The sequence below is a fragment of the Ixodes scapularis genome, unplaced genomic scaffold (genome assembly GCF_016920785.2).
Source record: "Ixodes scapularis isolate PalLabHiFi unplaced genomic scaffold, ASM1692078v2 PGA_scaffold3__209_contigs__length_174095766, whole genome shotgun sequence".
Taxonomy (NCBI): Eukaryota; Metazoa; Arthropoda; class Arachnida; order Ixodida; family Ixodidae; genus Ixodes; species Ixodes scapularis.
The window spans coordinates 72,609,026-72,887,103 of NW_024609868.1; the positions used below are offsets into that span (position 1 = coordinate 72,609,026).

Here is a 278,078-nt window from a genome sequence, read left to right on the forward strand (position 1 = left end):
ATATACTGTTGCCCAACATTGCACGAGCGTTTTACAACAACCTCCCGCATATCAATCGAACCAGCTCCCGTGTTCGAACTTAACAACATTTTCTTCTCGATGTTGCATTCCGCATGACGAGCAAATGGAAAAGAGAGTAGGGCTTTCGGAAGGTCGGTCTTGAGAACCACAAATCCATCTTCGTGAAGGCTGAATTCGTTGTCCAGATGGAAGGTGGGAGAAGAGGAGAGGGAACGAAGGTTAGTTCTTTTGCATCTGAACAATCTTTGGGGTACAAGGGTGAGTTTGATGTCTTGTAACCTGATCTTTTGGTGTAATTGTAGGTTTCTTTGTAGAAGTTCAGTGATGACTGCAGTCGGCCTGAGATTTCTGGGTGTATGAGGATTCGTGGAAGCAAAGAAAGTAGCTGAGTTTAAGACGTCCCTTTTTCTGTCTTTTCCTTCGACTAAATGTTTTGATTTCAGCACCGCAGTCTCGGGCACTGAAAAGAGAATCAATGCTCACTAGTTCACCTGCACCCTACTGTTACCGAGCGAGGATCTCACAAAAATAAACCCTAAGTAACAAAAAACGTAATAAGATCCTGCTTTTCGTAAAGATATTGTTTTAATACTTTTTTAAATTTCCCCTTTTAAAAATCAAATAAAAATGACCCCACTGGACAAAGAAAGGAACGTTCCTTCTTCCGTTCCCGTAGAAATGAAACGAGTTCCCGTTCCAGTTCCACCAATGCAAAATGGAACGGCGGCGTTCCTTCGTTCCTCCTAACAAGAACGCGTTCCAGGTACGCCGTTCCTCGGAACGCCGCTCCGTAAAACACTGTTATAAATGCATGTCAACGCTCAACTCCCTCGGACACAGAGAGGGGATGGTGACCCTGAAAACAAACGAGTCCGTTGTCCAGTCTATAGACAAATGAGAACCCCCGCGTCTTCAAGGGGGTCGAACAGTGTTCCGTGTAGACAGGGCAGCCTGTTGAAGACTTTGGCCTGACATCCTGAGGTCGTCGCTGATGTTCGTTGATCAGCTTCCCAAAAGTATTGATCAGCTGTTCCAGGTTTTCGGAACGCAGACCGTTTGAAAACCCCACGCGGCGTTCGGGGTGTGGCTTCATTCTTGTTCGAGCGCCTTTTCTCCTTGCGAGGCCAAGGCAACGTTTTACTGGTGGACCACCTGATGCCACAAATCCTGGGCAGAGGTGAGGCTGGAGACCCGCCAAAAACACCACAAGCAACGGCTAAGCAAAGCCATGCCTGCACTCCGGCACACCGAGTGTTTCAATAAAATGACCAGTACAAGTAGGGAAGGCTATCAAAAGGGACTCGCGTCGGGTTCTGGCAGAAATGTCTTCTTTAAGTATAATAAAAAAATGTCACTTCGTCATCACCGTTTTACATCTTGACAGAGATCCAAGGTTTGCGCAAGCAATCCGCATTGGCGTGCAGGAATCTTTTTTTGTGTTTGAACGTAAATGTATATAGTTGCAATCTTAGGCTTCACAGAAGACTTTGTACATTTTTGAGCGACATATGTTTGAACCACGGGAGGTGTCGGTGATCTATAATAAAAACAAAAGGCGACACTGACAGATAACAATAGAGTTTCTCAACAGCCCACACCAGGCAAGCGCACTTCTTTTCAAAGGATCTATACGCTTGTACTCGAGCAGTTTCCTGTTCACATTCAGGATCGGCTCCTCTTTCCCGTCCGTGCCTGGCCTTTTTCCCCGGCGTCGCACGGCACGAGCAACGGTTTCAAAGGGTCTGCGCTTATCAAAACCGGCTTCGTCACCAGAGCGGTCTTAATTCTATCTGAAGACTTTTTATTAGTATCCTCCCAGTTAACGCGACTAGGCGTTTTTTTTTTTCTGAGCGTCCGTAGGCGGACATGTCATCTCAGCAACCTCCATGATGAAGTGATGGTAGTATCCAAATAATCTAAAGAACGTTCGAGCCTTTGCTTTCGTTTCAAGACGAGGGAACTATTTGATCGCAAGTACTCCGTGATCACAGTAGTATAAATCCAAGCACACAAATTTGCATTTCGCTTCTGGTGGCATCAAAGTCAAGTCCCGTGGGACTTCTGGAAGACTGCCTAATATCGTCAGATTCGTTTGACAAGAAACCCACTACGTAACCTCTTTGTACGTTAAATTAAGTTTGATTGCTACATCCGCGCTTCCTTCCTACGACCAGGCATCTTGATGCCATAGTTCGTGTCCAACAACTTTCGTGGCTCCGTTCCGGGACGTTCCCACTGCACTTCTAAATTGTTTCCTCTTGATGTTCGCAACAGCAGTACTTTCCGCCCTTCCCGGGAGCAGCGCCGGTTACCGTTTTTGTCATAGAGTAGTTTTGCTTTCGTTTGTGTTTCCAGCGCGTTGGCTTCCACAAGAAGCTGCGTGTCGTATATGCGTTGTAAAGAGCTACACCCGCACTTTACCGCGGTCGGGTCATTTTTCTGATCTTCCCAGTTCTCACGAAGAAGGGTAAGCGGGGTGCGCAATGCACGCACGTGGGCAAGCTCAGCTGGGCTAAAGCCTGTTGACTCGTGCGCCACCGATCGCAGAGTAATGAGCATGGCAAACAACGCCGCGTCCCGATCCTTTTGTTTCTCATAACAGAGAGCTCGAAAAATGCGCTTCATTACGCAGTGGGCCTTCTCTGCGCTGTTGCTTTGCGGATGGTGGACGGTACTGTGGTAGATTTTGATGTCACACCTTCGAAAATAAGTGGTAGTTAAAGCGCTTGTGAAGACGCTGCCAAGATCAGACTGCATTTTGACGGGGAATACAAGCCGCAAGAAGATAGACAGAGGTGGAACCCCAACTTCTGCAGATGTATGTTCACGCAAGGGCACCGTTTTGGGAAAATTTAGGGGCTGGACATTTCAGAGTCAGCAGGTACTTTTAAAATCCCTTTTTGGTAACGAGCAGGGGTCCGACTACGTCAATTACAACACCGCGGAAAGGCTCAGTAATGATTGGAACCGTTGTTATGGGTGCCTCGCGTTTTTCGTTTGATCGACCTGCCCGCTCGAAGACGTCACAACTCCGACCGAACGGTTTGGCGTCCTTAAAACAAACTGCCCAATAATTCCCGCTCAAGATACTCGCCTTTGTCCTCAAAACAAGCACTCTAAAGTTTTCAAGCACACAAAAGAAAGAGCCCCTTACACTTCTTATTACAAAAACACAGGAAGAAGAAGGAAGAAGAAAATGGCAATTTGCCATAGAAACCCTAGTCCACAAAGAAACACGAAAACGAAATTTGTAGATATAACCTAGAGTTGTCAGTCAGCGCTGTGTAAGTGGCTCTTTCATTTGTGTGCATGAAAACTTTAGAGTGCTTCTTTTGAGGATGCGTTGTTTCCCTGTCAGTCCTGAACAACCTACTCGCCCGAACCTCCATTTTAACAGCTACAACTCATTTATCGGACGGGTGTCCAGTTAAAGTATAGTCGACTCACCAGTCTCACAGTGACTAGCTTTCTGGGACATTGATTTCGTTACGACCATTACATGGTTCACATCACGAGTTATTCCTGACTTCAATATTTTTTTTGCTGTTCGATTGGACGAGAGGTGCGGGCACCCTGGTAGAACGTTTTCCGAAAATGTTTTCCGAAAAAAAGAAAGAGCATTTGTTTCTACCTCAGCGAACGAGCCTTTTATGACTACCTTAGCGACAAGAAGACTGATCGTGTTTCTTTCTTGGGCCTGCCTCTCAAACACGTTGCCGGCTGTAAAATCAGTCCCGTTCACAAAGGATGAGTGCACGACGTCGTACGTCGCGCCCATGTCACCTAAAACCCTTGCATTATTTCCTGTTCACCAGAATATCGTGAAAGTAGTGGCTTAACCGGTCCTCGTCCTTCTCATGAATGAACTGGGCTGGGGACACCTTTGGAACATGACATCCGGCCGCCACGTGTCCTGGTTTTTGGCATGCGATTGGCGTCCGGGCCTCAAACCAAAGTGTCAAGCTGGAACCGATCCGAACCAGAAATCGGAACCGATCCGTTATTTTTAGCCGAACCGGAACTGAACCAAACCGAAATCTTCGCCGCCATCTTGGAACTGAACCGGAACTGAACTGAAAAAATATAACGGTAACCGTTCAAAACGGTTCATGGTACGTTTGTTATTTTTCTTAGTGTCACAAAATGAATTTTTGATAATAAATAATTGCCAACTGTATTATTGATGAAATCGTCATATATAGAATTGCAATGTACCAGAAAGTGTGGGTCGCTTTTCGTAGTGGCACCAGAGGAGTGCAACTTCCTATACCGCCCACGGAACGCGAATTGGAAAACTCTGGGAGTCCGCAGCGGCCATTTGAATCCCCTGCTATCTGTAGGGGGGGCTCTACTAAAATCAACATGGCGGCACAGCGAAACCAAACCCGAAACTGCACGCCAGCGCCATTGTGTTTGGATGGATCGGCGGTAGCTTGCGCCACCAAAATGTAAACAAAAATAGAAAAAAGGTATATATATATATATATATATATATATATAAACGAATATGTGCAGATGAATGAACCGTACTTTATCCAATGAATCAAAGAATCAAAGTTTTCAGGAACCCGCCGAAAGCCAAAAATTGGCGGAGCCAGGATCCTGGCTCCGCCAATTTTCGGCTTTCGGCGGGTTCCTGAAAACTTTGATTCTTTGATTTATTGGATAAAGTACGGTTCATTCATCTGCACATATTCGTTCATATCCTCCTCGGAGACCACGTACGATGGTGTGAAGTGCCCGTGTTGTATATATATATATATATATATATTGTAGCTTTTTTTTTACCTGGTTTGCGCGTTGTTTTGCTAGGCTCCTGCTGCTTTGCGGATGGTTTTGGCATTTAAATCTTTTAGTGATGTTCTTCGCTGTGACTGTGTGACTGGATGACTGGAGCAATGAGAAGAGAAACTGAGGGATAGGAGGATACGATAGCGCACGTGGTTTTCAGAACGCCGAGCTTTGGTCAGAATGATTAGTGGGTACACCTTTCGCATTCGAAGGCGTTCGACATGTGCAGCGTAGACAAAAGCAGTCCTTGTCTCCAGTGCACTCATTGAACGCGTTAGAAAGCCGAACGCCGGCGTCTGGCGTTTGGCTTTCTCATTCGAACGCGATCGTCAAGTCCAGTGGAGTCAAAGACAGTTAGCTTTAGGTCCATTGCAATGGTTTAACCATTGCAATCGGAGCTCAGCGTATTGACGTCCCCGCGTGGTCTCGTTTCATCCTCTTCCTCAGTACTTCGGCGCATAGCCTTCGCCGTTAACCCTGATACGCTGAAACGAAGCATACCAACCGTACACGCATCGTAAACGTGCATAATGTACGGCTTCCGATGGTAATATCTGAATACCAACGAAAGAGCCATCCACCAATAGAAACTTGAAAACTCCCTGCAAATAAGGCATAATCCGTTATGCTAACATAAAGAATTATTGGTATAAATTATATTTAATAAAGTTTATTTTACACTCTTGCACACAATAAGCCGTCACATTTTCTGCCCTATAATAAATAACGCGGGGAAGACATGTGGCAAATATTGTTGTGAACGTTCGATGTTTTGTTTGATAATTGGAAGAAAAAAAAGACGTTTACACTGTAAATCTTGAATCGAACTTCTATAGGTGTATCTTCAAAGTTCTGTGACAGAGCTCGTTCGTCGACAGTTGTTATTTGATAAAAAAAAAAAAAAAAAAAAAAAACATTTTTAACTCCTAATTATATTAACGTTAGATGCCGTAATGAAGTCTTCACAGTCAAGAACCTATGGTAGGAAAGTTTTATATCCTTTCAATGTGACGCTGTATGAAGGAGACTTGACGTTATTGTGCCTCATTGCTTATTTTTCAAGACAACGTAAGAGACCTGAAAATTTCATCTCAGATTGTTTGTTACAATCTGTTCCACGCTTCTGCATAAAAAAGATATGGGATAATTATAGAAACTGCGCAGTCGGTGGCAGGTTTTAAGAACGAAGTGGAAGCTCCTCCTATATCTTTCCACTTTAGCAGAGAGAAAGCTGGAGGGGGTGTCGCCTCCTCTCCAACGTTCGCTCTGCTAAAGTGGAAAGAGGTGAAAGGAGCTTCTACTTCCTTCTTGATTTGTCACCGACTATAGATATAAAAAAGATGGCTGCGATCATTATCTTCAATGTTCTATAATGTATAAAATGCACTCTTTTGGAAGCGATCGTTTTAATTCGTTCAAAAGATACTTAAGATACTTTTCAACACTGAAAAATAACCCATATTTGTATCGATTTTACCGCTAAACTTCTTACCGCCCTCTACCCGTTACATATATTTGCAAGACAAAAAAAAAACTATACTTCTGTACTGCCAAGAAACGAGGTAAAATGTGCAATGCCAACATCAAAATTCGTCTGTTTTATAAGTATAACAGCTAAGTATGATTTGAGTAGATGGGTAACTTGTTGACAGAAATGGCTCGTACTTCTGCATGTTGTGAATAAAAGTAATTCAAACTCAGCTGGTCTTACTTTGTGAGCTAATGCGCATGTAGTAAATAAACTTATTTTTTTCAAAAGTCCAGAGCCCACTGCGCGCGTGGTCGGAGCGGGCTCGACTCCACGCAGCGGCGCTTTTATCGTCGGCGCCCGCTGGCTTCGAGGTTTTTGAGAGCGAAGAAGAACTTCGGGCACTCGCGTCGCGCTCGCCAAAGTGGCGTAAAATAGCGAGAGCGAAGTTCCCCCTCGCTGCAAAAAAAATCTCGCAGCCAGCGAGCGCCGACGGTAAGAGCGCCGCTGCACGGGGGCCTTTCCACTCCGGCCGCGCGGCGCGATGGGCTCTAAACTTATGAAAAAGACTGTACGTTTTCCTTTTTACTCGTGGGTGTTCAGGCGGAATCGAAAAAAGGCTAAGTTTCTGCATAGATGTAATGTTTCTTCAATTATGGCGCTTATGCACACATATTTTCGCAGAACAGTAAAAAGTTTAAATCCCAGACAAAAAGGCAACTAGACAAGAAATTGTTCACGCGTGTAAATATCTTTTTATTTTTTATTTTTGTTACATATGATAATCTTCAACCAAGTATATTATTTTCCTTTTCTCCGAGATGTCTTCACCACTGCAGGGAGCGATCTCTGACGTCTTGCCACGTAGGGCTGTTCTTGGTGTAAAACTGCTGGTACCACCTTCGGAAGTCGGCTATGGTTCGGTCTTCTTTCTGCAGGGGTGGATTCTTCCAGATGGTCTTGTTGTTCCACACGAGCATGTCTCTCTGGAACTAAATATTAAAAAAAAAAAAAAAGAAAAACGTCTAGAACGCTTTTGTTTTGTTTTTCAAAAAGCAATTTCATATATTTGCCGATTTTAAGTTGGCATTGATCTATATTCGCGGAAAGCCGCGACGGGGTACTCGGTTTCGGTGACAAAATGATTGTTTTCATTTATTTTGTGGGGAAGTATTATAAATACAAAAAACTATTCATTCTTTAAAGCTGGCCCGCTTGTTGCAGAACAGGCCGTATTTACGGCTGATCTGATGTAGATACTGAAAACGTAAGAAACGGGCTGAATTCTGAGTCCTGACATCCTTATTATCACACCGCAACTAACCTATAGGATTCTGGCGTCATATCCCATAAGAACAGCAAAGAGAATATCGGAACCCAAGTAGGTTGAATAAAATGCGCCCCGCCCTGCGTTTTTCCTTTTGTTAATAATAGTTGAAGTTTATCCAAGGTAGACATGATGTTTTATGTTTGACACACACACACACACACACACACACACACACACACACACACACACACACACACACACACACACACACACACACACACACACGCGCGCGCACACACGCACACACGCACACACGCGCACGCGCACGCACGCACGCACGCACGCACGCACGCACGCACGCAGTGCACGCGCGCATCGAAACAGTGACCATGGATGAAGAAAGAATAAAACAATTAAAACAAGGACAACACAACCACATCTTTCAACTATAGCAACAGACTCGTCTGTTGCTAGTTGAAAGATGTGGTTCGTCTGTTGCTAGTTGAAAAATGTGGTTGTGTTGTCCCTGTTTTAATTGTTTTATTTTTTCTTCATCCGTGACTTGAACCAACACGCTCTTCTCCCAAGCGAAACAGTGACTCTTGTGTGATAGAAGCTGCCTACCCATTCAACCAGTAATTAAGCCATCGTCCTGACGCTAAGTCGCCTCCTGTTCCACGTAATCACAGACATCGATAAATGCAGCCCTTTATGGAAAAACAGTCGGTATCTCGGGAGAGATAGCACTTCATCCGCGCTCTCGCTTGACGTGTTTTTAATTTTCTCCGTAAGAGATACGTCGTTCCTCCACCGGCTCACCTGCACTCTATCTGTTCTTTAAACTTTAAGCTTAGAGCGATAAACAGCACGTAAAACGAAAATCTGTATAGCGTCACAATTCAGAAGCATGGTATTGAAAAAGAGGAGTCGCCTGTAAAAGAAAAACATGCATCGCAGCCTAAACCGACAGAAGAAAAAGCGCTGACGTTAGGTTATTCTCAACGTAACCTTCCACTGATGCAGCGCTGAGTGTGCGTTGTATTACTAATATGGCGACAAGTAAGCGTTGCCTCAGCGAGGTCAGCGTTATTTTCAGCGCTGACTAATAGCTCTTGGCTGGCTCTGCGCTGTTCATGTGAACAGGTGTTTATTCAAACCCAGGAATCTTAAAAACAAACTTACCGAAAGTTGATAAGCTCTGCTGCTCAGCAGACGAAAAAGGAATGAAGTGCTCTGATCGCAGTGCATCCTATGAATAAGCCGTATTTGAAGCGGCCCTTCCGGAGTGATTGAAGTGACTGTGATCTGCTTTCCAAATTTGCAATCGGTGCGGACAACCAGCAGCGCTGGTCCCTGGAGTTTGAGGTACGAGCGGTTGTAGAGAAAACTTGGGGTCTTCCCAAACACTTTCATGTCCGCGTCCATGTCCACGATGCATTTGTGACCCTCCGTGTGCCAATTGGCCTTCCAGATGTGCGTCAGGAAACGCCCCCAAGTGGTAACCCCGCCATTCTGCGAGAACTCTTCTGCAGTTACAAAGAAGTTTGGTCCATGGAAATACTTAAAGTGCACCATGTCCGATCCGTTTTCAGCGAGGTCTCGAATGTGACCTGTGACGATCTCTTCGTAGCGCTTGAACAGTTTCCAGCCGCCGCTGCTGATCTCAGGCACATCTTCAATTTTCCACGACGGCTTTTCGCCTTCAGCGTGGTACCACACACACAGAAGTCCCATCACTTCGTCCGTTTCCCATTTCTTGATGTGAGCGAATTCTGGAACTGCAATGAAAAAATGCAGCACCGATACACGGGCGTAAAGCTTCAATCCTTACTAATAACAAAATCATTCATGTTGTATGTATCCTTCAGAAAAAAAGGCATTATTTTTTTTTGTGAATGCCTAATTTAATTTTGTGCCTGTGAATTTGAGTGGAATATTCGTTTTATGTAACGTAATCGAGATTACGTTCATCCTCACGAATCAGATTTATCTTAACACCGAAGAGGAACAATATTTTATAAGAAAATATTAAATAAAGTGGATTTAATATATATTTAGTTTTTTGTTTCGTAATTTACTGGAGCATTTAAAATATAATAATGATTTGATTTTCTTTTGGTTCCCGACTCGCAGGACCTGTTTTATTTAGCAGTTTTATTCCGGTTTAAGCAGTGTATGCTCAATGATGACTCGCAATAAGTATTTAATTTCAGTAAGACAACCATTTAACTTTTCTTTTCCAAGTAACTAAGATAAAAAGAAAACGATGCATTGTTTGTTTTTAATTTGTGCCTCTATACTTCGTCTCGCCCTACGATGGACCAAAGAAAAAAGCTACGAAGCTTCATATCCAATTACGTGCCACTTAGGAATTGCACGGTAATCCGCTTCGATGCACGCATCGGTGCCCGCATCTCGGATCAATAAATGGGATGGGCGGACAGTGGTTCCAATCGAAAAGCACTCAGTGATTGATCAATTTTATGTTGCAAAGGAAGCCACGACATACAGGCTCTTTGCAGTGTCAAAGCTGTGCAAATGATGCAGCACTTTCACATTCGGAGCATCATTCGTTCACCCCTAATCAGTATTAAACATGTCCTACTTCAGCGTGGAACGTGATTGGACCTGGCGGCCCGTGGCTTCAGCCTTTATTACGTAGTAGGATGAGACCAACGTTACTAGAACCACTCAGTTGGGAAACTGCCATAGAGACTGCTCTGAAAAAGTGGTCCCAATCTGTCCGCCAGAACCGAGCTAACGGCGAACACAACGCCGCCATTTCTCCCGCAGCGGCCACTCGAGGAACTGCACGTTACTTCCATTTTGGCTTTAATCGACATTTTGGCGCCGAAACAGATACAGAGGAAGAGGTTACAGGGGTGCCACACCCGCCTCCCCAGCGGGCGAGCCGCAACTTACTACCGAAGTTAAAATGCACCTAGGTCGGGACGCCCTACCTGAAAGTACCGGTGAGGCAAGGTTGTATAAAAATAATATTAATTGTGCCGCAAAACTCTGCAAACTAAAAATTTTAAAACATCACGCGCCTATCAATTTGTACTAAACTCCAATAAATTTCATACAAAAAGAGCCTTTTCCCTTTGTTTTTACGCAAAAATATGCTATGTAAAAGTTCAAGGTGACCACAGTACAGACGAATGATAAAGAGTGGCGCTGTTGTCGTATTTAGCTCGGTCTCGGTGAACGCCAGCGGCCCAAGTTTCGACGGCGAGTTTCCCAACTGAGTGTTCTAGTAACTTTGGATGAGACGAAGTATGGTTTCCATTGCACTTCCGTTTTCACCTGGTTTTCTCAGATGGTTTAGTGATATAAATAATGCATAATATTCACTTTATGCATGCTGTGCTTTTCTGGGATTTCAGAAGCTTTAAAAACCCTTACCTTAAATGACGTGATCTGCGTGTAAAACCCCATTTGGTGCAAATGGTTAGAGCAGTGTTGATCACATAGTTATCAAATGTGGATTGTAAGCTTACCTTTGGCGTCGTATGGCACGTGTACGCATGCCCCGTCACCATTGAATCTCCAACCGTGGAAAGGGCATTCGATGCAGTCGCCGACCACTCGTCCCAAGACTCCCAGATGTGCTCCGAGATGGGGACAGTGAGCGTCCGTAACGTGTGCCACGCCGTCCTTGGTGCGAAACGCAACCAATTCTAAACCTGCACAAAGAATTTCCTTATGATGCTATCACAGTGTGTCAGGGCCTTTTTGGCTGCTCCAGGAAACTGAAGTATCAGATCTGTAGATCGCGAGAGCATCGTGATCGCGAGAGCATCATGAGCCTTTTCGATTTTCTGAACTTCGCTCAGCTCAATTGAAGCTGATTAAATTTTTCCTTTACTTATTTCGATTTTATCTTGAATAGTTTATTGAAAATGACTGCTGAAATATCTTGATGGCATGGTTGCACTACACAGATGAGGTACTGCCGTGAGGAAAAGTGTGAACAACACGTGAGCGCCAACCAAATTAAAGCCCCTTGATAAAAGCGTTTTTTTACAAGTACCGCCAACCATTGTTGTGGAAGCGCGCGAGACACGTGCCATGAGCGGGTGCTCCGCCGCCATTCGCTTCCAAGGCTCGCTCATTTCAGTGCTGCACCGCCATTTGCTTCCAAGGACCGCTCGAGACATGGGCGTCGTGCACTCGCGCATTTGACGCTACTTGCAAGACAAGCGCAAACACATCGAGGGGCTTTAAACCAAATTAGGGTGCCTACATGTCTGTCTGTCTCAGGGTGAAGACATCCATTGCTGCGCTGAATGTGCCAGCGCGTTACGCTCTCGCTCACTCGGTGCGTGACTTGGGCGGTAAAATGGCGTCTATGCATTAGCCAAAGCTACGCGCTCGAGCTGAATGACACCAGATTGCGCGCACTTCAAAATGCATAAAAAAACGATTGGGCGGAAAAATGGCTGAGATGTCACCACTCAAGCAAAAGCGCGCGTGTGTATGAAGGCACTCTAAACCAAATTGCATCGCCGCGCTCCCTGACGGCGCGGCACCTGGTGCCGAGACCCGCGCAATGCGCACGCGCGTCCTTTCTTATCTGCTGGCCCACTCGTTCGCTCGCTTCAACACGATGCGCTTCTGAGCGATTAAATGGGCGCTAGGTGCCGCCCCGGGAACCAAGATTCCGAGAGCCTCGCTCACCGCTGTGGACGAGCTCGCGTGCTCCGCGGCACGCGCCGTTCGCGCATATCTTTCCCACGACTCGGCGACGCGTTAAAAACTGTCGCTTATGTTGATGCAGCCGCAATGAATTGTAGAACTTGTATTTGCGTACTCGAGGCAGCCTTGGGCTTCCTTCCGAGTGATCATGCACGAGCGGTGAAGTGGTGAATGACGAGCAAAAAGAAAACGCCAAATAAGAAAGAAATATTTATTCAACCCCCCTCCTAAGAAAAAACAAGAAACAAATCGGAAGGAAGAAGAAGCGCTGGTTCAGTTTGGGTGGCTAATACTTTGTCATGTTTCCGTTAGCCTGAATCAGTTTGCCACACGGCGTGGCATAAAATCATAAAGTGAGGCCACCAACTCTGGCTGTGCAGGAAGCGCCTCCTATTCCTCTTTGACAACGTCCCAGAGCGTCTCTGACGTAGCGCTTCCAAGGCTTTGTGCCGCAAGGTGGCATTCCATTCACGCCCACAGGTTCTCGATGAGGTTCAGGTCCGGCCCGACCGGTGGCCACTGCAGCGTGCGGACTGCACGGTCCTCCAGTAGGGCGCTGACAGAACGCGCTGTGTGAACTGGGCTTCTGTCATGCTGCAGCAGACAGCAGCCGTCTTGACTTCTTGACCCTTTACAGCGCATGCATAATAAATTGAGCAGCAGCTGTTTGCATTGTAGCCGGGGCAAATTTAGGATGGGAAGCTTAAAAATAACGAATAGAGGGAAGGGACAGTTTTTAACGCGTCGCCGAGTCGCAGGAAAGATATGCGCGAACGGCGCGTGTCGCGGAGCACGCGAGCTCGTCCACAGCGGTGAGCGAGGCTCTCAGAATCTTGGTTCCCGGGGTTGGCACCTAGCGCCCATTTAATCGCTCAGGAGCGCATCGCGTTGAAGCCAGCGTACGAGTGGGCAAGCAGATAAGAAAGGACGCGCGTGCGAATTGCGCGGATCTCGGCACCAGGCGCCGCGCCGTCAGGGAGCGCGGCGATGCAATTCGGTCGGCGCTCCCGTGTTGTCTTGACTTTTGCTCACGACAGTACTTGAAATACTGTGTTTAATGTGCTTTCTTTATATCGTAGTGTGGAACGCTTTTTGGTTTTCTTATAATAAAAAGTATATTACGAATTTCTTACTGCATACACTAAGTTCTTTCATCCGTTAAACATTCTAATTCTTCAACTTAGATATAAATTTTATTTCTTAAAACTCCTAAGAAAAACGAAGAGGGAAGCTAAATTTCGTTTTAAGCATTAGGCAAACGCTCACTTAATAATTCACTGCCCACTCTTACTGTCACGACAAGGGCAGTAGTAGCAGAAAATGTATTGTGCGTTGCTGTGCTTGTATCGTATTTATTTATTTATATCTACCGGTCACCTTCTCTTGGAGGCTGAGGTAGGAGGGGCAAGTACGTATTACTGCACAAGAGGTTATGTAAAAGTAGGAAGAAATGTAGTAAATGCACACCAGTAATAGAGAAATGTAACAACAAAATAAGGAAAAAAAAGTATTGCTTAGGGTTGAACAGCCCGAAAATAAATGGAAACAAAAACCAATAAAAATAACATCTAATGCACAGATGATGCGCCCATAAACTTGGTACGTATTGTTTTCCTCGATGGCGCAAACTTCGTTGCGCGTGAAGCGTGAAACACATGTGAGAAAGCACCGCGTCGTGTCGAGTCGCCAAGCGGCGTAACCAGGGATGGGCAAAATACATGCAAATATGTATCGAAATACAAATACAAACTACTTCGTCAAAAATGTATTTAATTACAAATCTAATTACATTTCCAAAAAAGCATTTAAGTACAAGATACAGATACAAACAAATGTATTTGGTCTCCTCCAAATACTTTTCCAAATACATTCCTCCAAATTTGCGTCAGCGATTTCAGGGCACCTGCAACGGGTTTCTCTGTATATCATTTTAATTTTGCATCGCACACTCGGGAGTTAGTGTGCGAGGCTCCAGTAACGTAATAGAAATATAATCACAAAAAAATGTAATCAGCTTGGACGTAATAGGTGAAAAAAGTACAGAGCTTCAAGCAGCTTTTTTTGTCGATTACATTTTGGTATAGACCAACAAAGAACCGAGACGAACAAGACGCGCAGCACTAGCTAGAGACTTTTTTATTGTTGCAACTCACACCAGTTACGAAAATCTGGACGACCCGCGTATTTAGAATGTTCCAGGCAAAAATATGGATGGAAATCAGGCTGGAAAGCTTCACAAGTTGTCACAGGCACTTATTTAGCCGGTCTGCCTGTGAATGTCGATTTCGTCACTATTCTTGCCCTGGACTAGCACCGTAATCACAAAGTCACTAAACGCTTGTGCTTGATTGAGAGACACTGCATTCGGTGCAGAACGTTTTCTTCCTGCTCTGGACAGTGACAATAAATTTGAGGGATGTATTTTCGCCAACAAAATTGTATCTAATTACAATTGTATTTGAAACACCCACGTTTTAGTATTTAAATACACACGTCAAATACATTACCCAATTAGTAATTAAATACAAATGCAAAATACACACAGTATTTGAAATACGTATTTCAAATACTTGTATTTGAAATACTGCCCTTCCCTGGGCGTAACCATAGGAACCGCCAATGCTGTGCCGTCCCGTGAAAGCGTGAGCCACGTTAGCGGCGCGATGCGACGCGATTTTCGCTCAGGGTGTTTCAAGTTTAAGCCGTCTGAGAGAAAGCACTGCAAAAAAAACTAGCGCTCGAACGGGACTGGAAGCAATATGTTCCTCTCTCTTGCGCTCTCGTCTTCCAGCGCTGACTCCTCTAGTTTGCGTCGCCCAGTTCGTTTTTTCCGGAGACGTGCTTGTTCCCTTCGCCCCCCGGACACCCTCTCACCGTACCTGCGAGTGCACTCACTGCATTCCAAACTCGTTCTTCCCTCTTGCGCTGCTGGCAGACCGGCAACGGATTGTCCGGTCCTTTTTTTTTTTTTTATTTTTTTTTTTTTTTTTTGTACTGGCAGTCTTTGGTGCGAAGACCTTCCGCTACAGAAATTCGCGTTAATGAAAACTGCTGAGAGATAACGCATCTTTTGTTAAGAACAAAATGGAGCTTCCGTTGCAGCGTTCACATTGAAGCAGCTATCTGTTAAAGTGCCGGCAAGTACGACTTCACCGCATATTTTGTCCAGACAAGTGAAGATAAGTTCTATTCTTGGTCTCGCGATTCCAACAAAATTGCTAAGTGCTATTATAAGGTAGAAGAAGTTATCTGGCTACAACCCAGAGACAGTAACGCTCAAAGATTATCTTATACAAATGCACCTACCAAGGACATCCAAGCGCTTCACCGCTTCAATTCCGAGAGCCTCTGATTCGAGAACTGGGATCCAGCCGTTCGGGAATACAGGAGGTAGGTCTGGTCTCGGAAACCTTATTCGAGGTGTCTCCAACTGGGCGAAAAAAGAAAAGAAAAAATGTAGGTATCTTTTTTAATATTCGAGAAAAGGGATGAGCATAAAATAAATATTCATGCCAGAACCAAAAAAAAAACAAAAAACAGATGCAGGTTACTATATTTACGGACAGAATTAAAACGTCAGGGATGGCCTTCGTTTGTCCCGTCTCCAGCGTGAGCTGCTTCTTTCGGTAACGCTTCAGCGTCTCTCAAGCACCATGGGTGCGCCCGCAGCCAAAGCGGGGAGACAACAAGCTCGTGCCGGAGGCTGTGCATCTGAAAGAGACGCCGTGACCCTCTTATCCATTCAGGTACCATAACATTCCCACGTAATACCATCTCTTATATCGCTTCCGCTACTATGGTAGCAGCATTTGCGTTGGTCGCCGTACAACCCCGTAAATAGTTAGGATTTCGCCTCGCCAAGAAGCATTCCTATTACAGTGGTTCTAATAGAGCTTAACCACACACGTGGGCATATCTGGGGTACCCTCAAATTTGGTTCCCCAGCAATAAAAAGGGTCAGACCTTACCTTAACAAACAATGGTTCCGAATTGAGGGGATGGCGAAATTTTACTTTCTGAGCGAGTAAAATGGAAAAGTGTGTGTTACCTACCATGTGCTGCACGTAAAAACAAAAAAAAAGGAAGCGATAACGTATGCCCTTCACATCAATCAAATACTTCACCAGGGAATAGACCTTAAGGCTGGTTCACGCACTGGCGTAAGCTACCTTTTACGGTTGCTTAGGAAAGGCAGTGCATTAGCAGCGATGGTGGTCGTAAGCAGCTCAATGCCCGTTACTTCGGAGTCGGCCGAAGTCGGCCGCAAGTGTGTGAACCGGCCTTAACTCAACAAAAATCTATGAAATGTTTTGCGTAGTCGCGACTGCCGTACGCTTGCAGCCCTTGGGGTTTTACACTCTAAACTTGAAAGAAGGGCTGTCACCATCTATCGCCGTGGAAACACCTAGAAACAGCAGAGACAGCCGTCTCTGCTACCATGGCGAAATCGGTATCGCGGTGCGCCGATGGCAGCACTTTCCTCGGCGCTGCACGGAATCTAGACAGCGTGCTAAGGGAAATCAGAGGCCTAGGTGATAAATGATTGATTTAAAAAAATGTATTAATAAATAAATACCTTTTTAATAAATAAACATATCGGTTGTCCTGAATGTTTATAAATTTGTGACACTTTTAGTTACGTTACCGCGCTGTTCCCAGCGCAGAATATGTATTTCTAAATTAATAGGAACTTATAGCACTTTACTGCGGGAAATTTGTCTTCGCGTGTGAACCGCGGAAGCATTCGCTCCCCAGTAATATATATAAATATATATATATATATATATATATATATATATATATATATATATATATATATATATATTGTGTGTGCGATAAGGACGTGAAAACATAAGTTGCATCACCGAGCCTATAACCACCCATATATTTAAACGCGATATCGTGAAGGAGCCCGCGTCGCAGAAAAGGCGCCGTCGGTGTCGGTGGCGCTGTGACGGGAAACTCCTGATTGCTCGATAGGTTCATGACATCACAGCCACATGACTTTGGGCAGGAATTTCAAACATCCCACAACGCTTACGCGAAACGTGACGTCACGCGAAGAATTAAAGTGATTAAAAGCATGATATGTAATGCAAATTAAAGGTCTCCACAGGTCTCAAATGATTTAACTCTATAAAGTGAGTTTGAAATGAACTTGAAGTGAAAAATGTTAGGCGGTATTCCATCTCACGACTCTTTGGTTGCGAGCCAGACACGCTATACTGTCTGCGTCTACTTTCACGCACAACAATCGGAAAGCCGCTCACCGCAACTTACGGAGGCAGCTCAGCGAGTGACGATGCCGAAACATATGTTTAGACCATAAAACGCAGTCTCAGTTGTTACATTAATTAATGCAAGCGCGATGTTTTGCATTGCTTAATGTCACAACTCAGACTCCATTTTTTGGTCTAAACATACGTTTCGGATCGACATTCGCTGAGCTGCCTCCGTAAGTTGCGGTGATTGGCTCTCCGAGTATTGTGCGTGAAAGTAGGCGCACAGACTTTTTCTAGAGTGTAGGCCATGTCCGCCTCACTTCCCCCTCACTGGCTGGAAGAGCATGAGGGGCAAATGGGAAGGCGATGCGAAGGGGTCCAGATAACGCTACCGCGTTCCACTTGTAAAGGCTAAGCTTAAGCGTCCTCCAAGTTTTGTATAGGCTCTCATATGTACATTGGACAGGGGATCATATAATATCTCCCTTGAATAATGCACAGTGAAAAATACCCTTTACCTTTAGGATTGTATCTTCTATTTAAAATCATGCCCGATTTGGCCACCAGTGCAGCAATTAGAGTACGCACTGTCGTTTCTTCATGCGTCAAATTGACAAAAGAATAAAGAAACAGGGCACTCTCGCGACGTTTTCATCAGCTGAATTGTAGCGTATACGTGAAATAATCTAAAACCTCAAGTATGCCTACGCGTACACTACTTCGCAATGTACACGAGTCATTGGTCTTGATGTGTTCAATTTAGAGCGTTAAGACATCCAGCGTCATCGCTCCCCATATTCCTGCACTCTCATCGGCCAAAAAAATATCCATCTTGTTTGGAACTCGGACCGCACCACCATTCAAACCTGGCACCGATTCTTCGGAATTTCCAAACTCGCAGGTGTTTACAAAGACCCCGGAACATTAGGAATTGCTGATTGTGGGCATGACAGATAGACGTCACTGATAGCTTAGGCCTCGCATGGCGTAACTTCATATGTTCATGTTTGTCTTGCTTTCTGATTCGTTGTTCGGCCTTCTTATTGTCTGATGCCGCAATTTCTTTGGCTGCGGTGCGATAATAAGATGCCTTTTACCCGCCGTACCATGCGTTTCTTTAGGATGGTTCACACACTGGCATGAGTCCGACCGAGCGCGACGGCAACGTCTTAGGGCGTCAATCTTATTTCACGGTTTGCTACGGCAACGGGACGATTAAGCGGCTCGAAACCCCGTCGCCGTAGCAACCCGTAAAAGGATTAATATCGATAGCCGTTGCAGGCCACACTCGGTCCGGATCATGCAAGTGTGTGAACCGCCCTTCAAGCCGGCAGTGCCCGCAAACACAACGCTGCGAAAAACACTCTTGTCGACCAGCGGCGCGACCAAATGGCAGCCTACCAATAAAAAATAAGCCTCAACCCCCTCCCCCTTAAAGGAAAGAGAAACAAAATGTATATATATATATATATATATATCTTATTTCTGTTTTTTTTTTTTGCTGCAAAAATTGATTATGCATGGCCAAATATAGTGTTAGCGGGACGAACCGCATGTCAATGTTTCAGAACTATTCGTTGTCTCATTCAAAGATTAAGTAACATTCTGAAACATTCAGCATGAAAATTGCGGCTCGAGGAGTTTTCTAACACAGGGGGCTGAATAGTGCCACTTGCCGAAAACGGGCGAGAACGGCCTCGTTTTCCCATGAAACATTTCATGAGATAACTTATACCTTACCTGCGAAATAACGGTTATAATTTAAAATATTGCCATCTGGTTCGGACCAATATGCGCCTTGCAAGTGGGCTCCTTTTCGTCTTCTGCGCATGAGAAAGGAAGTAGCGGTGACATCAGAACGCCGAGCCCTGATTAACTGATCGTGACCCCCTATCTGAGCGTCGTCTGCTCCTTTGCAACGTCGTCTGCTCGCAACGTCGTCTGTGTCTGTCTTACCTTTCCTGCGACTTTCAGAAGTCGAGCGAGCTCGACTTCGCCTTTCACAGAGGGCAGACGAAATAACTCGAGCGGTACGTTGTTTTTGTCTAACAACTAGCAGACGCGCATCAAGGAGGTAAGTCAAAGGACTCACTGGCGAGGTGTCCCAAGCGCCGAGGTTTGTTCGCTAAGAACCGAGAGTGAGCGTGTTAGTGTCCGCAAGTTCCCTCCAAAATACTTTTTCCCTCCTTTCGTGTGCGGCGAGACTGCTCACTCTTTACAGGCGTCTTCGGGTTGGCGCAGTTAACGTCGTCTGCTTTACCTTTCCTGCGTCTGTCGGAGATTCACCGCTTTTAGATGCGGAGCATCTCTTGCTCGGGTCTATGTCCCGCGGCGTCGTAGTCCGCACTCACACTACGCATGCGCAACTCTCTTCCTTCCCTCTCTCCAACAGCTGCGCGTTACTCTCTCCGCTCTCTCTCTCTACCAGCTGCGTGCACTTCGCGTGCGTTCGCTTCTGCTCACACCGCGCGCGCATGCGCAACTCTCCTCCTCTGGTCTCCTCTCCTTCAAGTGTGAATATAAGCAGCGGTAGCCCGCTGCGCGCGTTCAGTTCACCCGCTGTTGACTCCAGTTCACTCCGTTCTTCCGATTAAGTGTGATGGAAGCAACAGTCCCGTCAGTTAGTGTGTTGGCGCAAGCAAGCGTAAGCACCACCCCACAAACTAACAGCAACGCTACGTCCACTGAAGACAAAGCTGCGCAGCGAAGGGCACGCGACGCTGAGCGCAAACGCTTGAAGCGAGCGGCAGACCCTGAACTACGGCAACGAGAAGCGGCGTCCATTCGTCAACGTCGAGCGGCGGATGCTGAACTACGACAACGTGAAGCAGCGGCAATTCGAGAACGTCGAGCAGCAGAACCTGAGGTTCGGGGCCGTGAAGCTCAACGTAAACGTACGAAGCGAGCGGCGGAACCCGACCTTCGAGAACGGGAAGCCGCGTTGGTTCGTGAACGTCGAGCAGCAGAACCTGAGGTTCGGGACCGTGAAGTTCAGCAACGTTACTAACACCGTTATTAACACCGTTAATAACGATCCGCGATGCTCCACATCACCCCATGGTTCCCCTCGGGAAGATGGTGCAATTTGTTCACCGGCGAGAGTCATCGTTGCCTCGGAAAACAAGGAGATGACAAGAGGAAGAGATTGACCTATTAATCTAAAATTGAGGTCAGCGATCAAAGCATAAGACGGGAAGGGTTCACAAGGGTCGCGCGGGCATATTCCCGCCGGTCGTGGGCAGACGGTCGCCGAGTCGGAGTGCCTGCTAGGCCTATCTGCCGAGTTCGCTTGGTCGTTTTCGGTGGAATCGTGGCCGTTGGAGCTTTTCCTCGGTGTTTGTGGATCCAGCGTTCGTGTTCGTCGTGCTCTGTTTCAAGTACTTTTTGTTTTTTTCTTGCTGCTTGAAGTCGGGACGCGTGAGGAGCGCACGTAGAAAAATAAAGGTCCGTTGGTCGTCGCGACCGCGACGCTGTCGGCCATGCTGATTTGATCGTAAAAAGTGCGTAAGACAGCTTCGGAGTTGTCGTAGGATTTCGTCGTAGCCTGCGCAAAACTTACAAAAATTTCGTTTCGTAAATACGAATTTGTTCTCAAGTTTTGTCTTACGCATATGCTTGGCGTAAGATCGTTTTGTGAACCTTGCCTCTGCACTTTCGAAAGTCGCAAGAAAGGTAAGACAGATGCAGACGACGTTGCAAAGGAGCAGACGACGCTCAGTTTAGGGGGTCGCGATCAGCCAATCAGGGCTCGGCGTTCTGACGTCACCGCTACCCCCTGCGCAAGAAGCAGACGAACTTGCCCTCCGCATAGCGCTACATTTGAATGGTAACTGAAGGTTGGGCAGCGCCCAGATTTTTATTTCGATGAAAAAAAAAAAAAACGCTCTTTCCCTTTTTTTATTTTCAACGGGTACGAATTTTAGTTAAATGTTTTCATTTTTACCAAACGTCGTTGTTTCCTTTATATGCAAGGTTACCAGAAGCTCAGTTTTCAACGTGTTGCGCATTACGCTCGCGACCGCTTGTACTATACTTCGATCGTTTCAGCTTCAATCCGAGCGCAGCCGATGTTATGAGCCGAAGGGCCAATCACACATTGAAACAGGCACAAGATCATGGCGTGCTCTCTGCAGTTGATAAGACCAGCCGATATTCGCCACGTGTATCTGTGCGTGCTCCTCCGCCGGTTAGTCCTATCAGCCACAGAGAGCACGCCATGACAATGCGCTTTTTGCGCTGTTTGATTGGCCCTTCGGCTCATAACATCGGCCGCGCTCGGACCGAAGCTGAAACGAGGTATACACACTTTTTCGTGTCATTGTCGAATTGTCGCATCGCGCCCCCTGCACAATCCTTTTCACTCTAAGTACGACCGCAGCCGATGCTACGGCCCGGTGTAGCCAATCAGGGAGCTCCAAAAGGGTATCATCTTGGCCAATCATCGCCTTTGTGCCTTTACTGTCAACGATTAAGTCAATCTCGCACAATGAGTGCAGCCCGATTCTGCGCCACTTTCTGCCGGCGATTAGATGGCGATATCAGACCCACAACGGGCGCCGTGACGACGCACTTTTGCCGACACTTGATTGACTCCATCAGATCACATGGCAAGGAGTTCTTGCGACGTCACAAAGTTCCACGGAAAAATTAATGTCAATAATTTTTTTTTGATAACGCTGCCGTGATATACTCAGTCTAGAAACGGGCTGAAACGGGAAACTTACTTTCTTTCTGGTCGCGGCAATATTTCGCTGATGCCAGTAGAGGACGCACGACAGGCAAAACAACACTGATCCAATGGTGTAACCAAGGATGCTCCAATTGTTGACAGATAAGAGCAACGTAAAATACTCCGTTACAGGCAACATCTCGAGGGCAGCCCTGGACGCTCGCGGTAGCCTGTATCGGGCTTTCTTGCCGGCCAGCACAAGTACGACTGAAAAGACCGCAGGGAGGTGTGACGCTCTATCTATTGTTTCTCATCATGATGAAATAGAATAATTACACTGAGCCATTTCCCACTTTCCTTGTTTGTAACCGAGTGGCCTCGGCATCCAGAGCGGCTGGGGCACAAATTGCCTTTTCTTCATGCAATAAAAGTAAAGAACACACCGCTTTGTTGCAGAAGAATGCAAACCAGTCTTATTAAGTGCGTACCTTTAAAGACCAAAACTACCAAGAAATGACCAAAAAACCAAGAGTATCAGTTTTTTTAAAAGCGCCAGCTGTAACAAAGCCATACCAAATCATCATCATCTCTTCAGGTAATATTTAATTCTATATTTTTAAAGCACTATTCGAGTCTTATGCTTTTTAGGAAAAAAGAAACAAGATACCGATCGTCTTTCCCGTCTCATTATCTGTAGCCTGACGTCAGAAAAAAATACTTCATTCCATTTTAGACCGCATTGCTTTTTGTCAGCAGGTCGTTGCCTTCCCTTTCTTACACCATATTATGGGAGATTGTATTTTTATACTCCTAAACTGTGCAATTAAACGAATTATAGCTATTGTTGGACTTATTTCGCTGGCTCCTAATAAAAGGAATAACAACCGCAGAGGCCAAAGCATGACAAGGCAGATTGCAATCAATATCAAGGCGAGGGGTAGCACTAGTGTGGATAAAGGTTCGTTCACACTCTTGCAACCGAGTACGACCGAGAGAGACGAGACTTGTTAAAACCTCTTAAAATTTTTTAGGACGAGAAACACACTGGCACGCTGGCGCCATCTATGCGGTAACCCTGGAACTGCATTTTGTGAAGATTTTGTGATATTTCTGAAGTCAAATGTTCGTAATACCTACAAGAAAGGCTCGTTTATAACGTTGACCCAAGTTTTTCGAGCCAAGAAAGAAAGGATAATGCGCGAGAGAAATAGAAAATATGCCGGACCGCCAAGCTTACACTGCTAGCCAATAGATGGCGCCAGTGTGCCCTCTCGTTGTAAGAGGTTTCAAGGAACACAGTTTTAAGAGGTCGCAAGAGTCTGCTTGCCTGCTTAACAAGCAGGCAAGTGTGCTCGTATTATTAACGATCTTGCGTCCGGTGTCAACCAACCCCATGGCCTCCCTAGATCACCTCGGGGTACCATCGGACGTCCACACACCTGTCTGAGAACCTGCAGGCTCTAGCAACATCGGCAAGCCCGTCAGGTCTGCTAACCATAACAAGGGATACGACCGCTTCCCTAGGACTTGAGTGGCTAAAAAAAAAGATATACTATTTACGGCAATAATCCACCAGCCACCGCGGACGTGAGAAATTGCAAAAACCCATACTGATTACTACACTAATTACGTTGTGTTTAGTAATTGTTTCTTTTGGCCAAAGACGCATTATTCCTCCTCCACTACCAATTTTTTAACTTAAATCATAGACTCCCATAATGAGTGTTTCTTTCTGTGAATAATTTCAAATCTTTCCAGAACTTGGTTAGTAGAAAAAGTAAAAGAAAGAACACTTTTCGGGTAAAACTGTCAGCCACAACAATCATTAGAAATTGCAAAAAAAAAAAAAAAAATTGTAACTTATTTAATTACCTAATATTTACTCATTGTCTCTTTTAATACGTGAAAATAAACGCATGGTTCCCATTCGAAACATAGTGAGCCTCATCAAAAACACCTAAATCAGTCAATGTTTGGACGACTTGAAAGGCGTGGGAAGCGCTGGGGTGCGCTGAAAGTAGCAGTTGTGTAGCAGGCAAAAGGCCGGCGATGCGAAAACGGAGGGGATTTTCTTGTCGTTCGCTCTTTCACGGTCAAATACACGCGCACACTCAAACGCACGTGCACATACACACAGGCACGTACGCACCCAAACGTATTAACACGACGGGCACATACACACCCACACGTATTTACAACACAGGCATGCTTATCTGACCACAATCGTGAAAACACAGATAACCAAACCAGAACAATTTTAGTCTTGATAACATAGCCCGCATCGTGAGTTAATCTCCCGGCTCCGGCGAAAAGATTGCGCACCACCCTTTCATAAACGTGACCACTTCGTCTGTGATTGCTCACACACAAAAATGGATTCCACCGAACCCATTTCTCGATTTTACATTTGTGTAGTAAGAAAAAAATCCTGTTGTTGTTTGTATATTAATTTGCGATAGAATTCGACATGAGACTCACGACGCAACTCACAGTGAATACCACGACGCCAATTTTGAGTAAACACTTTATTTTATGAATGGTTTACGACGCAATCATAGACGTCGGCGCGCCACTTTGAAATTGAGTGATTGCTTCGTAGGTAGGTCGTGAAAGCGTAATGCCGGTCCGCGTATGTACGACGCCGATATAATTGTTTGCGCCGCAGCCAATCGGGTGCGAGCACAAGGTGCGAATGCGTTATCTGCTGGGTGCTGCATGTGAAGGAGTGCGTCCTGCCGCTTCGCATACTCGCGACGCGGATTTACCTCCTTCTTCTGTTACGATACCAGATACGCTATCGCGAAATCCGGGTGAAGTAGCTAAAAATGCTATCGCATTAAAATGTGGTTACTTTATCTTGATGTTTTTTTGTTTTTTTTTATTTTATAGCTTCGTACACATTGTATCTCGTTAGGGCATTCTGAGGACGTCCACCTCGCCGCAGATCTGCTCATCCCAAGACAAACTACGTCACGATTGCGCCGGATGTGACGTGCTCTCTGCTTGCTCCTCTCCGAGCGCTTGTCAGAGTGAGCCGTTTATAACGATAAATACAGCCATCAGGCCCTAAATACAAACGCGCGATTGTCATTAATGGATATTGTGGATCATATTCAGCCTATTTCGGAACACAACGGGTATATTTCAAATTTCCTTGAAGTGTCCCCTTAAGAGAAGGTCCCGCATTACCTGCGCCTTGTGCACGCTACTGCCCTCGTGATCGCCCCAGGGCGCTCCTCCCTGTACTTGCCCTGCTGATGTACGGGGCACGTTCGATGACAGCGCAAGGTGCCGCGGTGCGAAATTTGCCGGGGCTTCGGAGACACACACACACACACACAAAAAAAAAAAAAGAGTGTATCAAAACATGCACCACGGTCACAGATAATAGGGCTACCGACGAGCTGACCGAGCACTTGATGGACGAGGAAGAGGCCGAGGTCGCGGCAGGAGGCACTGCTCCGGTCAGCGTTATTGCCAACCCGTTGCCGCTCGTCTTGAGTGCTGCGGGCTCTTGCCAACCCGCAGCCTCTTTCGCTGCGTCATTCCAAGCCGAGCCGGGGCAAGCGGCGACGGACAAGAAGTAACCGAGTTCCGACGGTGCTTAAAGACCGACGACCAGTTCGTGCTTTCCACTTTTCCTCGCACTTCCTCCTCTCCCCCTTCTACCCTGTCCACCGTTGCCTATTTCCTCCTCCCCGATGGTGAGGATGATCTTCTGCCTTGCAGAATCTCGAGTCTGGTCGTCGGTTGGGGGGAGGACACTCCCCCCAACCGTAAACGACAGACGACCTGAGACGAGAAGGGCAGCGACGTCGTGCCGATGGAAGGAACACCGCCGTACAAGCTCAACCTGTGGGGGGAACGTCCAGAAGGCGTCAATGATGCAAGCGCGGGTGAGGAAAATCAAGGGCTGACCGACCAACACTTCAACTGGTAGGCCCCCAGCCAGCGGAGGCACCGGTTGGACCCAAAGCACCGTATTCCAGAATTTCGCCGCCAAAGGGACTGTCAGTGTTTCTGTGAGTCCGTTGGCCGTGAGTTTTTGAGTTTCTTATGGTGTTTCTGTTGACCGCGTTTTTTTACAGCGAAGCTCTATAGAACTCGTTGGTCGGACATTTTCGTGTAGGTGTTCTCACGAAAAAAAAAGAAAACTTCAGCGGTTGAAGAGAAAAGTGCATACTCGTCGGTGACGTCATCAGTGATGATGACGATGACGTCATCAGGGATGATGACGATGACGATGCGAATGCCGGTGACATCATCAGTGACGATGACGTCACCGGGGTCACGTGACCTCGGCGGAGGTCACGTGACCTTGGGGAGGGGTCACTTGACCTCAGAGGAGTCACGTGGCCTGAGGGGAGTCACATGACTCCGGGGGGTCACGTGACCTCGGGGGGGGGGGGGGGGACGTGATCTCGGGGGGTCACGTGCCCCCCCCCCCCGAGGTCACGTGACCCCGGGGTCGCGCGGTGCATTATGGGACGTTTCCCATAATGCACCGCGCGGTTACGCCGACGCCGACGCCGCTCAAGCCGGAAACGGGCGCCTAAGAGCTGCGCTCTAAACCTCGTTACAACCGCAAAGACTTTTTTGTTGCACCATTGAGCGCCATTGATGGCTGGATTGTAGACCCTTTTAGGCAACATTTCATGGGCGCCGCCACATTGACGTCACGTGACCCTGCCGCCATAGCGGACCTTCAGTTTCTCGCCGTGTGTGCTGCGCCGGCCTCCACCGGAGCTTTGTTTTCATGATCTTTTACGTTGAGCTTTGAAATCGTGTGTTTTCTTGAGGTATTTTCTGTATTTCGGGCTTTCATTTAATCATTTGATATCTATCTTTGAACATAGCTCTTGTATTTTATTATTTATAGAACGGAATCGGAGAGCGAATGGATCGACGATGCAAGATTATGACCTTTGCTTCAGAGACCATGTACTTTCACCACATTCTTTCGTTTTTGTCGCTAATAAAGGGCAGTCAACACCATGCAAATTTCAACTGATGCAGTAAGGCTATCGCAGTCGTGCTTCTCGCTCAGTGTTGGAGGTAACGCGTTACTAGTAACGACGTTACTGGTAACGCGTTACATTCTTCGCTAACGCAGTAACGTACTCGTTAGTATTCTGAATGACTAACGAGTAAAGTATTTCCGTTAATTTTTTACGGTATCGGCTGTCAAATTTCGTTACTCGTTACTCGTTACTTTTGACCAAAACTGGTGAAATCCTGCACGAGCTTATCTCAAAATCCTGCACCAGCCTTTCGCTGCACGGAACCAGCATCCGTCACAGTAAAGTTAAAAAAAAACCCAAAAACTCATTTCTTGAAGGCGAAAAAAACCTTCGGCTACCAGCTAATTTCATTCATCCTCCTTTTTTTTTTTCATAGTGTCACCACCCACAAGGCTTGAACGAACGACTGTGTTACAGCCTCCTCCCCTCCCTCCTCTCCCCCCCCCCTGCATTGTGCAGCAGAAGTGGACAGCGGGGGGGGGGGGGGGGGGGAGCCGTGGAGAGACATCCGTTTACAACAGTGGACAACTAGTGCCGAAGCGATTTGCTCATTTCTCTAGTTTCAAGAAAAAAAAAAAAGAAACATCCTTTGTGGAATATTTTTACCCTCGCTCTCCCCCTCGCTGCCTGAAAGTTCCTGACCCACTTTTGTACACAAAAGAATCTTTCGCTTGATTAGTCTTTAATTCCCTAAGGTCATGATAAAAAAATTTAAAAAAAGTTTTAAAGCTGGAAAGAAAACTTACAAACACGAAACCTTTTTTTTTTTTTCACAGAAAAACTAAGAGCTACTGCTGGTAAGAGGCAGCAAGTGATTATAGCCAGTGTGCTGGCACCCGGTGTCATGTTCCAGATAGTTAAGTAAATCAGTCTCTGGTAATAGTATGATCCGGACTGTTACTAAAACCGGCGTACAGATGAGGGGTGTTGGTTGGCTGGTTGTGTTCCAGCAGTCTTTGTTCGCATGCTGTAGTTTATGAAAGCCGATTGACTAACATCTCCGACTCATTCTGCGCGTGAGATGGGCATGAATAACGAAAGTCTGTTGCCATGGCCAGCAGGTCTGAATGAAATGTATTAACTAAAGGAGACAGAATCAGGTAATTTACAGTTTCAATGCCTAATCTGCATGCCGAAAATTAAGCTGCTTCGCGCATCAAAACACTATGAAACCACTCTGTAAATTTTTATCTTTATCCAAGCTTGTTGAGGAGCTTTATCATACATCTCTGCCAAACATATGTACTCGAACAGAAAAGTAACGTAAAAGTAACGTTCGTTATTTTTGAAAAGTAACGGTAACGGTATATCGTTACGTTTGTAAAAGAGTAACGTAACTCGATAACGCGTTACTTTTTACCAAACTAACGAGTAACGCTGTTTCGTTACTTTTTTTCGGTAACAGACACAACACTGTAATCTCGCTACATGTGCGCGCTTTAGGCATCGTTTCCGTAAGTAAAAGCCGAACCGCATGTAAGCGCTTTAGCGACGATGCCGATGACGTCATCACGATGACCCCGGTGACGTCACATAACCCCCGTGATGTCACGTGACCCCGGTGAGGTCACGTGGCCCCAGTGATGTCACAGGACCCCGGTGACGTCACGTGACCCCCATGAGGTCATGTGACTCCCGTAGGTTACGTGACCCCCGTGAGGCCACGAGGGTCACGTGTCATCAGGATCACGCCGACGGCGACGACGATGGCGACGCCGACGCCGTCAGAGCGAGGACTAGCAGACAGGATGACGAGGTGAAGAGGAGGAAGGAGGGGTATACCCTCCCCTAGTACCCTTCTCTCCTCCTGCTCAAGAGCCGAGCTCTAATTCGGCGTTACAGGGGGTTGTAAACGGCTTTCATTTTTTTCTTCACTGTGATGTGAAAGGCCGGCCATACCGGATCCATGACTTTCGCGACGAACTTCAGCGACTGGACGTGCTCAAAGAGCTGGGGTCGGCGGGGCCGCACCAAATGAACCATGTGTGGATGCTCCGACTGCACTCCAAGCAAAGCGAAGATTAGTGGAAGCTAAACAACTGACCGTGAAAGGTGGACGCTGCCTTGTGTTGGACCCCGCTAACGTTGCAGTCCAGCTCAGGCTACCTTGGGTGCCTTACGATGCACCGAACTGCCAGGTCAAGAAAGAAATGGAGCGATGTGGCAAGGTGTCTGACATAACCAGGGACCGTTTCAAAGAGAAAGCTTCGAAGCTGTCGAGTCAAACACACGGGCTGTGCGCCTGACCCCGAAGGAAGGCAGCACAGTCCACGGCCGCCCTCATGAAGTACGCGTGGAGGGGCAAAGGGTTCTTGTCGTCGTACCAGGATGGGCCCCACTGTGTCTTAGATGCAGACGGAAGAGGCACATCTGCCGCGATTGCCGTGTCCCAAGATGTGCGGATTGCAATCGGTACGGTCACTACGCGAGCGACTGTGTGAAGTCGTGCGCTTCAATGGCCCAGGACCGCAAGTCGGAGGAAAATTCCGACTACGTTATGGATGACGCTGAATCCGAGGAAGCCGCGGGAGGGTCAACACCCACCGCTCTGTCACGAACAGAACCAAGTGAGGCGTCGAGGTATAATGGCGACGACAACCCTGGAGCAGTGTTCCAGCCACGAGAGCCCGAGACGACAGTGCAAGCGCAAATCCCGGTCGGTGAAGGAAAGCAGAAGCGTGATGACAAGCAAGCGCGGAGTGAAGAGGGGCAAGCGAAAAAGACAGAGGAGCATCCTGGCCATAACAACACCTGTTATGTAGCGGCTGGCAAGCTGGCGCCCATCGGCTCGTGACCATCGGCTGCGCTCGCACCGAGCGCTTGAGAGCCGCGGGGCACGAGCAGACAACGCCAGGCTAGGAACGTTGCGCCAGGCTCAATCAGAGGCTCCATCAGAATAAATCGATTAGACAACCATCGAAGGTCTACATCTCGTATTTAACATTGGCGACGAGGGCGGAAGAGAACTCCAGCAGCGGTTCAAGGATGGTCGGCCTGGGCGGAGCGATTGGAATTCTTCTTCCAGGCAAACGACATAACGGACCACGGGAAGAAGAGAGCTCTGCTGCTGACCCTTTGTGGCGCTGAAACCTACGAGACTGTGCAAGCGCTGACGGCCCCGAGGAAGCCCGGCGAAGATGCCTTTGAAAGCATCATGTCCATGCTCCAACAACATTACGATCCACGACCTTCGGAACTATTCAGCCGAAGCCAATTTCAACGCGGCGACCAACAGCCGGGTGGGTCCATCGCTACCTATGTGGCGGAATTGAAGAAATTAGCCGCCAACTGCAATTTCGGCGTGCTGACACCTCTCTCGGTGGCCACAACTAGCGCCGGAGCATCGACCGCTTCAACTAGCGCTGAAGGACGAGCGGCTGCCGCCCCTTTGACATTGAATCCAACCATGCTGCCGCTGGATGTAATGCTGAGAAACCGTTTGGTGTGCGGTGTGCAAGATGAGCGTCTGCAGCTACGGCTTTTTGCAGAGCAAACTCTCACGTTCAAGCAAGCATACGACATGGCAACAAGACTGCAAAGTGCGGTAAAACAGCAGCAGGAGCTTAAAACTCCCAAGACGGAACTGCATAGGGTCACACAACAACAGGCTACGAAACAGACCTCGGATCGAGATCAAACGCAACCGGTTCTACGATGTTACCGCTGCCATGGACGGCACAGGCAAGACAGTTACCCATTCAGCAGGGTAGCGTGCCATTTCTGTAAAAAAAATAGGACACATCGAAAAAGCTTGTCGAAACAAGATGAGGACTGACACACGTCACTCAACCCATCAGATGGACCGCGGCGCAGAAGAGGACGCCCTAGAATCACAATATGGAGCTTCTGTTAAAAGCTACGGGATGGACATGCAAGAGCTGAACGCACAACGTGCAACCAGTTTCGTCCCCAAGTACCTGGTGACCCTCAAGGTCGAGGGAAAGTTACTAGAATTCGAGGTAGACTCAGGAACAGCATTTACGGTAATCAGTGAGGCCACATACCGGAAGGTGTGGCCGACCAGACCTCCGTACCTGCGGAAAGAGAACGTCACCCTGCGCACATGGACCGACAAAGGCTTGAGTGTCCTTGGTTCAGCTGAAGTGCGCGTGAGACATAAGTCCAAGGACTACGTTCTACCGCTGGTTGTAACAAGTGGAACCGGGTGCAACTTGATGGGCAGAAATTGGTTCCCAGCGCTAAAGATCCAGGTCAGCGGGATACACCATCTTTCGCCAGACAAAGAAGTCCAGAAGGTTCTCAGTGCACACAAAGCGGTGTTTAAGTCCGACATCACAGGATATAAAGGCCCACCTGTCCAGTTGGAAATGAAGGAGTCAGTAACGCCAAGATTCCTGAAGGCACGCCAGGTACCTTTCGCCCTGCGTGCTGTCATGGAATGCGAACTGATGACACTGCAAAAGCAGGGCATCCTGGAACAGGTCCAACATTCAACATGGGCCACGCCCGTGGTGGTGGTTAGAAAGACGGATGGTTCGGTAAGGCTCTGCGGAGTAAACCGCAGCACGGTGAACAAGACAGCGAAACCGGTGGCTTATCCGCTGCCGACACCCACTGAAGCCTTATCTAACCTCCGGGGTGGCACAGTCTTCTCGACGCTGGACCTTGCGCAGGCTTATCAACAGCTACGCGTGACAGACGACACGGCCTAGGTACTTACAATCAACATCATCAAGGGCCTGTATCGAGTGAAGAGACTTCCCTTCGGAGTGGCGGCAGCTCCTGCAATCTTCAGAAAGTCATGGACACAACATTAGCAGGCGCATCTCAGGAGTCAGTGCGTACCTAGACGACATCATCATCAGCGGGGAGACTACGGAAGAACATAACTATCGACTGGATCAAGTACTGACAAGACTAGAAGGTGCAGGACTAAGACTAAAGGAAACCAAGTGCCGCTTCGGGGTGAGTGAAGTAAAATTTCTTGACCACCTTATCAATGCGGACGGCATACATCCCACGCAGGACAAGATTCAGGCCGTAGTACAGGCGCCCGAGCCAAGGAACAAGACAGAGCTGCAGTCCTTTCTGGGACTGCTAGCTTTTTATGACAGATTTCTACAGAATCGAGCAACAATTGCGAAAGAGCTCTATCACCTACTGGAACGGAAGACAGAGTGGAGGTGGGAGCAAAACCACCGCGAGGCTTTCCAGAAGTTGAAGGATCTGGTGGTGGAGTATACAGTATTGGCACACTATGACGAAAGAAAACCACTACTGTTGTCCTGCGACGCTTCGCCTTACGGTGTGGCCGCCGTACTAGCACAGTTGGACTCCGACGGCCGAGAGGCTTCGACTGCGTTTGCGTCCAGGACCCTGGCAACCGCTGAGCGCAACTACTCACAACTGGACCGAGAGGGCCTAGCCATTTTGTATGGAGTCAACCATTTTCATCAGTATGACGCAGGGCAAAGTATGGTATGAGAATCTACACAGATCATCAACCTCTTCTTGGCATCCTAGGAGCTGACAAGTCCGTTCCACAAGTGTTGTCACCGCGGATGACCAGGTGGTGCGTAAAATTGGCCGCTTATAAGTATGAGCTGAGGTACAGGCCAGGAAACCGCCATCAGAACGCGGACGCTCTAAGCCGACTTCCCATGTCCACCACGGAGGAGGAGCCAGAAGTACCTAGAGACATACTGATGTTTGAGGCTTCGACCCGCCCACCCCTCTCCGCAGACCAAGTAGCCAGGGAGACAGCACGTGACGCCGTCCTGTTAACGGTATACCAGGCAGTACAAGAAGGCACTATTCATCGGTATCAGTCCCCAGATTACTCGCCGTACAGAAGTAAAGCGGCGGAGTTGTCGACACACAAAGGATGCATAAGCTGGGGGACACGGGTCGTGATTCCTAACAACTTGAGAAGAGAGACGATGGCTCTAATTCACTCGGGACATCGCGGAATTGCGGCGATGAAAGCTTGCGCTCGCAGCTACGTTTGGTGGCCCGGGATCGACGCCGATATTGAAGCATGGGTCGCTGCATGTAGCACCTGCCAGATACACCGGAAGTCACCAGCGAAGGAACCGATCCATGTGTGAAATAGGCCAACCGAGCCGTGCGACACTGTTCACCTGGACTTTGCAGGTCCCGTCGAGGGTCATGTTTTTCTGGTTGTGGTGGACGCGTTCACGAAGCGGCTGGAAGTGCGCGTGGTCCGCAACATGACGTCGGCCGCCATTATTAAAGAGTTACGGACCATTTTTGCAACGTTTGGACTACCAAGGAAGATTGTGTCGGACAATGGCGCGGCGCCAGTTTCCGAGGAGATAAAACCTTTTTACCGAAACAACGGGATCATCGCTGTAGCTAGTGCGCCTTACCATCCCGCCACTAATGGCCAGGCGGAACGCATGGTACAGGAGCTGCAACTTGCACTCGGGAAGAAGGGAAAGGAAGAGCTGAATTGTGCGTTGGCCAGGTTTTTATTCAAACAACACACTACCATTCACGTTGCAATGGGGAAAACGCCAGCATGGTTGCTTTATGGTAGGGAACTTCCATCAGCATCTTGAACGATTAAAAACTGTACTTTCTGAAGAGCCAGTCCGCACGGAAAGCGTCACTAACGCACGGGAACTGAGCGTGGGACAGTCGGTCTGGACTAAGAAGTTTCCACACGGCAAAGGCTGGGTTCCTGGCGTAATCGAACGTCAGATGGGCCTCCGTTCATGGATGGTGAACACAGATGAAGGTTCGGTACGCCGGCACACCAACCACATACGTCAGCGATGTACAGCAGCCAGTACCCAACAAGAAGCGAAGACTCCGTCCCCTGTGTGGGACCTCAAGATTGACCAGAGTCCAACTCCACCACGGGCACCATCTCCCGGCGAAGATACTCCAGCTCGAGTAGACACATCACCCCAGCGAGACAGTAGCAGGCCGGCGGCGTTTCCTCGCGAACCAGCGTCAGCTCCTTTGACGGCAGACGCTGGTACCCGGAGGGGCACTCGAGCGCGACGACAACCGCAACGCTACGGGAGCAACGACTAGTTGGAGGGGGTGTTATGTAGCGGCTGGCAAGCTGGCGCCCATCGGCTCGTGACCATCGGCTGCGCTCGCACCGAGCGCTTGAGAGCCGCGTGGCACGAGCAGACAACGCCAGGCTAGGAACGTTGCGCCAGGCACAATCGGAGGCTTCATCAGAATAAATCGATTAGACAACCATCGAAGGTCTACATCTCGTATTTAACAACACCAATGCCAAGATGAGCGAGATCAAGGACGCCGACATGGACACTTGCCTGACACTGAAGCGAGTAGCGGCAACCCCAAGTTCAACTGGAGGAACTGGTACCAAAGGGTGGCCAGGAAAGCCACATAAGAAAAGTCGTACAGTGAAGTCTGGTTCACCACCAGTCGATGAGCATAAGGATGATATCCTGTAAGTTGCTACGGTCATTTCGGTGTTTTAAGTCTCCGGGCGCAGCACGTGACTGTGTCAGGATCACCTTTTTTTCTACTCTGCTTTAATGCTCAACGAACCGAGCGGTTTACGTTTCAGCAAGCCTGTACGACTTACGACCTTAAACGTACGAAGTTTCGACGCCTAAAAAAACAAAACAAAAAAAAAAAAAACAATATTAGCTCCAAAGATTAATTGCTGAACAGTAAATTTATCTTCTGGCGCTTCAGGAGACAAAAATGGCCTCTGACGATGACATAGAAGGAGCGCTGGGACCTTTTCTTAGCCGTTACGAAGTGTGCGTTAGTGCTTAACGCAAGCGGGGTGTCGGCAGGCTGTCTTTTTTTCTTTTTTGTTCTTGGCAAAGTCGGTGCTACTGATGGACTTGAGCGTTGTTGTTGACGAGCTGGGCCGTTTCATTTTGTGCGATTTTTCCTTTCCATGACTGGCAGTTCATGTGCATTTATGCACCCAGCATAATAAACAAAACGGTTTCCTTCATTAGGTTTCTCAGTTTCTGCATGCAGTGTGACAGACTAGTTGTTCTCATGTGAGACTTTAATTGTGTTGACAGCCAGGAAGACCGCAGTACAAACCTGTCACACGGGTATCGTAGCCCCAAACTATTAAACGAAACGGTGCGAGAACAGGACTTAGAAGGCGTAGCGCGCTTGAGTACTACTGGCAACACGCTTCGTTATACTCATTTTCAAAATTCATCCAACGAGCGTTTAGACCGACCATACATATCCGCGAAGTTATCACCAATTTGTCCGGCTACGCAGCGAAACCGCTCTTTTTCACAGACCACTGTCTAGTTATCGTGACACTGGGGAAGGACAACAAGCCTAAAAACAACTTTAGTTGGAACTCATGGAAAATGCATGACCGACTGCTTGAAGACGAAGCTTTTGTTAGGAGCGTAAACGCAACGCTTCAGAAAATCGCCTCTAAAAAAAAGAAACATGCTATCTTAAAAAACGGGAATATTTTAAGGAAGAGGTAAAGCAAACGACAATAGAAATTATTCCTACTTTACGTTCGTGTCGAGCATAAAGGAGAAAGAATTACAAAAGTACTGGCATGAGCTATTCGAAAATGAAAATAAGAACCCGGGTATAATTGTGGCAGAGATAAAAAAATTAAGAAGCCAGTTAGACAACTTTCCCCAAGAGCATTATCGTGGTGCGACCGTGCGGGCGAGACCTGCAAGGTTTCTGCTACGCGAGCACCCGGCGTGCCCTAGCCGACGAATGAAAATACGCGTTAGATAAGGAAATAACAACGATTAGTCACAATGACACTACAAGCGGATATAAAAGTTTATCGAGACTGCATTTCTTGAATAATATAAAATGTTATTCGGAGCTCGCCAGCAGGAAATTAACACAGGCAAGATTGACAGCTTATTGCAAAAAATCACCACAGTTTTCAAAATAGCAAAACTAGTGGTTGGAGGAACCCGTTACGCTTGGGGAAAAAAACGGGCGATAGACGGTTTACCGGCTCATAAGACGCCCAGACCTGACGGGATGAGTTCAGAATTTTACAAAGAGTTTCAAAATGTAATGGCCCCTTTTTTCTTGAAGTAATTTACGAAGCGTACGATCTTAAAGCCTTACCACCTTCTTTTCTGAAAACGTACACAGTGCTCATACCAAAAGTTTCTGATGTGAATAGGGCAAGTCGTGTAAGCGAGTGCTGGCCGATCACTTCATGTGGCGTCGACTATAACATTTTTGCGCGAGTTGTAACTCAGAGACTCCAGCACGTCATCTGTAATTTAGTAGGGGAACACTAAACGTCCGAGATACCGGGAAGATGCATCGAAACAAACATACACGTCGCGCGAACCATTTTAGATACAGTCCACGACGAAGGGAGCCAAGTGGCGATGTTGCAGATAGACTTACAGAAGGCTTTTGACCACGTTCAACAGGAGGTGTGATGGAAAATACCAGAACGTTCTTATGTCCGGATTTCGTACAGAGGGTGTGCTACAAATTTAGTTATATATTACTCTTTGACGCCTAAAATACCTGTGTCCTCTTCCGTTAGACGGGGGTGCCCGATGTCACCACTCTTGTTCGCGATGTACCCGGAAACTTATTGTTTGAGTGTCATTCAAAGTGAAAACCTACAAGGTTTTAAAATGAATTCTGTCGAGACGAACAGGTTTTAAAACTCACCGAGGCCTTTTGCGAAGCCACTGGCGCGGTTTTGAACCGTGATAAGTGTGCTGGCGTGTGGCACGGTATCTGGGCCACCACGCCTACAGTGTACGAGGGCATACGATGGGAATGCACCCCGTGCAAGTACCTTGGAGCCCCATTACAATATAAGGCAAAAAGAAAGCCATACTGGGAAACTGTTACTGAAGAGTTAAAGAGACGCACAGCCTCATTTCGTAAACACGACTTTCCCTTTCCTTTATTATTCCTTTGTTATTCTTTTTTTTAAATACACAATCGTTGCTTGGACCCATAGCCGTGGAGGCTAGTCGCGGGTCCAACATTAGAAATAACCTTTACAATGCGGCAGGTAAACAAAACAAATGTACGCACAAATGAAAGTATTCACAAAACAACATACACACTAATTGAAAAAAATATATAGGGCATGATATTGAACTTATTCATTGGCTCGCAATTTAATTAAATACTTCTTTAAGGATGGCAATATATTGGGTTTACATTTGATGCCGGTAGGGATATCATTCCATAGCAGGGCACCGTTGAATTCAATAAGCCTTTCTCCATAAACATTTCGACAAGATGGCAAATTAAACAGGCTTGCCCATTTTTACATGAGCAGCCGTCTAATATCTTTTCGTCCGCAAAGATTTGGTATCTTCTTCAAGTGATGTGCTGCCCACGAATATGAATCCAGAAGGTGCACCGCGTGTTTGCATTTTTTATCTGGTTGTCGGGAAGCGAGCCGATGTGTCGTCACAACACTTTTTGACGTGTGGCCAAAGAAGGAGCCAGGACTGTCGCACCTTTTTATTCCTCAAACTGTCTCTCGATTTCTTTTCCTACGCGACCAACGACACCCTCTTTTGCGTGTTATGTTACAGACAAGCTTAGTTCAGAGACGCACTACCGTCCTTTCTGCTGGCGTCAGTCTCGGCACCTCCGGCTATACGCATTGTGTTTATAAAGGAAGCTACAGATGCCTTTTATTTTATGGATTCGAGGTTTTCGCGAGAATATCTGTCAACAGTAACGCGCGAAAAACTGACGCGCGACCTCTTTGATGTGCCCTTCTCTGTTCCGATGTATAGACTCTCTTATGCTACATGTCCGGGACAAGACGTCCTTGCACGCATAAGGAAAATGTGCGTCCCTCCTTTGTTAAACGCTTTCCCTTCCGCCTTCATACCGAAACGTTGCCTGTGAATGTATGGCTTGAAAAGCGAGGTATCTACGTCCCATAAAGTGTAAACTGTTTACACTGCAAAGAGCCTGAGACTGTTGAGCACGATTTCTTGTACTGCTAGGACGCAGTAAAAGAATCGATTTGCAACGGACTTTAGAAAAAAAAATTTACACGTTAACCCTTTTCCGATACGTCTCCTCCGCAATCAATAAGCATGAAAACGTGCCTTACGATATGTTTATGGTTTTGGGATTGTACAGCCTATGGAAGTCCCGTATGGCGGTACGTCATGCAGAAGAGAACCCTAAATCGGCGCGCCTTTTTTCATTGAACCGGTCGTGCATGTGAAGACTCTCCCTGAAAGTGTTGATACCTCGCCCGAATGGGTTAACCTGTTAAAAAAGCGAGCAGTTATGAAGGAATTATAACGCTACCAACGGCTCAACACAACAGTGCTTTATACGCAATGCGTTAAATGTGCATTATCAAAAAAAAAAAAGTTTTGCCGTAGCTTAGTTGGTAGCATGCTCGCTGAGTAATTCGAACTTTCTAAGTTCGAATCCTGCTAGCAGAAAGAATATTTTTTTTTATAAGACATTACCGCGCAGCGATTTAAATATCACTTGACGCTGGTCACATGACCCACAGGGAACAATTTAAAACACGCGACAATGCATTTGTCGACTCGCCACAAATTCCACGGCGACGCAGGACGCAACATCTCTATGCCGTCATCGTGACAGTGCATTTTCCCCGCAGCACCCTCTGGCATATGACTCAACACTCCTGAGCTCTAACGTCTTTACAGTTTCCTGTAGCGGCCTCCGGCGAATGACTCGGCAATTACGAACTCTGACGTCATAATCACATGACGTTCCCGGAAGCGCAATCTGACTCAGCAATCCCGAACTCTGACGCCATCATCACGTCCCGATAGCGCCCTCTGACTCCGCGATCCCAAGCTCTGACGTCATCAACATGTGACGTCTCAACCTTTGGCGAATGCCTCGACTAATGATTGAGAGGTCCAGAAATTTGGGGCCGAGGTAATGGGACCCGGCCGTGGGAATGGGGCCATGGGCGTGGGAAGGGGAGCGTGGGAGCGTGCACACTTAACTTTTTTACACCCTTTAAGGGTGCTACAGCACCCTTTAGGGGTGCTGCAGGGGGTTTGCACCCTTCACTTAGCAGTCCAGCACCCTTTTTCTTGCAGGGTTAGCACCCCTCACGACGAGCGCGAGGGTGTATGAGCGCGAGCACCCTTCCGATTCATTGTGAGGGGTGCTAAAAGTTGGAAGGGTGTTGGAAGCGTGCTCAGTTATTCGGTCAAGGGTATTTAACAGCATAATTTAGAAAAAGAAGGAAGCGATAGATATCTGTATGTCGTCTTCAGTTTATATAACTGGGCTCAGCGTACATTAGATGAATTAATGAACCACAGTATATTTTTTTTATTCATTTTATTTTTATTTATGACTAATCAACCAAAATCTGTTACTCCGAAAATACGATTGTCATCTGTTTCAAATTACGACCAGCAAAAATAAAGCTCAATCAATCAACCAATATTTACTGCAGAGTTAAGGAAGAACCACTGGACTTCACGCTGGCATAGTTCAATAATAACAATAAAAATAAAATCATTTATTGTTTTTTGCAGTGCCCAGGGACATCCAATAGACCGATCCCACAGCTAGTTTGAGTACGCCACCGCTGCCGACATGCATCGTGGGAGCTGTAGTCTTTCTGCACATGCGACAACCCTGCTAGAGGTCTGCGCGAGCAGAGCACGAGGCGGCATGAGCTATCTCGTGAATTGGCGCCTGCCTCCTACGAACTACAGCTATGGCGGAGTCACGCATGCGTGGAACGCTTGTTGAGATCGGTCTATTGGTCCTCTTGCTAGCGTAGTTCAACAGAACGTATAAACAGATATGCTTGCGCGCGCACACACACACATACACGCGCGCACGCGCGTACGCAAGCATGTACTCGCACAAACGCACGCAGACGCAGACGCACGCACAAAGAACCACGCGGACGTATCCACACGCGCACACGAACACGGGCGCATGCACGCACACACGCACGCACGGAAATGAATACGACAAACGAAACGTGCTTGAGCTATAGTTTCGGTTTCGTGTTGAAAAAGAAAAGCTAAAGTTTAGATAAACCCGAAGATAGACTAAATTTTTGTTAACTTTCTACAACATTATAGTGACACTATTAATAGTAATATAATAATTATTTGCTTAGTTTCGTTTTCAAAAAAAAAAAAGAAGAGCCTTTTGAAGACTGCGCAAGGACCATCGCTATTGCACTCAGCTGCCGTTGGCAGTGACCGTTTTGGGCAGGCTTCGAGGGTCGCTTCCTTTTTACGTTTTCGCAGATATTTTAGATATCTTCCTTACGAATAACGTGTTCAAGCATAGCAAGCGATGACTGAGACCTGGGAGACGCTGCGTTACCAACGCAAGTTGCGGACAGTCCATCAACACTGCTGCAAACGCCGGTGAGCACTTCTGTTTCTGCGAACTGCGTCGCTGTTTCAAACTGTCGTGTACCATGGGCTTGCTAAGCTATGCTCGATTCTAACGATGCTTCTGGCCGGTGTTATTTCGCTATTTGAAAAGAGCGTACGTTGTTCAAAACCTATGGCTTGCTCCGCAGGGTGAGAGATTCGTGTGCGGCGGAGCCGAGAGGCTGTTCTGGGCGCCGATCTGGGCGCCGTTCTACGACGTTCGTCCGACGACGCTTTTGCGGAGCGTTCATGTGCAGTCTGAGGGCAGTTCAAGCAATCACAGGTCATGCTAGTTCTGCCGTGTGGTCTCAACAGCCGCTCGCCACCGATTCGTTTCGTAAAGCGGGAGCGAGAAAAAACGTTACAAGAGCGAGCAGCATGATTTCTTGCCTATGCTTATGCCTGTGCCGCAGAGACGCGCGGTATCTTCGCGTATGCCGAAGCGGCACGCTTTCGAAGTTTACGATTGTGCGATGTAAATAAAGTGAGTTTGGACGTCGCGTTTTTACGGGGCAGCGAAAGCCGCTACAGAAAGCAAAAAGCAAAAGTATGAAAAAATGCGAAAAGATCCTGAATATTCGATGGTGTTGAAAGACTACCAACGTACCGACTCGCCCAGTTCTTCTTTCTGTAAAAAAATGATAGCCAATAGTAATAAATGAAATAAATACCAACTTTTAATTGGTTATAAATCATGTGTAATTCATGCAGTACAGCCTTCCCTGCTCTGTTGCTTTCATGATATCAGGTAATGTGTAAATGTATAGGATAGTTCACAGGAACAATTTATGTCCGACCCATTATATTGTATGTTTTCTCTAAATGCTTGAAGTTATATAAAAAATGCTCATCGTAAACTAAGCCGCACCACTGAATGTACAATAGCTTGTGACTTTTATGTATGTTCCCAGCAAAAGAAAAAGATGCATTCAAAAAGGGCCAATTATTGCGTTTCCTCTCTGTTAAAGCTTTTTTCGGGTGCGCTCAAAACTTGGGTGTCTACGTCTAAAAGAGTGGAATTGACATTTCCCGCAGGGCTGGCAGGCCTGACCCAGTTTGGCTGGCAGCTTGCAACCTATGGGAACCTGGGGAACTGAACCACAAGAGTGAGAGTGACGCCCACCCTGCACTTCCTCTAAGATGGCACCATAAGGAAGAGGGAGCTGCCCCCAAAGTGAATGCAATGGCAGGTGGGTCGTTACAGTGAACCCCCATACAGATGATACCAAACAGAAAATCATTAAAAATGAATTATTATTAGAAACAAAGAACGGGAGTCGCACAGACAAGGAGGAGGAGATGAACACAGTGCTGTGTCATGTCCATATGCTCTGTTCCCATATTCTTCACAATTTATTTTAATAATTGTCTACCAACTGGTCCAATCATCAGCACTAGCCAACAAGAGTATGCTGCTATATTTTACTCTGCATTAACACTGTGCTTACAGTTAAATCCTACAGTAATGAACAAACAAAAAATGGGAGCAAGCCAGGCACGTAACCAAAATCTTGATTCGGCGGCACCCATGACAAAATGCTGTATGAGGGGGATGGGGGAGGAGAGGCCCCAGCAAAATGGAAGACTGGGGAGGGGGGGGGGGGGGAAGCAGAGAGGGGATGGGCTTTCGTTATCTTTTGAGTAGGACAGGCGCTGGCAGTGCCTCTGTGCTACTGGGAAAGCTGGAGTTCATATCCTTCAAATTAATTGGATCCAAAAAGCTATAATATGTATTAGCGGCTGAGAAACTGCCCTGGAGGAATGCTGGCAGAGGATAACAAAATTGAATGCACACACGACAGAACAATAGTACAGAAAAACAAGACGGAAAGAATAATCCACTACCGATGGAGTTGCCATGCAGTTGCTTTCATTTTGTGCGTTGTGACGTCGTTGGGCTCCCTGAAGCAATTAGCTAGGCATGTCAGTTTGTACTGGGCAAAAGACGATGAAGGAGCATTTTTTTTGTTGCTATTTATGACCTTCCATTTCAGCTTCTTCACATAAAAGGAATCCTTAGAATCCCTGTATTGGTGGTTTGGGCAACCTAGGCAATAAGGAGAGAATTATGTTACTAGTGCATTATGTTTTAATTGAACAAGGCAGAACCAGCTTGTGCTGCAGTGGCGTCACATAATGCCGAATGCACGTGACTTGCGACGCATTGGCGATGCCTCATGAAGCAACTATGATGGGTCAGACCCGCTATGTCTTTTTTAAGGCAAAATGAATATTATAATCAGGGAGCTGCACCAGTTATCTATTAAGGTATTTTTATTTAATATTGCAGATAAACAAGGAACATCTGAAGTTATAATTATAAAGTATGGAATCATTAAGCAACGAAAACATCAAATCATCAACACACCCGCCATGAAGCGGTGGAACAGGGGGCGCACCACAGTAGCTCTCAGCAGTAAAGGCGCACTTGAGCAGTTGTCACAGCTGTGCAGTGGCTGCGATTACACCTGTGTGATCGCAGGAAACTTTGCTTAGAACCCTGCTCCTTAATTTTGTGCAACAGGTGGTTATGGGACTAATGCAACAAATGCTCGCCAATCTGTGCCTTCGACTCGCCGGGCGCTGTAAGTAGGCATGCTCGGAACATTTGCGTGGTCTTGGTCGTCTTCTGCTGCCCCTGATACCGGCTGGAGTCAAGAGTCTTCGCCAGTGCGCTTTAGACGCTTACAAGAAGTATGCTTGTACAGCACTACATCCAGCTCCACACTCCTTTTAGTACCCGAAGCTCCAACTTCGATGGACCTTGCAAATCATGTAGGCAAGCGCCGTGGAAGGCGAGCCCTCCACGGCGCCAAGGGCATGAAAACTGTAGAGAATTTCTACTAATCTTATACTGGAACGGTGCTACTATTTTTCAGACATCTTGGCAGTAGCGGCTACGATGATCGTGGTTTACAATGTCAAGGAAACCATGGCACTGACACATCTGTTTGTTGGAGAGGAGGTAAGCTCTCAACTATCCTTTGTAGCATAGGTTGCAACATGTAACCTAGCGCTTTTATGAACTCCCTTGCGCACAATCTTTCTAAGCAAATGTTAGGGCAACATTGGGGCACATATGCAATTTTGAATGTATCCATCTTATTAAAGTTTTCCGTTTCCTTTTTTTTTAATGGCAGCCAAGTATGCAGTACATTACAAACTAGCACCTTTCTTGCACAACAGATAGAGCCATGTTCCATGCTTGTACCTAGTTTAGCCTTCATCTAGATCATAGTTTAGCAAAGTTATGCAGTAGGAGGTGATGTTTAGAAGTCGCGTGGTCTCAGGGGAGCCATTACGATGCCGATGGCACTGCTTCACATGTTTGACTACAATTTCGACAAACAAGCTTTCTAATCACTGCATGGCACACTCTTCTAGAAAGGTACAAAAGATCCAGTGGCTGTCTTTCCTGACACACTGATGGTTGGAAATATCATGGCCAAAAGTAGTTTCCACAAGATTTCTAACCATCTAAAGCAAAATATTTTGGCCGAAATGTACATGGGAGGTGAAGTAATTGCAGATCAGGAGATCTCACAAGGAGAATGTGGGCTCCTGTTGACTGATTCTGGCTTTTTTGCAATGAGCAAGCCAAAGCGACGTTTACGTCTCTATGTGGAACCAGACTTTTAGCTAGCATTGCCGAAATTTTACTAATCGCAGAGATAATGCAGGTGTCCCTGTTGCACTGATGATCTTGCATATTTTTCAGTGCTGGGAAAGCATGATTTACTGCCACTTGTCTAAGTTGCATTCTGTACAAGTGTAATCAGGTCTGCAGGGGGTGGGGGTATTACATATTTAACATAGATCAAGTGACTATAGCAAATAACAGTGGACTAGCTCGCTGGTAGATAGTAATATATTAACTGTGATGATTTAGAGGACACTATCACGCATGGTTCCTGCCTTACATTGCATTGATTTTGTTTGCTAACACAGGAGCAAGACATCCCGGCAATGCCGTGCGTCGTGTACTCTGGCAATGACGCCGAGAAGGCTGACTTTTTGTACCTCGCTGTCAATAAGCAGCGGTTTTTGTCCGTGAAGAATGCAGAGGACGACATCACTGCCATCATGGTGGCTTACTGGCTTTTTAATATAAGTACTCAAAAAAGGCGGCAAACACCAGGCAGGAGCACTAGGTGAGATGCTGCAAACCTTAGAACATAACTCATATGACGGTATCTTGTATGGATGGCAGTACTTTTTGGAAAATATGGGCATGATTGAACAAAGCTTGCGACATCTGTATTCTCCTTTTCTCTTTTTCGAAAATATGCCCATCCAGTTGAGATACTGCTGCATGAGTGGTGTTTTGGGGTCTGTAGCATCCCACTGTGTGCTTCCGGTGCCTTGTTTTGTGAAGTCAAATTTCAGTACCAGCACCCATTTAACTTTTAACTTTCTAACTCTAACTTTCTAACTAAAATAAATGTACCATACTTTCCAGACTATAGTGCACAAACTATACATGTCTAAAGGTTGATATTTTACACCGTACAGTCTATCTACAGGTACACCTAGCAGAGCGCGTTGGATAGAGTACAGTTCACACTGAAAGAATAAAAACACACAGAAAATACACGAGGGACAGACACACACGGTTCTTTCAACGAGCAACTACATTTAAATGATGCCCATTACACTATGATGAACCACATAGGATATGAAGAAAATTAAGTGAAGACGAAAATACTAGAAGGTACTAGAAAAAGATAAAGAAAAAGGTAAAGATGGCGGAAATTTAACTTCCTGAAAAGGAAGAAGAAGAAGAGAAACGGGAGATGTTTTCTATGACAATTCCGGCGCTAGGAAATCCATCTCTGCTGTCGATAACGATAGTGAGGGCTCAGAAACATTGTCTGTGGCAGTTTTGATCTTAAAGGCTTCGATGATCTCTCGCCCATACTTGTCGTTGTGTGAGCCTAGCACAGTACTGTTTGCATAGCTAGGAGAGCAATCTTGGCAGGTGCGGGCGTGGACAACAATCGGATGGTAGGAGTCGGATGACGCCTTGTTGGTTTCAAGAAAGTGTTCTCTAAGGCGAACGTTCAGGCATCGTCCCGTCTGGCCAATGTATTGACTGCCACAACTGAGCGGAATAGAATAAATTGGCTTCTCTCGGCATTTGACGTATTTGTTGACGTGTTTGATGGTGCATTAGGCTAATGGAAAATCTGCTCCCTGGTCTCATGACTGACTCACTTCTTTGGTTCTGGGTATGGGTCTCATCCTTCGTTCATCTTTCTTCAAACCTCAGCTACCAGAATGCTGGAATCTGCATGGAACACCATCGTTACATCGATGAATGCATCATGCCGCAAAGCTAGCAAAGCAGTGTTTGACCCTCCGGTCATCCCTTGTGACCAACAACTTTCCCCTGGTACCTTGGAAGTGCTTTCATATGGTCCCAAGTTTTCTCCAAATCTTCCCACCTCAAGAGTTGACCAATTAACTTCGGTACATAAGTTGCCTCGCATATTCCAGAACAGGGGAGGTCAGAGTTTCTGAACGCGGCAGTTCGCTCTATCCGCTACCACCCCCCTCCGAAAGCAGGCAAGTTCCCGATTTGGAAAGCACTTGAAGAGCTGCGACAGGGGAAACTCAAATTGCTCGAATCAGACAAGACCGGTGTTTTCGTGGTCATGGATCAAGGAACCTATGGAGAGGTCACGAATGCACTGGAAAAGAACTTTGATAAACTAAAGAAGAGGCCATCAGGATCTCTGCGCACAGAGGCAAAAAGACTGTGCACTTTGATGAATCTGCCCGCTCTCAAGAAAACGCTCAGTTCACCTGCAAAACAGTATTTTTGCATATTTTTCACAGCCAAGACACATAAGGAAGGAGTACCGCTCAGAAGCATTGTATCTGAAAGAGGTTGCTGGCAGAAACCCTTGGCCTTATTCCTACAAAAACATCTCTCCACGGTGACGCTCCTCCAGCCCTTTAGGATTTCAAACTCCACAGATCTTATCTCGCACCTTACCTCCCTACACTCCACCACCCAGCCACTCTCCATGTTTTCTTTAGACATAGAAGAGCTTTACTACAGCCTAGACCCCCAGATTCTCTTGAATTCCGTGTCTGATGCGATCCATGAACATGGTCTCTGTAAGTTTCAAAATACCTCAGGGATCACAGCTAAGGATTTCACAGATCTCATTGCCTTATACCTTCAGTCAACTCTCGTTGAATACAACGGCAACATATTAAGACAAAAGAAGGGTGTTTGCATAGGCTCCTGCCTAGCCCCAATACTCGGTGAAGTGTTTGTCATGTACGTAGACCGATCAATTAAGTCCCGACTGGATGTTTTCGCCCCCGAATGCCGAGTGTTTCGATACGTAGACGACTATCTTGTTATTCATCCGACCTCAATCTCCTCACGGGCCATTTGTGAAGCATTCGATTCCTGCTCGTCGGGTCTTAGGTTTACGAGTGAAGAACCAACAGAAGAGGGACTCCAGTATCTGGATTTAAGGCTTCATCTTCATCGCCAAGGCATATGCTGGAGTTTCCAGCAACGTTCCAAAAAACCGGTCCTCCCTTTCTGCAGCAGCCACTCTAAATTGGTAAAGCTTGGAATTATTCGAACCCTGTTTGCCTCTTCCCGTTCAAAATCCTGTCCCCATCTCTCATCAACAAGCGTCCAACGCCAGCATGACCGGCTTCTCCGAGCCGGGTATCCAGCAGACCTCCTCCGTACTACCCTTCAGCGTCTCATTACAGGGCCCAACCACCGATCATCTAACAACAATGGACGCAGCCACACACGCCCGGCCTGTGTTCCATATGTGCATAATACTTCCCACCGCCTGAGGAGTCTCGCTGCCCGCTTCGATACGAAGGTAGTATTCACATGTCGGATGAAGCTAAAACAAATGTGCCAAAGGGTAAATAACGACAGTCGTCCACCAGAATGCACCATCAAACACGTCAACAAATACGTCAAATGCCGAGAGAAGCCAATTTATTTTATTCCGCTCAGTTGTGGCAGTCAATACATTGGCCAGACGGGACGATGCCTAAACGTTCGCCTTAGAGAACACTTTCTTGAAACCAACAAGGCGTCATCCGACTCCTACCATCCGATTGTTGTCCACGCCCGCACCTGCCAAGATTGCTCTCCTAGCTATGCAAACAGTACTGTGCTAGGCTCACACAACGACAAGTATGGGCGAGAGATCATCGAAGCCTTTAAGATCAAAACTGCCACAGACAATGTTTCTGAGCCCTCACTATCGTTATCGACAGCAGAGATGGATTTCCTAGCGCCGGAATTGTCATAGAAAACATCTCCCGTTTCTCTTCTTCTTCCTTTTCAGGAAGTTAAATTTCCGCCATCTTTACCTTTTTCTTTATCTTTTTCTAGTACCTTCTAGTATTTTCGTCTTCACTTAATTTTCTTCATATCCTAGGTGGTTCATCATAGTGTAATGGGCATCATTTAAATGTAGTTGCTTGTTGAAAGAACTGTGTGTGTCTGTCCCTCGTGTGTTTTCTGTGTTTTTATTCTTTCAGTGTGAACTGTACAGCTATCTACAGGTGTGGACTCTACAATTTTTGTTTCAAGATTGTTCATTATTACAAAACTGGTTAGGCCAGAGGCTGTGTTTTGGATATTTTACGCTGGGATAAAGTAATCAAGACAACCTCTTACCGTCAGTCTGTTTCCCAGGCTTTCGATACCTCGCATCTGACATGTTTGCTTGGGAGCCTGCAAGCAACCAACTCAGGTCAAGCTTAATCTTGAGGAGCTCTGCGATTGGCTGACGAGCGGATCAAAGAAAGCCCCCTGATATTCATCCGCAGATATCCCTTTTGTGGAGTTCTCCAGCCTGAAGTTTTCCCCGAGGACTATACACCGAGTGCGGACTATCTAAGAAAATACTTTTTCTTTTTAGCCGAAATTTACCCTTGCGCATTATACAACGGATTGTGTACTATAGTCTGGAAAATATGGTAGCTTGTTTTAATGTTTTAAGCCCTAAACTAAAAGAAGTGTAGCTTGATTTTTATGCAACTTTAGGGTCCTGAATAAAAGTCACATGTGCAATGGAACAAAAAGTATACACTCGAAACGGAAGGCATCTAGATTGTTCTTCTGTTCTAGTCATTTTATCAAGAACCATTCTCATGTACTGAGGTAATCTGTATTGATTTTTGTTTTTTTTTTCTTATTTTTACTAGCATCTTAAGCCTATGCTGTGATATTTAAAGAAAATATATTTGGTTATTTGTATGGAGGACATAGCTGGTTATTTTGTTGTGCTCACATAATAGTTCAATAAATGATTATTCATTTAATTTGGCTTTTATTGACTCAAACCCCCCAATTGTTTCTCGATTTTTACTAGCATCTAGGCCTATATATGCTGTGATATTTGATAGAATGCCTCAAGTATTGTATTTTGATATGTGTGTGGAGGACATACCTCATTATATTTTTGTGGTCGCATAATAGCTCAATAAATAATTATTAATATAGTTTTCCTTTCAGTTTTTTGTTTCTCATTTTGTAACAACTTTTATTTACTTGCAGCTTAATCACATGCTGTTTGTATGCAGCTGATGCCACTCGCCATGCCTTGGGCGAATGTGTAAAGGTACTACGGCATACCAAGTATGACAACTCTTAACCACCTCGTATGCAAGGCAAATGACCGACGAGCCAGAGCAGGATGCAAGGAACAAGTATCCGGATTGAACAAGCTAAGCTCCTTGTTGTTTGTTTGTACCATGCACTTTCTCACATTGCATAGTTTGCATGAGCAAGTGCTGATCATGCATGTGATGCATATCACACTTCTGTGTTGGCAGTTTGACAATTGGACACTTTTAATGACACATTGAGATTGGTGGCAGACTCCTTCTTTAATATGATGTTTGATAATATCTCCCACTGATCTTTTCTAGTATACGAGTATTAAGACCATCGAGCAATTAATAAATTCAGAAGCTTTAGCCATGGAACAAATTCTGTGATATTTTTTTATTTTCCTTCCAAATTTTGTGGGAACTAAAACTTAAATCACGCAAGATTTTTCTGTAACTTCCGTTTGCACATAAGTTAAGCTTCACATTGAAATATTACCTTTTCTGCCATGCACATCTTGCCTTCATTATCGGACAGTGCATCTATGCACAGCTGCTTCAGTAGCATGTGTGCCGATGCATTGCACACATATCAAATAATGAATCCAGTTTCTGTAACGAGGTCCTATGCTGGCACTGTACTTTTGCATCTCCTTATTTCATCACTTATCTGGTCTGCATACTTGGTGGTTTTCTGGTTGTCATGCCTGGTATAGTGAACCCTATTTGACAGATGCTGAGATACAGGGTGATTCATTCTATTTGGAACAGATTCTTGTAAAATAAAACTTCTGTTTTATGCAAATTATCTTTTTACAGTTGAGTTATAGTTGTCCTGGTAGACACTTTATAGAGGCAAGATGACAGCTAAAAGTGGACTTATTGCATAAAATCCATGGATTAGCTTTTTAGTTACTGGTTTGATGACACCAGCACATATTGTGAAAATGGGGCAGTCACCTTAGACCAGCTTATTTTTCGTGAAATGAGCACTAACCTTAGAAAAACGATTGAGAAAGATTCTTGCACACAAAATGGGTTGTGAGATACAGTACTTTCTGGACCGCTACATTACCGCTGCCTTTGGTGAAATTATATTTTCTCTTTTTTTTTTGGCCTGTGTGCTCGTTTCAGGATTTATAAAAAATTGACTGGTTTAAGGAGGTGATTGTCTTCAAGTTCGCAACAGCTGTCGAACCAGTAATTGAAAAAGTTAATAAACTAATTTTAGATAATAGTCCACTTTTAGTGCCAGCCTGCCTGTACAAAGTGTCGGCTTGGCTAAGTGCTCATCTGTAACGAGATCATCTGTGTAAATAAGATAAGTTTGGTTTTACAAAAGTCTATTTCGATTAGAATGAATCATCCTCGAGCGCCCATTAAAATCAGCATCAGCACCCTTGGATTGGGGTGCATTGCACCTAGCACCCCATACACTTCACACCCCTATAGGGTGCTTTGGTACAGGGGTGCTCGTTTGCACCCTCAAAGGGTGCTCGTCCTGGGACAAGTGATTTACACCCCTAAGGGGTGTAAAAAAGTTTAGTGTGTGGCGTCATGGTCACGTGGGAGGATGCTACAGAATGGAAGCGAGACGCGTGCTGAGTACGTGCGCTGAATTTGTTTACGTAAATGTACGTGACCATAATTTGTTTATTTCCGGTTCCATCGTGTAGCCTATCACACAACTAAAAGGGTGTCTTCCTTGGGGCGTTAACAGGGTCCTCTCTCCTGTCGCAGGGACCCTCCACCATATATTTTAGAGCGCAACTCTTAGGCACCCATTTCCGGGTTGAGCGGCGTCGGCGTAACCGCTCCCTTTGCATCATGGGACGTTTCCCTGCTAAAGATAGCGTGGAAATTTTCCCGCTAAATTCAGCGGGGAAATTGATGTCACGTTACCTCAACACTAAGTTAGTTTCCCCCGCTAAATTTAGCGGGGAAAATGACGTCACGACTTCATGTCACGTCACCCATGAACAAATTCGGCGGCAGTAGAAGAGGAGGAGAAGAGAAGGGGAAAAGAAGGAGGAGGAAAGAGAAGGAGGGGAGGAGAAGGAGGGGCATACCCTCCCCACCTCCCATCCGCACTTCCCTCCTCCTCGTCAAGAGCTGCACTCTAGTTTCGCACTACTGAGTTTAGTAAACATCTCTCATTTTTTTGTACTGCACCAATGCATAAATATTTTGGGCAGTGCTGAGAGTAGACTTCTACCCTGCATGGTTCGACATAAAATTTCTAAATGCAGGCGATCATGAACCAAGCCAGCGTGTCGCGAGATTCTAACCCTCGTTGGTTTCCATACTATCTGGAAATCTCGAACGGACCACAGCTTGGTTGGCAGGGCCGCGTGGCGCCACTTTCTTGAGAGGTTTTGCTGCGTATGTTCAATATTAAAAGAAACATGCTTCGAAGAACATGAGCACTGGAAGCTGCTGGAATCTCGTCTAAAGGGAATTTGCTTCCAGTAGATGACCCCTGAGGGAAAACAGCCCGAGGGCCTGCACCGCTGAAGGAAGCGTGCAAGGATTGCCATGGTCTAAAAAAGGAACATGATAGTGAAAAGTCTTGACTTCTTTTCAGCTTGTACAAGACCCCAATTTTTTAAGAAAACCACCAAGTCAGAAAAAGAAAGCCAGGTTGGCAGCGGGTTTGGTTTACACGCGGATGGCCGGTGTTCGATGCCTACGTATGCACGTCGTTCTATATCCTTTTATGTTAACGCGGAATGTTCTCAAATATTTCAGAATGATGCAGTTTGTTCAAGCTTAGAAAGTGCAATTTCCGAACGTTCTCGGTAGAATTCTTTAGACACCCAGAAAGGGTTCAATAGAAGCCACGCCGCGAGGACTTACTCTTTCGCCGGCGCTCAATCCTCCCGTTACGCCGTCATCGACGCCTGTGACACTGTTACTCGCCATTCAATATTATTTTGTTTTGGCGCAAGTTAGCCACATTAAACGTTTGGTTTCTCCAGTTATTCGCCGCCTCATCATTTGTTATTCGTGACCGTATTCGCCCCTTTTTTGTTTGGCAACAAACTCAGTGGCGCCATCTACAGGGTAGCCCCCGTACATTTCCGGGTCACATATATTTCCTAATTTTTTACTAATTATTATTTTCGTTATAAGATAGAAGTAAGTCTGACAGTGCTATAAGTGGCCATTTCTAAAAGATAGCGCGTATATTTTATTTCGCAAATACAGCGAAACCCGCCGTCTAGTTCAGAACCGAAAGTGGTTGGGGGGGCTATTTGCACACTGGCGCCACCAAGTTTCAACTCCTACGAGAAAGAGCGAATATAAGCTGCTCCTTGTTTTCCTCTAAAATTTTGCAATAGCGCAGTGAGTAAACTTAGCTTCCATAATGATTCCTTCAACATCCACAAGTCTGTTTAAAAATTTACGTACCCGATATGCTCAGCTTTGTAGTGCGCAATTTGGTCGCACCTTTGATACAAGGTGTTTAATTTTAATATCAACAGATTTATAAAAAAAATCTTTGAAGGATAAAATTATACGGTTTGTGCTGGTGAGTTATACGACTAGGGGAACACAATTTAGAAAACTAAACCTCGCGGTAAGTCGAATAATTGACTAAAATTTGTTCATTAACTTTTAGAGCGCAGCTCTTAGGGGCCCGTTTCCGGCTTGAGCGGCGTCGGCGTCGCCGTCGCCGTCGCCGTCGCCGTCGCCGTCGCCGTCGGCGTCGGCGTAACCGCGCGGTGCATCATGGGAAATATCCCATAATGCACCGCGCGAGCCCCCCTCCGGGGTCACGTGACTTCGTGAGGAGGCACGTGACCCCCCCGAGGTCACGTGACCCCCCCGAAGTCACGTGACTCCCCTGAGGTCACGTGACCCCCTCCTCGAGGTCACGTGACTCCCCTGAGGTCACGTGACCCCCCGAGGTCACGTGACCCCCGGCGATGTCGCGTGACCCCCCGATGGCGTCATCGACACTGATGACGTCACCGGCATCCACATCGTCATCGTCATCATCACTGATGTCATCATCAGTGATGACGATGACGATGCGGATGCCGGTGACGTCCTCATCAGTGATGACGATGACGATGCGGATGCCGGTGACGTCATCATCAGTGATGACGATGCGGATGCCGGTGACGTCATCAGTGATGATGACGATGACGATGTGGATGCCGGTGACGTCATCAGTGATGATGACATCAATGATGATGACGTCATCAGTGACGATGACGATGTGGATGCCGGTAACGTCATCAGTGATGATGACGATGACGATGTGGATGCCGGTGACGTCATCAGTGATGATGACGATGCGGATGCCGGTGACGTCATCAGTGATGATGACGATGACGATGTGGATGCCGGTGACGTCATCAGTGATGATGGCGATGACGATGTGGATGCCGGTGACGTCATCAGTGATGATGACGATGACGATGTGGATGCCGGTGATGTTACCGACATCCGCATCGTCATCGTCATCATCACTGATGACGTCATCAGTGACGTCACTGATGTCGTCACCGGCATCCGCATCGTCATCGTCATCGTCACTGATGACGTCGTCAGCGACGTCACTGATGACATCACCGACATTCGCATCGTCATCGTCATCATCACTGGTGAAGTCATCAGTGACGTCACTAATGACGTCATCAGTGACGTCAGTGATGACATCACCGGCATTGGGGGTCACGTGACCCCCCGTGGTTAGTCTAACCCCCCCCCCAGCGCCCTTCCCTCCTCCTCAAGAGCTGCGCTCCAATTCGGCGTTACAGGGAGTTGTAAGCGGCTTTCACTTTTTTTAACTAATAAAAATAAGCCTAAGGTAACAATTATAAACTTATGAGCGCCATCTAAAACGGCTAAATCAGTTTTATAAAAATTTCAAGCACGTGTGAAACACGGGGATGCGCTAAAGTTTCCCCTCGTGTGACAGGCGCAACGCTGGCGGTCTGAAAAAACGGTTGATAATCTTTTTGTGCGCGTTTTCGGAGCACCAGGGTCGTGCACAAATCAACACTACTTTAAAAGTTTTCTGTGTGTGATCTTTTTGTGGGAAATTTGGCGGTGACTCTTCACAGTTTCCATGTAAGTGACCGCGAGTCCTCTTCTACGCCAGCAATATCTCCTTGTTGGAATGAATCGGCGGCTGGCTCTTATCCGCGGAATAAAGAAGCATTATTTATTATCTTTTCAATGTTTCTATATTTGCATCAACAATCGTTGGAAATACCGTGTGCGACATCTAATAATCGAAGTTTGCTGGAAGAAGTCTTTCCGGAGCATTTCTTCACAGTCCATATGATCCTTTACCTCCAACCTCTCCACTAAGGAGCTTGTTCGACATTGAACCTCCTCTCAACGGAGTCCGCTGAAGTAATCCTGAATGATGTCTTTTCGATTCATGTTCAAGTGTCGGGAGGTATGATGGAATGTTTGGGGGGCTGTCAGAGTAAACGATTAAAAAAAAACCGCATCGAGAAACGAATCCGCGAAAGGACTGAAGAAACCTTGTCGCTGACATGACGGAAACAAGTTCTAGATATACTGCCCATGTTACAGCGCAAGCGAAAATTTAGGCCTTTTCTGGAGTGGCAGAGAGCACGTAGAGTGGCCTGCAGAAGTCGATGCCCATGGTATCAAATGGAAGTCTTTCTGTTATGCGTTATCGTGGTAGGGAAGTCATTTGTGCTTTCTCCGGTATGAGTCGTCGGCGTCGACACGGAACACAAGTTTCCATAGCTTTCTTCATTGTCTGACGACCCCTTAAATCCAAAATCTATGTCGCAGTTTATCTCGGTTTATCCTGGACTCCTCTACGAAGGAGTCTGATGGGCGCAGCTATAATAAGTAACTCTGTTAACCAATGGTTCCTCAGTAGTATAGTTCGGTGTTTTACATCATCCGGAACGTCCAGGTGCTGTAAGTGACCTTGAACGCGTAGAATTCTATGATGATTGCGAACTGGGGTCAGGCTCGCAATAATGTAAAAATGAAAGGTATATTGTCTCCTAATTTTAGTGCTGCAACCTTTGCCTGAAATTCCAGTATCTGTGCCTTTCACGTCCAGTAGACTTCTGCTTGAAGATATTTCTGTTGCAATTACATGACAGGCAGCACATCTTTCTTTTTTTTTCATTTTCACACAGACGGAGATGAAAGAAATCGTTGCATCTAATCCTTCGCACCCCTGCGCTACTGCGGAGGCTGCTGTATTTCGTAGGTTGAATAGTGTGTAGTGATTCGGCGTAACCAAAGGACAAGCGATAGTTTTGGCCTTACCTCTTCCATTGGTTGACATGTTGGGGAAGGTAATCTGCAGGGCAAGTTGTCGCCACTTTGTGAGAGCCAATGAGGCCACATATCAAGACTCGTTGGATTGTTCTTGCTCGGACAATGGCACCACATGTATTCATTTGTATGGCGCCTGATCTCAACCTGTGTCGGATAAAGGGCTGCATTCGTCCCATGTCACCGGCTCTCCAGTAAAATGTAGTCTCGGAGTTAGTCAAAACACGCGCATGCAGGTGCTGAAGGTAAGAGACCTTGCACGCAGAGTAGAGTAAGTGTGCTCCTAGTAAGCACTGCAGACAAGGATTTTCAATCTGGGGTGCGACCCTGGCTTAAAAGTAGCAACGCTACCCTTTGCGATCACGACCAGTGTTGAGAAGATAGGTCCAACTTTACCACCAGGAGGTACAATCAGCACGGAATGAAACCCGAACGCCGGAACGCGTGGCCATCGATACAGGCTGCTCCACCTGGAGGGCCCCTGAGAACTAATGAAAATGCACCTGGGTGCGAGGGTGCGGGTCCTACTAAGATATCCTCAACCCTCGCGCTTGGCGTCTGGGACTTTCGCGTTTCGCCGGTGGCGCGCTGTAACCTCCGTCACTCCGGGTGCTCTTCTGTCGCCGCACTGTCGCCCGGTTGACACCGGGCGGCCGCTTAACCTGGCTCTAGCTGTTTGCGGTAGGCCCTGCTCAGACAGGGTAATGAATTTATTCCACTCCGGAATCGATACGCCTGGCATATCGGTGGTTACCGAAGAGAACCTCAGCGAGCAATTTTTCGATTTTTTTAAGAATCGACTGATAACCTCGCACGAAAAAATGCGCATTGCTCCTAAAACCGAGGCATCCGCGTCGGTCTGTTGCAGCATTTTTTTTTTTCATAAAGAATATGGGTGTGCGAATAAACGAAATTTATTTCGCGTTTATGATGTTTCACTATTTCTCAGAAACCGCGCGTGGCACGTTGTTTCCGGTGACACGTCATCGAGCACTACGGGTCTTCTGTGCACGAAATGTTTTAACTTAATTTCGCCCTTGCGATACACAAAGTGATAATGAATGACAGCGCTGAAGAGATATCGCTGGGAATCCGATACACAAAGCGAGTGACAGTGCTTTTTGTATCGAATGTGACGGCGCTTACAGCGCGCCACCGGCGAAGCGCGGAACTCCCAGACGCGCCGCGCGATGGTCGAGCTCATCTTAGTAGGCCCCGCGCTCTCGAACCCCGGGGCATTTCCATTAGTTCTCAGGGGCCCTCCAGGTGGAGCAGCCTGTATCAGCGGCCACGCGTTCCGGCGTTCGGGTTTTATTTCGTGCTGATTGTACATTACTGTCCCATAGTGCACGGAGGCTGGCATCGCGAATACTTGCAGTTGAATCCAAGAGTCTGCTTCAATTTCAGCTAGAAATACGTAGCGTGAGATTTGGAATGATCAGTGAGACACTAGGGTTTGAACACCAAAACTTGCATAGGACGAGCTATTCAAATGAGAGGGCTCCATCCCAAGAGTGTTGCGCGCCCAAAGAGACTGAAACAAGAATTGGTTTGTAAAGTAAGTAGTAAATGGCGTTAAGTAACTAAACCGCTCGAAGAGTCCTGGGAGGGCTTTACGAACGGTTCACTTTGTGGCTGGTTGGATGGTCATGCTTTGTGTGCTAAGAACGATATCGATTTGCTGCAGTTCACAATAACTCTCAATTTCTTCATTACAGCGGCCTCTTCAGTGGCATTTTTATGAGCGATTTCGTATCGTACAAATTGTCCTCGCTAGGGCGACGAATGACACGGCGTTTCAAGTCCCCCCCTCTGCTTCCACAACATATTTTGACGAAACCCCGGATTTATGAAACGGCCTCATGAGTCAGATAAACTCTGGAGTTTCGGCACTAAAAGGTTATCGCAGCAGAGAGGAACCCCAGACGTTGTCTGGTTCGTAAGACTAGAACATTGCATGTTTCGGCGTTCACGGACTCGTTTGTACGTGTAAAACCGCTCGTGGTCGTCTTTACCCTATATTTATAGCCATGCGAATTCATTGGCATAGGTAAAATACTATGTAAAACTAGTTTAAGAGTATGTTAACGAACGTCCTTACCCATTACTCGTTCTCGTCAGCGCGGCGGCTTCGTGGTGCTCATTAAGAACATTAGGTTAGCAGTTGTGCTGCCATTTCTAAATTGTCCCTTTATTGTGTTGCATCAGATCTTGAAAAACAACTCCCGTCACTGTTTTTTTGTTTTTTTTTTTAAATTTGGGATTACGACTGTTTTCAACTAAAGCAGTGTCCTTGAATGAAAAGTTTTTTTTTTCCCTCGACATTGTGTGTAGGTTTATAAATATCAAGGTTCAAAGTTTGGTTTCGGGCGTCTACGGCAAAATCGAATCTTCTAGGGGGATGGCAACACGATCATCAGCCGTACCGCCGCGACGGGACTTGACCGTGGTGCTACGGTATGCGGTACAGTCATTCAACCGCAACTCCACCACGACGTGACGTCACTAGGGTGCTGCGCCAGTGTTCTTTCACTAAAAGCTAACCCGCTTTCCGTCCGCTAAAGAGCAGTTTGTCGCACCTTTAAAACCGGTTTTAGTAGTTTGGAAGGGTGCAGTCACACGCGCTCCGGATATTGCGATTCTCCTCGAACGTCCCGTCCCTGCCGAACGCAATCCGGAGGCTTGTGCAAACATATAGTCCCGGACATTTTCAAGTTCTCGGGACTTGAAGGGTTCTACCGAACCCTCCAAGCCCTTTGCTCCTTTTCATTTAAAGTGCGACAGCAGCCGGAGCACGATTCATCGGAACCAATCATACACAGCCAAAAAGGGCGCATCTTGACAGCGTTCGTGGTCTTAGTTGATGTGCACTCACTGGCGAAACCAATCACGCGTAGAGATAAGCGCAGGATCGCGCCGAATTCTCCTTGCATGATAGGTCAGGTCGGCGAAAGGGAACAACAAAGGCGATGGGCGCAGTGACGATAAACATTTGGAGCTGCTCGAGTGGCTTCATCAGATAGTAGCGTCGTCTGCATCGAACTTGAAGTGAAACGGATTATAGGGAATGCACAAGGTTACGCAGGGCTGTTAGATCGGTTGTATGCGATGCATTACACCCAACACAGAAACTGAGCAAGGCACCGTGCACACAACCTACAAACGATCTACGGCCTTCTCTTACGATACACAAAGAGAATGCAGCCTCTGCAGGCAACTACGGGCAACAGGCGACACTGGTGTAGGTTTGTTTACAAAGGCGTCTCTATGTGGCAGACGAACCTTCTGGCAGGGGAAGCGACAGTGCCACGTGAGATGAAAATGGCGGATTTCTTTTTATTTTGAACAAGCGTGCACCCGGCTATGGCTCTTGCATTTTGAGTGTTGCGTCACAGTACCGTCCTTCGACGGTCGCCAGGCTAGCGCTCTCGTGAGTTAAGTATTGGGTCCTGTGTTTCACTTGTGTAACACTTCGCAATAAAAACTTCGTAAAATTATAACGCCATCAGATTTTGGGATTTTGTATTATAGTTGGAGGCTGCGAGAAGGGAGAAAAACGCACCGTGCATGCGCTTTGGGCACAGTGCCCTGTAATTCGCTGAAAGAAGAACCGTGAGCGCGTAGTTGATACGATGTGTTCAGACAGTTATACAATCAGACAAAACCTTAACTCCAGAGCACAAGCGCTTACGCTTGATTAGGGGGCACCATATATCAGCCCAGTCGAGAGGAAGCTTCTTCAGAACTTTTACCAGACTAGTGTCTTCTCCTTCACATCCCGCCACGTGAGACTCTTGCTGCTGTAGAACTGCGCGTACCACTCCCGGAAAGTTTTAATAGCACTGTCCTCTTTCACCAGGCCAGGATTCTTGAGAAACGTCTTGTGATCCCATATGAGAGTATCCTGATCGACCTGCAGCGAAAAAATCGAATGTTCAGATTTGGCCCCTTCCTTGCCCTCGTGTTATTTCACTGGAAGTGTACGGCAGTTTCCTTCTGCGGGACTTACGTGCCTGTGCGGGTAGCAACTGAGAAAGTGGAGAAGACGATTGCATGCGAAAACGACAGAACACCGAGCTCTGATTGAGATTATTAGTGCGAAGACGTGAAGCTAGCTGTCGTTGTCTTTAGTCACTCTTTAAGCGCGTCGAACAGTCCGAAAAAAAAATAATCGGCACGCTTTACGTCTACCTACTAAAGATTTCACTAAGTGCTTTGCGTTCTGGCGTCTATGCGAGCACTCACCTTTTTCCTCTTTCTCAGTATATACCCGTAAAGTCACTGACAGATAAGGAAAAGCAGTGCCTGTTGAGTTACGAGGATCTTCTGATCGCTTTGCGGTCAATAAAATTGCGACACTAGGCGCTAAGAACGCCGAAGAACGAATCACAAAGCAAGAAGCGTGCAAGTAATTACTAATTAGCCACTCCCTGTGGTTCTTAAGCCGCCAGCGACTGTACTCTTATTCCTGTTCTGAGCAAGCACGTGGTGTTGAGGCTAAGCCTACAGGCATTCCAGAAAACTGATACCGCAAAGAGCACGAACATATCTGCCAATATAAGAATAGCTGAAGCATCCGTGGGACTTCGAGCACTAGAGCGAAAAACTGCTATGAAACACAGGGCGTAACTCATTGTTTCCATGCTTCCTGATTTTGTGATTTGTTTTTTTTTTGTTCTTAGCGCGTAACGCCGCAATTTTTATTGACCGCAGAATGCTGAAAAGACGTCAGGGGCTCGCCACAACCTGTAATTCTTAGATTTTCGGTGACTATAGCCTGATAAAATTATCTTTGTAAGCATGATCTTCATCGACTGGCTTAGCAGAAACACACTTGCCAATGAGTGGTATTGTGAAATATTGCCGGGGGGCCACCAATATACTTAGTTTAATTTCGAAAGAACAAAAAGGGGTAACTCTATGGCTAATGCGACGAGACAATTAAAGTGTCTTTAACCGCCACAAATTAATAATTCTATCGCTGGATATGGAGCGACTCGAAAGCGTTCCATGCTAGGTTTCTCTTTAAAAATAAACGATATGTTGCGTTTTCACGAGAATTAGGATATCATAAAAAACAACTGATCCGGAACAAATTTTAATATACCAGCTGAATTGCTCGCTATCTGCCCTATCGCAAAAAGGGCGTTAAACACTTGATCAACTGTGTAGAACGACTTCATGTCATTTTCATCAAACAGAGGCACTATTCCTAGCGATAAAAGATTTGTTTGTTCTTACAATGGTTGAAGTAGCGCTTTCCATCAACCTCCGGATTGGCCAAAACAAGCTACGATCATCGTAAGTCTGGATGATGGTGCTGATGTCCAAGGGGCCACGTGGCGTGAGGGAGATGACGTAAAAGAGATTGCCAAATGAACTCGTGGTCTGCGCTACAGTCAAGGCCGGTCCTAGCTGCCACAAGTCAGTATGAGTTGAGAGAGCCCTCCAGCCAAAGAGTTGCACTCGATTGTCCATACTAACAAGAACCTTGAAATCGTGCTCAGACGATTTGACGTCAAACTCGAAAGTCATGGCACGACGTAACCAGGAGGTGCTTGCAACGCGCTCGTATTCTTTAGGTCCTGCAAAGGCTGACGCCTTGTGGACGTGGCTGAAGTGGTTGACGTCTGCTCCGTTTTCAGCGATGTCCTGCATAATGCCATGGATTTGTTTCTCGTACAACGCGGTTCGCCTCCACCGCCCACTGGTGATCTCATCGGGTTCATTCACGTCCCATGTAGGCTTTTCGCCGTCCGCATGGTACCATGCCAGAAGTAAACCGTAGACTTCCTTGGAGATCCAGGTCTTAGCTTTCACGAATGCAGGAGCTGTTTGTAAAGAAGGAATGAGATAGGAGATCAAAAATGTAAGAAAGGATATCAAACAAGTCAGGAAGTGACTGAATGGGAATAATTACTTGAATGGATGTATTCTTGATGCGGTTCTGAAAGTAGGGCTATGTACAAGGTGAAGGAAATTAATTCGAACAATAAAAAAGAGGTCCGAAGGGGAGGTGACTAGAGGATGAATACCGTTTTCACTACACGTTTGTCGGGATCCGACATACATCAAATGAGAGGATAGACGTCAATATTAAAGGGCTAATAAGCTCTAAATGATTCACGGTAATAAATCTCGAGACTCAGGAACACAGAAGGGGACGAACACAGAAGGGGACGAACACAGAAGGGGACGTCCCCTTTTGTGTTCCTGAGCCTGAGTCTCGGGTTTTATTACCATGAATCATCACCAGCTCGCTTGTTTTTTAAGTATTATTGCAGTTAAGCTATAAATATTGAAATAACTTTTTAATAGATGGTGCTATGGATTATGATGCAATAGCAAATGCAAATTTATAGGCACTCATTATCAGAGGCTGAATTAATTCAAACAAATTGCAAAAAAAAAGCTAATATATATATATATATATATATATATATATATTAAATCGTCCATTGTTGCTGTTTTCACTAAGGGTTCTTTTCTTCTTCTATACCCACGCCTTCGGCCCCCTGCCACCCATGGCCGTTATATATATATGTATTGTTACATAGATGAAGAAAAAGTGCGCTCCAGACAAATGGCCAGGGCGCGCGACAGCTGGAGCTGAGCCCGGCAGTTCCAAATAAAAGCCGATCGCCAGAGACTGTCTACTCCTTCAACGACAACACCGTAACATGCGCTCGGACTACTGGAAAATTTGCGTTGACGAAAAATATCGACCGTTCGTATGGTCTCGAGATCAAGAGGAAGCATTCGCAACCCTGAAGGCCGCATTGACCTCCAAGCCAGTCTTGTCACATTTTCACCCTGCTTTTTCTTCATTTACGTAACAATATCTCTCTCTCTCTGTCTCTCTCTCTCTCTCTCGATATATATATATATATATATATATATATATATATATCAGTGTGTCGAACCGAAAAAAATACGGGTTCGGTTACGGTTCAGGTTCAGGTAAATTTATTTTGTTCCGGTTCAGTTCCGGTTGGATTAATTCGATCCGCGAACCGGTTCGCGAACCGGTTCGGGGCGCTGAACCGGTTCGCGAACCGGTTACGAAATTATAAATGACAAATTGCAACATCAAAATAAACTACAAATAAAACATCTCAAATCAGCACATACGAAACGGGATACATCGAAGTGTAAGGCTCAAGGATTTCTACCAGGAATGGTTTCTTTATGTGCACTCAAAGGTTACCTCACCGACGTTTACGCATTCGGACTTCATCTAATTGGGTCCGACGCAGTAGCTGTAAAATCCGCGACCTCCTTACAAACCCACTTACAAGTAGAACTCGCTAACTATCCCGCCACCTCGGCCTGTGAGCAATTGAAGGAACAGTGGGGAGAAAATACAGCTTTCTTTATTTGAACTAGCCTTCGGTAACTCAAATTAGACCATTAAAGAAGTTTTCATTAAACAAGATACGGAATATGAAAAACACTTCACCGAACGCAACGCCAGAAGGACGTAATAGGATAAATATTAAAATAGAAGAGTTCGCTGTCTAACAAATATGTTAGCTTCTAAGTGCCTATACGAAACCGGATGCATTATTATCAAACTCCACAGCCTTTTTTTTTTCTCATTCCGATGGAAGCAAGCTTCAAGAACTCGCGCGTTCTAGAATCGTGTTATGAAATGCGCACACAGCAGCATTTAGGATTTACGAGATTGTAGGAAAATAAAATCCCGTGACGTGATTTTTTTTTTTTTTTTTGCACAGCTTTCCAATTTTTTTTTTTCCGTGCAAGCCGCGACCAGCACAATACTGGTTCCTATGTCAAGATTCATGGATGCAGCGTTTGTCAAGATTCATGGATGCAGCGTTTATATTCCTAAGACTGAGTGGAGAAGAAAAATATGTAAGCGAGGTGTGTGTCAGTTGACGGCACTTAAAAAACAAATGTCATTGATAGCACATTCATTGTCAACAGCGCGTGGCCGAACCGTTTTGACATGAGCCGGTAACCGTTATTTTTTTTCCGGTTCAGTTCCGGTTCGGGTTCATCGCGATAACAATATAACGGTTCGGGTTCGGGTTCAGTTCCGGAAAAAATACCTGTTCGGTTCCGGTTTTTGGTTCGGTTCGGTTCCGGTTCGACACCCTGATATATATATATATATATATATATATATATATATATATATATATAATCATTTTGCCTGTTTTTTTCTTCGCCCGATTCCAACACTGGAGGCAGAAAAAGTTCCTGAACCCCAGCCTCCAATGAAGCTCAAAAGAGTGACGCGGTCGTTTCAGCAACGTCGTCACTGTATTGGCAGAGCGTCCTTAAAATATTTTAATATTTAGAAATAGAATCTCACCCCTTTGGAAAAATTGTGCAATAAAGTCGCGGGCATTATCCAATTTGCTAAATCGACAGCCCTGCATGCTGTGCGCATTTAGGGTATTAACATGCCATATGACTGCACATAAGCACCATTGCACATTACATGACAGACGCGAACAAAGTTGTAAATCGGGCTGTAGCATATCAGTGAATTAAGTTATACAGCATGTATAAATGACACTTTGCTGCACCCTTTGAAGCAAGAACGTGGAAGGAACGCCACGAAGCGCTGAATCTGCAGAAGCCGCGTACAGGACCATGTCTGAAGTATGAAAATCACACCTTTGCTTGCGTAAGGCACGTGCGTGCAAATCCCATCATCTCCTCTGAATCTCCATCCGTGAAAAGGACACTCGATGCAGTCTCCCACAACGCGACCCATGACGCCCAGGTTGGCCCCCAGGTGGGGACAGTAGGCGTCCATCACGTGGGCGACGCCATCCTGAGTCCGGAACACAACCAGCTCTTCACCTGCAGCAGATAGTCAACCGAAAAAGTTCTTTAATATTTTCTTCAATGAGCCTGGACGTGATGCGGTTTGCAGTTTTAAAGGCGCGATGCAGCGATATTCAATTGGAATATTTTTCACTTTACAAGAGCTTACTGGCATTAGTGGGACTCAAGGATACTCGCACGCAACGCCACTGGCCAAGAAACCCCTTTATGGCGGTGTGATTTCAAGGACAAAAGCGATCATTTTCATTCAACCTTTCCTTTGCAGAATTTGATGACGTAACGCGGGGATCGCAGTACACTCCGATGACGATATTTGAATGCGGTTCATAGATTGAACCCGAGCATTGCGTAAGCACTCGATTTGGGCTCGTGATAATTATTAGCTCGAGAAGCATTCGGGTAGTGGCCCGTGTCCAATCGCTGCAACGACGATAATACCCAAGCCATAACAATGTCTGGAACTCGGCGCGTGTCCTGTGCTTTGCCAACCCCAGTGCGTGGCTATGATTAACATTGGCGGCATATAATCGCCTGCAGATCACGTGGCCGCTTGTTCTGACTGCGAGTTGAGGGAATGAACGCTGCTCGTTTTTCTTTAATTTTTTTTGAGACTTCTATTGCGTGGGGTAAAAAACGAACGCGTGTTTTATAGGTCATTACCGTCAGGAATCCGTTCTAAGCTGTATTTGCGCAAAGTACAAAAATTGTTGCATCGCCCCTTGAAGGCATCTTAGTAATAATATCACACTTTGTTGAACCCCTTGTGAGCACGGTTTATATGGTAGCTTTTCAACCTTGCCATTTTTACAAACTGTAAGAACCCGGTGAGTCATAAAAAAAAAAAAAGAAAACATACATTGACCACTACAAATTTTTAGTTTGACAGGCACATGAAAACACCCGAAACACACTGGCGCTCGGAATACAACTCGCATAACCCCTTTTGGTTAAATGGTGCGTGCTACCAACACGCGATCCAGCCTTTTACTGATTTTGCATTCGATTCATATTTGGGACCACAATTTTAATGAAAACTGGCAGTTAAGTAAAAGAAGAATGAAGGACTGGTTCAACTCATATCGAACGCCATAATACATATGCCATTTCACTGAACACGAAAGTTCCAGTACTCGTAATCTTGGCGTATGCGTCGCTTGCATGCCGATGTGGCCAGATTGTATTCGACGAACTGATTCTCGCAGACTCGGTTTAGATTTCGTAAGCATTTGAAAAGATATTGCGGACTAAATTCACTATTGTGTGTTTCCACGGCAGGTGATTGTCAGGGTTATATTTTGTAATGTAAACAAAATGTGTGAAAGGCTTGGAAGGACCATTCACGTATATATGATATGGCCGTAGTTAATTTTATTCTGGAGGTAGAATATTTCGAAGATGCCCGGAGATTGACATGGTTTCCCTATCGTAATTTGCACGGCCATAAAATTCACATCAAAACATTTGTATATTGACTTGCGTGCAACAGGTCAATGTACGAACACTACTCCATCTTTTATTTCTTTTTTTTTTCATCTCTTTAATCATTTGCAGTGGCGTGTACTAACTTGCGATGGTAAAACATTGAGTTAAATTTGACCTTCAAAATACTAAAACAATAACAATCCGTCACTCAGATCGGGCTAGATTTTCTTCATTAGAGGGGTTTACCGCACGACGTCGACTCCAAAGAAATATTTCCTATTCTTCGTTTTATCTTGTACCGTCCCGCAGCGGAAAGCCAGCGGTTGTCACGAGGCGCCGGCAGGGCATTCTTACGCATCGCATTGTAGTGCATCAAAGACTTTGAGTACAAGGCGAGTAGCCTTTGTCCTGAACGTTATGTTCGTGTTCCGTACCAGTGATACATAAATAATGTTGCAACGAATGTCTCAAGCATGATATTTAATATATGTATATACATATATCTAGCATATTTGGAGAAACTGGACTTCTGGTTAGAAATGTTGTCGTTGCCGTCAGATTCGTTTATTCGACATTCATGGCACCGTGGCCGATGTGACGTACGTACTGCAAAGGAAGATTTCTTCAAAATGAAAGTTTTCCATTAAAAGGGTTTTATGTAGAAACTTAACCCTAGCTAGATATTTATTAAAACAAATATTTTGAACTTTAAAATGATTTTGCTGTCAGATTTGAAATGTCACCTAGCAAATCTGAATGCGCCAACTACGCTCACATTTTCGTTCGCCGTAGTGGCTGCGGAACGGCAGACCGGTATTCGCCGGTGCCTCCTGTGTTTCCTTTGCGAGCTCGCTACCAGATTGTTTTTTTTTTTTCTGAAGAGGGGGGGGGGGGGGAATTCGCATTGGACTGGTCTTGCGGCGATTCGCCGCAAGAGAAGAGCGGCAAATTGTGCTAAACGTGTACTAAAACTTCGTTCTGAGCTTCCGAGCGAGTCGTACAGAACGAAATTCGAAGAACGTCTGAGCTGTGGTGAATGCGGAAGAAACGTGCCAGAGGCAGCATGTCTGGTGTGACACCAGACATGCTGCCACTGGCATTTATTCGTCAGTGCCGTGTGCCTTTATTGGCGCTGCCAAAAATGACAAAAATAGCTTCGTTCCGCCGCGCGTGCTTCGTCAGCCACTTCTCGGCAGCTCTCTGTAGTGTAGTGTTAGCTGAGTTAGTAGTCGACATAGGCCCTTTTTAATTCGACACAAGTGCTAGGGCCTTCATGTTCATGCAGGCGAGACATTTCGCAAGGGCGTTAGGCTGGAGTCGACGTTTCATTGTCCAGGCCTACCTGGTCTGTTGCGTTACGGAAAAGTCTATAATTTTCCGTGTCACACAATAAGCGAAGCGAAGCGTTTCTGTGGACCTTGCTTCCGCTCGACGTGCAAGGGCTCTGTGATAGCATACCGTGCAATCTCACCGATCCCGGTTACGAAAAAGAGACTGCACAGCTGCGCGTCATCCTCAATACGTCAAGAGGTTTCAGCCACAACCATCAAAGATACTTGAACTTGTGCAGTAAATCGAGCAAAGTACGTAAAGTCGAAATTTCCTTGAACACAGCATAACAAAAGAAAAGGTTTTATCCAGACCGCGTCCGCATCATACTTGCAACCAGCGCCATTTTAACTCGCTAGCTGATACACACCCGAGGAACCAGGTGACGTCACTTCTAGGCTAGCGCTTGATTGGCTGTGAAGGCCCCCAGCCTTCCACTGCGGTTCAATACAAGATGAAATGAAGTAGAGAAACGACATAAGATGGGCAGCGATGCTGCTGTACCATGGAGTGTAAAGTCGTGATGGCAAAAGTTTAGCTTTATACTTGTGGTTCATTGCGCTGGACTGAGGTTACAGCACTCGAAACAATCTTTGGAGAAACGGGCTCGTTTGCGTCTCGTTGCTTAAGAACCGAGAGGTGAGAAAGATAAAAACAAAAGCTAACTTTGTGCTTAATAGCTCACTGACCCACAACTTTCGTGGATTTCACTTCGTTGATTTTGAGCTCGGACGACAGGAGAACCGGAATCCAGCCGTTCGGGAAAACTGGAGGCATGTCGCCATGAATGTACCTTGACCGCGGCGGCCTCTTCTGAAATAGCAAAAGCATTAAAAAAAAGGGTGCTATGGCATTTTTCCTTTTTCTTTTTTTTAATAAAGACACGAAATAATTTTACTTAGGGTGTCGGTACTCAAATCTCAAATTTTTCTGTGGACGCGGATATATTTGTGCTTAGCGCAGAGCGCGCCATCTTGGCGATCGTTATGATTTGAAAATGCGCGACTTCGTGAGATTTAGACACGGCGTCTGAAAGCTCAGGCGGTATCGGTTTTGCACTGTCGCAGCCAATTTAAATACTTCTGGAGGACAAAACACCGTTTCCTGCGATGTCATATAAGGTTTTCAATAAGTGTCAACAATTACGTTAAGCGTCAAGAGGGCTCTAATGCTGTTATGTGCCCAAACATGTAACTTGAAGATTGGTTGTAGAGTACGCATACATAGTAAATTTAAAAAAAAACTATATACGTGTAACCGGCCCTTCTGCCAATGTCTCTATCTCACCCCTTTTTATAGGCGTTGTTGCAGCCTAACACCTTTTCGGCAAACAATGTTTGAAGTTTCCGGAAACACTGCTTACAGAAAAAGCCGTATTGCTGCAACAACGCCTATCAAGAGGGTTTGCCCGCCTTGCAATCGTGTATGGGAGTATTCACTGACGGCCATAGCTTTGTGCGCGACTGTTGAGCGCGTGCTGACGGCGAGTCTCCACAGCTATTTTGTAACGTACACTCCGCACCATCGAGATTGGCCGTCTTAGCAACCTGTTAAACTAAGCTCGTTTTTAGCGTGCGCTCGAAACATCGCCCTCAAATATGGCGTCCAGTGAATTGCTATAATAAGTATGAAACGGGGTACACACATCGGCGAGCGTGAAATGCCGGGCAGAAACAGCTTGCGGCCTGTGTCGTCTGCTAGTGACATTAACATTGCGATTTAGTAAGCTTCTGGGAGCAACCGAAAACTATTCCAGTTGTCCGTGAATGCGTGCAAGACGCGCACTGTATTTGCAATTAAGGTGCAAGACAATATTGCTAATCTTGCGGATAAAAAGCGGACGCACAAGCCACATTCGGCCGGTACAAAGCAGACCCATATGCGACATCTGTCCGATAGCTGGTCGACAGTCCGATCTATGGCCCTAATCTGGACACTTGGCGAGAAAGTCGGCGAGAAATTTGGCGGCCGCGATTGGCCGATGTCGCACTTGACCTTGGCGCCCGCCAGTCACAGCCGCTGTATTTCTCGCAGACTGTTTCGCCAAGTGTCCAGATTAGGGCCCCTGGGCGGTGCTCGCACGATATACCGCCGAGACTAGTCCGGTGGTGAAACGGCGGTACGCCAATACCCGCACGACGTTGGGGACGCGGTGCAAGGCCGCAAATTCTCTCGGTATCGGTGCCGAATTTCGGCCGACACTGGCACGACACTGGCCAAGTATCGCCGTGCTGCTTGGGTATTGATAACTTATTGGGGTGCTCGTGTATATTTTTTATACTGCTGTTCTGTTGAAATTCCCATGTTCCTAATAAATACACGGCGAAAATTGTTTGATTATGAGAATGACTAAAGCTGTTTCAGACGTCATTCTGTTCTGCAGCAGGCATCTCCAGATGTTTCCAGGACCGGAAGTTGCCGTCGCAAATACTTTAAAGACAACCTGTTCTCAGTAAGCCTTTGTCGTGGTAAGTGTGAGATCCAGGCTGCCTATATCTATTCATTTAAGATGTTTAAACCCGACGTTCGATTTTTGAACGAATGATTTATCGAAACAAATTCCAATGTCATGCATTTGATCATAACAACGTTCCTAACAAACGGCTTCTAAAAGGGTATTCACACGACACGCGCATCGCACGACGAAAACGTCAGGCTTTGCGATGTGCAAAAGCCTCGCGTTTTCATCTCGTGATGCGCGCGTGCCGGGGAGAAATCCCTGAAATTTCTCCCTCGTGTGAATACCCCTTTAGGAGCAGTGACGTCACACTTGCTGCGTCATTTTCAGAAAAGTGTTTCTGCCAGGCCCCATCTTCACAGTTCGTGCATATGGAGCGTGCTTTGCTCGTTTCCCAAAGCCACGAACACGCGGGTGCTGAACTGCGGAGATCGCACGCTGTGCTGTGGATTTGTAAACATTGGAAAGGTGTACACTCGACGATGACGGGTAAAAAAGCAAAGCCTCCTAGAAATAAAACTCCAGTGGTCACGTGTGTAGACGTCGTCACCCGTCGGTCTACGTTGTAGTTGCAGCTCAGCGGATAGGGTCGGCCTGTCTCGGTGCTTATCGGCGTGTTTCGGTGTGTGCCCAGAGCGTGTGCTCCAGCAATGCATCTGGGCCAAATGGGAGAAAGAACGAGCGAACGACAAAAAGAACTGACCCACTGGCAGCGTCCTTCCAACGACCGAGAAAATAGCTCCAAAGAAATCCCTTTGGATTGTCCATTGTAGGAATGGAAAAACGAAAGGAAACACTTTAGTGTCCTGAACACACACTACAATCTTTCTTTCCGTCACCCTTGATAAGCAGTTTCCAAGTTAGTTCAAACGCTTTGAACGCGGGAATTGCGCATTGTTACAAGCTGTGTGTTCGGCACCATAGTTCTTGTTTAACGTCTGAGCGGTCGGTTGGTCTGTGTCCATGTAAAGTATTTCGTTGCCGTGCCCATGTACTTCTCCTTTGCGGAGTACGATGCCTATATGCATGCGACGTTCAGTGTTTGTGACAGCTTCAATTGTGATTGTATTGCTACCAGCGATCTCAGATTACACGTATGAAGGTTTCTGTTTCATCGTGAATACATTGTGTCTGCCCCAAGCTTGTGGAAACGGTCGTTCGCCCTGTCCTTGCCGGCTTCTACAAGTACAATCGCCGTGACGCATAAACAGCTAAAGCTAAAGTTGTTTGCCTTCCGATTTGCACTGTACATAGTTGTTTCACGCTCGAACTTGTTTGCGACGTAGGCCCTGTGTGATGTGATAATAAACATGAATAATTTAAAACAAATTTCTGACGCACGTTATTTCTTCCTTTTTTCATTTCTTCTCAAATGTCAATCTACGTGTGAACTAAAATTGTTCGTGGTGCTTTAGGTTGTAATAAGGCTTGTCGCGAGAAAAGTGTCGCACTTGTGTATGACCCTAAATGCAGTGCCGAGTTGTCGTTCGATCGTGTTTCCGGTGTGGAAGCGCCTAATATACTGGCATCGCGTACTCAGGTGTTTCCTAGCGAATTATGCTTGAATTATATTTCGAAGTTTGATTATCGTTTTACAGAGCGCTTTCAAGTTTGCACTTGTATGTGGCAAGGCTTTGGGTGATGTAGTAATAAACACAGAGATAATTTATGCGCCGCAACTGATTTCGAACCAGGTGGACTTTTTGACGATGAGTAACAAACTCCAAACTCCAACTGGTCACGGACCTCACACTAAACCTGCTGGCCGACCAGGATATATCTGACTTCGAAGTTTGTGAACAATAACACACGAATGAGTTCGTGGTGAAGCATGGTTGGGTGCTGTAGAAAAAACAAGCATTCTGCCAACCAGGAATTCTTGTTAAGTCAATTTCTCTTCATGCAAAAAGTCAGCAGGTCCAGATAAAATACCAACTGATATTTTAAAGCGATACGCAAAGTGGCTCTCTTATCATCGTAAATTGCTTCTGACAGGGCACTGCAGACAGTATGGTTGTAAGAGTTGTTATATGCACGTGTTTTCCCCTTTTCGAAAAAGAAAACTGGTTGAAAATAGGAAACTACCGTCCTATATGTTTAACAATCATATGCTTTAAAGTTATAGAGCGAATTATTTTGAAATATATATTTATTTATATATATTTCAATATATATATTTTATAGAGAGCGGGATTTCATACCCAGATCAGAACGGTTTTAGAAGTGGTCTGTCAACCGTAACACAACTGCAGTAATGTTTGGAGGTGGGCTAGTCGGTGGTGCATAGTAAACATATAATTCGTTTGCGCTGTTTTAATTATATAGTCTCTACGCAACAGAACTTTTAGAAACGTCTTACGATTTTCCTACACTGTAAACAACGAACAGCCTATTTATGTTATCTGCATCGATTTTTCGAAGGCGTTTGACCGCAAACCACACAAACATATTTGTATGTAAAATAAAATATATAGGCATATGCCGTAACATCGTGATGTGGAAAGAGGCTTATCTGACAAATCGAAGTCAAAGTTGAAATTAATGGAAGCATATCTTCTCTACCCGTATCACCCCTGCAGGTTTCCTTCAGGGTTTGGTTTGGGGGCCATCGATGGTTTTAAAAAAAACACCAGTGTCATTGCTTCACATATCCAGAGACCAACAAAATTAAAGCTATTTGCGGGTGACCGCCTCTTTCACTCTCCAATAGACAACAGAATTTTATCAACACTAATTTATAATTTTTAAGGCATTAGAGCTAGAAGTGGTAAATGCTGACTCATTCCTGTAAATCGTTTTACCTTATTATATATAAACAAAATTGTCTTTCCTTTTCAGTGTAATATCGGGAATGTTCACATAAGTAATTCGGAGTTTCAAACACCTCGGTGTTATAATTGCACAAAATTTAGAATGGCAGACTTATATTTATAAAGCTTGCTCCTATGCCTAGCAGAGACTATGATTCTTAAGACGAAAGTTAAAAACTGCGAATAGGGACCCCAAGCTGACAGTTTCGGAAACAATGATACGCCCCATTTTCGAGTACGCCAGTGTGGGCTGGAGCCTACAAAAACAAAATGTGAGAAATATATAATAGTAAGTGTTTATAGTTTGTACTGCTAAGTATAAATGAAGAGTATCTCTGAATAAATGCTCAGTCAGTATGGTCTTCAGTTGCTAGAGACTAGAAAAGTTTACCGCTCTAAACTATTTTACTCTATTTATAATAGGCAATTAATAATTGACCCCGAAATATTAATAAATAGAGGGTGGATCTTTAGGCAAATGCCTATTTTCTTCCTTTGGTTCCTATCGTGTCTTTTATATACATGAGCACGAATCATGAGTTAAGAAGCGTTTTAAGAGTGGTTTTATAGTGCCTATAAATGACTATTTCGGCGTTTGAGCTTAAATTATAGTTTCCCGCCTATAAATGCCTATTTTTTACTTTTCTTTTTTTCTTCTCTACCCCAAAATGACTTGTTCTGTTTAGTTTCAATTTCAAGCGAATTATTTTTCATCTTGCTGGGATGAAAGGTAACAGACTGCCCCAATTCCTGTCCCGAGATCTACAACAAACATTGTTGTTCTGTTGTTGTTTTTTTTCACGCCTATAAGCTAAGGCGCAAACGGCGCCTTCCTTTTAGTAGATGGCCCTTCCCGCCCTTCTCCATGCATCGTCCTTAGGCCTATTTCTTGCCTTTGCTTTCTCCCCCTCTCGCCTCTCCCAGAAAAAGTGGGTTTGTTGCCTTAACATGTCTGGACAGTGTGGAGCCCCGAAGCTGCCTGGAGGCTGGAAGTCTGGATCTGGAGGCTGCTGTACTCCGTTTCACCCTAAATGGACCTTAGTGGATGCTGGGAGCGTCCCAGTCAGTCCAGCGCTGGAAGAGTGGCATGGGACCTAGAGTCTCCGCGTGTCGCTCCGTCCAGCTGGACTGGTACTGGATTGGCTGGAATGGCTCGTCCTATTCGCTGTGGTTCATTGTAAGATCGGGAAAGGGAGCGTAATGTTCACCGAAAAGATTTCTCTTTTTCGGGTGAGCGAGCGCGTATGTCTATGTACGTGTGTAGGTGCGTGTGTGTATGTGCGTGTGCGTGTGCGTGCGTGCCAGCCTGCTTGTCTGGTGATGGAAATAGGAAGCCGCGGTTTTCTCCTGTCGCGTGCGCGTCGGTCTCTAACGTTGTTGTGTCGGGTGGCCTGTGGTTTGCTGCTCTTCGCTTTCGCTGCATGAAGCTTCTCAACAATGCCAAAAAAAGGTTCTAAAAAGCGTGTTGATTCGGCAATGGACGCAACATTCCTTTTGTTACTCTACCAATAGAGATATGGTCTTCTGTCAACCGTGGGGAAAGCTGCTAAGACCAAACAAGGCACCCTCTCGTACCTTGTTTTGTAGAAAAAACAAAACGTGATCGTACGACGATTTAGCGATTGCAAAGGAACCCGGACGTTTCATTGAATGACGCTGTAGCGAATGACATCTTCGTTTCTCCCGATCGAAAGTGAGGGATAACCACGCCAGTTTAAAAGTATAGTTCGTCACGCCGAAAAACGACCTATTCGCTAAAATGGCATTCGCAAAAACGTTCATCCACTCAAATATTTTCTAATCGTTAAAACGTCATTCACTCATATAATATGGACCAAGAAAAACACACGCACCATTATTAAAGAGATGATGTAGATGTATTTATTTAATGAAACGTTCACTTGTTTATGGGTTGGCGCAGTGGCGTACCAACTTGTTTTTTAGGAGGGGGCAAACTAGGCCACCCCTCCCCCCCCCCCCCCCCCCCCCCCCCAGGGCCGGAGGGCGGTGCCCTTGGTATCCCTTGGGCGCCGCCGGACAGTGGCGGCTGTTTCAAGGGGGGGGGGGGGGTCTGGGAACTGGGAGGGAGGGGAGCAAGCGCCCCCCCTGCCCCCCGGTTGGTACGCCCATGGTTTGGTGAAGAAATTCCTGCGCAAGTTCCACAAGTCTCTCCAAAACTATGTCTCTCCCCCCCCCCGCGGCCGAGACAGGCACATACATTTGTAATACAGGAGTTTCCTGAATCCTTGCATGACCCTCCAAATACGCTTTAAGTAAATTTTTATTCGACGGATACCAGTCAACCACAATGCTTTTCGAAATCTATTAGCTAGCCCCGAGAACGAGCACAATCGTTGCTGTATATAGTTCCAGCGAGCTGATCGGTTGCTGTGTCCTCTCCGTGACGTCACAGTGAGAAAAGCGACCTTGTTCCCGTGAGATTACGGTCGCACGAATTGAAGTGTATGCACGTTATTCAAAGACCAAGCAGAAAGAATATTCTAAGTTATCATTAGCCTTTACCGGACCGTTCGCAAAGTGACTCAGGGAAAAATGGTCTCAGTGACGTCCCGGAGGGGGACCACAAAAAGGAGCAACACAAACTTCTTGATGCTAATTGAAGTTTTAATTAATAAATTAACCACACTCAGTAACAAGACAAAACGCATAGTGTCTTTCTATCGGATTACTGATCTCCAGTACGTGCTTGTTGCCTCCCGTCATGCCTTGGTTGGGTTGAAACTCACGCGTACTGTACCAAGTTTACTTGGTACAGTTGAAACTCACGCGGGGGACGAGGCCACTGAAATACCCCTTATTTTGCTCGACATAATCGGCAAACCAAAAAATGTGTGCAGTATCTCACGATCCCCCATAAACAGCACGCACCCAATTTGGGCACGAGTCGTAGTTACACCAAAAGCCCTGCACCTTGTTACCTAAGCGGCAGATAGACTCGCAAGAGTGAGCTTTGGCAACGGAGCGTATGGCAGCTGTCTGCTCTGCTTGATGCTAAACTAAAACCTGAACAAGCTTGCACCATGAGTAGGCTTTTTCACCATTGCAAAACATGTATATTTTAGTGTCGGTATATTTAGAAGTGCTAGGAATATATTGCTTCAAGCCATCCCCGCTCAGGACGGCGCACTACGCTTTTCAACATATCGTTATTTGCCTTTTTTTTTCTCACAGATTCCATGTGAGAAGAAGTGCAACCTGACACAACACAAAAAAACAGCAGTACACTGAACCAACGCAGAACGCAAAGTGCTGTCAACGTCTAGGCAGTAATTTTTTCGAGAAAACCTCACGGATGGAAAGGGATCATTCTGCGTAGATTTGTGTGAAACCTTTCGGCCGCTAATATTCCTTGAGGGAAAGTAGAAAACCCCGTTTTCAAAAATTTCTCTCAAAATATTCCAATCATACCGTAACGTCGGAGTCGATTCTGCGCAATAAGTACCTGCGGCCCATGTACAAGGAAACATTGAAGAAAATAAGAGATGAACTTGGGTACTTGTGCATTTGGATTTCCGTAGACGAAACGGCAGATGCGACTGGACGCCTTGTCGGGCACCTCGTAGTTGGGAAGCTTGTAGCAGACGAGAGAACAACGCCTTTTGTTGCGTGCTCCAAGACGATAGAGAAAACAAATGGGGAGACCGTGGCGTGTTTCTTCAACCCGTCCTTTAAGGTGCTATATTCTACTGGATTAGAAGACAGCAGGGTTTTGCTACTTTACACGGATGCGGCGGGTTATATGCACAAAGCTGCCCTCCTCCTGAAGGCTTTCTACCCGCGGATGTGCCAACGCGGTGAATGCCGTGGGCGAGGCGCCCACGGCATTCACCGCGTTGGCACAGAGCTTAGAAAACACTTCAGGCATGTAAAAAATCCTGCGGCTGCTCTGAAGGCTGTGTTCATCAAGTCACCTCCTCGGGTTTCTGCATTCAAGGAACAGTTATTAGAGGTACGTTTTCCACCAGAACCCACCGTGACGCGATGGGAGACGCGGCTTAAAGCTGTAGAAAATTTACAGTACTAATTTAGCTGGTGTGAAGATGGTCATTAACGCGTTTGCAGCAGACGATAGTGTATCAGTCAGAAAGGCTCAAGATGCCCTGCGCGAGGACACTCTCGAAAATGACCTGGCGTATAGGTGCTCCGATTTCACGTTTCTGGCGCACACAATCAAGAGCCTCGAAAGTGCTGACAAAACTCTGCCTCGGAATATCGGGCTCATTCCGAACGCTCAAGAACGAGTCGACGCCGTCCCCGAAAGCCCCGCTGCTGTACAAGTTTGTCCAAAGCTTCAGTCCGTCTTGACTAAAAAATATAGGGTTTTCTGTACTCAAAGAAGTCTCGAAGCTTCTCACCAAGGAACACTCTAGAGTGCCAGAAGGTATGGAAACATTATATATTCCTAAGTACAAGTACGTCTCACTCACATGAGTTTGCGTGGAACACTATTTTTTAGCGTACAAACTGGTTCTAAGCGACAAAAATCAGATGTTTGAACTTAAACATCTTGAAATGGTGCTTGTTTTCTACTGCTATCATAATTGTTCCCATTATTTCTAGTTGGACTATGTACAGCATGGGGCAGCTTAGTACCGGTGTGGGCTGGAGTAAACTTTTTTTTTTTAAATGTTGAGCAAATTAAATCGTAATTTCTATTCTACCACTTTATTCTATTTCTTTGAAAGGCTGAGGCCCTAAATGCTTTCACAAACACCCTGTGAATAAAAACCGATTGAGCCTATAAACGCCTATTACGAAGTTTTAGTGCCTTTTACAGGCGCCTAAAAGTGTTTTCTTTTAGTGACTGAGCATCCAGCCTCTATTAATAAAGAAGTGCATAAGCGATCTCGTAGAGAAATAACGATAAACGATGCTACCCTTTAACAGCCGGATATATATTTTAGAACGTTAAATTTTTTTGCAGAAAATACGGAAGAGTGGATTAAGCTTCCCGAGCGTGTTGTTAGCTCCTCTAATGTTGGTCAATTTAAATCGACATTGCACCATTTGTGTTCCCACGAAGAAAAAAGCAAAAAAAAAACAAAAAAACAGGTCATTAAAAATTTGCGTCTGTTCCACGAGTGATAATTGTTCAAATATATAGGATTTTTTTATGTGTCAATTGGGGCAGAAATTCAAAAATTGTATTTCGCCTTCCTTTTGTTGTGTTCGTGTTACTTTTAAAAGTGATAACGTTGTGATATGTGCTAAGTTATTTTTTTATCGCATGTTTGGTGCAATTGTGTAAAGATCCGTTCATACACTTGCGTTTTATTACGACCGACAAGGCCGGCTCTTAAGCCTCTTGTGACGTCTTGAGGCCGGCCGAACGGCAATGCAGCCGGTTGTAAGCCGTCACAAAGAGCTTGAAAACCGGTCTTTTCTCAGTCAGTCGTAGTTAAAAGCAAGGGTGTGGACGGGTTTTAACTGTCAATTAACCTCTACGGAGAATCTCTTGATTATCATAGTGGAGTTTGAGGAAACGCCTTTTAATATCCGGTAAGTAATGTGCTACCATGCTGGTGAAAAGCTTTCGCAATTTTTCTTCTAAGATTGGATGATAGTGATCCGTTATAGCGTTGTTTCAGGTCCCAGTCGAACGCACAAGCACAGTGAGCAACTTCATCAATGTCAGTACTCAAGAAGTACGAACTGAAACGCATCTGATTTTCGTTAACCCAGTCTTACTCGGTAATTTCTGCCTTCGGAGCCGCGGCGGTGGCGTCTGTCGGAGCTATTTTCGCAGTATACGAGCCGACTGCTCAATCGCCAAATTGTCTTCACTCTGAACACCGTCGGGGCTACTCCGGCAAGTGCAGCGAACCACAACGCTGGAGAACTCGAGTGAAAAAGAAAACACTTCCTGCGCCGATAGAAACACATAGGGCGAACGTTTCCTGAAGCATGCACTTCCGGCATGATCCTGAGATCGAAGTACTGATATATACTAGCGGTGATCATGCGGTTTTTTTTCTACCTTTTTTATTAGGTGATGCAATTAAAAGATGTTTTGTTCAAATGAAAGTTTTTGAATTTCATCTTTCCCAGGAGTACATCACTTTTCACTATAGTCGCTTCCGGCGGCGATGCACTTCCGCTACCGATGTTCTGCTTTCCGCATGCTGTCGTTGATGATTGAGGGTGCCTGTTGGCCCCACCAAAGCCGCACCGCATCGGTACGATCGTCGTCGAACTCAAACCGTTTACACTTCAAATTATTTCTTTAGCTTATAAAACAGCCCCATGTATGATGGCCCGAGGTCGGGGCTGTAAGGTGAATGAGGCAAATTATCTTAGAACTGCAGCTCCACTAGCGCGGAGTTTTGTTTTGTCAACAGCCGCCCTCAATCATCTATGACGGCTTGCGGGGAGTGTGTACTGGTAGCGGAAGTTCATCGGCGGTGGTAAAGCTATTGGAAAAGTTTAGGTGCTCCTCAGAAAGAGGAGATTTCAATTTCATTACTGAATGAAGATTTACAGCCCAGGAGATTAAGCTTATTGATCACCCCTCGCATCACGTGAATCCGCCCTATTGATCTCCCTCATATTCTCGTAAACGTTCTCTCAATAAGCGCTTGTGTTCCATCCGTACACATTGACGCGAACACATGCCGATGTATAATCTCACCTTCCCTTGTTCTTCGGGAGATCCTTTCTCATAAAATGTCCACAGTATCAGCGCCAAAGCAGCCGCCAGAAGAACGAGAATCAGAACTTGGGGATCCCATAGTGAGTCGTTCATGTCTGGAAATTGTGGAGTGGAAAGACAACGTCCATCGGCACTCCACTTTTTCTGTAAACGCACGGCCAATACCAGCGTAATGGCGGTAAAACGTTGACAACAAGTTGCCTTCCTAAATAGACTGCCGGAGAAATGCGAGATGTCCGGAAAATGGCCACCTTCGCCGCTTGGAACCTCGCGTATAACCTCGATCAGATTCAGGTCACGTTCGATTTTAAGCGGCGTCGCTCGGGTACCGCCAATACCACCTAGAAGACAAGGCCGGAGCGTGACGTCATCATTAGTGGATCCCCAGCCCTCTACAAGAAGCAAACGCGCTGCAGCTCGACGAGCGAAGCGGCTGATGCGCCCGCTTGGGCGACGCCGCGTTGCTAGCGTTTCGCTGTGATACGTTGCAAAACGTGCTGATGGCAATGCTGACGCAAAGTATCTATGTGGCGGTGCGTGGACAGACGGATGATAACGTTTCGGGGAAAAGACGAAGCGCAGGGCTTGTCTTTAAGGTGGTATCGGTACTCTTCCGTTGTCAGGCGCGTTGTTGTGACTCGGGGCTTGTCCATGTAGTCGATCTCCGCTGGAGCCATGCGTCGCCCAGGACATCGGGCAGAGTTGGTAGCGAGCCAGGGTGTCTCTTCTCAAACTGTTTATTTATATTCTATGTACAGTCTGCCGTTCGGCATGAGAACAACGTGAGAACACACCGAGAGCGCGTAAAACCGCTCTTTTTATAAGGTCCCCCTTCCCTACGTCTCTAGGCCAGGACGCCGTTCCCCAACTGGTCAGGCCCCGCCCACTAGCACGCACAAGCCCACAGCGTAGTAGCGGCCGGACATCACATCCCGGCGCCGAGTCACTCCCGCCCTCGAATGCCGCGCCGAGGAGGCGACAACAAAGGGTCCACTCTCAGCCGGGGAGACGACGCTGGCCGAGGTGGTGCCGAACTCTCCATTAGGCGGCTTTGTGGCACGAAAAGGGTTGGGCCGGAACAACCGCAAGTGGCGTCCGAAGATGATCCGTGCTGAACACACCCTCACGGAGGTCCCGCAGCTGGCGCACCGTCATCCGGAATCTTCGCACAATAATCCCCGGTTCCTGCGTCGGGTGACCCGGTTTCGGGCCAGTGTAATCCCCGCCAGAAGTAAGGGTCCGGCTCAGCTTCGCGCCTAGGTGTGGCGGCATCAACACGGTGGTCCTCCGTCGAAAGCCATCCCTTTCTCGCCGCTCGCTTCGTTTCCGGGCTCAATCTCAACTGACCGGAACCACATGGCGACGATTCTCAAGGGGGTTCCCCAGTGCCGGGTGGTTTAGATCGAGAGGGTCTGGTCCGGGGGCCATTCATAACAGCTCCTCCGCCGCCAGGTAGTGGACTCCAAGGGGTTGCAGTCACCGCTGCTCTCCGAAGAGTCCAGGAAGTTCCGCTTCCTCCGTAGATTTGGTTGGCGAACGAAGAACTGCCCCGGGAGGAGCAGACTTGGGTGAAGACCTGTCGAAGGCATAACAGGACCCGCAAAAAAGCCGAAGCCGTAACCCCAGCCAGTGCCCAACACTCCACCAGTGAAATTTACCAGGTAGCGAAGACAAACAATTAAGACCACTAATGTGAATACAATCAACCCCGTAACTGATACGTCAAAATATCTAGAAAATATACATCACGCAACCAAATGTAAAGGTTAGAGGAACATACCGCCTCTGAAAGCCGGCGATTAACTCATTCAATTTTGATTCCAAGGAAAGTCATAATACATAACACAAGTGACACTCCATAGACGCGATAACCCCCAGCTCCAGCATTCGCTTTATTTCCTGATCTAGGATTTCTCTCTGCCTAGGAGAGACGCGATAAGGTCTGGAACGGATCGGAGTATCGGTCGTTAATTCGATGTCATGCTCCACTAGGCTGGTTCTCCCTAGTTTATCCGCAAAACAGTCACGAAACTCATTAACCAGCGCGCGGAGTTCGGCTACCTGTGTTGGATCTAAGTCCGTCTCGCGTTCTACTCTCTCCAGCATTCGCTGGAGAGACTCACCTTCTGGCTCGTTATCGACCTCGGGAAAGTCTGCTTCGACTTCTTCGGGCATGTTTAGAGCTAGGTTGACTACTGCCTCCCGTTGTCGGTGTGGTTTCATTAAGTTGCTGTGAAATATCCTGGGTTCCCTACGCCGGCCAGGCATCTTCACCGCATAGTTCGTGTCAGGCAACTTTCCAACTACCTCACCTGGCCCCTCCCACTGAACTTCTAGTTTATTCTTCTTAGTGGGCCTGAGCAGCATGACCGCGTCCCCTACGGCGAACGTGCGACGTCTGGCTGTTCTGTCGTAATAGAGTTTGGCTTTCGTCTGCGCGGCTTTCATGTTAGCCTCTACTAACTCCCTAGTGCTGTGCATGCGATCAATGAACTCTAAAACGTAGGCCACAACCGTCACCTGCTCGCCCTCACCTTCCCATGCCTCACGTAACATTCGGAGGGGAGACCTCAGGGATCGCCCGTACACCAGCTCAGCGGTACTAAACCCAGTAGTTTCATGCGGGACCGTCCGCAGAGCAAACATCGTAGCAGGCAGACAGGCTTCCCAGTCTTTCTTATGCTCGTAACAGAGCGCGCGTAGAACGCGTTTGAGAACTGAGTGCCATTTTTCAACGCTGTTGCTCTGAGGGTGGTAAACCAAGCCGTGCACTACGCGAATTCCGCATTTTTCTAGAAAGGTCGTGGTCAGGGCGCTAGTAAAAACGCTCCCTTGGTCGCTTTGCACCTCTGCCGGAAATCCTATCCGAGCAAACACCGACAGAAGCGCGTCAACTACCCCGGCGGAACTAAGCTCTTTTAAGGGAATTGCTTCCGGAAACTTAGTCGCGGGGCAAAGCATGGTCAAGATGTACCGGTATCCCAAATCGGTCACCGGAAGAGGTCCCACAACGTCAATCACCAGACGTCGGAACGGTTCGGTGATTAGTGGTACCAGCTTCAGTGGCGCCTTTTGCTTGTCATTTGGCTTTCCAACGCGTTGACAGGCATCGCACGAGCGCACAAACTCTTCCACCTCCTTGAAACAACCCAGCCAGTAAAATTCCTGTAGCAATCGTGCCTTGGTTTTCTTTACGCCTAAGTGACACGACCAAGAGCTACCATGCGAAAGACAGAGAAGGTACCTGCGATACTTTGTCGGAACTACTAGCTGGTCATAACTGACCCCTTTGCGATCCCTGTACTGTCGGTAAACCACGCCAGAACGAGTCTGGAACGAAACGTTCCGCTTATCCACTCCCTCCCTTTGAGTGTGGTTTGTCATGTTACTCAGGTTGGGGTCACTCGCCTGTTCGGCCGCTAAAGTGTCTCTGTCCACCTCCACCAGGCTCTGAAAACTCGATGAGTGAGGCGACAGAAAATTACCCTCTTCCTCAGGAGTTGGTCTATCTACGTGTTCCTGATCCTCAGCCGGATCACTCCTACTGTCACTGCTCTCTCTGGGCGCAACTTCAATCACTTCAGGGATCTCGATGGAGTCAGAAGTAGTTGACCCATTGTGCTTGTCGTCCCGACTGCCCTCACTACCGTGTTCGGTGGACTGCTTAGCTGCGAGCTCGCGCGCCTTGGAACGTGTCAAAGCCTGGACAACTCCTTCCCCAAAGCTTAGGCCTTTTTCCCTCAGAAGGTGATCGGATCTGTTTGAAAAGAGGTATAGGGTACCTCTCGGGCAGGGACTTTGATACCGCGGCTTCTACTTCTATTTCCCCGAAAGGCACCTCCACTTTGACCTTGGCAATCGGCAGACATACGCTGTTCTCCTCAACGACCTGCCTAATCCAGGCGCACTCGCCTGTAAAGTCAGATGGACTTACGTAGGACGGATGAATCACGTCCATTGTAGCGGCTGAGTCACGGAGAACTTTGCAAGGTCTACCGTTCACCACCAAATCGTGCATGTAGGGCTCCAACAGACGCATGTTCTCATCGTCTTCACTCACGAAAGAAAACACTACTCGTGGTTTACGGCACCCGGCAGCGAAGTGCCCTGGCTCGTGACACCTAAAGCATACTGAAGGTTTTCGGGACTCGAACGCCTTCCCGTGCCCTTTCTCCTCGGGTTTCTTTCCTCCGTTTTCGCCCTCCTTCGCCGCCCCATCTGCGCTACCGTTGTGGCCACCCTTCTCTTTCCCTTGCCGTAACCTGTCCTTAAACCCCGCGCCTGTCCCTTTCGAGGGGTCTCTGTGCTGGCGACCGCGCCATTCGGGAAGCACGCCACGACGAGAGCTGAACTCTTCAGCGAGTTCCGCCGCTCGCTGTACCGTCTTCACGTCAGGCCGGTCCTGCACCCAGTAGCGGGTTTCTTCGGGCAATGGTACTAAAAAACTGTTCCAGACAGACGCACTCTACCACCTTGTCATGGTCCCCAAAAACCTCGGAACCCTTTAGCCATTCCTCTAAGTTCGACTTCAGGCTGTACGCGAACTCAGGATAAGACTCGCTGGTCTTTTTTTTTACTTCGCGGAATCGCTTGCGAAAAGCGTCGGCGGACAAGCTGTACTTTCTGAGGAGGCCCGATTTTACTTTTGTGTAGTCCTCCGAGTCTTCCCTACTCAGCCTGGCTACCACGTCCGCCGCCTCACACGGCAACAACGTCAAGAGGCGCTGAGGCCACGACTCCCGAGAGAAACTTGCCTTCTCGCAAGCCCTCTCAAAATTGACGAGGAATAGGCCTATATCCTCGCCAACCTTGTAGGGCTGCAAAAGATTCTTCATTTTCCAGCCCTGCTGCCCCACTGAACTTGGTTTCCCAGTTGCCCGCGCAAGCTCGAGGTCGATCTTGGCCTTCTCGATTACTCTCTCCTCGGACTCTTTCTGTGCCTTTTCTCTTTCCACGCGTTTCCTTTCTTCCTCTTGCTCTCTTTTCTCGCGTTTCCTTTCTTCCTCTTGCTCTCTTTTCTCGCGTTTCCTTTCTTCCTCTTGCTCTCTTTTCTCGCGTTCCTGAATAAACTCCCAACACTCCTGCAGTTCGTCTCCGTCAGCACCCGACTGATGAATAGCATCCATAATTAGAGGCTTTCTTTTCAGGCCCGCAATGTCGATCCCCAACTCTAGGCAAATTTCCTCTAGATCTGGTTTGCGTAGTGCCTTGAGATCCATGATACCTGACGTGTAAGTCACTTTTCCTATCACACACCTGGAAGTAGCCCTTTTCTTTCTTCCAGGTAGACGTTCAGAACCAGATTAAATATTACTCCTTGATATCCAAATCCTGGTAAATCTCAAAGGAAAAGTTTCGAACACTCACCGGTGCCGCAGCCCGAACTCCGCAGGTTCCGTGCCGTCGCTCCCATCAGGTCTCTTCCGCGGCTTGGAGTCGAATCGTACCAGGTCTTCTCAGTGGCTTGGAGTCGAATCGTACCGCTGCCATCCAGTTGTTGTGACTCGGGGCTTGTCCATGTAGTCGATCTCCGCTGGAGCCATGCGTCGCCCAGGACATCGGGCAGAGTTGGTAGCGAGCCAGGGTGTCTCTTCTCAAACTGTTTATTTACATTCTATGTACAGTCTGCCGTTCGGCATGAGAACAACGTGAGAACACACCGAGAGCGCGTAAAACCGCTCTTTTTATAAGGTCCCCCTTCCCTACGTCTCTAGGCCAGGACGCCGTTCCCCAACTGGTCAGGCCCCGCCCACTAGCACGCACAAGCCCACAGCGTAGTAGCGGCCGGACATCACATCCCGGCGCCGAGTCACTCCCGCCCTCGAATGCCGCGCCGAGGAGGCGACAACAAAGGGTCCACTCTCAGCCGGGGAGACGACGCTGGCCGAGGTGGTGCCGAACTCTCCATTAGGCGGCTTTGTGGCACGAAAAGGGTTGGGCCGGGACAACCGCAAGTGGCGTCCGAAGATGATCCGTGCTGAACACACCCTCACGGAGGTCCCGCAGCTGGCGCACCGTCATCCGGAATCTTCGCACAATAATCCCCGGTTCCTGCGTCGGGTGACCCTGTTTCGGGCCAGTGTAATCCCCGCCAGAAGTAAGGGTCCGGCTCAGCTTCGCGCCTAGGTGTGGCCGCATCAACACGGTGGTCCTCCGTCGAAAGCCATCCCTTTGTCGCCGCTCGCTTCGTTTCCGGGCTCAATCTCAACTGACCGGAACCACATGGCGACGATTCTCAAGGGGGTTCCCCAGTGCCGGGTGGTTTAGATCGAGAGGGTCTGGTCCGGGGGCCATTCATAACAGCAAATACGATATAGCTTCGCCAATACTGGAAACTCCTCCGAAAACACATTGGAGCGGCGGCGAACGTGACAGTGGCGCCTCTAGCGGACTCGGAGTCTACGGAAGCAGTCGTCGCAATGGAAAAGTATAGGCTCCGTGACGTCCTCGAGCTTTGCGAGCCCCGTATCGTCACCCTAACAGCAGAAACAATTTATTACGGTCAGTTCGCTTGCAAAGCGGAATCCACTGATCGCAACTGCAACGACAATCGAATAACAACGCTCGCATAAACAAAGATCGATCAGTTTATTTAGCGGTCTCGAACGCCTCTCAGGGGGTCACACGCGTTTGAAACGCGTCTGGGAAGCGGAAAAAAGGCGTTTAGCTACTCGAACTACGTCGTAATCGTTAAAACATGCAAAAACGACATGTTAATATTACCAGAGCAAGCGCACGAGCTGCTGGAGCATAAAAACAAAACAAAAAAGAAAGGATAAAAATGAACGTGCAAACACTTATCCGAACTTTGCAGAAAAAATGGTGTCGCCATTCCCGACGAAAATAAGAAGAAACGGGAAAGAGAAGCGAACAACGGCGAATAAAACAAAGAAGCTAGCAAAAAACTATTTCAACGACGACGATCGTTGCGGCGCTTATAGAAAAAAAGACAGAAAAATGGAAAGCAGCAAATGAATAGCTGGTGGTCGCCACCGGTGTTGAGTTCACGACAAACAAAGCGGAAGCAACAGACGAAACTAATGAAAAAAGAAGAAAGCGTCCCTTTTTTTCAGCTGCTTGCTGTGCATTTCTTTATTTGCTTTCGCGGCGTAGGTACGAACTAAAAACAAAATAGGGGAAATAAATAACGTAGTGCAGCTCACACTGCCCGGTAAAAAAGAGTGGCAGAAATGTTTTGGTCGCAGGCAGCAATCTTCTATATGTGCTAGCAGTGAGTAACCTTTTTTTGCTTTCGAATTTCTTTTTCCAGTGACTTTGGCGGGTTGTTCGTTCGCTCGCTTGACGAAGCAGTTTAAAAGTGCATTCAAGTACTTGTTGACGTAGGTGTCCGTAGGTTGAGGTAGGAATTAAGCAGAAGAAAGATTTTCCACCACATCGCACAAACTTGTTCTTGCAATGGTAGGCACCACATCGCACAAACTTGTTCTTGAATGCGGCCGGTTGATCAACAAACGATGACCCGTAGCAGACGTGCCGGCCGGAGTACATAAATAAGATTCGAATAAAAATGGGTAACGAGCTTACACTTCTTAATATATTTAATAAATATCAAAAAGCACGTATGACGATTTTGGATTAGAAACTCAATCGGAGGCGAAAATAGGAGGTTATAGCAGACGACAGTGGAAGAAAACAACAACAGCAAAGTTGGAGACGGCCCTCAAAATGCCCGGGCCTAGCGCAGACGAACCGGGAGTAGTAAGCGCCGAAGCGAAGGAAAGGGAGTAAAAACTAAGCCAAACAAAGCAAGGATACGCGATTGTTTGCACGTCAAGCAAAAAAAGAAAAAGCAAACAAAAAATATACACAGCAGGAGGAAGAAATAACGCGGCAGAGTGGCGTCGCCTCAAAAATATAAAAGAAAGAAGACTCAAAAATGGAAAGAGTGGAGACGGTTCAACGGGTGTCGGCCTTTATCGTAGAAGTAAAGAAGCAGCGAAGCAGATGTTGGTCGTCCCCGCGCTAACATTCGGAATTTGTGCAGTGTAAATAACGTGACTGAAATCATATTTTTTCACGGGCTACGACGCTATCCCCTTCTTTCTTTGCAAGCGCGAGAAGTCTGCTTTTTTCGTAACTCCGCTTTTGTTAATCTATAATCGCGTCAGATTTGAATATGCACAACGCTTTCTTTCGGAGCATACCGACATCGCCGTAACGTACGTGGTTCGGAATTGACTTCTGCTTCTTCATCCGGAGACGATCTTAACGGGATTAGCCAGCTCGTCTGTTCGACGAAACGGTTATCAGCAAGACACTCATGAGAAATGGGAATTGCAACGACAAAACGAATTGACTGATAAGAACGATAAAGTTGAAACGAAGCTGTTCTGAAATGTTTGTACATTTCCCTTTTTCACGAAACAGCGCGAAGGCATACATTCGTGTTTTGCTTGGCTTACATAAGTTGTGACAGCATGTTTTCTTCGCGAGAACTCCGAAATTGCACCCAGAAAGCTGTAACATCTTTCCCACGTGAAGAGAAAGTCTTTCACTCATGAGTTGGCACCCATTTTTTAACTTTCAAAGCCGCGAATGTCCGTGACAATTTTTTTTCGTTGGTCACCTCGCACGGAGATAGGCAAAACCAATGCATTTCGGAGAATTTGTCTGCCAGCGGAGACTCCGAGCTCGCCAGGGGCGCTGCAGTCACTTTTCGCCCGTTTTCCGCGGGAGTTGCCAGTATTGGCTTCCACGGTATTTGATAACAGCGTATAGACCTTTTCATCCTCCTCCGCATGGGCGCTGCCATCTTGGAATCACGTGACGCGGCAGCCATTAGGTTGCTTGAACTGACTGTTCCGCTCTCCCCTCCGCGCCTTGGCGGATGCGTTGTATTCGGGTTTTTCGTCGCGTTTCACCGTGCGTTCTTGCCTTACTTCGGAAACTGTAGTCCGATACGTCTACTCGACAATTAAGACATTATGAGAGTTCAAAGGTCCTTATGACAACTGAGGTTTGTTTACTAATAGTAGCAGAACATTTTCAGTAAGAAGCGCGTATATTCATATCACGCATTTTGTATCGGAAGGAGGGCAAGGAGACTATCTGTATTTCCTGAAAGTATCGTTCTTTGTACTCATAATATATTGAAAACAGTTTCTTTTGATTATGCGAGGAAACTCGCGGAGGAGATAGACAACGAACGTTTAACTTGTATTTTATCTGAGGCTAGAAGTAATGGTACGTCAACATCAGGCGATTTGTTTGTTCATAATATCACACCTACATGTGTATGTCGTTCTCATTCCTTTTTTGCGATTTGAATATTCGGTTGGTCGGTTTACTTATAAATTTTAAGAAATTGCATACCGTGCTCGCTCCCAGTTTGACAGTCATTTAAGTGATTTATTGATTATATTTAGATAACCAGTGCCCTCCACATAATTTGTTTTAACACAAGGGTTGGGACTTCCCGCTTAAGAAACTTGGAATAGCGTGCACAAAGAAATAACGTCGTTTCTTTTTGCAAATCCAAAACGCGGTTTGGGTTCGGCGCATGCAAAATAATGACGTCGCTTTTTTTTTTTTTTTTTTTTTTTGCGCACGCTGTTTTAATTTTTGCCGGTATCTGGAATCCGCAATATTTGACGCAAAATAAAAAAAAAGACAAAAGAAAGACGTCTTTATAGCAATAGTCCAGGTTTGTCGATGGCGAATAGAGGTTAACTTTTGGTGGCTGCCGACGCCGAAATTTACAAAGCGAATATGTTCAAACAAATAAATGTTTGTTCACACAGGACCATGAAGTGGTGCCAAGCGCTTGAATTTAGCCGAACTTTCCGAGGTATTTCTCCTCCTGCGCCCTTTAATTTTAATAGGCCAATTTTACGGGAGACAAATGCCAGATTTAATTTGACGGGCCTGTCACTTATATCTTGGGTAAGCAAATATTCATAAAAATAATTTATTTCCTAGGGCCAATATCGCGAAATGCTGCTAATGAGTTCTTTAGCAGGGTTGATAATTTAACAAATTTCCTACTCGGCCTGTCAAAACATGCTCGAGTACTGAATTAAAAAAGCCTGAGACGATACTACATGTTTATATCAATTATCTGCGTCCTTACACGATACGTTTTTAGTCTGCGAAGTTCACTAAAGGTTGGGTGCCCACGAAAATTAAAGGGTGAGCAGTAAATTCGCGAGTTCCTCTGTTCTGGTCAATTCAGCAGAATGTTAATCAAGCTGTCGATATGCTTCTTTACATTCACGTGTTAGTCTCTTCAATAGTTTGCTTTCCTGGAAACTGGTGTCATCGGGTACGGCCGTAGACGATGGTAATCTCTCCTGTACATCAATCAGGCGTTTCGCAACCGATCATAATCAGATCATCAAAGAAGTTGTTAAAACAAAAAACGCAATTTAGGCTAAAATACATCTTGTAGTCCTCGAAGTGGTTCAGTACCACTGTTTCATTGGTTTTGTGCTACAATAAAAATAATCGTATCACAAAATTAAGCAAAAACAACGTAAAACAGCAACATAGCCGCGTTCACGTTGAGACCGAAACCAATAAAATTGAAGCAACCTAATGGCGTCGAGCGCATCAGCGCCTTCTATCCGCCGGTGAGGCAACTACTAAAATGAAAAGATTGCGGAAGCGTAAAAATTCACGCCATTTTTCTGTTTGTTTGGTTTAATGTCTAGCGGCGGCGAAACGTGAAAAATAATTATCGCGCCTCCACATATAACTTTTCTTTTTTTTCTTCCGACGGCGAACTGGCCTCGGAGTTAAAGCCGGTTCGCCCGCAATGTCCGACAACCTTTTCATTTCTGTTCATAAGTAACGGCAGTGACGACACCGTGTTTGATTGGCAAGAGCCTCAAATGACGAAACTTACTCGTGAAGGTGAGGGCGGAGACGGGCAAACCGAACCCGCCGCCCCCATCGGAGGTGACAACAAATTGACGGTTTTGCTTCCTTACTCTTCAATCTCAAAACGGGACGAGTACATTGATTGTACCTTTTGGTGTGGAAACCGATGGACTCTGTCTCATTTTAGTGATTGATGCAATTTATTTACCGGGAACAAGGCTCGGTTGAGTTATTAGTGAGTGAAATTAATGAGCAATGCTTTACGAGCAATCGTCTCCGGCAATATACGCTTAAAAATTAATTTTTCTATCGCGTCGTCGAGAGCACAGTGGCGAGGCCGACGCGGCTGCGGCGGCAACGCTTCGGTCCTGCGGGTCGTGCTGGTTTTTGCCATTTACCATTATACAAACAAAGTTGTATTGGTGTTGTGCGTTTTAATCCCAGGGAAACATCCACCGTTGCGCTCGTCTCGGGAGTGCACGTACTACGCCGTGTTGACGTGGGGACACACCGAGATCGCCGTGGACTGTGTACTTTGGTTCACACTTGTGCTAACTTCTGCAAAATGAGTTGCCGGCAATCCAGCGTTGCGTATAATTCTTCTTTGTGGTTAGTGCTTTGTTTCATAAGTGATTTAGCCGTACGCAGAGAGCACATCGAAATCACGTTGTCGTTGTACTTGAGCTGTGTTGCTGTACTCCTAATAATAACGTCCAGTTTGATCAAAAAAATTCGTAAGAAAGACATACTATATGAACGGTTCGTTAAGACACGCAACCCAGATGCTGTTAAGGAATTTAAGTCTTATCGGGACAGCTTAACTAAGGAGCGAAGGAATGCCAAAAATGTTATTATTTTTCCCTTTTCTCGTAAGCAAATGGTCGTACTAACGTAATATGGAAGCATCTTGGTTCGATGGTTAAGGGGTCTCCTGTGTCAAACATTACTGAAACATTGCAGTACAAGGGTGTAAGTTTAACCGGCCAGGATTTGGCAAATGTGTTTAATGAATATTTGGTAAATATATCTAGTATTGCCGATACTAATGACTCGTGTAAATGTATTTGTCAAAGAAACTGTAGATCCATAGTTTTAGTGCCAGTTGATAGTTCAAAAATCACTAATGTGATTATGCACTTAAAAATAGCAGTAGCTGCGACGCTGATGGAATGCAAATTCGCGCCATTAAGTATGTTGCCGACCTAATTGCTCCCGTGTTAACTTACATTTTTAATCTTTCTTTTGAGTCTTGTGTCTTTCCCAGAAGAACGCAAGTAGCAAAGGTGCCTGTACTCTATAAAAAAGGAAGATAAAAATGACTTAGGCAACTATAGACCTATTCCTATATTGCCTGTATTTTCGAAGGTTTTGAAAAAGCTATTATATCATCGTTTAGTAGACTTCTCGAATAAATGTGACCTCATAACTTCTTCGCAATTTGGTTTCAGAAAATAAACTGATCAACAGAGACAACTCCACTTAATCAAAAAGAATTTATTTTAGAAAATTTCGAAAGTAAAAAATTAGTTTTAGGAGTGTTCCTAGATCTTACAAAAGCCTTTGACTGTTTTAATCACGAAGTATTATTCAAAAAGCTTGAAATTTACGGCATTCGTGGACATGCCCTACAGCTTTTAAGATCATACCTACGACATCGTCAGCAATATGTTAACATAAACGGTCATTTTTCCACTGTAAGAGGTATTACGTCAGGCGTTCCACAAGGAAGCATATTGGGTCTATTTCTTTTGAATTTATACATTCATGATATAATCAACGTAAATACTAAGGCGAAATTTCTAATATATGCTGATGACACTACCATTTTTTTTTCTGTCGAAACCTGTGACGAATTAGTTTATATTGCGAACTTTACTCTATTAAATATAAAAGGCTGGGGGGACAGCAACTTACTGAAAATATAATATTAATAAGACGAAAGCCGTCATTTTTCGACCAGAAAGTAAGTCTCTGATTATTTCGAAGGTTCTCCGCTTTGACTCGTCTCCCATCGAAATCGTTAGTTGTTTCAAAACACTTGGAGTGTTGTTCAGTGAGACAATGAGCTGGGGTAATCATATACACTATATTGTTCCAAAGCTTGCTTGAGTAGTTGGAATCGTAAATTGCTATCGATCTGTTTTACAAACGAACGTCCCATTTAACGTACTGTCTTCCAGTTTGGGGCACGTCCACAATGACTAATATAGAAAAACTGTTTTTGCTGCACAAAAAAATATTGAGAGGAATATGTAATGTGCCATATGACTTTCATTCTGCCGATTTATTTAATATTTGTAAGATAATTAACATTTCTATATCATATCAATACAGACTCGCTACAAGTTTTAAAAGTGAAAACAAAAGGGGATCATGTTTTCTGGAAAGACTTGCGTCGTTAAGGGAAATTTCCCCACATCATTCCACCCGCAACGCAGAGAAATGGAGGATGGTCACGCAACGAACAAACTATGGCTATCAAATGTTAAATTTCACACTCCCACATTTAATAAATAGTCTTTGCACTGATAATATTGACTTTGATAGTTTAACTTTCAAGAATCTGCTCTTATGCTTTTGTACGTGATTTTTGTTCTTATTTTATGTTTTGTACTTAGATGAACCTTGGTTTGTAGAAATGTCAACCGTAGCTGTGCAACGGTATCACTGTATACTTTGCCTTTTTTGCATTTTTTCCCGCATGCTTGCTGCTGACCAGTGTAAGGGGCCCGAAAATCAGTCAAGCTGCCTACTGTCGCTTTTTCCCCTTTGGGCCCCCTATCATTTTATAGAAATAAAGTTATTATTAGTAGTAATAATACACATCTTTGCTTGGAAAATGTGCATCCGAGAGCGCAGATGGCCCGTGCACAGCTGCATGCGTAAAGGATCAGTTCGACACAACGTACGAGATCTCTCCGAATTGATTTATAACGTTCTACGGCTGGTGCTTTCACCGCACGTCGTATCTTTCGGTTCCATATTGCAAATTAGCTGCTGTGAAATAGTGAAAGAGGTCATTTGAAGCTGAATTAGTTGCAGTCAAATTTTGATAAACATATGCAATCACAGAGCACGCATGCTTGATATACACTAATTTTAGGACCTTCAAAGTGTCTTACATCTATCTAGTACTTTTTTTTACTTCATGTTCTAAATGCTTACAGCACGCCAGCGACATTAAAATATATGTATGGTAAGAAACGTTTTGGACGCCACAGTACTGTCAGACAGTGAATGCAGCATGAAACCTTCCCTGAACATGACGCTCTCTGCTCGGGCTTTCAGCATAAGGATTGACCATTTTTTTATGGGAGAGTTCTAAATAATTATACGGAATCCGTATAATTATTGAGATACTTAGATATTTAGATATTTAGATAATTATTTATAAATACGGGTAATTAATTTATACGGAATCCGTCCCGAAACGTAGACCGCTGAGGTGCAAAGCATAGTGCACTTGGTTCGTTATATTCCCCGAAGACTACTACTCCCACCATTCTGAAACGCCAGCCCCCAGACATTGGCAGCGCTCCGAGCTTGTCGAGCTGGCACATTCCGCTACTTGACGAGTTTACCAAGAGAGCATGCTTTTGGACAGACTGCTGTGGTGTGGCATTGGTGGCAGCACCAGCCGTAGAGCTGCTGTCTGTTACGCCCTAAATAAATGAGGGCATACCAATGCTGGGTGTTGTTTTAGCACAAAGTAGTTAAATTTTTGCTTTGCTTACAATGACGAAAATAATCCCTGGAGGAGGGGAACAAAACGGACAAAGGACAAACACAAACACAGCTAGGTGACTCGTGCGCTACCGAAAAAATCTGCCTGGTCCGGGTAATAAACCCGGGACCTCTCCATTTTCAGTGGAGCGCTCTAGCAACTGAGCTAACCAGGGGTTAGACGTCAGTAGAGCAAACGGGTTTTATCAGCTGCCGCCAGTCTAACATCAACAAGGGCGGAGCTTGAAATTTACGATTATGATTAATAATGCAATTAAATGCAACGGTGTTTGTCCTTTGTCCCATTTGTTCCCCTTCTCCAGAGATTATTTTCGTCATTCTTGTCCTGCTCGATTGAACCCTTGCACTTAATTGCATTATTAATTATAACAGTTGCTTACAAGTATCTTGCTTCTCCAATGTTCAGGTGGAGGTTTCGTGGTTTCACTCCCATGACAGAGTGGAGTACCTAAAGTCTTCGTGCACTTTGAGGTGAATAGCCTGAAGAGGTCGCTGGCCTAATAGTTTTTGAAGCTCCATATGGCTCAAGGATGATGACCAGCAATTTGAGCTCGATCATCTGGTTGAAGACTGCAACCTTTAAAATCTTGTTCTCACGCTGTCCAGGCAATCAGTCAGGTTAAAGTGCAAGAAACAGGAATTATCGACTTACCCAGAGTAAAGCAATTAATGAGAAAAGGGTCAAAGTACAGGCTAGCTGGTGGAAGTCAACCATTTCGTCGTTTACCCTGTGTTTTGAGACCTGTCTGTTTTTCTGTTACTTCTGCTCTTCAAAAAAAAAAAAACCCAGTCCCAGGGTAAACGACCAAATGGTAAAGCAATTAATCTTTTTTTTTTTCTATTACGTTTCTGGTAGCAGATATGGTCATCTTTACAATCTGTAGAGGATGTCGGGGAAGAAGAGGCAAACAGCACACGGCACGATAAACAAAGAAGAAACAAAATGGCACGAAATAGGTTGGGGAATCGAAGAAAGGAAAGGAGGTGAAGAAGCTCACGGAGGAAGAGGACTAAAAAAGGCTCGCGCCACTCGAGATTGGCGCGGCTTCGAAGACAGTGAGCGAGACTGATGCCGAAGGCCCGAAATTTAGCATGAACATTTATCGCCAAATTTAGGCGCCGTGTGACGTCAACCTCGTGACGTCACACGTGAGGTTACTCGTGACCCTCGATGTCACACGTGACGTCACGTGGGACGTCATAATGGGAAACAACCTATAATGCAACGCGCGGTTACGCCGACGGCGACGGCGACGCCGCTCAAGCCGTGAACGGGCGTCTAAAGGCCTGACCACACTGGCGGTGACGGCGCCGCCGTCCGGCGTCCCAACGCGAGGGGGGCAACATTTGCCTTTGTTTTGCTTGATTTTGCCGGCGTTTTAAAGCTATGTGACAGAACTGGATCTCGTGTTTCCTCGACTGCTCGAGATCGCGCTCGCACCTCCGCTGCCTCTGCGGGATTTCCCGCGCTTTCGTCGTCTGCTTTTCGATAGTTTCTTCCGTTTCGGCTCCCATCTTTCGCTTAGAGCAGCCTCGAAACTGCGCTCGCTTCCTACATGGCGGGTGTCGATGATGACCTGGTAATCAGCATCAATGTGATCTTCCTAGCCTGCTCTTTAATTTTGCTACGTCGCCGCGCTCTGAAGGCAAGCAGGCGCAGGTTCTGGGTCCGGCCTAATTGTCGCTTCCGAAACACCGAGGGACAGGCCATTGCTTTGCTGCCCCGTCTGCGCGCCAGAGACGAAGGCTACTTTCGAGAGTGAGTGATTGAATTTGTTGCGGCAAGTGTTCACCATGTAGGCTTAATAACTGATGTTTGTTACCCCTCTTGAAGCTTTGATAGAGTGCCGCCGAGCACATTCGACACGTTACTCGGACTTGGGGAGCCCAAGATCGAGCGCAAAGTGACGCCGTTTTGGGAACCCATCTCGCCGCACGTTCGGCTGGCCATCACGCTAGGGTGAGAGCAACAATTAGTTTCTAGTTAATTTTGACTCACAAATGAATTGATTCGATCAAACTTAAGTGAGAATATCGAAATATTGAAAATAACGCTAAAGCAATGTAGATTTTGGATGAACAAATGAATGAGCACCAGTGAAAAAAAAAGCGGCAGTGGGCTGGGAGCAGTTATGTGATTATTAGCAGAATCCAATGACCCGTAGAAAATGGCGACAGAATAACCATGAAACATCCTTTACTATAGCTACCAAAAGATGCATTTATTGCTACCTAGAGGGAAATTTACCCACATGCGCGGTAGTGCCAGATCCCTTCTAGCATATCCTTGTCACTGGTCTCGTTTTTCTCCACTTAACTTTCTAAAAGTATTCGGAGTACATAACGGAACTTGAAAACAGCACACATATATGTCAAAAAGCTCTCAAAGCAAGAAACTTCAACCCCATTTGAAATATCGTCTTGATATATACAGTAATAATCAAGCTAGATATCAAGTTTCACAAACCTTTAATTTCCTCTTATTCCTTAGCTTACAGTCCTTGGTAATTTTGTACCAGATTTAACTGATATCTTCCACCAAATTTCCATAAAGTCTGCACAATCCGCTCGTTAGTGGTGCAGAATGTTTTTGACCAACAATGAGATTTCTTGAGATACCCTCGAGTGGGCTTGACATGTGCAATTAATCGGATTCCATGTCTTCGGGTCCAATTTTTTTTTCTTTGAATTTAAATGTGTTTTAATTGGATTTGATTTTGTCATACATTGGTGTTTCTCGGGGGCTTTTTTCGGCACTCGCAAGATTGCAGCCTTTATCAGGGCTTATGTCTAAGAAAACGGGACACAGCAGTTTCATTCCCCACCCTCTAGGGAACACATGCATAGCCTGAATAATTATAAAACCATCTCATTACCAATAAGAGAAGAAAATAAGAGGAGTGCCATTCCCCCCCCTCCCACACACACACACACAAACACAATGCAGCCTCATGAATAGTTCAGTGTGGGTGGTGTCCTATAAATCACCAAAAATAAACTCCCATGAAGCTTTTTTTTTACTTCTATTTGACCAGCAGCTTTCAGTCAGGGTTTTTCAATTCTCCCCATAAAAAAAAAAAAATACAGCTTGGATTCATTATGGGAACGCCGCACTATCGGCCATCGTAGTGGTTTTCACAAGCCACAATAGCTTTGTCGGGTTTCCGTCGATGTTTTGTAGAATAACATTTCTTTGAAGTATATATTTTGAGTGGATAAGTCATTCATCCGGTGAAAGCGCAGGTCTATTTAGAACTTCTTTGGTGTGTTTCCTTATGGTATCCAGTTATTGAGCAGCAACCAACCAGTCGTCCGAGTCGGTCATCACTGTAGCGTAAATATGAAGTCGTTCACACGATTGCATTTCTTCCGCTGGTCCTGTCAATGACCGGTTCAATGCATCAGCATGTTGCATAGAGGCTGCCTCTCGATGAACAACCGTGAAGGTGAATTCTTGTAGCCGCATTTACCAGCGTGCTACTCGGGGAAGGATATCACGTTTGCTCATTGTTCCTCGTAGAGCGCTGCAGTCTGTAACAACGGTGAAGTCTGTTCCCAGAAGGTACGTCCACAGGCGTTCCAACGTCCATATTACAGCAGGTGCTCCCAGCTCATAGGAATGATATCGCAGCTCTACATTTGACGTTTGTAGTTGTGAAAGCATGCCCCCCAGTTCTCTTTTGCTGGCATCAGCCTGTACTTTGGTCGAGTTTCGTGGTGGGAGAGTGCAAACACAGGACGCTCTTGTAAGTACTGTTTAAGGATACCAAACGCGATGCCGTGGTCACTAGTTCACTCCCAAGGTGCGTCCTTCTTGAGGAGTTTTGCCAAGGGCTGGGCGGGAGTTGGTCAATCCTTGAAATACCGTCTGAAATAAATGGCCAGTCCAACAAACTGTCGAACATTATGCAGTGTTCACGGTGTTTAGATATCAATTAAAGCCTTGAGTTTGTAATCGCTGGGGCTGAGTCCGGTCGCTCCGATCTCGAAGCCCAATAAAGATTGGGTTTGGGGTGGTTGGTTCTTCATTATTTTTGTTTTGAACTGCTATGGTCTACAAACTTGGTGTGAGTGTTGGCCTTCTTTGTCGAAATTTGCGAACCTTAGCAGCGCAGAACAAAAATAATCGAAGCCCAGATATATGACTTTGTCAGTCATGAAGGTGCATTTGCTAGCACGAAGCGTAATGCTCGCAGCTCACAGAGCCTGTAAGACGTGCTCGAGATGAGCAATACCTTCATCAAAGTCTCCTGAAGGAAAAAGCATGTCGTCCATGTATGCAAGGGCGACGTCATATCTTAACGGTCCAAGGACAACATTAATCATACTTTGAAAGACTGCTGGTGCGTTGGTGAGACCGAACGGAATTTGGTAAAACTCGTAATTCCGTCTGATGTCAAGAAAGCAGTCTTAGCTAGGGACTCCTTAGCCACGGAAATTTGATGGCACAGGTTCGGGATGAAACGATCCCATAAACAAAGACATTTGTAATTTCAAGTGGGCCGCTGTCCAGGTGATGGCGCCACACTTGGCGATGGATTTCCAGAGAGGCGGTAGGAATTGACAGCGAGTCGTGCCTGGCGTTACGAACACTATTTAATATCAACGGAACTAAAAAGTAAAGAAAAGGCGCACAGGGCGCACACATAATCGAAAGACAAAAAAGAGAAAGAAATAAAGGAATAGAACATACCTTGCGAGCGTTCCGCTCTCCGTAACCGCGACACGAAAAAAAGCACGAAAGATTTGAAAGCATAACAAAAAGAACACGAGCCAAGTCAAAGACGCCATACAGTTCGGAGGAGGAGAAGAGTCCAATCAGGTCCCAAGATGTCGGTGGTGGCCCGGCCCCTTGCGCCGCCAGTTGGGGCCGAGAAGTCGTGGTGGCCTGCGCACAGTGCCCGAACAGCGCTCACTCACAAGCACACGCACATCGTTGAAGACTTGCTCTGGCCCCATCAACCACCCCGATGAAGCCTTGCTCGGGGTTCGACCGACCCCACCGCCGAAGCCTTGCTCGGCGTTCCACCAGATATACCGCCGAAGGCTAGCTCCGCTTTCCAGCAACAACTTTGCAGCAGCCTAGCTCTGTGTTCCACAAACAAACACACGCGCGCGGCTTCTCCTTTTTTTTTTTCCTTTTCCTATTCTCCTTTCCTTCTTCGAGTTCTTGTCCTTGACGCTCGCGCACCCCACTCAAAACGGAAACCAACAAAGGAAAGAAAGACAAAAACAGTTGAAGTCTGTGACACTTGATAATAGCCAGAAGCTAAATCGAGCGTTGTAAAACAGTACTTTCCCTGAAGTCGGTCCAGCTGATCTTCTATAAGCAATAGGGGATACTTGTCCTTCTTAGTAGTCGCATTGAGTTCTCTATAGCCAACACAAAGACGCTCCTCCACGGTTTTCTTTTTTCACTACGAGTAATGGGCTCACAAGATCTGATGAGGAGTCGACACCACGCCCGCTCCCTTCAGTTACTCAACGGCCCGGTTTACTCGAGAACGTTGGTCATAGGCCAGTCGGTACGGACTGAAACGATACTGACTTCGCTCCAGGAATAGTCTCACTTCTAATTTCCGCTGCACTTGTCTTGCCAAGCTCGAAGACATTAGCTGCATTACAGTCTGGGTACGCGTTGATGACAGCTAGAAGCTGATCGAATTCTTCGGTCGTCACCTTAGGTCCTGTTGGTACCTCTTGTGCTTTGATTGGCTCCAAGATATCCGTCGTCCTGCGCTTGATGGCAGTTTCAGACATTTCTGAACACCAGAAGCACCTGGCTACTACATCGTTTTTTTTTTTTTTTTTTTTTTAAATATGAACGTTAGAACTGGATGCGTTCAAACTAGGCAAAACCATTTCGCCCCATTCTTTGACGCTGATTATTCAAGCAGGCAAACAGTGTTCCTTGCCTTCTTGCATCCAAAATTGTGCGTCAACAAAGACGTCTCCTTCCGCATACTCCTTGGTAGTCAGATGAACGAGCCCCACGTAGTTCGGTGGAATCACGACAGACTCGTTGGCGCATAACACCAGGAAGCGTGATGGAATGTCATGGAGTTGGATGTGTCGGAGCCGTCATCATCATCAGTACAACTGGCTTGTTTCTTGAAAATGTGAATAGTGTTTCTTCTCCGCACCATGGTAACATGCGGTTGTTCTGTAAACGGTTGTCCAACAAGAAGAGGAATCGCTCTCGCTTTACTTGGAACAACGTAGGTTGGAACGTAGGCTGTCGCCTGGGTCTACGGTGACGCTTGCTTCCGTGATTCTGCACGGTAAGTAAGACCTGACCAAAACCATAGTCTCCAATCTTACTTCCTCGGGACGGCTTGTTATATTTGATTCCCAAATCATCGGCATCTACCTTGCGCAGCGTAACGCACTGACTTCCAAGGTCAACATAAGCTCGGACATGCTTCCCGTACGTCCGAGTTTATGTCGGACGGGAAGCGCAGAGCGGAAAGCCACGATGTTTTGATTTGTACGCACTGGCACTATCCTACCTTTCCAAGAAACACTCAACCCCGGGGACAACAAACAGTTTTCACGCACTGTCGCTGGGTTTGAGGCTAGACTCTCACCGGCGTCCCTGCTAAACCTCATCGAGTGTACTGGGATTTCGATAGACGCAGCCTGCGTAGGCGCAGTTTCAAACACTGCTGGCGGCTAATTTCTCGTATTTTCGCGCTGTATTTTGTCTCTCATGCTGCGTGTATTTTCCTGAGTACATTGACAAAGCGTTGCACCAAATTAAAACAAAAATAAACAAAAACTGAACTATTTTTGTTTGTACGCGCGCGACAGGACGAATGCGACTGGAACAATAAGTTTTGAGGACGCCACCCGAGTAGCCGCGTGTTAAACGACAAAGCGCTTAACTTTCCAAAATAATTTACAACAGAAGATAGCCGAAAGGCAAGCAGTTTTCACGCTCACAAATAACGTGTTTACCGATGGACAGGACACGGACATACATTTAGCAAGTTTTAACATTCGACCTATATATTCTACGTACAACACGATGCAGTGTTATCTGAAAAGAATTTATTTGAGAAATATCTCAAATTACATAGCCGCAGTCGACCACAGTCACATCTTCACGGTCGGACAGAATCCAAGATAACTTTGTTTTGGGGCGCGCTTTGGGGAGTTCCTTTTCTGACCCCAACATCGAGGCAAAGGAACGGGCGCGACTTACTACAACCGGAACAACTATTTCTGGCTATGACTGAGAAAGACTCTACGCAGATTATCTCTGGGAGGGGCGAAAACAGTTGTCATTGTTTGCAAAATCGCGTCGAGGGTCGTTCGACGTCTTTCCCCTCCTTCGTTTCCCGTAAATGTCGAGCAGAAACGCTTGATTGGCAGCCAGGAAGTTACCAGCCCTAGCGATTTCTCATCGTGGAAGATAACACAGAAAGGCTACGCAGCATGCATAAAAAAAATTAAGTGGAACGTTTCAACAGGGGCCAGAAAATGTTGAATGCAAAACCGTAAAAACATAGGTAGAGAATCGCGCAGAGTGGGTTTTCACAGTCCAAGAGAGTGACCGAAAATGTCTAGCTAATAGAGGGCGCGCGAGTCGCACCAGCCGCATCAGCGTCAGCAACATGGCGGTGGCCTAGGGGCGTTTTTTGGAAAGGTGTATATGCAAGGGAATTTTTGACAGAGCTTTATTGTGCAATCCGAAACTTTGCCCGTGTTTCGTGGCGCGGGAGTACTATCCCGATCAATGTGAGTGTCAAAACAGCTCCGCGTGTGCCGCAGTACTATCATTGCCCCCTGTCGATAGCTCGTGAAGAATAGAGGTGCGTTGCGGGCGAGACATAACGTCTCCAGCGATCGTTGCACCACTCCATGCTTCCTGATAGTTTGCTCGCGAAGAACGGTCGGCGGAACCGTGAAACTGTTGACCAATGAACAATCGTATTTTACACTGGGAATGTACGATTGGAAATTTTTTTTATATCTATGTACATATACGGCAGAAAACGCACTTGAGGCGGTTGTTGGAGTTTTTAAAACATATTATTCGTAAAGTTCGTCGACGTTTCGGCCTGAGGTAGTCCTTTTTTAAGACAGTCTCGAAAAAGGTCCGTTTTAGGCCGAAGCGTCGACGAACTTTACGAATAATATGCTTTAAAAACTCTAACAACCGTCTCAAGTGCGTTTTTTGCCGCATATACTTTTCGTCATCCTGCGCTAACGTTTTCTCTCTCTCTCTCTCTCTCTATAAATATATATATATATATATATATATATATATATATATATATATATATATGTGTGTGTATGTATTGCAGGGATACTTTTTCTTATTGTGAAGCTTTCGTGTTGTTGCTATGATTCTGATAGCAATAACGGATACTCAGCCACGCTTTTGCGCATGCATCAAATTGTTATCGGAGGTATCGGAACAATTTACTAAAACTGCATAATATTTACTTGACGTGAGTTTTGCGAGAGCGAAGCCCCGAAAATCCGCACTCGCAAGAAGTTAGCGCGGTGCAAGCGTAGATGTTTCCCTCCTTGGAACCGTAAAAGCAACTTGACACAGCATGAACCAATCGCAAACTTTCTTGAAGCGAGTTCGGCATCGCTCCGAGTTATTATCACGCGATAACTAACGAATCACTTCGCTGTTCTAACGAATATTAAAAATGCTTGTCCCATCAAGCACGGATAAAATGGCCTTAGCAACTTAGCAATCAAGAACTTAGCCATGTGCGGGAGGCTTTGAAGAAACGTAACTACCCCGACCGATTTATCAATCGCGTTAAATACAAATGTCCCGTCGGCGCCCGGATCGAGCCGAACGAACACGTGACGTCGTGTGCATCCCGTACGTTAAGGGGATTTCGGAGGCATTGGGACGCGCCCTTAGGCCGTTAGGGGTACGAACTGTATACAAACCCTACAGAACAATTGCCAATGTTATCTCCAAGCCAAAAGACCCGACCCCGCCAGAGGCAGAAAGGGGCGTGATCTACCAGGTGCAGTGCAAGGAATGTGACGCTTCCTACATTGGAGAAACGGGACGAAAAAGAAAAACAAGACTAAAAGAACACGCACGGGATGTCGCCAATTCCACAAACGCCACCCGCTTCAAGTCCGAACTCGTCGACCACACATGGACGTCAGGACATCAATTTGACTTTGACAAGGCATCGACCTTGGCGAGGGATCAAAGGTGGGGACCGAGGAAGCTGCTGGAATCTTGGTTCAGCCAGAACGACAAACGCGGAAGTGATTCATCGCTGGTAAACAAGAACCGTGGCCCCCTGCCGGAGGTGTACGCAGACTTTATGCCTAAATAGCCGAACTTTTTTGTGCGACTCTCACTCGCTCTGTGCTCTACTGAAGATGCCTCCCGCATGGGAGGCGAAACGTTTAATTAAATTGTTATTTTTGTTATGTCAAGCCGTTTTCGTTATTACACTTATCATGTCTTCGCCCGGCTTCTGGAGTATTTTTGCAAAATGGCCTGCGCACGCAGGACGAATTGAGGTCATGGTCAGTTGATGCGAGCGACCCGGGAGCAAAGGGGGTCGTAACGAGCGCAGCAGTGAAGTTCTCTCGACCAAGGAGGTCATATAAGACTTGTGGTATGCCGGTCTCTCACACCCTCCCATGCGACTGAGTGAAGCCAGTTGGAAAGGGCGCTAGCAGTGCTCTGTTACCTTTGGGGCTGCGTATTAAAAGGAAAACAAACCATTTTTTTAAAGGACTCGGAGGGCGCTTAAGAAACATTGGGTTCATTTTTCTCTAATATCTTAATATAACTTTGGAGCTACTTCTGAAATATTACAGAAGCATCTATGCCGAGTGGAACAACAAAATGGTGTTTCGTTTTTTAACATTTTTTTTTTCTTTTTGTGCCTTCTTATTCATTTGCAGTATTACAAAAACATAACACTCATGAGGATGAACTGCATACAGCAAATTAACTAAATGCGTTGAAAGCGGCATTGCCCCCCGGAACGTTGCTAATAGAGGTGAAATCAGTGAAAAAAATGATAAATGTTTCCACAAAACAGTTATCAAACACTCGAATCAATCAATTCAAACTACTTTTCTTTTACAGCATCCAGTTCTCTAGTTGTATTCATCCTATTTAATGTTTTCGTAATGAATACGTACCATACCTCTCAAGATCCCGAAAATGCGTGAGTGTGGACCACTACCGAAACCGGCTCTTTGAAAAATTAGAGAAATATCAAGCTCGCGAAAATAAACTCGTTACACTTGTTTCGAAAATGCACGGCTGTCATAAGTGCTGGTCTCGAGTTTTAGATAAAACAAAAATACAAAAAAAAAGCGCTCAAAATCGCTACGAAGCTCATTGCGTTCAGCAGGTACGCTGGAAATGCAGAGCACAGTTGGAATGCTACCCGGTCAATGTCTTCTCGTTTGACCGTTGGTGTCAAAGCAGTCATTTTAGAAGTATACCGAACACAGAGCGTCAGTATTCTTAGTCAACCAACCATCACCTGCCGAACAGCGCTCTCTGACGCAGCACGCCGAGTGCTGTCTTTAGAAAACCTGCGACGCGCCAACATACTTAATGCTCTATTTTTCCGTTCAAATGCACATAATCATCGAGCTTTCTCTCGCGAGCTATAGCGAGCGAGCGAGACTCGTTGCAACATGCTTGCTGCACACTTCCAAGTGAAAAGTAATATTTGGCGTTTTCACGCGATTTACGCAGCCGAAGGTGACGCGGGAGCCCAGCATCGCTTCGGGAACGGCTGCAGGGGCTTCAACATGAAATGCCGCATTAAAAACCTCCTTGGTCGTACTACACAACAGACTGCGTCGATCCATTTTCTGCCCTGAGCGAGATGCCGACGGTCGGTGTTTTTAGCGTCAGTTGAGGAACGCCATGTCCCCTCCAGAAGTTCTAATATAACCTGCTTAGTCTCGACCCCCCCCCCCCCCCCCCCCTTGCATCTAAGCTTTATGAAGCATTCGACAGCGGGCACTGATAAGTACCACGGGCCGCGCGGTACGCTGCTCACACTCATATTGATTGTGAAAGTACAACTGGAATTTACGATATCTGAGAAGACTTGTCCTAGTTCTGTGTGATCCGAGAATGAGCAAACGCAACTGCAGTGTTTCCGTTGCTACCTCATAGTTATTCATCTCAAAAAGCATGTAAAGATAGCTCACAGTGACATGGACTTTAGTTACGGTTGTGGATAATTCATGTGGTGTTACAACTCTGCTCTATTGCCAAGAAAACATGTGCTCCGTTATTAGCAAAACATTAAGATCCGTCATTCTTGTTTATTGAACTAAATACTTTAATTTTCATGGGTCTCTAATAAGTACCTATTTTTCAGTGTATAGACAATGGCAAGCATGGCGCCCCGCCTGGTGCCCCATGAGTGCAAGCACGTGCTGCTTGCGCCTGTCTATAGCTTTGGCAAGCTTGAAATTGAATGGGCTTGACTGCACGAGCAGAGACATGGAGGCGGCCAGTGGCCTTGCTTGCAATCATCTATACGTCGCGTTATTTTCCTTCAAACTTTTCGTCAGTGTGTTTGTGCAAAGACGCGACTTGTAAGTATGAAGCCTTAAATGTGCGTATTTGCCGCGGGGGTTATATTTCTCGTTCGATTTGTTGACGAGAATGAATGTTCAAACTTGCTCATTCTTGTGCCAGTTATGTTAGTTATAGAGATTTATAAAAATTGCGTCTAATAAACAGGGAACTGAAGTCCCTATATTGTTTTGAGCCACAGGTCGTTGAGTAGATCGATTATTATTTCAGTGTCAGTATACCACCAGTAACAGAATGTTTTCCTGACTTCCAATGATGTACAGATAATGCCAAGATGCTGCGGAATGCCTGATCCTCAGACGCAGTGCAGCAGTGACCAGAAGAGTTTCAGGACTGGGGATTCCAATTGACGAGGGCCCCGAAACATTTTTGACACTGCTTCTGCTTTTGGGGATTTTTACGGGCACTCCAGAGTTTCTTGGTATTATGATTATTACAACCTTTTCTTGTATATCCATATTTTGTCTCTTGGTGTCTGGATATGTATGTTATGATTATAATAGAACAAAGAATTGTTTACCGGCGGCCAGGTCACGGATGCAGTCTGACCTGCGGTGATGGTGCATTCCACTGCACCATCACTATTTTTACCTTTCTCACCATTTACATGTTTATGGTATGTGGTATATGTTATATACACAATGTTTTGTTTCTTTTTACACATGAAGGGGTTGATGGATATATATCTCTAAACTTGGCAGAGAGAATAGTTGAGGAGTAGCTGCCTATTATAAAATTGCGAGTCAAGCTGCAGAAGCTAATTGAATAGTTGAAGGAAGACATTAATTCAAATTCGAATGAACCTAACTTCAGACTGCAATTCCATTTGCTAAATTCCAAACAAAAATTTCAGATTGCTTGTCCCCTTCAATTTTTTTATGTTTGGGAGACCTCCAACTGGGTCTATGGAAGTTGAATGTATTTATTGCCATATGGATATAGGCAGCGCTATACGGAACGGCGCTTTAAGAAACTGCGTTCGTGGAACGCATTTATTTTAGAAGGAATGAAGGATCGACGCCGGTTTATTTTGCACTTGTGGAACTGGAAATGGAACTTGTTATTTTTGATTGAAACGGAAATATGAACGGAATTCTTTTTTTTTCCGTTTTTGTCCAGTGGAGTAACTTTATTTCCTTTCTAAGAGGGAATCCTAAAAGTAGGGAAACAATATCTTTACATAAATCAGGATCTCGTTACCTTTTCCTTTACTTATCTCGGGAATTATTGTGTGTGGCCCTCGCTTGGAAACAGTCGGGTGCAGGGGAATTGTGGACATTTATTATTTTTTCAGTGCCCATGGCTGCGATAAAAAAGCAAAATTTTTAGTCAAAAAAAAAAAAAAGACAGAAAGAGGGACGTTTCAAACTCAGGAACTCTTCTGCTTCCATGAATCCTCATACCCGCAGAAATCTATGACCAACTACAGCCCTAACTGAAGATCCACAAACAGACATGCAGTTACAACAAAACAACAGGTTACCAGACACCGAACGCACGCTAGCTTGTATCCCGGATAATGGTCACTTAAAAGACACACAAAAATTATCCTTTATTCCTTCTCCCCTTCAGGAAGGAGGACTTGTAGTTTTCCAAACTGACCTTCCCAAAGCCCTACCCTCTTCTTCACTTGCATGTCTTATCGACAGCAAGATAGAGAAGCAATTGTTGTTGAGTTCGAACCCGCGACTTTCTCAGATTAAAACATGTGAGGTTGTTGTAAAACGAACGTGTAATGTGGGGAACAGCACATATGGCTCGTCTTAATTGCCCACCACAAACATGAATATGTTTAAAAGCTGCGATTTTTAAAGGTGAATATATCAACAAATGCAACTCTGCTTCCGCTTGTTTCCTTCTCCTGGTTTACTTTCATTACGGCATTCGAATTCGTATGTCGCCATTTTTTTTGCATATATAAAAACAAAAAAAAAAAAGCTTGGCTCGATCTAACTAAATATGGTAATTGGTCAAATACAAATGTAATGTATATGTAACTGTAACGGGAACGAGTATATTTTTCACGTATGGAACTTGGTAATGGGAACGCGTTCCAAAAATCTGAAGGAACGGGTAACGATCTTTCGTTCCTCTTCTTGAGGAACGCGCGCAACACTAGATATAGGCTTCTCGAATTTTGCCAGCTGTTTACAACGTCCCAGTGGAATGAGTGAAGTGCTCAATTAACCTCAGTGTAATGGGGCACCAACGAGGTTGGTAATACATTCTGACCAAAATGCAATGAGCAGCACTATTGGGGATCCTTCCATTGATATTTAAAACTGTAGGCGAACTTTTGTTCTTTTTTTTTCTTTTAGAACACCCAATCTTTCACAGTTAGATAATGCCATGTACGTCTTTCAAGCCGGCTATACGCTCTGTCACTAGTTGCGTGCAGTACAGGCGAAGGCAACGCCAGGCAAGGGGAGAAAGGGCAAGCACTATAAACGCCAGGGAAGAGGGGAGAAACCTCCTCTCCTCTGTAACGTTCCTCTTTTTGTCCCTTTCTCCCCTCGCCCTCCGTTTCTTTCCTCTCCCGTCCTTCCTTCCTAGTGCTCGCCCCTTCCGTCTTCGCGTGCCGTTGCCTTTGCCTGCACTGCACACAACTAGTGACGCAGAGTATAGTCCTTTCGAGTCAACTCAACTGGACGCTCAGGTTGAGAAGCTGTTTTCTTCTTATTCTGATTTTGGTACTGCTTATATCAGAGCTTAGTGCAAGAATTGTAGCAGACTCACCGTAGCCCTAATCACTCCCATTTAGGGGACCTGCTTTGACACACCCCATTTACAAAGTAAAAAAAAGAGAGGTTACTGCTTACACATCTGTCGGGAGATGGGCAAAACAATGTAGAATGAGGTGATAAGATAGAGAAATTGAAATCTAAAATAACAAATGAACTATGGAACGTTTTTTTTTGCATTCTGCCTCTTTGATATAACGAGAAAATATATAAAACTCACATAGAAGAAACGGTGGGGCTGTTTTCAAATAAAGTAATTCCGCTTAATGTACTTTGGAAAAGTCTTTATTGGTCTCTCAACGTATATATATCAGATACTCTGATGGTCTGTTTGGCCTACTGCTATATTTGGAGACACACAATGTCTTTACTTACACTAAACGACCCAATTCATCTCTACAGTATAGAAATCATATAACTTACGTATTTAGCACTATCACCCAAGATTTCAATTACAATTTCGTACCATAAGATAAAACACATTTCACAGAATTTATTACTGCACACAACGTCGTTCTTCGAAATTAATTAGATCTGTTTGGTGTTGCGTATTTTAGGTTCCACATCATAAAAGGAGATTATGAAGATGTCATTGCAGTTCATAGAAGGCTGTGGCTATTGACTGCTCCAAGGCTGCGCCAAATGTGGAACATCTGCTTAACAAAAATATGAAACGTCCCCGCCGAGGAGGGTATGGGTTACTAGAAAGACCACTACTAAAGTTACTGAGCTGTACCTGGCCCTCTGCATTCCGAAACCGGTAATTTCAAGCTCTCTACCTCTAAACCTCGAAAAAAAGATTTTTATTATTGCACAAAATAGTTGAAATATAGCTCAAATATTTTTATTGTTTCAATTTCCTCTCTGACTGGTCTCAGTGGGCTTGCAACCCTACACTGCACACAAGAAGAGTGGAAGGGGGCTTACCGTTGATTTAATTGCTGGCCTCCCTATTTTCCTGCTTCCACCACCTAGGTATTTGTCCCCCCCATCCCCAAGTTGAAATTGTGACCTTAAGGCATACCTCTACAAGAAAGCGATCAGAAGTTTTTCAATTAGTTCTTTATATTCTACTGTGAGCTCTAGTTGAAGGGTGGTCACAAAACAAAACCATGATTGGTAAGGTGCCACATTTTAAACTGAGTGTAAAAAGATATGGGTCCTATTTTTCGAAGCCGAAATTGCCAATATTTCAAAGCGTCTCACAGAATTCTTTTAAGGGGTCTATAAGCAGTTGTGTAACACTAAGGTCATCGAAGCTAGAACTTAATGGCCTTTTCACCTTGAAAGTGTTGAGTTTGTTTACAGTATAGTATAATTACATTACTGGTAACTCCAAACAAAATATTATCGCATTGTTTTTTTTTTATAATCAGACCAGGAATAATTTACATTCCAGCTGCAGCAAGTGCTCAATCTCATGAAAGGAACGAGTTTCATTTTTATTGGAGAAAGAAAAAAACCAAATGATCTTCTTGAACCGATAGCGAAGAATCACGCTTTGTCTCTGTGCATTCAACAGATGAAGGGACTCGAAGAAACTTGCACAGAGTGAAAAGTTGTAAGGTGTGATTTTCTTTCTGCTTAAAACAAGTCAAGTGCAGAAATGCCGGTTTAGCATTTTCGTACTCTATTCATTACTTTAGCAGGTCATAGTCGGTTGTCCAGGTCGAACAAAGTCAATGTTATTTAACAACATTACATTGTTTTGCATCGAATAAATATAATTGAAAGAGGGAGGTGAAGGTCATATGTTGAGCCCGACAATTTAAAATTTGATCAAGAACTATGCTGACTTCTTTTATAATTATTGAACAAAAAAGGGTTGCAAAGCAGAGACCTGCCATATTTACCCGATCGAAAAGTTACTAGTAAGCATCAGAATATCAGCGCATGCTTTGCTAAACATTTGTCTATTTAAAGCCTGTGAATGTTCCTGGAGAAAGCGAAGCCATTCGAGCAAACATGAACTTTGGTTAGGGTGTGCACTGAATCAATAAAACATAGTTGTGCATGCTAGAGCATTTTTTTGTTCTGTGTTTCAGTATTTTGCTTATTACATTCCTAATTCACGACGGTTATAGAGCGGCAGTTACAGCTTCAACAACCTGGGTGAAACATTTTACTTCTTATTTCGAATTGTTGACATTCAGATTGAGCTACAGTGTATATGATTTTGGAGTTAAAAGGAGCGACTTAAGTTGTGATTTATTTTTTCTCAGAGGTCAAGTCAATATTCCGTTGCGTTTTCCCTTTGTCCAGCAAGTAATGCTCAACCTTTTTATTGTGGACACAGTAAGCCAGAGCTTTCAGAAGTGTTTTCGTCTTGAGTATCGAAGTTTGTTTGGCGGTACCTAGACCTGTATCAGCCAACAACTTCGATCCACAAAATCATACAAGGAAATATATATGGTTTCTTAGCAGTGATAATTGTGGTTGTAAGAAGAGTAGTCTATTTGCTATTTTTAAACTTTAACTGCTGCAGAAAAGACAGTAAACCATATGTTTAGTCCCAACTGAAAATGTTTGAATAATGGTACCATATCTGTGGTAAACAGTCACGAAAACAATGCACTTTCTTCTCAACTGTTTTCTAGTTGTGTATCTATCATTCAGGTACTTGTAATTAAGAAGAAAGTTCTGTTTTTCTTCCAGAATCTACCTCCACGCCAACCAAATGCTTTATTGTGTAGGACTATCACGGTAGGACGAAACATTATTAACCCCCCTTTATTTGAAATTCTTATGGGCGGATTAGTGCTGGCGAAAGATATTCGCCACGTTAAGGTGCTTATGGATTTATTTTGCCCGGCTACTATGTAATGGACATCGCATTCTGCCAAGATGCAGAAGAGGCATCGCTCTTAATGAATAAAAAGTATTATTAAAGTCTATTGAGCTGCCCGTGAAGGTTCTTCACATGCTTAACGTTTAGGTCAGCTTTTTTGTGTCTTTGGAGGGGCCTCACGGTGGTCATCTTGAAAGTCCTGGTACTAATCTTTATTTTTTTTTTATTTACAAGAGTACTGACAACGGGCTATTTCCTAACAACTTTTCGTTGCTGTGAGCAAGGTTGCGTTTCGGCGATGTTTTGAATAGTAAATTCAATATTTAATTGTTGCGACGCAGTGAATTCAAAGAATAGGGTGCATTTCTATCGCAACCCCCCCCCCCCCCCCCCCCCCCCCGCTTGGCATTTCAGTGATTTCTATCAAACGACTCGAGGGAATTGGAGGGAAATTCCCTCCTTCCCGAATACTTACGATGCTTCAGTTGCAGATATGTGACAATTTTTTCTCTTTATAGCCTTTAATGTTTTTCGGAACTAGCATGTGATGTGTTAAGACTATCATAGTTTGTCTGGGATGCTAGCATATAATAAGATTAGCCTACTAAAGCCACGTATGCGAATTTGGGTTTCAGCTACTTGTAAATTATAAATATAAAACCTCAGCCTTACAAGGTGGCCATGAAATTTTACTAATATTTTAACCTCAGTGCGCAGGAGTTTTTACGTTTGTTACGAACATTTTTGTTGACGTTACACTTTTAGGGAGACTACACATTTGTTGCAGACCAAAAAAAAAAAAAACCTTTGTGTTGCAAGGAAATATTTCAAAGTAGCATGGAGAAGGGTAGACGCTTTTGAGTCTTTAAAATGTGTCATTTCAGAAAGCCAGAATGTTTAAATTTTACGCAGATAAATATTTTATTTGTGTACCAAGTTTTATTCCAATAATAGCCAATAAACGTCACTATACTTCTCATCAGCTCTATATTCTCAGTGGATTTCACCTATGGCAAGTGACAAGTTGGTGATTCTAGGGCACCCCTTGTTTCCCTTACATATATTGCCCTATACCTCTATACTTAATTTTGTCATAACCAGAAATTATAAATGTGGTCCTAAAGCGCATTCGAAACCAGCAATTTTTATATAGGTAGGGCACCAGAAGAGAAGCCCTTTTTTTCCAAACCTATTTTTGGCCGTATTTGAGATATTAAAAAGTTAAGGTTTGTTATCGGCTTCTTGAAGAGTGAAATCATGAAGCACAGTCATCATTAAGGGCACTTTGTGAAAGAGTTATTTTAAGCTACTTTTTCTAATAAGTGCATCTTTATGAGGCACCTTTGCAGAGATTTGACACGAGAGACAACATAAAAAAGGGGTTACCTATAACATGACTCTAATTCAGACGTGTGATACACAAAGAACTGACTTTTGGAAAAAAATATCTTGAAGGAACTCCTCAAAGGATCTTTATAAAGAGCAGTTTTTTTTTTCTTAGAACAACTTAAAAACCTTAAAAGGGTTCTTTCTGGTGAATCGATTCATTAGAAAGGAGCTGGTGAGAACTTCTCGAATGATCTTGATGAAAAAACGTTTCATAAAAAAGTGCTTAGAAGAAATCTTGAATGGTTGTCCATAAATAACTGTTTTATAAAAAATAGCTGAAAACAACTTTTTAAAGGTTTTCCATAAAGAATTTTCGCATAAGAACATGAGCGCAAAAGAACACCTTATAGGATTTTCTTGGAGTTCGTTTTAGGGGCGATTATAATAACTTTTTAGGGTGCAGAATATGGACAAGCAGAAGAAACCCTAAGAGTTATTTTACGAACAGAGTTTTGTTTTTAGCGTGTAGTCTTTGTGCCTGTTCTTCTCCACAAGGCACTGCTGTGGCGTGGAAACGGTCACCTTGATTTCGTAGTGAATAGGCACAGGGATTGAGAGTTTGCAAAGAGCTAACGCAGTCTAGATGCATTACAACTGTTTGTGAGCTGAAAAGAGGCAGTAGCCATTACCGAAGCAATGAAATTATATGCATATCCTATCCTTAACCCGATTCCTCCTCTAGCGCTGCCAGTGCATGTGACCTCAATTTCTGCTTGCTTAGACGTGCGCCCTTGATAGAGAGGAGAAAACGAGAAAGTTGTGATGGCGTCCTGTGCGCTTCGAAGAAGCCGTTGAGAGTCCGTCGAGTCCACGGCACAGGGAAAGGGAGGAAGAACGCGTGAGAAGACGTCGAATGGGAAAAAGCAATTCGACGAGGAGGGCGCCGGTAATTGGTCAATTTTCCGGGTGCATTTGGGTATTCAACTAGCTGAGTGCGCTGCACAGAAGAAACGTTCACTCTTGTCGAACTTCCATGGAGTGGACGATGTTTTTCTTGGTCATCTCTTACCTTCTGAAGTGGTGTCTTCCAGCTTTCGCCTTCGGAACGTTTCTGCTCTACGTTGCTTCTTTTATTTCCGGTAGGCGCCGAAGGTCTGCCGAGCTGCACCGAAAGGTACGTCGGCTCGTCTAAGTAATGTCGAATTCTTAAAAGTTACAAAATCTTGAATCAATTGTAGGTTTTATATGACGTGTGTTTCACGATATTTTTTCTTTTACCATACATTTCTCCTGGTGCTTAGGCTCGAAACGTCTAGACCGCTACAATATATTGTAATCACTCTATGACCTGATTGTTTATCATTGTGTGGAATCGCAACAACAGAGTAACCTTCCTTAAGTTGTGTATAATTTGTGTGCTTCTGTATCCGCAGAAAGGATATTATTTAATTGTAACAACTATCCTTACTTTCCAATATAGAAATTTGAAACGACGGCACAACGATGCGAAATGTGAGAAGAGGCTAATTCTGCTTTTGATATTGTCACGAATGACAATTGATGAGGCGATAATAAATGAAGAAACTAAACGTTAATGGGGCGAACTTGTACCCAAAAATAAAAAGAAACATAAGAAAGTAGAGCGTCGCGGGCGTCGAAGTCGGCCTGACAGCAGAGTCGAACGCTGGGGCGAAACTGACTCCGGCTTGCCACGCGGAGCCGCTTTTGTACACGCGTGGGCTTCTGGAGCATTCGGCGTAGAAGGTTCAGCGCGTAGAACATTCTAATCTCGAATCAGCCTCCAAGACGGTTCTCTAATTTACCAGAATACTAGTCAGCAGGAATGAACAAAAAGATGCGGCGCTCCCATGAATTGAACCCTGGCCCTTCGCGTGGGAGGCAAGCGCGATAACCGTTAGGCCACGGCCGCACTGCCTACTTGGCGCGCGGCAATATCAAGAAGTCATATTCTACGATGCAATCCTTGATTCCTTGTGTGCTACTTTATTTGTGTCAACAAACTTAATATCGGACTCGTGAAAGGCGGCTTTCATATTTTTATGTAGAGAGAAATTGGGTGCTTGTGATTTTTTGCGGTCGATTGCGTGATCGTTCAAAAGCAAAAACGTTCCGTGCAACTTCAGCATGACCGAGGACTGATTTATATGCATAGTATTGCGAAAAAATGAAGTTAACGTTGTCGATTATGGTTGCTTTGAATCAAGAAATATATGTTTAAGAAGCGAGGGTGGCAAAAATACTCGCCTTTACTTCGGACCTTTTGAGACGGGCAAACACCTTGCATCGAAGGACAATATTATCAATTGTTTAATTCACTATTTTTATTCACATTTTTTTAGCCCTATTTTAGGAAGGTACGTAACCATCGCGGATTCGAAGGAAATTGGTACTAAAAGTTGTATTATAGTTTTCTTAAACGATGTATTTTGTATGGTATTCCAACACACGTAGCAGCTCAAGCACATATTAAGCACTTTGTTTGTGCTACAATTCTTGTTATTGTGTTCAGTGTATTTTCTTTTTTATATTAGCTATTTTTCTAATCAAATATATTTCGTGTCGATAAAGTTAAGACTTGAAAGACTAAGGCTCTTCGTATATCACTAGTTTGCCATGGTGAGTAGCACGAACGAGACAACTCGCAAGCCTTAAAGTGTACCTATTCTAAATTATCGCAGCCATAAAAACGAGCAAAATAAAAAAATATTGTTAATGAATAGTTAATCGTATCGTTATTTTTGTGAACAAATAACTAAAGCCGCGATGAGCTTCGAACTTTTTTTTTAATTATATACACAACAACTGGTTTGTGTTATTATATAATCACAGGTGCGACAAGCAGTAACAAGCTAGAGTACAATTGTATTATGGAAGTGCAAGTTAATTACCTACAGAAATTTCAATTTCCCGCCAAAAATATTCTAAAGTATCGCCTATAATGGTGGAAATAATTTCAAACTGAATCAGAAGTAAGAAGATACGGAATATTCTCAAATTAAATTCTCTGTTAACAAAATATTTTAAGCAACCTTACCCGCGAAGGAATCTATCGATGACACGTAAAGACAACACAAAAGATTCAATAGTACGTGCGAATTCACGCAGCTCCAGCCGTCACGGAAAAGGTATCCCACACGTGACCTCCCTCCAGTTTTTCCCAATGGCTGGATCCCCGTGCTCGAATCTTCAGATCTCAGACTGGAAGAAGTCAAACAAATAGACCTTCTAGGTAAGCTCTGCCTCTCTTTTGCGTATACGTTTGTTTAGATCAAATGATTTTTTCAACAGCACTCACAAAAGTATATAAAAGAATGCTGTTCCGTGATGAACTTAGAACATCAGTTATTCAAGAGTCTTCGCCTAGCTTGACCAGGAGTGCAGGTCAGAAGCCTCTTGCCGCAATTGTAATTAAATGCGAGTAAATCGTTCCCTTTTGACGTATTATTTAAACCCTTCTCGTACATCACCCTCAGGCTAACGAAGTTTTTCCATAAATCATTTATGCCCTTTTATGAGGTTCATCGTAGTTACTTGCAACATACAAGAAATGAATTATATTAGTCGTTGAATATATATATTTGTTTAAGTGAACACTGAAATTAAAAAAGATGGGTATTTTGCTATGGGCGGCATAAGTTACTTTGAGGACCGCCAACTGGAAATGACTGGTTGGCAACCAAACCGGAACCCCTTTTTTTCATTTTGTCGATCGAAAAGAAAATGGGTTCTATATATAGAGCATTACATATATAGGTCTCGTAATCTATGAATTAGACTAGTGGTTAATTTATCCCAGGAGAAATAAAGATTTGGCACGCATCTAGGGTCGAGCCAAACCTTTAGTTCAAGTTTTGAGGGCCGAAAAAAATTATTTTGTGTAAATGCAGATACAACTAACTCCCAAAAAATAAACTTGAATCATTGATATTACTCGGGTCTCAACCTAAACCAATTTTAATCATTCTCAAAACAGTGTACACTGGACAGCGAAGGTTTAATAATTGATGTTTAAATTACTGGAAGTGATATTTTTTTTTCAGATACGACTTTTAAAATGTATGTTAATAAGAAAGGAATATTATCAAAAAAAGTAAAAGTGATAACATGAGGACTTTCATGTTATTCGAGTAAAGGTTTGTACAGGTTATCAAACAAAGTATCCACGCATGCAATTCCTGATATACGAACAATTAATGCATCTGCACTGAAAATACTAGTAAAATTTCGGATGTAATATGTATTTCTATCGTTGCTTTCCTTATCTGAATAAACGTTTTCCCTCACAACTCAAATTTACTTCGCACGCCTATACAAGGCCGCTCATCACCGAGCTCAGAAAGATGAGTGAACAGAGATTTAGAATACGCTCGGTAGGCTGCGTGAGCCTCAAAGTATCGGCGCTAAACTCATAAGTAAGTGCTACGGTTGATTTGGGTCGTAAGGCGAAAGGAAACGATGCCCACTGACGCGGAGAGAGAACAAGACGCCGAACGGACTCGTCGTCGCCGGCTAGCATTGGCAGAGAAGTCCCTGGCTCTTGAACAGAGCGGCCTTTCCGCGACACGCCATGGAAGTATACTCTTGCGTGCAAAAGCAGGCGGCGAAGGGCGGACGAACCTTGGCCCCGTCTTGACTCTCGTAGTACAAAAGAGTGAACGCTTACGTAATGGTGGTGTCTGGGAGCTGTTTGGTCTGCAGTTGCTGCGTTTATATCTTGTCTCGTGTTTTTCTTCTCGTTTGAGACGTCCTTTCTGGCAATCGAAGAGTAGCAGAGGTATACTGGCGTTTCACTCCTTGAACCGAACACGGCGCTACAATATGACGGAATCAACCAAGCGCTTGCTTAGCGTGAGGCCTTGTCACCCGAAGGAAAAATCCATCAATGTAACCCTGTTTGGCAGTCAATGTTTTCTAGTCGACCGCTGACTGTGCCTGACTGTACGTCAAGCATGTCTGATTGGCCAACAAGTTACTCTGACCGACAGTCAAACTCCCGTCAGACCCCGCTTGTCGGCTTTCTGATGGTTTCCTGGTGGCAGTCGGCCGCCGCGAAATGCCATCAGGATTAGGGGTGTCGCGAACCGGCCACGGTTCGAGTTCGACCAGGTTCGACTTTTTCGAACTTTTAGTGGAAAGTTCGTCGAACCTTGTATTGAGGTTCGACTCGTGTGCGCATGCGCGACAGGCTGGCCAGTTGGCTTCGGATTGGATGGAAATGGCTAAGAGATGAATTAAGTGCAGCGCTGATCCGCTATTTCAGTCAATACAGTACTAAAATTTAAGTTATTAACTTCTTCAGTGAATAGAATTAGTTTCTTTCAATTGCAGTTGTTCCTAAAATAAAATGACCCTTTGCATAAAAAAAAAAAAAATTCTCCAACCCTAGACATGCTTGTATCAAGGCCCAAGTAACATTGATATGTTGTAGATATGTTGCCAGAATGTTCCGAATGTTGTGGGAGTGCTGGGCGATTTTGCGCAACAGTCCCCATTATGTTTCTCACGCAACAGTGATTGGCACGACAAAGGCACAGCGTTAGGCTACTGTTTCGAATTCCATGCTGCCTAGGAAACCGTGTGCTAAAGGTAAAAAAAAGTTGAAGGTACAACGTTTGCTAGGCGGCATAATTTAAATGTTGCGCAACTGCAGCGCTCGACATGTTGCTTAAGCAACGTAGTATCAGTGTAGTACAGACGTGAAAATCGCAACGATGTGTAGTGAACTGTTTCCAATATGTTTCTGAAGCAACATTGATCGGCACAACATGGCACAGCGTTAGGCTACTGTTTCAAATTTCATGCTGCCTAGGAAACCGTGTACTAAAGGTAAAAAAAAGTTGAAGGTACAACGTTGCTAGGCGACATAATTTAAAGGTTGCGCAACTGCAGCGCGCGACATGTTGCTTAAGCAACGTAATATCAGCGTAGTACAGACGTGAAAATTGCAACGATGTGTAGTTAACTGTATCCAATCTGTTTCTGATGCAATATTGATTGAAACGATAAAACGCAGCGTTAGGCTACTGCTTCGAATTCCACGCTGCCTAGGAAACCGTGTGCTAAAAGTCGGAAAAAGGCTGAAGGCACAACGTTTTCTAGGCGGCATAATTTAAATGTTTCGTGACTGCAGCGCGCGACATGTTGCTTAAGCAACGTACGTAGTATCAGTGTAGTACAGACGTGAAAATCGCAACGTTGTGTAGTTAACTGTTTCCAATCTGTTTCTGATGCAACATTGATCGGCACGACAAAGGCACAGCGTTAGGCTACTGTTTTGAACTCCATGCTGCCTAGGAAACCGTGTGCTAAAAGTCGGAAAAAGGTTGAAGGTGCAACGTTTTCCAGGCGGCATAATTTAAATGTTGCGCGACTGCAGCGCGCGACATGTTGCTTAAGCAACGTAGTATCAGTGTAGTACAGACGTGAAAATCGCAACGTTGTGTAGTTAACTGTTTCCAATCTGTTTCTGATGCAACATTGATCGGCACGACAAAGGCACAGCGTTTGACTATTGTTTCGAATTCCATGCTGCCTAGGAAACCGTGTGCTAAAAGTCGGAAAAAGGTTGAAGGTACAACGTTTTCCAGGTGGCATAATTTAAATGTCGCGCAACTGCAGCGCGCGACATGTTGCTTAAGCAACGTAGTATCAGTGTAGTACAGACGTGAAAATCGCAACGATGTGTAGTTAACTGTTTCCAATATGTTTCTGATGCAACATTGATTGGCACGACAAAGGCACAGCGTTAGGCTATTGTTTCGAATTCCATGCTGCCTAGGAAACCGTGCGCTAAAAGTCGGAATAAGGTTGAAGGTACAACGTTTGCTAGGCGACACAATTTAAATGTTGCGGAACTGCAGCGCACGGCATGTTTCTTATGCAACGCGGTATTACTGCAGTACAGACGTGAAAATCGCAACGTTGTGTAGTGAACTGTTTCCAATCTGTTTCTAAAGCAACATTGATCAGCACGACAAAGGCACAGCGTTAGGCTACTGTTTCGAATTCTATGCTGCCTAGGAAACCGTGCGCTAAAAGTCGGAAAAGGTTGAAGGTACAACGTTTTCTAGGCGGCATAATTTAAATGTTGCGCGACTGCAGCGCGCGACATGTTGCTTAAGCAACGTAGTATCAGTGTAGTACAGACGTGAAAATCGCAACGATGTGTAGTGAACTGTCTCCAATTTGTTTCTGATGCAACTTTGATCGACACGACAAAGACACAGCTTAAATTCGCTCATTCACACCGGCGTTCGAAACGCGAATGCTTAGCAGATCCTCCCGTTTTCTCCATCGAATCGCGAGCAATTGCACTGAATCTTTAATGGGATACTGAACCAAAGAATTTAGTGCCCATAATAAGTGGCGCACGTTCTTTCCACCAGCCAGCAGCCGCCGGTGTGCGCGAGCACACGCAACAAAAATGACGCCACAGACCTCCATTCGTGGTTGAGATGACAGTGAAATGCATGGGCTTCGGACTAAAGGAGAATAAAGACAGGCTTTTCATCTCTACAAGTGAAAGCTACGTGCTTGTTAGACCAATTCATCGCTGACTTTATACACCAGGCACCACTGTGTAGATGAAAAACTTGTCTTTATTCTCCTTTGGTCCGAAGCCCATACATTTCACTGTCATCTCAACCACGAATGGAGGTCTGTGACGTCATTTTGGTTGCCTGTGCTCGCGGACACCGGCGGCTGCTGGCTCGTGGAAAGAACGTGCGCCACTTATTATGGACACCAAATTCCTTGGTTCAGTATCCCTTTAAAGGGATACTGAATCGAAATTTAAAATATACACGAAACACCTAGAGATAAGTCAAATGGAATCAGATAAACCAGTAATTGATTATCGCATAGTCATATTTCAAGCGGATGGCTGTATTTTTCGTTCTAAATGCCTGGATTTCGGCGAGCGCTTCAAAACCAGCCGTCGAAGAGCGCGATGCACCTCGGGAGATCCGGCGCGGTCTTGACGTCATCATGCCTCGGAGGGCCAAGCATACCGTAGTTATGAGTCTTGCCACTTGGTGGCGTCAGCGTGTTAGAATCTCGCATAGTCGAAGTACCCGAGGGCTATAGCATATTGCAGAGCCGGCGGAGCGGCTGGAGCGGCTTCGAGTGAATGGTCGCCGACCAACGCCGCTACATCACCAGGCCATGATGGCCGAGAAGCGATTCTGCCTAGAGTCGTATTTGTACGACCCGTCTGCCTTGTCTTCGTCGTCCGCAACAGGTAACAGAGCTTACTCACAAAACGATCTTACAGCAAAACCTCAGAAAAGTTCCGTATTCACGAAGCGAAATTATCGCAAGTTTTTCGCACGCTACGATGAGATTCTACGACCACGCAGCTACAAAGCTTTACGCACTTTTTTTGATCAAATTGACATCGCCGGCAACATCGCTCGCTTACGTCGTCGCGACGACCAACGTGCATTTCTATGTGCTCTCTCTGCGCTTCCCAACGAGAGGAAAGAAAAAAAAGTAATTGAAACTGAACGCCGCGGCGGAGACAAACGCTAGAACCACGGATACCTGAAAAAGCTACAACGACAAGAACCCACCGACCAAGCGACCACCGAAGACGCTACGCTAGTAGGCTTAGCAAAATTCTTCGACGATTCGTGGCAAGACCAGACGATCGGCTGGCTTGATGAATGGAATACGCCCACGCGACCTCTGTGGACCCTCCTCGTATGAATAGTTTGAACCCTGACCTATAATTTGGGGTAAGAAGGCCAGTCTTTCCCCTCGTCGTACCTAGCTTGTTTTCTGGTGCAGCGGTGACGAACGATCTCGTCGAGAAGGGACACTCTCCTCAATTCAATCTCCTTTTTGTGTGTGTGTGTGTAATAGAGCTCAAATAAAAGCCATATGGATTGCCTTCGCAACTTGAGTACGTACACGTTTTTTAGATGTCCATTTTATTTCGACAAGATACGCCAAAACATGTCGAGTGAGAGCAGTTTTTGGGAGCGACTCAATGCTGGTCCAATCTTTCTCTGCCGAGCGTCTCGTCAGCATCGAGTTGCGATTGTCTAGAGGCCCAACGGTTCATAAAATCGGTTGTAAAAGACCGTTTTCGAAGCGGTTACCAAGAACGCAATGCCAGTGCGGTTCTGCTCAGCGCGAACAGGTATTTACGTGGATCTTGCTAGCTGACACTCTTTTACTTCAAACGCATCTTCCTGGATGTTGGCTCTCTCCCGCATCCCCGAAAAGCGCCGCAGGGATTTGTTTACATGCGCGCCGCCTTGCACAGCCGTACGGGTCGTCTAGCTTTAGCAACGATGGTAATTGTGTTGACTTCTTAGCGATCGAGTTCGTTACCAGTTGCGGTCGACAAAGGCGGCTATCTCGTGATCAGGAAAGATGGGCATGCGGGCCCGTTTAAGCAGACATTTCGTAGCGTGAATATCACATCGCACGAACACAATCTCCAAACCACTGCAAAGAAGCGTTGCCGGAAAGACCACCCGATACTAAAACGAACGGTGGCCAACTCTACTGTTGCTTTCTTCACCGAAGCGCCTCGGTACTACGTCCAGGCCTAAGTAATGCCTATGAGTGACCGTATTTCCCGTTGTGGCGCTGCTCTTATGGGCATGTTGTCGTCACGACATTCCATCGAAGCTTCACAGACATCCACGAGGTGGTTTTTGGTTATTGTTTTATTCAGTTTAAAATTCGTTTTCTCGCGTTATCCTGCGAAATATTGGTATTGGTGAAGTCCTATTTTAACCCTCTTTATGTTCAAGCAAAGAGATGGGCTCTAGAATTTGGTTTCCGTACCCCTTAAGCAAACTCTTCCACAAACGCGACTCAACCGCCGGTGTGAATGGGCCTGCACGGCTTCGAGCTCCATGTTGCCTAGGAAACCGTGTACCAACGTTACTATAAAACCACTCTCTTAGGATGCGATGCACCAAGGTCGGGACGCTCTACCTGAAAGAAATCACCGCTGAGGCAAGGTTGTATAAAAACAATATTAATTGTGCTGCAAAACCTTGAAGCTAAAGATGTTAGAAAAGATCACGCGCACGTCATTTGGTACTAAACTCTAATAAAATTTACAAGAAAAAAATCATTTTTTTCTGTTTGTTCTTACGCATTAACATGCTTTATGCAAGCTGAAGGTGCACAGTAAGAAAAGAAGAAAAAAAAGAAGATTAAGAGTGGCGAAATTGTCGAATTTATCTCGGTCTCGGTGGACGCCAAGGGGCCCAGGTTTCAGCGGTGAGTTTCCCATCTGAGTGTTCTTGCAACGTTGCCGTGTAGTAAAATTCGGAAAATGGCTGAAGGTACAACGCTCTCTAGTCCATTCGCTACCAAAGCTGGCGCATCCTCGGTCGAGCCTGCAGAGACCTAATTGCCAAAGCCGGCGAGTCGCCGGGCTGTACATATTTGCGGTTTCAAATTTAACTAGTTGATGGCGCGCTATAACTACTTACACTTGCAGAGTTTGGATATACTACCACCGCACGGGTTATGGATCTTTTCTGCTAATTCGTGCACGTTTACCATTGCGACATGGGGGAGAACGCCACAGCCAAAAATACCCCGATCTCTATCAACCCACGGCCGCAGATGACAACAGGAGATTGGCCGTTGTATTCAATTTTCAATCAATGATTTCACTGTCCAACAAACTTTCACCATGTCGAATACGCTGTCGTCCATCTCCGACGCCATACTTTCCAGCGAGTTGCAATGTCGCAACCGGTTTGCAGTGCGCGCGGCACCCGGGTTTGAAAGCATTTGAGAGAAAAGGGCACTGCAGCATTGCCACAATGTACTGTTCGAGGCTAAGCTGAAGTGATGATGATGATAGCGTTTATTTCACTTGCAAACGTGAGTTCCGTCTGCCATAGTATGACGCAGCTTCTGTCTTCGCTTGAGACTATAAGATACGCTAGATGGACAATTTGGTCATTGCAGCACAAATGGAAATTTTATAATGGTCACACGGACTCAAGCTTGCACGACGTTGATTCATATCAAACCAGATATGACGTCCGTAAAAAATATATGTTGAGAACGTGTTTCTGGGTAAATTTTTAGTCGCCAGTTGGAAGAGCCATCATGTTTTGAAGGTTGTTCCACAAGGAGTTATCTTTCGGAGAAAATAATTTTGACGCCTCACAGCAGAGACGTAGTCAGCTTCCGTCTTTAATAACTGGTTGATAATGATTAACACAGCTAGCCGGCTCCGGTTCTGGTGTGCCAGCAAAGGTGGAAAGCGGGACGAGAGGGAGCGAAATTCGCAAAGCTCGGGGGCATCCGCACGCAGACAAAGCCAAGCACAACCGGCCGCGCGTTATCAGCGTTGCCAGATATCAGAATTCTCAACACGCGATGTAGATGTTGACGCAAATACTGCTAAATAAAAATTAAATGAAAGAGTAAGTAAATAGAATGGGTTTGATTGTAAGAAGAAACACTTTTTTTTTAATTTTTCCATGGAAAATAAAAATGCTTTTGAACGCTTTGAAATGTGCTGAATACGAAACAGCGTACCGCGCAGGATCACGTGATAGTTCGACCGACCCTTATTGAGCGAGAGCCGCTTCGACGCCTCGGCGCGCGCGTCTTGTTCTGGGTCGGCTAGAAGTTTTGGCTAGAAACCAAACGCTCCTGCGAAAACGCGCGCCTGCGCGCAGGAAATGACGTCAGTTTGACGCCGACGCGCCTGAATCCAGAGCAAAAAGCGCATCCGGTCTGCGCTTCAGCCGGTTTCGGCAACTTGCCGAGTTGCAAAGTTTGCCGGTTCGAAAACATTTAGACAAATCTGCGTCGTAATATTTGACGTGTGGTCTTCCTAGGCGTTAATGAAGAGGACTGCATTGTTTTCTTCAAAACCAAAAATGAAGCGGAGTTGCCCTTTCGGAAAATGCCTCTCGCGCCCTTCCTCTTCTCACCCTATCCCAAGAGTCACGTGACGTCAGGGGCTTCTTTTGTGTCGGCTTTTCTTGTAGGGATAATCCTCAAAAAGCGCAGAATGAGCGGCTAGCTGCGAGCGCGACAACGACCTTGAGACTTCCAGGCGTCTTCCCCTCATTGTCGCGGGCACGCTCAATCCGCGAGACTGAGGACGCCAGTGCGGTCCAACGCAGACCCGATACCGCTCGGTCGGTGGAGATCGAGGGGCCCCGGTGTGCTGGGGTCGTTGCAGCAGCCGCCCTCTGGCATCGCGCGGCTGCTGGAACTATTCCCGCGTCTGCACAAGGATCGGCTTGCGCAATAAAGGGTTCAGGTCGTCGATAATACATTTCTTTCCGAGACATCTAAATCAAGTTGCTTTCTCTAATCTCGTCATTACTGTCCGAAACATAGATCTCCCTCATAGGTTGTTCATCCCATTTTGAATTATTTTGCGAATTTATTCGTCCTTACCTCTGCTCGATGTTTGTTTTATAACTTGATAAAGACCTTTAAATATTGGCGCGGGCTTCCGCGATCAACGCTTTACCGAATTTATCAAATATTCGACAAGACTGGCGTCAGGAAGGTGGAAGAAGCAAGCCGCAATTTTGGCTTCTAACAAAGACGGTGCAGTCGTGAAATAAGTCTTTGCTTCACCTGTATCCACAACGCCTCATCGTTTGCACGATCATAATTTCTTAGTAACATAGGTGCATACCACATTTTACTCATAGTTACTATAGATGTGGCCCGACAGGCTTTCCCGTTATAAGCGAGTCGACTTTTGAATGACCGGTGGCTCTCCTGAGTGAGAATAAATATTATCATCTTCCCACAACAACCACACCTTTCTCTCTCCCCCCCTCCCCCCCTCCCCCCCTTTCTCGAATCGGGCAGATATCAGGCCACTTCAGGAAGCAGTCTGCACACAAGGTTTTCGGCTACTCGTTCTCAACACATTCGAACTTGGCAGTAAAAACATCGCATGAACGTCGCCCAATTATTTGCAACCTAAATAATGTGGCTCTACTGTTAGGACTGAATCAATTTCATCATCAATCATTATTTGTTATGATTTCATGGTGAAAGTATGTTCGTCGTGATGCCACAGAAGTGGTCGATTCAAACTTCAAAGGGAGAAAAAGGTCCTCGTATTTATTTTGCGGAAATAGTCGCTCCTGTGACGCTCCAGTGCGTAAGGTCAAAGCACCCGAGGCAGTGCGTAATACTTTACAAACTGTCGTTGACGATACAACATTTGTGGGAAATGCGTAAAACTGTTTACACCATATATTGTAGCACTCTAAACAAAGGCATACCTACCCGCAAAAAAAAAATGTCGCAATTGTAGCAAAAAACAAAACAAAACACATATTAGCTTGCAAAAATTGTTGCCTCCTTCCCTCCCTTCCCTTCCCCCCCCCCCCCCCCCCCCCTTCCCGCCGCTCTCTCTTCATCTTTTTCCCCGCGCCACCACAAAGAACAGCGGCCCAGCCAACGAATTTCTACCAAAGCCTCGCTTCTTGGAGATAGGACTCAATATATGGTAGTGAATCTGTCAGGGGGTTTGTAGAAATAATAGGCGACTGTTGAATCTAGCATTTTGCACAAATCATGCCCGGGATATTTCCATTTTCCTTCCACGTGATTAGAAGGCAAGACGGTGGGGGAATTTGTGCGTACTAACATGCTGCTTCTAAGAGAGAGTGCCAGATTTATAGTGCATGTCAATTTACATGTAGATAGTTTAATCACTGTACACAAACATTCTCGGCCTGGAGGATCACATGGAAGCATGGCGGAAAGCAGCTTGCTGGAAATAGAAGTCTCTATTGAATTGCACTGGTGTGAAAAATTATTACGTATTTTTGTCTTATTTCTGGGCGAAAATAAAAACCGCGTTTAGAAATCGAACATTGTGAGATTTGAGGAGCGCCGAAAGGACATAAAAAACCGGGACAACCACAACAATACGAGGCGCCTTTCGGCACTCAGCTTGTCCTGGTTTCTTGTTTTTCCGGAGCCTTTCAAAAGTGGATGAAAAATTATGAACTGGCTGACCTGACTTACCACATTAGAGCAGTTCATTTTCATTACGACGGGCTCTCTTCAAACGTCCTGCATAGTTCAGCTTGTACCGGTTCGTTTTTATTTTCGGTTCCTTTCAAAAAGTGAGCTCTAAGCCACTGGACAAGTCTACCACATTCATAATTTGCGAAAGCGAAGATGTGGAAATGCGACAAAAGGAAAGACAAGGGGGCCAAAATCTTTTACAAGAAACACACAATATTCTCTACAGTTTTGTCTAACAATTTGGTATGAAGGTATACTTGGATGCCTGCATGATTCGTTTAGGAAATAAAGCGAAACTTTGCACCGGATCATTCTACGTGTATGTCCACTACCATTCGATGATATCATGTTTTCGACTCCGTATCTCCGATCCTTTTGACACCGGAAATGTCTCCCAGCGGTGTTGTGCCCGTTACCGAAAATGGGTAGTGGACATTTCGCCGAACGTCATTTCATCGAAAGCCGTTTCATCGAATGAACGGACATTTTATCGAAAGCCGTTTCAACGAATCGCTAAGGGCCGTTTCATCGAATCGCTAAGGGCCGTTTCATCGAATTTCTCTGTTATGGCTCTGTACCGAGTTTTGGGGCATATCAGTGCTTTATAGATGTTTCACTTTGCATTTGTTTAGACCAAGGTAGTCACTTGTAAAATTGTTTTGAAGGTGGTGTCAAATTACCAAAAATAAAAACAATTTCCATAAAAAGAAATAAAAACAATTGGGTATGCGACTTACTGAAAGGCTTTACTCATGTACATACATGACTGAAAACACGACACTGCAAATAAAGGACAGACACTTGAAACAATTTTAAATGTCTGTGCTCTCTCTTTTTGTCTCATTTTTATTTGTTTCATGTGACATGGAAAGGGGTCATTGTTTCATAGAGCCTTTCTTCTCGAAGCAGGATATGTTCATGATGGAACGTATCTCGTCACTGGACCCAGTGATATAAAAACAGAAACAAAAGAAGAAAAACAAAATCAGAGAGAATTAGATGAAGTGTACAAAAATTAAAGTAAATTTTAAAATATTACACACTGTAATGTTGTTCGATGAAAAGGTGTTCGATGAAACGGCTTTTATGAAACGGCGTTCGAGGAAACGGCGTTCGATGAAACGGTGTTCGATGAAACGGCAGTCGATGAAATGTACGGACGTAGAGAACAATCAACGGAATAGCGTTACTCGTTAGCTTGGAAAAAAGCTAACGCGTTACAGAGCTCCGTTTCCGTTTTGTAAAAGTAACGAAATACCTGTGTCGTTACTTGTCATGACTAACGGACGTTACTTTTACGTTAGTTTGTCGTTACTTTGTGTTTCACTGTTAGTATATGACAGATGTTAGTATATGACTGTGGAGTCTCAACCACAAACGTGCCTATAAGATTGTCGAACACTTCTTGAGAAACGTGAGTTTGATGCATACGGTCGATCTTCCTCTGCTTCCTCAAGGGTGTGTTGGGAAAGTGGGTTGTAGCTTCGGTCTTTCGTTTCTCTGAAATTACCGCGAACCCTGTCAGCTTCTGCGAATACAGGGACTGGCGGAAAAGAAAACAATTAGGACTGGTGCGAAGCACCGCTGTTAATTTCTAGTTATCAGTCGTGTGGAACAACGAAAGATTAACTAAACTGCATCACGAATTAGTATAGGAAAAACTGTCTAAATAAACCGCAACCTTAAACATATCTCACATAGGCGTGTTTATATATAACTTCTATGATTAATTTATTTTTCTTCCGAATTATACAAGTAAGTAAACTAAGCCGTTTTCGAAGGCTTTTTTCGCTAGGTTACATTAATGAGCATCGTGAGATGTAGCTGAAAAACTGCGACTAACAAAACTATCTCGAAAGAAAGGTGCGTTCTTTTGGCTAAGAAGGCTTAACGACGACATTTTAACGAAAAAAGGTAAGTGACATTGAAGAATAACTCTTAATGGGCTTTTTCAAATTAGAGTTCGACGTCCTGGATGTGCTCAGCAGTTTGAGTTTCGGCATACAGAGCAGACATTTAAACAGCAAAGTGTCTGACTTCGTTTCGGTCATTTTAAACATAGCACTTAAGGCTCAACTCCATGGGACGAATACACAGCGAAAAATCGACGAATTTAGCCTGGCGGCTTTTGCTCTGCGCGTGGCATCAGCACAGTTGGTGCTACGTCAAGCGCCAAGCGAGCGTGCCGTCGGGCGGCGTTCGTCAGTTATTTGTCGCATAATTCGCTCCACGGAGTTTAGCCTTTAGCCCGGGCCATAATAACAAAGTTTCGGTGGTCGTTGCCATCTTGCACGAAAAGTGAGTGCGAGATGTCAGTAAAAAGGGCTTTTATAACAAGCGTTCCGAACCGGCCTTGTTGGTTAGAGGCAGAAATTGCATGACAAAGGCAAGTGTACAGTACACGGAGTGCTCACAAACAACGTACATACCTTATAGCCACACCGGTTTTAGTCACAGTCCGGTTTAGGCTACACAAGCAACGAAAATAGAACACCGATCGCTCAAGTCTTAAGATAACCCATAATAGTGACCAAAGAAGATTATTGGTGATTATAAACGAAGTAAAGCGCGGGCCATACTTTGGCTCTTATTACATGCGTACTCGTAGTATCTTTACGTGTATATATGATTGAAAAAGGTGGCGAGCGTTTATAAGCCCTTCAGCCAGACTTGTGCCCGTTACTTCAAAAAAGTAATTAATTACAGTTACATTTACTTGGCCTAAAAAGCAGTCTTGGGTCGTACCGCGTTACTAGTAACGCGTTACTTTAACTTCGTTACTTTTTTGGTAACTTGTAACTGTAACGAGTTACTTTTTAAAAATGTAACTTGTAACTGTACTTCTATTAGTTTTTCTGAGGTAACGATGAAAGTAACGACGTTCCTTTTGTCGTTACTTTCCAGTTTTTTATGTATAATATATCACTGAACGAGTACAATTTAGCCACTCTTTGCGCTTTCCAAATTGTTCTGACATTTCGAGTGTCAAGTTATCTTTTGCACAAATTAACTTCTGAATGCGTTCTTTCTCGCCAGTCACAACCCGAATTTAGCCATTTGTAGGCTTGGCGAAAAAAAAAAGTAGTTATCTTTAGCACGCGCTTGTACTTTGTGACTAAACACTTGCATCTTAGTATCCTAAAGAACTATCTCTTCTGCGGTTGTTCTTTTTTCTGCGCAAACGCTTTTTAATCGGGTGAATCAAACGTGAAACAATACGCGCAGAGGGCACTGCGCATGCTTCGTATTTTGATTTGCGCCATTACTCCGGTCACCGGTGTAGTGTTAACAGTCGAGGAAAATTTTACTGCTGTTTGCGCGGGGTTTATTTTTAGCTTGCCGGGTACGAACTGATATTTGTCCAGGGACTCTATGAACCCAGCGCAACCATCAACGAGCCATCAATGTGCTAGTGCTACCAAGGTTATGCATGTTAATAAGAACAAAGAACTAAAATGGCCGGCGTACAGAGTGTATTTTTCTGTGGTGGAGCTGGTTACTAACAACTAGACCGCAGAAAACGGCACTATATTGCCTCAACGCCTACCCGGCAATCAAAAACCTGTTCCGGCGAAACAACACAGCAATCCCATCCAGCGCGTTAGACGAGCGCCTGTTCAGCAAGGGCAGGGGCGTGTTCGTTATCAAACAAGGGAAACTTTCAGACACTAATTTTGAGAAGCACCTGCTGCTAAGTTACAACATAAAGTAAAAAGCACACTTTTGTTTTTAATTTTATGGAAATAAACTTGGTGAAAAGTGTGGTCTAGTTTTTCCTAATTGGTTTGTGTTATAGAAAAGTAACGTCGTTACTTATTAAAAGTAACTGTAACTGTAACGAGTTACTTTTTTGCTGCGGTAATTGTAACTGTAACTTCGCTACTTTTTTTTTCTGAAAGTAACTGTAACTGTAACGAATTACTTTTTAAAAGTAACTTACCCAAGACTGCTAAAAAGTAATGGATAACCGTTAAAAATTACTCCCCGTGAAAAGTAATTCATTAATTACTTCGTTACATTACTCGATTACTTTTGCGTTACTCTGAAGGAACACGAAAAATACAAACTATATACTGCGTGTTTGAAGGTGAAAATTTTGGGCCCCATCAAAATTAAAACGAAAATAAACATATTCATTACTTTCTACCCAATATCTTAGGTTGATAATTTTAGGAGAACGCATATATAAAGTTTTAAAAAGCTTGAACAGGTGCTCAAGATGCGACGAATGCACTTGGGCGGTGGAGGCACGCACACCATTCGAATTAATCCGAGTTTAGAATCGGCGAGCTTCCAGATGTGTTTTTTCTATGTTTGCTGCATGCTGCCTAAATATGGGCTGGTTTACCTACTAAAACGGACTGGCTGTGAGACCAAGATGCGGTACTTGGCTCTCGGTACATCTCAAAGACTCCTCCTTGATGAAGGTTGTTATCCGGCCGAATGACCCACTTGATCTTCTTTCTTGACCACCAAACTTATCAGAACCAAGCCGTCACACAAAATAATAATGCACAATCTCTCAGCTGAACTGACTTTTCCGCCTAGAAATTATTTAAGAGAGCCAAACTTTCAGTGAACAGCACACTTCCATGTCTTTCACGCCTTTACACTACAGGCGGATTCACAACTCCAGTGTCCCAATGAGTCACCGTTTATTCTAAAAAAACTCGGGCTATGTTTCCTTTCCCTAAAATGTCGGTCTAAGTTCCCGCAGGCTCGACCCGCTGTCGAGAACCCAAGCCGTTTTGTTGTGCTTCCCAAATAGCATATTGCCTGCTGTCGAAAGTTACTGTTTAAACTGACAGCTGGGTTGGCGCTAGATTTTTCTTTGTTCCAATGAACTGCCGCCATCACGTCTCGTGTTTTTGCCCTACGCATCCGCTAGTGCAAAGTCAAGTGAAAAAAGCCACATACCCAAGCAGCACGTTGTGAATGGGCCATCGCTGGCAAGTGTACTATGGCCAACCAGATTTTCGATGGCCCAAGCTTGGCCAAAGTGCTCGGCAATAGCAGTGTTTTCGTCCTCGTCTGGTGACTTGCCATTCACTTTATGCCAGTCGCTGGCCATTCACTTTAGGCCAGTGACTGGCCATTCACTTTAGGCCAGTGACTGGCCATTCAATTTAGGCCAGTGACTGGCCATTCACCTTTGTCCAGTGGCTGGCCATTCACTTTAGGCCAGAGAATGGCCATTCAGCTTTGGCCAGTCACTTTCGGCCAGCCACTGGCCATTCACGTTTGGCCAGCCACTAGCCATTGACTTCCGGCCAGTCACTGGCCGAAAGTGGCTGTAGTTATATACTTAATACATAATTTATCACAGACTGCCAGAATATTTGGGTGTTCCTCAGAAGACTGTCAAGAGTTTCGGGAGGTCAAGTTTGAGAACTCAACCCCAGAAACGTTTACATAGTAATGACACGCGAAGCTGCTGCAAGTCTGCTCAATATTTATTGGACCTTTTTGAGTACTAAGTCTTACGACGCTGGTTGCGACCACCATTCCAGTCGTCGTGGGTTCAGGGATGGTATGTTGTCCCACCATTAAGATCCCCCGGTAGTGCAGCAGTAAAAAATAAAAAATAAAAAAGAAGTAACTTTAGGTGAAGGGACAGCGCAACAATAGAGAGTTTTATACCCTTGTTACACGGGCAGACTTACCTGCAGTTACGCTAAGCCACAGTCAGCGCACAATACTTGCCGATAACATTCTGCGGCTATGCAGTCAAAGCTATGGGCGAACGTGCGCTTGAGCATCTTGAGCACCCATCAAAGCAGTGCACGCGCTCTCTTCACTTCTTTTGAAATAGCTGTCCGAGAGTATAGTGCGGTATCAATGGTGCTGCGTAACAGCAGTTAAGCTGAGTTAACCGCGGTTAAATGTGCCCGTGTAACAGGGGTATTAGTAGATCGTTCCGATACCTCCGATAGCCCCGATAACGATACTATGCATGCGCAAGGGAGGCGGTGGCGGAGTATCGGGTATCGTTATCGGAGTCATGGGAGCGATCTACTAAAACTCTCTACTCTTCAGTTACAATATTTTTCAGTTTACACAAGCTTACTGGCACTAATGGGAAAGAGAAGCCTTGAGTACACAGTAAAAGTTTTTACACACTTAAGGGTGTAAATCAGTTTGTCCCTGGGCTAACACCCTTATGGCGTTCAGGCAAGCACCCTTCATAAAGGGTGCTTGCTAACACCCTTGGTAAAGGGTGCTTGGCATGAAATGGGCACCTGCTGGGGTGGCCCAGTGGATGCTGGGCCACCCCAGCCAATCTGGCGCCGGGAGAGTATCATGCGATGTTTTGGTTATGTGGAGTACAAGGTCACATGACGCTCTCCCGACGCTGGATTGGCTGGTAGCGTCCGCCGCGCTCGGACGAAGGGTGAAATGAAGTATAGACCCCAGTGAACATTTCATTGGAATGTGTCCAATACACATAACAGAACTTGTAAATTGTACAAAAATCATATATGGTATTGCATATTCTTTTATTATTACATGATTTACAGCTTATCATGTTTACTGAACACATTTACACTTTTTCACTTAGAGGGATTGCCACATCACCACATACGAGGCATGTGATAAAGAAATAATGAGTCACACTAAACACAACTCACTTCATGAAGTAATACAAAAGAGCTCCTTGCAAGCCACATCATAACCCCGTGGGCAATTGGGAAGTGCTACGGCACCCCCCTTTCTCGAACTCTAAGTGAGCAAGCAGTGGCCCCAAGCATCGCACTGCACGGCTGAACCATTGTGAACATCATGGTCTGCCACAAACGAAGCATGTAAAGCTTTCCTGTTTGGAGATCAAGTGACGTGTTTTGTTTGTCTCAGGGGATTGCAGGCAACCCACGCTTCGCTTATCACTTGTCTCCTACGCGCATCTGGCTCAACTCACAAATCGCGCATTGTACCAAACGGTCCAAGAAGACGGAAAGGAAGGACTCCCCTCATTCTCGGACCCTCGTTCGTGCAACCGGAAACAGCCATTCTCCCCCTAGAAGTAAATTAGCACGTCGCTTAAAACTCGAACAAAAGTTGCTTTCCCCACCCCGTTCAGCCCTAAGCTGACAGTGTTGTGGAAGCTACGTGCTCCTTGGGCCAGCCCACGTGGGCCAGCCACACGCTCGTCACGCCACGGGTACTTCGAACGGCCCGGTTGTAACGCGCTGACGCTATTGACAGCACCACAACGCTGCCAGCGCCACCAAGGGCAAAGCTGATAACCACGCCTGCCTTGCTACTCCACGAACGCGGGGAATCTTTCCTTTCTGCTTTTGTTTGCGCCGGATATCCCCTGACGCATCGCGCTCTCCGTTCGCTTCTCTTCGAGCGCTTGCTGGAGTGCACCGTTTGGAACGCAAAATATAGCCAGCCGTTCAAAATACAAACGTGCGATTATCATTTACGGTTATTATCCCTCATACTTGATTCACTTCCAAACGAAACTTGAATATTTCGATTTTTGTTTCCGTACCGCTTTAAAGAACACAACTGTGATGATGATTTAATGAATGATGATGATGAAACAATTTTGACTGAAGGGAGTGACCACAAGGGTATACTGAAAGAATCACTAACAATGATGAAACCTAGAAATCTATTAGTGCCTTCCCTGTGTTTTGCCATTGAGTGGAAGAAGTTTCTTGGCCTATATTTTTGTTAAAAACAGGTGTGATGCGTCCGTCTGTTTCTTTTAAATCTTGATGTTGTGCATATTTTTTATTTCCTAGGTTGAAAGCTCAAGGCATTCCCTGTTGTTTGTTCAACCACATTTACCCAAATGTTAGTAGGTTGCTTTTTTATGTTTACTGTCCTTGGCTATGTCAGGGGTTGTGAACAGTAAAACGCTGTAAGGCCCAGGAAGGAATTCCCTTTGTAAAGTGGTGGCAAGCAGAAGAGGAATTGTAAAGACTGACTTCATGTCTTCTCCTGCGTTTTCTTTTTTGGGTCGCCTATTCATTTTTTGCCCATTAATACTCAGCTGTGTTTGATACTTCTCTGCGTTTGTGTCATCCTTCAGAGAGCCCGTCTTTAATAAATTATGTGTTTAGCCTGTTTAGCTAGCTTGCACCCTCCTTTTTGTTTTTGACCATTAATAAATGACTGTAGAATTCAACTGCAAGCACGGTGTTAATGGATACTAATAAATAGCAGCATACTTTTATTGACTAGTGGTGATGATTGGACTAGTTAGTAGCCATTTATTGAAAAGAAATCATGAAGAATATGGGAACAGAGGATCTGAACACAACACAGCGCTGTGTTGATCTCCTCCTTCTTGTCCGTGCCATTCACATTCCATATTTTTAATAACACATTTATTAATAATTTTCTGCTTGGTATCATCTGTATAGGGGTTCACTGGAACGATCCATCTGCTATTGCATTCACTTTAGGGCAGCTCCCCCTTCCTCATGGTGCCATCGCTCAGGAAGTGCAAGGCGGGTGTCACTCTCACTCTTGTGGTTCAGTTCCCCAGGTTCCCATAGGTTTCAAGCTGCTAGCCAAACTGAGTCAGGCCTTCCAGCCCTGCAGGAAATGTCAATTCCACTCTCTTAGACGTAGACCCACATTTTGCGTGTACGTGAAAGAAGTCCTAACAGAGAGGAAACAAAATGATTGGCCTTTTTTTAATGCATCCTTTTCTTTCGCTGAGAACATACATAAACGTTACACGCTATTGTACATTCAGTGGTGCGGCTTAATTTAGGAAGAGCACTTTTTTATATATAACTTTTATATAAAGAAAAAACTCAATATAATAGGTCGGACATAAATGGTTGCTATGAACTTCCCTATACATTTACACATTACCTGATATCATTAAAAGAGTAGAGTAGCGTAGGGCTGCACTGCACCAATTACGTCTTCGTAACCAATTAATAGTTGGCATTTATTTGTTTATTACTATTGGCTATTATTCTTTGACAGAAAGAGTAACCGGGCGAGTTGGTACGGTGGTAGTCTTTGAACTCCATCAAATATTCAGGTTTGACATTATTTAAAGGGGCCCTCCGGTTCGTTATGCGATGATCTATTTATGGCGGTAACTCAATCTACAGGCCCTAAGGATCCTAAAAATCATAAAATTACGGTCATGCGCGGTGGATTTCCCTAATAAAATTGCTATCAAAGTCCACGGCACGCCCCCCTTTCTGAGATGAGCCCGGAAAAAGGGAGGGGCATCTCTTTACGCGTCAGCCAATAGCAAGCGAAGGATTCCGGCGTCACTGCGCGTCACCAACGCGGCCGACCGCCGACCCGCGGAGGAATCTCTTGAACACGCGCGGACCGTCGTCAAGGAACCCGGACTTTGTGCTCGGCAGTCGTCGTTCGTCGCACCGCACCGTCGCGCTGCTACTGCAATACGCAGTCGCATTCCACAGATGACAAGGAAAAGTTTGACTCGTTGACGTGGAAGGATCGCAAAGCTGGCTTCGGAGTCGGGATCCACGGGAAGGAGGAACATGTGTCCCGCAAACGCACGCCTGCAGACGCCCCGGGAAGCAGACGAGCCGACGCGCCGACGCATCGCCCACTAGCAACAAGCTTGCGGGGAGAAAACATAGTTCGCTGGTATTGGAGCGATAATTGCGGACTATGTTTCCCGCACCACAATCAGTTTACGTTTTTCTCAAACTCTAATTTACAACCTTAAAAAGTGTTGCAATAATAACGTTCGCATTCACCGCGAGATGCAGCATTTCCATTGGTCAAGTTTTAGCGATGGGCAGGGAATGGGGGATCGTCTTCCAAGAGGAAATAGTCCCGATATATTTCTTCTGTCATCTGCTTAATAAACGGTTTTGTAATCTAAAACTTTGTATACATATTAACTTGCACCTACTATGCAATATAACAACATAAACAGACGATCGCAGAAAGCTCCGGAGGGCCCCTTTCATTTTTTCCGCCTTTTTTCATGTTTTTGTTTTTTCTAGCTGCTCTGATTTTTGTAAGGGCTTCCGCCACTACTAAAAAACGTGACATCTAAACTCCTTTTATTTTTTGCATCACACAATCGTAAACTTAAAAAGTGTGCCGGTTCGGTAAACGCGAAGAGACCTAATTTCCGAGGGTGAAACCTCTAAAAACAACGGACAAGTAAAAGAAACAAACACAGGGCGTTGTTTGTCCGTTGTTTTTAGCGCTTTTACCCTCGGAATAATGACGAAGCGACCGCGCGTCTCAACGCACAGGCATTAGCATATGCAAAAAATCATGCTGCATGCTCGCTCTCGTAACGTTTTTTCTCGCTCCCGCTTTATGAAACAAATCGGTGGCGAGCGGCTGTTAGGACAAGACGTCAGAACTAGCGTGACCTGTGATTAACACTTTGGGACGGCGACTGAATGCTTGAACTGCCGTCAGACGGCACTTGAACGCTCCGCACAAGCGTCGTCGGACGAGCGACGCACAACGGCGCAAAGAACATGCCCAAGGTTCCGCCGCGCGGAAATCTTTCTCACACTGCGGAGCGAGCCACAGGTTTTGAAGAAGATACGCTCTTTTCAAAGAACGAAATAACACAGGGCAGAAGCATAGTTAGAATTAAGCATAGCTTAGCAAGCACACGGTACACAACAAAGTTTGAAACAGCAGCCCACTTCGCAGAAACAAAAGAAAGTTGCTAACCGGCGTTTGCACGAGTCGTGCATGGGCGGTTCTGAACTTACGGGCGTTGCCAAGACGCAGCGTCTCCCAGCTCTCAGTCATCGATTGTTATTCTTGAACACGGTATTCGTAAGGAAGATATTTAAAATATCCACTAAAACGGCTAAAACGTAAAAAAAAGGATATTTACGAAGCTTCTGGAACTTCAACGACCATTCAAACGAGCCCAACGGAAGCTGATTGCGATAGCGATGGTCTTGCGCAGCCTTCAAGAATCTCTTTTCCTTTTTATTTATTGTTATTTTTTTAGAACTATACTAAGCAAAATAAATTATATTAGTAACAATAAGAGTTTCACTAAAATAATAATGTAAAACATGACAAAAAGTGAGTAAATCTTAGGTTTTATTTAAACTTTAGGTTGTCTCTTTTTTGTGTAAACCGAAACCGAAACTAACTCAAGCAACGTTTCCTTCGTCGTAATTGTTTGCGTGTGCGTGTGTGCATGCGCGGGCGTGTGTTTGTGCGCACGCGTGTAGATGCGTCCGCGTGCATGCGCGTGTGCGTTTCTGGTTGTGCGTGCGTGTGCGCCTGCGCGCGGGCGTGGGTTTGCGCGTGTGCATGCGTGTGTACGTGAGTGCGCGCGTGTATGTGTGCGACTGCGAGCGCGCAAGCGTCTGTTTGTTCGTTCTATTGCACTGCGCCCGCAAGAAGAACAATTGGATGTCCCTGGACACTGTTAAAACACTAACTTATTGATCATTATTATTAATATTATTATTATTATTATTGTTGTTATTGAAACATAGCCCTGAGACTTTAGACACAGGGCCCTTAACTTTTCTATAGCTGGCTGTAGCTGTATCTATAAATTTTTAAGGCCGACCATGCGAAGCTACAGGGGGTGATAGCCTCCCATTGAATTTCCCATAGACGACCATAGGCCATTTTTTATGGGATGTCTCGGATTGGTTTATTATGGGATTTGCCTCTTTATGTGTGTGAGTTTTTGTGCATGTCACCATATTCTCAAATGAATTTTTTACTCGGGTTGACATGGTCATGAGACAGGTTCTAGCAGCATGTCATGAATATTTGTCAAACATTTTCACAATATTTTGATTTCATGTTGCCAGATATAAACTCGAGACTAACTGATTTTCTTACTGTACACTTCCATCAATCAATATTTGTAAAAAATGCTAGTATAGAGCATTTCATCCTACTTTCCGATTTCTGAGCATGGAGTGATTTGTAAGAAAATTAAATATGAACTCATATATAAAATTTTGTTTTCAAACATAAAAATTGTATGCAAAAGAGGCACTTAATTATCAGCTATTTGCATGAATTACAACTAGGGATGCCGCGAACTTTTTTCGAATCGAAGTTTCGATGATCGAATCAAGCGGTTCGAAAGGTTCGAAAGATTTCGATTTTTCGAATTGTCTACATCGTAAAATTCGATGGAAGTCGAATTTTCGAACTTGTTAAGCTAAGAAGTTCGACGCTTTTCGAACCGTCAAACTTATTACGCTAAAAAATTCGATCTTTTTCGAACTTTCGAATTTATTGCGCTGCAAAGTTCGATGTTTCTCGAACTTCCGAACTTGACTGACCAAAAAATTCGATTAATTTCGAACTTTCGAACTTATTTATCAAGAGAATTCGAAAAGGTTCGAACTTTCGAATCCTGAAAAGTCAGAAGTTCGACGAACTTCGACCTTTTAGGGTAAACGATCGACGTTCGTCGAACTTCGAAAGATCAGCGGACGGTTTCATTTGAATTCAGGTAGTGAGGTACATTCGTAATTTTTTTTCTCTCGAACTTTTACACGCGGTGCTGCGTTCCTTACGAAAGACAATGCCGTTTGTTTCAATGTTCTGGCATGCTTAGTTTTAAAGAAATAAATTCCCGAAGGGGCGAGGAAGGACGACGGGTTTTTGACGATTATCGTTTGTGCCAGATTCGAAGCGCGCTGTAGCCGAAGCTATTTGTGGTAGAGATGTTATACTTTTTTAAGAATGATCTACGTATAGCCTAGGTAAGTACCGTTTTAAGATGTGATTTTTGTTATTCAACGTGAGTTTCGAAGAAATGTGCAAACATGTATCTACATGCAATTATGCCCTAAACTTGATATTTATTTTCGTCTAAGTTGTTTGAGGTATCGCATTTAAATTAACACCACAGACAGTACATATCATTGCCTTTGAACTTCCGAACCACTAAGCATGTGACGAGTAGTGCCTTCTGACGAGTTTCTAACAATGACCATCTATGCAATCTTTTATGCAGTGAAGAGCGACAGTAGCTATACATATGCATAAATAATTTCAGATTAAAATAAGCTCGACTACGCCCTCTTTCCCCGTATTGTTTTCTTTAACAGTCCGAAATATCTGGAAGGGAGGAAGGGAACTGAAGCTCCCCCCCCCCCCCCCCCCCCCCCTCTGCTACCCTCTTTCTCCCCATTTTTCCTCTTCCGACACCACTTGTATGGTAGAACGCTCCTCGACCTCGAGTTGTGTCGGCTTTTTGCGAGGCAATTCCTCCCAGAAAATAAACCTCCAGGACAATTACAAACTTAACTTACTATATGCCAGCGTCACTCGGGCGGCGTTCGATCGGATTACTACCAGCGTGCAAGGGGTGGTGAGGTAGTTTGCCAGGTCGCTTCAAAGTTTTTCTGAGCCTCAACCTCCTGCTCGCCCCTGGCCGTTTCGAACTGGATGAGTCTCGTAAAACAGTGTGTTCGTGTGATCACTACTATGTGATGCAGGTTAAAGACCCTCCCCTCCCCCTCCCCCCTCCCGGGCTGGCGGTCACAATTACTGATCTATGGTCACACGTCACTCTGCACTGGCAAATATTCCAGCCCATCCGGGACACTCGTCGTCTCATTTAATTGCCTGACCAACTTCGCAGAATCTAGATATCACACCCTAACTTTTCTAAACTTGATTTTCTGAAAACCTGTGAGTCGTGAAAACGTTATTTGAAACAAACTGTGTAGGAACTTGAAAACCGGACTTCGAACTTTGAAAACTTGGACTAGAAAGGAATTCAAAATCTTCGAAGTCTTTTTTTTTTCGAATTTAGCGGTAAAAGAGAATCGAAACCTTCGAACTTTTCGAACTTTATGCGGAAATAAATTCGAAATCTCCGAATTGTTCGAACTTCATGTCTATAAAAATTCGAAGCGTTCGAAGTTTTCGAATTTTATTTCTAAAGAATTTCGAAATCTTCGAATTTATCGAACCTGAAGAAAAAAGATATTCGAAATATTCGAAATCGAAATTTTAGAAACCGTGAAAGCTTCGAACTTTTCGAATTCGAAACTTTACTGTGATTGAAAGTTGCGAATTTTTTCGAATTCGAACCTCGGTCGGTACGAAAATATCGAAATTTTTCGAAATCGAACCTCAGTTCGCTTCGCAAATATCGAAACCTTTCGAAATCGAACCTGGGGTGGTTCGCGACATCCCTAATTACAACTGACATTATAAGAAACTAGACTGCTAACAACTGTTGCTTTTCAAGCAGAAATCTTACCTGTACATTATGTACAGAGCCATATATAAGCTTTCCACAACCATTTCACATTATTTATTTAGCACCCTCTTCTACACCCTTCTCACATTCTTCACTAAATGTAGGGTGTAACACGAAACAGCACCTTTTTCGGTAAAATTATGAGGTTGTATTCCTAGTTTTAGGTTGTTAAAAAGGTGTAGCCGAGGGTGTAAGTTGCTACAACACCCCTTTTACACCCTTAAAGGTGTAAAAACTTTTACTGTGTAGTACGGCCGAGCATCACTGGCGTCAATCACCACGATAGCGTCAATAGCGTCACGGCGTTGCCCACCACCCGCCAACAATCACGTTGTTAACAACAAAACCAGCGTTCTGCACATCTAGGTCGAGAATCGAGATGTTCATTTTCTTTTTCTTTTACGTGTGGTTCGATTTTGAACGTTTCCGTTGCGGTTTTAACCGAAGCTGTTAGCTTTCCTTGGCTCAGGAAATCAGTATCCTAGTACCTAATTAAAACATTACTGAGACTAGCTTAAGTTTAATCAATATATGAGAGACGTCTTGTTTAGGCTCTTCCAAAACACAAAGTCTGAAATATCCAATCTTTTCCGATTCAAGCACAAGCTGATCGGGGTGCATGGCTAGCGTGGCGGTTTACTAAGCTGAGTGCATTGATACACCTATAGGTTTTTAAGGTAGAAAAGAGGGCTTATGGTCGGTATACAGGTACACTGGCTGGGTAACGGTGGGTGCGTCTTCCAGGAAAGGGGAGCATCTGCGCCCGATGCACCCGACTACAACTTTTTTTTCTTCGAGTGCAGTTGGGAAGTAAATATGTGGAGCAGTAACCGAAAAATCGCGGATGTGGCATTCGCGCTAAGAGTGCCGCGCGGCGACAGAGCGGTATTGTTAACGCGAAGATGACGTCGGCGCTGCGTTCGTATTTTATTTTCATAGAACAACGACGGGCACAATATTTTCCCACTTCTAGTATAATGTTCCAAATGAACATATAACACGACAGTGCTAGTTAAGACAATAGCCTTTCAAGTCTAACGAAAAAAAAACTGAATAAAACGGTGATCGTTTGTTTGCGCTAACAGTGTTCGCGCGATGCAGGCACTAATATTCTGCCAACCACTCGCTCGTGATGCTTCTCTCCCTGCCCGTCGTTATGCCAAACTTTCGTCAACGCGATGAAAGTTTAGATTATGGGTGTCCCTGCGGCGAAACTGAAAATCAGCACTTTTGGCAGAACACTCGCCGGCCGTGTTTATGTTTCCGGCGGCCAAGGTGGAAATCAGCACTGCTGGCCAAACACTTGCCGGCCGTGTTTATGTCTCCGGCGGCTAAGCTGAAAATCAGCACTGCTGGCCAAACACTCGCAGGCCTTGTTTATATTTCCGGTGGCCAAGCTGAAAATCAGCACTACTGGCCAAACACTTGCCGGCCGTGTTTATGTTTCCGGCGGCCAAGCTGAAAATCAGCACTTGTGGCCAAACACTTGCCGGGCGTGTTTATGTCGCCGGCGGCCAAGCTCAAAATCACCACTGCTGGCCAAACACTTGCCGACCGTGTTTATGTCCACGGCGGCCAAGCTGAGAATCAGCACTTCTGGCCAAACACTCGCCGGCCGTGTTTATGTTTCCGGCGGCCAAGGTGGAAATCAGCACTGCTGGCCAAACACTTGCCGGCCGTGTTTATGTCTCCGGCGGCTAAGCTGAAAATCAGCACTGCTGGCCAAACACTCGCCGGCCTTGTTTATATTTCCGGTGGCCAAGCTGAAAATCAGCACTACTGGCCAAACACTTGCCGGCCGTGTTTATGTCTCCGGCGGCCAAGCTGAAAATCAGCACTTGTGGCCAAACACTTGCCGGGCGTGTTTATGTCGCCGGCGGCCAAGCTCAAAATCACCACTGCTGGCCAAACACTTGCCGACCGTGTTTATGTCCCCGGCGGCCAAGCTGAAAATCACCACTGCTGGCCGAACACTTGCCGGCCGTGTTTATGTCTCCGGCGTCCAAGCTGAAAATGAGCACTTCTGGCCAGGCGCTTGCCGGCAGTGTTTATGTCTCCGGCGGACAAGCTAAAAACAGCTAGTTTGTGGCCGCACCCTTGCCGGCCTTGTTTATGTCTCCGGTGGCCAAGCACTTAAAGTGGCCAAGCTGTCCAGACACTGGCCAACCGTCGGCCGTTCGAAATTCACTTTCTGGTGCTGCTTGGGTAGCTGGTTGGCCCAGTTAGTATTCAGCTTGCACAGCGCTGTCAAGGATGTGCAGGGTCGAGGTCTCAATAGCCTCTCTGTTCGCGGGGTGAGCGTGGTATAGGCGGAAAAACCCAAAAGCAAAGCACGGTTTCGTTTAAAAAAAAAATTTGTTTTGGGGGAACAAGGCGCGGAGGAGTGGGGAGGGAAGAAGGAGGGTAGAGGCGGGGGAAGGAGGGAAGGGAGCGGACGTATGCGCTACGGTCACCCTGTCCACGGCCCCACTCGACACGAACCTCACGCCGCGGTTTTATGGTCCATCCGTTTTCTGCTCTTTTGTAAGCTCCGAGCAGTCCGTTCGCTTTCCAAGAAGTCGAAGCCTGTTGCCTTTCTGTAGAGTGTCGAAACCTCCCAGCCTGGCTGACCGTACGAACGAGTCGAGAAACGGTCTTTGGCTGGGCTGTCGTGCTTTCCGTGAATTCCTTTCCCTCACCAGCACCTTACGAGAGTCTCGTTACCATGCCAAAAGCGCGAATGCTGTTGCATGGCCCTTCTTCCACTCTGTTTCTCCCCCTGACGGGACGGAAGAATTGTAACGAGTAATTTCAGTAATTCGTTACTGAAAAATTAGCGAGATTACATTACAAATTACGTTTTCAAAAAAGTGACGGATTAATCACTAAATTACAAGAAATGTAATTAATTACAAGTAATCCCGTTACTTATAAAGGATTACTTCCACGTCTGCCCTTTATCCTAAGTTTGTCTTTCATGTCCAAAAACTTTTTTTTTTCACGCCGGTAGCGGCAAAGTAAGGGCGAAGCAGACGAAAGCCATCACTATTACTGCTACGAAATTTGTCTTTTTATTTAGAGAAATGGTATAGTAGCCTTGACACGCAACCAGGAACTGCGAGAAGGATTACGCGGGCGCAGCGTCCAGCATAATTCGGTCTTTGAATGCCAGGAAGTTGGGGGCTAACCCCGATACAAAGAAGCTGCCGTCCGTGGTGGTTACGCAGTCTTTTGTCTAGTTTTAAGGCGCTATGGGAGAAAGGATGACCAGAGGATTTAGCGGGAGGCGACCTTCTGAACGGGAGTCGTCGTTACCCAGCGAGCGACCCCACCTTTGTACCACGGCGGCAGGGATTATGAAAGATGGTGACGTCTTTCTGGTGACGGACTCTTTTCAATCCTGCGATAAGTTTGCCACTTATTTTGGTTCAAAGCGTGGGAACGTCAATGCTTCCAGATTTAGCGTTTATCCTTTCTGTTTTTGACAGAAAGAGAATATATTTATTTTGAAGAGAAAGTCTTGACCAGCTGGAGTAACTAGAAACGATTCGGCAGAATCGTTCGAGCGGCGGCAGACTGTTGCCTTCTGAGCGGATGTCTCTTTCCAGCGAGACGGCTTCTCCTTCAAGGCATGGCGACGGTGGCCTTAGTAGTTTCGATACAAAGACTGCAACAATGACGTTCAAGAATTCGAGAAAGCGATAATCACGCGTCTTTTGGTCCCGGTTGTGGGGACGTTGAAAGTGTCTTCTGAGGGAGTTTGAAATGAAGTCGTTTATACATAACTTTGTTGGGGTTTCTTTGCCATTTTTTGTAGTGCGCAAAATAAAAATTAGTTTGCTTTCGAACCACCATGCTGCCATTTTTAATCAGAAGTAACGAGTAATGGCTAACGTAGTTTTATAGCAGATACTGTAAAATAATAAGGACATTGCTTTACTGTTAAGAAGATATTCGCATTTAAACAACAGTCCCCACCGCCTGGGAAGAACGTAAGTGGGCGAACGAGACGCCTCTGGGTTTTGCGTCACGCCTGCATTTCAAGGGTCAGGCTTGCCGCTCATTCAAACTGGAAGCGGATCCGCGTTCGCAAGGCGGTTGCGAACGCGGTTCTAAAAAGATCCAGTAAATTGCACGCGCACTCGATGACATCATGCGCGCGTGCAATTGTACTGCATCTTTATACAACCGCGTTCGCAACCGCTTTGCGAACGCGGATCCGCTTCCAGTGTGAATGAGCGGTTACTGGTTCCCGACACCAGCACGATTGACGGCTTAGCCCAGGTATTTGAACGTTTATTGATACGGAGAAGAAGGGGAAGAGCGCGACGGCTTGCGGCCGTAGTGCGTTCTGGCTAGCGTTCTAGCTTGCAGTCAGATAAAAAGCCCACCGCTGAAAACCACCCTGCGCACGGAGTCTAAAACACGATATTCATCAAATGGGAGTGTACGTAGACGCATAATTATCCGATAAAAAGTTCCGCTTGATTCCTAAACGAATAATGCCGGCGTCCAAGTATACCTTCATATCAAATTGTTAGAACTGGAGGGAAGATTGTGTGTTTCTTGAAAAAAAGATTTCGGCCCCTCCCATCCGGTCCGCTCCTCAAATAACGCGGACGAATCTTTCCTTTTGTCGCAATTCCATTTGGCTGCTTCCGCAAATTATGAATGTTGTAGATTGGTCCAGTGGCTTAGTGCTCACTTTTTGAATGGAACCCAAAATAAAAACGGACCAATACAAGCTGAATTATGCAAGACACTTCAAGAGAGCCTATCATAGTGAAAATGAACTCCTATAATGTGGTAAGTAGGGTCAGCCAGTTCATAATTTTTTATCCACTTTTGAAAGGCTCCTGAAAAACAGGAGTCATGCGGTTTAGAGAAGCTCGTTTTAGCGAACACCGTTTTACCGACCCCAGTTCATCAAATGCCCCTATAGAGAAAACAAGTTTAGAGAAAATGGCGATGAGCCTCCTTTTAGCGAATTCGGTCGCCGCGATCGGCGTGCGCGGATAACTCTGGTGAGTTAACATTTTTGTAATGAGCCGCCGCGGACTACCGGCCGCGAAGCGGCGGGAGCGCAGCGGGGGGCTTGGGTTAACACGAGCACCAGTGATACACGCGCGAAGTAGAAAACCCTTTTTTCATTAGCGTCCCCTTTTCGATCAACGGCACTTCTCTAAACTGAGGCTCTGCTTTCTCTAAACTATGCTTCGATAAACCGTGCCCGTTCTCTAAAACGTGCTTCGACGAAATGGCATTCTATCAACCGTAGTAAACCCCTGAAAAACAAGAACCAGGTCAAGTTCAGTCCGGGGTTTTTTATGTCCTTTCGGCGCTCCTCTAAACGCACAGTGTTCGGTTTTTAAACGCTGTTTCTATTTTGGCACGGAAATAAGGCAAAAATACGCAATATTTATTCGCACCGGGGCAATGGAATATAGTCTTCTATTTCCAGCAATCTGCTTTCCGCCATGCTTCCATCATGACACGGGATCTGTCGGCGGCTTTGTGATTGATTTGGGAGAACCGGGGGGTCCTCGCGATGTCGCGGTGCATGCGTGTTGACAGGAGACCGTTCGGTAACTTTGAGCTGACGCCGTCTGAGCTTATCGTTGGCTGGAATGTACGGGGGCCTGAAGAAAGGAAGAGGGAAGGGGGAAGGGCTTTTGGGAAAATGAAGAAGAAAAGCGGAGGCATGCGGTTTAGAGAAGCTCGCTTTAGCGAACGCCGTTTTACCAACCCCAGTTTATCGAATTCCTTTATAGAGAACCCAGTTTAAAGAAAATGGCAATGAGCTTCCTTATAGCGAATTCGGCCGCCACGAAGCGGCGTGTGCGGGTAAATCATTTGAGTTAACATTTTTGTAATGCCCCGCCGTATAGACTTCCGCCGCTTTGCGGCGGAAGCGCTGCAGGGGGCTTGGGTTAGCACGCGCACCAGTGATACACGCGAGAAGTAGGAAAGCCTTTTTTAAATATTGTTCCCTTTTTGATAAACGGCGTTTCTCTAAACTGAGTCTCTTCTTTCTCTAAACCGTGTTTCGATAAAACGAGCCCGTTCACTAAAACGTGCTTCGATGAATTGGCATTCGATCAACTGTAGTAAACCCAAGAAAAGAGGGGGACAAAGGGCAGCGAGTGACGTATAAGTTTGTCCTGTGAAATGAAGTTTTTAGCTGAGGAAGTGGCTGAGTGCCTAACTAGGGTGCCTACATGTTTCCGCCGCTCCGCTGTTTAGGGTGGCGACAACGTTTGTGATACCTGTGGCCGACAAACCGGTGTTGCCTACCTCGTCACCATGGCAACCTGCGCTGTTTTCGTCGACCATTTTGTTACACTCGCCGGTCCTGTGCTCGGACTACGCCGCTAATTGTCGTCAGCGCTAGGGAGTGCCCACCGCTCTAGTTCCAACAGCGAGGCCCTGGTGTCCGATGCCGGTCTGATGCGTTTTATTTTGTCGCGGAAATTCGCGTTTCGTTAAAAGCAACGCACGTTTCCTGCTCGCAACTTCTAAATATGAAACGCCCGAATAAAGAGAGCGACAGCCACCACGACCGCCGTCCTGCTGAGTCTCCGACTCCTCTCGTGAAGGGAAACGGAAGTGGTCTCGCAGTGTTGCCGGTGTTTTGAGACTACAGGCATTCAACGTCGTTTACGTTTAGCGAAATAAGAAGTGGAAAAATTGCCCGTGGGAGAGCATCTCTGAAAGGGTAACAAGAAGCTAGCGCCACTCTAAAGCGGAGCAAAAACTTTGCAGGCACCGCAGGGCTAACCCGTCTCAGCTGAAGGCTTCATAAACAGTACAAAGCAAGCCAATTTTTTTTTTTCGTTTAAGGCTTCGTCTGTTTTGTTCAGTGTTTTGTCTTTTGTTCGTTACCCCCCCCCCCCCCCCCCCCCCACCCCAGTCTCTAGTTTGCAACTATGCTCAATTTATTTCTCACGTACGTAAATCGGGGAATCAGGGAGCGACTGAATGATTCCGCGCCGGGCTGCTGGCCGTACCATTATGTAGAAGACTACCTAATCATGCATATAGAGCAGACAGACCCTGAGACTATCCTGCAGGCCTTCTCGTCGGGTCCCGCAGACCTCGTCTTTAAAAAGGAGGACACCTCCGACGGAACTCTCCAATTCTTAGACCGGTACTTAGACCTGCGTTTGGCGATCCATCCCGGGGAATCTGCTGGGAGTTTAGGCAAGGGACGGAAGAAGCCAGTTCTGCATTTCGCTAGCGCTCACTCCAAGACCGTTAATTAAACCAGGGCTTGTAAGGTCCCTTATGACGTCAGCGCGTTCTAGATTTTGCCCCCCTTATGCGGAGAATATTGTCCGGCTGCAGACGTGGAGTTTGAGGAAGGCTGGCTTTCCCGACGACTTGCTGTACAACTCGCTCAAGAGGATAAGTTTCGCCCCTCCTACTTCAACACCGGCACCCAGGCAAGGGAAGGGAAAAGTGGCCGTCATTGCTTAAATACACAACACAGCGCATCGGCTAAAAGCGCTCGCGTCTAGATTCGAAGTAGGGGTGGCATTCCGCTGCAAATTCAAACTCAGTTAACAAAATGGTTAATTGCACTCCCCTAAGTAAGACCTGCCCTAAGATGCGCGGGCATTATAGTTCGTCCCCTGTAAACAAGAGAGGGTCTACTCTATCCCGTTCCCCTGCGGTGGAGAAAGCATAGGCCGGACTGGCAGGTGTATCAACGACCGCCTGCGGGAGCAGACAGGCGCGGAGAGGCATTATGGGACACGCTGTCGGAAACAACGGACGGATGGAGATTCTTTGCTCTCTTATGTCGTGATGTAGCCGAAGAAAAGATGGAGGCGAGGAAAGGCAGCGCGTTGCCTTCTGGGTTGGGAAACTCACTCTTGAAACCTGGGAAGCTAGAGTCCACCGAGACCGAAAGGTAACGCAAACCATTGTCTGAAATGGGGAAGAGAACTTTCTCCTAGTCCGTGCCCTTTCCCTCTCAAAATTTCTCTTTTCCCTCGCTTCAATTGGATCGGGCGCGACACGTAACCGTTGCGTTCTTATGACCCCGCGCGATTCGCTGGTCTACTAGACACCATCGCCATCACTGGGCGAGGCGTAGCGGTGGCTCCTTTGCTTACGGTCCGGCCGTTTTCTTTCTTTTTTTTTCCTTTCTTTTTTACCAGGACCTCGACGACAACACGATGCCGTTATGCAGTGCTAAGGATTGCACAAAAAGCATTGCGAAAGAAGACCGTTTTTGCCGTCCCGACGGGAAAAGATAATCTTCAGCGACGAAGATATTGCGTTTTAGTAAATAGTTTTGGCTCTCTCGCTACGCTACGCGCTAGAGCGACGACGCTACTGCGAATGCGCGCTGCTAGCGGAAACACTGCGGAGCTGCGGAGGCTAGCAGAGGCGCGCTATCGGACCAAAATAGCGAGGTGCGTAGCGCGGCGTGCTAGCGTGGGTCTCGTGAGACGAGTCTTGGCGGGATAAGGGCTGGGAAAGCCAGCGAGGGACGCAATTGAAGATGACCGCCACGCCGCGCCAGTCCGGTCTGTGTGCTTCGCTATCGTGGTTCTGAGGGGTGGGTTACATCTTGCTGCTGCGAGAACTAGCCGCGACAAATCCGTTCCACGACTGCAACAGGTAGCGATTTATGGCTAACGTCAAGGAGTCTAAATAGTAGGAGGGGGTGCCTTGCAGTAGTTGTGAAGCCTAGTCATCAAAAGTTTAAACGATTTTGTGGCCAACGTGACCGTCGATCTCAGTGGCGTAGGGGTGGGGGGGGGGAGTTTGGGGGGTCAGAACCCCACCCCCCCCGATATTCCGGGGGGAGGGGGGGGCACTCGAGAGCCGGAGACCGCTTCCAGCCCGTATCAGTCGGTTCTCCCGCCTCCTTTTTCACCATTTTGACATACTGAAAAAAGCGAGGATCTTTCGAATTGTTTTCTTATTTCACATGTGGGATTTCGCGTATTGTATCGTCGACGTGTGGCGAATGAATCTTCTTTTTCTGGCGTGTTTTTCTGTCACAAAAACCGGCCAGGTCCCGCCGGGCCACGCGTATTGTAAAGGGCGCCGCGTCGGCTGCCTGCGGGGCCATATGGTCGCGACTCGCCGCGGCTGGTGTGACACTCCCTGGTTGGCACTAGTTAGCACCTCGCCGGTCCCGACTGGGACCCTAACTTGACTTGTTTATGGCCTCTGCGACTCCCATTCGGGGGACGCTTTTGCTCGATGCTTGGGCGCTACCACATCTTAGAATCCGGAAATGAGTTTGCCAGATGCCCCAGTTGAGCGTTTTTGGTGTTGACTTTGTTTGGAGCTGGGGGCAACGAGTGTCTTCGCCGCAGTGACGATCATTTTTTGTGTGTGTGTCTGTGAGTGTTACGCGATTGTAGGGGAGCTGGTGTGTTTTGTTTACTTTATTAGCAAAGAGCGCCGTTCGGTCGAAACTGGGAAACGGCGCGGCAGTCGACTTGGGAGGTTCGAGAGCGCAACCCGCTCTTCCTATCGGCTCCGGGCGTAACCTCGGGCACCGCGGTAGAGGGGAAGACCCGTCTGGACACGGAACGTCACCTGCTCCTGTGATGCTACTCTGCATGCGGTCTTCCTCTGCCGGAATACCCCAGTGCGTCGACCGTCCGTGACGCGACAGCGTCTGAAGCTAACAACCACCGCCTCTGGCGCACCGCGGCCACGTCGAGACAGAATCCATCGCAAGCAACCGACCTCAGGTGCTCCCACGCCTCTGCGAGCCTCGTCGTGCCGGACTGCGCCAAAGTGCGGGTTAAGCGCGAGACACATGGACGGCAGAATCGTCCGATCCGACGTCCGATCCGACAGTCCGAACGCCGCTCCGAATCGCCGCACGCGACAGTTTGAGACACACGCTTCCGACCTTGCGTACGACACGACGATCCGTTCGGCTCCGCCCAGGAGATCCAAGCACTCCAGCGGAGGTCCGCGTTCACAGATCTCTGGTCCCAGATTGACGGTTTAGCTCACACGAGCGAAGTTAGAAGCTCGTTCTCGTTAGTTAGCGCGTGCATTCTTTGCCGGGGCCATCTTTCTCAAATGGGTGAGCGAGATCCTCGCGTCCGGCTTCCCGCGCCCGTCCCGTGTTCTTATTCGTCCCGCCATACCCAGTACGTCATCATGACGTTCGCGCTAGCTGTGCTGTCATTGGCTAGACGCATCCGACAATCCGTCCGCCGTGCGAAACTATCTGGCACGTTGGACGCACGTCGGATCGCCGATCCGACGTCTGATGCGACCAAATGTTTCGGATCAGGCAGTCGTATTGCCGGAACGGACGTCGGATCGGATGGTTTCTTCGCGCATGTGTCTCGCGCTTTACCCACCGGATTGCGGCACAGCCTTCGTCCGTGAAATTCCAGAAAAAGATTGCGAAGTAAAGCAAAGTGTCAGGAAACCGCGGACGACGCGGCAACTCCAAGACCATGGGGAGGAAAAGTAAAAGCCGGGGCCTGCGGCCTGCATACACTATCATGGAGATCTCCTCTCTTCCCCTGTGTAAGGACGGCGGGAAAGCCCTACTGAAAAAAACCATTTGGCGCCCATATGAAAATAAACGGGTCCATACCAGTAACCGTTTAACCATACTGGTCACCAGTTTGTCAAAGGGGTCGCCCGTATGGCTCAAAGGGGTCCCCCGTATGAGCCATAACGGTCACCTATTTGGCAAACGGGTCGCTCGTCTGGGCAAATGGGCGACTCGTTTGGGCAAAGTTGTCGCACGTTTGCTCAAACCGGCGACCATGTTGCAAACTGCACCGGTTTAATCAAACGGCTCTCCGGAGCCCGTTTGATATTGAACGTACAGATCGGCGGCGTGGGCACGCCTAGCGTTTCAGCCGTGGCAGCCAATGTTTTCCGGAAGGCTGGGAGCGCCGGTTCATCGATTTCAGATCGTCCGCGTAATGCAAGTAATTATATTTATATTTCAATTGTGCTGATTTTCGATTATACTGCAACTAAAACTAACACCTTTTTTTTTTTTTTTACGTAAACGCGCGACGTTGGTGAGCCGATATTTTTGACAGACTTTTAATACTTTGTCCATCTTTGTTGCCTCAATTTACTTATTCAGCTCGAATCTCTCTCGCAGAAGACGCGACCGCGTGAAAGAATGTACGTCTAGACTCCGTTTCACTTTAATTCAAGACGCAGCGAAGGTAGCACGCGTACACGCGGCTGCAAGAACATCGAGCATTGCGAGAGCACGCCCGCCGTTGCAGCACTCAAACTACGAGCTTGCGCTGAGTTCTTTCTTCGCTCGGGCGCAAGCCGAGCTTCTGGCTGCCCCGCCGCCATTTCCAAAGTTCGAGCGCGCGCGCGCGCGCGCGCGTTTGTTCTTCGGGACTACAAAAACGCATCTCCCTGGAATGCCTGGGGAGAGGGAGAGGGGCTGTCCCGGTGGTCCCAGCGCCTTGACCTCGCCCCCTCCCTCCTCTCTTGTCACCCCTGTCACGTGACCCACAGCAGCGCGCGAGCTACACGCTGATAAGCATCGAGACCCGGAAGGGCGCGCCTTGCAGCCGCTTTTTTCTTTGTCTGCTGGTTGTCAGTTGCTGCTCGAAGTTCGCTCGGCCTACCTGCTTCAATCTGTCGCCTAACCCTGCGGTCTTATTGGGATGTCTCTCGACAACGTATTGGATGTGCACCAAAGCTATCAGTGTTCGAAAAGACCCACGTGTATGTCGGCAACGAGCGATTCTTCAAAGAAGTCGCAAATTCTCGCGGTTTGGTTGGGTTCGGCAAATGACAGCTTGTGCGCCTCATCGTGTTGAAACTTCCAAGGAGCCGTTCCCTCTCGTTTGTGTTTGTGTGGTTGTCCTGCTTTGACCGTGTCGACAAATATCACGGATTACCTCTTTCAAGTCCGCTATTGTTATGGTAAGTGCACTGCAACCTACGTGTTGGCAACGATTGACCGTTATTCTACGCGTACTCTTCTAAATTATCTAAAGAATTATGCAGCGCCTATTCGCGCGGCAGCCAAGAGAATAATTTCCCCGAAAGTGTACCTGTATAGTGTTCACAGATCGCTTGCACGTTTGTACTTGTCTACAGAAGAGGTAATAAACTTCGAGGAGAATTGAAAACAACCTTTTGTGTCGGTGTTCCTGTCCACTTGCAAGCACCTACGCGAGTGCATTTGTTCTACGTGTTTTCTCCATGTTATAAATACGTTTATGAGTTTCGGGACGTCTTAAATATGTTTAAGATAACCAACCTCCCGTGCCCTTCGAAATGGCATAATTTGCCATTTCGAAGGGCACGTTCAAACGTGTGGTCACGTGCCATGTCGAACGGGTACTCGTACCATACGGCACCCGTATCAAACGGGCACCTGTATCAAACGGGTACCGTTTCGAACGGGTACCGTTTCCAAACGGGTACCCGTATCCCATAATCACGTTTGATCCAAACGGATCGACAGGTTTGATTCAAACGGGCGACCAGTTTGCCACCCGTTTGAATTTCAAATGGTTTTTTTCAGTAGGGAGGTCCCCTTCGAGAGGTAATAGCTTTTAGAACCCGCCAGCCTTGGTGCTTTCCAATTAGGGGCTCCCCGGATGTCTCATCTAGCTTAGACGACTTTTCGGAAGGCGGCATCGGTCTTTGTGCTCTGTGTCACGAACCCCGCTAACCGCAGAGCATGGCATAGCGCAGAGCAAGTCGCCGTCCCCCGAGCGGGGGTGAGAAGACTCAGAAGAGCCCTTGCGGGCAAGGTCACTTGGTCGGGAGATGGGGGAATGCCCAGGAGCGGTAATTAAACCCACAAGCTCTGTCTGTCCGGTGCAACGCCTGAGCGGCTAAGGCGCTGTCTGGACCAGCAGAGGTTGTAAACTCCTTGTTCATTTTTTCGCAAATTTTTTCCCCCTTGTCCTAAATAGAAAAATCAAAAAGTCGCCCTCTCCACCCTTCATTTTATATTTCAAAACTCGCAAGCCCTGGCGTCACTTTACAGTCAAGACCGGAAGAGTGGTTCCCGCTTGCAGCGTCGTCAAATAAATCTACGTCTTTTCAAGCAATCGCATTTGAATGCATTTACAGGGTGTCCCAGCTATCTCAAAGTAAGCTGAAAAAAAAAAAAACGGAATTCTCTATAGACCTTTGCAAAAAGAGCTCTCTGGCCGCCGACATTTTGCGAATCGAGCGACCCCTATCAGCCAGAAATTTCTGGCAGCCACCTGAGCTGTGGAAACCCGGTCAGCGTGACTCCCCACCTGCATTTTGCATTCGGAGTTCGCCGGCTTTCCTTGGAAGTTTTTGCTTTATTCGCCTGCTTAGGATGCTTGCCCTTTGTGTGTTGTCTTCCACTGTGAGAACCAGGGAATACCAGGGCTCGTAGCCTGCTCGGCCTTCGCAGGAAACGAACAAAGAGAGCGAACGTCAAGCAGCCCGCAACGCAAGCAGTTCGACGTTCTTGGATTATTTCCGTTGAGATAATCTCCAAAAAGCCTTCCCGGCTGTGTTCCGGGTTTCCGCATAAAATAGCTGATAGAGTCGGGTCCGGGGTGTGGGGACGACACGTTCGTTCATTTGCTTTGAAGCTGTGAAAAGAAGGAGCTCTCTTCTACATGTTCCCTAAAGCACGCCGGATTCCGTCAGATCGTCGTGAAGTGACTGTCGTTGACACTGTATATTGGATATGCTGTGGTATTTGAGACCTTTCTCAAATCCTGTTCGGATAACGCGGCGCCGTGGAGTACGTACAATATATGTTGTTCGATTGATGAGACTCGTTGAATTTCATGTTGTGGACGGGGAATATCCATGCAGTTCGGATATCCTGGGTGGTCGAATATTTTGACCTTCATAGATTGACACGGCTGAGTGTACGGTGCCGTAAAACGATGAACATAAAATGAAACAAACATTCCAGTTGCATTTGTTCTGTCGCGCAAGGAATCACCAAAACAGCTTTCATTTCTTTGTGTTTGTTCCCAAAAATAGATCACTGCTTTCTTAAAGACCTCTATAAATTATGTTCGCCACAGAACAAAAAATAAAAAAAGGAAACGCGGTAATTCAGCCGCCACCAGCGTCCGGAATTGTGCCTACGCAGGCTGCCACAGCGCGCGAAACACAAGTACGACCAAACCGTCCGATCCGACGTCCGACCGCGCAATACGACGGTCGGAGGCGAGGGTTTTCAACGCTCTGCGATGCTACGGAACCCCCTCGCCCCCCAAGGTCATTCCGGCAGTCCGCACGTCGGATCGGACGGTTTGGTCGTACGTGTGTTTCGCGCTTTACTGACGAGAAACTCCACAGCTCAGCGCAGTCGGGCAACACTGACGTGCACTCTCAAAACCAGGGACGCGCGCTGTAAATGGCTTCGTTCGAGACTGCCGCTGGAAAGGTCTATAGGCCATTCCATTTAGCGCTCTCTGGGCGGCACCATTTTGTTCGACCGCAGCGCCCTCTCCACACATCCGGGAAGTTCAGCGGGTTCGGCGGGGTAAAACGAGAGAGAGGGCACGCGCCAGACTCCGCTAGCAGACGACAAACCGGGAGGTTGCCGTTCTCCATCTTTGGGCTGTATCGGCGGGCTCTACCGATCAACGAACTCTCGCTCGTAGCTGCCGTTATGAAGTGGTTCGCGTTCTTAGAATAGTTGTGGCGACTCCAAAATCAGCCTATAGCTCTCTGTTGTTCTATTTTGCTAAATGATCAACTAGCATATCTTTTTTTCCGTTACTTAAATAGCAGTTGAGTCAGCCGGCAGTACTACCCTCAACTACCGCGTGTATTGCGGCAGGAGAGCACGTTTTTATTTATTATTTAAGACTTCCACTCATGGTCGCTAAAGGCCTACACCAGTACGAACTTTTGTATAGTAAAAGAGCTACAGCAACCGGATTTTCTTTTCGCCAAAGAGACCGGCCAATCTGACACAGTTTTCCCTATTTTTGTTTTTTATTTGCACGCAGGTAATAGTGCAATTGGACCCTGTGAGTCTTTTTATCTAGCATAGTATTACACGATAACTGGCATACCAAAATCTGCGCATCTGCGCTTGAAATTTCCAAAATGACGCGATTTTAAACAGAGTTTGCACGCCAGCCGGACGCTAGCTACAGCCCACTCGGCGGAGCGGACGGCTTGCGGAGGAGAGGGGGAGTGCATTTTTTTTTCTCTTTTACCCTCTCTGCTATGACCCTAATGGAACGGTCTATAGTCGGTTACAGGTTAAGAAGGCAGCGGCAAATGCCCCTCAAAGGGAATGCCATATCCCTCCGCCACCTCCGCATCCAATAGCGTCCCACCGTTTCCGTGACGTCGCGGCCAACGCGCGAGGAGGGTCTTGCCTTTCTGTACATATTTGCTTTATCTTTCGACTTTGACTTAGCATTGTGGAAGCCACGAGAGGGAGATTAGAGTTTTCCCCCACCGACGGAAGCAAATACGACTTTCGGGGATTAGCTTCCCCCCCGATGGATACAAAGGCTGCTTTCAGGGGCTCGGTTCCCTCCCCGATGAATACAAAGGTCGCTTTCTTAAAAAGTGGGATCCGAGACAAGTTGGAATCCATTGAAGCGGAACAAGGAGCGTTTCCAGCGAACTCTTCTTTCGACTGCGGAGAAATTTGAAACGGGCGCATCACGCTTGTGGGAGGAGCTTCTCCTACCTTCTTGACTTGAAACCGACTATAGGCGAATGAAACTAACTGTTTGCTTTTAGCAGTCGTCTTGACAAAGACAGTGGAAAGGGGGGGGGGGGGGTTCGACCCCCCCCCCCCCCCGAAATAAAATCCTGGCTACGCCACTAGGTGCGCGTGACCTGCAGACTTGTACCGTACGGATTACAAGTAATCAAATTACTTGTAATCACGAAAATAAACCCTGGAGAAGGGGAACAAGAGGGACAAAGGACAAACCCAAATCTTCAAACACAGCTAGGTGACTGGTGCGCGACCGAAAAAATCCGCCTGGTCCGGGTATCGAACCCGGGACCTCTCCATTACAGGTGGAGAGGTCCCGGGTTCGATACCCGGACCAGGCGGACTTTTGAACACAACATATAACTTGTCGTGACAAGTTATATGTTGTGTTTCAAAAAGCACGGTGAAAGCTTCGAGTCATCGCACCGGTGCAAAAGCATGTTACGACCACGTGATTTCTCAATCCGCTTTTGAGTTGAGGATTAAAGCTAAGGAGGAATGAAAAGTAATTTCATGACTCCTTTAAGCGTATTACAATATGAATATAAATGCAAAGCGGGGGGGGGGGGGGGGGGTGCATTACGTTAGTGGGATGCTCTGCTAATCTTTGAGGATGTCACTTTCAGCTGAGTCATTGGGTGGTTATTTTTTGTCTCAGCGGCATGGTAGCCTGATAGTGCTCATAACGGCGCGGACGGTGATATCGCACCACTTACCGAATTAGAGAACTACAAGCAGCCGTAAAGCACGTGAATAATAGGCAGTTTCATGATACTCCTAAAACATATGGTTTCGAGAACAATTCTTTTTAAAATAAATGCCACCAAAACGGCGGTCGTCGCACAGAGCTTCGCCTAAAGGCTAGCCCACATGGCGCGTTTTTCTCCGCGTCTGCGTCGCGTCTGCGCCTGCGTTTTGACGTCACTTCCGGCGCCGGGTAGAAACGCAGCGCTTTTAGGCGCATTCCGGCGTATCTGGAGGAGCCAGATATTTTGGGTCTAGGCGTCGCGTCTCCCGCTGCGTCCAGAAGGCAATAACCAATGAACGGCCGTGTTCACTAGTTGCAAGGAGCGTTTGAGTTTCCGCCACTGTAGGACTGTAGTTTTCGGCACAGACCTTGCGACAATGGGGATAATAATAATGATAATAATAATAATAATAATAATAATAATAATAATAATAATAATTTTATTCGCACAGATTGCGATACCCACTTGGCAGAGTGCAAGGCTAGGCAGAAAGGTTGATGAGACCCTTGATGAGACGCTGCTAGCCCACTGCCAAGTAGGGAAAGGGATACGGGAGAGGAAAATAAATACAAACTCAAAACAGAAAGATACACGTGTAAAAACGGGTAACAAACCTGCGCCATTCCAAAACAAAGCAGAGCAAAGCGCGCGCGGGCGCGCGCATACACACTCACACACACATACGCGCGCGCACGCGCGGAGTTTACAAAATTTGCACGCCCGCGGCCTTAAAGGCCGCTGTACAAACGGGACGTTTTGCAGGGAAAAACCTTCTCTCCCGAAGCTGGGGCACGGGGAGGGAAAGGGCAAGCGTTGGATGGAAAGAGCGTCTAGAGAATGGGATTAGTCTCGGGGCGAGCCATCCTGTCGAGAGGGAGTGGGGACGGAACAAAGCTGGCCGTGGGGGTTCCGGCTACCAGGTGGAAGAAAGATAAGCTTGTCAAACGGCGACCTCGGATGCGAGGACGGGCACGTCAGAGAATTTGAAAATGGCTGCTTGATTAGCTGGACGACCCAGTGCGGACTACTGGCTCTAGAAGGTGATTCGGATGAAGAAAACTCGTTTTGCTCCAAAACTCTAAAAGCATTCTGGAACGTGAACTCTTGCCACAAATAAAAATAACACATCCATGAAAAACTTCGAAGGCACCTAAGCTTTCGCCTATGATGTGAGAATGCGTGAGCATTACAGGCAGAATTATGTTGGCGCAACTTACAATAAAGAAAGAAAGAAAAAGTTATGTTGGCGCAACGGATGGCGCGCTAGTTTCACGATCAAGAGGGCCTAGCTTCAAAACCGGGCAGGGGATAATTTTTTTATCCTGTTTTTTTTTTTTTATTTCGTTTATTTTTGTTTTGTTCGGTCACGTGACAAGAAAAATCACATAAACAGACATTGTTCTGGCACGTCACCCAGAGATTTTTTATTACTTCTCCTTTTCTTCTGCCTTTTTTTTTCCCCCTTTTTTTTCGGTTTACGCTCCCTTTCGCAAAACTCTTTGCACCTATTTCGGGCTACTTTGGCGTTAGCCAAATTATTTTATTTATGGCAGGGAATTCTGCCGTACGTATCTTATGTTACTATAACCAACCCTGGCTTGCAATTCGCATAGAAAATTTCGTCCGGCAACCAGTTTGGGAATGACGAGGCAAAATTTGAGTTATCATTTTTTTTTTTTTGAGGTATAAGCATAATTTCGGCCTCGTTATCCGTCGGTCTCTATGATTGGCTCTTCAAGTAACTTTTGGGAAGGTAGACGACGGGCATTTTTAGAGAGCACGTGTGTCAACGAGAGTGAACATTGCTGAAGCGCCTCCAGTGTGATTTTGGCCGTAAATAACTGGAGGCCCCGGGCAAGCCACCCTATGTAGCAAAGAATCTACCTTTCTGGTTTCATAGAGAGCTATGAAAGCCAGAAGGGACGAATTCCAGCCGAGTCAAACTACCGGCTTGCAAACGCAATCGTGTTGATAATAGCGCAAAGGAGTTTGTATGACTCTCTCTCGCGGGTGTGCAGAGGGTAAAGGCACGGAAGTTATATACGTTTTTGCCTATTCACCTCCCGAACGGTTGGGTATTGGCTGCAGAGATCTATTTCGCTTTGTTTTATTACCGGGATTATATCTTGATTTCTGTGTTCCTAATTTCACAGAGAGAACGAAATCGCTTTTCTCGTGTGGTGTCACGGCGGGGAGACAGAAATCAGTGTACCGAAATTCGACGCTTGTGCTCGTTCTATAGCGCTTCTAAAAACCGTGCGATCACGGCTGTGCAGCGTTAAGATTGTATAAACTGCCATTACTTGTACTCGTATTGCATCGTGAGGGAACGACTATGACTGGGTAAACAGGAATAGGGAGAATGGGTGCGTGTGATTTGTTGAAGTTCGAATCAACAAATCGAGCTTCAACTAATGCGATAGCATTGCATTCATCCAACCAGGTATATGAGTTTTCAGATGGAGTATTCGCGTCTCCAGCTCGACGCTCGCCCTTCCGCGGCAGAAACGGGAAGCGCTCTAGTGAGGGTCCCCCGATTCTCCTGCTCAGCGGGCATGGTGGAACTGCTCGCGATCATGGCTTTCGAATTGTCATTTCTGAATGCAAACAATACTCTTCACTGTCCCAACGTAGTGCTGAAGCCGGTGTGGGATTGTACCTTACTGGAGAGTTTTAGTATTGCGCGTAGAAGCAAACGCAAGCGGTGTGTGGTTGCGTTAGAGTTGCGTGCCCCACGTTGTTTGTGCGCCTCATCACCATGCGCCATCCAAGACCGCAGTTTTGGACTCCGCGCACGCGCAGTGAGGAACACGCAAAGCTAACGTAAACACACAGCGCTTGCGTTCGCTCGTATACGCAGCACGAAAACTTACTACTGTTTGACCGGCTTACAACGCCAACGAAAGACGTGGTGGTGCAGTGAACAGAGGTGCAAGCAGGTAGGCGTTCGTTCGAACTGGAAAGGCTGAGATTGCCAAGACGACGGAGCGTAAAAATGAAAGTAGCTAAACGTTATGAAAAAATTTGTAATTAAAAAAACTTCATTTATTTTTTGGGGGGCATTTTGTCTAGATGAATATTGGCGCCGATTTTGGACTTTTGCCCATTGTCAAAAGTCGCGACTTTGATAGCAAAATATACTTTACCCCCAATTAATGTAATTTTACATGGATTTTCTACATTAGCTAGAATGTTTTCATTGATTTCAGACTATCTTTATTTTATTACTTAATAATTAAAAATGCTACAATTCGCACCAGTGACAATTATTAGCACACTTTTGATTGTCACATGTGTTCGCGCGTTTGAAATTAGATCATAAGCAACAATTACATTAAAGCTTGAAAAATTACGTATTAAAATATCTTAAGTTTAATAATATTATTAATACAAATCACGGCAATATATGCCAAGATCACAAAAAAACGCCATTTAACCACAATAGTCTTTGCAGAAAGGTATATTTCTTTTAGCATATGAAAAAAAACTCTGACATCGTTATCAAGATAGACAAACAGTCAAACACTGGATGGAATATAAAGTCATAGGCGTAACGCGTTGCTATAAAAACGCACACGCACATTTCAGCTATCTGACATTGATTCGAACTTTTGGTGGTTGCAGTGAGGACAGCGTTTGTTACTTTATACGCGTTTTGTGGACATATTGTAAAAATTGGAATTATTTTCTTATTCTTGTGCTGAGAATAATGTTAACCTAATTAATCATCTAGATGCCCAAAAAACCAATTAAATGGCCCGCCGTTCATAATTTCCCATGACAATTATCTGAGCGAGAAAAGGCAGCGAGAACGCGCAAATATATGCACTGATGCTTCCAACAACTACAAATATCAGCCTGTATCGAACATGTATGTCACAAAATAAAGTTTTCGCGAACAACGTCTCTAACCAAGTAATTACGATGTGAGACACATCTGGAGTTATGAAAGAATCCGAAATTAAGACCTATATCGAGAAATTAAATCCAAAATAGTGGTTAGTTTCCGTTTAGCTCCAGAATTAAAATGCGCATCCTTGCGTAAATATTGCACTAAACATCGTTCTTGTTTTTCAGGGTAAAAAGGTGACCTGCGCTCATAACAGCCTAGCTTCCTCGTATTGCCAGAAATAATTTGTGTCGGTCAGTGAAGCCAACACACTGGACAGGCTCAACAGCGGCACGCATCTCCGACCCTCACTATAACCGCCATAGTAGAAAATGAGTGGCGCCAGAACGGTATATACCTTCCAAGTGTGTGGTTCGTATTCTGCCAGTGGTACCTCAGCTAGATTAAATATCAGAATCCACGTTGAAAAAAAAAAAAAAAAAGTTTACGGTGACTCGATTTGCACCCGCGCCGAATCACGTTTCACGTAAGCTTAATCTTGGGTTCGATGCCCGACGAGGGGTCTTCAATCATAAAAATATTTTGATTACGATTATTTGCAGTACTAAAAATTTGAAAGTCAAGCAGTGAAGACAATGGTGTTCTTATAAATATTATAAACATTTTATTTTACACTGTTTGAATACGCTGCCGTCGTTATGTCCTTCAAAAATTGGCTAGCTCGTGGTGGACAGGGAGGTCTTGCGGGACCATATGATAGGACCTACACTAAGCCTGCCGCGCTTCGAAAAATGCTAGTCCAATGCATGAAAGCTTGTTCAAGGCGGACGGAGCGTTGCGCATCCGGCAAAGCGCATTCGGTCGCTGCCCGCGGTGTTTTTTTAATTTTTTTTTTCTCATTTTTCGAGCAGGGAAGTAATTTTTAGTCAAGCAGCAGGCTCCCTTTTCGGCGGGTTAAGCCGGATTAACGGAGGCGTCTCCTAATCCATTCTCCGTGTTGGCTCCTCGGGGGAGGGCGTTTAACAGGTGACTTTAGCGGAGGGCGGCGAAGGAAGGAAAGAAGGGCAGGAGAGGAGGAAACGTGAAAAAGTGGAAAGCGCTCGCAGCAGGGCGAACATGGGTGGTTACGTCCTTCCCCCCGCGGTGTTCGGGACCGGAGAACTCCAAAAAAAACGCGGCGGTGGCGCCCTCTACTAGCATCCACAGAAAGAGTAACATCTTTGGCGGGCATGTTTTAAGAAAGCTAGTTCTTTGCATAAAAACAAACGGAAATAAACTCTCTTTGTAGGAACCTTTATTGGAGATTGGTACAAAATGGCAGGCACGGGATGGCTTTTAAAACATTTGTTTACAAGCTTTCGCGGCATAATTATTATTGTTTTTATACAACCTCGACTCACCGGAGATTTGATGTAGCGCGTCCAGAGTAGGGTGCGTGCTGACTTCTGTGTGCATTCACGGTACGTGTGGAGGGGAGACGAGGGTCGGCAACCTTCATATCCCTGTTACCTAGTCTGTGTCGGCTACGATATTGCCGATGAAAGCCAAAATGGAAGAGTAGCAGTAGACGCTATCGAATGCGATACTCTGAGCCAGTTCAAAGAGTTGTGCTGTTTCTAAGTGGTTGCGGTGTTAGAAATGGCAGCGTTGGGATCGCCGACATTTAGGTTTCAACGTACAGATCGGTGAAACTTATACTGAGTTCTATTAACGTTGGCTGTACTGCTGTTCCGCTGTAAGGTGCTCGCAATTGTTACCAAAAGGCTGCCCGACCGTTTCCTAATGTTGCGAGACAAGCGAGGAACACCCGCCAAACTATGCCACGCAGCTGTGGCATGACAGACTCTAGCAACAAAAGCAAGACATTGTTGCCCCGATAATGGGGAAGCACTGCCGCGAGGAGCGCTGCCTGGTCATGCAGTGCAAATGTTGAGAAGATGCATGGCGGCAACAGTCGGCAAAAAATGACGTTCAGCTACTGTCCAGTTGTGGCACGCAACGTCTGTCGAATAGGTTTGAGCAACAGTCAACCAACAATGGTGTCCAGTGTTTTCGCAACAATTCCTTGACAATCTATTCCAACCTAGCGCGAAACTGTTGTGTCGTACGGTTGGAACACTTTTGGAAAGCAATGTTTGGCGACTGCATTCTGGCAGTGTAAACGCAAACTGTTTTTGAACGCGCGCCACGGGAACAGTTTAGCAACATCAGGACAGCACACATTTTGCTGGGGAAAAGCAATGCTTCGGTTACTGTTGCGAGCATGAAACAATCAACGGTTGACCAACACAGTTGCCGCAGTGCTTTAGCAGCGGACACTTCTGCAGTGTTATGACTGTTGCTACAACATTGTTGCGCGATTGCAGTAAAACTGTTTTTTGTTGCGAAACTTTTTTGCGCCGACTGTCTCCACAACATAAATTGTTACCTGGGGGCCTGGCCACACTGTCCACAAAGTCGAAGCGGTCGAATCTGGTGAAACGTTCGAAGGTCGTCGAATCGGTTCGACCCAGTCGAACCCCCAAAGTTCGACCAAAAATTCTGGTTCGACAAAAGTTCGCGACACCCCTAATCAGGATGTCTTGGTGGTGATTCTGACTGTACATCGATTGTCTCTGACTGTACGTCAGAAAGCTTTGACGTGCAGACAGACGTACGGCCAAAGGACGTAAAGTTCGTTCGGATACCACTATTTCGTCAAATCTATGAATACGAAAAGTAATCTATGCACGAGAAAACGATTTCGGGACGTGAGCCCATAAAACCGCTGACGTTAGAGATATGACACGCAACCGACCGACAACCTTGATCAGAGGCCCGCCGAAGCACCGAACACGAAACTTCGCATTTCGCTTCGCTCATAGAGGCTTCGCCGAGCTTTCATGAACGATCGCTCTCGACTCGTTTTGTTTGCCCGCTTGCTCCAACCTGTCGATCCTGCCCGGGCTCTACAATCTCTTACGTTTTAGTAGAATTTCTACTCGACAAGACCCAGCCTGTTGTGAGTTCCGACGATGTAAGGGACTTTAGCGGTGTAGTTGAAGACGACAAGGTGTACCAGGTCTACAGGACCGGTGACGCGCGAACAAAAGGATCGTTCTACGACGCGAAAGTACTCTACATGGCAGGTGAGTAGAACTGAAGTACGGCGAGTGATGTACGAGTGCTTTGCATAACATGCTGACAGCTTAACTGCATTTGCAGCCGAAGCATCTCTTATAAAACGAATTGTTAAATCGAGTTTCTGTAGCGGTGGGGTAGCATAGGGGTTAAGGTAAAAGAAGAAAAGCATAGGGGTTAAGGTGTCCGGTTTGTACGCATGTGGTCGCGGGTTCGATGCGCGGTGGTCTTGCTTTCTTTTTTCTTTTTTTTTTCTCGAACCTTTTGTTTTATTGAGGAATTTGGTGATATTTATGAGTGCGTATAGCTTTACTCTTATATAAATGCTGCCCTTCTTGATGAAATTCCCTTGGCGGTGGCAGTCAGACGTCATCTGATGGACCATCAGATGACGTCTGATGCTCCATCACGTTCCACCAAGGCTGCTGACTGGCAGTCAGTGTCCCAAATTACGTACCTTGATGGAATTTTCAATAGGGCAGAGCGCTCGTCGTCTTTATTCTTACACTTTCGTAGGCTGTTGATCGTCTACGAGGTTCTTAAAGGACTTCAGTTTGTTGACAGGGATTTAGAAGCGAAAGCCGTGAATTTGCTTCTCCATTTACTAAGTATGAAAATACAGTCCCAAGCAAATATTCTGTCGCATTACACGCTGACATGTACACCTTACCCCCCCCCCCCACACACACACACTTACACATACACACAAACAAAAGTAACTAAATACCGTTATTCGTTATCCATCAAAAAGTAATTGAATACGTAACTCGCTACCCGATTTTCAAAAGGTTCGCGTTACTTTACCTCAAAAGTAGCGAGTTATATATCTGGTTACTTTGGCGACCAAATACAGCAGTACTCTTGTTTCACGGCTTATTGTTTTCTTTTCAGTAGTCGTCGCACTTAAGCGGTAGCTACCTCACGAAGTTTTCATCAGTCAATACATCTCCTGTGACGTTGAAGAGCCGTTCTACTGACGCGCTCGAAGGAACAGCAGTGTTGTGCTTAAGAAAGAGATTGGGAATCTGAGATATCTCTCTCTTTTTTGTTCTCTCTGTTTCTAAAGTTCGAAGTTGACAAGGGGTTTTGTGCCTTCCCGTGTTGTCAACCGCCGGGTTTACACTCGGTCTGCTCCACGATTCTATAAGGCTCAACCAACGAGCGTTATTGTGCTCGCTAGGTAAGGGACATTCCCAGCTGTAGAGTTTGACTGACTCGTTCCGCAATAAACGTTGCAATCCTGTCCGTCTGTTTAGTTTTTTTTTTCTTTTTTAGTTTTACCCGTCTGCGTTTGTCGAAATAGACGCCTGGATTAGTGTCGTGATGTGGGCGAGTTGGTTTATGGTAAACGGCAATAAACAGCGCCTCGGGCCACTTCTTTTTGATTTATATATCAATGATATAGTACGTATTGATGATACAGTTAGTTACATCATATATGCAGATGACACCTCTCTCTTTTTCAGGAACGACGCTGACCAAATTATTCAAAAGGCAAATCGATATCTTGAAAAGCTAAATGCTTGGACGATATTAAATTCCTTAGAAATAAATGTAAATAAAACTAAAGCCACTCTATTCAGGTCACGTAATACAATATGTATTTTCATGACTACCCCTTCACTTGGTGGAAATGAAATAGATATAGTAGAAAATGTAAAAGTACTAGGAATAATATTTAACGAATACCTGTGTTGGGACGAAACTGTGCAACAGATAAGTAATAAGCTATCGAAAGTTGTTGGGGTTATATATAAATACCGAAATATGATTCCCACATTTGTTATGCTACTCATATACAAGTCTCTTTTTTACACATACTACAACTATTGCTTTCTAGTATGGGGTAATACGACTGCTACAAATCTTAAAATAATACATACTCTTAAAAAAAAAAAAGCAATTCGAGGTTTATGTCATGCAGCATACGATAGTCATACCGAGTCATTGTTTCATAAATTTAATATAGTGCAAATTCCAAATCACTATAGTTATAAACTTGCACTTTCTTACAAAAGGTCTTTTAGACAGAGCGAAAATATGTATCTATCAATTTCCCAACTTGCACTTAGACAAGCAAATTATCCAACTCGTAATGCTGAGAAATGGATAGTGCCACAATCAAGAACAAACTATGGGGATCAGATGTTAAAATGTACCCTCCCCCGTCTTCTTAATCGTTTTTATGAACTTGATACAGATATCTTCAGTATGTCCGACAAACCAATATGTTCACTTTTTGTCTAATGGTTACTCCCATGTAAGAAAAAAAAAAAACGTTCAGTATAACACGATTGTATGGGTTTTGCGCGTGTTATTTTTTTTTTACATACTTCTTCGTTTCTTTTTCTCCCCCTTTCGTTTAGATTCTCTGTTTCGCAATATAGATGATGTTGTCTTTTCCATGCTATAATGAATATGTCAAATGCTAGTGTCTTTACGTTTATGTTTGTTCTTCCCTGGGCTGCTATGGGGGGCAGAGGCTAGTCAAGCAGCGTGTCAGTTGCTTTTTTCTCTGCCTCCTCTCTCTGTTTCAGGGATCAATAAAGAATTTGAATTTGCCTAAAAAATAGACAAGGACGAACGGAAGATGCGAACGACACAAGCGCTAGACCTACAACTGAAGATTTATTGAAAAAACACCAACGAAGTAAAACCGTACAATCGCTTCAGCACGTGTCAAGATAAGCAATTTTTTTTTTTTTTAAAGAGAAACCGATGTTTGGCTGACGTATGCACCTTGCCCCTTTTTTGTTATTGCAAAGGTTTCCAATAATTCCCTGGCGGTTTTGTCTCTGCCCCTCCCATTGATGGTGATGGTGTTGAATTTGGGCTGGAATTTACAGGCAGCACAATGCAGAGGCAAGTGGTTCCCAGCGGTCGACCTGAGTGACCAGTCATGTTCCCATGCCCAGTCATTAATACAGCAGCCAGTTTGGCCGATGTACACTCTTCCGCAGCTTAGTGGGATCTTGTATACAGCACCAACCACACAAACAGCATACTTGTTCCTGTGCATAACGGCACATGGGCTCTTGCCCCCAGGCAGTTCCGCAATTCTAGCTGCCGAAACCACAGGGGGCTACCTTTTTTTTCAAATTGTGTGAGATTTTATGCATGTAAGTGGAGTACCTGGGGCCTCGTTGTCTGTCTTTATTTTTTTTCTGACTTAACCCTCCCTAAATCATTTTTAACAACATCTGCGCCACTGCCAGAATAGCTGACGCAGGGAAGCCAGCATCTGTCAGCCGCTGTACTTGCATCCTAAAACTTATTCACATTGAATGGTAGCAGGATTCTTTCAAGGTGGTCTGGAGGCAAGAGGACGCAATGCTCTTTTTTACGAGCTCAGATTTGGCGGAATCATAAGGGAGAAGTCCCTTTTTAGAGCGTGGTTGGTCAAGCCAACACACGTGACTTTTTTTTTAAAATCTAGTCTAAGGTCTAAAAATTGAAGATGTGCCCCATCCTGTAGTTCATGGGAAAACCTTAGCCCCCCAGAATGCTGAGTGAAAACATCCAACACTGCTTTCACAGCCCTTTCCTCAGAGGCACCTTCAGACCCTCTTGTAACCACTAGCTAATCGTCAACGTAGCTAAACACTTCGTGAACACACTCCTCGTCTAAGTTATCATTGATTGCCTGATCACATTTACCCAAGAGAATGTCACAAAGTACCGCAGCTACACAAGAGCCCAATGCAAATTCCTTTTTTCCACAAATAGTAACCATCGTCACACGTGATTAATGTCGACTGCAAATGAAACTTCAGTAGTTCTATAAAACTATCGACTCCTACACCACTCTCATTTTCAAGCTGAGCGACACCGTTTTCGTCAATACATTCACGCACCGCCACAAAGAGCCCCTCGTGATGCACGGTGTTGAAAAGGTCCTCCACATCTAAAGAGAATGGCGCTACATCTGCGTGTTCGCTTGCACTAAGATATTCCACAACCGCCTGCGAATTTCTGACTAGAAATGGGTTCCGGAGCTCTCGAGCAGGAGAAACTGGCTAACCTGCTTCTGCCACGCCCAGGGTGTAAGATAGACAGGTGGGGAAACGGCCCATAGAAGCCTACCGCAGCGCCGTGACCGGATTGTGTACTCGTCTGCTTGCAGGTACCCCCGATTAGCGACAGATGGCGCTGCGGCGAGAGGAAAAAAAATGGATACGGATTTGCATGGAACTTTATGGGAGAGTGCGTAAAATAAACCGAGAGCACGACAGTCCTCCGTTGAAAATCCACGAGAAATCATCTCCGTCAGTTTAGCCGGTCGCCACCGGTCGCCCACCCGGAGTGAGAGTTCGCGGTGCTCCACATAGATGGCGCCACAGAAAAAGAGAAACCCGAGGGGGACAATCCGGTCGCTCATTTGGCTCTCGTTTCCCCACCTGTCTATCTTACACCCTGGCCACGCCTCCCTTTCCGTTACAGTAGCCCGGAAGGGTAAGGCCATCGTATGTGTTTTTCAAAAAACTTTTAGGTGGTCTTCCTTACTCTTCTTTATGTATTTTCCTAATTTGGTCAACTCAAGAGTATCGCACAACTTCAGTGCTGCGCTCTTGAATTTTTTTAGGTCGAATGACGACGGCTTGAAGTTCCTACAAACCGCTGTTCTAGATTTACTCATTAGCATGTCCTGAGATAGAACGACAAATCCCCCTCTTTTTCTGCTTCGAGTAAACGAAGGACGCTTTCCTGAAAACACGGCACATTTTTTTCTCAGCGTGCCCGCCACAGGCGATGTTGACCTTTTTGGAGTGCCCTTCGTGACAATCAACCCCCCCCCCCCCCAAAACACACCTTCCTCTTTCCTCCGTATCAGTCTTTTCCGACACCCTCCGTACCAAGGCCAGCAGTTCATGTGGCCTTAAGTGCGGTTCCAGGCTGTACTTGGGTCCTTTTTCCAGAGTTCTCGTCACATCCTCCGGAAGCTGAACGTCTCCATGTACTGTCAAACTACCTCCACTATGCACCGTTGTCCGCGCTCTTTTCGGTAACGCGGTTCGAACTTATTGCCGCAAAAATTATGTCACCTGATCCAGCAGCTAAAGATCCTCTCTGCGTCTCCGAAATCTCGACGATAATGCCGTACCACACAAGCAAAACACTTTCAAGTAGTCGTGCAGAAGCCGAACTTGTCTCCAGTTTTCCAGCGCTTGTGTCGTTCGCATCTTCCCTTCGTCCTTGTCTATTCTTTTGCGCGCCGTTTATTTCCGTTTAAGAGACGCATGTTCAGGTTCTAATTAAAACGACGCTGTTTCAACGTTGTTGTACACGTTACTCCTCAAGACTAACGAATTACCGTCACTCGTTACTTGGCCTTAAAAGTAACTAAGTACGTTACTCGTACCCTTTCTAAAAAAAGTAACTAAATGCGCTACTCTTTACAGCAAAATGTAACATGGTAAAAGTAACTCGTCACTAGTAACGCGTACGTACATGTACATGTCTGGTTACGCGTAATCACTTCGTTTATTTGTGGCTTCATTCGGCCATAGTAGGCTCTAATCTTTCAGCATCTCTTTGAGGTGTCGTCTCAGTTACGAATCCTTTGACAGCTAAGGCCCGTTTACACGTCTGCGACTTCTTAGGATCGAGTGCCTTGAAGCCTCTTGAACCCTCTTGCGTTGAGACAACACACTGTCACCGCATATCGGGTAGCCGTGGAATCTTTGGCTGTCTCGTATATTTTCTATTTCTTCCGCGCACCATCCTTCTTTTCTTGGACCGAAAAACTTTTGACAATGTTATAAACGACCATTTCTCATTAGTAGTACGTACATTTGGCCTCGTAAATAGAGCAAAATTCTGTACTCTAGTGAAATGCAGTTCCAGGGTCACTGCATATTGTCACGGGTGGTGACCAAAAAAACAGGAAATAAAAAGGAAGAAATAAACGTTTAATGTGGCGAACTTGTGCCAAAAATAAAAGGGTACAAAAGATAATAACAGAGCGTCGCGGGCGTCGAAGTCGGCGTAGCAGCGGAGTCGAACGCTGGGGCGAAACTGAATGTGGCTCGCCACGCGGAGCCCCTATGTACATGCGTGGGCTTCTGGAATAATCGGCGTGGAAAGTTCGACGCGTAGAACATTCTGACCTCGAATCAGCTAGACGGTTCTCGATGTCACCAGAGCTTAACATTACAGTGTTAACAAAAATGCATAGTCGCGGCCAGGAATCGAACCCTGGCCCTTCGCGTGGGAGGCAAGCGCGATAACCGTTCGGCTACGGCCGCGCTGCCTACTTGGTGCGCGGCAATATACTTCGCCAGAGTGCCGGTCTGTTCTCTCGTTGTAAACTACTTTTTAGAGGTTTTAAGGAACCCCCTCCCAAGGAGTCCCAGATTGTGTGAACGGGCCTTTAGTTTCCCTGCGCGTCCGGTTATGTGACGGTTGTCTCCTTCATCCTGATGCTGTATTTACGCAGGCTTATGAGCACTTTCTGAACTGTCGTATCATCGCTGGCGCTCCCCAGTAATCTCAGCGCTATTTAAGTATAGCTGGTGCTTGAAATATCATGCATTATCTTATTCACCGGGGAGGGGGGGGGGGGGGGGGGGGCGGAGGTAAAAATCTAGTGTTTTAAGATTTGCCGCATGGCAGCGTTGTACATAAATGGTTCAAGTGCATGTTTAGAGAGCGCAGTTCTTGCGCTCGTTCCTTCAGCCCAGCTGCAAGTAAGCTTTTGATAGGCTATGAGTCGAAAATACGTTGTCGCAAAAATATTCATGGCAAAAGAAAATAATGGTCTACTACTGCGCAGGCTTCTATGCAACGCGTGTCCATGAAGCATTCCATGTAGTTAGTAACTCTTTTGTGGTCTCGAAGAAACTACTTAGTTTGTTTTAGAGAAAGGTAAAGAGTGTTCTTATTCTTTACGCTTTAGCATAACCGGTTTTTCGCCTGCTGTACGAGTGGTAGCTTTAACAATCCCCCGCACATCTTTATTTTCACTGATTAGAACGTTAATGTGCAATTATCAGGTAGTTATTTTGCACAGTAGTTTTGTTGCTTGCAATCTCTGTTGTCCTTCCGAGCTGGCAGTTAATTGAAGAAAAATGTTCATTTTTTTCGTCGAATACGTTATTTTTAGTAAAGTTTCAGAGCCTACACACAAACAACTGCTACAGTAATTTGAGGTATTTCAAGTACATTTGCATAAAATACGCATTTAAATACTTGTAGCTGTATTTTGTGTTTATTTACATGGTAAAAACTTTATTTGTCAATAGCATTTAAATACCAAAAACTGAATATTCCAAATACTGCTCAAAAACCGTCTTGGCACTGTTCTTTGCATTTTGGTCACTCTTCGCGATGAAAGTAATATTCAAAGAGCATGCCATTTTCTGCTTGGACTGTGGACAATCAACATCAACATTTATTGTTTTTAAAGACCTCGTATTAAAAACATGTTTGAAATGGCTTCGCTGCTTTATCTTAGCCTTTGAATTAAACACACGCTGATTACACTGCTTTTTTTCTGATGTTTTAGCCGCGCCCATCTTATGACAAATGTTGTTTTAGATATGCAACGTTCCATCTTGGTCACTTGATTCTTGGTGTTGTAGCCTCCACACTTCACTTGGGCACGTCTTTTCTCCCCCGGGATTTGAGGCTACTAGATGTCAAACTATGTGAACAAAATGTATTTGCGAAAGAATTCGAAGATGATTAAATATTCTCCATATATTTACATCGTGTATCTAGATTATTCTTAAGAACTGTACTTCAATTGGTAATTGAATATATTTTGTAGACTTATTTTGTATTTTTATTTCGATACATTTTTTTTCTTAAATAAGTTTGTCCATCGATGACTTGTATAACAACATCATTTTTGTTTACACCCGAGGAGAAGAGCTTTCAAGAGTATCCTTCAATTCCAGGCTTGGAGCTGGTGGCGTTTCGGACCAAGGACGGCGTTGCCCACGTGGCCGACGCCTACTGCCCGCACCTGGGCGCCCATCTTGGGGCTGTGGGCCGCGTGGTAGGAGACTGCATCGAGTGCCCTTTCCACGGATGGAGGTTCAGCGGAAAGACCGGTGCCTGTACTCACGCGCCTTTCTCGACTAAACGTGAGTACTTCTTTTAAATAACGATTAAAAGATACAAAAAAAATTAATGCTCTCACTCAAAATGGAGTTGAACTGTAACAGTAAAGTTAAACTAAGCTGGGGATTTCGTAAAAAAAAAAGTGTTGCAAAGTATTGTGCAAAAAACGAACCTTTTTGTTTTAAAATACATACGTGAGATCATGCAAAAAAAAAAAAAAGTCCCGTGTATGATTGTTCTTTAGTAAGAATAAAATTTTATTTAGAAGGGTACGTTATTGGGCTTGTTGGTTCATCACAGTTAAGCATATAAAATCTCACTGAGTTGTGGTAAGGTTTACATCGGCGGTGCATCAGTGACCGAGCACGGGAGCACGCACCAAGAGTAAAAGATAAATATGGCCCGCATTTGCCTGTGCATTGCAACAGGTGTGGCAGTGTTCCGCGACTTCAGCAGATAAGGATTCTGAGGAAGCCTTTTGAGACTGTCACTCGTGGACTTTTGGAGGCGTTCTTTATGGAAAAAAAGGTTGGACGGCAGGTGTTAGCGACACGTCAGTTGTGCTCCATGGGAATGAATTTCAGTTTTTGAGTGATCGGATACTAAATTGACGAATTTTATGTAGGGTTGTGCGAGCAGTGGTTCGAATCGAATAGAGCTGCGTAATTCATAGCTTTGACAATGCAAAGGAAAGCCAAGACAGCCGGTTCTTTCAACAATGCAGAAGCTAGAGATGACGCTAATCTATTCGATTCGAACCACTATTCAGACACCCTTACTTTTATGTGTTGCTGCTTCGCGCGTGGTGTGTATAAATGCTTTGCCTTTTCTAAGTAAAACTAATGTGTAAGTTGGCGCTTGTCCCGATTACTTCTTGTCCTTGTCTTTTTTTCGCTCTTTTATATGTTTAACTAAAATGTTATTTATATGGACAGGTGACACCAATATAGATACGTACCTCGTGAAAAACAAGTTTCGGGATACAGAGACAGCTTCATTGAATTTCCTTTCGGATTGCGTGTAGACCCGTTCCAAACATAGAACTCCAGCAAATTTTACTTCCGAGTTAGAAAATATCAAACCATTTTGAAGATAGAATGCTCGCTTAGTTGCCACCTTTCCTGTTCTAATTAAAATAAATAGTTTGGACACTTCAGCTCACATTGCAAATGCACCATTACGGCAGGAACGTTCTACCTTATCGAGGTCCGCGCTGCAGGATGTAATCCAAAATATCCCCAATTACATTTGATTTTAGCCAATTGCGTTGATGTGTTAGCATTGCCATTTGTACACTGTGCAGTTATAAATAAATAAGTGTGCACGTTTACGTTATTTCAAAAAGTGCGCTAGTTGAATGAGGACACGTCCAATGTAGGACGCCCCGATTTACAGGCTTGAGCCTGCACTTCCCGCTACACAGTGCAGAACTTACGCAAGGGTAGCGGACGCTGTACTACAGCAGAGTGGAAAAAATAGGTTCGTATACGCATTGAGCACTGGCGTGTATGCACCAGTGCGCTATAGTGTCTTTTTACAACAATGATCCATTGAGAGTCAATAAAACACTGCAAGATTTGACTTTATTAAAAAAGATATATGTTATTCCTTTCCTGGAGTCTCTTAAAGGGATACAACAACGAAATTTCGGCTCTCTTTTTTTGGCTCTATATTTGTTCAAATGAGCAGTATCACATCGAACACACCAATATCTTGTTAAAAAAGTCACGAAAGGAATTCTAAAAAGAATTAAATGATTACCAAAGAGCACCTGGTGGATGTCGCTAACACCTCGTTTGTAATGCCCGTCTAGGAAACTTGACGGCTAGTGACGGTAACTGCCTCGCCTCCGGCCACGACGAGAAAAAAAGGGGAAGGAGGAACTCCCCTCTTCCCGAGAATCCATTTTGTGTGTCCCAGAAGTCGCTATTGTCTCCCTACAAGGTTATAAAAGATTAACCCGTCACCCAAAATTCGTACCAAAGCAGCCGCTTCGGTGGCTGGAACGACTAGGCCATCCTCTCGACGTCAGCCTCGTCGCAGCTTTGCTCGTCCGAGACGATCTACGTCACGATTGCGTCGGCTGTTACATGCTCTCCGCTGGCTGTTCTCCGAGCGTTTGCCAGAGTGGGCCTATTATAACGAAAAATTCAGCCACCGTGCTCAAAATACAAACATTCGATTGCCATTTACTGATATTCTGGATCATATCCAACCTATTCTTGAACACGACGGGTATAATTCAAATTCCGTTGAAGTAACTCTTTAAAGGAGTCATGAAACGGTTTTCCAACTTTTTTTTGTTTAGCTTTCCTCATCAACTCATAAATCGCGCATTTACCAAGCAGTTCAAGAAGACGGAAAGGGGGGAGTCCCCTCTTGCTCGGACTCTCTTTGTGTATCCGGGCACAGCCATTTTCCCCATAAAAGATTAGCCCGTCGCTTAAAATTCAGACGAAAGTTGCTTTCCCCACCCCGTTCACCCCGAAGCTGACAGTGCTATGGAAGCTACGTGTTTGTTGTGCCAGCCACACTTTTGCCACGTGATCACGCTCTCTCGCGCATACCCGCGCCGTGAGAATGAGGTCAGGTGATGAAAGGGAGGTGGCTGATTGGTCCGTCAAGCGCGGAGCTTCCACCACAATGCCAGCTTAAGGGTGAAGGAAATAAGTGAGGTCCGGTGTCGTGTGACGTGCGTTTGGGCCAGGTGACGGGCTGCGGAGGCCCCGTGACGCGCTGCGGGGACCGCGGATATATCCCAGTGAAAAGGCAGAGAGCTAACGAAGGGAGGGAGGTACGAAATAGTCCGCTGTGTTTTCAAAATTCTCGTACCGAAAGTCAGGCTTCTGACTTTCTAGCTTTTTTCGTTTGGCCTACTGAACGATGTGCTATTAGTAAAATTCCAATATAAATTTATTTATTCCAGCCTAAAATACGTTTTATGGGCCCTTTAAGCAGCAATGGCTATGCGGAGGGCAAGTTCGTCTGCTTTTTTGCGCAGGGGTTGCTATGACGTCAGAACGCCGAGCTCTGATGGGCTCCGATTGAAAGGATACCGGGTGGACCTCAAGGAAGCTAGCATTGAGGTGCACCCACTATCCTTACAATCAGAGCCAAGCAGAGTTCGGCGTTCTGATATCACTACAACCCCTGCGCAAGAATCACTTCCGCTCAGCATACAGATTTCTTTTTTCGCTCCCTGCAATTTTTTAAGAGCGCGCGCACACACACGCAAACAAAAAGCAAAAAAAAACAAAACAATGCAGCTAAAAGCATTTTTCGTCGACTTACAGTACCAGAGTTTGTGCGCCTGAAGCAGTGGGAAGTCCACGAGCTCCTTGGATTCGTGTTCATATGGCACCATGCCGAAGGGGAGGCGCCTTCGTGGCGCATCGAGGACTGTCCCGAGATCACCGGCGGCGACTGGAAGCTCTACTCCCGCTTCGACGACCGAATCAGCTGCCACATTCGGGACCTCATCGAGAACGCCTTCGACGTGGCTCACGCGAAGCACCTGCACACGGCCAACGCCTTTCTTTCTCCCGTGGAATTCTTGCAGAGCGGTGCGGAGAGCTTCTGGGCGCGCTTCATGATGAACCACTGGACCGTCAAGAACAGGATCGAGGGTCATGTCTGTTTCTCCGAAATCGACGCCGATGCATCGATCTTGGGCAAGCGACGGCCTTTTCTTCACGCTCTGGTGACCAACCAAGCGATTGGACCGGCGTTGATGTTGGAGCGTGTGCAGTGCAAGTTCGCGAGTGCGTTGGCGGTGATTGCGATGCTTCCGGAAGAACCCCTACAAGTGCGGGTCATTCAAAGGTTGCACTTCGAACCAAACGCGCCATGGTTATTCCGCTGGATCCTCAGCAATGCTCAGCAGTCACAGGTAGGAGCAATCCACTTTTTTATATTAGCCCCTTTCAAATATGCGCGCCCCATGTAGCTTCTTCTGCGCTATTTCTCACGCTCAGCCATTGTTCGGCCACACACTCGGGCATGTCTTGGATGCGAGGGCCGTGTGAACGTTTGGCGCGAATTCAGCTCATCCCGAATCGACAACGAACGCCGCATCAGCGATTGCCGAGAAAACGAATTTAGTCAGACATTTCGTGGCAAAGAAATAGGGATAGCCAATTTTAGCTAAGGGCATTTTTTTAAAAAAGGTCCTTTGCCTCAAAAAATATATATAACCTGCGAAAGGTAGCTATATCAAGTTAGATATGTTCGGGCGCCTTTCTCAAATGATGGGCTCCTACAATGTGTAATAAACACTCATCACGGTGGAACGTGCTTCGTCTGTGAATGCTAGATTCTGCAATGACGAAGACGAAGACAATACGTGTTATTTCATGCGCTACTATTAACAGAGAGAACAGACTATGCGGGCATTTTGTCCAGCTTTTGTTGTCACGGAGCGCGGTGTTTATTCGACACAAGGCATGTGGACTAAATTTTCTGCAGCATGTTCCTCAATATATCGATCTCACTAAGCGTTCGGCGCATGCGCGACGCCGCCATAACTTCACAGGACGCAGATGGCATACGCCGTTCTCCCCGAAACTGAGACTGCGATGGAAGCTACACCCTTTTTTGTACGAGTCGTACGCCACGTCATCACGCTCCGTTCCGTCATCATTCTTCGGCCCGTCATCACGCTCCGGCCCATAGCCACGCGCAGAGAGACGGGCGCGGTGATAAGAGGGAAGCGGCTGATTCGTCATGCGGGCATGTAGCTCCCAACTTAGTCTCAGCTTATGCCGTATCCACGCGAAGGAGAAATTCACCCCTTTCCTCTGTGGAGCGCGCAACACGTGAAACATATGTTATCTCTTTACGAGGTCTCGCGGCGCCGTTTTTCTCCGTGGCTGAGGCGCGGAGGCTTCGTTCTTTAAGCACGAAAACTCCGCAGGTGGCCAGCGGAGCCGAGGACGGAGTTTCCCGGATTGTTGACGTCACGACATCCGTCCGCGGAGTTCTCCTTCGTGTGGATACCCCTTAAGGGGTATTCACGCGAGGGAGAAATCCCAGGGATTTTTTCATGGCACGCGCATCCCGCAACGAAAACGTCAGACTTTGCAATGTGCAAAAGCCTCGCGTTTTCGTCTCGTGATGCGCGCGCGCCGGGGAGAAATTCCCGGGATTTCTCCCCCGTGTGAACACAACTTTAGGGTTGAACGGAGTATGTACTCTATTTCACCTTATGAAGTACCACAGGAAAGGCTACACGCGCAAACGCCTTGGTCTGTGGCACATCTAGGCGCACAAGCCCTCGTGTACTAAGAGCAGCCGCCCACTCTATGAGCTCGCGCTTGTAGCCTTCGCTGCGGTGAAACATCAGGTGAAACGGAATATATAGTGCACAAGACGGCTCGCATGCTGTCTAGAGCTCTGCACGCGCAGAGCTCTAGGGAGGTTGACGCTCGTGCGAAAAAACGGAAGTCCACTGGGCGCATTGCAACAGCGGTGGCGTATCAAACATGCTGGTGAGATCGGGCTTACCAGGTGCAAATCGACCCCGTGTAATACTTCCGCGTTCTACTAGGACTTGCGATCAATCGAAGCTTCAGAGGTTGAAAACAAGCCCGAGCAGAACGTAGACGCAGCGTTCGGCTATGTCAGCCGAGCGCTGAGTCACTGTGAGCCGTGTGGTTAATTTCTCCTCTCGACAACTATCCAAAACTTCCCACTTGTCGGAACACTTTTAATAACCATTTTGTTCTTAGCCCGAGACTGAGGCAGGAAAAGAGGAAAGTTTCGAAGTAGAAGAAAAATGAACAGTCGAAGACACGTCTCAAACACAGCTAAAGACAAGTTTATTTCGTCACCTTCTTATATACACTCCACAAACTTCACCACAGCACCTTCCCGATCTCGAAAGCCAAAAGATAACAAAGGTCTCACATCTTTCCACCACAATTGTCAAACGACCTTGACGTTTCCCACAAAGCAATGAACAATAGCTCCCCTCATCCGGAAGATACTTGTCTGAATCCTTCGCGTACACAGTACACTCTCTCCCTCTACTCTCCGACCCATAATCACAAAGCATCCCGGTAACAGAAGATATCAATCCACGTGATACACAAAGGAAGAAACCACTTACACCTTCACATTCAACAAGCACTTCACAAAACTTTCAAATCCGCAAGAATGATTTTGCGCTGCTGCTAAGCTGTAACGATACCTGACTAATGCAGTTGCCCATTGATTTCATTCTTATTGTTTCTTTTACAACCCTTTAACAACCCTTTTACAACCTTTTCTTTTACAACATCCACCAGCTCGCCTGCGCAATCACTACATTATCATTGATTATACCTGAAGCAGGCTTGATCCCCTTCTCATGTGCAACCACATCATCAACGACACCGACCGCCTGGATTTGTCAAGCAGTAGCAGTACTGGACCGGCTGGGACGTCGACTGTCGGAGCTGGAGGCCGAGGTCGCATATTTCGGCATCTGCCTTCGAAAAAGATTCGTGGACCCTTCTGCATTCAAACACCTGTCGGCATCGGGGAGCCATTGGAGCGGAAAGAAGAGGATCCTCAAGGCGCACAGAGAAGCCTCAAGTCACCGGATCAAAGAAATACGCAGCGCTTCCGAAAGACTTTGGGAGCTCCTGGTGGGAGGTGATTTCAAGCGGCACAGAGACTACATCCTTTGGAACAGCATCAGGAGGACAATTTTCGACTGAATGTGGTACAAACGAAAGCATGTTCTGGATAGTATTAATATGAGATCTCAGGAGGGAAGGGCTAGAGAGTCACGGTTTTACAGTTTTTTCGATCGGATGTGTGGATCTTCTGTTATCAACCCGCGGGTGGCGTAATGTTGTCAGGGAAGACGCAAGAAGTCTTGGAAAAGGGGCCGAAGTTTTGTAATGATGTAAAACCGTCAAGGGTGGATGTATTTTCATCCATACAGTCGGTTGCGAGAGGAGTCAGGCATGAAGGAAAAGCGGCGTTTATTGAACAGGCTGTTGGCAGAATGGAAAACGTAATGGGGAATGAATACCCAAATGAGAAAAGGAATTTTCGTGTCGTCAACTCGGTTAGAAAGGAGTTAGAGGATCGTTCATTACAATTGCTACAAACGGATAAATCCGGTAGGTTCGCGGTTATTTCAAAATCGTCATTTCAAACGAAAACAGGCGACGCGATGGAATCCTTGTTTCATGAATGGAGTGGAAACATCGGAAAGTTAAAGAAAAATATAGTTTCCATTTTAGAGGAAGACGAATTTGAAGATGTAGCAAAGACTATGTTAAATTTGTCGAACTCACCGTTGAGCGTGAAATTCTTCCTTAAAGGGGCCCACCAACACTTTTTTGACCGGTTTGAAGTTGACGCTGAAACGGAGCTCCAAGAAAGCAGGATCACCGAGGAAAAAAAATATTACAGAAATTCGCAATATTTTGTGAGTTATTAGAGAACTAAATATTGCAGAAAACAGCTTTAAATAAGCAAAACATTGCGCTTCATGACGTAAAATGAAACAGTTTAGCGATTGGAGCAAAGCGGTTGGCCAATGGGAGCAAAGCATCGGCCCGGGCGATTGGAGCAAAGCGCCGGCCCGGTCGGCTCGTCGGCCATTAGGCCTAGCTGTAACCATCGTAGCTTTGGGATCGGGTTGCCATCATTGATGAATTTACCGGGCTTATCGGATTTTGAGTGCGGAGCTGGGCGTCGCGCCGTACGAGGACACTCCACGCATGCGCCGCGACGCGTCTCTGCCTCAGTCCGCTTCGACTGCCGCGGAAGACTAGACTCCCGCAACTGCGCCACAGGAGTCACCTCGGCGAGTAGGAGCTACAAGCTGGTGAGCGGTCCCGTTGGGCAAAAGCTGGATCCCGTCGCCGCACTTCACTCGAACAATGAAAAGTCTGTCACAGCATTAAAAGAAAATAAGGGTTCCCCTGGCTCCTCTTACTGCTTTTAGTTGACCGGGACCGGGGGCACACAAGTGAAAATACGATGCGCGTTGACTACACGGATCACTTGTCGTCTGCTCGCGATGGTACGTCGCGGAAGCCGCTGGGAGGCGCGCATGAGCGACAAGGCGCCCTTTTTGAACTTTACTTTGCAACTTTATTAGCTCTATAAAAATGACTTGTTAGAGAAATAATGACGGTTAACGTGTGATATACTTTATTTCGCTTCAAAATTCCTGGGAAGGCTCTCGCCAATCACGAAACCCAGAGAATGTGACGTATAGTGAAAGGGAGCGGCGTTATGCGCGCGCATTCGGCACCTCGCGGCGCCACCATCGGAGGAGGTGTTTCCGAGTTGTCAAATTAAAATATGATGCGCTAATATTTTCGAACTCTTTCGTTGTCCACTGGGTTTCCGGGACCACTAGCGTGTAGAAACCGCAAAAAAAAGTCGACGCTGAAATACTGTTGGAGGGCCCCTTTAAGGATCATAAACCGGAGATGCCACTTAGAGTAGTGATCAATGAGAATGGGACTTGGCAGAAGGTAGTCTCCGTGTTTCTTCTAAAAGGTTTAAAACATGCAATTCTAGATAAGTCTTTGTCACTGAGAAATTCGAGTGAGTTGATCACAATACTCGATGATCATCATGGAAAGGAAGGAGATGTGTTGTCAATGTACATCAAGGATCTTTATTACTCATTAGAGAAGAGCCGGCTGATGGAAAGGGTAAAAGGGGTGCTTGAAATGAATTTGGTAAGGTTCCAATCGCGGTCAGGCATTTCGGTGGACAGTTTTCTTGCCATTCTTGATTATTACTTGCAGTAAACGATAGTAGAGAATGAAGGGAAAAAGTATTTACAGAAAGAGGGAGTATGCATTGGGTCGAGTGTCGCACCGGCGTTAGCGGAAATTTACCTTAATTCTTTGGATTGTATTGTATCTGATAGATTGCAGGAGATGACGTCGGAGTCCTGTTTTGTGAAAAGGTATGTCGATGACATTTTGATCTGTTCTTTTCGGGAGGGATTATCTGACACTCTGGAAGCATTGATCAGATCGGCAGCCCCGGAACTGAAGTTTACGGTCGAACGACCTACGAATGGTAGACTGCAGTTCTTAGAACTTATGATTCACAATGAAAAAGGGCTATGTTGGGAATATGGAAAAGAAAACGCAAAACCGCTGCTGTCAAAAAAAAATTGCCATTCAAAAACAGTGAAAGCGGGTACTGTAAAGTCTTTAATCACAAATTCAATGGAAAGATCATGTACACATTTCTTGGCCGAATCGGTAGAAAGACAGTGGAGAAGGCTAAACGGTGCTGGTTATGAGGATGAAATCGTAAGGAAGCAGTTACCCGTAAAATTCGCAAACAAATGTACAGGAGAACCAAAGCAAAGGCCAAAAAATAGAACTATTGTAATTCCATTTTATCACAAAATTTCTCACAACTTAAAGGCTTGTGCCAAGAAGTTCAATGTAGATCTGGTTTTTAGTTCGGATTATAAGTTGAGCAAGCTCACACCCTCCCACAAAAGTGTAAGGGAATGCGCAAAAACGCATCGAGAAAAGTCTATTCCGTGTGGTAATGGAGTGGTATATGCAATCCCCCTGGAATGTGGCTTTAAATATGTGGGGCAGACGTCAAGGTGTATAAATGACAGATTGACTGAACACAAAAGGAATGTCAAAAACAACGTTGCCAATTCGGAAATAGCGAAACATGTTCAAGAATGTAATAATTGTATACCCCACTGGTCTGAAACAGAGGTAATACACAGGGAGTTAAACGACATCAAAAGGGTTGTAAAAGAAACAATAAGAATGAAATCAATGGGCAACTGCATTAGTCAGGTATCGTTACAGCTTAGCAGCAGCGCAAAATCATTCTTGCGGATTTGAAAGTTTTGTGAAGTGCTTGTTGAATGTGAAGGTGTAAGTGGTTTCTTCCTTTGTGTATCACGTGGATTGATATCTTCTGTTACCGGGATGCTTTGTGATTATGGGTCGGGGAGTAGAGGGAGAGAGTGTACTGTGTACGCGAAGGATTCAGACAAGTGTCTTCCGGATGAGGGGAGCTATTGTTCATTGCTTTGTGGAAAACGTCAAGGTCGTTTGACAATTGTGGTGGAAAGATGTGAGACCTTTGTTATCTTTTGGCTTTCGAGATCGGGAAGGTGCTGTGGTGAAGTTTGTGGAGTGTATATAAGAAGGTGACCAAATAAACTTGTCTTTAGCTGTGTTTGAGACGTGTCTTCGACTGTTCATTTTTCTTCTACTTCGAAACTTTCCTCTTTTCCTGCCTCAGTCTCGGGCTAAGAACAAAATGGTTAACATCCACCAGCTCGCCTCCGCAATCACTACATTATCACTTTTAATAAACACATGAAACCCTCGGCATTATTTAAGTTATTAAAATAATTTTGACAGCCATATTCGATACAGTATCTTGGCATTGCGAGAAACGAAGTGTCTCAGCATAGTTTTTCTTCCAGGGCAGGCTGGTGTGAGTCCATGAATGTAGAGCACGTGCATTTTTCTTAGTGTAAATAGAAAAAGGAATAAAAAAAAGTTGCTGTGTGTACTCGGAGTGGTTATATTAGAGCGAAGCTGTGTATGACTCACAGGTCGGATTTCTGGAATTTTGGCGTGTAGTCGTCGTCACGGAAAAAAAACAAAAAAAAAAACCTTCAACGATTGAAGCGAAAAGTGGATATCCCGCATACAACGTACAGCCGATCATTTGTTTCTATAAAGAACAAGAACAAAATAAGCTTCCGAACCAGATAATTGATGCTAAGGCTCTCCTGATAACAATACGAAGCACGTAGCGCTCACCGCATACGTTTCGCGGTAAAGATTATTGCTGTGCAAGTTGGGGCGGTGACGGCAGCTTGTGACGTGGGGACTGGCGTCACTACCCTTTTATATATAAAAGGTTTTGGCACGGTGCCCCCACCATTCGTCAATCATTTGATACAGCCCCGTTCGCTGCGACTTCCGGTCGCGCCGTCTTTGCAAGCCTGCTGTGCTTGCTGATGTCACCAGTGCTAGAAATGCTACACGCGCAACAGAGAGATTTAATAAGGGCCCTTTGTCTGTACAATGTTATATCTTGGAGGAGACAAGTTGGTTTACAAGAGCACTCGAAACATTTACACAGATTCGCACTCTTTCGTGTGCGTGTTTTTTTTTTTTGTTTTTTTTTTGCGTGCACATTAAGAATTTGTGGTTAAACGTTTCATCTATATTATAAACAGCAGTGTTAAGATGGCCCTTGTTCATTCTTTTTATAAACCGGAAGTTTTCTTGGACCTCAAAAAGTAAAACACCACCTGGTGGCGTTTCCCATAAAAAATGGTCGATAGTGCAGTGTCAATCGTTGGAGGTGATACGACAGCTTCGTTGTTCAACCACCTTCACAGCGTGGATTCGAGGCACAACTTCTTTTTTAATTGTCAATGTTTTTTTTTTTTTTTTTATTGGTCACTGGGGAAAGAAGGACGCGGGTAATTCTGAGAATGGGTCTTAAAATCTTCAGTATCATTTGAAAAGAAAAAAATTCAATGTGTGTTGATGGTTCACTTACTCAGAGCAGAGATGTTTTTTAACCCAATCAATGCAACTAATTAAGAAATGGGCTGTGAACCAAATGGCTGACTCGAGGGCTCAGACGGCTTCATTCATAAAAGGTGAAAAGGTTGCACAGCCTTAAAAAGTGTACGCTAATCTCACAGGCAGAAGACAAATTAATAATGACGGAGAAGTGCAGGCATCCTGTGATGAAAGGGCCAGGGGGGGGGGGGGGGGGGGGCGGACGAGGCCACAATAAGCGTCAAAATTCCATTACATTGCGCTTTTGACGCTCATTGTTGCCATCGTCGTAGTATTAGATGCGTTCAGTCTTTAGGTGAAACGAGGCATAAATCCTTCCGTTGAACTTGGATCAGCCAACAGTAGTATGCTCTCTTTTTTTCTCGTGAATATCAGAAATATTCGCTGGCTATTGGCGTATTCAGGCTCGGTTAAATGTCAATAATACATAAGTGTTGTTGTTTTTTTCTTTCAGTTCCGAAGAGATATGCTAATATGGAACACAAAGGGGGTAATTGAGCGCCCTCCACTGCAGCCCATCGACCGAGGGATTGTTCAGTTCCGCAAGTGGTTTGCTCAGTTTTTCAGTGAAAACAGTCCCACCTGGCAAGCAGTTCAAGAGCGCACGCTGCAGTGGTGAACATCACGGCGGCATTACCAATCAATCAATCGATAAACCAACATATTTTTATTGAAATAAATGCATGCTATAGGCTACCGGAAGTGCAACAGGGATCATAAAGGATTGTAAGGGATGCTGAACCGAAATTTGGATTTAGCAAATAAGGCCACAGAAGCTTTGAACGAGGTGCTATGAACTCAAAAACATCACTCATACATTGATATCTCAAATGAATGGCCGTATTTTTTAAGAAAAAAAAAAAAAGTGCGCGATCAAGCGAGGACTATGACTTCACGATCTTCCTGGAATATCTGAGAATGAGAAGAGCGGCTCGCTTCTCTCCTCCTCGCTTCAGTTCACCAGCTCGAGCGGACGAAGCGAAGAGGAGGGGGGGGGGGGGGGGGGGGATTGGGAATTGTGACGTGGCATGTCTCGTCGGCCTCGTTGGCGTGTTTAATCATCCACTTCTATATAGCGTCCCGCATATCGCTCCAGCATTGTTTTGTGAGCTCCCAATTTTGGTTCAGTATCCTTTTAACCCCCGGTGTTGGATAACACTCTTACCCTAAAATAAAAAAAAAATAAAAAATCCAGCTTGCGATGTGACAAGCCTTCCGCCATATCAAACACTGCTTAATAAAGGGCATGGGAACCCTGCGTGTACAAAACGTTCGATCAGATTGCTTGCGTGTTAATCGTCTCCGGCTTTCCCTTTTGCGAGGGGGCCAAGTTACTCAGTTATGCGAGAAACGCTCCATTGTTGACAAAAAGCCGTCACCAAAGTATGCGCGGAGGTTGTATGGTTTAACGGCGCACGACAATGACAAATAATAAGTGATCATGTGATGCTTAACATGTGCGCTGTGTCATTTTCTGTGGTGGTTATAGCAGCGTGAATAATCCAACACTGGCTCCCAATGTGGAACTTGGACCCACAACACCGGAATGAATGCCTCATTCAGACAGTTGCGTTGCTTTCGTTGAGAGGGGTCAAAACAACAGGAACGACAAAGTTACTAAGACAAGTGTTCATCACAGGCAACATAATAAGCAACGGAAGGAGTTGCTTCGTATAGAGTTCATGAACCACGGTTGTCCATTGCGTCTCAGTCGTCACTGTTGTTCTGCATGGCTGTTGTGGATTCAATGCGGAACGCAAGCTCCTCTGCTTCTTGCCCAGGGGTTGTGATAATATCAGAACGCCGAGCTCTTATTGGCTGACTGAAAAGAGAAATAGTGTGTAGACCTCAAGGCATCTAGGATTGCGGTCTACCCACTATCCTTTCAATCAAAGCCAATGAGAGCTCGGCGTCGCTCTGACGTCATTGCAACCCCTGCGCAGGAACCAAACGACTTGCTCTCCGCATAGACGCAAATCTGTGAACCAGGCTTAAACATCTCACCATCTATTGACTGAGCTCGCCTGGAAACAAGTATTCGGTACTCAGAACGTATTCCAGTCCAACTAAAGTTTCGGAAGCAGCCTGTGTTTCTCCTGGGAAACGGTATCTGTTGTAAATATCTAGCAAGCATGCAACGCACCTCTTCGCAGTACTCAGAAAATCCCAGGAAGCGCTTTAGAGAAATCTTTTGACAAGCTCGGAGGAGCCTTGACAACTCAAGACGGTAGCAGGCCGACCATTACAGCGAAGGGAGACATTCTTCAGTTCAAGGTAGAAGATCTGCAACTGAGGGAGACTCGTACGTTGAGTAACGCGAATTGGCGCTTGAAAGGAGGAAAGGAGAAGGCAAGATCACGTGAGTACTTCGGCGCTTTCACGGTGCTTCTCAATGGGTGGAACGTGAACAAAAATAGTTCCAAATAGGGACTTAACGCAAGTGGCTTATTTTCTCCAGTGCGTAATATTTTAACGAACTTATACGAAAATTATGTTTTAGCTGACTGTTTGATCAAAGTTTTTTTTTATGATTATTATTTTGTCTTGTACTGCAACAGGGGATTAATCTACTTTTGTGCCAAAATAAAGCACATAACAATTCTTGGTCGGACGTTATACCTAGCGGCTCTATCGATTCCGCCCGAACGTAATCGACCAATGCGATATTCGCGACTCCAATTCGCTATAGGTGGCGCCACTCGTTATCCAAAATGGCGGGTTTAGTGAGGGTCGGAGATGCGTGCCGCTCCTGAGCCTGTCTAGTGTGCTGGCTTCACTGAGCGACACAAATTATTTCTGGTAATACGAGGAAGCTAGGGTGTTATGCGCGCAGGCCACCTCTTTACCCTGAAAACAAGAACGGTGTTTAGCTTAATATTTACGCCAGGAGGCACGTTTTAATTCTAGAGCGAAACCGAAACTAACCTCTATCTTGGATTTAATTTCTCGGTATATGTTTTAATCAGATTCTTTCATAACTCAAGATGTGTCTCACACCGTAATTATTTATTTAAAGAAGTTGTTCGCCGAAACTTTTGTCTCTTTAAAGACATAAAGTCCGGCTCTTTCATACGCCTTAGAGATAACACAGAATATTATTATTTGTAAAAAAAAATCCGCTGATATTCGTGCGTTCTCGCTGCCTTTTCTCACTCAGATAATTGTCATCTGAAATAATGAACTGCGGGCCTTTCAATTGGTTTTGGGGTATTTCGATGATTAATTGCTTTAAAATTTTGCCCAGCACAAGAATAAGACGATAAATCCAATTTATACAATATGTTCACAAAACGCATGAATGCTTGTGAGAACGCTGTTCTCAGTAGAAAAAACTAAAAGAAGAAATCCGAGTCAGCTAGGCAGCTGAAGTGTGCATGTTTTTTAAAGCAACGCGGGACGCATAGGAGTTTATGTTGCATCCAGTGTTTGTCTATCTTGATAACGATGTCAGAGTTTTTCATATGTTAAAAAGAAAACAAAATGATACCTTTCAGGAAAGACAATGGTTAAATGGCAGATTTTTGTGATGGTAGCGTTAATTGGGGGCATACATTGCCGTGATTCGTATTAATAATAATCTAAATATCAAAATTAAGATATTTTAATACGCAAGTTTTCAAGCTCTAAGTTAACTGGTTGTTATGATCTAATTTTAAACGCGCGAACAAGTATGACAATTTAATGTGTGCTAATTATCATCACTGGTGCCAATTGCAGCATTTTCAAGTACCAAGTTATAAAATAAATATAGTCTAAAATCAATGAACATTCTAGCTAATGTAAGAAATTCATGTAAAATTAGATTAATTGAGGGTTCTATCAAAGTAGCGACTTTTGACAATCGGCAAATTTTCCAAAGTCGCCACCAATATCCTTCCACACCTCATTCCCCCTCCCTCTCCCCCACTAACCCCCCCCCCCCCCCCCCCAAAAAAAAAAAAAAAGAACGATTTTTTTTTTTAAATTATTAATCTTTTCTAACATTTATTTACTTTCGTATTTACGCGCCGTCGTTTTGCCCATCTCAGCCTTTCCAGTTCGAAGGAACGCCTACCTGTTGCAAGCCTGCTCACAGCACGTTTCGTTGGCGTTGGAAGCCGGTGAAACAGTAGTGAGTTTTAGTACTGCATATACGAGCAAGCGCTGTGTGTTTGCGTTAGCTTTGCGTGTTAGACGCTGCGCGTGCGTGGAGCCCAAAATCGGGGGCTCGAATCGGAGCACGGCAACGACGCGCTTGCGATACGTGGAGCACGCCACCCTAACGCAAACGCACAGTGCTTGCTTCCATACGCGATACTAAAACTCTCTAATAAAGTATAATCCTATACCGGCTGCAGCACTATGTTCGTACAGTGAAAGAGTGTTGTTTGCATTCGGAAACGGACATTTGGCGAGCCACGATCGCGAGCAGTTCAGCCGTGCCCGCTGAGCAGGAGTATCGGGGGACCCTCACTAGAGCGCTTCCCGTTTCCGCCGCGCGAGGGCGAGCATTGAGCTGGAGACGCGAATACGCGGTGTTCCGGAGCGACCGGTTTCTCACACATCGCCCTGTGTTCTTTTCAAGTCTTGGCTTTTATGTTAGCAACTTAGAACATGAGCATTTCTTCTATTAGCTTCTATCGTTAGATCGCACAGAGATCTAACGATAGAAGCAACACACGAAGAGTCCTGCGCCGTAGAATTGCTCTACAAGGCTGTGTGTGTTTGCTTTCTAGAAAAGGTTTATACAAAAAAGAAATATATAGTTCTATAAAGAAAAGTAACAACATTGAAAGCATCATTACTTTCCTTTGAAGCAAAAAATAAGGTTTCGTCCAGGTGTTTACTTTATCATTCTGAGGTATTTGGGCAAAACCCAAGGGTATTTGATCCAGTAAATTTTCCACGGTGCATGTATTGCACTGCACAGAAAAGTTATAGTGACCATGAAATGAATTTGAAGCTGTTATAAATTGGGATTTGACTAATTGCATATCGTTTAGTGCGTCGAAATAAAACCAATGCAGGAGTGTAGAAAGCATAAAGCCTGCTTTTCGGTACGAAAGTTTGAAAATATAGCGGACTATTTCGTTCCTTTCCTTCGAAAGCTCTCCTCCTTTTCACCAGAATGCGTCCGTCCGCGTTGCCAGAGCACGTTAGCCGAGCCCAGCTCACGCATTGGACACGAGGACTGCGTAACTCGGACGTATGCGTTTGTCGACAATCAATCCGTCAACAAATATTTTAATTCGCGTTCTGGGCCAATAAGTGACGTGACGGCACTTATCATCACTTCAAAATTATAAGTTCCATGGCGTGCTTAAAAAGCACAGTGGAAGATTGGAGGCATTACCTCCAGCGCCCAAGCACGTTACCACCACGTGATTTCTCATTTCCCTTTTGAGTTTAGGATTAAAGCAAAGGAGGAAGAAGTTAAAAAATCATTTCATGGTGTCTTTAAAGGGGTCATGAAACGCTTTTCCAACTTTTTCCTGTTTCGCTTTCCTCCTCAACTCATAAATCGCGCATTCCACCAAACGTTAAAGAAGACGAAAAGGGGGAGTCCCCTCTTGCTCGCACTCTCGTTTCAGTAATCCCGGACACATCCATTCTCCCCCTAGAAGATTAGCCCGTCGCTCAAAATTCAGACAAAAGTTGCTTTCCCCACCCCGTTCATTCCGAAGCTGACAGTGCTGTTGAAGCTACGTGCTCGTTGGGCCAGCCACACTTGCCACGTGAGCGTGGCAAATGTGGCTGCAGAGAATGAAGTCAGGTGATGAAAGGGAGGCGGCTGATTGGTCCGGCAAGCGCGTAGCTTCCACCACAATGTCAGCTTAGGGGTGAAGGGAATAAGTGAGGTCAGGTTGCGTGTGACGTCAGTTTGGACCCGATAACGCGCTTTTGGGACCGCGGATGTATCACAGTGAAAAGGCAGAGAGGTTGCGAAGGGGAGGAGGTACGAAATAGTCCGCTCTGTTTTCAAATTTTCGCACTGAAAGTCAGGCTTTTGACTTTCTACCTTTTTTCTTTTGGTCCACTGAACGATGTGCTATTAGTAAAATCCCAATCTAAAATGATTTATCCCAACCCAAAAATCGTTTCATGGGCCCTTTAAAGAGGGCCTCACACTCAACAAACATACTGTATTATTTCATACCCAAATATCACAGTCAAGCTTTGATTTCTCAATAGACATGTTTATGATCAGTTTTGCAAACTCAATAATAAAAAAAAAAAATGCTGAATTTTGTAGGGGCACGAATGACACTGTACCTCAATTGGTTGATTTATTAGTCCCTAAACAATCCATATATGATATAATCAAAAGAAAGCTATTTTTTCTTCAACAGATTATTACCGCCGAAATGTGTGGGTGGAGCCTTAATTCTTATGGCTTCCGTTCTTGGCGTCACGACCAGGATTTGCCTCGCTGTGACGTCACGAGTTGTAATCTTTGCTACTTATTATATGTTGCAAACTAATTGCGATGGCGTGTGTAAAAAACACAATGAAAAATTGGAGTCATAATATTATTAAAATAACACCATGAAAGTTGACAGTCTGACACTGTTCTTGAATAACAGAATTATTCAAAATCAAGACATCATAAGGAGCGTTTGGGAAACCTTTGAAACCTCTTACTTTTCCTGGATCGCCCTGCTGAACACTGAATAGTTTACTGGTGTTAAAAGTCGAAATGACCGACAAGCAACCCACGACAGTTAAGGAATGGGCCGAACTTTTGGCGGATCTCTCAATGAAGATGGACGCCATAAACAACAAAGTGTCAAATGAGCTGGAGGGAATGTCCAAATCAATGGGATTCATGAATGAGAACTTTGACGAGTTTAAAACAAAGGTGAAAAACAACACAAAGGTACTGAAACAGTTAAACACCGAATATCTGGAACTAAAAAATAAAACAATGAGCGCGCCAAACGGCTGTAAGATATAAAACGCAACATTATAAAATTGAAGCAGTACTGTACAGTCGCAAAAATAATATTGAGATTAAAGTCCTTCCCCTCACCCCGAACGAGAATCTAGACACCGTGATCACCGAAATCGGAATCAGATAGCGCCGTCGAATATTGACGTTATCCACCGAGTGCCAACAAAAAACAAGGACCAACATAATGTGATAGTGCGCTTCACCACCCACAGTACGCGAGATAAGACCCTGGCAGCAGCAAAACGACTAGGGCTGAATACCTCCGATTCCGGCTTCGAGCACTCAAGTCCTATCTATGTCAATGAACACTTTTGTCCGGAAAACAAGGTATTACTCGGAAAGGCAACAGAAAAAAAGAAAGCGAGTAACTGGAAGTTCTTGTATGTAATACTGGGAAAAACCCTTATGAAGAAGGCAGAAAACTCTCGTGTGGTCCAAATCGCCACTGGGGCTGCCCTTGGCCTAATTGCATAAATGAAGAATAACACGGTCTTAAATTAACCGATCAATACATGGTTTCAATTAAATCGGTTAATGAAGCTTACAAAAATAAATGTTTCATGTGCTATATTGTAATATAGAAGTGTAAACAAAACTATGGACATACTATGCGCAATGCTTAGAGAACATAAATTTCATTACGATGTTTTAGCATTATCTGAGACATGGCTCGAAGATCATGAGCATGTTAATCTCCCTGGCTATAATTGTAATTCTCTTCCGAGACCAACGTCCACAAGAGGTGGAGGATCTGCTTTACTAATCAAAGCAGGGCTAACGTTTAAGGAATGTAAAGAATACAGTTATATGCGGAGGGCAAGTTCGTCTGCTTTTTGCGCAGGGGGTAGCGGTGACGTCAGAACGCCGAGCCCTGATTGGCTGATCGCGATCCCCTATCTGAGCGTCGTCTGCTCCTTCGCAACGTCGTCTGCGTCTGTCTTACCTTTCCTGCGACTTTCGACGTGCAGAGGGGAGGTTCACAAAACGATCTTACGCCAAAAACACAAAACTCGAGAACAAATTCGCATTCACGAAACGAAATTTTCGTAAGTTTTGCGCAGGTTACGACGAAAACCTACGACAACTCCGAAGCTGTCTTACGCACTTCTTACGATCAAATCAGCATGGCCGACAGCGTCGCGGTCGCGACGAACAACGGTCATTAATTTTTCTACGTGCACTTCTCACGCGTCCCGACTTCAAGCAGCAAGAAAAAAGTAAAAAGGACTTGAAATAGACCACGACGAACAAGAACGCTGGATCCACAAACACCCGTGAAAAGCTCCAACGTCCGCGATACCACCGAAAACGACCAAGCGAACTCGGCAGATAGGCCTAGCAGGCACTCCGACTCGGCGACCGGCTGGCGTGCTGAATGAAATGTGCTTGCGCGACCCTTGTGAACCGTTCCCGTCTTATACTTTGATCGCTGACTTCAATTTTAGATTAAGCGGTCAATCTCTTCCTCTTGTCATCTCCTTGTTTTCTGAGGCAACGGTGACTCTCGCCGGTAAAAAAGCGGTGAATCTCCGACAGATGCAGGAAAGGTAAAGCAGCCATCGCTTTGACTAGCAGACGTAAAGCAGACGACGTTAACTGCGCCAACCCGCCGACGCCGTTAAAGAGTGAGGAGTCTCGCCGCACACAAAAGGAGGGAAAACGTATTTGGGAGGGAACTTGCGGACACAAACCACCCTCACCTCTCGGTTCTTAGCAAACAAACCTCGGCGTCTCGGGACACCTCGCCAGTGGGTCCTTTGACTTCCTTCCTTGATGCGCGTCTGCTAGTTGTTAGACAAAAACAACGTAACGCTCGGGTTATTTCGTCTGCCCTCTCTGAAAGGCTTGATTGATCTTGGGTTTTAATGGCGCAGCGGCTGCTAAGGCCATAGTGCGCTCTCTGAAAGGCGAAGCCGAGCTCGCTCCACTTCCGAAAGTCGCAGGAAAGGCAAGACAGACGCAGACGCCGTTGCGAGCAGACGACGTTCCAAAGGAGCAGACGACGCTAAGATAGGGGGTCGCGATCAGCCAATCAGGGCTCGGCGTTCTGACGTCACCGCTACTTCCTTTCTCGTGTGCAGAAGACGAAAATGAGCCCACTTGCGAGGCGTATACATAGCGCTGACTACGAAATTCTTTTCGCAATAATCTCGAATAATATAATGATCGTAGAGGTATACAGGGCCCCGGAATCATGGGTTAATACTTTTCTAAAAAAAAATTGAAACATTATTGTAGGGCTAACGGTGCGGGAGGGTAGCGTAATAATCTGGGGGGATTTCAATATAGATGTATCTGCGGCATTAAAGAACGATTATCTTCTCCTGTTAGAATAATTTAATTTTATAAACATAATAAATAATCCCACTAGATGGGGAACGAAACTGCTTCGGTTATTGATCATATTTTGTGCAACTTTGGTGTTGAGGACTAGTTATACAGAGTGCTAGACGTTTTCTTAACAAGCCATTCACCAATAGTATTATTAACGAGCGCACCTGTCGTTTCTAATTACAAAATAAATAAAAATTTCACAATAAAAAAGGTTAATTATAAAGAGCTTAGCAACCGCATACAGGCGTTAACGTTTGTGGATATGAATTCCACAGACGGAAATGAAAACTAAAGATGCTTGCATACAAGACTCCGTCAATGCATAATCCACTCCACAGCTAATGAACGGAAGGGTTACTACACACAACCAATCTGCCCATAGATGACTAATAATATATTGGAGACAAATGAAACAAAAAACCATTTCTATGGAGAAATGAAAGAAGACAAGAATAATGTATATTACAGTAACCAATGTAAAACATACCGAAATATGGTAACAGCTCACATATGGCGAAGAACATTTTGAACACTATTGTTGGGAGATAGCCAAATGTGTAAATGATCCAAGGAAGATATGGTTCATTAAATGTTATATCATTAAACCTACGGCACAAAGTCCAAGACTACAAAAAATTGCGGCTACTGGCAGTCTAAATCAATACGACCTAGCAAATAAATTTAATGAACACTTTTGCACAGTAAGTACTGTCTTGGCAGGTACCCTTGCAGAACCAACAGTGAATCCGCTCCCCACTTCAATTACAAATTCTTAAAGTTTATATATATATATATAACAAGTACGATATTATATCAAATGAAAAATACAATGCCGGGTGATAAAGCACTAGGGAGCGATGGTATATTCATGAAAATGATTAAGGAAAATATTGATATTCTTAGTAAACCCCTGGAAAGAATATTTAACAAGGCGTTTTATACTGGCACTTTTCCTGAACTCCTGAAAATAGCGAAAGTAGTTGCATTATGAAAGAAGGGGACGTAAACCAGCTATCCAACTATCGACCAATTTCAGTATTAAGCATTATCAATACCACTTTTGAAAAATTAATAGCAACCGGGATAGTTGCTTTATTGACCCGAAATAGAATTATCACAGAAGAACGGCACGGATTTCAGAAAGCTAAATCACCTAGTACAGCGGTAGAAGTATAAGTCCACTTATTAACACAGCCTTAAATACGGATCAAATAGCAGTTGGCAGTTTTTAGATATAAAAAAAGGCCTTTGATACCGTTAATCATAAAATATAAATTAGCAGATTAGGAAGATATGGGTTTCCTGGCTTTTCTTTGGATTTCGTTAAGAGTTGTTTTTCGTCACGCTCACAACTAGTCAAAATAGGGGAAGAGCACTCTACCAGTGTGACGGTGTTGACAGGAATGTCACTGGGATCTGTGCTGAGACCGATTCTTTTCAATCTATACATAAATGACTTACCTCGAGCTATGGGCAAGTTGAATATGGTGAGGTATGCAGAGGATGCAGTATTGCTGTCAAGCGGAAGCTCCTGGGAAATATTAGAAGGGGGGATCAGTCGGGGCCTTAAACAGATTAACTGGTTTTAAACAATACGCAATCTTTAAACCACCAAAAAAACAAAATATATAACGTTTGCTTACTCATTTCAGGCCACTCCAACAGAGACACAACATACACAAATAAATAATAAGCCCATTCAAAAGGTAGAATGTGTTAAATATCTAGAAGTGACTCTTGATGCTTCTTTCAGCTGGAAGCGGCACATTGAAACAGTATTTAAAAAACTGGAATATTCGGTCTACACTTCACTTAAAGCAAGACAGTACTCTAATTCTAATGCGCTCAGGGTAATCTACTTCAGCATTTTTGGTACTTACAATATTGTGTAGTATCTTGGGGTCTTACATACCTCAGATTTCTACAACCGGTAATAACGCTACAAAAACGACCATTGAGAATAATAGAGTATGCATGTTTCAATGCTCACTGAGCTCCATTTTTTCAGGAACAACGAACAATGCCATTCCTAATGCTGAGGGACTATAAGACAGTAATTCTGATGCATAATATTCTATAAATTTATATACAACTTCCATCGTATATATTCGTACAATCAATCAGGTAGAGCCACAAGAAATGTTCTTATAAATAATTTTAATACTCCGCCCTATAGCAACACATATGGTCAACGTCTAATAGAGTATGTAGGTACAAAACTTTGGAATTAATTAAGCACAACATTTAAAAGAAGTAAATCATTTATACAAACAGAAAAAAAGCATTATTTGTACATGTTGTGAATTATGCCTTTTATTTGTGAGGTACACGCATGAGTGCCAGGATCAAACCGCATACATTATTTTTGCATGCATGTATGTATTTAGAGCTAGCCAGGTTCGCTAAGGATCCAGTTGCAATACGCAGTGATTTCAGTGTATACTGAAGATTAATAAAAAAAATTCTGCACCGCCGAGCACAATGTGTAAAGTTGCCAAACACGGGACGAAAATACAGCTAATTGCGAAAAGACCGCCCGATAAGGCAAGGACTGTATGTGAAGCCTGAACAAAAGGTTCTCATTCCCCAGGGGATTTCTACGTCAGCAAGCCTCCGCTTAAGGGCGTGACGTTGTTGCCACATGATGCGCATCCCGGGGAGCAAAGAGAGGTACTTCTCCCCCGTGTGAATACTCCTTTAAGGACGGGATGACCTCAAGCTTCCATCGTGATTTATACTCACACATTCAAATTTGTCGCTGGCAAACTATTATGCTGGTCGTGAAATCACAAATAGGAACCCTGAGAGAGAGGAGCCATGGACATATCTCGTATCCAAGAGTGCCATAACATAAAAATGGGCATGTATCTGACTGTTCTTTACATCCCTGAGTGGATGCAATTAAACAAACGTAACGGTAACACCGAATGTATTTATGTGCGTTGCTTCGCAGTGATGCCGCATGCGGGCACTAATTAGTACGCACTTCGTGACTTGATGGCGCGAAAAGTCGTTGCCTGTAGCTCCTTTAAGAGAAAGCCCTGCCAAATATAGTGCTTTATAGCTAAAAAAAAAAAGCGTGATGCTCGCGTCTCTTGCGGTTGCACACCTCAGCTTTGATTACTACAATTTGTCTACTGTTCGGCAGCGAGACGTTAGTCAGCCCCAGTGGGCGTCTGACGTTTCCGCTGTAGATGTGAAATTCGGCAAGTCCGGTACCAGTGCTAGCCCGGTGTCTGAATCAGTCAACGGCACATTGGGCTCAGTCAGCAAGAACGAACTGCCTCTTGTTTATCCAAACCGAGTACGCGCGTGTGCATGCTTAACAACGGATACATCTCCCTTTCTTTGTAGTTCGGAAAACAAAGCAATTCACAAACCGTGATCATAATAAAAAAATAATAAAAAAACGCAAAAAACGAAACCAAAACACAAAAAACGAAAAAAAGGAAGGAATTGCACCAAACCCGGGGTACGCTGCTTAAGCGTTCAGCTGGAATTTATGATCGTAGTGTAGTCGTCGAGGTTGCCGCACAGTTCGAGTTGACGTCGGAGTAGCACCCACACTAGCCCGATCACTCAACTTGGGACCGTCTTGCTGCACTGCTGGGGCCACTGCAACTAGGGTGCAGGTCAGGGCTCCAGATGAGTTCGCGGCTGCACCATCTTGCTGAACTGGTGGGGTCATTGCTGCAGGAACAACTTGAATGTTAGCCAGCCCCCAGTCTTGACAAGTATCCTCCAAGTCATCGCTAACCGCACCAAGTTTTCCTTCTTCTGGAGCTGGTGCATTCGGTTCTGTCAAAACTCCCGCCCGTCCTCCGTGACAACCAGTGAAAAAATCCCTGTAACGCCGAATTGGAGTGCAGCTCTTGAGGAGGAGGAGTGAAGGGTACTGAGGGGAGGGTAAACCCCTCCTCCTTCTCCTCCTCCTCCCCTCATTCTTTAATATGCTCCAGGGGGGGGTCACGTGACCTCGGGGGGGGGGGGGGGGTGTCACGTGACTTCGGGGAGGGGGGTCACGTGACCTCAGGGAGGCATGACCTGGGGGCCACGTGACCTTGGGTGTCACATGGGGGTCACATCAAGGTCACGTGACCCCCAAGGTGACCCCCACGTGACCTCAGGGGGTCACGTGACCTTGGGGGTCACGTGACCTGGAGGGGTCACGTGAGATGACCCTGGGAGGGGTCACGTGACCTTGGGGAGGAGACCACGTGACCTCGGGGGTCACGTGACCTCAGAGGGGTCACGTGACCTTCAAAGGGTCACGTGGGGTCATCTTGGGGTCACGTGACCTTGAGATGACCTTGGGAGGGGTCACGTGACCTCGAGGGGTCACGTGATCCCAAGATGACCCCACGTGACCCCCAAGGTCGTGACCTTGGGGGTCACGTGACCATGAGATGACCTTGGGAGGGGTCACGTGACCTGGAGGGGTCACGTGACCTTGGCGGTCACGTGACCTTGGGATGACCTTGGTTACGCCGACGGCGACGCCGACGCCGCTCAAGCCGGGAACGGGCCCCTAAGAGCTGCGCTCTTAAACGATGAGCCACATTTCGCAGAACTTGACCCTTCGTGGTCCATTGTCCTTTCTTTCTCGGGCGCATTAGGTCACCTTTTTGTTGTGGCCTCAGTAAACATCCGTTGTCGCTACTGGGCTACGTCTCCGGACCGGTTTGGGATTGTGGGCGAAAAGTCGGGAAGGCGACACCTAATGCGGCATCCCATGAGAAGCTCGCTGGGGCACCGGCCGTCGTCGAGAGGCGTAGACCTGAAACTTAGCAATCCCAGACAGAAGTCTACATTAGCGTCAGCAGTTTTTCTCAGTATTTGTTTTACCACTTGCACACAGTTTTCACAACTCTGTTGGAGCAAGGAAAGTGAGGACTGGACGTTGTGTACCTAAAATTGTACTTGGAAGCAAACGTCTAGAACAGACAGGATTAGAACTGTAGGCTGTTGTCGCTGCACCCTTCCAACAGGTATGCCGTATATAGCAAACATGCTGCTCAATGCCGAAATAAGTCTCTGACGTCGCCTCCCTGAGCCTCTCTACTTCTGGGAAATTGGATCATAGGCAACGATGTACGTGTTCCCAGCCTGTTCAAACAGTTCTACGCAAATACGTGTCCATGGTAAGTTTGGAGCCTCTTGCATCTTTAGTGGCTCGTTCGGTTGTTGGTATGCAAATTGTTTGCAGATTGGGCATCGCTGAATCATTGTCGTGATGTCACGGTTAATGACCGGCCAGAAAACTAACTGTCTGGCTCTTGCCTTGCATTATTAATACCGAGATGGATTCATGAAGGCGCTCGAGAATTCTCTTGCGCATGGTCTCTGGGGTGATAACTTTTGCGCCCTTGTACAAAACCCCGCCTGCTACTGTTAGCTCTCCGGCAATAGGTTTACTCTCTCCCTGAAAAGGACGGTTTTCTCAGAGAGCGCTCTCGAAAGGACGTCTGGCCCCACTAAGTATATTTGCCAGGGATGTATACACAGCTGAAACTCATACTTCATGAGCCTCAGGAAGAATCGCCGCAATCGCGGCGGCATATCTCCAACACTCGTTTGTGCAATTGCAATCAGAGGCTTAAGCGAGTTCACGCACTTGCAACCGAGTAGGACGGAGAGAGACAAAACCCGTCTTTTAAGTTTCTTCCGACAGCTGAGGACCTGCTCCGTAGCACCGGATCCGGTCCTCCGCTGTCGCAAGAGCCTTAAAAACCGGTCTTGTCGCTCTCGGTCGCACTCCATTACAAGCGTGTGAACAGCGTCCTGACACTTGCGTTTTACTACGACCGACCGAGACAAGACAGGTTTTTAAGCCCTTTGCGATGGCTTACCACAGGCTGCGCAGCGATGCAGCCGGTCAAGTCGTCACAAAAAGCTTAAAAAAGGTCTTGTCTAAGTCGGCCGTAGTCAAGTGCAAGTGTCTGTAGGAGCCTCTATGGTCAGTTTCCGCTAGAACTCGCCGTCCGTACACAAAGTGCTGAAATTTTTCAAGACCGTACGTCACTCCAAGAGTCTCATTTTCCATTCGTAAGTAACGAGTTTCTGCAATAGAGAGGACTTTTGAAGCGTAGGCCGCTGGCTGCCATCCCTGCTCATGCTGTTGTAGCAGCGCCGCGCCTATCCCCATGACTAAAGACATCCAAAACACTTTCACGTATTTTCTTTTATGTCAAAAAGCGGAAGTTTTGGGCTGTAGCAAGAAGATTTTTTAAACCTTCCCATCCTGCTTGGTGTGCCTTAGACCACTCGAAAACTGAGCTGTCCTTAACAGCTTACCTCATTAAGGTCGTTTTCGAAGCCAAGTTGGGCAAAAACTTTGCAAAGTAATATATAAAGCCTCATAATGCTTGGACTTCTTTCTTGTTTGCTGGTTATGGAAAGTTGCTAATGCTATGAGCCAGGGCTGGGCTTGAAAAGATAATTTTTATTTAAGTACGTCCCCCAAGTACTCAATTTCCTCGCGGGTCAGTTTGCATTTGCTCAGGTTGAACGCAGCGCACACTTGCCTAGCCCTCTGCAGTAGTCCGCGTAATCTTTCACTATGCTCTGCCTGCGTTCTACCCCACACCAGAATATGGTCGATGTATACCCTAACTCCGGGTAATCCCTCAAGCATTTGCTACATCCCCTTTGAAATACTTCCGGTGCAGAAGCTGTTCCCAATTGTAACTGGAAGTAATGGTATTTCACAAATGGCGTGGCGAAGGTACATATTCTGGCGCTCTCGGCATCCAACGGTATTTTATAAAGGGGGTGAAGTGATGGATGGATGGATGGATGATAATGGTTATACGCTTTGAAACGGGCGGTAGCTTGCGCCACCTAGCCTAAATCTAAAAAGACAATCGTAGGATTCCTCCCACCCTTCTAAACCAATTTTCTCCCCCTAACTATAAACAGGCAGTGTAGGATATCACGAGGATGATCTTTGGGGGAATCGGGCAAAAAAACTAAAAACAACACCCCCGCCCCCTCCTCCGGTGAAAGAGTCGCCGAGAGTTTTCATCACGGGTTGAAAGCTATCGTGCACCCGGTAACTCTGACTTGTTGTATTCTCTTTTGAAAAGTTGAAAATGCTCTCGCTTCACCCACTCGTTGATGCTCCTGGGATCTATGCATATTCTGAGATGCCCGTCCTTTTTAAACACAATTACCAAAGGACACACTTAGTCCTTTGGTTCTTTCACATTCCGGATGACGTTGGCGGGGATTAAGCGCTGAAGCTCCTTCTCCTGTGGTTGTCGTTACGGTTGAGGGATTCGTCGGGGTGCTTGAACCGTTGGCTTGGCCTCGTCCTTTAGTGCCATATGATACGCTTGTTTCACGCAGCCCAAACCCCGCAACACTTCGGGAAATTTGGATGCTACTGCATTCGCGTCGTCACAGGAAATCGCCGAAACACGATTCACGAGTCCAAAGAATTCGCTGGCTTGATGACCAAGAATGGGTGCTTGTGACCTCTTCGCCATGATTAATTCGATGCTTTTTATCGCGTTATTGCAAAGGACCTTCAAAGCAGCTCTTTCTGCGTACGTAATTACACCGCCGCTGTAAGTGCGCAAAATTTCCCTGCTTTTTCGCAAATTCTAGTTCCTGCCTGCGCGTTCAACAAGTTAGCTGTCGCGCCAATCTTTAGAACGACGTCAATCTTTAGAACGACGTCCTTATCGGCAGCCTTTGCCGGCACCAGACACTCTCCTTGATTGCTTGTGCTGCGCATGTTCACTTACAGAATTTCAAAGTCGCTCCAGGCTTCCGAGATTTTTTCGTCAATTAGTCGCTGCTGATGATCGCGTTCACTCGGCTGGCCAGCACGCCTCAAAATGACCTTGAAGTCGACATTTTCGGCATTTGTTGCTCATCACTGGACAGCCGGCGTCTCGGTGAATGAAGCTGTACTTCTGACAGCAGTCTCATCTAGGTAGTACTTGTGCTGACACCGTTGAACGCCTTTTCGTTGTTTGGTTGATACTGAGGAAAGATTCTTTAGGCTTGAGCCAAGCTTTCTTTTGCTTCGCTATATCATTCCCCTTGCACATGTCCGCTGCTCTGGCAAGGAACAAGTCCTGTTCTCGAAACAGCCTTTGCCGTAGTTTCTTGTTCGTGGTACCCTACACAAGCTGATCCCTGATCATTGAATTGGTCAAACTAACGAATTCAGGTCTTGGGTTTCAACAGCAGGTCGCGGTAGAATTGCACAAACTGCTCACCTTCTGCTTGTACCCGCAATCTGAATACGTAACGCTTGTATGTTTCATTCTTTTTAGGAAAGCAGTAGCTTTGGAAACTTGTTTTTAAGACGTTCGTGTAGGTCAGCCCTCCCTCGTGGTTGAAGGTGTCGTAGATTTCTAAGGGAGCCCAGCCTCCCTAAAAGGGCGGGCTCCGAAATTCACTGTTTCGAGAAATATGTATTTAAATTGTTGGCTTGTGCTTTAAACTCCTCTTTAATCTTTTGTATGAATTCTTATTTTTCACGAACTCCTGTAACAGTGCATTCTGTTCACTAACTTCCGACATTTTTCGACCTTTCTTGCTCTTGCTTGAAATCGGCATCGTCCTATCTTTCTCTACTCCCGTTACGGCAAATCTGTATACAGTGTTTAGCGCTCTGAAAATTCCAAAATACAAAAATATGCAAAACAGTTTTGAAGGGCCGGATAGGAACAATTATGAGCCTACATCGATGAAATGTATAAGAAAAATTAGATGGCCTTCTAAACTGATTTTTCAATTATTACAAAATCAATAACTTGTCTACATTTGAGTGTATTTTCTTACAAAGGTTGTTGTTTTCAATTTCAATGACAATTTATGCAAATGATGAACACACGAATCCAAACAATGTTAATAAATTTCAGTTTCTAGTCTTTTAAGACATGAATTCATAAAGCTTCGAATCGCTTTGCAAACGATGATACATGTTTACCTTCTTTTACTTTATGTAAATTCTCTGCACAAGAAATATTAATAAACCTAAGGCGACAACAGTTTCTCTTTTATAAATATCCAAAAGGACGGTTTCACGTAAGTCGCAAAAGCTTGCGCGTATACTGACAGGGACTTTGTAATTTTTGTTCCCTAAAAAAATTTTAGGGAACAAAAGAAAAAGTGTGAATATGTTTTTACGGTTGCACAACAAGTAAAATATATCTTTTGGTAAAAATAGACGTGACGACGGGACATTGTCGTTCCGTCCTTTCTGAACGCAAAATACTAACAATCTCATTCAATCAAAACTTTATTTTTTTTTTATTTTCTTGCGTTGTGCGGTTTTTTGCGGCGGCGGATCTATTGGCACTCACAGGCGGCGTAGGTTGTGTCGCACCCTACCTCCTATGCCATGTTACCGCCAAGGTTGTTGTAGGCTCATATGTTTGCAAGGTCACTCCGGTTGGTTTCTTTAGGTCGCGTACACGGAGACGCTACACGCTGGCTGTTAAAACAAGTACCGCGAAGCGTGTGAAAGGCCGGCGCCTTTCGATCGCTCCGGCCCACGCGGATTTTTATATATATATTTTTGACATACTGTCAGTCCTGATTAGGACTTTGACAGGAGCGGCAACGAGTTACACTTGTGAAAGCAACTGGTAAAATAATACGGCAACGAAGCACAATGCAAGGAACACCAAAAAACAATGCAAATCAAGAATAAACAATAGTTAGTGTTGTCACTTTGACATCTCGCAGTATGACAGAACCGCGAGGACCAAACAGGCAGGCCGGCTACCAGGGTATGAACGGTTTATTTCGGGCCCGCGTGGAACTATATATAGCGCTCCACGGACCAATGGCAACGCAGTTAATAAAACAAACAAAAGGCGGATAACAGTAAGTCATGCTTCGGTGACTCGGCCGAAGTGATAACAATTCTCCTTCTCTTATAATTGAAGGCGATCAATGGGTTTCCGAGTCCGAGTGGACCGTCGCAGCTGGAACGGCACACAGCTGTCTTCGGGCTCGCTTGAGGTCGTGGCGTCGCCGTACAACTCGTTCGCAGGGCTCTTGGCCGAGGCTGCAGGTACCGCGGCTCGGGCCAACTGGTCAGCAGGGCTCGTGGGAGAGGGTACAGGTACCGCTGAACCGCTGGCGGCTGGTGCCTCGCTGGTTTCCGCCTTGACCTCCCGTAACCGCAGTTGATCGAGATGACGGCGGACGTTGCCTCCGGGAGTAGATACCACAGTCATGCGAGCGTCGTGGTTGCTCTCCACCACCCCGGGCAACCATTTTTCACCTTGCCCGAAGTTCCGGTACCACACTGCAGCATGAGGGCGAATGGTTGGGACCTGTAAGTCAGGCGAGCACACACGTCTTGACGGCACAGCAGTGTCGACGCGCGAGCGTACTTGGAAACCGAGTAAGCGCTCGGCCGGTGATTTCCCGTCCGACAGTGGAGTGCGACGGTAAGACAGCAACACTTTCGCCAACTTCTCTTCCAAATCCCCGGTTGACAACTTGGCTAGGGACTCTTTTACCGTTCTGACCGCCCGCTCTGCCAATCCATTAGATTGTGGGTGATACGGGGCGGTTTTTAAATGCTCCACGTGATTTCGTTCCAGGAACTCGCCAAACTGCTGACTAGTAAACTGAGTCCCGTTGTCTGACACAATCGCACGTGGTAAGCCGAATCGGCTGAACATCTCTCTGAGCTCCCTTATGGTGGCTTCAGTGGTGGCCGAGCGCATTACGCATACTTCGATCCACTTAGTGTGTGAATCCACTACCACCAGCAGCATTTTGTTTTCAATTGGCCCAGCGAAATCAATGTGCAAGCGCGCCCAATTTTCTCCCGTTTCTGGCCAGTTAACAGGCGTGCTTGCTGGAGGCATAGGAGCAGCCTGTGTGCAGTTGTGACAAAGACGAGCCAGTCGTTCTACCTCACCGTCCAATCCGGGCCACCAAAACAACGTCCGGGCTACCCTTTTCATGGCCGTCGCCCCCTGGTGAGCCTCGTGGAGTAGATTGAGCATCTCTTTCTGGGCTGCCCCTGGAATGACGACTCGCTGTCCCCAGTAGAGCAGGTCCTGGACGACAGTCAACTCCTGCCTTCTGCAAAAGTAAGGATGCAGCTCATGCTGTTCTTTGGTTAGAATTTTCGGCCAGCCACGCATTACGAAGCTTTTTACTGTAGTCAGTGTTCTGTCCTCGGCACTGAGCTTTTTTAGCTGCCGTGCCGGCAGGAACGCTTCATCCATGCACTGTATCGCGAACACGTACTCTGGCAGCTCCTCCTCTCGGCTCTCCTCGGTCTGTGGAAGGGGCAATCGGCTGAGGGCGTCCGCGTTCGCGTTGAGTTTCCCGGGGCGAAATTCGATTTTGTACTGGAAGTCGCTGAGTAGAAGGGCCTACCTTTGAATTCTTCCCGATGCCAGCAGAGGTATCGGCCGGTCCTCTCTCAGCAGACCCACCAGGGGTTGGTGGTCGGTGACGAGAACGAACTGTCGACCTAGCAAGTAATCCCTGAACTTGGTCACGGCGAACACCAAGGCGAGTGCCTCTTTCTCTATTTGGGAATAATTTTTTTCTGCTGATGTCAGGCTTCGGGAACGGAAGGCGATCGGTCGGTCGACAGACCCCAATCGGTGCGACAGTACAGCTCCTACTCCTGTTGGCGAGGCATCGCATTCCAGACGGAGTGGTTTACTTGGATCAAAAAAGGTCAACACGGGAGATTTTAGCAATACTGTCTTGGCCTTTTCCACGGAGTCTCGTTGTCTCGGTCCCCATTGCCATACTTTATTTTTTTCTAAGAGCTCGTAAAGCGGTGCCAGCAGGGTAGACATATTTGGCAAAAACCGATGATAATACGTCAACAATCCAATAAAGGCCCGGAGCTCGCTGACGTTCGTAGGGCTTGGGGCCTGTCGGATGGCGTCCAGATTCTTCTCGATGGGGTGAAGCCCTTCCTGGTCCACTCTGTGGCCCAAGTAGCAAATTTCACTTTTCCTAAACGTACACTTCGACTGCCGCAGCCGCACACCCATGTCTTGAAATCGTTGCAGCACTGCCCTTAGATTTTCAGTTCCCGGCTGCTCAGCCACCAACACGTCATCCAAGTACACCTGCACTCCTGGCAGGCCGGCCAGCATGGTTTCCATTTTTCTCTGAAAAATGGCCGGAGCCGATGCAACCCCGAACGGCAACCGGTTGTACTGGAAGAGCCCGCGATGTGTATTAATCACCGCCAGTTTTTTGGAATCTTTGTCTAACGGTACCTGGTTATACGCGTCTCGCAGATCTAACGTACTGTACACTGCCCCACCACGCATCGACGCAAAAATGTCTGCTATGCTGGGCAGAGGGTACTGTTCAGTAGCACAGGCAGCATTCACAGTCAACTTAAAATCTCCGCAAATTCTAACGGATCCATCACTTTTCCGCACAGGAACGATCGGCGCCGCCCATTCTGAATGCGTTATTGGAGACAAAACTCCCGTTTGAACAAGACGGTCTAACTCCTCAGAGACCTTATCTCTCAGAGCGTAAGGAACGGGTCTTGCCTTCATGAATTTCGGGCGAGCTCCTTCCTTCAGGTAGAGATGTACGGGGGGCCCCTCGATGGCTCCTAGACCGGGCTCGAACAGGTCCTGGAAGTCGCTCAGCAGGGATTCCAAATCCTGGTGGTCTCGGTGAGCGGAAACAGAGGCCACTTCTGCGCCAAGCAAGTTCAACTTGTTGATTACATCCCGGCCACAAAGGCTGGGTCCAAGGCAATCCAACACCACCAGGTTTGCAGGAACCGTGCGGCCCTGGAAAGCAACGTCCAGATGCAGCTCTCCTAAGATGGGCAATTTCCCGAGATAACAATTCAGTCTCAGTTCACTTTTTGCAAGGCTAGGCCAGCGGTTTCGGCACTGAAGATACACGTTCCGAGGAATGACGCAGACAGGAGAGCCAGTGTCTATTTCCATGCTGACGTCAATGCCTCCCCAGCAAAGCTTCTTCCTGACTGGTTGAACCAAACAGACCGTTGCAGCTTGCGACTTGATTGCGTACACCGACGAAATGCACAAGTCATCATCTTCTGCTGACGCGTCCGCCAACAACGACGACATCTGTTCCTTATCAGGTTTCCCGCTTCGCTCCCGATACCCCGTAGCTCGACACTTTCTGGCTAGGTGCCCTTGCTTTCCACAGCGAAAACACGTTTTCGTTTTGTGGCCGCAGTTTTCCCCGGTGTGTGATGAACTTCCACAGCGACCACACGCTGCTACCGAAAGGTGCTTCTCCCGCCCGTACACATTTCTTGACGGCTGTTTCACCATTTTGTGTATGGCCCCTTCCTTCGTTTCTGGCCTTTGCATTTGTTCTACTTCGGAATCAGCTGCTTCCGCTGCGGCTGCTACTTCTTCCGCCTCATTCAACGTAAGGTCCCGCCGTGACAGCAACCTTCGCTGGACGTCTCTACTTCTCACACCGCACACAATTCGATCCCGTAGCATCCGGTCAAGGTTCATGCCAAAGTTGCAGTTTTCCGCAATTTTGCGGATCTGCACAACGAACTCTCGTACGCTCTCAGTTGGTTGTTGCACGCGGTTGAAAAATTTATAGCTCTCGGCTATTTCATTGCGCTTAGGCGCGTAGTGCTGCTCTAGGAATTCCACAGCTTCTTCATACGATAACTCGTTCACCTTTCGCGGGGCACAGCTACCACTTAAGACTTCTATCGTATGCGTGCCGAGTGCCGAAACTAGCAGCGCTCTCTTGGTCTTTCCACTGGCAATAGCATTTCCCTCGAAGTATGCTTCAACGCGTACGATGTAGGAGTCCCACTTATCTCTGCTGTCGTCGAAGGCAGGCACTTGAAAGCTGGTCGGCGTCGCCATTGCCCCCGTCTCGGATCTTGAGCAGCCCTTGCCTCCTGCCCGGCGGAGTTCGGCGCCTCGTCGCCACTGTTGTCACTTTGACATCTCGCAGTATGACAGAACCGCGAGGACCAAACAGGCAGGCCGGCTACCAGGGTATGAACGGTTTATTTCGGGCCCGCGTGGAACTATATATAGCGCTCCACGGACCAATGGCAACGCAGTTAATAAAACAAACAAAAGGCGGATAACAGTAAGTCATGCTTCGGTGACTCGGCCGAAGTGATAACAGTTAGATTGCGTCCAACTGGGAAAGGAACACTTCAAGATCATTGGAAGAAACGACATGTTCTGGCAACATATTCCAGGTCCCGCACTGTACGAGCAAAAAATGAATACTTAAAACAATCTTTATTGAACAAAAACTCTTGTAGGTGACGCGAATGTTTGTTACGAGTGATACGGGATGGATGAAGGGTTAGGTAACGTGATTGGTCAATGAGCAATGAACCAGAAAGTATCATGAAAAAAAGCTTCAAGCGTTTATTTTCCCGTCTAGACTGAAGCAACGGAAGATTACACAGCGCATACAGCTCTGTCGACGAATCGAATCTGCGATATCTAGAATAAATTAAACGCAAGGCCAGTCTCTGTACACTTTCTAGGTCAAGGATTAGGCTTTTCATGTGCGGGTCCCATACTTCCGAGTCCCGACGCGTATTCAAGCAGGGGTCGAACCAACATTTTGTAAGCCAGCAATCTTCTCTGTAGATGCAAGTTTCAAAGACCGTCGTAGAAATGCAAGTCGCGTATTAGCTTTTTTTAACAATGTTTGTCACATGCACGTTCCATCGAAGGTCGCTTGATATAGTAACACCGAGGTACTTATAATTGTCTACTTTTTCAAGGGGGCGCCATCAATGCTGTACGGATAAGCTAGATGATTTAATTTATGTGTGATGGACATACAAACGGTTTTTCTTATATTCAGAGACATTTGCCACTTCGTGCACCAATCCTTAACCCTATGCAGGTTAGCGTTTAAATTACTTTGGTCAGACAGAGTTGTCACCTTAGTGTACAAAATACAGTCATCTGCAAAAAGTCTCGCGTGCACCGACATGTCCTTAACCAGATCGTCTATAAAGATAATAAAAAGCAACGGCCCCAAAACTGAGCCTTGTGGCACTCCAGAAGTAACAGCACAAAGATCCGAGTAGTTGTCTTCAATGCTAACAAACTGCTTTCGATCGGAAAGAAAGGACGCTTTCCATCCTGACAAGGTTTCGTTCTTTAGCAAAGGTCTTACCTTGCACATTAACTTTTTGTGGTTCACCTTATCGAACGCCTTTTTAAAATCCAAAAAAATAACGTCGACCTGGCCTCTACTATCTAAAGTTTTCGAAAAGAAATGCATAATTTCCGTCAGTTACGTAACAGTAGAAAGCCCCTTCCGGAATCCATGTTGACAACTGTTTAGTAAGCCGTGCTCAGCCAGGACTGTATGAATATGCTTGGAGATGATGTGCTATAGTATTTTACAGCATGTTGATGTTAAGGAAATGGGGCGATAATTTGCCGGGGAACATGAATTACCCTCCTTAAATATCGGAATTACTTTACCTAACTCCAGTCGTTTGGGACCGAAGAACTATCAAGCGATTTCTGAAAGATAAGCAATAAATATTTGGACGACCATTCGGCATACCTTTTTAAAAACGCATTTGGAATTTGGTCCGGTCCCCCTGCCTTCGAAGGGTCTATATGGAGAAGCAACGAAAAAATTCCCTCCTGCGATAATAATGCATCAGGAATTGCTGGTATACTGACGAATTCATCACACTCGGGTAGTGTGCCGTCATCACAAGAAAAAACAGTAGAAAAAAACCTTCCAAAAACATTCGCTATGTCTGTCTTTTCTGAAACAACCCGGTCATCTGTTACACGTTTAGTCACGCCAGGTTTTCGAGGTGAAAGATGATTCCAAAACCTTTTAGGCGAGTGCCGCAGGAAGCCTGTCATGGTTCCGTTAAAATAATAATCCTTGGCTTTTCTTATCATTGCTTTAAGATCTTTGCTTAGGCGCCGTAGCTTGTCACGCACTACATCTGCCTGCGATTTGTACACTTGCGACCGACACCTTGAAACTTTACGTTTTTGATGTATTACGTCTCTAGTGATCCACGGGTTAGTAGTCCGGTTCCTTTTCACCTTTTCTGGGACATGTTGAGGAATGCAATGCGCAGCTATATCTTTTAACGTTTGCCAGAGTTGACTGACGTTTACTTTACGATCAAGACTGGACTGGTGAAATGCGTCATATGAACTATCTAACATATCTAAAATAGCTACGTCATCTGCATGACTAAAATCTTTATAGGTAGTAACCTCCTAGCGCGCTGAAGGGTTATCATTTAAATACATTGATAAAACAACCATAAGATGATCAGATATTGCTGGCAAGACTCTACATTCGTAAGGATATAGCATCATACTATCACTTCAGAAAAACAAATACAATATAGATTTGCTATTTCCTTGGATTCTGGTGAACTCTTTAACGACTTGCGTCAGACCATGTGAAAAAGACATGTCTATCAATGCAGAAGAGAGTAAAACATCGTGAGTTCCTGGTAGTGATGCATTCCAGTCGACCTCTCCAACATTGAAGTCGCCTGCAATTATTACCTTTTTCGAGTCAACGTGTAATTTAATAAGGAAATTATTTAAACTCTGGGCGAAGTCAAGACTCGTTCCCGGAGGACGGTAAACTGCGCCTATTATGAGCTCCGATTTTTATAATTTTAGTCTGCACCATACGCTTTCAATATCAGGGGTGTCTTCTATTTCAACATAATCGATACAGTTCTTTATTATAATGGCTACCCCACCCCCTCTGCCCAAACGATCTTTCCTAATAATATCATATCCAGGGGGAACGATTTCGCAATCAGAAATGGAAGGAATCAACCATGTCTCAGTGATTATTACAACAAAAGGGTCATGCTCGACCAGGATGGTTTCCAAATCAACAGTTTTATTCACAATACTCCTTGCATATAAATTGATTATTGAAAAGGCCTTTCTATTCTCAACACGTCGTCGTCATTCTTCTCGGGGCTGATTGCTTCTCTGTACATCTTCTCTGGGGATTACTCTTTGCCGTTTTTGTTCATCCCACACGTAAGTAGTTCCGTTTATTTTTAGTTTGTCAAACACCCGAAATACCTTATCACCCTTCGCCCTGTTTTCACGTGAACTTTCCCAGAGAATTTGCAGAATAGTTCGTACCTGTTTAGAGTAATCTTCGTTAATAAAAACTTTGGTTCCTTTTAAATGTTTCGCATTTCGGACGATGTCTCTCTTTTCATTGAAATTCCCAAGTCGCAGAATGATTGGTCGCGGCTTATCAGGGAAGATCCTTCCTATCCTGTGAATGCGCTCAACGCTTCTGACATCTAAATTTAGTTTCGCTTTGAATATTCCATCAACAGTCTTATCTGTCAATAACTGCTCGGTCTCGTGCGTGTCCTCTTCTATTTCATAGATGACAAGATTATTTCGCCTACTTCTATTTTCAAAGTCATCTACTTTACTATGCAGGACTCTAATCGATGATTCTAAAGCCTCGACACGCTTTACCGACTGGTCTAGTTTAGTTGAAAAGTTCTTAACCTGAGTCATCGAGGTTTCCATAACCTGCAATCTTTTGCCAAGGCTACCATAGTCTTGTTTTATATCTCGGATGTCGTTTGCGATCTGTTTTTGTCCGACTAGAAGTTCATTCATAAGTGCCTCGGTATGAGGCCCAGGGTTCAACTCAACATCTCCACTGAGTCCTAATAATAACAGGGTGACGTTCCAACACTCGCATGAAATTACACACAAAGCCTGTGGGCTTGGCAACACGATTAAAGCAATACAATTGCTCTTAAGGCAAGTATGGGAACGACTTTTACGAACCTGTACAAAAAACAGTAGTGGATTAGGCATCATTGCTGGCTCCGTGCCGCCAAGCCCACTGAATTCGGAGGGCTGGTGCTCCCGTCTTTTATGGTGCAGTGCAGATGTCGCGTCAGTCGCCGTGGGCGGTCCGTAGTTGATCATCGTAGGTGATCTTGCGCAGTCATTGCTGGTGACTTGCCGATTGTCTTGGCCTGCCCAATTTTGTTCATCGTCATCGACGATGCTGCACGGTGGTCGCCGGCAGTTCGTTAGTCCAGGCGAACTTGGCAGTTCGCCTGTCCTGTGATAGTCAGGCGTTGCGATGTTTCCCAAGGGGACGCCTTGCTGCAGCAGCAGAATCTGTACAAAAAACAGTAGTGGATTAGGCATCATTGCTGGCTCCGTGCCGCCAAGCCCACTCGGTTGTGCAAAATGTATGTGTGAACCGGTTGTGCAAAAATGTATTAGGAATTTTCCTTTCAAAACTATCGCCCACCTCTGTGCTGTCAATTTGTCTTTTCCTGACCACCCCGTAGCATTTTTACGCTTTTTAATAATACTTAAATTGTGAAGAACGGGTATGTGCACGTTTCATTCATGGCAACAACGTTATAGCATCAATTTGGCCAGATTTCTCGCGTCATAAAATCAAAGCCAAACAAATACTACACTGTGTTTTTTGCAGATTCTATTAGTACATATTATAAATGTTAATTTCAGAGTGTTTCAAGAATATTAAAGATGGCTTTTTTTTTAAATATAACTTTCAAAATAATGCATCTTTAGACAAATGTTCCTGTTTGAGCAATTCTTGTAATTTTTTCCCGCTAACAACGAAACCAATATTTTAAGCAAAGATGAACGAAATATTGGGCAACACCCTGGAAAATTTAGAATTCTTTATCCTTTAAAGGTGCGGGGACAAAACTATTTATTCGAGAGCGGTACAGCGCACTATGCCTTATTTTCGGTGCGCTTTTTTCTCGAACTAGCGTCAATATTACTTGGTGAATATTACTTTTGTCAATCCCTCTTATGCGTAATTTGTCTTTAAATATTTCTAGGCCCGTAGCCAGAACTGTTTTTTGGGGGGAAGCCGTCCGAAACGCCACCACCGTGCTATACGCAAAATGCGCACGCGACAGATTATGCTTAAAAAGTTAAAAACATTTTTCGCAGACACATTTGTTTTTTTTTCCAAAAGATGGATTGTTTTTATTCTTCTGGGGACGGAGCAAGAAAAACATTTTTTTACTCATCCAAATTAAAAATGGTCGCGGACATGGGCGTTCGATCTTATCTGAAAACGCCCAAGAGTAATGTACCGCATGCTTCTTTCTTTTTTTTCTCTAATGTTTTTATTGAGATACTTTGGAAGCAGACAAAGAATCACTATGCGCGACGCACATAATTTTATCATATGAAATAAATAACTCATCAAGGACGACGGTAAGTCCTCTGCTGGTTTGATGGCAATGAACCCGTACCGAAACACATGATTATCTCGGCAGAGCGACCTTGAGAACCACGAGGTATGCCGATAAATCTGCGAGGACTTTTTTTTCCTTGTATGGAGAATTCCACGGCAGTTTTCAGTCCCACCGTTTACTCGTTTCAGTGATCTAGTCTTTCCCGCGTACAGCACAGTGAATCGTTTCTGTCCTGCGGGTTGAACGAGATTCGGCATGGAATTGTTCATGCCATTCTTGAATATATTGTGCCTTGCCAACTGGTGCCTTCCAGTAATTGGCTTCGGAACGTTTGTCCTCTCTGCTGCACTCTTGATACGAGGACACTACCGAGGGTCTGCAAAGGTGCATCGAATGGTACGTCAGCTGATCTAATACATTTCAAGGTCGTAGCAAAGTATATACACTTAAAAAGGTATTTAATGTGTCGAAGTTGAGGACAGGGAGCTATTTTCCAGAAATGCATTTTGCTTTCTGTTATTTCCTGCTTCTGTTAGAAGTTGTATTGGACATGTAGTCTAACTTCTAACATGGCTGTCACCATTTATTTTTTAAATTTTGTTCGCTGTGCGACGTTGTGAAAGCCAGCGAAGATTCCACGGCGCTGTCAATTGAAATCTTTTATCATATCGCGTTACCGCGCTATCGCCTAAGACTGTATCGCCACGGGGAGCTAGCGCTTTGATGTTTAAGCATGCATATAAGTTCGCGCCCGTGCTGCCCGCTAAATTTAGCGGAAAAATGTTTCCGCTAAATCTAGCGGAACAACTTCCCCACTAAATCTAGCGGAAAAATTTCCCCGCTACGTTTAGCGGAGAAAGTTCCCGCTAAATTTAGCTGGGAAGTTTTTCCGCTAGAATTAGCGGAGAAATTTTTCGGCTAGATTTATCGGGGAAATTTTCCCGCTAGATTTAGGGGGAAATTTTTCCGCTAGATTTAGGGGGAAATGTTTCCGCTAAATGTAGCGGGGAACTGTTCCGCTAGATTTCGCGGGGAAATTTTTCCGCTAGAGTTAGCGGGAAACTTTTTCCGCTAGATTTAGCGGGGAAGTTTTTCCTTGCTAAACCTGGCGGAAAAATTTGCCCCCTAAACCTAGCGGAAACATTTTCCCGCTAAATCTAGCGTAAAAATTTCCCCGCGAAATCTAGCGGGAAAGTTCCCCGCTACATTTAGCGGGAAATTTTCCCCGCTAAATCTGGCGGAAAACTTTCCCCGCTAAATCTAAATTTAGCGGGGAAATTTTGGTCACCTGACCCCCTCCCCCACCAAGGTCACGTGCCCTTGGGGGTCACGTGACCCTTTCCCCTATGTCACGTGACCCCCCCCCCCCCCGACGTCACGTGACAGCCCCGAGAACACGTAACCCTCAGTACCCGTCCCTCCTCCTCCTCAAGAGCAGCGCTCTAATTCGGCGTTACAGGGAGTTGTAAACGACTTTCACTTTTTTTGCTGTTCGGAGGAAACTTGCTGTTAAGATCCTAACTCACTTTATAAAGCACTTGCTCTTTACATTCGCTGATTTTTATTCCCACAACTTTGGAGTACGTTCTTAGATTACCCAAGGATTTTGTTTCACCGTGAATAAAGTGACGCTGCTGATGCGCGATTTCAAGTGCTTTCTTCGTGTCATTCTTTCACCAGTAAGCCCTATTTCTTTTTTTCTTTTTTTTTTTCTTTCTCTTTGCACATTCGGGCTAACCAAGACAACGAAAAACGTTATGGCTCAGAAAGAAATATTCTACTCGCCAAAAACCAATTTACTTCCGTTGATGTCTCTTTCCCCATTGAATACGCTGTTATTTAAATAATTTAATTTTATTAGCAGTCGAAATTTAGAGCGACGAAACTCAACCTTGACTTAGTTAAGGGAGCTTCGCAACAATTTTAGGGCTTTGCTTAAATAATTGTGGAAGTTGATGCCTGACACTTCTGCAGTGAACTACAGAAAACCGATTTTGCCTGGACACCCTAGTCTTTATTTTAAAAAAATGAAAAAGATCCTGGTTTTTGCCGCCTCTCAACTCGTACATCGTCTTCCGGGTCACGTGCGCAGTGACGTCACTTGAGTAGGCGCGGGGTTCCGGAAAAGTTCTCTCTTTAGAGCCATCAGCGAGCAGCAAGAACTCATCCGCTCGCGACCGCGTGACCACGTGCAGGCGGGCGCCCCGCGAAATATACGGTGAAAGGAGGAAAGTCTCATCCGGGTCCGGCCATACCCGTCCTTGCCCGTCCGGCGCTGTCCCCCTCCCCCTCCGGCTTCTGGCGGCTATTCGCGGTTTTGTGGACCTAGGATAGATGGCGCCACTAAAACTCCCTATAATAAAAGTTTTGTCGATGATACCAGGGTTTTGACGCATTTATATATATCTTGGAACGACAAGATTTATGGAAAAGTTACCTTTTATCGAGCAGGTATTCGCACAACTTGCTATCTTTTTTACAACTACCCAAGTGACGTCACGCCGCTTGTTTCTCATGGCCGCCGCTCGTGGCTGCAGGTCGGGAAATATTCTAAGTTTTGCCTCGCTATTACGCGGCGGAATCACAACATTTCAATGAAAGGAGGTGTGTTATCTGCCACTTGTGACGCAGTGAACAATATCAAAACCAGAAAATGCCAATTCTTTTGACGTTAAAATCGTTGCACAGCTCCTTTAACGTAACTGAAAAATATATTGAAGTCTTAGCCTGGTGCGGTAACTTTTCCAGAGTCAACTGAACGCTTAGGGAAAAAATACAAGTGCAGAATATATAACAATAATATAACAAATAATATAACAATTTTGTTAATATAATAATAGGTTGTATAACAATATGTAAATATATAAAAAAGTAGGACAATTTTTTGTTCGCAGAGTTATTACTTTCCTAAGTGTGAGAGTATTTTTACTTAAGCTTTTTGTACTCTTTTATAAAACCCAGAATGGTCAATAATACGATTTTACTTATTTCGTCTAATAACAAAGGATGGAAGTAACAAAAGCACCTGCCGAAGAAGCCTCAAGTTAAAGGCACCTTTCAGTGTGTAATACAAATAACCACATGCTACCCAGGACTCTAGGAGATACTTGTCTTCAGTAAGGCGTCACTTCACCACCCGACTTCAAAACTTCGCCCAAGCGTCTCGGAAGAGAGTCGTAGAGAGCTTGGCACAAATATAGGCTCCTTCGAAGCATGTTCCATTCTTTGAGGACGGCGACCCAAAGCTGTTCATTGAATGCGCAGTGCACCTGAGGCTTCGACATGCCCGTTTCCCTTAATCTCCAGACATTTTTTTTTAATGATATTCAGTCCTGGAGACTTCACGGGCGATAGAAGCTGTAAAGCACACAGAGTATTTCGTAGTTTTTTTTTTTTTTTTTTGCTTTTTTTTAAGGTTTGGAGCTGTGCACCGGGCAGTAATTGTCTCGCTAGAAGACAAATAACCCGCCAGGAAAGAGCTTGTTCAAAAGAAATGAAAGCACGCCGCGACTTAATATCTCGCTGTATATTTCTGAAGTCAACCTTCCATCGATTTTTATCATGAGACCAAGACCTTGGCGGCTGATTGCACCCCAGACGTTGATATAAGAACACCCGCTCCGCTCAACTTCCTGCCTGTGTCTGGTGTTGTAGCCGTAAATTAATAGAAAGAATTTAGTTAGTATAGTTATATTGTGATATATCCTACATTTTTAAGATAAGAAGTGAGAACGTACGTTTGCTTCTGTAATTAGGCAACCGCGTGTTTTAGATTTTTATATAAAATTTGTAGAGATCGGCTTTCGGTCAAATGAAGAAACCTTACATCGTGGCGAATAAAATATTACTTTTAGCATTCAAAGCGTCGAGTGTTTGCAGACACGTCTCCAAACACGTCGTTCCTGATCCCACACCATTCAAAAGGTGCACTCATCGATAACAACGACCATCTTCCACTAATCGAGAGTTCATGTTAAATACCCTCCAGTTAACCCCAGACGAAGCTCCTTCTGTCTTGGTGTCAAAATTGGTTTCTGACACGGCACACGGAATGAAGCCCAACTTGTCGAAGCCGTTTTCTTAAGGGCGAGTCACACACTTGCGATCACTCCAACGGAGTGCGAGGGTTGCTACTGCAATAGCTGCGTCAGCTATTGAGCTTACGCGTGAATATAAAAGGAGCATAACAGGTGCTAAGGAACAATATCTTAATACACTCAATGACAGGATAAAAACCAACCCCAAACTTTTCTGGAAGTACTTAAAGGGATGTGGATCGGACACAGTTGGAATAAGTGAAATTACATATAATCAACAGACAGTTTCGGAGGATACAGAAAGAGCAACGTGCTTAAATAATTACTTTCGGTCTGTGTTTTTGCCCAAACTCAACTATGTTAATTTATCTACTGTTAGTACGGTGGAATTAATGCAGCCAGTTGAGCTTAGCATGAATGGTATTGAGAAGGCGTTAAAAACATAGATGAGACAAAAGCAACTGGACCGGACGGCATCTCTCCGCGCGTACTAAAGCGATGTGCTTACCCAATTTCGGTTTACCTTTATTTAATTTTTTCCAATTCACTGGACATAGGACTTTTGCCAGATGACTGGAAGGTAGCTCATGTCGTCCTTATCCATAAGGGGGGCCAAAAAAGATGTCGTAAATTATAGGCCCATTTCATTAACTTCCGTCTCATGCAAAGTCATCGAATATATTTAATATTCAGAGTTAATCGGTCATATGATAAGAAACAACTTACTGATTAAAGAGCAACATGGTTTTCGTAAGGGGTTTTCTTGTACTACGCAACTTGTTGAATTTTTTCATGACCTTGCATCTGATGTCGACGAGGGAGGGCAACTAGATTGTATATTCTTGGATCTTCGAAAAGCATTTGACACGGTCTCACACTCACTTCTTCTCAACAAACTAAGAATGTTAAATCTAGACTCGGCTGTGCTTAGATGGATAGGACATTACTTGTTCCAGCGTCGTCAATGTGTAGTACTGAATGGCAAGAAATCCGATTACGTTCATGTAACATCAGGAGTTCCACAGGGCTCTGTCCTGGGTCCACTTTTGTTTTTAATTTATATTAATTATATTTCTGTTGGAATTTCCTCTTGTATTCGACTGTTTTCTGATGATTGTGTAGTGTATATAAAGATTAAGAGTTCAGATGATGTCGCCCAGTTGCAAGTAGACCTTGATCGTATTCACAGTTGATGCTCTACGTGGAAAATGAATTTAAATAACAAAAAGTGTATTGACCTTTGTTTTACAAAGAAAAGGAAACTAATTGAATCTCAGTATTTTTTAAATATTAACCCTATAACCAAGGAACTTACGTACAAATACGTAGGTGTCATATTGTCATCTGACTGTTCATGGAATGCCGACATAGAAGAAGTAGTCTTAAAAGCTGGCAGGGCAATGAATTTTATCCAACGTAACTTAAAATGCTTACAACCTAACTTAAAGACAACTGCTTATTTAACATATGTTAGACCCATTTTAGAGTATGCATGTGTTGTCTGGGACCCAGCCCAAAAAACGTTGATTGATAAGCTGGAGAAAATACATAATAGGGCGGCTAGTGTTCCTCTTGGAGGATACGGGGGGAACGACAGATGTACAGAAATGAAAAAAATGTTACACTGGGAACCACTTTCCGTACGTCGGGAAAAACTGCGACTTAAATTTTTATACTCAATAGTTAAAAATAAAACAGTAATAAATAGCGAGACTTACTTAAAAGAACCCTATTATGTTTCTTGTCGTAATGATCATAGTCTTAAAATTAGAGAGTACCGCGCTAGGACATGCATGTTTGCAAATTCCTTTTTTGTAAGAACAATTGCACAGTGGAATCGGCTGCCTGAAGAGCAAGTGTGCTGTTTCAATGAAGACGTGTTTTTTTCATCCTTGTAACCCCCCCTGTTGTAACGCCCTCGGGCACTGCGGGGTAATCATTGAATAAAGAATAAAGAAATAAAACGTTTTTTACCCAGTTTTGTTGGAGCCGACGCGGCTGTTGCAATAGCAACCCACGCACTCCGTTGGAGTGATCGCAAGTGTGTGAATAGACCTTTGTTGGTTTCTCACTCACCCGACGTCTTAGTTCCTGGCAGATCCCTTTGATGGTGATTGTCGGGCTGTCAACAACCACCGCAACGATCCACTGATCTTCCTCTGCGGTAGCAGTTAATGGTCGACCTGGATGTGGTGCACCATCAATGCATCCTTCATTGCAAAAAGCACGAAGCAGTGTGACGGTTTTAACCGCGCAACCAAATGTCGGCGCAATTTCCCGCCCGGATTTTCCAACTCCTGCCAGCGCCACGATTCTATATTACGTTCCTAGAGGCACACGCGACATGGGTCTGCTGAACATAATGATAGTGTTGGATTTAGACAAAAATTGCATCTTATGAAAGGCCTAACGTGCGTTCAAGCGACCAATAGTGTTGGACACTTTTTAAAACTAATCTTTATTGATCCAGTGACCGCCGCCATCGGTGCTTATCTGCAAGAACGACACTAGGAAAGCATGACGACCTTAGCTGTTCATACGGAATAAAAACACACAAAAAACAAGGACAAAAGAAAAGACATGCACGATAGAGTTTTTGTCTGTCGTGCGTTTTTCTTCTAGAGTGCAGCTTTTAGACGCCAGCTCTAAGTTGGACGGCGTCACCGACGGCGTCGGCGTCTGTGTAACTGCGCGTTGCGTTATGAAACATTTCCCCGCTAAATTTAGCGGGAAAACTTTGGCTAAGTTTAGTGGGAAATTTAGCGAAACTTTACCGCTAGATGGGAGGGGAGGATGAAGAGAGGGTACGAAGCAGAGAAGGGGCATACCCTCCCCTCCTTCTGAAGAGCTAGGCTCTAATTCGGCATTACAGAAAATTCTTAACTTTCTTTCGGCTTTGTTTTTTGTGCGTTTTTAATCAACATATCGTGTGAGGCTGCCAGAATAAGGAGTTTCCGTAGATCGTTTCCGCTGTTGCGCAACGTCCTCCGCAACCTGCCACGAGATCCAAGACTCTGCAGGCAAGGCTAGCACCGCGCATGCATAGTTGTGATGTTTTCGTTCCGGAGAGCGTAGCGGGCTTGGGAAAACGGTCTACGAAAACTGCCTATTAACTGTGACCATGACAATCACAGCTATTCTGACAGGCTTTATCGTTGTTCACGAGACCACCTGCTTCACTGTCACGAAAGACAATTGATGATGTGTCGAATGACTGACGGAAACTAAACACTTAATGGGGCGAACTTGTGCTCAAAACAACACAGAAAAAGGCTAGCGCTGCAGGCATCGATGGCCGCGTAACAGCGGGACCGCACGCTGGGGCGAGATTGTCTGCGGTTCGCCACGCAGAGCCCCTTACGTACCCGCGTGGGCTTCTGGAACAATCTACGTAAAAGTTTCAACTCGTAGATCATTCGGAACTCGAATAAACAACAGGGCTTTCCAATTCAGCAGAACGCTGCCCATTCGAAAGACTACCCACTGTTAGCAGCTGTGAAATCCCTGCAAAATGGCGGAGTAAACGGCGCACTTTATCCGTTTGGTTGAATCAAAAGATGATGAGCACAATGGACGTTGATGTTTCAAAGCTGTTTGGTTGGCTTTTCGGCTCCTAGCGTTTGCCGCGCTCCGACGTTCGCTATCTTACGGAATGACTTGCAAGTTCCATGATCCGTTCTTCCCCTATTATGAAGGGGTTCCGATCTTGTAATCATCAGCACGTGATTTTCGAAAGGGGTCTATAACCAAAAGGCGTGTCCGCTCCAAGGCATCCAACCTCAGCCCTTTGCGTGGGAGCCAAGCACGATAATCATTCGGCAACGGGCGCGCTTGCTATAAGAAGCGCGTTTCAAATTAACGGTCTAACCGAGCGGTTCCACAAATCAATCGGAGATATCATTTTCATGCACGTACGTCTTCACTGACAAAACAAAAGCACCGTCCACACACTTGTAACCGAGTAGGACCGAGAGAGACAAGACCGGTTTTAATCTGCTTTCGAAAGCGTAGGACCTTTCTCACAGAAGCACATCCGGTCCTACGCCGTCGCAGGTGACTTAAACTTTAATTTTTTTTCTCCCTCGGTTCTACTCGGTTTCAAATGTGTGAACGGCTCTTAACTTAAATACTGTTGTACCCTTTGTAACGTTCACATACAAATTTTAATCTTCCTGGTGTCATCTGGGGATCCCAGCATTTAGGTTACAGGAGTCTTGGGTCGACAACAGATTCCGGTGTGCTACTTCGCTTTCTGAGCTTTAACTTCCTTTCGCAGATATGCAGTTTGAAAACCCCAGCGGGTAACGTATTAGACCTGTGTATTACCAATGACATGGACGCTGTAATTTGGTCAGCTGACGCTCCAGTGGTTCCAACGGATGTTTCGCACGAGCCGTTTGTAGCAACTGTGAGGTTGTCTTTTCAGTTTAAGCCTACGCGCAACTCTCTGTCTTTTTACTTGAGGCGGAGAAATTATCTTGGTCTTTACCATCACTTCGAAAACCTGGCCTGGTCTTCAGTTTTAACTAACCCCGACGTAAATTCAGCTTGTGACGCTTTTACCCAGCTTGTAACAGATGGTGTACAGCGTATTATTCGGCTTAAGAAAAATAAGCAGCAGAGGTATCCATGGTGGCTTTCACATGAACTGAAGCGCAAAATGAAAGAAAAACCTCCGCTTCATCGTCAATACAAACGTAGCAATGGGGACCTGTGGTATGCGAAATTTAGTCATGCGAGGGCAGAGGTAAAGTTTTTTTATCAAAGAGATAAAGAAAATTTTAGGAACAACACTCAGAATGACGTACTGAATAATCCTAACAATATGTGGAAGTATAAAAGAGATGCACTGGAAACGGGAGCGAGGAACGTTACGTTGACGAATGATAACGGTTTTCACTCAGACCCCGTTGTTGTATGTGAGTTGTTTGCGTCATACTTTTCAGGCGTCTTTATTCATGATACACAATCTGCAAACTCACGTTCACACAAAGTTATGACTGATAGCGTCTTCGGTCCTTTCAGCATTGATCATGCAGCAGTGGAAAAATGCGTTAGACGTCTGAAATCAAAACTTTCGTCCGGTTCTGATACCATATCATCATTGATTGTTAAAGGATGTTTGGATGCTTTTGTGCCTGTCTTGACTTACCTTTTTAATTGGTCACTTGAAAATTGCATTTTTCCAGGAAAATGGAAGTCAGCAGTAGTAGTGCCCATTTTCATATCAGAGAACTCGTCAGATATTGCAAACTGTAGACCGGTGTCATTACTGTCGTCAGTTTCAAAGCTTTTTGAGAGCGTAGTAGAAATGCATCTTTCTGGTCATTTTATTTTAAAGAAATTTTAAACGAATCACAACATGACTTTATTAGGTCTAGGTCTGTGGAAACCGACTTGGCCAACTATTTCAGTTGCGTTGATCCTACCGTCGCCAACCGTGGTCAGGTCGACGCCACTTGTTTTGACCTGAGCGAGGAATTCGGCCTCGTGTATCGTGAACTATTACTTTACAAACTGTCAGAATATGGAATGTCTTTGCCATTATGTCTGTGGTTAAAAACACACTTGTCTGGGGGCATTAACAGAGTTGAGTTCGTGTTAGCGGTGAATTATCCAGATCATATACATGTCCTTCTGGTGTACCCCAGTGTTCAACTCTGGTACCTGTACGATTTATTATGTTTTTTAATGACCTTTATCATTGTCTAAAACATTCCAAATTGCTTCAGTTCGCCGATGACATTAAGATCTACAGACATATCAAATCGGATGCTGATTGCGAACTTTTGCAAAAAGACATACCTGGAATCTCGTTAAGGTGTGAGATGCAAAAACTTGCGTTTAAATAGGAAAACAACTCTTGTCACTTCTTTATCACGCAAAAAATATGTTCTCAATTTTTTGTGTGAGCTAAATAATGAAACATTACGTCGAGTGGATTGTGTGCTTGATTCGGGCGTCTATGTCAATTCCACCTTCAGTTTTGATGCACATTTGTCAAATTTGGTGAGTTCATGCTTCCGACTTTTAGGTCTGTTTTAGAGAATAACCCGCGAATCCAAGGAGCTCTCGTGTCTTGTCGGGCTTTACACCTCTATTGTGCGTTCAAAACTTGAGTTCAGTTCCGTAGTCTGGAACTGTTTGAGTGTGGCAGGCTCTGAGAGGTTAGATGTTCAGAGGAAGCTGGCACGCATTGTATACGACAGTTATTACGGTCACCTGATTTTTTTTAGTCACGAGTCAATGTTACACACGATGAATTTGCAGACATTAATAGCTTGGCGGAATTTTCGAGATTATGCATTTTTGTACAAAGCAGTGTATGGAACATTAAGTTGTTCTGAACTTGTGTCTCATTTCTCTTTATTCGTTCCACGCGTGAGCAGTCGCTACCTCAACACGTTCTATGTGCAAGACCTTTGTTCACTTTCCCTCATGTTGTGTATTCAAAATACCTTCGACAGTGAACGCTCGTTTAAAAATGCCCTAAGCATTCAGCTTTATTAGGATCAATGTTTTTGTTTCCTTTTTGTACAGTGTATTTGTGCGTACCAGCATTCAGGCTTTGGCTGTTCCTGGACACAAGAAAGAAAGAATAAAGATTAAAGAACAACACAGCATTGCAAAGTGCTGTCTATCCTCATTTCCACCTTGTTTAGGCTCGCGAAGTGGTGTGTACAATTGACACCATATTTCACTCGTCCTCAGAAACAGACTCTAATGACCTTCTATTAAATTTTACCTCTTGTGCTAAATAAAAAGGCCCGCCGCCGCCAGCTCGCCCATCTTCGCACGGCTATGGTGCCTGGAGCGCGTCTTCGACTGGTGTGTTTACCGTCCTATGGCGTCCATACATCAAAAGTGGTTCTCAAGGGGCAACAAATGACGTCACAGAAGCCGGAGTGTCATGCTGTTGCATGTCGCGATCCTGGTGGCTGGTCGTAGAAATGCTAACGAGAAGGTGCGAGTAGCACAAGCGAACGCGAGTGACGCTGTCGTCACGGAGTCCCAACTTCTGGCTGCCCAAGCTTCCGTGGACTGCCACACTGGAAAGCGACCTGCCGCGGAACAGGCATCTGCCACCTACACCACAGCTGTTGGGACGCCGCCAGGATTGCGACCGGCCACAGCATGACACTTATTTGACGTCATCAGCCGTAAAGAGAGGGACCACTTTTTTGGACCCGGTAAACACACCAGTCGAAGACGCGTTCAAGGCACCATAGCACGGCTAGGCAGCAACACACAGCAAAAATGAGCTACGATCTTTGTCATATAAACCGATGCTAAACTCCTGGTGATCTTGTATGGGTCTAGATCCCTGATCGACAGCATGGTAAAGATGAAAATTTTCTAAAAGAGTACATAGGACCTTACCGCATCTTTGAAAAGCCCCAAGACTGCTACTTGGCCAAGCCAATTTTTGCTTCAACCTATGGTTGCCATCGCACCACTCAGATTTTGCCTATGCACATCTTCCGAGAAACAGAAAAAGAAAAAAGAGAAGAAAAAAGAAATTTCGTGACATGTGTAAAAACGATTTGTAATGTGTGTGCAGCGTTATTTTTAATCAATTTTTGCTTTGTGTTTTTATGTCGTGCACTTAATGTAGTAGTTATCCCCCTCGTTTCATGCGCTCAAGTGCTCTTTTTAAGGTGCCTTTGAGCTAATAAAACTGGACTGAATGGAGCAGATCGTGCCCCACCCATAGCTGATAATTCTAACCATAGTAAAAAAAATGACCTGAAATAACCAAAAACAAGTATACTAATTTATAAAAACAAGATAGTTTTAGAACTTTGCTCAACATGCATATTGGTGCGTAAGGCATGCATAGCGTTTTTTTTTATACATGTATAAAATCACACACAGCTTGGCCTGTCTACGAAGAGGTATCCCCGCCAAGATCTAATTCCTGTCTTTCCCAATGGATGGATCCCCGTGTTGGAATCGTCTGAGCTCGGAAAGGAAGATGTCAAACGAATAGACCTCGGTAAGTGAGGCTCAATTTTTAGAGTTTATGACGCTAGTCAACGCCATCTAAAATAATCAAGGCCTGCCAACATCTTTCTTTTTGCACCATGGAACGTCGTCCCAGTCTGATGGCGACAACTCGGCGATTGGATCCGAGCCTAATGCCGAGTGTCCTTCGACATGTTGACTGGACACGAGGCCCAGCCGAGCGCTGACGCAGCAGCACTCGTCCCCAATCAGTGTCTTCGCTTGCTCTTCCTGTGATGACGCAGCAATTCTAATGCACAGGCACTGGTTATCCAAGGTGGTGCTGTGCTAGTTCGGGTCAAAACTGTCATTGCAACTGCACTCGTAAAACTGCCGCTGCGGGGATTAAATATAAGTATTTATGGGCCTTCTCGAGGAAGAGGCGTTTTTCAAATATTGATCTAATCATGAATGTTTTGGTGGATTAATCTACATTTTGAATTTCTTCATGAGCCTAATTAAAAAATCATCAGTACGATTGTCTTATAGTGTTCTTCGGCATCTCCGCTTACATAAAATGCCTAAACGAGGCAAGATACCAGAACATTTTTATGAAACAGCTCTGAATAAATAACTTTATGATATTGTTTTTTTTCTAAGTTACTTATTTTTATTGAGCGGAAAGAACTCACGCGATCTCTTATTTTGGAAACCTCTGGGGTATAGACGGAAACACTTTAAATACCCACATATTGCCCCATTGTGCCCATGTGTATGTTTTGATCATCAAAAGAGAATGTTTATAAATACGCGAATAGCGTAATGCAATTAAACAGTTCACACAAATAATTTTGTGTGGCACATGGCACATATCGAACTCATATTTTGTGAGAATACGTTTCCTTACGAAGAAACAACAGCATATTCCTTGGCCCACGAAAGGGCATAACATAATACAGAATAAACACTTACCTAAACAAAGGTAAGAACCGCACAGATAGAAGACGGAACCGCCTGCTCTGTACCAATGGTTGTGAATAGGGCCCGAGTAACTGAGTAGAAGCATTTCGCAGACGGCGACAAATATTGACAAAGAATTTCATTGGGTGGCCATCCGTGACAATCAGTCAAACATTGTCGGGAAGAGCAATGGCCTGGATGTGTGTACGGATACGCAGTTCATTCATCAGAACCACGCCTCACCTTTATTCAATACCGGTCCAAGTAAGAAAATATGATGCGCACCGCGAAGGGAAAAGACTGGACCTCAATGTTTCGTCATAAAGATCTATATTCCATTGCAACACCATTCCCGGGAATAAAAGTGTCCGACAATGCCATTCCTTTCCACTCCTTGCAACAGAGCCACTGGGCCAATTTTCATTCCTGGAACAGCTGAACCCCACCATTCCATTCCTCTAACTCCTATACGTGAAAAAATGGCCGTTGACAGCCACATTTCTTACTGAAAAAAAAAAAATCATAAAGCTGCTGATTTTTTTTTAAACACGGAGCCGACCGCAAATGTTTCAAACGCTTGCTCAAAACACCCATTCTACTTAGCCGAAGGGTGATCGCACAAGGCCTTTCGTGGCATTTGGTGCGACACCTCCTAGATAACAAAGCCGTAGTGCTGAATGAGATGACGTCATTAAAGGCCAACGCTGGACTCAGATTGAAGACGAGTGCTGCCTCAGAGCTCGGTTTCAAGTCACGTTTGAGCCGAACGTTTACGCTATAGTCGTGTCCAATCTTTGCCTAGCATTGGACTTCTCTGATCACGCCATCTCATTCAGCACTACATCTTTGTTATCTAGGACGTGTTGATTGGTGGCACTGCAGACATTGATCTTGCGATCAAGCGTAAGAGGCTTGAGAGTTGCCACAGACGCCAAAAATTAAAAGCACCCATTTTCTTCGCAAACGGTTCCTATACCCACCACAGGTTCATCAGAAGCCGTGCTGCGGAAATGAGGACAGGAAAACAAATATATCCTTAGTTTCGTCTTGTCAGTTTCCATTTTTAACGCAAACATCGTTGTATGAAAATTACGCGGTTATACAGGCGCGTAGAAACAGTACCGATGTGCAGCAGTCACATCTGAAGGCAGTCGGCCAGCACGCACAGTGACACCATGACTGTTGCACGTACCGTACTCGCAAATTTCCCCTCAAAACAAATAAGTCGTTAGCTGTTTAGACAGCAGGAGTTCAGTCTGCCTGAGTATGATAACATTGTTACCCACTCTAGATGAGTGGCCCATGCAGTAGGACTGCTAGCCTAGGATTTTTAGCGGTCATCACGCAGTATACTGATACATGACCGCAGGCTTTGCGATGCACATCCAGATCGAAACGGCAAACTACCCACACCTCACGCCCGAACGACTTCCTGGAACGACTGAGTTGAAAAAGAGAAAGACAAAGAAAGCCTGTCGAAAAACGATTGGAAACAAAGTACATAAACAGACCATAAGCAACTTGCTGTTTCTATAAAAACACACACACAATAAACCTTCTTGAAGCAGCGTCCAGGGCTCTAGAAGACTGGCGTTCCGGCGACCGACGCCGCACTGTCGCGCTCTTCGCGGCTTCGTCTCATTTCACCTCCAGATTTCGCCAAAGCGAAACGAACGCGCCGAAACCCGTCCCTTTTTTCTTTTTATTTTGATGTTTGTTGTCTTCCTGCTTCTTTGAGGAATATCGTTTAGCAGCAAGAAAATAAAAGACACACACCTACCCAAAGAATAGCTATTTGACCTCCCGGCATTGTAAGATATATTCCGGTTTACCTTACGATGTACCGAAATGGACGCCCTACCAGCTGCACAAGCCATTTCATAGTTCGTAGCTTGCCTTGTGACTTCGTGTTCCCCGCGTCGCTCTGCCCAACCGGAATGAAACGTGACACCTTCCGAGCTATGGATTTGCTTCGGCGGTTCGTGGCGTCTTTAGCTGTCGATCGTAACGTGAAAGAAGGTATAGAAGTGTACGCCTCCACGCCGACTCGCCGACGGCAATTCGTGGTGTGCACAAACGGGAAATTTACTTATTTGTTTCCCTATTATTGAGCTGTCTCTATGTCGTCACTGCCGTTCGTTTAGTCAAAACTGAGCCGCTAAAGCTACCATCGCAAATATTTATTTAATTTCGCGCCGCCACCCACAAAAAGGTGCGGCTCATATATTATTACGTCGAACCGTCTCCATTGCACCGGTAACAGCCAGGTGAGATTATGGTTCCATTCCAATATTAAAAGTTTGACTTCGGCAGAAAAAAAAATATCCGGTTCAGTTAAATAAAAACAAATTGGAGGACGCTTAAGATTCGCTCTTGAGAATTGAAAGCGATAGAGTTATCGGGCACCGTTCGCATCGCTTTCTCATTCCCTTCTCCTGCTCTGAGTCACACAACGATATAGTTCTCATGACGCAACATTCCTTTATTTGTCCACTGTACGATTTTCTTCTCATTAGTTGTCCTGACACGTGATCCCATTCTGGAACACTACTTCACTGCTCTGTACTCACTACAAAGTTTCTTGTTCACGTGTTTTTTCGATGTTCACGCGCATTGAGAGTCTAACTCACTCACTACACTGACACACTTACACGAACCACAGTTTGTCACTCTTACTCGTCGAAGTCAAGATCTTCGCGAATTCCTTGATATCTATTGTTGCATGACATCCGTGAGGGTTTTCGGGTCCCACCGATGCCGACGCTGACCGCGACACTGACGCCGACGCCGGATTTTCTGTAGCACCAGCTCTTTGGCGCTATCGCGATAATAACGGCTTTGCTCTGGTTTTCGGTTCTAGCTCGGTTCGACACCTTGGTTGAAACCTACATGCTACTTTCGCATGATTACAACAGCCGCTTTGTCGCGTCTCGCGGGGCCAGGGATGACCTCTTGTTTGTCTAAAACTATTTAATTTGGGTTGCTTCACTGAGGGCGCACAATTTTTATCCTCAAAGGAGGATAAGCCAGTGAGACAACCGAATCGTCTGTCACCTCTAGTACAATGATGCTGTTTCAAGAGCCCCTTACTATGTCCTTGCGAACTGCGCTATCAGCCCATAGGCACTATGAAAAATTGAAGCTTACTAGAATGGAAAGTTGGGCGAGTTGGTATGAATCCATTTTGAAAAACAGCGCTGTTTTCCAAAAAAAAAGAAAAATTGACACCTCTGGCATAAGAACCGTGCCCAGTTCATAATCCCTCTATTCCGGACAAAAGGCATCTAATTCCACTCACATTCCACTCCCCCAGTGCTGCCATCATTCCATTCTCATTGAACTCTGGGGTCGCGAATTTGCAGTAAGATTCCGGAATCATTCGAACTCCGGAGTGGCAACTTCATAACACTGCTGGACCTTGCACACACACCGAAAAAAAAAAAAGAAACATAAAGTCAGCGATGATAATCGAGTCTATTTTAAGCTACGGCCTTCAAAGGGGGACGACTTCATTTGAAAAAGAAATAAGCCTCTTTGGGCACCTGGGCTCGCCTGAGCTGATAACAAAACACTTCGATGAAGTCTGCATGTTTCCTCTAGTAACACATTTCTTTGCATTACTTTAATTAATAGCCTAGTTGTTTGCTTCCTAGTGTGTTTTTTTTTTTTCTAGTTGAATTGAGGTTACGTTAAAGACTGCGCCTTGATCTCAGGCTTGGAGCTGGTGGCATTCCGGACCAGAGACGGCGTTGCCTGCGTAGCCGACGCTTACTGCCCGCACCTGGGCGCCCATCTTGGCGCCGTGGGCCGCGTGGTGGGAGACTGCATCGAGTGCCCTTACCACGGCTGGAGGTTCAGCGGCACGACAGGGGCCTGCACTCATGCACCTTTCGCGCCTAAAGGTGAGTCTAGGAGTACTTGCTGTGCAAGCTGAACGGAACAAATATTAACTGCAGGGATACAGATTCGTCTGGCGTCGCACTCCGCTCGAGGAGGAGGAGGGAGAGGAGAATTGGAGAGAAGGAAAGAAGGAAGGAGAGGAGGAATAGAGAGAGAGAAGAAGGAGGGGGTGAGGAAGAAATAGGGAAAGGGCCAGGAAAAGCCCCCAAGATGTTTCTTGTGAAAAGAAAAAAAGAAGAACTTGGAGTTGGGGTCGTGGTGGTAATGGTGGTGGTCCCCGGGCGATTTTTTGCGGGTACTTTGTTGTCGGGGTAGACGATTTGGAATGCGATATCTTTTTTTCACGTGGTTAGGGCGTTCTAGCACATTTAGGAACTCTATTTCTGGATGTCTGACTAAACGCTGGTCGCCTATTGTCACAGATAATTAATTGGGATAATATTTTTAATACCCTCGGCTCAGCGTACCGTGGCGTTTTTTAAGCGGAATAGGAACAGCCCCTTTCAAATAGTTCGAGAAATATTTTAACCAAGGATTGTCCCAGTCCCCCCTCCCCCCCCCCCCCAAAAAAAAAAAAGACAAACAAAAAAACAAACAATAAAAACCTATAATTCACGTTGTGAAATACAATAACAAAACAACCCCAATTCCAAAGGCTAAGAAAGCAGTTATAAGGAATCAAAACCATTTATCTAGTACGTTCTTGAAAACCTGAGAAATAGTTCCAATGTGAAGAGCGCACGCTTATTGCTCCTGTGCTTCTGAAAGTCGTCGTCTGCTTCCCCACAACAAAACTAGCCACAAAAAAAATCGCCAATGGACCTCCCCGACCACAACTCCCCTTCTTTTTCTTTTTTTCCCAACAAATTTTCCGGGGTCCTCCCCCAGCTTCCTCCTCACCCCTTTCTCCTTTCCCCCTCTACCTCCTTCATTCCTTCTCCTCCTCGAGCGTAGTACGACGCCAGATCGCATGCAGTTTATAATTAAATGACACAAACTTGTTGTGTGCACAGTTCCAAAGGCAAAGGCGAATTTGGAAGTCTTAACCTGCCGAACAAACGAAGGGCAAGGGGTCTTCGGAACTGGGGACTTCGTGCTCGACAGTCGTCGTTCGTCGCACTGCACCGTCGCGCTGCTACTGCTATACGCAGTCGCATTCTACAGATGACAATGAAAAGTTTGACTCGTTGACGTGGAAAGATCGCCAAGCTGGCTTCGGAGTCGGGATCCACGAGAAGAAGGAACACGTGTCCCGCCAACGCACGCCCGCACACGCCCCGGGAAGCAGACGACCCGACGCGCCGACGCATCACACCCTAGCAACAAGCTTGCGGGGAGAAAACATAGTTCGCTGGTTTTGGAACGATAATTGCGAACTATGTTTCTCGCACCACAATCAGTTTACGTTTTTCTCAAACTCTAATTTACAACAAGCTTAAAAAGTGTTGCGATAATAACGTTCGCTTTCACCACGAGATGCAGCATTTCCATTGGTCAAGTTTTAGCGATGGGCAGGGAATGGGGGATTGTCTTCCAAGAGAAAATAGTCCCGATATATTTCTACTTCCATCTGCTTAATAAATGGTTTTGTAATCTAAAACTTTGTATACATATTAACTTGCACCTACTACGCAATATAACAACATAAACAGACGATCTCAGAAAGCTCCGGAGGGCCCCTTTAAGGTCGTGATAATCCAGACGGCGTACAGCATTTTTTCTTTTCTTTTTTTTTTTTTTGTATCCACTTGACATTGCAAACCTATCCTGAAAAAAGAAAATAAAGCTTGATGCTATAGAAAACTCTACTTTCTGTTACGGCATTGAGTGGCAGCGCGCCTCCTTTTTAGAGGCACCGCTGAAACAGCTGACGGCGTCGTAGAAGCGGCCGCCGTGCTGACGACTCGCTTCGCATGATGCAGTGGTTGCAGGTGTGTGTACGCGCGGCGCAGAGCCTTCGTTCCGGTCACGATTCAGACACATTCGTAGATAACGCGCTCGTTGCGGATGTCTGAACCAGCCTTAAGTTTGTCAAACTGGATTTATTTTGACGCCCAACTAAAATCTCGTTTACGCGGCACCTTCAAAACTATGCACCTCCGTCAGGTTGGGGGCAGCTCGACCGGGATTCAACCCCGCCTACTGGGGATATATAGGCAGGCCCTTTGGCTCGGAACCTCTGAGGTGTAAAATTTGAAGATTCCTCGTTCAGCGTAATGATAATCAAGTAAGAATTATTACCCCGAAGTTGAGATAATCTAAAACGATGTTAAAAAAGCTTTCGCAAATCAAAGTCGTCTCGGTCTAAAGCAGTGGTCTCACGCTGTTGCTGCATTGCACATCAGGGCTTCAGTTTTAAGATGCAGGATGTTTACCACTTATTTACTGTTTAGAGCTTATTCCTTTAATTCGTTGTTTTAAGTGTACTTTCGGGCATTACATAGTTGTGAATTCCTACAAGTGAACGGAGGACAATGAGAGGAGAAAATTTAGAAAAAAAAGGAAAAGCCGGAAAAAACTACTCGGCCGAAAGATGCTAAATGATTTAATCACTTTACATCAGCGGTGACAACACACAAAAAATTATAATGCTAACAACTAAGTTCATTCAGTACGACACACACCTGAACATTGTGCTCTCAGTTAGTGACATTTTTTCTGGTATTTTTTTGTTACTTTCTCTTTATTTAGGGGATTTCATTTAACCTTCTGATCACTTCTATCGGTGTTTCGCGCCCCTAAAGAACCCATCCGGTGACCTCATGTTGCCAAATTACACACTTTGCACTAAAGTTTTACTCTTGTTATTTTTTCGTGCAACATGATATTGATTGGGGCGAGTTTGGTAGCTGAGGAAAACCTAAACTTTCCTCCGCGCTATCCAGTCGCGAAAGAAGGCTGTCTATACTACGTTTCAACGTTCAAACTTGCGGATAACTCTCTTGCCGCTGGCCGAATTCACTGGGCGGAAAAAAGCCCCGCCGCTCACATTTGTAGCCGCCCGCCGCGTCAACGGGACTCCGGTTTCTCGCGTATACGAGAAAAGAGCAGCCCCTGGTAAGGGCTTTGTTCGAAAAACTGCTTTTGAACACTTGCGCTTGCTGTTAACACTTTACTGCTGTGCGATGTAAAATAGCTAACAGCCCACAGTGCTGAGAAAACGACCAACATTCTCTGGGCGATATGATGATGTAAAATTAAAACAACGAGCCAACAGAAACAACCTGTGTATGTACCACTCACGCCGATTTTATTCAACAGATTTTCCTTGTGGTTACCGTCTTTATTGTTTAGATGCCTCTTGTCGAAGATGGTTAAATATTTTACTAGTCTCGACGCATACTTCGGCCGACTCAACGATATTAGCGAGACGGCGCCATTTGCACAACTTGGGTGCTTTGCCGACTCCGGCGTCTACTCCGACATTTCGGGCGACTCGGCGAGGATGTGACATCCGCAAACGCCATTTTTTCCTCGCGTTTCGAATGGCTGCGGCGGCATGGCAGCTTTTTCCGCAAGGGAAAAATTGTTCACGGGCCGATTGCTCTCGCGGCCGAATATTCCTCCGACGGTGAACCGATTTTGTCGTCAACGAAGTGCACTTATCTTGACGCTTGGCGCCGGATGAATCCGTGTGCGGATACACCCACGAATCCTCAAGCGTAAACAAGCAGTAAGCTATACTTCGTTTTAGCTTAAGTTCAGACGCAGCAGACGCTACAAGCTAATTGACCGATCAAGCAGCCTCAAAAGTGGAAGTCACTAAGCCGTCTGTCTTTATGGCTGGTTCATCTGTGACAGAACACGTACAGGAATACGACGAACACCATGATAATGCGCATTTGACGCTGCCTGACCGGTACCATCAGCTCGTAGCGTAAACTGCGTCCGGATTTAAGGTGAATCAAAGTATAGAGCGCAGCCAAGAGCTCGAAAACATATAGACGTTTTCTCTTTCCCGTCGCTCTCGGTCACGTGGGCTCGATATCTGGTATGCTTGAGGAAAAAAAATATAAAACATTTAAACCTGGAATATGCGAGGAAATATAGGTGAGGCCAACAAGAATGTGGGGCACCAAGCATTTTTCTATTTTTTTTTTTTTTGATGAACACCTTTAGCGGCGTAAAGAGATCAAAACGATGTTTTACCGGATAGCGCAAGTGACGACATTCAAGATGGCTGCGGTCTTGTGGAAATGGGGTAAACACACCGGCACGCTTACTAAAAGTGCAAGTCATCTAGCCTTCACTAGGCTTGACTGGTTTGGTAGATGATTCAACACGTAGAGAAAGATTACTAACGCCATAACGTAGCGCTTCTAACTATGCCTGGTTATGGTGTGTTTACACTTGCAGATTCGCGGGCGGATCTGCGCACGCGGCGAGCGGAGTTTCGAGCCGCATGGCAAAATCCACTCGCCTGTGGTAGAAAATGTGGATATGGGTCCCGGACCGATCCAGGATTTCCGCGAATGACGAGCAAATTTTGCCCACCCGGCTCCAAAATCCCCTCGCCGCCGGCGCGGATCCGCCCTCAGATTCACAAGTGTAGACGCTGCATTGAGTCCTACACACTCAAAGCATCGGCTGCGCTCGTACTTTAGTTGCTCCAAAGAAATGCTAAAAGAAATGCCACTGGATTTAAAAATAAACCTTGATTTCGTGTTCGTGCTCATTGTAATTAATTCATGGGAAGCGGTGGGGGGATTGGGAAGCGGTAGTTTTTAAATACGACATATATTACGCTATCCGACACTGCGGAATGTTAAATTGGCGTCAGCGGGTAGCTGCCACGCTTGCTCCCGCTACACTAGGTGTGGTGCAGCCAAGGCACAGTCTAACATCAGGAGCTTGCGCTTGTGTCCGCAATTCTGCAGGGATTACTCAGCAAAGGCCGAACTTTCGAAAGCTTTCATAGTACAAGGTACTCGTGGCAAATATCCGGAATAGATTACGATAACCAAGTGGGATATGTGGAGATGACGGGGGCATGTTTACAATATAAGTGACCATTAGTCTTGAAAACCAAGAGAGGTAGGAAGGTGTGGATTGTACTAAAATGTTAAGGAGCACTAAGCTTTACCGTAGACAATTAAAAAAGTTCAATGTGTGCTCCATCAGTGGCATACTCCACTTTCGCCCAGGTACGGCTTGACATGTCCGCATTAACCTGTGCGATCGGAACGCGTAAGTGAGGACGAAGGTCCTGCGTAGTGGCTCACACAAAACATCGGTTCTCCTTAACATGCTAATAATATATTTCTCTCTCTCTTCATTTCCAAAGTATTAGTCATGAAGGTTGTAAACAAATGTTGGGGGGCGCCCTGTATATTACCACGATACATCTGCACGTGCTTTTGTACTTTCAAGCTCCAGTTCAGTTAATGTTCGTTGTTTATTTCGCCTTGCAGTTCCGGAGTTTGTGAAACTGAAGAAGTGGGAAGTCCACGAGGTGCTGGGATTCGTGTTTGTCTGGCATCACGCCGAAGGGGAAGAGCCGTCCTGGCGCATCGAGGACATTCCCCAGATCACCAAAGGCGACTGGAAGCTGTTCTTCAGACACGAACACAGAGTCAGCTGCCACATTCATGACCTCATTGAAAATGATTTCGACACGGCTCACGTGAAGCACTTGCACAAGCCGAACTCCCTTCTTTCTCCCAACACATTTTTTCGAAGTGGTGGAGATAGCCTTTGGGCGCGGCTTACAATGAACCATTGGACAGTCAAGAACAGGATTGAGGCGCACAGGTGTGTCAACGAATTCGATGCCCAGGTGTCGATACTCGGCAAGCGGTGGCCCGTCCTCCGTACTATTGCGGAAACACAGAACATTGGACCGGCCTTGATACTGGAGCATGCTCGGAGCAAGTTTGGTACCGCCAGGGTGGTGATCGCGATACTTCCCGAGGAGCCCCTACAAATGCGCGTCATTCAGAGGATGCACTTTGAACCAGATGCCTGGTGGTTCTTCCGGTATTTCCTCAGCAAAGCTCACATCAGTCAGGTAGGATCTAAATTTATTTTGAATAAGAACCCTGCGAGCGGTCAAATACACTCCAGATAATTGAATGTAACATGTTCGTATGAAACTCAGAAGCCCACGCCTTTTAATCGCATTACAGAAATTCGATAATTTTGTGTATTGGAGTATAATCGCTGATAAAAAAATGCAGAACAAAATTAGTCCCGCACATTTTATTTGTGCTGGCCAATTGATGAGGAAGCATCATTAGCAGATCATAGCGCAGTAGAGCAAATAACAAAACAAGAAGTGTGGGCATGATAATTAATGTTCATGAGTTTCATCAGCTGTCAGTGACTATAGTTTATGTAGAGCGCAAGTTCGTCTGCTTCCCGTATCAGTGACGTAAGAACGGCGAGCTCTGATTGGCTCGGCTGGAAGGATAGCGAGTAGACCTCAAGGCAGCTAGAATTGAGGTCTACCCACTATCCTTCTAAGCAGAGCCAATCAGAGGTCGGCGTTCGGACGTCTGTGCAACCCATATTCAGGAAGCAGACGAACTTGCGTTCCGCATTGAGAATGTGAGTTCTGACCAAATATGTACGTGACTCGTTACCAGTGACGTGTTACTTCTACCTAGTTATTGTTTTGGTAACGAGTAACGTATTTAGTTACTTTTAGAAGAAAAAAAACGAGTAACGTACTTATTTACCTTTAAGGCCCAGTAACGAGTAACTGCAGCTCGTTACTTGTGAGGAGTAATGTGTACAACAGCGTTTAAACGACCTCGTTTTATCTCTAACCTGAATATGCTCCTACTGCGACAAAGGCAGATAGGCACCGAAAAACAACTAAACAACGTTTATCTCTGAAGCAGTCGGTCGAACTTCACCCTTCTAGAAGGTTGATCTTTGTAGAACTGTGTACAGTCCGAATTTGAACCCTGAAGGTTGCCAACATGGGAAGGCGCAAAACCCGTTGTAAACTTGGAACTAAAGAAGTCTAGAAAACAAAAGAGAGGGGAATCCTAGATTCACCAGCTCTCCCTAAAGCACAACAGTGCCCTTCCGTCGAGCGCCTCGGGAGAGCGACTCTTTAGCGTAGTCGGAGATGTATTCTCAAAGAAGCGGGGAAACACAACCGATGAATACTTGTTGCTCCTGAAGTGCAATGATTACCGAAAAAAATAGTGAAACAAAAGCTGTCGTGTATTCGGTCGTCAAAGTAACGAAAATGGTAACTTGTTACTCTGAAGGTAAAGTAACGCGTTCCTTTATCAGACTCAAGTAACGCGTTTAGTTACTTTTGAGCGAGTAACGGGCAACGGCATAAATTGTTAATATTTTTTGAGAGGGCATCGTGTATACATGTTTGGTTCTGACTCTAAATCTACTCTCACACTTCCCACACATCGTACACAAAAGACACGGAGTTCGCTGTAGATATGATGACAGAGTTAGCTGCGGACACACTCCCTGCACGTGACACGCATGTTTACTTCGTACAACTGTACGCTTCAAACATGTTTGTAGGCAGTTTTTGTATGACCAAAGTTATACAAGGAAGAAGCACGCCTGCAGACAGTGGCTAAAGACTGTCTTTTGTACGATGTATGAGCAGTGATAAGGCTGTTTATCGGTTCTATCTTTTGTAGTGTGTGTTAGGGATACTACAGGGTGTTTTAAATAGTGGCCAGGCTCTTTAAATCAACCGCCAAAATCGGTTTCTTAACCTGTGACGCTACGATTTGGGGCAGCGTTCCTACAGGTTGTGCATTTTCGCTATAAAATTTGCAAAGAAAAAACTTACATGGGAAAAGTAGTTGAAAAAAAAAGCTTAATATATATGGAAACGAGGCAAAGGCGCCGGTCGTCGTAAATATGGCACCCTATTGTTTGAAGACCATTGGCTTCGCTGGGTTTCCATAGGAGTTAAGCTATTATTTTTTCTTAGATAAATTTTCTCTTTGCAAATTTCATAACAAAAATGCACCACCTGTGGGCAGCGCTGCACAAACTCTTAACGCGATAGGTAAATAAATCAATTTTTGTGGTCGATGTAAAAGCCTGGCCGCTATTTGAGAGACCCTGTATTTTGCGGCGCCTTATTTCTTTTTTCCGTATGATGCTTCCTTAGGCTCTTTTTTATGAATCGCGGGCTTCCTATAACAGTTTTTGTTTCATCAAATAAATGCGCACTTGTATAATTGTTGTAGGTTTCAATGTCGTGCCCAATAAAATATGTAATTTCGTTACATATTTTTTATAATACTTTCAATCCCATAACATCTCCGTTAGTGTAATTAATCTAAGATTAGAATATCCACAGATTTCGTATAAACCCAAAATGTTGTCAACGCGGACTTGCAGCTGATGATATAAACGCGTGCCCGGGTTCTTCCATTGCGTTTCGAAAGAAGCCTGAATGGTTCATCAGAGGAGGGGATTAACTATAGTGCATATGAGCAGAGACCAAGAGGAATGAACGCGGAAAATATATCGATCAATCGACCTTTTTCACGAAGACACCGTCTTCTTGAATATCCTGACTTCCAGTGTGGGCGAAAACATTTTGTTGCCGTCGCCACGCCAATAGAACGCAGTTAGTATTTAAGCGTAACCGTCACCCATTAACATTTTTCTTCCCCTCTAAATTTTTTACTGTTAGCAGGTTGAAATGATTTATTGTTTTTTGTCGCCCATACCGGGTAATCCCAGCATGTGACTGGAGAAAAGAGTAAACGAAAAAGGTCTATACTTGGTGTCTGCATGTTTGTGCTATGTTTTCGAGGCTAGCATAGCTTCCGCAGTACTTGAAGGCTGTCGAAACCACGTTCGTTAATGTGTGTCTTCCACTGAGGCCTCCTCAACAATATAGCAACAGCTTGAGCGAATCTGACACGCAAGACAGAGCCATGTGCTCTCACGGGAGCTCGGGGTTGTATCACTGTGGAAGCTATGGTAACATCGACAACGCAACGGAAATACTGAGTTGCAGCGAAATAAACGTGACTCCAGATCCATCTTGAAATGGGGTGGTGTAATGGTGTAGACAAACTGTTTAATGTTCGGGTAAAAAAAAAATGTCGTCCTTGAGCTTCAGTGACGTATACCGTAGATTATGCATGTTACGAGCACATTTCACTAAAAATTTAAGGAAAAGTTGCAGCACTAAACTCCGTTTCACCTTAAGTTGTACCGCAACGAAGGCTACAAGCGCGAGCTCATAGCGTTGGCAGCTGACCTCATTGCATAAGAGCTTGTGCCGCCGAGATGTGCATTAGAGCAAGGAGCTCGCGTTTGAAGGCTTTCCTTCGGTACATCATAAGGTGAAGTAGAGCATAAAATCTGATAGGCTGGCAAGAAAATGCTCGTGTTACCAAGAATTAGTTATCTACGCGAAATCGCCAACAGAAGTGTAACATTGTTTTCTGCTTTTCAGTTTCGAAGAGACATCTCGATAATGAACACAAAAACTCTCATCGAGCACCCACCGCTGCAGCCTATCGACATGAAGATACTTGAATTCCGCAAGTGGTTCTCTCAGTTTCTTAGCGAGAACAGCCCCACCTGGCAAACAGTGCGAGAACGCACGCTGCAGTGGTAACCACCAAGGCCTGATTTGCGCGCTAAACGCGGTCTCTTCCCAGTTTTGGTAGCATTTAAACCTCAATATTGACATTTTGGAGTTTATTCCAACTGTACCATGTCTGTCTTGACATGACTAGACCATAATATGGCGCCGATTCTCCAAATTCATTGTGTCCCGAAAATTGAAAATAAAAATAGGTTATTCAAAACTGTTTAGCTATAACGAAACATTGTTTTTTTTTATTATAACCTAAAAAAAACACTGTACAAAGATATCCAATGACGCATCCGACAAAATAAAAATAATTTACCAATTTATTTCCCCATAGCATGGTGTTTAGAATTGTCAACGTATTTTAGTTATTTGTTTTTGATGTAGCCACTGTATGAATATGACGTCTAGTTGTTTTTGTTTTTTTTGTTTGTTTTTTTGACTTGAGGATGAAGTGGTTTTTCACTCCTAAACCTAAGACCCGTCGAGCAGGAATCGAATGCTTCACCAATGGCCCGTGAAGAGATGGAGGTAGGATGAATAACAAGATAATCATCTAGGATGAAGCTAAAAAAAAATGTGCAAAAGGGTATGCACCATCAAGCACTCCAATAAATACGTTGAATGCCAAGAAAAGTCAATTTATTCTATTCCGCCCATCTGTGGCAACCAACACATCGGCCAGACGGGACGATGCCTGAACCTTCGCCTTAGGGAACACTTTCTCGAAGTCAACAATGCGCCATCCGGCTCTTACCATCGAATGTTTGTCCATGCCCGCACCTGCCAAGACTGCTCCCCTAGCTATAAACACACTGTCGTGCTAGGCTCACACAATGACTAGTATGGGCGAGAGATAATTGAAGCATTTAAGATCAAAACTGCCACAGAGAATGTTTCCGAGCCCTCGTTGTCGTTATCGACACCAGAGATGGAATTCATAACACCAACGTTATCATAGAAAAAGTCTCCACCAGTTTTCTTCATCTTTTTCCTTCTCGGGAAGTTAAATTCAGCTATCTTTAATTTTATCTTCTAGTATCTTCTTGTATTTTCGTCTTCACTTAATTTTCTCTTTGACCAAAGTGGTTCTTCATAGTGTGATGAGCATCATTTAAATGTAGTTGCTCGTTCAAAGAACTGTGTGTGTCTGTCCCCCGTATATTTTCAGTGTTTTTATTCCTTCCGTGTGAACTGTACTCCATTCAACGCGCTCTGCTATTTCTTAATGGATTGTAGTACACATTACCCAGGAATTCGCTGTTGAGCTATTTTTATGTACATTGCAGCCGCGAGTAAAGCATGTAATTCTGCGGTATTTGAAGAACTATGGTGCAACAACCGAAAGGGTGACCAGTGGTTGAAAAGGGGTACCACAAATGCTGATGTTGATCCTTAATGGTTGTATCTTTGCTGTAGATATGAAAGAGTCAACGTCCTTGCAACGTGTGTATTGACCGATGTTTTTTTCCATGCCTGGAATGTTGATGTGTCTGTCTAGTAATGGTAGCGTCCATGGTGGCTTACGAATGTCCTGAACCCAGTGCGTTATTTCAGGAATTAGCAGTGGCACAAAAATTGATCTTTGAAAAAATTGTATCCCCTTGCAAGAAAGATTTTCAAGAAAAAAGGGTCGTGCAGAAAGTCTAAAAATATCGCGACACACTTCCTGCATTCTTAGGATAGTTACTGGTGGTTCCTTGGCTGTAGCGAGTATTCTTGCACCGGATGTTGCTCGCGGGAGATTTAAGTATACTTCAGACTTCTTGCAAATAAGTAAGGCGAAACTGTGATCTGTTGGATAACAAAGGTATAGAAAAGGCAGTTGCTTATAGTGCAGTGTAGAATGAGAGCCTTGAATCTATTGCAGCTCCCCATTTTGCTCCCGCGATGCATCGAAAAACCTTAATTACACTACTAATTCGCCTCTCCAGCATATCTATATGTCTGGACCAAGTCAGGCATTGATCTAGTAGGACACCAAGAAACTTTTACGATTGAACTTGCTGAATTAAGTCTCCATTTACATTATGTTAAAAACCAGGAAGCTTTTTTCGGGTAAATGGCATAAACGCCAAATTTGTGGCAGACAACTCCATTCCTTGAGCTCTTAAAAAAATTGTTTTTAAGGTTGTCTGTAACTGATTCTTTCAAATGTCTGGGGACGAACCAGAGATCCAGATACAAATATCCTCAGCATATATAGGTATTCGCAAAGGTGGCTGAAGGTTCTGCAGTTATTGCGCCATTACAACATTGAAAAGAGTAAGGCTTAACACGCTACCTTGGTGTACTATATGGTACAGTTCATGATGCGTGCTGTCTCCATCATTTGTACATACTGCGATGTTCCTGCATCGAAGAAACTCTTCTATCCAGCGTAGCATGTGTTCATGTACACCAGGAAGCTCAAGTCCTTCAAGAATATCAGCGTGACTAAACGCGTATCGAATGCTCGACGAATATCTAGGAGCACTGACACTGTAATGTTTCCGGTACCTCGTTCGTACTTTGCACTGGTGGTGAGGTCTAAGATGCCATCCCTTATGCCTCTTCGTGGACGAAATCCTGTTGTTTCTTCGGGGAACGCTTTACTACTTTCCAACTACCACTGTAAGCGGTGATGCAAGATCTTCACTTCTCGAGTAGTTTTCCGACGCAACTGGTTAAACTCACAGGGTGGAAGGAATCTAGGCTTAGTGATGATTTCCCAAATTTTAAGAGTGGAACTATTTTAGCCAGCTTCAAGGATTTCAGTGACTATTTTCAAATACCTTTTAGGGTATTTCTTGCCAACCCCGGTTGGGGTGACTGGACCTCGTCAGGCAGAGTGTATCTGTCTTTTCCCCTGATCTCTAAAACCGTTGTATCCAGAAGGAAAGAAAAAAGAAAGCTATGGGTTTTGAGAAGGTGAGAACGGCGGGGAGGAGAATCAGTTGTCTCGCCCGACGCGCGAGATTCTTTCCATCGACAACGTTTCAGCGTCTCGTGCACGCCGAGTGTATTGGCCTCCTGCGTTGCCCAGGGGGTGCTGCGAAAAGGGACTTGTTAGGCCTTGTTTTGGGTAGTACAAACTTTAGCGTCTCGAACCGTCACGCATGCAGAAGCTTGCCTGCTCTGGTGCGGAGCTCGAGATCACGATGAAAATAAAAAGAAACAACAAAAATTCCAATGCCGTCAAAGCTAAGACACTAGCGAAGAGATGCCGTTTTTCGCGTTCCAAAATAGACGTGACAAAGAAAAAGAAAAATGTAAGCGTCGCGACAGAGGTGTTTTGACGTCACCACCCAGAGATAAGAGACGCGTACCCTAGAGGTGGTGTCATGAATTTGGCACTTTCGATTGTCTTGCGTCGTTGAGTCTGGCCGATTTCTGGCGTCCAAAGGTGTTTTTTCGTTCTTCAGCACTAGACAGAATTAAAAAAGCTCAACCAACGTGCCATAAGTAGTGAGGGGCTCAATCAGGTGAGCTTGTACTACCCCAAATTAGGGCGCTACACTTTGTTCAAAGCTTCAGCGCAAAAGGCCTATGGGCGAATTCCATGCACGTGGGATGGAATGGAGCGTCTCCTGGGGGACCGGTGTCCGATAGACACGCCCTGCCGTTTTAATTTTGTCAGTGGCTATAATTAGCCAACTAATCAATCAATTTCACCGGTTTTCTAGCGGCCTGCAGGGGCGCCGACCTATGCCCAGGCAAAAGGTATACTAATGCAAGTTTTCTGCTGTTTCTTTAATTGCAGTCCCATTAAAAGGTGAGGGGGGAAAACCCCTGTACAGCTGTGTTTGCCCCATGACCGATGTGAAAAAGATACATACTTGATATAAAAAATGCTTCCTTGGGAATAATGAACCCCGATGAATGGATGTCAAGTTACGAGCGTAAAGTGATCTTTTGGGCATACTACAACCCCCAATTATAAAAATATTCCATTTCAGCTAGAGAGTCGTTGTGTGCCGTCCAAATATGTCATTGTCCCGTTTATAATTACGAAAAATAAATTCTGCTGCTCCCAACTTTGTTAAATTTAAGCCTCACGAAGACAAGCCGAGGTACCGAAGCTACAAGGGGCACTTAGACATTTCGCATTGTTAGCAACGGCAACAAAAAATATTTTAAATTAGAACAGAACGAGACGACTTGTCACTTATAACCTCTTGAAAGTTCGTCCCAAGGGTGATAGTGCGGTGAATGTTATGTGTGGTGCCCTTGGCTTGAGGCAGGTGGCGTGTTCTGCGTTATCACCAGCTTCGAGACTCTAGTCATATGACCCTAAACAGAGACACAATTGACCTAAAACATGTATAACGTCTACTCTGCTATCAGTATACCGAGTGAACAGGACAGCTTCATGAAGGCCAGCTTTTGGACATCCAAAGAAGCTGCCCAGCCCCGACGTGACCCCAAACAAGATACCATGTTTTTCGCCGTGTAACCCAAAATATAACTGAAGATAAAAAATTAACCGTGAATATTTTTGGCGCACGATGTCCACAATATATATATATATATATATATATATATATATATATATATATATATATATATATATATACATATATATATGTGTTTTTTTTTTATTCTTACAGATTTGTTTAAAAAAAGCCATGGAAGCTACACTTATGCGGTTTGTGCGAGTCAGTTATACGCCCAGAGGGACATTATGTGGGTGGCTAATCTTTGCGATAAGTCGGCTCATTAATTAAAATTTACTAACCAACTTTTTTATTAGTGAAAATAGACATATGGTTCCAATTAGGAACTTACTGAGCGTCGTTCAAAACCCCTAAATCAGTCATTTTCAGAAAGACTTTCAGCGCGTGAGAAGCGTAGTAGTGCACTAGAGTTACAACTCGCGGAGCAGGTACAAGGCTAGCGGTTTCGGTAAGACGCCCGCGCAAGTTTTCCGTCTCTTATCTAGCCCCAGTATTGTACCTGCTGCACGAGTGGTAACTTCAGCCCACGACTGCGCTTCACACGCGCTCAAATTCTTTCTTTAAATTACTGATTTAGGGGTTTTGGACGACGCTCATCAAGTTTCTAATTGGAACCATATGTATATTTCAGTAATTAAAAAGTTAATTACCAAGTTTTAATTAATTAGCCGACTTACCGCAAAGATTAGCCGCCCACATAATGTCCATGCGGGCGTATAACTCACTCGCACAAACTGCATAAGTGTAGCTTTCACGGCACTTTTTAAAAAGAAACTGTAAGAATAAAAAATGACACCCATCACACTTAACTTTTTTACACCCTTTAAGGGTGCTACAGCACCCTTTAGGGGTGCTGCAGGGGGTTTGCACCCTTCACTTAGCCGTCTAGCACCCTATTTCTGGCAGGGTTAGCACCCCTCACGACGAGCGCGAGGGTGCTTTTGCGCGAGCACCCTTCCGATTCATTGTGAGGGGTGCTGAGAGCTGGAAGGGTGTTGGAACCGTGCTCAGTTATTGGGTCAAGGGTGTTCTTTATTTTTAACAGCATAATTTAGAAAAAAAAAGGAAGCGATAGATATCTGTATGTCGTCTTCAGTTTATATAACTAGGCTCAGCGTACATTAAATGAATTGATGAACCACAGTATATTTTTTTATTCATTTTATTTTTATTTATGGCTAATCAACCAAAATCTGTATACTCCGAAAATCCGATCGGCATCTATTTCAAATTACGACCAGCAAAATAAAGCTCAATCAATCAACCAATCAACTAGTATTTACTGCAGAGTTAAGGAAGAATCACTGGATTTCACGCTGGCATAGTTCAATAATAACAATAAAAATAAAATCATTTATTGTTTTTTGCAGTGCCCAGGGACATTCAATAGACCGATCCCACAGCTAGTTTGAGTACGCCACCGCTGCCGACATGCATCGTGGGAGCTGTAGTCTTTCTGCACACGCGACAACCCTGCTGGAGTTCTGCGCGAGCAGAGCACGAGGCGGCATGAGCTATCTCGTGAATTGGCGTCTGCCTCCTACAAACTACAGCTATGGCGGCGTCACGCATGCGTGGAACGCTTGGTGAGATCGGTCTATTGGCCTTCTTGCTAGCGTAGTTCAATAGAATGCATAAACAGATATGCTTGCGCGCGCGCACACACACATACACGCGCTCACGCGCGTACGCAAGCATGTACACGCGCAAACGCACGCAGACGCAGACGCACGCACAAACAACCACGCGGACGTATCCACACGCGCACACGAGCACGGGAGCATGCACGCACACACGCATGCACGCACGGAAATGAATACGACGAACGAAACGTGCTTGAGCTATAGTTTCGGTTTCGTGTTTAAAAAGAAAACCTAAAACTTAGATAAAACCTAAGATAGGCTAAATTTTTGTTAACTTTCTACAACATTATAGTGACACTATTAATAGTAATATAATACTTATTTGCTTAGTTTTGTTTTCAAAAAAAAAAGAAGAGCCTATTGAAGACTGCGCAAGGCCCATCGCTATTGCACTCAGCTACCGTTGGCAGCCGTTGGAAGTTAGGCAGGCTTCGAGGATCGCTTCCTTTTTACGTTTTAGCCGATATTTTAGATATCTTCCTTACGAATAACGTGTTCAAGCGTAGCAAGGGATGACTGAGAGCTGGGAGACGCTGCGTCTTACCAACGCAAGTTGCGGACAGTCCATCAACACTGCTGCAAACGCCGGTGAGCACTTCTGTTTTTGCGAACTGCGTCGCTGTTTTGAAACTTTGTCGTGTACCATGTGCTTGCTAAGCTATGCTTGATTCTAACGATGCTTCTGGCCGGTGTTATTTCGTTAATTAAAAAGAGCGTACGTTGTTCAAAACGTATGGCTTGCTCCGCAGGGTGAGAAAGATTCGTGTGCGGCGGAGCCGAGAGGCTGTTCTGGGCGCCGTTCTACGACGTTCGTCCGATGACGCATTTTGCGGAGCGTTCAAGTGCAGTCTGACGGCAGTTCAAGCAATCACAGGTCATGCTAGTTCTGCAGTGTGGTCTCAACAGCCGCTCGCCACCGATTTGTTTCGTAAAGCGGGAGCGAGAAAAAACGTTACAAGAGCGAGCAGCATGATTTCTTGCCTATGCCTGTGCCGCAGAGACGCGCTGTCTCTTCGCGTATGCCGAAGCGGCACGCTCCTGAATATTCGATGGTGTTGAAAGACTACCAACGTACCGACTCGCCCAGTTATTCTTTCTGTAAAAAAATGATAGCCAATAGTAATAAATGAAATAAATACCAACTTCTAATTGGTTATAAATCATGTGTAATTCATGCAGTACAGTCTTCCCTGCTCTGTTGCTTTCATGATATCAGGTAATGTGTAAATGTATAGGATAGTTCACAGGAACAATTTATGTCCGACCCATTATATTGTATGTTTTCTCTAAATGCTTGAAGTTATATAAAAAATGCTCATCGTAAATTAAGCCGCACCACTGAATGTACAATAGCTTGTGACTTTTATGTATGTTCCGAGCGAAAGAAAAAGATGCATTCAAAAAGGGCTAATTATTTTGTTTCCTCTCTATTAAAGCTTTTTTTCAGGTACACTCAAAACGTGGGTGTCTACGTCTAAAAGAGTGGAATTGACATTTCCCGCAGGCCTGACTCAGTTTGGCTGGCAGCTTGCAACCTATGGGAACCTGGAGAACTGCACCACAAGGGTGAGAGTGATGCCCACCCTGCACTTCCTCTATGATGGCACCATAAGGAAGAGGGAGCTGCCCCCAAAGTGAATCCAATGGCAGGTGGGTCGTTACAGTGAACCCCCATACAGATGATACCAAACAGAAAATCATTAAAAATGAATTATTATTAGAAACAAAGAATGGGAGTCGCACAGACAAGGAGGAGGAGATGAACACAGTGCTGTGCCATGTCCGTATGCTCTGTTCCCATATTCTTCACAATTTATTTTTAATAATTGTCTACCAACTGGCCCAATCATCAGCACTAGCCAACAAGAGTATGCTGCTATTTTTTACTCCGCGTTAACACTGTGCTTACAGTTAAATCCTACAGTAATGAACAAACAAAAAAATGGGAGCAAGCCAGGCACGTAACCAAAATCTTGATTCGGCGGCACCCATGACAAAATGCTGTATGAGGGGGATGGGGGAGAAGAGGCCCCAGCAAAATGGAAGACTTTGGGGAGGGGGGGGGGGGAAGCGGAGAGGGGATGGACTTTCGTTATCTTTTGAGTAGGACAGGCGCTGGCAATGCCTCTGTGCCACTGGGAAAGCTGGAGTTCATATCCTTCAAATTAATTGGATCCAAAAATCTATAATATGTATTAGTGGCCGAGAAATTGCCCTGGAGGAATGCAGGCAGAGGATAACAAAATTGAATGCACACACGACAGAACAAGAATACAGAAAAACAAGACGGAAAGAATAATCCACTACCGATGGAGTTGCCATGCAGTTGCTTTCATTTTGTGCGTTGTGACGTCGTTGGGCTCCCTGAAGCAATTAGCTAGACATGTCAGTTTGTACTGGGCAAAAGACGATGAAGGAGCATTTTTTTGTCGCTATTTATGACCTTCCATTTCAGCTTCTTCAGATAAAAAGAATCCTTAGAATCCCTGTATTGGTGGTTTGGGCAACCTAGGCAATAAGGAGAGAATTATGTTACTAGTGCATTATGTTTTAATTGAACAAGGCAGAACCAGCTTGTGCTGCAGTGGCGTCACATAATGCCGAATGCACGTGACTTGCGACGCATTGGCGATGCCTCATGAAGCAACTACGATGGGTCAGACCCGCTATGTCTTTTTTAAAGCAAAATGAATATTATAATCAGGGAGCTGCTCCAGTTATTTATTAAGGTACTTTTTATCTAATATTGCAGATAAACAAGGAACATCTGAAAGCAACGAAAACATCAAATCATCAACACACCCGCCATGAAGCGGTGGAACAGGGGGTGCACCACAGTAGCTCTCAGCAGTAAAGGTGACTTGAGCAGTTGTCACAGCTGTGCAGTGGCTGCGATTACACCTGTGTGATCGCAGGAAACTTTGCTTAGAACCAAGCTCCTTAATTTTGTGCAACAGGTGGTTATGGGACTAATGCAACAAATGCTCGCCAATCTGTGCCTTCGACTCGCCGGGCGCTGTAAGTAGGCATGCTCGGAACATTAGCATGGTCTTGGTCGTCTTCTGCTGCCCCTGATATCGGCTAGAGCCAAGAGTCTTCGCTAGTGCGCTTTAGACGCTTACAAGAAGTATGCTTGTACAGCACTACATCCAGCTCCACACTCCTTTTAGTGCCCAAAGCTCCAACTTCGATGGACCTTGCAAATCATGTAGGCAAGCGCCGTGGAAGGCGAGCCCTCCACGGCGCCAAGGGCATAAAAACTGTAGAGAATTTCTACTAACCTTATACTGGAACGGTGCTACTATTTTTCAGACATCTTGGCAGTAGCGGCTACGATGATCGTGGTTTACAATGTCAAGGAAATCATGGCACTGTCACATCTGTTTGTTGGAGAGGAGGTAAGCTCTCAACTATCCTTTCTAGCATAGGTTGCAAAATGTAACCTAGCGCTTTTATGAACTCCCTTGCGCACAATCTTTCTAAGCAAATGTTTAGGCAACATTGGGGCACATATGGGTGATTCCACGTCAGTTCATGCAATGATGGTCCGGGTCATAATTTTGATATTTTTGTTAAAAATATATATGAAAGCCATGTTCTTGGGAGGAACATTAAGCTATATATGAATGCCGTAACAAATGTTTTCGCTGAGATATAAAATAGAGAAGCTCGTGGCGTGGAAATCGAGAAGATTTCACTATGCTACTTTGCGCAGTCGTCATTTTCTCATCAAAGCTTTCACGTCACCATAACTTTTTTAATGCATTTTACAAAAGATATACAACACATACACAAAAAAGTAAAAATATCAATAAATTATTTCTATGCAAACAAAACTATCAAACATGGCATAAAAACATGTTTCAGAGACATATTCACAATTTTCTTTGCAAATAAACCATTTGTCATAATACTTCACAAAACATATCAAAATGCGCGCCTATAAATACTCTTTACGAATGTATAGAGATAATATGTCTACCCTTAATTGTCTTCTTGTTATTAGTGCGGAAATGCAGCTGATTTCTCGAAATGTGGCAAGATTGGGCGTCAATATTTCAAAAACTCCATCTTTTATTTTTTTTAAACTTTCCTTGGCACTTTGCAGTGACTTGAACTAACTTGTGATGGCAAAACATTGAGTAACATATGACCTCCAAACGGGAAAAGCTACGACACAGCTTCACTCGGAGCGAGCCGACGTCTTTGTCATAGCGGCTTTGCCGCACAGCGCCAAATATTTTGAGCGTTAGTTATGGCATGCATTTTATATTTTTCAAATTCTTTTTTTCAGAAGGGGTTAGTATAACTGACACGAAAATGTACTTTGGGCTGGAATACCATTACTTAGTTTACAATTCACAAAAACAAAATGGCCCCACTCTGCAAATTCGCTAACTATGCATACCTAAGCTTAAAACTCTCAGTTGCGCAAGTGGCCATGTATACATCCGGCCTCTCGGCATATGATGACTTCCACAGATGAGATGCCTGGATTCCTCTCACAGGTTTTACGGTGGCCCACTCTACTTGCTTCACCACACGAAACTCTCGAACCCGTTCCGCAGACAGGTGGAACATTCAGACATTTGTTACTTTTTCACGCAGCACTTCCACAAAGTCTTCAGCGGTGACAATCGTTGAGTTGAGCGAAGATCTCAAGTTGGTGAGCGTTTCGTGGTGTTTAAGAACACCACCTACTCCATCACAAGCGCTTTTTCCATGTCCAGTGGCTGAAAGGATCCATCTTGCCAAAGAGTACGGCTTCCGAGATAATTCGTGCAATTGGAAGCGATTCTTGAAATGCGCCGCCGCTCCGTCTGATACAAAAATTATTTCAGAAAAGAGCGGGTAATGTTCATCAACATACTCTTCTATGGCTTTTGTGGCTAGAAGAGCGTGAGCTGTGTCATGTATCGTGTCATCGCTGACAACGGCAAAGCTTTCCGTGCCTTGCGTGGACGTAACCACACATGTGAGGAGAGACACTTGAGTTTTTAGCTTAAATCTTTCATAAAAGTTATTTCTTAATTTATTGTTAGTTAGTTGATTACAATCTTGTTTTTCCTTTGGCCGTTTATCCGGTGCAAAGGATGGGCAGAAAGATAAGAAAAATATTTTCACAATCACAAGAGGAGCTTGGGCATTATACTTCTAGGCTTGATGAAACATTTCAATCAATTAAGATTATTAAATCTTTTGTAAGCGAAAAAATAGAAAGTAATAGAGCATCGTTGATTATTAATAATATTTTAGAGTTCTACAAAAAAACATCTAAGCTAGATGCGATGGTTTCACCGATTATGGAGGGTTTAAGCGGTCTTGCAGTCGGAGGGATGGTGTGGTACGGAGGTAATTTAGTCCTTGAGGGTAAAACAACACCCGGTGCATTATTTTCTTTTTTAGCTGCCTTTTTCCAATGAAAACTCTGCACTTCGGTTGGGAAGATGACTCCAATTTTCCGCAAAATCGAAGTGGAACATCACTGCCTTGGGTGGTAAGGCGGTTCTTGTGTCACGTATCAGGCTTCGTTGAAGGTCACGGATGTAAGAATGCCTCATATACTTTTCGCTCCATGACTCCAGTTCCTTTAGGAAAGCGGAAGTGTCCATAACCTTTTTGACGAGTTCGCCGGCGTCCCATAACGCGTAACAGATCTCTTCGTCTTCGTCGAGATGGAGCGACTGCAGCGAGATGCTCTGCATTTTTGGGCACTTTTCGCAACGGCGCAGGAAGCAATCGTTTTGTGGAGGGCTGCAGAGGTAGATGCGCTTGAAGTCGTCTTCAGTAAATGTCTCCTGTGAGGCATTCGTTATTGCCGTTAAAAGCAACTGAAAATTGACGCAACATATGCAAGCGCACACCTCATGCTCGGGACTCTTTTTTACCCATTTTGGTCGTAGGGAATAGAACTTAGAGATGCCTAGTTCTCGACGGGGATGGTCCTTCCCAAACAGCTGGTAAGTTTCCTTAACAGAGCGGGTCATAAACCTTTTTACGACTTTGGTCTTGTTGTCGTTGATCATGGCTTTGACGACATCCTTTTTGCTGGGGCTTTGAATAGAGCGTGCGAGGTCGTCGCGTGTGTAGTACTCAAGTGCAACTCTCACGTCTTCGGCATTCGCCTTTTTCCCCATGTAGGGATCAGGCGTTGCCCATACACCACCTTTACGCTTCAGTTTTTACGTTTGATCAATCATGTAGGCAGTCGCTTCTGGCACCAGACGCAATATTTCTTTTTTCGAGATGCTTGGTGGCAGAAGCGTGTACAATAGCTTGCGTTCCTGGTGGGAACTGCATGCCTTCAGCGCTTCGCGGAATGCGTCAAACCACTCCGCGCAGTGCTCACAACTGTCTTCGCCGGTTTTCATGCCATAAACGCCTGACAGCTTTCTTCTAATGGAAGAACTCACTTGAGCTTGTTTTTTCTTCAAATACGCTTCGCGCCTTTTTTTGTTAATGGTTTTACGTGGTTTCAATGGAGTTACCGACGGACTAGCAGCACACAATTCTTGACTCACATTAGCCAGAACTTCATCAGAGTCCCGGAAAGAAGAGTCTGATGTACTCACGTTGTGAGGAGAAGCAATCTCATTCTGGAGGTATTTGTAGCAATGTTGGCATAAAAGGTCAGATTCGTTCACTGTCCGTGGAGCCAGTAGCTTTTCCAACCGCACTTGGTTGAGTCTCCCTACCGATACGAGGTGCTTATCGCTATACACTTTCTTCTTGTGTCTCCGTAGATAGTCCACACGGAACAATCGCACGGTGCTGAATCGTTGGGCCATGGCTGTTCGATTTGACACTAGACTCTTACTCGCTTCGTAAATGACAGAACTTCAAACCTCCTCGCAAACGCCTATTTGAGGGGTTCTGAATTCCTCTCTCCCGGCTCCGAATATCCGGTCAGAGTTCGGAAAGAAAATGTCCTTGTGGTTATCAACTTCTGTCTTCCATTGTAGATATAATCGGTGCGTCGCGCATGGTTAAGCTGGTGTTGTTTGTTTGTAGTACCACTTATTGAGCACCAAAGACACCGAGTCTCCTGTAAGCATAGCGATAGTCAGCCGTCTTTTTTTCTTTTTTTTTTCTTTTCTAAAAGTTTTTTATATTGTAATGTTTTTGGGGTTTTCGGTGTTGGAGTGTAGTTTGTGTGCGTGCGTGCGTGCGTGCGTGCGTGCGTGCGTGTGCGTGTGCGTGTGTGTGTGTGTTGGGGAAGGGGGTTACGGCAGCAAAATAGAAGAGAGGGTTGGGGGTTCGGTCTTGGTCGGTTCTCATAGCGTGGTGCAACCCATCTGTTCAGGTCCTTGGGAGAGGTGCCCGTTCCCGTTGCTGTCCTTAACCTTGGAGTGATTTAGTTTGTCTGGTTAGGTTCGGTCAAGTCTTTGCGGTCGCATGCCTTGATCTTCCCTATTTTATTTCTTTCCGCGTGGACATGCATTTATTGTCGTTCTTGTTGTGAATAAGTTCAGCTGCGTTTGAGAGTTCGTTTCGCACTGTCCATTATTTTTGTTTTTCCTCGTCTCTGGGTTTAGATTGAAATGTTTCCTGACCAACTGACATGCATATTTTTCCTTACAACTACTCTCGCCTTATTTTGTCGTAACTGACTCTTCACAGCTTTGGGTTTCAAGGCAATGTGATGTGCTTACGATTACTAACTACCGCAAGCAGTGATGTTCGCAGGCGTTTCTTGCTCATGTTAAGGGGCGGGAAGAAGAGGGCAGAGCGGGGGAAGGGGGGGGGGGGGTATAGTCACACAACGATAAAGCAATGCTCGGAACAGCACGACTTTCCGCTCTCTACGACAGAGTCCCGCTTTCCAGCCTTTGACGCTTCCATCAAGGGGACGTTATGCGGCAAAGCCGCTATAACGAGACGTCGGCTCGTTCTGAGTGAAGGTTTGTCGCAGCTTTTCCCGTTCGGAGGTCATATGTTACTCAATGTTTTGCCATCACAGGTTAGTTCATGTCACTGCAAACTGCCAAGGGGAGTTTTAAAAAAATAAAAGATGGAGTTTTTTTTAAATATCGACGCCCAATCTTGACACATTTTGTGAAATCAGCCGCATTTCCGCGTTAATAACAAGAAGACAATTAAGGATGGGCCCATATTATCTTTATACATTCGTAAGGATAATTCAAAGGCGCGCATTTTGATATGTTTCGTGAAGTATTATAGAGGATAGTTTATTTGCCAAAAAAAATTGTGAATATGTCTCTAAAACGTGTTTTTATGCCATGTTTGACTTTTTTGTTTGGATAGAAATATGTTATTGATATTTTTACTTTTTTGGGTATGTGTTGTATATCTCTTGTGAAATTTATTAAAAAAGTTATGGTAACGTGAAAGCTTCGATGAGAAAATGACGACTGTACAAAGTTGCATAGTGAAATCTTCTCAATTTCCACGCCTCGAGCTTCTCTATTTTATATATCAGCGAAAAAAAAAACGTTACGGCGTTCATATATAGCGGAATGTTCCTCCCAAGAACATGGCTTTCATATATATTTTTAACAAAAATATCAAAATTATGACCCGGAAAACCATTGCATGAACTGACGTGGAATCACCCATATGCATGCAATTGTGAATGTATCCATCTTATTAAAGTTTTCCATTTTCTTTTTTTTTTAATGGCAGCCAAGCATGCAGTACATTACAAACTAGCACCTTTCTTGCACAACAGATAGAGCCATGTTCCATGCTTGTACCTAGTTTAGCCTTCATCTAGATCAGAGTTTAGCAAAGTTATGCAGTTGGAGGTGATGTTTAGAAGTCGCATGGTCTCAGGGGAGCCAATATGATGCTGATGGCACTGCTTCACATGTTTGACTACAACTTCGACAAACAAGCTTTCTAATCACTGCACGGCACACTCTTCTAGAAAGGTTCAAAAGATCCAGTGGCTGTCTTTCCTGACACACTGATGGTTGGAAATATCATGGCCAAAAGTAGTTTCCACAAGATTTCTAACCATCTAAAGCAAAATATTTTGGCCAAAATGTACATGGGAGGTGAAGTAATTGCAGATCAGGAGATCATACAAGGAGAATGTGGGCTCCTGTTGACTGATTCTGGCTTTTTTGCAATGAGCAAGCCAAAGCAACGTTTACGTCTCTATGTGGAACCAGACTTCTGGCTAGCATTGCCGAAATTTTACTAATCGCAGAGATAATTCAGGTGTCCCTGTTGCACTGATGATCTTGCATATTTTTCAGTGCTGGGAAGGCATGATTTACTGCCACTTGTCTAAGTTGCGTTCTGCACAAGTGTAATCAGGCCTGCAGGGGGTGGGGGTATTACATATTTAACATAGATCAAGTGACTATAGCAAATAACAGTGGACTAGCTCGCTGGTAGATAGTAATATATTAACTGTGATGATTTAGAGAAGACTATCACGCATGGTGCCTGCCTTACATTGCATTGATTTTGTTTGCTAACACAGGAGCAAGACATCCCGGCAATGCCGTGCGTCGTGTACTCTGGCAATGACGCCGAGGGGGCTGACTTTTTGTACCTCGCTGTCGATAAGCAGCGGTTTTTGTCCGTGAAGAATGCAGAGGACGACATCACTGCCATCATGGTGGCTTACTGGCTTTTTAATATAAGTACTTGAAAAAGGCAGCAAACACAGTTGCTCTTCTAGAACGGTTGTTTGTCGGCCTCAGCAGCACTACTCCGAGGCCAGTTGTGATGAAATTCCTGAACAAGGTTGCAAGAGCGTAAAATCAATGAGGCCGACAAACAACCGTTCTAGTACCAAAGGGATGCTGTACCGAGATTTGGATGGCACGAAACCAGGCAGGAGCACTAGGTGGGATGCTGCAAACCTTAGAACATAACTCATATGACGGTATCTCTAATGGATGGCAGTACTTTTTGGAAAATATGAGCATGATTGAACAAAGCTTGCGACATCTGTATTCTCCTCTTCTCTTTTTCGAAAATATGCCCATCCAGTTGAGATACTGCTGCATGAGTGGTGTTTTGGGGTCTGTAGCATCCCACTGTGTGCTTCTGGTGCCTTGTTTTGTGAAGTCAAATTTCAGTACCAGCACCCATTTAACTTTTAACTTTCTAACTCTAAACTAAAATAAATGTACCATACTTTCCAGACTATAGTGCACAAACTATACATGTCTAAAAGTTGATATTTTACATCGTACAGTCTATCTACAGGTGTGGACTCTACAATTTTTGTTTCAAGATTGTTCATTATTACAAAACTGGTTAGGCCAGATTGCCGTGTTTTAGATATTTTACGCTGGGATAAATTAATCAAGACAACCTCCTACTGTCAGTCTGTTTCCCAGGCTTTCGATACCTCGCATCTGACATGTTTGCTTGGGAGCCTGCAAGCAACCAACTCAGGTCAAGCTTAATCTTGAGGAGCTCTGCGATTGGCTGACGAGCGGATCACAGAAAGCCCCCTGACATTCATCCGCAGATATCCCTTTTGTGGAGTTCTCCAGCCTGAAGTTTTCCCCGAGGATTATACACCGAGTGCAGACTATCTAAGAAAATACTTTTTCTTTTTAGCCGAAATTTACCCTTGCGCATTATACAACGGATTGTGTACTATAGTCTGGAAAATATGGTAGCTTGTTTTAATGTTTTAAGTCCTAAACTAAAGGAAGTGTAGCTTGATTTTTATGCAACTTTAGGGTCCTGAATGAAAGTCGCATGTGCAATGGAACAAAAAGTATACACTCGAAACGGAAGGCATCTCGATTGTTCTTCTGTTATAGTCATTTTTATCAAGAACCATTGTGATGTACTGAGGTAATCTGTATTGATTTTTGTTTTTTTTCTTATTTTTACTAGCATCTTAAGCCTATGCTGTGATATTTAAAGAAAATATATTTGCTTATTTGTATGGAGGACATAGCTGGTTATTTTGTTGTGCTCACATAATAGTTCAATAAATGAGTATTCATTTAATTCGGCTTTTATTGACTCAAACCCCCCAATTGTTTCTCGATTTTTACTAGCATCTAGGCCTATATATGCTGTGATATTTGACGGAATGCCTCAAGTATTGTATTTTGATATGTGTGTGGAGGACATCCCTCATTATTTTTTTGTGGTCGCATAATAGCTCAATAAATAGTTATTAATATAGTTTTCCTTTCAGTTTTCTGTTTCTCATTTTATAACAACTTTTATTTACTTGCAGCTTAATCACATGCTGTTTGTATGCAGCTGATGCCACTCGCCATGCCTTGGGCGAATGTGTAACGGTACCACGGCATACCAAGTATGACAACTCGTAACCACCTCGTATGCAAGGCAAATGACCGACGAGCCAGAGCGGGATGCAAGGACCAAGTATCGGGGTTGAACAAGCTAAGCTCCTTGTTGTTTATGTTTGTACCATACACTTTCTCACATTGCATAGTTTGCATGAGCAAGTGCTGATCATGCATGTGATGCATATCACACTTCTGTGTTGGCAGTTTGACAATTGGACACTTTTAATGACACATTGAGATTGGTGGCAGACTCCTTCTTTAATATGATGTTTGAGAATATCTCCCACTGATCTTTTCTAGTATACGAGTATTAAGACCATCAAGCAATTAATAAATTCAGAAGCTTTAGCCATGGAACAAATTCTGGGATATTTTTTTTTATTTTCCTTCCAAATTTTATGGGAACTAAAACTTAAATCACGCAAGATTTTCCTGTAACTTCCGTTTGCACATAAGTTAAGATTCACATTGAAATATTACCTTTCCTGCCATGCACATCTTGCCTTCATTATCGGACAGTGCATGTAGGCACAGCTGCTTCAAGTAGCATGTGTGCCGATGCATTGCACACATATCAAATAATGAATCCAGTTTCTGTAACGAGGTCCTATGCTGGCACTGTACTTTTGCATCTCCTTATTTCATCACTTATCTGGTCTGCATACTTCGTGGTTTTCTGGTTGCCATACCTGGTATACTGAACCCAGTTTGACAGGTGCTGAGATACAGGGTGATTCATTCTCATTGGAACAGATTCTTGTAAAATAAAACTTCAGTTTTATGCAAATTATCTTTTTACAGTTGAGTTATAGTGGTCCTGGCAGACACTTTATAGAGGCAAGATGACAGCTAAAAGTGGACTTATTGCATAAAATCCATGGATTAGCTTTTTAGTGACTGCTTTGATGACACCAGCACATATTGTGAAGATGGGGCAGTCACCTTAGACCAGCTTATTTTTCGTGAAATGGGCACTAACCTTAGAAAAACGATTGAGAAAGATTCTTGCACACAAAACGGGTTGTGAGATACAGTACTTTCTGGACCGCTACATTTGGTGAAATTATATTTTCTCTTTTTTTTTTGGCCTGTGTGCTCATTTCAGGATTTATGAAAAATTGACTGGTTTAAGGAGGTGATTGTCTTCAAGTTCGAAACAGCTGTCGAACCAGTAATTGAAAAAGTTAATCAACTAATTTTAGATAATAGTCCACTTTTAGTGCCAGCCTGCCTGTACAAAGTGTCGGCTTGGCTAAGTGCTCATCTGTAACGAGATCATCTGTGTAAATAAGATAAGTTTTGTTTTACAAAAGTCTATTTCGATTAGAATGAATCATCCTCGAGCACCCATTAAAATCAGCATCAGCACCCTTGGATTGGGGTGCATTGCACCTAGCACCCTATACACTTCACACCCCTATAGGGTGTGAAGTGTAAGCAAAACGCCTAAAATAAAATAATTTTAGGCGTTTTGCTTTTTTTCTGTAAAAATGTCAAAAACGCCCCATCGGTCAATTGTTGACGAAATTTGACAATTAAATACTGGGGATCTACTTGGGTTATATAGATATTTTTTATGTCCACGGAGAGCCCAAAACACACTCTTTATATATATCATAAAGTGACTCGGCTGTATAAAATATCCTTTGCGGTACGTTTACGTTAATGTTATGTGAAAACCAAAAAGTACCATTTTTGAAATTGATTTTCTCAAATAACCCATTTTTTTTATTTTTTTTTATTTTTTGTTAAAATGTAGATGTGATAGTTTTCTACACGAAAATCAAGTCCAGAAAGCGTGTATTTTGTTTTTATGTTCTAAATTTAAGCATCAATATCGTACAAAAACATGTTTTTTATGGCTCGAAATGGACTAGCGAATTGCGCGTCTTCACAAACTTGGAAATATTTTTGCCTTTTCCAACCTTCCCACATAACAATCAAATATAGTAGTTCCACCCTGTTATATTTATTGATTATTTAAACTTTATTATAGGCGGAAAGGTACATCGGAGGAGTTCAAAAGAGAAAGGAACACTTCTTAACAGACCAGCAGGTGTCGCAAATTTTTAACGTGTAGGAGTCGGCAGACGTTGTATTGATTCGGGGACCTCATTGGCCTGCATGAACGTCCCGCCCTTTCGGATCCAGCAGATGACCACGACCTTTCTCGCTCGTTGTGTTAGATTGGACGGCTCGTGACAATAAAGCGAGCAGCGCACCCTGTGTCACAAGGAGTGGAATGGTACGAATGGGTCGTTGACGCGGCGAACAGTGACAGCCCCCCAGGGGGAGTCAGTCAGAGTATTGCAGAAGGGAAGCAAAGGAATAGTTGCCTGAAAGGATGAGGACACCACGGCCTTACAATATCGACGGTCAACAACTGTTCTGTCAGCCAAAACAACGCCGCGTGCGCGCTAAAACCGGCGGCGCGGTACACAAATTCCGCAGACGCCCACACGAAGATGGACCGGTTTCGTTAGGGATGCGGGGAAATTTGAAACCAGCCATTCGTGCATGCGTGAAACGATACCGCCTGTTTGCCCTAGCTTCGAGCGCCCTATCCTTACCTTGAAGCGGCCGTGCTCTTATCTCTCTCCGGAAAGATCCGACAGCACCGAAGGGTTATCTATTAAACTTGAGGAAGAAAACGAGAAGGGACTGTTAAAGTTTAATTATCCCCACCAACCCGCTAGTTCTGTCCTTATAAAGGGTTATCTCTTTTGGAAACAGCAAAGCCCGGAGACTGACATTAAAACGAGCGTGCTGGTAAATATACTTGTGTTTGTATTCTGCCCGGAGACTAGTTGGGTCGAAGTCAGCCTCCTTGTCAACTATAACCGTTTGTTAAGAGTGGGCTTCTCCCGAGATGAGAAGTTAGCGCCGGCTGACGTGTTTTTTTTTTTTTTTTAAAGGGAAGGGGAAAGAGAAAGTTTGAGTAACTGCAGAAACAACCTGGAAAGCTCCTCTCCCGATATGAAGCTTGAGGCATAGTCTCGTTTACCTTCTCGCGCATCGCCTGCTCGAGTCTATTCTTCACTTTCCTATTTATTTATTTTTATTTCCTACCCCTCTCCGTGATACACTCTGTGTGTTTCGGACCGTTTCTGTGTCATCACTTTTGTGTATTACGGAAGTGAAAGCACATTTCCTGGTGACCTGTGCGATGTGCGGTGAGCAAACCCCAGTGTTTGGTTTCGGAAAGAAATGTATATAATATTGTCACGAATTAAAGGGATGCTGAACCGATATTTGAAATCTCATAATTATTGCCCGAGCGGGCTTCACGGGATGGTACTGTACCTAAAAACGATATTCAATCAGACGGAAGGGGCCCGAATTATTGTATTTCTTTGAATTAAGAGCGAATCCTCGGCCGGAAGCCGCCGGCGCGAGCGAGTCCTTCTGAGAGTAGGCGTAGCGGAACTGACGTGCGCACTCTCGGCGCCCCCAGCGCCCCTGGTGCCTCCGCGCATTCTCCTCGTTCGTTGGCCTTGATTCTTCGCTCGGCGGCTGTTCTCAATGCGGCTGGTACTAACAATAACAAACGCCACCCGGCTTAGCGCCTGGCTTGGCTTGGCTCCGTCTGTGTTTTGAGGCGAATGAGAATGCGCACGTCACGAGGCGAGCTTTCCACGACGCTCACCAGGGGTCGCTTAAAATTGTATTTTACGTGTTTATTCAATTTTATACGCCTTTTCGCTCAAAACAACGTCATTTAGAAGTAAAGGACATGCTATGTATGCCATTGCGGCCAAGAATTTCCACCCAAAATTTCTGTTCAGCATCCCTTTAAGGCGACGAGAAGGCGAACAGTGAACTGAAAATAAAGGTTTAATGGGCGAACTTGTGCCAACCAAAAATGAGTAACGAAAGAGCGTCGAGGCAGCAGAAAAGCGGGCGGCGATTCGGTGGCACTACAGAGCGCTAGCGAGACCGGGACGGACTCGACAAGGTCGCGGGCAGCTGCTTATCTACCGTGCGTCACTATCTCGAAAGTTCGGCAAAGAAGGTTCGAGCGTCGCGCGCTCGGGGCGAGGGTGAACTGGCACTTTCGAGAATAACAAAGCAGAGGGAAAGCTACGTCTGCTGCGAGAATGAGCGGGAATCTTCTAGAAGACCATGACCAAGCGTTGCCTTCTCGGCTCTGCGGGCGGCATTATCCCCCCCTTTTCAAAGTGCATCGCCCCGATGCAAAACGAAAGGAAAACGGAAATGGCTAAAACAATTACGGCGAAACAAAACAAACATGAAGTGTCACAGTCCTAACGCGCGTAGAACGGCTTGAGTCGAACTACGTGGACGACTTCGGGTCGTGGCTGGCGGCGTCCTGATGGGCGCGTTCCGTCGGGGAGCACCTCGTAGTTCAAGTCCCCAAGGCGGCGGATGACCTTGTAGAGTCCGAAGTAGCGTTTTAACAGTTTCTCGCTGAGGCCGCGGCGGCGAATGGGCGTCCACACCCATACCCTGTCTCCGGGCTGGAACTCCACGTCGCGGCGGCGACGGTTGTACCGGCCAGCGTCCACACGTTGCTGGTCCTTTATTCGAAGACGGGCTAGCTGGCGTACTTCTTCTGCTCGTTGGGTGACCAGCTGGGCGTCGTCAGTGCCGTCGTCCGTCGGGTCGTGGGGCAGCATGGCGTCGAGCATCGTCGTCACCTTTCTGCCGTGCACCAGCTGAAAGGGTGTAATGCCGGTAGTTTCTTGAATCGCCGTGTTGTACTCAAACGTGACGTAGGGCAACACTTCATCCCACGTCTTGTGTTCCACGTCCACGTAAATCGAAATCATGTCGGTGATGGTCTTGTTTAGTCGCTCCGTCAGCCCGTTTGTCTGTGGGTGGCATGCCGTGGTCCGGCGGTGGTCGGTGTGGCTCAGGGGGAGTATCTCTTGTGTCAGTTGCGCCAAGAACGAGGATCCTCGGTCCGTAATCAGGACTTGGGGAGCGCCCTGTCGGAGGACGATAGACTCCACGAAGAACTTGGCTACTTCCACGGCGGTCCCCGACGGGAGTGCTTTCGTCTCGGCGCACCTGGTGAGATAATCAGTTGCCACGATTATCCACCGGTTGCCCTGCGTCGACGGTGGAAAAGGTCCGAGAAGATCAATTCCAACCTGCTGGAATGGTGCAGTCGGGGGCGCGATCGGTTGCAGGAGACCTGCCGGCTTCGTCGGTGATTTCTTGCGTCGCTGGCATTCGTGGCACGAACGGACGTAGAGGTGGACAGTCTTCGGAAGCTTGGGCCAGTAGTATTTTTCTCGGATCCGTGCAAGAGGCCTACTGTAGCCAAGGTGACCAGATGTTGGGTCGTCGTGGCAGGCTTGGAAGATCTCTTCTCGAAGACTAGCACGAATGACCAGGAGCCACGTCGAGTTGTTCTCCCCGAAGTTCTCTTTATAGAGGAGACCTCTCCGGACGGCGAATCTTGGCAGGTCACGCGAGAAGGCTCGGGGAATCGTACCTCCTCGTCCCTCCAAGTGGTCGATCAGTGCACGCAACTCAGGATCGTCCCGCTGGAGCGCTGCGATGCCGTGAATGCTCACCGCGCCAAGAAAGTAGTCGTCGTCGTCGTCGTCTTTGGCACATCCGGTAGCTGACTCGACAGGGGCTCTCGACAGGCAGTCGGCGTCGCAGTGTTTTCGGCCTGACTTGTAGACGACGGTCACGTCGTACTCTAGCAGTCGTAGGCTCCACCGAGCGAGGCGTCCCGATGGGTCCTTCAGGCTCGCTAACCAACACAGCGAATGGTGGTCGGTGACCACCCGAAAAGGAGTCCCGTACAAGTATGGGCGGAATTTCGTGATGGGCCCAGACGACGGCCAGACATTCCTTCTCGGTCGTCGAGTAATTGCGTTCCGCGTTCGACAGCGTCCGGCTAGCGTATGCGATCACGCGCTCCGCACCGTCTTGTCGTTGGACCGGTACCGCTCCGAGTCCTGTACTACTGGCGTCCGTGTGGACCTCCGTTTCGGCTGATTGGTCGAAGCGGCCGAGAATCAGTGGTGACTGGAGCCGTCGTTTTAGATCGTCGAATGCCTGTTGTTGTTCTCCACCCCAGTCGAAGTTCACGGCGCCCTTCACAAGGCGCGTTAGCGGCGCAGAAAGCTTGGCGAAATCCTGAACGAATCGCCGGTAGTATGCGCCAAGTCCAAGGAATCTTCGGACGGCCTTTTTGTCGGTGGGCGGTGGAAAGGCTGCTACGGCACGAGTTTTCTCAGGGTCAGGACTTAACACCTTCGTTGCTCACGACGTGACCCAGGAACTTCAGTTCGCCGTAGGCGAACCGGCACTTCGTCGGCTTGAGGGTGAGTCCTGCGGTCCTGATTGCCTCAAAAACGGCACGAAGGCGTCGCAAATGCTCGTCGAAGTTGGCCGAGAATACCACGACGTCGTCGAGGTAAACGAGACAGCTCTGCCACTTGAGGCCTGCCAGGACGGTGTCCATGACACGTTGGAACGTTGCCGGCGCCGTGCACAGTCCGAAGGGCATCACCTTGAACTCAAACAGTCCGCCGGGCGTGACGAAGGCAGTGTTTTCTCGGTCACGATCGTCGACTTCGATCTGCCAGTAGCCACTCTTAAGGTCCATCGACGAAAAGTATCAGGAATGGTGCAACCGGTCCAGCGTGTCGTCGATGCGGGGGAGCGGATACACGTCTTTCTTGGTGACCGCGTTGAGCCGCCGGTAGTCAACGCAGAATCGAAGCGTTCCGTCTTTCATCTTTACAAGCACGACTGGAGAGGCCCACGGGCTGCTCGAAGGCTGAATGATGTCGTCGTTGAGAATCTCCTGTACTTGTTCATGAATGGCCTCTCGTTCCTTTGGGGAGACCCGGTACGGCCGATGCACAGGGAGCGCGTCCTCGTTGGTAATGATGCGGTGTTTTGCAACTGTTGTCTGGCGCACCCTCGACGTCGTCGCAAAGCAGTCGTCGAACTCGGCGAGGAGGTCTCCGAGCTGTCGTCGTTCCGTGGCGCTGAGCTTGGGGTTAACATCGAGCTGTGGCAGCACTGTACTGGACGGCTGACATGGCGAGGGCTCGTCGGAGATCGCGGCGATTTCGGCGTCGGCCCGGAGTTCCTCGACGTGTCCTATAGTGGCACCTTTCGTGAGATGCTGTGCCTCCGGTCGAAAGTTCGTCACGAGGACCACACAACGTCCATCCTGCAGCTCTGCTACGCCCCTTGCGACGCCTATTTCTCTTCCGAGAAGCGGTTGGATGTTGCCTTCCAGAAGGACTTTCCCGCTGGCAACTGCGTCGGTAACGACGGGCACAAGAACACTCGACCGTGGCGGCAGGTTCACGTGGTCCGCGATGACTCGGACGGCGGCTGGCGACGTTTTGGATCCCTCCGGAGGTAGCACGGGCTTTCGTGTCGACGAGTGCCTTCGCGTCGTGGCCGTCGATGGTAACGTTGAGGTTATTCGACACCGCCGCAGAAACGTCGTTCTGATGCGTCTTGTCGCTAGTGTGGGAGCCCTTCGACGTTTGTGGAGGATATTGGCGTCGTTCGTCCTCGGCAATACCACCTCCCGGTATTGCCGCACTTAGTTTTCCCGGCGAGGCAGGGGGGACAGGCTTTCTGGGCGGGACCTACGCTGAGGCGATGCAGGGCGTTGCTGTGACGGCGATCGGAAACCGCGGCAGGGAGACGGTCCTGGAAATGGCGAACGGCGGAGGTATTCGTCGATGTCCCTAGGTCGCTCTCCGTAGCGCGGTCGCGGGTCGTCGGGGTGGAAGCCGCGTAGCCCCAGCTGCCGGTACGGGCAACAGCGGTAGACATGGTCAGCTTCCCCGCAATGGTAGCAGAGCGGGCGTTGGTCGGCGGTTCGCCACACGTCGGTCTTCCTCGGCGAGGGTCGCTCTGGGCGAACGTCCTGGGCTTGTTCTTAGCGTCGAAGGATTTGCGGCGTTGGAATGTCCCGTCGAGATGATGCCTGGTATTGATGGGCAAGAGGCGGCGGTCGGCGGGCTACGGCGGCGTAGCTCAGTGTAGGCTCCTCTTGCGCCACCATGGTGCCGGGAACCTTTGGCCGGAGTGTCCGGTGAATTTCTTCACGGACAGCCTCAGCGATGGAGAGGGATGCCGGAGGACTCGCCGCAGGTAGCAACTTCTGGAGCTCCTCCCGGACGACGTCGCGGATAACCTCACGGATGTCCCGGGTACGGGCGCCGATCTCGTCGTTAAGCAGCGTGGAGGCAACGACGCCGGGATGTCGTTGGCAGTAGGAGGCGCGTGCTTGGAGGGCGCGCTCCATGTTCGTTGCCTCCATGACAAACGCATCGACGGTGGTTGGAGGGTTGCGTACCAGTCCCCCAAAGATGTCGTTCCTCACCCCGCGCATGAGGACGCGCAGCTTCTTGTCGTCGGCGGCTTGTGGGTCGGTACGCGCGCTCAGACGCAGGACGTCTTGAACGAAGCTGGTGACGCTTTCGTTGGGACCTTGCATCCTCGTCCGAAGGAGATCTGCTCTCTCCCGTCGGTATAGGGTGGCGAACGTCCGCTGCAACTCGGCCACACAGATGTCCCACGACGTAAGCGAAGCCTCGTGATTCTCGAATCAATGCCTCGCAGTACCCTCCAGCGAAAATTAGAGGTTCTGGAGGCGTTGCTCGGCGTTCCATCCGTTGTGGCGGGCCACGCGCTCATAGTGAAGGATCCAGTCCTTGACGTCTTCATAGATTTCGCCATGGAAAGGTGTCGGCGACCGGGGGGCGACGGGCAGGACAACGACGGGCGGAGCGGTCATCGTCGCGGTCTTCTTTGAATTCTGCGGCAGGAGTCCGAGTTCAGGAGCTTGCCTTTGAAGACGGCGGCTGTCACGATGCTCTGAGTCTTCAACGGAAGGTCGTCGGGAAATGGGGCTTACTGACCGAGTTCTTTGTAGGGGTACGCGGTACGTTAAATTGTAACAAAAACATCGAAACACAAACAAACTTGCATATACGTTAAACACATCCTTCAATAGCCAAGCTATTCCATTCTTCTATAGTTTTTGGAAAAAAGGAAAACGCAAAAACATCAGTACGGCAAATGTAGGGTCGGATTTTGTTCTGGTGGTCCGCCCTCTCCGATATATAAAAAGGTTCGTATAAAAACATTTCTCGCCTGATTAAAAGGTGACCGTTATATATATCATCTAAAAATTTCAACCTAAACATTTTTCTGCGTTCAGCTAGTGATTCCCACTTTAAATTATTCTTCATTGTGGTGACACTTGCCCCACGTTGGTAATCATTTAAACAAATCTGACATACTGATTTTTAATTGGTTTCCTGTTTTTCTATTAGGTTATTGTGGTGGGGATCCCACACAACTTCTGCATATTCAATACAGGGGCGAATAAACGTAAAGTACAAAGTTTCTTTAATTTTGCATGAAACCTGTCGAAAATTTCGTCGTAAAAAATTAAGCATCCGTACAGCCTTCAGAGTTATCATATCCACGTGAGCTTTCCACGTTAAATCGCTGGACAGAATTACACCCAAGTATTTTACGCTTGAGTTTGCCTGAATTATTTCGTTATTTATTATGTAGGTTGAGCCAATGGAACTTTTCCTTCGAGTAAATCTCACGTCAACACCTTTTTTAACGTTCAGATTCAGTTTCCAATTGTTGCACCACATTGAAGTATTGTCGAGATCAGCCTGTAAGAAATTTTCGTCATTCGAATCATTAATTTCTCAATAAATAATACAGTCGTGTGCAAATAGTCTTATATTTGATTGTATTACATTAATATTATAATTTGTGTATACCAGGAAGAACAAAGGTCCCAGAACAGAACCCTGGGGGACACCAGATGTAACACGAACGTAACCGGACTTCTCACCATTTAGCACAACGCACTGCTTTCGTTTTCTCAGGTAGTCCTGAAGCCAACCTAAAACATTATTATAAATGGCAAGTAAGCTAAGTTTGTAATTTAACAATTCATGGTTTACGAGATCAAAAGCTTTTTTGAAATACAAAAACAAACATTCTACTTCATGTCCTGTATCCATGGCGCCCGCCAAAAACTGAAAAACGTCAACAAGCACAGTCCCACAGGATGCTCCAGATCGAAACCCATGCTGATCTCGGATAAGGAAATTATCTATGATCAAGTAGGTAATAAGATTACTATAAATCACGTGCTCCATAAGTTTGCAGCACATGCACTTAGAGAAATAGGTCGGTAATTTTCTATGCAGTTCTTGGATCCTGATTTGTGTATTGGTACAACATTGGCGATTTTCCAGTCTGCTGGAAGCTTTTGATCCTTTAATAATTTGTTGTAAAGCACAAATAAATAGTTTGCTATCTCAACGGAACAATTCTTTAATATAAGTGGAGAAATATTATCAGGCCCGGATGATTTCTTTACATCAAGATCTCTTTGTAATAAAGCTATACCGTTGTACCTAATCTCTACGGGTGACATCGCGTGTTCCATTACAGATCGCACAATAGATTAACAGATCGCATTAGTAGCCTTCGAAAAAAGTGCTTCAAAGTAATTATTTAGACACGTAACTTTGTTCTAATCGTCCACCATCAGTTGGTCATTTATTAGAAGTGGAGGAACAGACGTATCGTCCTTCTTATTTACCTCAACTGCCTTCCAAAACTCTTTAGGGTGCAGTTTTAGTTTTGCGTCTAACTTTTCGTAGTACTTTTCTCTTGCTCCCCTAACTGCCGTTTTAAAAAGCGTGTCACTTTGCTCTAAGCTGGACCTGTTGGCTGCTCCCCCGTTTTCTCTGAATCATAGATAAGCTTTCGTCTTCGCTTTATTGTTTTACCTCTTTCGTCACCCAAGGTTTGTCTTTAGTTTCAGAAGATTATATTCCCGAGGGAACGTAATTGTCAACAAGCTCGTGAACCTTGAGCTTAAAGATGTTCCAGAGCTCATCAGTGGCAATATCATCTGCTTGTTTTAAGAAATAAGGTGGGCACTGGGAAGACAGCCAATTAATTTCTTATGGCATCATACTTTCCTTTGTCCTAATAACACACTCTCCATTCTTGACACTTCCCTTTATGTACCGTTGGGTGAGCTAGCGCTGATGTTACAACCCTATGATCTGAAAGACCAGGTATTACGCAAACGTTGTCTATCGCACCCGGCAAATTGCAAACTACAGGGTGATGCAAGGAGACGCCAGGCTCTTTAAATCGACCGCAAAATTCGGTTTCTTAACCTATCGCGCTACGACTTCGTGCAGCGTTGCCCACAGATGGTGCATTTTTTTGTGAAATTTGCAAAGAGCAAACTTACCTGAGGAAAAAGTAAAGAAAGAAAAAGGCTTAGCTCCTATGGAAACGAAGCGACGCCACCGGTCTTCAAACAATACGGCACCCTTTCGTACGGGAGACAAGAAATGGCGCAAGGGATCGCGACGCCAACCGCCGCCAACGAACGAGCATACGACGCCGAGAGCCGGCGTCTTTAGCAGACAAGGAACTGTAGTTCCTTGTTGTTACCGCGCCTGTTTTTGTTTCTGCGACTGTCGCCGCCTGCGGAACGCGCGCCGCTTTTAAGTCGAAAAGATCGTGTGCTAAATACGCCGGCTCTCGGCATCGTATGCTCGTTCGTTGGCGGCGTTCGTTGCGCCATCTCTTGTCTCCCGTGCGAAACGGCGCCGTGTTGTTTGAAGACCGGTGGCGTCACTGCGTTTCCATAGGAGATATAGCTTTTTCTTTCTTAACTTTTTCCTCAGGTAAGTTCGCTCTTTGCAAATTTTACACAAAAAAAATGCACCATCTGTGGGCAACGCTGCACAAAGTCGTAGCGCGATAGGTTAAGAAACCGAATTTTGCGGTCGATTTAAAGAGCCTGGAGTCTCCTTGAATCACCCTATAGAAGATCTGAAATATTAAAAGGACGTGTTCCCTCTGTCACATATTGCGTTAAATCGAACATTTCTAGAACGGCACTAAATTTAGTATGAAGTGAGCTTTCCAAGCCCTGGGCCTTGCCATTCTCCCACACCAAATCGGGGAGATTAAGATCTCCACCCGAAAGAACATATTCCTTAGAGGCCTCAAGGATTATATCTGTTAGTTCTTCTAAAACTTTGCAGCCTTCGTTTGGGGGACGATAAAAAACACTTACTGGAAATATGTTTACCATTAGCAGACATTTGCCACCACACTGTTTCTATGTTAACATACGGAATGAGTATCGGCGTAGTAGAAATATTCTTATCCGCAAGAATGAAAACTCCTCCACCATATAGGTTTTTATCTTTTCTGTATACTGTATAATTATCAGGAAACACTTTGCTTGAAACCACCAGTGGCATCCTACCAAGACTCTGTTGCTAAGACAATCACAGGTTTAACTGTCTGAAGTAAGCCCATGAATTATCCACCTTATTTTTAATACTACGGCAATTTATAACCATTACTAATCCAAAGTCCAAGTGTCCGTTAGCAGTGCTTCTTTTTTTGTTTTGATCTGTCATTTGAACCGGAACAGCCAAACTGCACAGCGTGATTTGCAGATTCACCGTGCATGGTGCCATATTGCAAGGATGATAATATTGTTACGTTGATAATGAAAATGATTTACTATACAGTGAAGAGAATTAGAAACACAGATATGGTGGTTAGTCCTTCAGAGCGTGCACCGCCGGCATCGTCCCCTTTTTTCCACCGTCGGTGTCGTCTTGCCGCATCTTCTTCTTCGTCACATTATCCCCCTCCGGGCGAAAACGGCGTCTCGCCGTTAGCTGGAACTATGTATGGTTTGAGTCGCACAACGTGGACGGTGTCGGCTTGAGTGCGGCGTGTATCGTGAGAGAGTTGTAATGGTTTCACCACATAGGTGACGTCACTCGCTCGTGCGACGACACGATAGGGGCCAGTGTAGCGCGGAAACATTTTCTGAGCGAGACCAACACGTCGTTGAGGCGTCCATACCAGAACAAGGTCGCCCGGCAAATAGGAAACTGCACTATGTAGGTTGTTGTAGCGGGCGCACTGTCGTTCCTGCGAATCAAGTGTTCGGAGCCGTGCTAGTTGGCGTGCCTCTTCGGCGCGGCATATGGCTTCGGAGGTGTGATCTGTAAGTGGGGCGTTGGTTTGCAGTGGAAGAAGGGTGTCAATCATGAGGTTCGGCTCGCGATAGAATAGTAGGTAAAATGGCGAAAAACCGGTTGTGTCGTGACGGGAGGAGTTGTACGCAAATGTAACATAAGGAAGAACTGTGTCCCAGTTGCGATGGTCAGGCGAGATATACATCGACAGCATATCAGAAAGTGTCCGGTTGAGGCGTTCCACCAGCCCGTTGGTCTGTGGGTGGTAGGCCGTCGTTTTTCGGTGGACGATGGCACATAGCTGCAGAATTTCGGCGACGAGTTGTGACACAAAAGGGCGCCCACGGTCGGACAGAAGTTCTCGAGGTGCGCCGTGCTTGAGAATTACGTCTTCTAAAATAAATTGCGCAACGTCCACTGCCGTACTAGTCAAAAGCGGCCTTGTTATGGCGTAGCGGGTTGTGTAATCAACTGCCACGGCGATCCAGCGGTTTCCAGTGGAGGAGGACGGAAACGGACCAAGAAGGTCCACTCCGACCCGGTCAAATGGGCAGACCGTGGGACGCAGGGGCTGCAGGAGACCAGCGGGCCGGGATTGTGGGGTCTTGCGGCGCTGGCAGGAATCGCAGGATGAAACGTAACGCTTAATGCTCCTGTACATATCGGGCCAGTAGAAGCGATGCTTGACCCTTGCGTAGGTGCGAACGACGCCCAAATGACCGGCGGTTGGGGCATCGTGCAAGTCGTCTAGGACTGTATGTTGAAGGTGTTTGGGAATTACCAAAAGTAAAGACGGTCCATGTTGCCGAAAATTATGTCGGTAAAGAATGCCATTGTGAACCGTGTAAAGCCTAGAGGAGGGTTGAGTCGAATCTGAAGTGACATTGTCAATGATGGTCTGTAGAGCTGTGTCACGACGCTGCTCTTCTGCGATGTTCATAAAAGTTGAAATATGAGGTACGGGAAGGTCGGTGTCGTCGGCTGTTTGGTCAATGGGGTCGACAGGGTGTCGAGACAAGCAGTCGGCATCTTGGTGGAGTCGTCCAGATTTGTATATGACTTTAAAATCGTACTCCTGAAGACGGAGAGCCCACCGTCCAAGTCGGCCGATCGGGTATTTTAACGAGGAATGCCAGCACTGGGCGTGGTGGTCTGTAATAACAGAAAATTGTCTGCCAAATAAGTAAGGACGAAATTTTGTAATGGACCATACAACAGCGAGACACTCCCGTTCGGTTATCGTGTAGTTTTGTTCTGCTGGGGAGAGTGTACGACTGGCGTAAGCTATTACACATTCCTCTCCAGATTGGTGCTGAGCTAGAATAGCGCCAATTCCATGACCGCTGGCGTCCGTGCGCAATTCAGTAGGTGCGGAGTCGTCAAAATGTCCTAAAACAGGATTAGACGTTAAGGCGTCCTTCAAACGAGTGAAAGCAGCTTGTTGTTCCGGTTGCCAGGAGAAGGGCTGGTTTTTCTTGAGGAGGTTTGTCAGGGGACGAGCAATTTGAGCGAATTGGCGAATAAAGCGTCGAAAGTAAGAGCACAGCCCAAGAAAACTCCGGACATCTTTTGGTGAGTGAGGTGTCGGAAACTGTTGGACGGCTTTTATCTTGTCAGGGTCTGGTCAAACTCCATGCATGTCAACCAAGTGACCTAAGACCTTTATCTGGGAGCTGCCGAATTGACACTTCGAGGAATTGAGTTGGAGACCCGCTTCTTTGAAGAGGTTCAAGACTTGATCCAAGCGTGCAAGATGGGATGAGAACGAACTGGAAAATATGATAACGTCGTCCAAGTAGCAGAGGCAGGTTGTCCACCGTAAACCTTTTAAAAGGCGGTCCATCATTCGCTCAAAAGTAGCGGGGGCATTACACAGACCGAACGGCATGACTTTAAATTCATAGAGGCCGTCTGGAGTAATGAAGGCGGTCTTTTCCCTGTCGTTGTCATCCACACTAATTTGCCAATACCCTGACCGAAGGTCGATAGAAGAAAAGTACTTCGTACCGTGTAGACAGTCTAGGGTGTCATCAATGCGAGGCAATGGGTACACATCTTTCTTGGTTATTTTGTTCAGCCTACGGTAATCGACGCAAAAACGCCAGAACCCATCTTTCTTTTTAACCAAAACCACAGGAGAGGACCATGGACTAGAAGAGAACTGTATGATGTCTCGCGAAAGCATTTTGTCCACCTCGGTTTGTATTATGCGACGTTCGCTTACCGAAACTCGATAAGGCCTGTGGTGTAAAGGTGGGTGGGTCCCGGTGTCAATGCGGTGTTTGGTGGTGGATAATCGACCAAGAGGATGAGCTGGCAAGTCGAAGATTTCGTGATATCTCGAGAGAAGACTATGTAGCTGTTGTTTTTGCGTCGCGTCTAACGCAGAATCAATCATGTTGGTCAGTTGAACGAGGTCAGAGGTCAACGGCGGACTTGAATTTAGAGTTGGTCGGTCGCTGTCGGTAGTAACCGATAGTGTTTCTTCAGACAACGGTGATGTGACGGCTAGAGAAGTGCCTCTGGGTAGTAGTTGCGGGCTATGCCCGAGATTGACCACCCAGAGAGAAGTGGAATCATCATGGATAGAAACAATTGAATGCGCAATACTAAGTTGCTTGGCGAAAAAAATGTCCATGTTTGGAGACACGACGTAGTCGCCATCGGCTGTAGGGCTTTCAGGTGACACCTTGATGGGGACTGCTTTTAATGGTGGGATGCGGCAAGTTTCCATAGAACATAGTTTGCAAATGACGGGGTCCTGAGTTGCGTTCGAAGCGGAAACATTAAGTTCAATTTCGCTCATTGCACAATCAATAAGGGCGTTGTGGGCGGATAGGAAGTCCCATCCAAGGATCAATGCATGGGGGCAATTCGGAATGACGGTAAAAAGGACGGACGTGATCTTATTTTTCAGAGCAATACGTGCACTGCACATGCCAAGAGAAGGAATCAGACAACCGTCCGCACCACGAAGTGACGTGGAATCCGGTGGCGTTAAGACCTTGCGTAGCTGACGTCTCAGATCCTCCCTCATAACGGAAATAGCGGCGCCAGTATCGATGAGGGCTGTTGTTCCAACGTTGTCGATTGTAACAAAAATCTGATTATGAGGGGTCAATGAACGTTTGCGAAGAGGATTTCTTACCAATGATTCATGAGCAGCTTCACCTCTCGAAGCTGCATTGCTTAGTTTTCCGATTGACGGGCGACATGGGCTGGGGAGATGGGGCGGCGGGGGGTGGGGGACAATGATTGGCGGCGACGTGGAGATGGCGAGCGGTTGTATGTAGGACGAGTGGTGAACTGTTCTTCATCTTGAGGGTTGGGGCGGGGAGGTTCATAAAACTGGTGACCAAACGAGGCCCGATAGCTGTTCGATGCGAATGTGCGTGGGCGGTTGTTCCACTGGTTGCGGCAGTATCGTGCAATGTGTCCAACGGCGTTGCAATGGAAACATATAGGTCTATTGTCAGGTGTCCTCCATGCTGCAGGGTCACGCCGGTTTGGTGAAGTGTTGTGGGGAGGGGAGTCATAATCCGACCGTGTGAAAGAATTCCGACGTCCAGGTGCGTATGTTGGAACATGAAGTCGGTTGATTTCCTGTCTTATGACTGCTTGGACGGCAGATACCGGGAGGACCGGTTCTTGCTGTTCAGTAAGCCGGGTGAAAGTATTAACAGGGAACATGGCTTCAAGTTCTCGGCGGATGAGCTTTGCTATGTGGTCCGATTGAAGGCTGGTGTCTTCACATGTGGATGTTGGTGTCGTGTTGGGGAGGCGCACAAAATTTGCGGTGATTCGTCGTTTTTTTGCTTCTTCAAAGCGTCGGCACTCTTTGACAACGTCCTCCATCGTTGTGCAGTCTTTGAAGACGAGTAGCTAGAATGCGTCGTCCGCGATACCTTTCAGGACGTGGGGGAGCCTTTCCGAGTCGGGCATGTTGGGGTCCGCTTTCTGGCAAAGGGACAGGACGTCCTGTATGTACGTCATGTACGACTCCGTAGGTGACTGCACACGTGAAGCGAGTTTGCGTTTAGCGGACAGCTTGCGACCAGTGGGGTCACCAAAGAGATGCTGGAGTTTCTCTTTGCACATGTCCCATGATGTGATTGTTTCCTCATGTGTGAGAAACCATGTGCGGGCAGTGTCCTTGAGGTAAAACACAACGTTGGCAAGCATAATGGTTGGATCCCATCTGTTATGCTGGCTGATTCGCTCGTAGAGAAAAAGCCACTCTTCAACGTCCTGTTCACCGGATCCAGTGAAGTTTCCTGGGTCACGCGGTTTGGAGAGGACCAAGGGAGGGGCTTGAGCGGCTTGACCGGCGTCTCTGGATGTGGTGTCACGAGACATTTGAGCTTGCGGGGGAGGGTCTTGTGGGGGTTCAGTGTCCGCAGGCGACGAGGTGTCCGTAGTGATATCCGACTGTCGGGAAGGTGCTCGATAGGGTGCGTGACACTCAGTAGCTGGTGTGTCTATGGAGATCTCAGCTTCCGGAGGCGGAAGCTGGCGGCTCCGGAGGTTCAGCGTGGGCAGCGGAGAGGTAGGGGGATGGTGTCCACCTCCACCAAAATGTTACGTTGATAATGAAAATGATTTACTATACAGTGAAGAGAATTAGAAACACAGATATGGTGGTTAGTCCTTCAGAGCGTGCACCGCCGGCATCGTCCCCTTTTTTCCACCGTCGGCGTCGTCTTGCCGCATCTTCTTCTTCGTCACAATATACTTGATGCTAAGGGAACTTCCGTGGGTTTTTTTGGTTGTTATTTGGCGACCTCACAGACACTTTCACTCTCAAGGTGAAACATAAAGCATTTGTCATGAACATATAGTCGGTCCATTTGCAGCTTGAATCGACAGTCCTGGGTTTTGGCGCTGAACGGTCCTCGGAAAATCTTCACTAAAGGCGAAGCCGCTATTTTTAAGTTTATTACCGGAAGCCAGTACTGAGTCTTTATGCTTGAAAAGGCACAACTTCATTACGATCGGCCTTTTCCTATTTTTATTGTACTCTCCCGGACAATATGAGCTGAAACATCGCTCCGGCCGGCGCACGGTACTACCTGCGCCGCCTGTCGCCTTGCTCCTGAGGCCGAGGTAAATTAACACTTGCGGTGGCTGCGCCACTGCGCTCTTCCGTCCATCTGCTAGCGAGACGGCGTGTGCGACAGCTGGCGTGTGCGTGGTAGGGCGGCAAAGAGGGGGGGGGGGGGATTACAGTGGTCATCCCTTCTTTGAAATTGATTTCCTTCCCTCTATCGCTTAGAATCACGTAGAAAAGCCGCTGACTGATGAAGAAAAAATATTGAGGTACCTTAAATTGCAGCTGCGATTATCGTTTTTGAAGGTCACATCAAAATACGTTGCAGGTTGTTTCAAACAAACCAAGTTGCTGGCGAGACACCGGTATTTTATTTACAAATTAATAGTTCTAATAAAGTGTGACAAACAGTCATATATTTGCCAGAAGAAGGAGCTTGAAACAGCTTCGAGAAAATATTCGCAGAGGGCCCCAATGTCAGACACACAAAATTAAAAGTGGGCGTAGAAGAACTGCACTATACAAGAAGGTTAGGATCATAGATGCACCACACAAATGTATGCGCTGGTTAACGGCGTCAAACAGTGTGTAGCAACCGTAGCAGTTTTGTTCCAATTGGCAGAAGTCCAGTTGAAGGGGTCCTGAGGCGCAGTAAAACATACAAAACAAGTTAATACCACTTCATTCTCCCCTGACCCGTGACCACGCCTCTCACCCTCTGCAGTGGTGCGGTATCAAAGAGCGCGGCCGCGAAGTCTGGCTCGGCCCGAAGCCTCTGCCATTCACGTTTCACCGCGTCCCACAATTCGTCGGCAGTGGCGCGGGGGAGGGGACGCAGTGACATGGTTACCTTGATGCGCCTCCAAATGTGTTCGATGATATTCAGATCGGCACCTTTTGGGGGCCAAGGCAGCTCCGTCAGGCAGTGGTCCTCGAGGAGATACGAGCGTGATAAACCAGTTTCTACTACGGATCTCTTTTGAAAAGCACTGTAGTGCATGTTAGCTGAAAACGTGGACATTGGGCTGCACGGCACACGCATCGTGATGGTGGTTCCGTCGGCCAATATTTTCGCTAGCAGACGGCCGGAAGAGCGCAGTGGCGCAGTGAGTGCAAGTGAGAATTTATCTCGGCCTCAGGGTGCGCCGTGTTTGCGGACTCATGCGACAGACGGCGCAGGTAGTACCGTGCACAGGCCGGAGCGCTGTTTCAGCTCATATTGTCCGCGATAGTACGCGCCGATTCGATGCGCCCTATCAATGGTTTGGGGATCTAGTTTTATTTCCATTTTCTCGGCGCAAAGTTTCACGATAAGGTATTCTGATTCCGCCCACGTTTCTTTATCTTTTTTCTTTTAGTCTGGAGAATACGAGGTTTGATATGCGTGAGCGGCTTTCTACATCATTACAGCGCGTTTTTAGAACAGAGGGCTCGGCGTGCGCAGCTTCTAAGTTAGAATCGTTGTTTTGCGTCACCAGCGGATCGGTCCTGGTCAAATTTGGGGGTTTTGCGTGCCAAACCAACGACGGGCATCTGGCACGCCCCAGCGGAGGACTGAGGATTGATTTGGACCACCTGGGGATCTTTTGACGAGCAACCGAAAGCTCGGTTATACGGCGCCTCCTCCGCAAAAAGCCTCCCATCAGGTTGCGGGCACCTCGGCCGGGATTCGAACCAGCCACATGGGGATCCGTAGGTCAGCGCTCTCGCCTCGGAGCCACCGAGGCGGCTGCGGATCGGTCCTAGAGACAGCGAGTTCTTTTTCTAGCGTGCACACACGTTCTGTCAATTCTGATAATTATTTTTTTGGCATTTGTACGCTCCTCGGAAAGTTCGCTCACTTTCTGTCTCAGTGCGTCATACCTTGTTTCAAACTGTTGGACAGTAGTTTGAAGGGTGGGTACTAACATGTTCAACTCCGCATCAGTTAGGCCGGGGCTTTCTTCGATATCACCGCAAAGCATTAACAGGTCTAGAAAACGCTTCGAAGCTCCTTTCAGTCACGGCAGCACTACCAAAAACAAATTATCGTTTTTTTACAGAGTAGCATTCAACCGTACCAACCTGTATAAGAAAGTGGAGCGGCAGGTTAGATGACCTCATCGTGGGAGTGCAGCCGTGCCCACAAGCCCAGTGGAGCGGTGTCGCCTCTTTTGTAGGTCGAAGCTCAGTTGATGTTGATGTTCTTGGCGCTTCGTTGCCACGCAGCTTGAAGGATGGAAAATTCGTCCAAACCGTGTCCTCTTTGCCGAAGCCCGCATCAGCAAACGCTGATCCGCGATAGTGGCCGAAGCTCAGTGTTTCCTTGGTCGCTGTGATGACGTGCGGCGAGCACGATGGTTCGGGAAATTCAGCAGGCAGCGCCAGCAACAGCAACAGCTGTATAACAAAGTGGAGCGGCAGGTTAGATGACCTCATTGTGGCAGTGCAGCCGTGCCGACCCGGATGACGTTGCCGATTCAGAAACAATATTTAGAGAAAAACGCGGTTCCTGTACTATATATTTAAGGATTACGTCGCCGAAATATAACGGGTATTCCCTCGACATCGGCAGAATCAAAATAGCACGGGCATGATTTTCCCAATGCGACGCAAATATCGACAGTATTGGCACGACTTTCCCGGCCCGAAGCGAATATCGCCACGATAATGTGCGCTGCCTGGTTGCAAATGCTATGATCCAGGGCTGGGCTTGGAGAGATACAATTTTCATTAATAACGTCCCCCAAGTACTCAATGTCCTTGCTGGTCAGATTGAATTAGCCCAGGCTGAACGTATAAAGACCCTTTTGACTGGCCCTCAGCAGAGCTGCACGTAATCTTTCACTATGCTCTGCCTGCGTCCTACCCCACACCAGAATGTCGTCGATGTATACCTTTACTTCGGGTAATCTCTCGCGTATTTGCAACATTACCCTGTGAAACGCTTCTGACGCAGAAGCTATTCCAGATTGTAACCGGAGGTACTGGTAACTGGCAAATTGCGTGGCGAAGGTACAGATTCTGGCGGTTTCGGCCTCCAATGGTATTTGATGAAACAAATGAATGGATGTTAATGGCTATACCTATTGTAACGGGCGGTAGCTTGCGCCACCAATCCAAAGTCTGAAACGACAACCCTATGATTCCTTCCACCCTCTTAAGCCAATTTCCTCTTCCTTACAATCACCAGGCAGTGTGGGATGTCACGAAGATGACCTTTGGGAGATCAAGCAAAATAACTGAAAACTTAACCCCCCGCCTCTCCCCCTCGGCGACGGAGTCGCCAAGAGTTTGCAACAAGGTTGAAAACCACCCTGCACCCGCTAGCTCTGACTCGATCTCCTTTCTTTTGGGAACATGAAAATTCTCTCGCTTCACCCACTTGTCTATGCTCCGGGGTTCATACCATACACTGAGCGGCCCGTCTTTTTTAAGCGCAATAACTGAAGGACTCCAGTCCTTTGATCCTTTCACTTTCTGGATGACGTTGCCGGGGATTAAGCGCTGAAGCTCCTTCTCCAGTGGCTGTCGAAACGCTTCAGGAATTCGTCGGGCTGCCTGAACCGTTGGCTTGGCCCCGTCCTCTAGTGCCATATGATACGCTTGCTTCACGCAGCCCGAACCCCGGAAAACTTCGGGAAATTCGGATGCTACTCCATTAGCGTCGTCACAGGAAGTCACCGAAACACGGTTTACGAGCCCAAAAAGCTCGCTAGCTTGAAGACCGAGGATGGGTGCACGTGACTTCTATGAATAGATCGATTACCTTTGCCGTTTTGCTGCAAAATACCTTTAAAGCCGCTTTTCATGTGTACGAATTACACTGCCGCTGTAACTTTGCAATATTGCCCTGCTTTTTCGGAAATTCGCGTTCGTGCCTGCGCGTTTTCCCCGTGATAGTGGCAACAAATTAGCTGGCGCGCCAGTATCAATCTTCAGAACGACGTCCTTATCGGCAACCTTTGCAGAAAACCAGCCACTCTGCTTGATTATTTGTGCTGCGCATACCCACTTACAGAATTTCAAAGTCGCTCCCCGCTCCCGTGGTTTGCTCGTCAGTTACGTCGTTGTTGATAATCGGTTCACTTGGCTTGGGCAGCACGCTGCAAACTTACCTTGTCGTTGACATTTTCGGCATTCTTTTCCCACCGCTGGACAGCCCATTCCTCAGGGAATGAAGTTCCATTTCTGACAGTGGTCTCGTTTAGGTAGTTCTTGTGCTGGCACCGTTGAACACCTTTTCGTTGTCTAGTGGATAATGAGGACGGATTTTTCAGGCTTAGTCCCATGCTTCTTTTTGCTTTGCTGATGTTTCATCCGTTTTTCGCATATCCACTGCTCTGGCAAGAAACAAGCCCTACTTTCGCAAGAGCCTTTTCGTTCGCGGTACCGTACATGAGCTGATCCCTGATCATCGAATCGGTCGAACTAACGAATTCCAGGTCTTGGCTTTTAACAACAGGTCACGGTAGAATTGCTGAAACTGCTCACCTTTTGCTTGTACCCGCAATCCGAATACTTAACGCTCGTACGTTTCATTCTCCTTGGGAGAGCTGTAGCTTTGGGAACTTTTCTACGACGTCCGCGAAGGTCAGCCCTCCCTCGAGGTTGAAGGTGTCGTACATTTCTAAGGCCTGCTCCCCCGCGACATGCGGCAGCACTGAAATCTCCTGCTCCTCCTTCCTTTCGGTGAATGGTTCCGTAGCAGCCGTGAAGATTTACAGC

At 45.7% G+C, this 278,078-nt stretch overlaps 3 protein-coding genes across 3 annotated transcripts; 2 read left to right on the forward strand and 1 right to left on the reverse strand.

Annotated features, from left to right (window-relative positions):
- Positions 1-7,107: 7,107 nt before the first annotated feature.
- Positions 7,108-17,779, reverse strand: LOC120839807 (cholesterol 7-desaturase nvd 1-like). The gene is made up of 5 exons (XM_042292774.1): positions 17,759-17,779; positions 15,555-15,678; positions 11,051-11,236; positions 8,733-9,328; positions 7,108-7,272 (listed from the first exon to the last, which is right to left on the reverse strand). The coding sequence occupies exons 1-5, from the start codon at positions 17,777-17,779 to the stop codon at positions 7,108-7,110; spliced, it is 1,092 nt and encodes a 363-aa protein (XP_042148708.1).
- A 95,177-nt stretch (positions 17,780-112,956) lies between these two features.
- LOC120839804 (cholesterol 7-desaturase nvd-like) lies at positions 112,957-183,736 on the forward strand. The gene is made up of 5 exons (XM_040210164.1): positions 112,957-113,085; positions 115,038-115,161; positions 171,400-171,588; positions 174,859-175,454; positions 183,632-183,736. The coding sequence occupies exons 1-5, from the start codon at positions 112,957-112,959 to the stop codon at positions 183,734-183,736; spliced, it is 1,143 nt and encodes a 380-aa protein (XP_040066098.1).
- A 6,057-nt stretch (positions 183,737-189,793) lies between these two features.
- Positions 189,794-237,989, forward strand: LOC120839803 (cholesterol 7-desaturase nvd-like). Its single transcript, XM_040210163.1, has 5 exons — positions 189,794-190,040; positions 228,232-228,420; positions 233,830-233,990; positions 234,195-234,425; positions 237,825-237,989. The coding sequence occupies exons 1-5, from the start codon at positions 189,794-189,796 to the stop codon at positions 237,987-237,989; spliced, it is 993 nt and encodes a 330-aa protein (XP_040066097.1).
- The last annotated feature ends 40,089 nt before the right edge of the window (positions 237,990-278,078 follow it).

What these genes read in the sequence shown, in the direction of transcription:
- LOC120839807 (XM_042292774.1), bottom strand. Translation starts at nt 17,779, where the DNA reads ATGGCCTACACTCTAGAAAAA. An exon ending in TGGCCTACACTCTAGAAAAA is followed by an intron (nt 15,679 to 17,758) that starts GTCTGTGCGCCT and finishes TTTTTCGCCCAG; the next exon opens with TTGGAGACACCTCGAATAAG. An exon ending in CGTGCCATACGACGCCAAAG is followed by an intron (nt 9,329 to 11,050) that starts GTAAGCTTACAA and finishes TTTTCATTGCAG; the next exon opens with TTCCAGAATTCGCTCACATC.
- LOC120839804 (XM_040210164.1), top strand. Translation starts at nt 112,957, where the DNA reads ATGTTTTTCTTGGTCATCTCTTACCTTCTGAAGTGGTGTCTTCCAGCT. An exon ending in CAAACAAATAGACCTTCTAG is followed by an intron (nt 115,162 to 171,399) that starts GTAAGCTCTGCC and finishes CTTCAATTCCAG; the next exon opens with GCTTGGAGCTGGTGGCGTTT. An exon ending in CGCGCCTTTCTCGACTAAAC is followed by an intron (nt 171,589 to 174,858) that starts GTGAGTACTTCT and finishes GTCGACTTACAG; the next exon opens with TACCAGAGTTTGTGCGCCTG.
- LOC120839803 (XM_040210163.1), top strand. Translation starts at nt 189,794, where the DNA reads ATGACCGACAAGCAACCCACGACAGTTAAGGAATGGGCCGAACTTTTG. An exon ending in AATGAGCGCGCCAAACGGCT is followed by an intron (nt 190,041 to 228,231) that starts GTAAGATATAAA and finishes CCTTGATCTCAG; the next exon opens with GCTTGGAGCTGGTGGCATTC. An exon ending in TGCACCTTTCGCGCCTAAAG is followed by an intron (nt 228,421 to 233,829) that starts GTGAGTCTAGGA and finishes TTCGCCTTGCAG; the next exon opens with TTCCGGAGTTTGTGAAACTG.